Source organism: Taurulus bubalis (assembly GCF_910589615.1).
Source record: "Taurulus bubalis genome assembly, chromosome: 4".
Classification (NCBI taxonomy): domain Eukaryota; kingdom Metazoa; phylum Chordata; class Actinopteri; order Perciformes; family Cottidae; genus Taurulus; species Taurulus bubalis.
In genome coordinates this window covers 13,601,765-13,890,122 of record NC_136592.1, presented here as the reverse complement: position 1 = coordinate 13,890,122, position 288,358 = coordinate 13,601,765, and the positions used below count along the sequence as shown (strand labels likewise).

The window sequence follows — 288,358 nt, the reverse complement described above, 5'->3', positions numbered from 1 at the left end:
TTCTACTGCTACCCATCTATAAATACAAATCTATTTATAGGGCTATATCTATTGCACAGAAATAAAGGCTCATATAACATCAGATTACGAGAAGTCTCTTGACTTGCAGTCTGTTTTCTTGACAGCCACATTTATATATTCTATTCTTTCTGGGTTTTGCAAATAATAATGGATGTGTGATAATCTCATACCGTAGAAGGGAAAGGCAAATATATGAAGCAGGGTATGTTGTAACTATAAGGTCTTTTCCACAATATATTTCTCTCCATGAGCAACGTGCATATTTTAACAGCTGTTCCTGCATGGTTTGGTCTCACTGCTCTTTTCAACCCTGTTCCCGAAAGCTGTCAGCAGCTTTGAGCAAAAACCTCTGATGAACCCACTGCACGCTACCTGCCCAGCACCAAATAGCTGACATGCAAACCTAGCAACCCGCTGGTGTAGAAAGTTGAATGTAAAAGACGGTTATGTGGGGAGACCAAACCATAAAACAAGAATACACCAGTTGATATTGGACTTATATTCATCCGGTGGCTAAAAACACAACGTTCATAGGAAGATTAATTTTTGTGTGTCTGTTTGTTGCGTTAGTTGGCAGTTACTTTGTTAAATGGGTCAAATTTCAACTTGTTTTGTAGCTCTTTCACGAAGAGTCTTTTGTTTAAAGTCTGTCTGCTAAAAGGTTTTAGGTCACGTGTCTGTGTATATACAGTATATTGTCCTGCAGTATTGACAGATTTTCTTTGTGCAACAGGAGAAACGTATGAACAAGGCCACTGAGGTCATGATGCAATACGTGGAAAATCTGAAGAGGACGTATGAGAAGGACCATGCAGAGCTGACGGAGTTTAAGAAGCTGGCCAACCAGAACTCAAATCGCTGTTACGGAGGGTCCGTAGACACTGGAGGTAAGACTGGTAGACAGATAAACACAGAAACATCACACCTTTACTCTTCAAATGGTTTCATGCTTGTAAATGGAAAATATTTTTCAACTTTATTTATCCAGACATGGTTTGATAAAGCATGTACCTCTTTTTAGCATCATTGCTGCTTTGCCCTCCAAACGTATTTTCACCAGGGTCTTCCCACTGTAACTGGAGTATCTTAATGCTGTATTCTGTGTGTCTGTGTTTGTCTCAAAAAAAGATGATGGAGTTCCACGGCCATCAAGATCGATGTCCCTTACTCTGGGAAAAGTAAGTGCTTCCGTTTCTACGTTTTTTAGTGCTGAAATAATTAGTTGATTAATCATCAGAAAATTACAACTTTTTGATAAATGGTTATTTATCATCTAAAGGTCATCTATTACGCACATTCTTTGATTCCAGCTTCTCAAATTTGAAGATTTGTTGCTTTCTCTGTTTATGGATGTTTCATATAGTTTTAAATTGAATTTTTGGACTATTAGTCAGTCACTCTTCTTTTGGTGACATCATCATGCCTTTGTAGGTGTAGTTTATGTAAAAGCAAAACAATTTTACATCCCTAAATTCTCATCCTTACCACTGGCACATGTTCTGTCTCCTGTCACCCTCACTAGGCTCTGCCCAGACGTAGGGTTAGCGTAGCAGTGGTGCCTAAATTTAACCTCCTAAACATCCCAGGTCAGACCCCAGCCATAGCCGGCCCGGGCCTCAGCTTTGGACCCATCACTGGTGCTGCTCTTCCTGTCCTGGTAGGTCGTCCTGTCCTGTCCTGTCCTGGTGTGTCCTGTCTGATGGGAAATTGCATATCAAGCATTTATTACAGTAACACCCTCTCTATCCGATTGGGTGCAGAGTCAAAGTGTTTTACAATATGTTCACTTTAGGGGCATCACTTAGTTATTAAATACTTTGTAGTAGAAATACATTGTTCAGGACATTGTGTTTCTTTTCATTTCAAAATGGATGAATAGGGTTTTGGAATGTAAACCATTTGTCTCATATTGCTGTAATTGGTTATTTGTAATACATTCTGGTCCGAGTCATATCTATAATAATTGTCAGTGGTGGATAGTGACTAAATATATTCACTCAAGTATGGTACTTACGTACAAATGTGAGATCATTGTGCTTAACTGTAGTATTTCCAAATTAATAGGGACACACATTAAGATAAATATAGTAATGTGATAAGGTTATGAAAAACAATTCCGAAAGAGTATTTTTTAAGTTTCTTGTCACATTTCAGATAGCTTTGAGTCGCTAGCAGTCCCCCTCAAGAGGCATTTCCCCTCTAGCTTTCTCTAATGGTTTATGTTTATTGTGTATTATTCTAAGAAGGCTATCATTTTCTTCCACAATATTCAACACTCTCCTCTTCAGTGTGAAGCGAGTTATGTGAAAGCCAACGCTCCCACCGAGGCAGCACAACCAGCAGCAGAATGGTATGTTTCGTGTTCTCATGGTGTTTTCTTGCACACACATAAACACAGTGTGTACACATACCATTGCTTGATTCCCAAGGTCGCCACACAGCCTTGAAACAATGGGCCAAGACAAGCCTGAACTTGTAATCATTGTTATCAAAAGCATTTTGTGCTGCAATGGGACCTTTGTCTTGTTTATGTGACCTTCAGAATGTGTTTTACGGTGTAGAGAAAAGCCCCAGTGGGGTGAAAATATCCCTGACATCATACAAAATAATCAAACCCTGCTGCAGTTGATGGATATGCTGTCCTGGGTCATAATCTAAACATTTGTGCAAAGAGTTTGACAAAGTCCAGGCACAAGCCTCCAATCATATCCTGGTTATATAGCGAGCCTGAGTGGAGCTCTCAAGGGTCTAGATGTTCTGTGAGGAGACAAGAATAGTACAAACAAGTGTGCAAAGTGCCAGCACTATTATTTTAGTTTTCGCCTGCGATAGTGTCTGTAATGCACACTACCACATCAGTGCTGCAGGTTGTTCTTTATAAAACAAGGCCACGGTGTTGTGATGGAACCTCAATGTTCTCCTCTCTCGGTTGTATAACCTCTGCTGTAATGCTGGTGGTGTCCAAGGCTGATTGTTCTTTCCCATTTGAAACAATGCAGTGGAAAGGGTGTGTCGGAGCAGGAAAGTGTCCCAGCCAAGCCTCCAGTCAACTTGGAAGAGATCAGAGCAGAGATCAGAGCCGAGCTCAAGGAAAAGATTGAGGAGGAGTCGTATAATAAAGGGTGAGGCCGTCTCTCCTCATCCTTAACTACACACAAACACACTCAGTATGAAGACATTGTTGTTTCTCATCATAAACCACCACATTTATGGGACTCATCAGTTATGTTGTTCTTGTTGTGCAGGTGTATATAATGTTAGGTATACAGAGACTTTGAATAAATTCCACATCGTATGTTACTGCCTGATGATAGGACTTAATATGAATACTGTATATTCTTAGATCTTGCTGGTTAATGTGAACATTTCAAATGCAGTGTACAAGAAGGACTGAAGCAAAGCAAAGTTCTCCAGGAGGAGAAGCAGGAAGAGGAAGACGCTGCAGAGAAATTGCTGGAATCGAAAAATAAAGATGAAGAGAGTGGAAAGAAGAGAAGGACAAGCAGGTAAACTGAACCTGTTGCTTTAAAAAGAAGCAGCGAAGGGTTGATTAAACATACTCCCGTCTTCCTACTTGATACAACAACAACTACACTATTGCCTGCCACTGACTTCATTGCCATTGTACAACATTTTAAATTACAGACACAATATTTATGTAGCTCTACATAGTTTGCATTTACTGATTTTACTGATTTTACTGATTGTAAAAAATACAACAAAAAAAATAAGGTGAAATTAAATTTGATGGAGTAAACTGACATATCCATTATTCTAAAATACATAATCGAATATTCCCATCCTCTGAATATATCAATCATTATCATCATCTCATTGATGATTTTGTTTATTTGCTGCAGTAAATGTTTAAACTGTAGACAACAATGAACACATCTGATGTTAACTGTATGAGGTAATTATCTCCACAGGAGGATGGAAGAGGTCCTGGTTCTTCTTGGTCGGTTTTGTCCCAAGATTCCCTTGAGTCGACGACTTCTCTGGATCGCCCTGACACTGTTTGTGGTGATGTGTCTGGTTATCAGTATTTTTACATTCTTCAGTGACTACTACAACAGACGAGAGGACACGTAAGCAGAGACTTTTGTGTGAGGCAAGATGAAAATCTTTGGACTGAGGGAAGCAGAACAACCAAAGAACCCAGTCCAGAATCACTGTGGCAGTTGAACTCCGTCTCTGCCAGTTTACCATATCACCACACTCGGACTCACTTGAATTGTGACCCTGACTCTCGAGGGCCAAAGACGTTTTGGGAGGTGTAATGGATAATGTTGCCTTTGTTATAGTTAACAGTTTATTTTTATTTTGATTGACAGATTGTTTGCTGCAGTGAGAAAAAAAAGATAATTTCTGTTTAGGGACCAATTATATGGTGCGATATAGTATGTATATATCTCTCTCTATATATATATATGTGTGTGTGTGTATCTATTGCACTATATGATGTAAGATGCTTATTTTGGTTTAGGTACTTTTTGATAATAAATATGGCATTTTCTGTTAAATGCTGCAGTTGAAAAAGTATATATTTATCAAGACTCTAATGTTATAAGCATAATCTCTCAGGTCCAATAGATAATAAAGCCCCGAAGAGATTTCAACTAATATTTAAACATATAGAATATAAAGGAATGTTTTGTTTAATTTCTATTAAGTTTATTGAAATACTTTCGAATAGAAGCACATTCCAAAGTAGTTCCTTGGGTGCAATATTTTGCAGTTGATGGTTCTTGATTGTGCCATATTGTCTTCAGAGCACTGAGAGATTTATTCTTGTATGAGCGCACTGATTAGATGGCATGAGGCTTATTGTTATCTTCTTTACACATGTGTGCTATACCTTTGTTGTTAGTTTTTTGTGGATTTGAGGATCTGCCACTTCACCTTTTTAAATAAAGGTACCTGAAAAGATATTGCAGTTGTTTCTACTGAGAAGAATAAGATGCTACCTACTTAACATATTAACATCTAACAATGTTTTGACCTTTTTGGGGCAGTGGAAACAAGTTACACATTGACATATCCTTTCAAAGTATATAGTGAGTGTGTTGCTTAAATACACACTCAGCAGTTTTGGAGCCTCATTATTATTTATTTGGAGTCTGGTTTCTGGCCTCCTGGTAAATTTAAGTTCAATAGTCACTCTCTTATAACTCTGTTTTTGGTCACTTCCAGCTCCTGAGTTGTAAATACAATAAGTAAATGCTGGCTGTAACTGAACTTTTATAATTTATCCTGCAGGAAACACAGTGCTATCAATCGAACTCTAAAGCTAAATATATTATTTTCTGGCGCCACAACCTGACACTTTACAACACATCAAAATTCTCTTTGGAGGAGCTCAACGACCCCATACACACTCAAACACCTTAAGATGAGGTAAATATCTGCCCTTTTCCGTTGCCCCTGATTGTCGTTTATTATGCCCTCATTGACACCTCACATCTGACAAAAACACTGCTGCGTGTTCGTCAGCTCTGCGTCATTTCCTGCCGTCAGATCGTGTGGAGATGTTTTTGTGGAAGTGGGATGTAGTCGTGTGCCAAAAACTCATCAGAGGATACCAGAGATCATAAGCATGTTCATGACTGAGTAATTCCCCATGGGAGGAAATCATTTGGACAGGGTGCCCAGATGTCAGTGACAGTGCATATCGCCTATGGAAGGACATACCACTCATACTACAAGTTGTATTTTCACAAGAGCGATTAACTACATTTTGCAGTGCATTTCTGGAGCTTTATCTCCTGTTGGCATATTTCTTTTATCTTTTTGTCTCCTGGGCCCTGCTCCGAGAACATATGATGGCTCTTGATGTGGCCTGGGAGCAGTACTTCCTTCTTCCTTTTCCGTTACTTTCTGGTAATGACTAAGTCCACACGCCCCAGTGACCAGGATCAACCCTATTTAACCCTGTCATTTGGCTCACAGGCACATACACCGTGCATCACTTGCCAACGCTCTGCTTTCATCCGACTCCACTCTGACCAGTCTTAAATATGTTCTGGCTTTGCATCACATCACTGTTGTCAGTTACTGCAGTCACCTCTGCTCAAAATATTGAGACAAGACGCATCAGAGGTAAGTGATTCCAGCAGTTTTTATATTTATTCATTTTGTAAAATTATATTTTTGGGTTCAAATGAAATGTCTAAGTCTATAAATGTTAGCAACTCCTCCTCTGAAAAGTACCTACTTCAAAAAATGTTTTGTATGCTGTTTCCAGTTTTCCCAGCAGCAAACAAAAGTATTGCTGGAGTATTCCAGGTTAGTAACTTAAATGACCTCAACCAGCCTCAGTACACCTTCAATGCCTCTGATGCTCGGAGGCTGTGCTCAGCCCTCGGAGTGAACATTGCCTCAAAAGCACAAGTACAGGAAGCTCTCACTAGAGGTTTAGAAACGTGCAGGTAAGACCAGGGAAGAAATGATCCTCTCAGTCATCTCAGTGGAGTTTAATAAAAAGTCCCTGATGTTGTGTTTGGATTTTATTCAGGTTTGGATGGATTGATGAACATTTTGCAGTCATCCCTCGCATCAAGGCCCTTTCTACTTGTGGCCAAAGCCAGAAAGGCTTGGTGACATGGCGAGCGTCTGTTACACGAAAATTCGATGTATTTTGCTTCAATGAATCAGGTATGACTTTTTTATATGCATTTTTCGTCAAGTGCTTGACGCTAGATGCAGTACTTTATGGAAGATAACGTGCAAGCCATTCTTAACACTGCACAAGGTTTTTGTTCTGTAACTAAACATACACATCAGAGGGTATTAACTCAGATTAGTGTGAGTGAGTAACAATTTATGTAATTGCATTTTGACTACATTTGGATTTAGCCACATTTATTGTATATTCTACATAACTAGTTTTTTGCTCCACTACTTTGCTCCAAATTCATGAGAAATACATTTTAAAAGGTTTGTTTAAACCTCTACAATTGTGATATGTTTATTTTACTTAATACATAAACTGAATATGTACCATTAGTGGCAGAACCCCATTCATAAGTGCATGCATGGGTTTTCAAGCTGTACAAGGACTTCACTTTCATAACATAGTTGCAAATGGGAGACTGAAACAATTTTTTGATGATTTTTTGATTTAATGTCTTGCACTTTATATAACAGGTTTCTAATCTCTCGTGGCTTTTATACACATGCACAGATGCTGCGACACAATTGAAGGATGCAACAACTGATAGCCTTTTGAACGGGAGGGATTACTCAAGGAAAACTCAGTTTCCTTCTAAAACAGCAAGTCCCACCCAGACCACACACTCTACGTCTTCCTCCTCCTCTCTTTCTTCTTCCTCCTCAACTTCTAAAACCATAGACAGGGAGGCACAACCAGCCCGGTTTGTTGGCGGTGCACAAAGCTCTGCTGGAGGTATGAGACTTTTATTCACGAGGGAATTAATTCTGTGGAGGAACGTTTTGTTATATGAAATTCATACTGCACAGAAAATATAGTATAACAAGGGAAAACATACAAGTAAAAACGACATACTTTTTATATACTTGGTGTGGTTTTTGTTTCTTATGACTAATGCCTTTTCCCTATCATGTTTTTCCAGTGAAGGCTATACTCATCACCTCAACGTGTGCCCTTCTCCTTACTGCAATAATCATCCTTGCATACATAAAAATGTAAGTGTTTTTTATTTTTAACAGATTTATTTTGGTTAAATGTTGCTATAAGACGAAGTACATGAATTAAGAGTGAATTGGTTCTTAGTGGGCTCTGTATAACACTACTCAATAAAGCGTCACTGTATCACAGCACTGAAGAGCTGTGGATAAACTGATCACACACATTACAGGTACTGCTTATTAAATCATGTTTGTTCTTATTACCTCGAGAAGAGCATCATATGATTTGTTTCTCTCTCTCTCTGTGAAAAGGAGGAGGAGTCGTGCTCTGAGCTCTGACGCGAAGCAGCAGCAGCAAGAATACATTCAGACAGAAGAGTGGACATGTGTGACGAATATAAAGGAAACCAATGAAACTGCTCAGGAAGATGAGAGGATGGAAGTGGATGACGATGCAAGTTAAACAACGTTCTGATGTGATATCCTTTAGAGGCACTCCATGGACAACTACTGAATAATATTAGTTTTAAATATTGTAAACATTGTTTTGTAACAGAATGGCCATGAAGATCTTTTATTTTTGTATATATTAAGTGTGTGTTAGTATTTCCATTCATGTGATGTTATTACATGGTGCAGTTTAGCCATTAGATGGCAATGTTTGCTTTGCAATAATCATTGTGAAGACCTTTTATTCTTGTGCCATACTGTTTACTGCTTCAGATGATGAACATTGATGTAAATGCAACATTTCTACAACAATTTCAAACATTTCTTAAAAAATAATTTGTCGTTATGAACTTTAGCGTTTCCCTAAGCTTAAATATATATGGATATCTTTATAAACCTCTTTAAAACATGCCACAGTATTTAAGGGAGAGACAGGAAATGTACCAGACATCGTCTGTTAACAAAGTTGTCTCACATTGTGTCACGCTCTCTCAACCATAAGTGTTCTTGATGTACATTATATACAGTAACTGTTTGTATCTGTTTCTATGACATACCCCCATTCACAAAATGGAGTGTAGGTGCAGTTGTTTATACATTGTGGGTTTGTGTAATCAAAGCGATTAAATGTGCTTCCCACATCTGGCCCTCGACAGCTTTTCTCTAAACCTTTGAGAAATAAAGTGCCATCAGTCATCCAAAGCATGCGCTTTCACTTTACCAAACTCCTCAACTTGTGACCAACTACGCTTTGCTTTTTCATTGACAGGATATTGTATTTTTCATTGAATCATTACTGTTTCTCACTGGCACTTTTCAAAATAAAGGTAAATGGTGTTAACTGAGAACTCAGCATGGTTGTCTAATACAAGATCCATTTCATTCTGATTGGGAATTCATAGCTTCTGACATCACTGCGTCGACTATGAAGCTGAGTTCATTGCACAGTGTCTCGTGTCTGTAGCCCATGCGGATCTGGGCGACATTGGTCTGACGGATATCGTTCCCTTCAGGTCCGTCTTTCAGATAGTTCACTCCTAAGAAGTGCCTCTTATCCTGGAGACAAACAACATAATTAAGTATTGAGAAACAGATGGAATTAATGTTGATCAAATGTGAGGAAGATTCTGCAGAGAAAATGGTGTCTGTACCTCGTGAGACAGTCCACTTTGCAGCACACTGTTTCTGGCTATTTCACACACATCACAGGTGCTGAGCTTCCACAGCTGAGCTGCGATGGCATATTCTTCCATCAGTGGTTCCTACAAGCAGGATACAAGCAATGGATCATTATTTACACTGCAGAACTAACCCATTTAAAGCACACTGCAGTACTATGTTTATAGAAATGTACACTAATATTCTGGCATAGTGAACTGGAAACACTATATTTCCTGTGTATGGGTTTCTGTTTACCTTGGTGTAGTGGAACTGCATGGGGTCATCTGTGGACAGGGACACACACAAGCCTTTGTGCAGAAACTCTGGGAGAGGATTCTTGGAGTATTCCAGGAACAGGCTGTTGTTGCTGAGTGGAGACATTGCAATTGGCACCTGGGCCAGGTAGTACAGGTACTGCAGCACAGGGCTCTGAGGGAAGTGAAGAAGGTAAAAAAGAATACCGCTCTCACAGTCAGACAAACCATCCTGAATAGAGCACATACAGTACTGTTTGATGTACGATGTTTTGATGCACAAGTAAGTACATGATATACACGTAATGTGTTGTTAAATATAAAATATTGAATTTTGTTCCAGGTTCCCAAAAATGAACACGACCTGATGTAATATCAGAATGTGTACGCCTTTATCCACATCAACACGTAGATAGAGTGAGATACAGTTGGATTTCCTGCAATTATAATGAGCACGTTTGTCACAATATTGGATTTGATTTAGTTTGTTTCCTGTTTTATTTTGAATTTCCCTGCTTGTGTCCCGTGTTCACTTCCCTTCCCGACTTTGTATGTTTTTTGCCGAACCGTGACATTGTCACACAGATGACTAAAATACTTTATATCTGTGCAGTTTGGGTTGTAGATCAATATCAATGAGTCATTGTAATCAATTTTCTTTGAAATCTTTGAAATCTGCAGGACATTTCTGATACATGAGCTGAAAAAAAATGTTATCTCAAACCAACGACAGTCACAAGGTATAACAGTTCTGTTGTCATCAAAACTAACACTCCTCTGGGTTCTCACACTGCGGTTGCTATTTTCTTCTACTGTAATGCATTCTAGAAGCCCTGTGTTGTCCACTTCCTTTCTGGGAAGGATTACCCTTTGATCATTTTAAATTCTGCAAACAGCGTCTGTATTCATGAAGTACCTTCTTCAAGTTAAGTCCATGTGAGATGTTGTCTGATGTGAGAAAGGCAGAGACCAAGTGAGTGATTGATCCAGCTTCTCCACAATGGGGACGTAACTGGAAGGTGCTCAGTCCACGCTCTCTACAGAGTACAGAGGACACAAAAGGACAATCAATATACGAGCAAATCATGGAACCATGTCGAAATCTGTTCATCCTTGTATACAACATACTGATAATATGTATAGATATCAGCTGCACTGCATATTGAGATGTCCGAATTACTCTCATCAGCGATGAGTGTCCAGTAGTTCAGTACTTGTACTGTTCTTAAGTTCCATTAATGAATTAATCACTTCATCTCTGACAGCTCTACAAAGTAAACTGTAAACTGTCTGAGTGCTGGACCCACAATACCAGGTCAGGTCCGATATTAAAAAGGCAAATATTTTCTTCCATCAATCTCACAGCAAAGCAGTTTCCTTTAGTGAATAAGTATGTTTTGAAGAGGCATTTACTTTCTGAGGTTGTTGAGGACCATGATGTTTGCATACATGTGGAAGATGTAGTAGCTGTATGGAGGGTTGTCATCTGCAGTCCATTGCTCTGGCTTTGGGCTCCTGAAGGAGAACATGTGATCGCTGTGTTTGGACTCATCATCTACGCTGTCAAACCCTGATACCTGCACAAAAAATAGTCATTTACTGGGATGGTTTTATGAAGCCTGGCAGGCACCAAGGGAAATTTGTTTTTCCAATCATGTCAGACATATTAGTTTGTTTTCTTCAATTTATTAGGCTAATCTCTTGCTTAATTTGTTTCCACAAATGAATAATTCATGCCCTCAAATTGTTTAATCTTACCCTCAAATGTCTTACTTCATTTGCTTACTTAAACCCCCATTTAGCATTTGAAGAATGGTTTCAACACACTAAAATGTGAGCAGATATGACATTTTAGTGTGTTTATTTATGGAGAGTATTTGGTAACAATTATAATTTATCTTATAAAGACAAATAACTACAACTATATTGTCATTCATTATCAGTTTATACATCAGCCTCCACTTATGGGTGCCCATGGAGGAGTTCGATATGTAGACAAATACATTTGTACATCTTATGTGTGTTTATATACTGCACATAAATGCTAGGGGCGTTAAAGTAAACTAATATCTCACAAATAAATAAAAAATAAATAAATGATTAGGTTATATAAATATAATTAAAAAAACCCTGATGAATAGTGGCCCACGGTTTGAAGCAACCTCGCCCGGACAAGGGAAACCGGGGCACCCTCCTGGAGCCAGACCCAGGAGGGGAGCTCGTCGGCGAGCGTCTGGTGGCCGGGCTTTCGCCCATGGGGCCCGGTCGGGCTCAGCCCGAAGAAACATCATGGAGCAGCAGTCACCCTGTTGACCCACCACCCGCAGGGAGAATTATCAGGGTCGGGTGCTATGTAGACCAGGCGGCAGGCCAGGCAGGAGACCTGGGCGAGCCGATTGAAGGCAGCATAGACTAGCTCTAGGGACGTGGAACGTCACCTCGCTAGTGGGGAAAGAGCCGGAGCTGGTGCAGAAGGTGGAGCGGTACCAGCTAGATATAGTTGGGCTCACCTCCACGCACAGCATGGGCTCTGGAACCAAGCTCCTGGAGAAGGGTTGGACTTTGTCCTTTTCTGGAGTTGCCCAGAGTGAGAGGCGCCGGGCGGGAGTGGGGATACTCACGAGCCCCCGGCTGAGCACCGCTATGTTGGAGTTTTCCCCGGAGAACGAGAGGGTCGCCTCCCTGCGCCTACGGGCTGCTGGGAGTAAGGCTCTGACTGTTGTTTGTGCTTATGCACCGAACAGCATTTCAGAGTATTCGGCCTTCTTGGAGTCGGTGGGAGGGGTCCTGGAAAGGGCGCCGCCTGCCGACTCCATAGTTCTCCTGAGAGACTTCAACGCTCACGTGGGCAATGACAGAGAAACCTGGCGGGGCGTGATTGGGAGGAACGGCTTGCCCGATCTGAACCCGAATGGTGTTTTGTTGTTGGACTTCTGTGCTAGCCACAGTTTGTCGATAACGAACACCATGTTCGAACATAAGGTGGCTCATAAGTGTACCTGGTACCAGAACACCTTAGGCCGGAGATCAATGATCGACTTTCTAATCGTATCATCGGATCTGCGGCCGTATGTCTTGGACACTCGGGTGATGAGAGGAGCAGAGCTGTCAACTGATCACCATCTGGTGGTGAGTTGGATCAGATGACGGGGGAGTCGGCTAGAAAAACCTGGCAAGCCCAAACGTGTAGTGAGGGTGAACTGGGAACGTCTGGCAGAGGATCCTGTCCGGGAGGTCTTCAACTCCCACCTCCGGAAGAACTTCTCACAAATCCCGAGGGAGGCTGGGGACATGGAATCCGAGTGGACCATGTTCAAAGCCTCTATTGTGGACGCGGCTGCTCGGAGCTGTGGTCGGAAGGTCATCGGTGCCTGTCGTGGCGGCAACCCGAGAACCCGGTGGTGGACACCGCGGGGGTGAGGGAAGCCGTCAAACTGAAGAAGGAGGCCTTTCGGGCCTGGCTGGCCCAGGGGTCTCCTGAAGCAGCTGACGGGTACCTGCAGGCCAGAAGGGCTGCAGCTGCGATGGTCGCGGATGCTAAAACTTGGGCATGGGAGGAGTTGGGGAGGCCATGGAGAAGGACTTTCGGTTGGCCTCAAGGTAGTTCTGGCAAACCATCCGACGGCTGAGGAAGGGAAAGCAGGGCCGACCCCAGGCTGTTCTCAGTGGGGGGGGAGACTGCTGACCCGGACTGGGGACATCGTCGGGCGGTGGAAAGAACACTTTGAGGAACTCCTAAACCCGGCCAACATGTCCCCCGGAGAGGGGGCAGCGCCGGAAGACTTTGGGGTGGTTTCACCCATATCCCTGACAGAGGTCGCTAAGGTAGTCAAAAAGCTCCTTGGTGGCAAGGCGCCAGGGGTGGATGAGATCTGCTCTGAGATGCTGAAAGCGCTGGACATTGTTGGGCTGTCTTGGTTGACACGCCTTTTCAGTGTCGCATGGGGGTCGGGAACAGTGCCCATGGACTGGCAGACCGGGGTGGTGGTTCCCATCTTCAAGAAGGGGGACCGGAGAGTGTCCTAGAACTATCGTGGTATCACACTGCTCAGCCTCCCGGGAAAAGCTTATGCCAGGGTGCTGGAAAGGAGGCTCCGACCGCTTGTCGAACCTCAGATTCAAGACGAGCAGTGCGGATTCCGTCCCGGTCGTGGAACAGTGGACCAGTGGACCAGCTCTTTACCCTCGCAAGATTACTAGAGGGGTCCTGGGAGTTTGCCCAACCAGTCTACATGTGCTTTGTAGACTTGGAGAAGGCTTTCGACCGGGTCCCTCGGGGGGTTTTGTGGGGTTGCTGCGGGAGTATGGGGTGCCGGACCCGTTGGCACGGGCCATCCGGTCTCTGTACGCCTGCAGTAGGAGCTGTGTTCGTATCCTTGGTAGTAAGTCAGACACGTTCCCGGTGGGTGTTGGCCTCCGCCAGGGCTGCCCTTTATCACCGGTCCTGTTCGTGACCTTCATGGACAGGATATCTAGGCGCAGCCAGGGGGCGGAGAGGATCCGGTTCGGGAGTCTCGGGATCGCCTCTCTGCTGTTCGCGGATGATGTGGTCCTGTTTGCCTCCTCGGACGTGACCTCTAGCATTCACTGGGGCGTTTTGCAGCCGAGTGTGAAGCGGCAGGGATGAGAGTTAGCACCTCCAAATCTGAGGCCATGGTGCTCTGCCGGAAACCGGTGCATTGCTCCCTCCAGGTGGGGACAAACTGCCTACCCCAAGCGAAGGAGTTCAAGTATCTCGGGGTCTTGTTCACGAGTGAGGGTAAGGTGGAGCGGGAGATCGACAGGCGGATCGGTACGGCTGCAGCAGTAAAACAGGCGCTGTACCGGTCCGTCTTGGTGAAGAGGGAGCTGAGCCGGAAGGCAAAACTCTCCATTTACTGGTCGGGCTACGTTCCAACCCTCACCTATGGTCACGAACTCTGGGTCGTGACCGAAAGAACGAGATCTCGGATACAAGCGGCCGAAATGAGCTTCCTCCGTAGGGTGGCCGGGCTCAGCCTTAGAGATAGGGTAAGGAGCCCATTAGAGGTTTTCCAGGCACGTCCAACTGGTAGGAGATCCCGAGGAAGACCAAGGACACGCTGGAGGGATTATATCTCCCGGCTGGCCTTGGAACGCCTCGGGATCCCCCAGAATGAGCTGGAAAGTGTTGCGGGAGAGAGGGAAGCCTGGGTCGGCCTGCTGAACCTGCTGCCACCACGACCCGACCCCGGATAAGCGGCTGATAATGAATGGATGGAATTATAAACGTGATACATACAAATAAACTATAAACATGAGCAAATCATTTTTTGTCAATAATTTAAAGGCATCAAAAGAAGGTATATGCACAGCTTTGTTGGTTTTAGTATGATGGACTCTAAATTATACAATATCTTACATATTTGAGGAAAACATGAAGTTGTTCGTGCTTCTGTGGGTTAATAGTGGCCTCAAATAGAGGAAGGAATATGTTCTCCAGCATCTTGGCAAAATTAGGTACCAGTTTCTTTGCCTTGAAAATATCACTGAAACACATACAAACAATGTCTTATATTTTTAGGAAATTAAAAACTTCACATTTTAAGTAATTATGTTAAACTAGAAGCATGAACATTTCTTAAGCCTGTAACTCACTATATTCTGGGCACTTGAATGATCCACCTCATGTTTGGAGAGTGTACTTTGTGTTGAATAAACCACTTAGACAGACTGTCCCACTCCTCTGGAGAGCGTCCATAGATGGAAAGGCGAGGCTCTGCATGCTGGTACTTACTCTCCTGCAGGTCATGGGCCACTTCCTAATAAAGAAGAGAAGTAGAGAGTGCACTAAGCTGTCTCTGTAAAGGTTCTGACTCACAGTGTGTGATTACTCAATATGATACCTTTATGATGCGAGCAAAATACTCTCCATTAATGAAGTTGTCTGTTTTCAGGAAGATTTCTCGAAGTTCACTCGCTCCCACTGGATTATACTTTGAATTGAATTTATCAAACCGGTGGAAGGTGTGTCTCCCCTGCAAAGTTTATAAATTACAGAGCATAATTGTGAAGTTCGAATGATCAGTAATTAAAAAGCACTAATCAATACTGGTATTTACCTGTACTAGAAGTGACACAAATTAGAGAAAGAGAGTGAAGGAATTGAGAATTACCTTGACAGGAACACAATAAACTGTTTTCACCACATTCTGACAAAATTGACAACGTTTATAATGTTGCTCCCCTTTTCAACTTGACAAAAAAAAAAAAAAAAGAACATAATGCTAAAACATGGTGTAATTTTCTACTTTTCTTACAGCATGGACATCCAGAGAGTCCACGGTAAGGTCATAGGGGTCCATATTGAGACTGTGGAAAACCTGCTGAAGGGTCATCTTTTGTCCAGCCTTTTCCAACACCACACGGTCGGCATCGGTCTTATATGTTTTCTGAATGAAGGTCAGCAGGTGTTTCTGAGACATGCAGGCAGCTGCATGAATATGCGTGTCCACCTGAGCGAAAGAAACAAGGTCCATGTTCAGTCTCCTTAACAACATGAGGGTTCAACACACACTTGGATTATTGAGAGCATGAAAACATATGTTTAGGTGTTTTACAGAGAAACTCTGTGGGATACAATATTGTATTATACACAGAAGTCTAACCTTCCTAACATTGTAGAAATCTCTGTGAGGCACACTTTTCAGTTCCTTTAGCTCAGCCATCTCATTGAGCATCTCATGGAGGTAAAACTTTGAACTTAAGAAATGTAGTCGTCTGTGACAGTATGTCTTCCTGAAAATCAGAGTGGTGTATAAGATATTAGAGCGCACCTTATATTATTAAGTGTCACTTCATGCATAGGCGACAACAACCAGTTTTACAATGAGGGCTATACATTCAACCAGCATAGCTGATGTGTCTTTTTGTTTTGGCAATTTACGTTGGCCCATCTGCAATCATTGCCAGCACATGACCGAAGTCTATGGCAAAGGTCTCTATGTCTGGGTAAGGAAGGTCATGGGGCTGGTTTCCTCTCAGTGCCTCGGCATTGTCATAAACATGCACTATCCCATCCTTCATCTTCAGTTCATAGTTCAGATCTTCAGGGATGTTCTGAATGCTGTAGGGATCTTCTCCATCTGTTGGACACGGACACATATCTGGAGACCACAACATTGTTCTGTTACTGTCATACAAACCAGAATAAAACATCAGTGAGTGTATCAATTACTATAATGTGTATACACTTCAAACCTGGAAGAACCTCATCTTCTTCGCTCCATCTCATGTTCTCAGCGCTGCGGAGGAACTGGGCTGTGGTTCTGCAGGATCTATGGTAGGCTAGCTTTGAGTATTTCTCGCGAATAAGCAGAGCGTTAAACAGGCCTTTGGCTGCCTGGTCATAGTCCTCCACTGTGATCTAAATGGGGAATGGACATGACACATTGTGTGCAATTATGCCACGTTTTTCAACATTCTGTTAACATGACAACATAAGATGGGAGCAGTAAATGTACACAACGTAGAGCTGCAAAAGCATTACTTTCTCTCGCTGTGATGCACACATTTATGTTTAGGGTACTTACTCCAGCACAGTAATCACCAGTAATAGTGACCCTCTGGTATTCAGGGTAATTTTCTGGCACTGATGAGCAGGTCGAGCTGGGGGACAGGTATGGCGTGACTGCCACGGACCGTGTACAATCTGTACTCACTGGGATCTGCAGGGACATTGACTGGGAACGAATCATCTTCAAGCTTTTCTTCCTGCAAAATTGAATTGCATCAATTAAGACATTGATCTGACTAATGACAACCTCCTTTTTGATTTGGTGCCAAACCAATAGCAGGGCCTACCTTTTGGTACTCCCCTCTGAATGTTGCTCTGCCAGCTCCTTCAGCAGTTCATGCTCCTTGGCTTGCTGGAGGCCAATTGGGCAGTCCTCGGGCATGGTAAACAAGGATAAGGCATCCTTGCTGTCTTCTTCCTTTAGCACTGATGCATACAATTTCTCTGCATACAGTTGTGTCTTCTCTTCTGCCTCACTCAGAGTTACCTTTGGGAATTGACGAGGCATGTCTGCAAGATTGTAAAGGCTACAGTATAATGACTGGTGACAGTGACATGTAATCATAGGTTCCAAAGAGGACCTGCCCTCTTTATCTTATGTCCGGGTAGGACTCTCTGGCGCAGCACTTAACTGGTTTGAATCCTACTTGAAGGACCGACAATACTTTGTGTCGGTAGCTAATTACACATCAGAGCTGACTAGGATGACATGTGGTGTTTCCCAAGGCTTAATACTGGGGCCTCTTCTGTTCAACATCTACATGCTTCCACTGGCTCAGATTATGAAAAACAACAAAGTGTGTTATCATAATTATGCAGATGACACACAACTCTACAAAACTGTATCACCAGGGGACTATAGTCCCATGCAAGGGCTGCCTAAATGCATTGAAGAAATCAATAACTGGATGTGCCAGAATTTTCTTCAATTAAATCAAGATAAAACAGAAGTAATTGTTTTTGGTCCCAAGGACGAACGATTGAAAGTGAGCGCAGAAAGCTGCAGCTGATTCAGAACGCTGCAGCTCGAGTCCTCACTAAGACCAGGAAAGTGGATCACATCACTCCAGTTCTGAGGTCTTTGCACTGGCTCCCTGTCAAACAAAGAATTGACTTTAAAACCCTGCTGCTGGTTTATAAAGCACTGAATGGTTTAGGGCCTAAGTATGTTTGTGATCTGCTGCTACCTAATGAACCATCCCGGCCACTCGTCTGGTCGTCTGGGACTGGTCTACTTTCTATTCCAAGAGTCAGAACTAAACATGGAGAAGCAGCGTTCAGCTTTTCTGCTCCACATATCTAGAACAAAGTCCCTGAAAGCTGCAGGTCTGCTGAGACCCTCAGCTCCTTTCCGTCCAGATTGAAGACTTTTCTGTTTGCTGTTGCCTTTAATTGATCCAGATTCAATTGCTGCATCTCACTACTGCATTTTATTTCTTAAACTGCACTGCAGCTTTTATTTTGCTTTTTGACTGTTTTAATGTTTTCTTAACTGTTTTTAAATCTGCATTATGTTTTGATGCTTTTCATGGTTTTATGTGAAGCACTTTGAATCGCCTTGTTGTTGAAATGTGCTATACAAATAAACTTGCCTTGCCTTGCCTTTATCAGATCTGTACTTGCTCTGAGTTCTAGTTTATTCTGTTTTGTAAACATCTACCTGTGTCAGGGTAGCAGGACATTCATGAACTAACTGCTGCACAGCACCACCACCTGGAGAGCTCTGTGTGTATTGTTCATGCCCAATTACTTTAATTTAAACACAAAATCTCAAAACCCTAAGTGAAAACCAGAAAAGAATCACCTCATATGGTGCCACAAATAAATCAGCACACAAGATTTATAGGTTGCCAATATAACATAGACTTAATAACTCTCTTAGCCAATGTTCACTGTCTCTCAGTTCATTCTACAGTTACTATTAACATGTGTTATATTACGTTGCATATCTTTGCTTTTGTTGTCCATAATTTGCTTTTCTTGTAATCTTGTGTTCCTATTTTTTGTTCTTTGCCTTTTTCTTTTTCAAGAAATATTGTCTATGCAAAGCAACAAGTCACTTTTGAAAGGTGCTGCAATAACAATTATTATTATCAGCAAATGACTGTAATGGGATACTGAATGAATGATACTAATGGAAACATGAGCTGATCCTGTGGAATGTCATATTTAAGTTGAAAGCATTTTGAATTGTGCAGTGGTACAATGACATTTAGAAAATAACTTGCGTTAGATTTCATTAAATTCTCCTGATTCCTGACCTTTGTAGGAATGCAAATCCTCCTGAGCTATTCTTGACATGTTACTTCAGTGTCAGTCACTTTCACCCCTTAACAAAAATAATGACAGATTTATTTTTACTGCAGTGTATAATGCTGGATACACTCTGTTTACAGCCATGCTCACCGACACACACTATTTGTCAAACAAAGAACTGTTTTTGCAAACGGATAACCTGAGTGATCTGACAGTGTCTTGCTGAAATCCTTGTGATACAGGACACAGTTCTGCTCATTGGAGTGCTGAGGCAACAATAGAGAAAGGCCTAATAGTGCCATATAAGCCAATGTTCCGCTCTGCCAGGGTGCTTCCAGGAAGCTTATCCTTCCGGACACACAACACTATATCCTGACAACAGCTATGAGCATCACAGGAGCTTTATGGCACCACGTGCACACTGTGAAAAGGGATATTCTCATAAAGCTGTATTGATCCGGAGATGATGGCCTAATCAATCATTAATTGCCCACTCAAACACACACACACACACACACACACACACACACAAACGTGTACAATCACGCACGCTCGCACACACACACACACACACACACACACACACACACATCGATTGGAGTTGAAACAGTCATATCGTAACAGCCTGCAAATCCTTGTAAATAAAACTGACGTTGCCCTGAAAATAGTAATAACATATTCTGTTTTTCCATCAAAGGTATCACGTTGGCTGAAATTCACAAAAAATACATAAAAAAATAACCAATATTGCGTGTATAAGGATACACTGTAACCTAAACACCCTTTCTTGAAATCAGTCCGCGGCTATCGTTACTAGCTAGCGTTAGTCTAATTAGATTATATAATAATAGTTTAGCTCGTTGAGTTAAACAACAGTGACGGTTAAACCATCCTAAATGGTGAACTGCAATATTTAGCTGTTAATAAATGTAGGTTTGGCTCGTTTCCAACCAGCGCACGAATATAAGTTAGCTAGCTAACTATTGTTAGGCACAATAACGTAACTTAGCGTCCACGTGACGCTAACACACTACACGTAGTGTCGCTGCTCGTGTTACTGACCTCTATCACGCACGTTACACGTTTTAGGGTTAATCCTGCTGAGCTGCGGCCGCTGATGAGTTAATATCAATAATTCATTAAGGATGTAACATCCATCATTTAGAGAACAGGCAGTATATAGCGTTGCCACGACAACCAGGCTCAAGAACTCGTGGCTGGAAAAATGGTTTTTGTTCTGAAAAACAAGTATTTTTTGTTTGTAATTAATAAACTTTTGTTACTTTGTATGCCATTTGACTTTATTCAGTTCCTTTCATCAAGTCAAAATTACATAACAATTTCTTCATAGTTAGCTGTGAGCTAGTTCATTCATGTTTTTGGCAAACTGAATGAACCAAAGTTAGGTGAAGTCAGAGCTACTCAGCAGAGACTCATCTCCTCCACACATGCTCTGATGTTTCTGCTGACCAACATGTCTGTTGGACATGTTCCTTGCAAAATAGGAGATGTGCAGTTATAGCCTGTACTGTTACGTTTGCCTATTGTCTTGTTTTACATTGATATGCATTTCATCAGTTCTGCGCTTACCTTCGGTGCTGCTCATAGCCATGTCTGTAGGTGTTGTCATCTCAAGTGAAGCACCGTACAGATTCATTGGTACCGTAAGGTATTCTGTCTGCATCTATCTGGATCAGACTAAGTCAATATATGAGTCTACTTTGGCATACAATTATAGTTGTGTTGTTCTGACTGCCTATCTCTCTATTTTAAGGAGCCAGAGGCCTAATGTTGACAGAGCTACTAATCCTGAGACTGCGTCAAAACTGGCTGTCAACAAAGACTGCCTCACTCAGAGTAGACAGAGCGTGGTGCCTTCTGTTCTATTTTATCTCTTTCTCTTACTGTCTCTTTCAGACACAGACACACACAAAATGTGCCACTCACTCTTCCACTTACATAGAGCACACTTCATTTAATATCCATTGCACCGTTGTTGTCGTTGATTGTTGATTGTCTCGTCTAACGTCTCATGTCTAATGTATGCACTTTCCACCTAGAAAAATTCCTCGTTTGTGTAAACATTCCTGGCAAATGAACGGTTTCTGATTCTGTTTCTGATTTGGCACATAGAGAGGCAGTGAGGAAAATAGATCCCTCACACAAAGAGGCATCACAACGAGGTCGTCATCATAGTTGTCTTTTTCATTCAGTAAGTCACAACCTGCTAGATCATGTTCTTAAGTCCCCCCATGCAGGTAGACTGAGAACAATCCAAGTGCTTGCCCATTGATCGTGGTTCTTTCGGTTATTAGCACTGTTTTTATCTGAGCTCTGCCATTCGTTTTGTGCATGACAGAATAGATGATTCAACTGCGGTGTCCGGTTAAAAGTCACTCTGAAAACAAAGAATTGCCATCAGAAGGCATTTTGCTAACGTACACTCAGATTAACACTCACATTTGTGTGATAGCAAAAACAACTAACCCCATCTCCCATTTGTAATATGTACAGGCAGAGCTGCTTAGTGCATTATATGTATACTTCCTGCCCAGCTATTTATACAGAGGGACTATTGATCATTTATGTCAATGTTGGGCCACTCCTCTAGCAGTCAGTGTGGTAAAATAAGCTTCATACGGTGAGGTTCTAGTGCTGTTTATCAGCATAATAATAATACAAATAATTAGCCTAATCTCATATGCCCTGGACCATTTTGTTGTTCTTTCCATATCTGCTTGTGATATACCCTGTTCCCTATAGTATAACAACAATATGGCGTTGAGTCAACAGATGCTGCAATTGCTGCATGCTGGAATTCCAGAGAGAGAAACAACTAATTCATCATTGACAACAGGTACCGGCTGATTCTCGCCCCATCACTGCAGGGTGATCAATCATTCCTGAAATGATAAAAATACCCTTCCTTCTATATTGAGGACTCTCCGAACCCCAATAACACAGTTGATACAAGTTTTTATTCAGCATTCACAGTAGCCTTTGTTTTATTGATCAACGTATCTGGTTTAGGAAACATCCGATGAGATGGCTGGGTACCGAGTTATACACAGTGTCGCTTTGCAGAAAGCATTATTTGACACTAATATGGGAAACATCTTAATGGTACTCACTCTTTGCTGATGTGTGGGTGTGCCCTTGTGTTTGTGAGTCTGTTTAAATGTGGAAATGTGGAGCTGACTTTAAATCATCTCCACAGTTACTTTGGAGAATGAGAATCAGCGTCCATTATTTCCCATTAACTGTGGTAATCCCATAGGAGGCCGTTACCCGACCACTCAGACCCAGCTTTCTACATTCTACACTTTATCTTGTCTGTTTGGTCTTTTCTCACACACGTCTGTTAATGGCTGAGCCCTCAAGTTGGCTCTATCTGAGAGAGAGGTCACAACGCAAGAGTACATTAGAGAGAGACAGTGATGAGCAAGGGAAAAGTAAAGAAGCTCACTCTTTCCCAAGCAAGGACTTGACAACTGCTTTAAAAGAGGCGTCTCCCCTCTTCTCATCTTTCTCAGTGGCCAGGGCCTAGAGAAGAGTAAAGATAAAGAAAGTGCACTCATCTATGAATGCAAAACAACTTCCCAACAGCTGGATATATATTTCATATATATGCAACGTTTTTTTTTATTGCATCGATTGAATTGGTTTTGATGGAGATACACATAAATCAGTTACCACATATAGAATAACAAAACTGCATATAAACCAAGATTTGAAGACATAGAATGAGAATGTGAGTGATGTTTGCATCCCATCTTGCCTTATCACTGCTTCTAGACTACTAATATATCAAATACGTGCACTCACCTCCTCAGGCTCTGCTGTCTCTGAAGTTTGTAGAAGCGGATAAACATCTAAGTCATGCTGCGCTCGTGTTATGGCAAGAGTATATGAAATCTCATCCACCACCCTGCAGTGCTCATCGCTCCATCCTTAACTCGTTCAGTGCCGCAGCAGAGTGAAAGGATATCAGAATAAAGGCAGATGTGTTACCATGGTCATTTGCAGCTTTTCCCTACTTTTTCTGCCAGTTGGAAGGATGTTGGAATTATGCTCAAAATGGGTCAACATGTCAAATCCCAGGGTTTTCCTGTTCCCCCCTTCGTTCTTTAGAGACTAATCATGTCTTTTTGTGTATGTCTTGTTCATTTGCAGGATATTAAGATGAGATGAGACATGAACAGACAAGCAACATCAATGTAAGGATGCTCTTTTGATGAGATAAACAACACATAACTGTTGTCACTTGAAAGACGACGGTAAATTGTTTCAAAGCGGGAAACCCCTGCCTTTGCTTCTGTTTCTTTAATTACAGTCCCTCAAAGACGATTACAGCACATTCACCCGGATTTACCCCACCAGCATATGTGATCGCAAAAGTAAGTGTCTCTGTTATAGCATGTATTCTGTGTATGATGCAAAGACACCACAACTCCAAGGTGTCTGCACTACTGGTAACATCAATCTCTGGGAGTCTCACAGACATATCACAGCACTTTCTCTGATACCTTCATCAGGCAGATTAAGCAGTCTTGCAATACAGCAAAGGTGAACTTCTCACACAGCCTTAGAACAAGGCCCAGATTTACTGCTGTGGCCATAAGCAGCAGGGGGCCCACCGTCCCTGATTTAGCCCAACAAGATTTGAGATTACGAAGCTAATCCTCTCAGCTCAGGTTTTCAGGGTACTTTTAGAATTGGCTGTTGAAGATGAATCTTTGCCCTGGCCCAGTATCATTTGATTGACAGTAGTAGACTGACTAGGCCAGATCTAGATCCATCCAGTCTATTTTTTTGTTATGCTGTTATTGTGGTGAGAAACAGTTTTTTTACCAAAAGGATTTTTTGTAGAAACTAAATTCCCATTCAAAATGTAGAAACACATTTAAATTATTGAGCCACTAGATGGCACCTTTGCTTTATTATATTTTTGTATAGTTCATTACAATGTAGCTACTGTGCATTGTGCTTTTATATGTAAGGCATACACTTCAGGAATAGGTCAAATATAATTTAAGAAAAACTAAAGCCCCCCCCCCCAAAAAAACAAAAACAAATCGAGTTCCTTTTCTTAGTATAAAGAACTTGCAAAATAACAGGTCCTTAGCAAACACATCAGTAAAGTACGAGCACAAGCATGCTCGTACTCTACTGCATAATCTTGGAAATACATTTTAATTGAGAGACATTGGGGATAGTATGGGACAATTCTTTAAAAGGTACCTGATTTTACCATTTTGTATGATTTGCAGAGCTTAAAGGCAGGACTTAAATTAATAACCTAACAGTATAATTAAAGGGATAGTCATATGTCTCACCCACTGCTGTTCTTGCTTGTTATTAAAAAAAAACTTTGTATGAATTCAGATGTCTGATCTAATTGAATACATAATACCAAGAACAACCAAAAACCCAAATTGAGCAGTTTTACCCATCTAATATCACTAGATGGCAATAGAGAACACGCAATTAAAGTTTTGACCCTCACTTGCTTTCAATATACCCTACTCACAATCATACTGCAACATTTTGAACAGCTGCATGTTTCTGCTTAATTTTCTGCATGTTTTCACATAGAATTGCTTATAAAAACGGGGGAATATCCAGTTAGTGCTTACAGGAAAATCTAATAGCCATGCTAGTGTGAGCACAGGGGACACCAAACAAGTGGCAATGTATATCTTACTAACGACCCGGTTAGTGAATTCATGATTTTATCTATTATACTAAATCTGTAAATGTGTTGATGAAGTGTTGATTGGACTGCTAATTTCTGCAATACGGAAGAAGCAAAGCTAAAAGGATAAGATGCCACGTCTGGACTATCCTCATCTATCTTTGATGTATTCACCCCACATTTTCTCTGTGGGCTATTGCACATGTTGACAGTTGGGGCTTTGTCTGAATAAAAAGAAAGAAAAAGAATAAAGCCAAAAGAGAAATCTTCTGTATATATTTAATATAATTTAATACTTTTTGGGGGTGGTAAATCTGAACTCTCACAAAATGTGAAAGGAGGGGTGATAATACGTCAAGTAATAAGGTCTGCAGCCCTTAAGTTCTGTTCAGTCTCGGGGGTCTGCTTGAATTTGAAGGTCACGTTCAGTGCTTTGTTGGAGCCGTTTTGTGATGCCCTCGCAGGAATGTAAGACCGGAACCCCCTGCATCGACCTTTTTGTGCCCCGACCATCTACCATTGAAAACAGATGGAAGCTTCAGTCTCTTCTGATGGCTTTAGGGCTGCTCTGTGGTGTGGGGTGAGCTGACAAATATGAGCTGAACCAAGCAAGAATGCGCCTGGCACCCTGTCTGCCCTTTTTTGAGGGGGGGGGGTGTCATAACTAGGGGAATGTAGTGAGAGGAGGGGAGGCTCTAATGAGACCCTATAATCACTTAACAGAGACCAGGCGCTCTGTGTCTTGCTGTAGCAGTGAACTCCAGACAACAGAATGCCACCAATTTACAAGAGCCCTGAGCAAAGGAGGTCTGGACAAGGTCTAGATTTTGTATGCAAAATGTTTATTGGATAACAATGTTATTGCTTTGACACAAATAAAATAGAACACATTTACAAATATATAGATATATATGTATAACACATATCTTATTACCACAGATTGCAAAAGAATAATGACATATAGCTACAATGCCCATATATATATATATTTATATATATATATATATATATATGTATATATATATATACATATATATATATATATATTTCTTCCTGTACAAAAATAATTCTATCTGCATAAGTACTTTAATGTAACCTTTATATAATATTTAAATAAAGGAATTCATATATACATATACCTGTAATAAAAACAAATATAGATTGCACATGTTTTTGTACAAACAATAACAATTTCAAGTATATTTCAATCCATTGTGAACTGGCACATATCTCACAGAATCTAAGACATTTCCCTTATACAGTGTCCAAAACTTTATATAAACTGAGAGTTTCAGAGCTCTCTAGCCTATCTTCCTGTTTGGCATTGTGATGAAGATGTCTTTTCCTGATGATTCATTTGAATTTAAGTCCAAATGGAAAAGTGCAGAGAAGTACTAACAGTTTGGAACATGGCGATATAATCCTTAGAGGATAGCACATATCAAAGTCCTGGCCTTGAGGAAGAAATGTGTAAAGTCCCAGAATGATAGAAGAGAGTTCCCTCTTTAAGCCAGAGGAAGTGTCCACTTTGCCAGGTATTAGCACTCTTCCTTTCCCTCTGCCAAGCAAAGAGCAGCACCTGTAGTTCGCTTCCAGCTGTGCCATCCAGTGTCTGTACGCCAGCTGCAGTTTTTGCATGCTCTACATCGCTGAGCTGCAAGGCTCTGCCTTTATAGAAACTCAGTGCAGCCAGTCTTGCTCTGACTCAGAGTTCTCATGCCTTGAAAAATGTGCCGGGAAATACTTGGCAGAAGCCTAAGGCATTTCGAGAATTTTAGAACAGAGAGAGGACACTAACTCCCTCGCTTTTTCCCCCCAACTCTTCTTGCTAAGTTCTGCTCATGTCCGTCTGAGGAGAGCCTCGAGCTTGTGAACTTGTGAATCATTTATGCTCCACACGGGCCTAAGCCCGCCCTGCTCTAGCCTCAGTGTGACTCTGTGCGCTGGGAGAGATCGACGCCTCCGGCCGTATCCTTGTGGGCTGATCTTGTCAACAGGGGCACTCCCGATCTTCAACTTGTTATTGAGCTGGTGCAGGCGGTGTGCGAGGTCATGCACTGTACAGGTGCCCAGGGAACAACCTTGTCTTCTTGACTGACTGCCTGAGTTTTTAGACCTCTTGGTTCGGACATTGATGTCAGTGCTGGAGGACAGAGGGAGAAGAAGAGAATATTAATCTGTGCTGTTCGGTCCTGAGTTGTTAATGGCTGAGTATTCTCTGCTTAAGTTAAGTATTCCTTTTCTATGACAAAAAAAAAGATATGATGACCAAATGGAGACAGTTTGCAGACTTTCAGGATAGCATGGTTAGTGCCTTACCTTGGATGTGGCAGCAAAGTATCCCTGATATCTTCTGGTCGGACGAAGTACTCAGACTTTGCTGTCTTCTCTACTGATACACTGTCAAGATCCCGTCTCAATCTGCTCCCGAGCCATATGCTTCGCCTGGGAGAGGAACAAAACTATCAATTAGTCTTAGGTAGATCATTCAGTCGACAGCAATCACAGACTTGACCAACTGTCACATCTTATATCAAATAAAAACATTTTGATTATTGAATGATTTACTCCTCAGTTAACGCACCTTTTTTTCAACTCAGGATTCACTTCAAGTTCCACACAGTGCGCTACTGTCGCCAGCAGACAGCAAGAAAGAAAGGACTGGATTATCAATTGCATTTTGATTCCTGTGGAGAGTAGAGAAAACATGTGTTAGTTGTTTATTTATGCTATAAATTTATGCTATAAATTGAATGAATTTCCTCTTGTCCCTCAGTGCATGTTAAACTCTTATGGCATTCCAATATGTGCCACACTGGTACTTGCTTACACAAGAGTCCAAAAGCTAAGTTATTTGCACTTATCATTCATTTATTTAAAAAGTTAAGCTAAGGTCAGATTTTGCAAGGTTAAGTAAACCTACAACCATGCTTTGGGCCCCTGGCCAATAACGCGAAGGACAGTCTACCAATGCGGGATCCAAAATAAACTCAGCTCATAAGTCAAACAAAAAGTTATCTGGTAGCTGAAAGACATAGCAAAATCGATTGCAACTTATAAACAATATATTATGTACTGCTTCTGTCAGATGCTTTACACCTTGAAGGCAATTCCTTCACAGACGCACACATTGAGAGCTGAAGTGCTTATATAACCGGGCAGATAACCTGTCCTTGTCCCTATACTTGTGCCTGACCAAAAGCAAGTTTGAGCCATCAGCTGGAAGCAGAGCAAATCACCGCAATATCTGTTAAAATAAAGTGCACATACCTGTAATTCAATGATAAAATATAAATGGATGAGAAAGCTCAGTCAGATGTAAAAGAGTACTCCACAGGTTTCTTGAAATTGCCACTGGTTCTGTGAGGCAGCTGTGTCTCACTCTGCTAATAGCTCCTACACACCGGACTGGGAGCCTTTATACAGGAGGTGGGAGGGGCTCATGACTGACACACACAGTCTCTCATCCTTTCCCCCCACCCCGTCCAGTACACTACTGCTGTGTTGCTGCTCATGTAGAACAACATAACACAGAAATAGATCAAGAAAGTAAATAGAAATTAAAAAGATAAAAGAAAATAGTTTTAGAATAAGTAATACATCCCGTTTATCCTGTTTTCACTATTTCCATGAGTCAAAACATTAACTTTTTCACAGCTCAGTATAAATGATGCAATCAAACAAAGTTATACAGTTCTCATTAAACATGTTTTGTTTTATGTCAGAATATGGATAAAATACAAATCAATGGTCCTCAGTTCTGTAAGTCCCATAATACACTACAAATTGTCCCAGTAAAAGTACAATGTGTTCATCTCAGCTGACTGCTTTCTATAGAGGAGAGTATTATAAATCTAAATAATCACAAAATAAAAAGTTTGAACATTCATCTTGTGATATTTTAACTTTAAGGTCAGTTAGATGTAGTTTTTGTCGCCGTTCTTTTCAGTTTAACTGGCTAATTGGATACAATATAATTGAAGGAATGTTTCCACAGTCTGCTTTTCGGGGCACTCCCTGACATAGTGAAGTTCCATGTTAGCTTTGAAAGTACACTGGATGATGAATTTGAGATTTGGAAAAAGACAAGCATTGAGTAACTGATTAAATATAGTAAGTATGCCCAACTGTAAACACAATATATTCAATGTATTTGCTTTTACAAGGCAAATATTTGACCCCGGACGTACCATTTATTTGGATATTTGGATAAATGCAAAATGGAATTTTACAATTATCTCAAAATAAATCTAGTCAGAAAATGAACTTGAACAACAATCTAAGACATCTGAACAATATTAGCGTAGATGTATTTTTTTCAACAGTCCTGTTGATTTTGTGCTGTTATAAAGGATGACTAATATGACTTACATTTTTGCCTCAGGAATGCATATCCAAGAATCTGTTGGAGAGAAACGAGAAAGCCATCAAATCTGCTTCTATGTCTCACCCGCTCACATTATTTGACTTTACAGGATTGTCGGTACAGTGAGTCACTCTAAACCTGCATGCAGCATGTTTTACACGAAGAGTTAAAGCTAAATAAGTCAAAGTGACACAGAATAAAAGGATATTTATTTCTTTGATTTTTATTCATGATTGGTCTGTCAGGCTCGAAACAACATGAGCATATTGTTCAGAAGAGATAACCTATGAGTGTGTGATGCAAAAAGAATGAAATCGTTCGTCCCTTCAGTCAGTCTATGACATTCTGTAAATACCAGAGAAAAAACATTTGGTCTTATCAGTGTAGAAATTCCACTGCAGAAAATTATACGAGGTATGGTGTCAATTAGTGTTTTAGAGTCGCTCCTAGTAATGCTTTCAGTTTGGATATTTGTTTCAGTTTCATTGAAGGGGAAAAAACACTCCAGCGGGCTCCTTTAACATCATTTTAGAAATACGTAACGCTTGACATTCCACTTTAGCATATCAGCATGTAGAGCCTTCCTGAGTGTATTCATATCTCATGCGACCCAACTCAAAGAATACATAAATGTCAAACACATGTGCTGTAAACCAGCAAATGTTTTGTAAGCACTTTGTAATGATAATTGCCTCCGGCAAATAAGTAAATCCCCCTAGTTTAGTTTACAACAGGAGATTGTGCAATCATGACAACACATTTCTGCTGTTGCTTTTTGGCTCCTTATATAGAAATCTTTTGTTTGTCCTCCATGAAGTTGCTGTCGTGGGATGACAGTTTTTATTTGTCCTTGTATTTGTATGAGCAGGTATGTGTGACAGGAAACCTGGGCAACTAATGCAGGTGTGCCAGGAAATAGTGTGTCAACCCCAAAGGCACAAATTTGACAGGTGATTCATAATTATTATAATGCCATAAAGTTCCAGGTTTGTCACTTTGAAATGTGTATTGTTTGAGGCTTTCCCATCATTCTTGTGAAATCATAAACACTTATTATGGAAACACTTGGTCTGCATTTCTTCTTGCTTTGGCTCTGGTTCAACTATTTGACTACCTCTGTCTTCATCCTCGTTTACGAGCAAACACAAACAGTAAGTGAGACAAAGAGACAAAAAACACGTGTAGTTTTTGATTTTCTCTCACACACATGTTTCTATGTGCTATTCCCTATGACCACTTTTCCTATTTTCATAAATTTCAATATTTTACACTAATCACATGTGCTTATCCTGCCCTGCACACCGTATGTTGAAACACAACAATGTTCAATTTGAAAGAGCTATTTATTTTATTGTCTTAGACAGAACCAATAATGATTATGTTTTTTAACCTTTTGTGACTTACCAGAAGATTGAAGCGTTCCATAAAGTTGCGTTAAAACGAGTCTAAGGAATAACCCCTGATCATTTGGAGCAGTTTTATCTTACTATCAGGAAATATATATCTTTTTTTTGTAGTGCATTTTAATATAACTAGTATTTTTTTGTACTGGTGGCACACTTCACAAGTAGTTGATTTGCGGTGAAAGATGAAAGACGTCTTCCTGGCACTAAATCCTAATACATCTAAATTATTATACTGAAAAAAGACAGCAGCACGTCTCGAGAAGTAATATATTATTAGTTAACCTGCTGAACATAATACTGATGGAAATATTCTGCATTTGTTGCTATTTAATATATTTAATCTCCAATTTCTCCAAGTGTTTTTTTTTTAGTCAGTCTCGACAATACTTTGGGAAAACTCTCCAGCAAATCCCCTGTTGATCACTTTTCCACTGTTGTAATCAATATATTTCTCTCAGTTACAGTACATTATAGTATTATATTATAGTGTGGCGGCTTTCCCTGGCACAAAACGGTGGGGACCCCACAGTTTGGACCTAAAAGAGCCTCTGTTGAGATACAGTGCTGTATTTGTAAACGAAGGGCCCACGCCCATGGATGTCTCCCTCTCCCGCACGCAGGCGCAGTGACGCTCCTTCTGTCAAACATGGCTGTGCTTTGGAAGCAGGAAAAATGCTGAATTGTGTTGGTATTTCTCGGGAAAAGCAGCAGACATGGCTAGATTTGCTGACTATTTTATGGTCGTGGGATACGATCAGGAGAAAGCTGGTAAGTTTCTTCGGAGGGGTGCGGCTCACAGATTGAACCGCGGGGCTGAGGTTCGCGTCCAGGCCGTCAGTCAGTGTGTGATGATGTTGATGCTGGGTAGCTTTGCGCTTAGCTTCACGTTAGCCACACAGCTATCAGGCGACACTGGACACACACACTCTCTCTCTCTCTCTCTCTCTCTCTCTCTCTCTCTCTCTCTCTCTCTCTCGTATTTCCTCATAAACTGGCCAGATAGTGCAAACCATCCGGCGGGCTTGTGTTTAAAGATCAAGTACACGCCTGGTGGCAAAGCACCAGGGGAAGTTTACACACGACAGGTTGCAATATTTGACTTGGATCATTTGAAACTTTTCATGGATTCAAAATCTGTCACATCCTGTCCCTGTTGATCGTACTCCTGTCAGGTCCGGGGGCTGGTTTAACTGCCAGCCATTGGGACACACTTTGCAGAATCATTTTCAGGAAAGATCATATCCCAAAATGTTGCTCCTCGGTCGTGTTTGTTGTGCGAAACGCAAGCGAGGTCATGTACTGCGAGCCGGGGGTTTGCATCCATGTTTAGTATGCTTGTGTCTTTGCTCTGGTTGCCACACGCCTCGTCCTGCACGCTCTGTTTTGGGGGGCTATTTGTACCCATTGCAGCCACACATGCCAATGATTTGTTGTGTTATATTTGTTTTTGTCGGAAGAGTGCTCCACTTTTTCATGTTGGGCGGATCGTTATAGCTGCGAGCAAAGGCAGGTCCTCTTCCCTCCTCTCCTTCTCCACTGCGCTGGGAGCTCCCCATGCTTCCTCTCACATGTTGTGCCTAGGGTCCAGCCTCACATTCTTTTCACCCCAGGAAACAGCTTTGCACACATTTCTAAGCATTAATAGAAAAACCTGTTGGCATTGCGCTAATGTTGGAGTCCTCACACGTTCCCAAATCATACATGGGGTTTTATAAACGCGTAAAGGCCCTCAAACCACTGTATCGCCACTCATCCACCTGTGAGGATCCAATTGTGACGGCTCCTCAGTGAGCAGCCTGTAGAAAGTAACAAATATTCACTTAGCCTGCCATAAGTGAACAAATTAAACTTCAGTTCCGCCTCGGTGGCGTCCATCCAGCGCCATGTGTGTCAAAGAGGGGCCAGAACAGCTGAATCCTCTTAGCTGCCATTGGTTGCGATGCACAATAGGTAAACAGTGTCTTTCATCAGCTCTGAGCATCCAAGAGCCAACTGACAACATTGTTTTGTGCTCCGAAGACAAAATGTTCCTGGCGTCACCAGAGAAGTCTGAAAGTATTCACATGTAGTCGGTGTTGCCACAAGAAGACACAGGGATCATGAGTCTAGTTTACTCTCCACTGGCTGCTGCTGATTATAATGATGAAGTTGATTGTGGAGAGAGCTAGCAATAAAAGTCTGTGGTTGATTTGGGCACTGCGACAGGCTTATGTCTTATCCACATGTCAGCCTCTCTAGGACACTCATACTGAATTATATTTGTCTGCTTGTATTATGTTTTCCTAAGTCTAATGTAGCATATACATTGCTGGTTTGGGTTAGAGGAAGTGATTTACTCAAGACTGGAAAATCTAAATTACTTTTGTATTTGAAAAACAGAGGAAAATAAATGACAACTGCATATTTCTCAAACTATTCAGAGCCTGTACTCCATATAGTTGGTTTATATAAAACAGTCTGCTCAGAGTAATAGTACGTAGTAGGTTGTCGTCCACCTTACTTGTTCTTACAAACTTGGGTCATCATCCAGCCTCCTGCTCTTTGCTGGCTTCTGCTCCACTGGCCTGACTCACTTCCCGTTGTTAGATTGGATGGATCCGTTGGAAATAACGCTAAGCGTGCAATCTGTTCAGCAATAAGCTCTGTTACATTTTGCAGTGAATCAGAATTACACTGTAACAAATAAATCAGTCCCTGATTCAGAATCCATACATTTTTTATAAACTCAAATTATATTTGTTAACACAAGAAATGGAGTAGTGATGGTGAAAGATGATAACCTTTGCAAGAAAAAGAGAGCATTGGTTTCAATGTAGGAGCAACCTGGTCTGTAGAAGTAACAGTGTACATACTCATGGTGATGACGCTTCTCTCATGGGGACCCAGGGTGGCGTGGAGGTAGGGTTACAGTACAGTGGGGTTGAAGTTGCAATATTGTAGCATAAAGTTAGTTACTAAAAAAGTATAGCAAGGAAACATTTTTAATTACTGTGTAGTAAAGTTCCTCTCTGAATTATGTGTATTACTTTACAATTGCATGATCTGGTTTCATTGACTTGCTTATATTGATCTTTTCATTCCAAAGATGGTTTCCCCTTGTGAATGATTATAAGTCCAGAGTACGTGTCTCCAGCAAGAACACTTTGGATATTTTCACTGCGAGACTGATGCTCTATTTAGAAAAAAATTATTGAAAGACCTATAGTTGACATTTAACAAATGAAAAATGAATATGCGGTGAGGAGTATGATGGAAGAGAACATGACCTGAGAGGCAGATTCCTCGAAGAAAACTGATCAGTCTGCTTCCCTGGGGGCCAATATCATGAGCCGCAAACCTTGGAATTATTTTCATGAATAATGTTGGAATGTGAAAACTCGCGCTGGTTTATATGGATGCAGTCTGTGTTGAATCTGCACTTTATTCTGTAATGTCCTTTTGCAGTGGGACGCTGTCTCTCTTTATTGGCAAGTGGTAAATACGGTCTCCTGTTTGCCATAAATAGTAATTTGCCAAGTGAAAAAGAGAATTTTGCCCAGCTGCTTTTCTCAAACAGTTTATTGGATGGATATCATCACTTTTTATTGAATCAAACTGCTTTTGGAATGTGTTTAACAGATACGATGCCCAATCTCTACTTTGTGCGGCTTTATGGTCTTTTTTTTTCTTTTTTTTCTGGACTTTGTGAACCGAAAATTCCTGTAAAATGACAAAAGCAATACTTCCAAATTATTGAACGCAAAAATATTCCCATCTGCAGATTACTTTTGGCTGTGTGTATCTGTAGAGTTACAAGTATGCAAACTGTATGGAGTACTTTTTTTCATCAGATTAGATGCTTTTCAAGGATTATTGTAGTAGTTTTACCGAGAATGACTTCATGCTTAGTTTTATCCTCGGAAACGTCATGAATTGACTTTCCTTTTTTTTAATAACATTTTATAAAATTCTTACACAGTCAAACAAAGAACCTAACCAGACATATTTTACAAATTACAGAGCAAGAGTAAATAAATAGCATGGGTTGCATTAACTGTCATTAACACATATATTTTTTAAACTGAGTAACTCAGTGGAGTGGCTTGTGGTGACTTGAACCTCTACGTTGATAAAGTTGTCTAAATCTCAGAAAAAACATAACCCACTCAATAAAACCAGAGCACTAATAATAAATTGCAGTCAGCCCCAAGCAGGCTTATTGGCCTTTTAAGATGCACAGTACTCAGAAGTCAAATTTGCTGTCGTTATAGCCGTTGTGGGTCAGAACTATCAAAGCCATGTCCTTTTTTCTTCTTCTCTGCTTCGGCAAGGCTTTGTTTCAGTCACTATGTCCACAACATCGGATGATGGCTGCTTCACCTGGCAATGCGTTTGGACTTGCTTTCAAAAGTTGTGGATATTCTTTCCAGAGTTTCCGAAAACTTAGTAAGCTTCTTTTCCATTTTGTCGCAAAACAATTCAAATTGGAGCTGTGGTGTCCATAGCTGGTGGAGGCACATCAGCTTTTGATGGAACGTTTGTTGTTTGGCTGATGTTAGCAGCTGGAGCAAAAACAACTGACAGATTTTTTTTTTGTCGTTTCCACAATGCTTGTCATCCAGTGTATGTTAGTGTTTCTGTTGTGCCCCTAAACTTATACGCGTTGCTTCCAGTAAGTTTGTCATGAGGCCATTTCTTACCTTTAATTCTTAGTTATGAAGTGGTCGTTGTCGTGTTATGCGGACAATGAGTATAACAGGCAGTTGTATCTTTGTCTAACTTTTATTAGCCCAACATTAGCATAACACAGAATACTGAGACTGCCTGGATTCCTACGATGCCTAGGTGCTGGACTATATATATATATATATATATATATATATATATATATATATATATATATATATATATATATATATATATATGATGGACGGACGGACAGACTATACACAACATCACACATCTGATCACTCCGCTCTGCACTTCGATAAAATAGGACCACTACAGGTGTCAGGCTTGTTGTGGTGTACACCAGCTGATGTTCATAGTTTCATTACTGGATCCTTTTGGTTAACTTCATGTGATGTTTTTCTCAAGATATCACATTTGTTGGCTTCGGGCTTAACAATGGTTTCCTTATTTCAGGGAAATGCCTCCACAGCTGCAGGTTACTGACTGCATGAAATGTTTTGCTTTTTCTTGCAGCATTGCCATTTTCATATTGCAACATGAAATTAAATCTTTGACCAGAATATGCATCTTAATTGGTTCAGTTGTATTAAAACGACACATTTCTCATTACTAAAATGTGATTTATGAGCCAGGAACTTTTCCCAAGATAAGAATGTTTAGGAGGTGGCCTAGGACCTGTATCAAAATGCTATATTTTTGTTTATAAATCTGAGTCTGAAAATATGTTTCCATATCCAGCCCTTTCAACAGCTGGATATGTTGATTTCATGGTTTAGACGCCAGCGCCTGAAGTGCTGCCATGTGTTGTGGTCGGTTTTCTAAACCATTAGTTAAGTTGTGTAGTCTGTTTTCTTTTATCAGCAGTAATATATATATATACACATGAAATGAGGCGTCGGAGGCACTGTGCAGGGGGGGGGGATGTACAGTGTGTATATGTATATATATATATATATAACAATATATATATATATATATATATATATATATATATATATATATATATATATATATATATATATATATATATATATATATATATATATATATATACCTGCTCGCTTGCCAAACTCGCTCGGAGGTGGTTGTACGTTTTACTCCACTACATCTCAGAGGTAGATACTCTACATTTGTCTGACAGCTTTTGTTAACTTCTCAGACTGTAGAGGCCGAGGAAATAAGAAGCATCTTAATAGCGTTTTGAAATACAATTATTCAATTGTGTTTCTTTTCTAAATAAACGTAAAGTTGCACAGATTGATTTACATTCACTCCATCACTCTATTACATACAATACGTGTTTGCTAGTCAAACCTCTTGTGAGAAATAGCTCAAAGAAACTCCTTGATCTTAATTGATGAAAACATGATGTAATCATATTTATTCATACTGTTGTGTTTACAGAAGTTAATAGATACAATGTAGTTGTATATACTATGAGCAAGAATTTTGACCCGGTCAAGGATCTGGAGCCAAGGTGAACAACAACTGTTTGTATATCAACTGTTTACCAAGTGAGTTCCCAATCTTAAATCCCTGACAAATAATTAGTGGATGAAAAATGATTCAGAGCCTTCACTGCAATAAAAGTACTAATACCATACTGATGAAATAATCCACGACGAGCAAAAGTTCTCCCTTCAGAACCTTAGTCGAATAAGTTATTATCAGCTAAATGTACTGCAGTCTAACAAATCTAACAACACCATGAATGACATTTATATAACCACAATAACATCAGAATAATAGCATACCAAAAAAATATGTCTAGCGGTAAAGCATAGAGAAAGCCAAAGAAAGAAGAGAGATAATAATAATGCATAATTTAATATCGTTCTGCTATCATGGACATTTGAGACATGGACATATTGCATTGCATGATACTCTCAAGCCTGCAGTTGTTGTCAAACGTCAGTTCTTGTATTATTTCAGCATCAACAAGCTGCTTGTGGTTAGCGAAGGTGTCACATTAATGTTGTTACTGAGAGTAAAATGGCAGATGTGGAACTGTTTCACTCCTATACAGATTTCATTTTCTGCTTCCATTGATTGTTTTCTTTTGAACTCCACATTTGGCAGCTTCTCTTTTGTATCCAGACTTTGTGGTGAGACATCCAGACCACAATGGAGGAGTTCCTTCCTCTCTGACATATAGGGAAACTCGCTGGCTACTGTTACGCTACTCTGTCTGTTAACAAGGTGTTGTACTTTCACTGTTGTTTGTGGTATTTTCATTATTTTATTTTATTGGCTGATATGATTTTCCTCTCACCCAACATTTTGACCTGGGCATGACCTTAAGGCAGTGCCCATCTTTTACATATGTCATGCCCTGCAGCTGTCTTTGGAGGCTGGAAAGCTTTCTGAATTTGATTTGTATGACATCATTAGTTTAGCTAATCTCTGATACCCTTTTTCCATGCAAACCTTACTTTGTTTGCATACCATCCACACACAACAACCACATAGGTTTTTCTATGCCACACCAATGCTTTTAAAGGGGAAAAGCTGATATACAATTTACAAATGTTCTGAATTTGAAACGGTCCTCAAGCTAAACAGAGGAGGGACTGAAGTGACAATGACAATCAGACCAATGGAGTTGCTCCATACACTGGAATACACTCCATATACTGGAAAAAAAGACGGTATTTCAGTATCTGGGCTGATTTTCCTGATATGTAGCCACATTGTCTGATCTCTACATTCAGCTCATTGGGATATAATATGTCAAAAATGTTTACGCTCATAAATAGACAGTCATTATTTCAGTGGATGTGAAGATGTCCTCGATCTCTTAACATCAGAAATAGTTTCATTTATGTTCTGTGTTTTGGGTGGATGTCCCCTTTAAACTCGGGTCTGGATATTGGAGTGTAGGAAAGTGAATAAACTCTATCGATGAACTTGTTTCCAGAACAGTGCACCTGTGTGCACAACTGGGCCAAAATCAGGTTAGAGTCTGACGTGAGTGTTGCGTCAACTCCATTGGTGGCCTGTCCATACATGGTAAAATAAGCATTTGGATGATTTAATCAACAGAAACAGCAGACAGATAAATCAAGAAGATTAATGAAACTTTTTAACCAAGAGGAGAAACATCTGCTCTAATCAAGAAAGACTAGCACATTTTTCTCTGTGGTTTTTCACTCTTTATTGGGACGCTGCTAAATCACACAGCTCGGTGATAAATGATTAGGTTTATTCAATCTTTCCAAGTAGAGTGTGTGTGTGTGTGTGTGTGTGTGTGTGTGTGTGTGTGTGTGTGTGTGTGTGTGTGTGTGTGTGTGTGTGTGTGTGTGTGTGTGTGTGTGTGTGTGTGTGGGCGGTTAACTTAACTTGCTGAAAAGGCTTAAGTCCCAGTACGTTTGCTAAAACAGAATGTCTCTGCAAAATCTTTCAAGAAACTTTCCTCAAATATCAAAATATCAAAACATTTATTACATTTTAACTTGTGAAATTTGCTTTGATACATATACACTGACAAGTCAGTATTGCATTACCATCAGCAGGTGTCATCAGAATGAAATACATCTATTATCAGTCCAATATTGATTTTAATGTCAATATATGGCTTAATGTGGGGCGGGTATAGGCTTGTGGTCATTTTACATTTAGACTTGAAATGACCAATACTTGATACGAGTGAGGGGATTACCTATATTCTCAGAGCGCCACCACTCGGCTGTCCCTTTGTCAGAGAGATATAGCTCTGCTGTGTATATTGTGTATGCATGTGCATTGTATAAGTGCATGCAAATGGGCTTCGGACATTGACCACAATGCAGCCTGCAGATGACCGCACAGTCTCAACTAAACTAATGAGGACTCCAACTAAGCAAATCTAAATAAATGTATCAAAGCATGTAAAACAGGAGGTGTAACCAACGTATATGATAGCCATAAAAAGGCCCTGGTTGATGCCTATTTGATAGTAATTTTGTTCTAAATGTAAAACATATTTAGCAAATGTAATTTTACCAGAGCAAACTAATCTGCATATGTATAAAACGTTTTCTTTTTTATGCCTTACGCATACATCTCATCATCAAGCAAATCACTGTTCCTTTTTCTATGCTAAAACAAACCGCTAGGAAACCTGATTAAAAAGTGTTAAAGACTACAATGTTTTTGGAATATTTTATATCTGACTCATATTTCTCGGCGGTTGTGTTTTATTAGCTGTCTCGTGACCCAGAACTGACCACAAAACTCAGTAAGAATTTGTGGGTATCCTGGTATCCGTTAACGAGTGGTCCCAACCACTGGTACATTTTATTTTCTTATTTTTGTAATAAGAAAATGTTTATGAATCCCACAACAGTTCACATAAAATTGTGTACACACTTAATAAGCGGAAACCTGTGCATAGAAATGTTTCATAAAAGAGGTCAAGTGTGTGTACTGGACTGTGCAAATCTCTAACGGTACTCATTGAAGGCTGGTTAGCCTTCGTTATTGTTGTACACAGGTTGTGCGGCAATGATGATGGAAATGAGCCAAGCTCTTAAACATGCACACGCGTGCTGTGGGCTGGGACAGGATTTTTTTGTTTAAGTGGCTTCTGCCAAAAAAACAAAGAAATGAATAAACTTGGTTTTGGACTCCATCTCCCTTCCATTTTGCAAGCGGATGTTCAAATTAGCATGTACTTTTCAGGCCTGGGTTCTATTATCCTCATGTGGGGTTCTTTATAGTTATCAGGGGGGTAGTGTTTGAAAGCACGTCTTGTTTTAATAAAAGAGTGCAGCCTTGTGGAATGTGAGGAATTCTGTCATTTATTTTCATCCGCGGTTGAAAATTTGAACTTGGAGCACTCGAAGCATGTGATTTCAATTAGAAGAGCTGTAAAGACCTGAAGACACGTAACGGTCAGACAGACTGGTGTTCTACGAGCACCAGTCTGTCTGGACGCGCTCTGCTCGGCTCTACAGGTGAACAAGCAGAAGTATTACCATTGTCTCCCTACCTTAAAACAAACATGCTCTTCCCCAAACTAAGAACAATCACCACTTAAGCCCAAGAGCCTCATCACGATGAAGTTGTCCCTCTCTTTGACAGAGCTCTATGCTTTAAGGAGTTGTTGACAGCAGGCTTGGGGCACTTGGTGCAGGAGGGCCGCAGCAGATGGCCAAGGACCTCATGACATTATGATGATGTGTAGCATTTCACTGTCCCGTTTTCTTTTTCTTTTTTTTTTAGGAACTTGCCTCCTATGAGTATGGTATCTGACCTTTTGGCCAAACTGTGACAGGGGCTTCATGAACAGTCTGCTAAGTAGTTTACTGAGTCATGGCATTTGCCTGTGTTGAGATAGGACTCCCCACAGAGATGACAATGACACTTGTCTGCATAGGAAATGCCATAATCTTTAAGAAAATTATTTGAATAGTAAATGGCTAGACGTGACCTCCACAAATGATGATATAGCTGCTGGTAACAGGCATTCATAAGTGCCAGCAAGAGACAACAAACATGAAAAAGAGATTTATTCCTCTAGATATTTAGGGATGCACATTAATATTGGCGTAGCTACGTACTGGCTCTTTCTAAAGACTCCCACACACACAAACACACACACACTTGGATAGCGTCTCATACTATAGGAGAGCTGCTAGCCCAGCTACAGCACAGGCACCACACATAAACTGTCTCAAAGAGCCATAATGTGCTGATGCCGCTGGCCTCCTTGTCTCAACCGAACAGTCGCTGCTCATATTTTGTTAGCTTTGGCTAGCAGCACCGCGGGAATGCACATTGCTATTCACTGTGCGGTCCCCTGAGTCCTCATACTCTGATGCGATACATACGTTTTTAGTAGTAGTAGTAGTGTCTCTGTATGCCTATTTTTATTGGAGTTTTTTTTATAGTTGAGAGCCAAAGTTGTTGGCAACAAGTGATGTTTAAAAGGCACATGCAGGTTATGGGTATGTTGGTTTTGATTTCTTAAACCAACATAGCAATTTGACATAGTTTTAGTGCCAGCAAGAGCTTATGTACTAACGTGTCATTCTAGTTTTTTACTTTCTGAGTGGGAGTAAATCTCAAATGCTGTTTTGCAGATGGTAAAATCCATGTGATTTCCAAATATTTTGTGCGATATAAACAGATGATCGAGATTCTAACAAGCTGAAGCTATCTGCAGCATATGTGACTCTTCAACAAAGTTAGGATTTAGCCAAAATGCTTTGAATTGGGAATTTTTGCTTGGCATAAACAAAATCCCAATATTATCCACATTACATAAATGTATTCCAAGAAACGGGCCACATTTATTAAATTTCTGTCTGTTTCTCTCTTGATGGGAGAACTCTTTCCTTTAGCTGATGGATAGAAAGTGTGTGCTCGCTGTCAAAGAGTGACTACAAGTTTAAAATAACATTGAGATGAAGTCATGGGGTCAGATAACGCAGTATGTCAAAGAACATATTGTGAAACGGAACTTAAAATGCTTTTTTTGGCATGTCAAATTAGGATTTTCTTTCTTAAATTATATAAAATGTCCATCTATTAGCTTTCCAGATTGCTAAACAACAATGTTGCAGCCATCTATCAACTCAGAAATACATATTGTGTTATGCTTGCACTCATGCTAACATGAATTATTACATCCAATTTAGGTTTGCAAGATTCTGATTCAGCCATATGGGGTCCTGAGGGAAATCCATGAGAGTTATTTCACTGGTAAAGCTTTCGATGGTCAATCTCACAAATCTGTGTTCACTACACCTGCTATGGATCAGTATCCAGCTGTCTCTCAGCACTACACATACTACTACAGACTGTAGGTGTGTACGCCTTTGTGTTACATTATATACTCTACAAATACAGTACGATATGTATTGTATGACCACCCTTTGTTCCTTTTGGTTTAACTTCTACCCCAGTGATCGCTCGTCATAGCATTATCACACAAAAATAAGAGGCCTTTCTTTGTGTTCGTGGTGTAAAGTCCCATATTTCAGACTTTGGACCGCATTCCTCCAGACACATCTTAAGTTAATCAGTCCCACCAGGATCTTACTAGGAGTTGTTTTGTGATTATTGTTGCCAACATTGACTGAATGTGCACTGACTTAGGTGCAATATTGCAGTTACATTTTTTTTGTCTTTATGTAGTTTTTGTTAATTTGCAGAAATGTTTAAGTACCAGTGTTTTTTGAATTTCGTTATAATAACAATCAACTGCAGTGATCGAAGATTTTGGAAGCATTGCACATTTTTTGGATGAATTGTGTGGGATATAGACATAATTACAAATGTGTACTAATGACGCCGTGGTTGGTCACATATGCATCGGTTATTACAAAAACATTCCTTCAGGGGCTTTTTAAATCCAACCCAGTAATTCATGCATTGATTTGCAGGAACTGCTCCCCAATTCACTGATGCTTTCAGCTTCATTCATTTAACTCTTACTGTTGATTTCACTGTTTTATTTTATTTTGCTCTGCCATGTTTAGGTCTCTTGGTTTTGTTTCAGTTGAGCTTTTTTTTTCTTCCTTTTTCCAACTAAAAATGACCAAAAATATTTCCGTGGGACTTTTGGCTTCCTGGTAGCTTTTTTGAAAAAGGACTTCACTTTCTAATCACTTCTATCTTAGAAGTGTATGGATTACTTTTTCAAAGTGAGAAGTAATTAAGAGACCTATGTTGGGAACCGCTGGCTGTTTCTACATGATCCCTGCTTACTTACTTGTATGTTTAAAGAGATGAGAAACACTCATACTCTTGCTGATAACCTGTATTTGATTTTATACTTTTAACTCCTTTTACATTTTACATGCTTATTTTGTTATGTTAATTCCTCTCTTTATCGTTAAAAACTGTTCAGACTAAAGTTTGCATTGTTTTTCCTCACGTCTTTGGCCATTACTTTATTTTGAGTCCGGATGTAAATCAGGATTAATCTGAAAAAAAGTTATAAATTAGAAACATTGACTTTAATATGCCTTTGAGGAAAAAAAACATGTTCGTTGACCAGTGCATTATTTATGCTAGAGCCGCATCAGCTCTACATATTGTTTTATGAAGTTCAACTGATGTACTTTTATTGGCGAATTTAAAATTGGTGATATTTCTCTTTTTAACAAAATACATGCAAAGTTCTCCAGCCATGATGATGTTCTTTTATCTGTACTGACAGATCTTCATGTCTTTTTATCCATAGGTTCAGGGGAGGGATGTGGAAAGATCATTCAGCGATTCCCCAAGAAGGACTGGGAGGGAACGGCGTTTCCTCAGGGAGTGGAAATGGTGAGTTATAACAGCCTCCTACAAACTCAAAATAACTAAACGGAAGAACGCTGTGTTACGACCTGGGTATTTAAAGTGCACTATTCAAAGTTAAATACAGTAACACTAAGATGCACAAAAGTTAGATTGAACACTAAAAGGCATTTAAATCAAACTACGGTTGGGTCATGTTGGATATGTTTTGGTAGTTTACGATTCCAAGTGAATTTTGTGAGATGATGGTAGGTGGACCTCGGACATGCTCCCCCAGAAAACTATTAACATAAACATTTTGCAAAGTTAGTGTGTAAATCAAGTTAAAACTTGATATAATTGTACTTCCATTTTATGTAAGTGTGTACTTCTCCACATCTCAAAGGTAAATATTGTACTTTTAACCTGCTACATTTATAGCACTACGTCCACAGCCCCAGAAACTAATGTCATAATTTCAGTTTTAAAAGTTTTTGATAAATTAATTTGCTTTTACGTACAAATATATTACCACACATTTCTAATGTTACCAGCCGATTGAATAGGCATTATCAGCAGTTGTCATTCTAATGCTTCAGACCGACCAGACTGCACCTCCCACACTGTGAAAGGGAAGTTTACCATTGTACAACTTCAGGTTTAGGCAACAAAAACACTTTGTTTGATTTAGAAAAAGATTGTGATTTTAGGTAAAATATGTACCTAAGTTATGTAAGAAAAGTATAGTAAAATAAGTCAACGTTGTGTTTTGGTTACACATGAGACATGAAGACCAGTCTCCCAGAGGACATTTTGGTGTTTGTTTGACCCATCCATCGCCCCCAACCGCCTCCTCATACAGGCTTTGTGGCTCTTTATGCAATGTCACCTGACTTCCTCCAGCGCTCTCGTCATAATTACTATGGCCAATAGAGGTTGGCCTGATTCATATTGGTTATCAACCATATTAATCGATGATAATGGCCTTCTGGACCTACTAGTAGTTACAGCAGCCCCCTTCTAACCCAAATCTATGAGTCTGATACACTCTGACAGCGCCCATTCAATTGGCTGATAACATTCAGAGTGAGTGATGCCACCTTCATTGCAAACATTAACTTAAGAACATTCTTCTGTTATTTTGCACGATTTGATGACTTGTAGAAATCCGCTCTGAAACTCTAAATATAATTGACAGACCAGTGTCTCAATGGTTGTATCAATATGGTTACTGTGGCCTTTGCCGTCCGCCGTGTAGACCGATATCACAGTTTCATAGTTGACAATAAGAGAGCATCTCTGGAACAAGTTAATGTGTGATGTCCACAGGTTGTACAGTGTGTTTCTAGTTAGTGAGTGTCCTTGTCTTTGAAAATGTTTTCTGCGTAAAATAGGAAATATTTGTCCCATAAAAATGCTCTGGCATTTTCAGTGTCACAATATGACGGATTACACCCCAGGGAATTTGCATGTTTTAAAAGTTACCCTTTGTAGCTTATGCAGCAGATATTGGCATTTCCTGTTTTAGATAAATTCATAATGATTGTTTACTCAAACATTTGTTTTAAATACTTAACACGTTCCCTAATTGGGAACCAGAATCCTTTTTTTACATTAAGTCCAGCCTACTATCAAAAATATTAAGGGAGTAGCTGCTTCTCTTTCTCCTTTGAGGGCAACCCAGGGGGTCTGTGACAGGGGGTCTGTTATCCTTATTTGGACAAATATTTTCTTATCAGGACTGGAAAAAAAACTGTCAATCTCTAGAGCAGGCTAGCAGTTAATAGTCTCCTACTGCACAGGACATTAGGGCCTGTGTTATATCTGTTTTTGGTCATTTATATTGGCTACTGAAGATAAGCTTTTAATGACTTAGCAGAATGGTTTTGTCAGTCGACAAGAAGGAAAACGGCTAAATGACTCTAAATCCCAACACAGTACTTGATCCTTTGAAAGTACTAGCCAGCACATACTGTTGTCATACTGCTCTCTTGAATGCTTCACTAAGATACAGATACAGGGAAGATTTACAGGATCCATAGCAATAGATGATTGTACTGCTGTGCCAAAATAAATGTTGCACGTTTTCTACTTTGCAGTTGCAGATATGTTTGGCATTTGGTGGAGGTCATACTATGTATAACATTTAGGAGCCAAGTGATGCAGATGTAGAGGCCAAAAAGTTCCATAATATGAGTCGGATATCTAAGCCTAGATAAATGGACGGAGTTAATCTAAACAACATCTTCTGTTTAGATTAGGTAATTGTTTTCATGATGACTGGATCCTTCTGTACATTTTTAGACAGTATTTCAGATTTAGAAGATTAACATTAAATATGGGTTGGAAATTAATTATTCTGGAATAAAGTTTTGTTTGCTTTTTAATGACCAAAAGTAATTACCTGAAATATTTGGCTCTGTGGAGACAAAGTCCACGAGATGTTATTATACCATGACCCTTGTTCATGGTATTTATTGTGCAATTGAGGACATGCTGTGAGGCACAAATAGACATATTCTGGGTGGGTGGTTTGATTGGCATTCTGGCATCTCGTCATCATGTCTCAACGAGTCTGTTGGAGGCCATCAAGATTCTTGTTGTGAGTCATTGCTTAGAGATGAGCAGTGGTGTGTCATACGGCAAACCACAGTGCTGCTCAAAGAATATTGGAGACTGAATTTTTGTGTGAATGTGTGGCGGAAACCCTAGTACTGTTATTTAACCTTTCAGTGACTCTGAGGGATGCGCCGCAATGGCTTCACTCTCCCAGTGTCACCCCTCAAGTATCCTGGTTTCATAGAGTTAAAAATAGAAACACTGCCACAAGTTTAGCTAAATCTATTAGCTTAGTGTTTCCAGATGTCATTGAGGACCTGCATACCGTGTGCGTGTGTGTGTGTGTGTGTGAATTTCTTGTATTCCATCTTGCTGAAGTGATCCCCCCCCCAATGCTTCTTTATTATGTGTCAGCCTGGACAGAAATTGAGACATACTGCGATCCCCAGATTGCAGGGAAAGCACACGTAATTCAATGCATTTAATGCATTCAATGCTTGATCTTTTTTGGCAAATACCCCGTAAATGAGTATAATATAGAATATTGGATAACATGCTGAACAAGTATCAGCTTCAGGTTTCTCTATAAAAAAATGCTCAGAGGACTAAGGACGGGAAAGATGGGTTGTTCCAGAAATTTGCTTTCCTACTATGTGTTGTGTGACAAACTTTGGTCGAAAGCCAAATGACTGAAATTCCAGCTTTGAAGCTTTAATGAAGATACACCATAGTGTTTAACAGACCCACTAAGCAATTTGCATTTTGGCTCTGTTTTGGGCTGGTATGTAAACCATTATTATTTGCAGATTTCCTCTACTCCATGAAAAAGAAAATGACTCATTTACAAACACGAAGAAACACATCTGTAGAAAACAGTGGATGAAGCTGAGCACGAAAAGCATTTTGTGGTCACAACAGGCCCCCAGCAAACTAAATAACCACAGATGAGGAATGCACCAAGAAAAAAGCGTTTACAACTTGAGCTTGGAAAAATGTGTTTCTAATCTTTTCAGGCAAGTGATGATGATACGAACCAGCTCAAATCCTCATCTGTTATGGATGAGCCAGGTCTGTAGATGGAGTTCAGTAAGTTGTGCGCGTAGTACATTTCCATCACCTTTCCCTCGCCTATGAAGACGCAGCACTCGTGAAGTACTGTAAACGGTCTTGACTTGAAGTTGAAGTCACATAGAATACTTTTAATTGCCGAATTCCACCAAATATCAGAAAAAAGAATACTTGCCTCAAAATGTATCGGCCATTACTAAGGCAAGGCAACTGAATTTGCATAGCACATTTCATACATCAGGGCTAATACATGTAATTTACATGGTAATAAAAATACAGCAACTGTTAAAGTTTTACAATTTTGTGCCAATTACTGGCAAGTGACACAGGAGATAAACATTTTTAAGTTAACTTCTATCATTTAAATCAAGCCAAAGATTTAGAAAAAAAACAGCAAATACTCCCACATTTAGTTGCGCAATTTAGTATAATATGCAAAAAAACTAAGCAATTGAGATAAAAGCAATTTAAAAGCTAAGCTTTGCGGATAAACAGAAGTACTTTGATTGAAGTGAAGTACTTACTCAACAATCACTCATATTGTTCTCATTTCTCTTTTTCCTTTGTAGCTACCATGACCAGCCGGACGTGGATCACGTCACAGACTAAAGTAGCTGAGCTGTGGCTTTACTAAAATGAATAACAAGGATATGAACAGGGGCTGTTTGTAATTTATTATTCATTTTAGATTATTTAATATAATATCATGATCTCCCTCCTTTCTGTGACAAGTAAAGTCTTACTTTTTTCAAATTTCAAGAACAGATGTTCCTGTCTGCTTCAAGCAAAACATTTAGCAGCCTATATTTTGTTATTTAGATTTAACGGCAACTAGTTTGTTGCAAAATATAAAAAGTGGCACACAAATGCCCGAGGAATGCCTGTAATTACTTTGGTGTTTGCTTGTTTAATCACAAGCGTCATTTGTTTAATGCTTGAAGGTTGTGAATGTTCATTACATCCGCTGTTTGTAGACAACTTGTATTGTAATGAAATGTAGTTATTATCGAGTTATTATTCCTCTCATCTTCCTTTCTCCCTCATGTGCTCTTGTTTATGTTAGGTATAATTTTCTTTCATGTTTAATGTGCTGTATTAATTGCAGGTATATTGTCCAAATTCTGAGACAACCAGATGAATATTAATCTTTTTAAATCTATCTATGTAATGATAGCTGTTTATTTCTGCTTGGCTTGGCCATGCGTGTGTGTGTGTGTGTGTGTGTGTGTGTGTGTGTGTGTGTGTGTGTGTGTGTGTGTGTGCGCGCGTGTGTGCACATTTATGTATATATACACACACTGTGTGTGTTGGGTGAAGAGAGATGTCTTGACGCCGATGTGCTAGTGATCATACACATTCCAAAGCACCGCAAAGTTCAGTGTTGAACATGAGGGTCAGTCCATTACATGAAGCCTGCAGTCTACGCTCTGTCATGTTCCCCAGCATGTAAACAAAATGTCTCCTCTCGTCATGGAGCCTCAAATCAGTCTTTACATTTTGGAAAATGCAATTTGAGGAGCTACACCACAGTGTACGCAAGAGGTCCGGTATCAATACAGGACGTTAAATATGGGGAACTGCTTCAATGCCACAAATGCTTCTTTGAGCTTTGAGCTGAGCAAAATGTCCCACTTTTTTTGTCAAACAAAACCAGCAATTTGAAACCATCCTCCTGAGCTCTGACGACTTTTGATTGGCGATTGTTGTCATCACACGTGAACCGCAGATTAATTACACATTTTAAAGTTGACCATCACAGTGTGACATAAAGTTTTACTGACTATCGTAATCCACTGATATTCCGTAAAATATGCGTTCAAGACATCAGCATTTATGCTTTTCTAGTCGCTGATGTTTGATAATATTACATTATAAACAACCAATCTGTGTTTAAATTCACAGAAGATCGAGTAGCGACGGCAGCACCGCTAACTGATAACGAACGAAGGTTGCATTCGGTTTCATTATGATGCATTCAGGCTCTGTTCAGGGAAAATTAGAATGTTATCATGATGTGTTCACACGTAATTTCGTAAAATATGATGAGAATGAGAGATGCGTTGGTGAGAAACGTGAAATTATAAAAAGAAATTTAACGTCATGAATAGATATTATCGAGGGAATTATGACTTGACAATAACGCTACTGATACCAATATGGATCATCAATGATCAGCTATAAGTATCGACGGCAGAAAAACATGATCAGGGATCTCTAAAAGTTATACTTGCTTCCTTTTTTCTTTTGTGCTGATCCAATCCCAGTAATTTTCAACCACTGTGCCATGAGAGATAATCAGGTGTGCTGTGGGAAAATGTCCAATTTCACTTAATCGGTCCAAAGAAATATTATTTAGTTGCTGCTGATAATTTTCCATTGTTGAGCGTCTGAGCCTGCAATATAGTGGCTGTCCTAGTAATGAAATGCTCTTCCATGCCAGTAGGTAGCGCAATAATTATCTACCATACATGCTGTATTATGCTACAATGCAACATTTTGTAACTTTATTGGTTGTTGGTGGTGTGCTCAAAAAGGTTGAAAAACACTGTGTTATCCGATCCATATATATATATATATATATATATATATATATATATATATATATATATATATATATATATATATATATATATATATATATATATATATATATATATATAGAAAAATAATTAATAGAATAGACTATCTGTAATGAAAAGAATCCTCGTGATTTAATTCTGACATTTTTTATGACTAATTATGAAGCATTTTTCACAGCTATATTCATTTTGATTTTGTATGCAAATGTTGAATTTATATTTGGCTACCAAATACTTATGAACAATAAATACATTAATGAGGTTCTGCAGTTTGAGATTGACCTCTTCTCAACACACCTTTCCATGTGTTGCACGTTGTCCCTCGTTGACGTATTTCTTAGCTTGTTTTCAAATTTTTAAGACAACCTCCCCTCAATTTAGTATGGTGAAAACAGTGTGAATCTCAGCCTAGTATTCTGCTCTCTCTTAAGTCTCACATGTTGTGGCTGTGGGCGTGTTGCGGCAGCGCTGAACAATAGTAATCCTGTACTGGTGCAGTCCAGCACGCTGTATGCGATGTGGGTTTTTGTTCCACTCTGTCAGCTGGGGAGACAGAGTTGTTTCTCTGACCACATACCATGCCGGTCATTTGCTTTTCTGTCCCACTGCTTACTCAGATATATATACTGGTGGCCATAATTGTTACTGAGAGAAAGACAGCTATACAAGTGGCCACCACAATGGCCAAGAACTAAAGCTAGTACGGAAGTGCCTTAAGATGCAGCCTTGCTAATGGCCACAGCGTTCGTTAGTCTTCCCTTTTGATCGAAAGCCATTCAAAATGTCTTTTGTAATGAAACGTGTTTTCCAAAATCCATTATGGTCTTAATAGCTAATTAAATTGTCATTGTATGTCTGGGCTTTCTGTAAAAGTAGAGGGAGATGCCTTTGAGTGTGTTTGCTTGTCAGTCTATCACGGTAAGATGTAGTGGCTTCTGCTCTCATCGCTCCACAGCTCCTTCCCCAAATTTATATCATCTGACCTCAATAACTGCCAAGATGGCGGTCAGTGGTAAACCCAAATTTAGTCTTTTAAAACAATCTTCCAAAGCGAGGGTGACAGCATAGGCGCAATCTAGGATTTTAAGGAGGAAAATATTGTTGTTCTCTGCATAAGTCTTACTACTGTAAAATTAAAATCTATTCATACTGTGAAACTCCCCAAAAGGCTTTTCATGGATTTTGTTGTGTTTCCTGTTTCTTGTTTTTCTTTTATATGAATATAATTGCTGCTTTGCAAGTCGGTTAGTTGTGGGCTGAATCTGAGTTACAAGATGTAAATTAAATTTTCCAAACAGATTAATTCTGTCAATATTTAATGGTCATTGTAGAAGTTAGTACGCAGATGATTGAACAGTAGGATGTATGTTTTCCGATGGTAGTTGGTTCACAGTTGGTTCCAATTCACACTGCTGTAGAACAATGTAAGAGTCCGTCAACCCTCCATCCAAACACAGTTACAAATAAATCACATGTGTTTGGTTGATACCACAGAGAAACTAGGGTTATTTAGAGTAGGGTTAATGTACTCTGTATTCTGTTTGTAGTTGACATTGTTTATCACAGTACATTATCTAAATACATAACATTTCAGTAACTGCAAATGCGTATTACATGACAACAAACACAGATACGGTATATGTAATGCCAGCTTACACTCTACTTGTTTTCATCTGACAAGAAATTGTTGACATGAGATTGTAAAAAATGACCTCTTGGAGCCCAACTTCCTCCGATGAAGGAATTTGACCTGACTTGACCAGACTGTAAACATTTGTGTCATTTCTCTAGAACGGTCTAGAACCTTTGACCTTTTGAACTTCATTTTCCCCCAAATCCCTGCTGTAATGAGGAACGTGGCCCGGCACTTCCGGGAAGGATGCTCAAGTTATTCAGAAAATGTGTAAACTGCTTGTGCCATGTGTGTAGTTGATATGACTGCTGGAAATGGAAATATAACATTTTTATTTATATATATATATATATATCAAGAAAAAAAAAACTTAAAGGATCCAGTAGGATCCTTTGGACTAAGATCCGTTTCAGTAGCACGTGAGAAAAGAATCACCTTTTTATTGCTGCAAAGATTAATTCATCTGGCTTTGTTCTCTGAGCAGAGATGAGTAAGCAAATCATGACACACTTAACTGTATTGTTCATAATCTGCAGCCTTGGTTAGTCAGTTGGCTCTGTGCCAAACCACGGACAGATAAAAGAATGTAACCTAATTGTATCACTTGACTCAAGTGACCATAACTTGACATGTCGCGCTGCACGTCGTTCTTATGATGTTTGTAAAACTATGAGAGAAAAACTAAACAGTGCATTCCAGATAGCAGGATGCCGTCCCAGCCAGGGGGGAGAATGGGATCATGTGTTTGTCAGGAAGATCCACACATGAGTAATCAATGCTTCGTGTGCCAGTGAAGCTAAACACATCAGGAAACAAAGCTGGAGCTGTCAAGCAAGCTGGACTTTCCATGCTGAAAAGTACTGTGAGCTCACCAGGAAGTGGGAATACACAGGATGAAATAAAGCCACAGCATGCTGGAGAGCGAACATACTCAAACCTTTAGGTGAAGTACAGTAGAAACTCTTGTCTTTGATGGTTTATTTATTTAGGAGTTGTTTTGTGAATGAAGTGTTTTGTCCCATCTTATTCTGCCATATAGACTTTTAGAAATGTTATTTCCTGATAGACCCAAGTCTGAGAGTCCAAACAAAATCATGAAAGAGATGATGATAGGTGACTAACTCTGTGGCCCTGCCAGGAGTCAGGTTAACAGGTCCAAGCTAAGATTTTAGAATGCCCTGGCTATTGTGGACATTTCCTCCCTCCCATCTAAAGAGCTCTACAGCAACTGGTGAATGTTGCTGCTGTCTGCTGCTGACACCAGGGCCAGTGACGGTGACGCAGCAACGATTCTTACACCTACAATCTATCTAAAAAAAAATACATACTTATTTATATGGGTAGTAATTCACAGACTCATTGTCTCCATGTATTAGCTATCGATCTCTGTCAAAACTTCCAGTGCTGGCTGATGCATGCAGATGTGCACGTCTTCTTTCAGATGGTCTCCTCAGTGTTGAGCCTCAGCAACAGGACTTGTCAAGTCAAGTTGTAATGCATCCCTTTTGTGTTGCCATTGTAGACAAAACGTATGTCCAAACAGCTGTATGCTGAGCCTGCTGGGTGTCATCTGACATGAAATACTTGTATTGACACAGGCTGGATGTCTGACATTCTAAGTGAGAAATATTCCGATTTGTTGAAGCAGTCTTAGCAGCCGCCATCATCATAACATGATGCAATAATACATCACATTGCTGTTGTTCATTGACGTGTTCTGCCATTATAGTATGAGTGTGGGGCTGTAAAGATGGCAGTGTTGTTCGCTTGTCAAACTCTGTTCGTCTCTTTGGGTGTGTGGAAAAGCATGGCCTCTTGAGGTCATAGCGACAGCTCAAAAAGTGTTTACCTTAAAACCATATGTATGGCTATGTTCTCACAATCTGTAACTAGGTGTGTTTATGCTAAACCATTAATTGACATACCCAGCTCTGATTTGATGTGATGTCTTTTTGAGAAATAACGGTTAAGTAGGAGGAACCATTTACAGTACGAGTAAACACTTCTCCTTTTTTAATTAACTGGGTCCTCTTTCGGTCTCTTTGACATCAGTGTTACCATTCAACCAGCCAGGTGGCCCACTCAGAAGGCCAGCGAGTCTTGACCACTTCAGTCCAGTTTTTGATAGTACTTTGATAGTTTTCAGATGTCAACTGTAAAAAATTTAAATAAATGGTTGCTATGAAAAAGTAGCAAATTAAGACATGTCCCGATCAATATGTATGTATGTATGTATGTATGTACAGTATGTATGTGTACACTACCGTTCAAAAGTTTGGGGTCACCCAGACAAATTTTCAGTTTCTTCGCAATTTCTCGCATGGAATAGCCTTCATTTCTAGAATACAAGAATAGACTGGTGAGTTTCACATGAAAGTTCTCTTTTTCTGGCCATTTTGAGAGTGTAATCGAACCCACAAATGTGATGCTCCAGATACTCAACTAGCTCAAAGGAAAGCCAGTTTTATAGCTTCTTTAACCAGCATAACTGTTTTAAGCTGTGCTAACATAATTGCATAAGGGTTTTCAAGTGTTTTCTAATCATCCATTAGTCTTCTATGCGATTAGCAAACACAATGTACCATTAGAACACTGGAGTGATAGTTACTGGAAATGGGCCTCTATACACCTATGTAGATATTTCATTCAAGACGTTTCCACCTAGAATAGTCATTTACCACATTAACAATGTTTAGTGTATTTCTGATTTAATTTAATGTTATGTTCATTGAAAAAAAACAGTGCTTTTCTTTGAAAAATAAGGACATTTCTAAGTGACTCCAAACTTTTGAACGGTAGTGTATGTATGTATATATAAGTACTGAATGACACCGTGAGTGTCCTGACACAAAGCATTATTTGAGAGATTTGTGTGTGAAGCTTTAAGAGAAAGGGTGTTTGTTGTGAAACGTATTCCTCTGTGTTCATACACCCTCAGATTCCCATACATTTCTCTTCACACTGCATCTTATGTTCAGAAGAGGAACAACACTTGTTGTGGTTTGAACTAAGCTCATGACTAGTAATCTAGTGAGACCGAAGTCTGTTGTGAATACTGTTCCTGATCAAGGGCCCTCACAAGGAGGTGGAGGAAGCACCTGTTCCACAGGCAGGTCGTTATCAGCCATTAGAAGGCCGGGGGCTCAGAGGTCTGACGCAGAACAGCCATTGTGCGAATCTACAACCTCAGGACAAAACTGTTTACCTTGCTCTTTCATTCATCACTACATGTGCTCAGAAATGTGTTTTAGGTTTCATGTTTAATTTGTACAGATAAAATGGAAAAACAAGCATGTTTACCTTCTGTCAGCTGGTATAGGCTAGACCAGGGGACAGCAACCTTTCCTATCCAAAGAGCCATTTTGACCTTTTTTCCACACAAAAAAATGTGTCTGGAGTCGCAAAAGCTATTTGATATCACAGCTTCTGAAGTTTTATATATAGTCATTATATATATATATATATATATATATATATATATATATATATATATATATATATATATATACACACAAAACTATAGTTTGTTGTATTTATGAAATTATAGAACAAGAATAAAGATAATTTTTGACATTGCATTGCTATTTTACCTGTTTATAACTATCAAACTCTTATGAAGGGGAGACAAAAATTAGTCATGTGTTGACTACATTGAGATCAATTAAAAGCACAACTATGCAAACGTTGAATACTGTCTATAAATGTGGCTCATGTGGTGAGTGTTTGCCCTGTAATCATAAGGTAGCAGGTTCGATCCCTGTCTTTTGCTACATGAGCTCCACAAACGGAGGAGGAGGATCCGTCTTTACTAGCGGACGCCTCAGTGTCTCATGAGCTGCCACAGAACCAGCAGCAGTAGTTGAGTCTGGAGACTTGATCAGCTTCCTGAAAGTATATTTAATTTGCTCAGTTTGCTGCAGCAGTTGAGGAATCGCTCTTCTGCAGCTTGACACCTTTCAGCAAATGCTTGTTCTGGAAGAGTCTTTCAACATTACATTTTTAGTTTTTTGCTAATTTCTTGCCACATATCAGCGGGTTGTCAACCCCTGGGCTAGACAAAAAAGGAAACTTTAGCAATGTGGTACTGCTCAGAACTATATGTATAAAGCATGTATCAACTTAAAAAGGTTTGCTTCAAGCCACTGTGTTAGATTTGAAAATCCCAACTTTTGTGCCCCTGTGAATCACAACAGTGAGCGCCGTACTACACACGTACAGAGCCACAGCCTAGTCACAGACAGGTGAAGTGTTTGAAGGCCAAATGCACAGCTGCACGCAGTCTGGGGTTGGAGGCCAGATGTGACCCTACATCAGTTCCTGGGGAGGCATCATGGTACTTTGCAAGGTGAAAGGGGAAACTTAAATCAGACGGAGCTCATCGCCTTGTCAAAAAGTTAGTTATTAGGAGGAACAAAGATAACTTATGGAAGGATAATTCCTTCGTTCGATTTCAAAGTTGCACAAATAGTCAATGTACCATTTGATTCCCTACTACTTCCATCTGCTTGCTGTAGCCCAGGTGTATTCAGTTAACATCCAGTGAGGTCCAGTTAGAGAGAATTCCTCACAATAATAAATGATTTAGTGCCATATGTATTGAAGTAGCCAATAGTTGTATTAATGTCTGTACAACAACTGACTGTCAAATGAAATAAAGAAAGTTCAATTGAATATCTAAAAATATTTATAGTCATTATAAATAATACATAATTACAAAATATAATACATTACAGAAAACTTAAAAAAAATTAAATTAACTGAATTGTCTTTGCCCTGCAGTTTAAATTAATTAATTTGTGTGATGTCAATCAAAAAGACAAAGATATTATATTCTTATCTTCTAAGAGAACATTGTGTGCAGGGACTTTCTCTGTGGTTATGAAACTACGCGTTTTGGCTTTATTCCTCTCTTTGTTAACATAATTATTGGGCAGTTACAAATTTTAGGTGCTGATCATATTGGGCTCTTAGGTTTTATTTTTCTATGCCTTCATTTCGGATTTGAGTGTGTACGTTTGCTCAAAAGATTTTTGCTTTGTCTAACGGTTCACATTTCTGCTTTTAATAATGGTCACGGTCTATAAACATGAGACATACTGGTTTTAAACTGTCAGTGGGAAGAATTAACATATAAGTATCTGTCCCTTCTTGGTTAAAGACTCTGATTAAGATGTCCACTTTTCTCTTGTTAGAGCACACAATGTGAAATAACTTCTCTGACTCACGCACTTCTCCAACTGTTGGGTCTCCCTCCCCGTCTCTACCCGTCGCTTATGAAATCGTGTAACTCAGTTACTTCTACAGTAGTCCAGTGGATTTTCTGATAAAAATGTGGCTTGGTACTTCTTGAGAACACCACTTTGAATTCTGATAAAGTCTAATATTTTGTTTCGTAAATATTTATGTCAAGCATACTGTTATAAATTGTTGTAAATATTCAGTTGAACTGCTGGTCCCGCTAAAAGTCTCGATCCTCCAGTTAAATGTCCTTTATATGTTTGTTAAGGCCAGACTGCGCTGCGTCAGGGCACACTAGCTGACCATCAATTCTCATCACTTGGTCAAAGGCCGAGCGCGGAGTATCATCACGAGACTGCTCGGGTGGAAAATCTTCCATGGAGTGGAACTCGGGATCCGGTGGAGTTTCCACGGGAGGCTCCGCCGGTTCCCCTTCCCCGTCTTCAGTCACAAATGCCTTACGGTCTGTAATTCTTTTACAGCTTGCTCGCCACTCGCTGACATTTTTCATTTTACTTGTACCTAGTGTTGGATCTTACAAAGTCTGGTTATCCATGTGCAACATAACGTATCGTCATCGTCACTTATCTACCAACACTTTAGCTAAATTCATATTGGCTGCCAGATTTCTGTTTAATACCTGACGCATCACATGAATTGGGAAACTCGATTTTAATAACATGGCTTTGACATCAATAAAAAGTGCTGACAAACTCTCAGGCTATGATTGACGCAGTTATATAAGAAGGCATGCTCATACATGACAGTCCTTCTCAAACAGTCATTGGTTGTTTTGGGGAGAATGCCGTGAGTTATACACAGATGATTTTACCGCTCTACTCGTTCCAGTTTTCACAGATTCAGTCACAGCAATGAGACAATGTATTATAATAGGCATATTTTGTATACTATTCTAGTGGTTTTAACATCAGTTTTACCATGAGAACATGTCATCAAACAGTGCGGGGAAAATCCGTGGACTTTTACTTGGAATCTAAGAGGGAATTATGTTCCTCCCTGAACTATAATTGAAGTTGTTTATGCCTGGAAGGTATGGTGTTTGTTGGCCTACTTTTGACAAAACTATGACACATTAAAGCACATTTAATGTTTGGGTCCTTCATGACAACTGAGAACATCACACAAACGCTTCAGGTTTGGTTTAAGGAATAAGGTTGAGATATTTAATCTGGCAGGGGATTGATTTTAACAAAGGAATGTCTGATTCTATTAAGGCAAGGCAAAGCAAAGGGTCCTTTCTATTTGCCTCTTTATGCATTTCTGTTTTCAAATTGCATGTGATGAACTGGCCGTCTGTTTTTAATTCATGCTGTGTCTTGAAATTAACCCAAGTATTTGCCCTGAAGTGAACAGATCCTCCCATGGGATGTTGAGGGTTCGGCAGAGTTGTCCTTCTGAGCTTGTTGCTGGACAATGCGAGACTGAAAAAAAACTAAAAAAACTTTACCATTGTACTAAAAATACATCTTGTAGTAGGTTCTTTTTCAGGTGTTACATTTCGTACACATATGGCATGGATGAAGCTTGAAATGTTGTGTACAGTATAGTACAGCAGAGTTTGCAATGTTTGCTTGATGACTCTTCCGGTCCTGCTTAACTCGACTTGTTTTCTTCGAATTACTATAGTCCATCATTGTCATCTAAAAATATCTATCTCTAAAAGGAACCATATGTGCCAGATATTGCAGAACAGATCAGTAAAGAGAAACCAGAAGTGTTTGTGACAGCGGGGACGCAGAGTTGAGTAATGGAAGTGGATGGGAGATGCCACCTCATTGGATTGCTCTGTGATGGGGCTTCTCTGATGCAGTAAATTAACTCAATGCAACCAGTAAATATTATTTGGATAACGATGCTATTATGCTCATTCTTGACAGTTTTGTTTCTTGTATTCATCTTGCTGACCTTGAGCTAGGGAGATGATGTTCATTTAGTAAATGATGGTCCTTTTTAGAGTGAAATAGACAATAAAGCATACTGTGATTGGCAAGTCGCTGTCGCTACCAGAGCCGTATCCGGCATCATAATTCCTCCGCATTCCCATTATGGTAACCTACAAAAACAAACAACATAGAGACGGCCGTAATCAAAGATGACGACGGCAAAATCGTCAGACTCGAGGCTTCATGACGATAGTCCACAAACCAATGGGTGACGTCTTGATGACTACGTCTACTTCTTATATACAGTCTGGAGCACGGCATTGACCTTCTCACCCCTGGCCAGTTCCTTTCTTTTCTCTGACAACACGCTCTTCACTTTCCGTCATTGTGTTGTCTTCCAGGCATGCGTCTCTTCCACATGAATGGGGAAAGAAGAAGGAAGAGGATGATTGAATAGCACTGTTGACATTTTTTAAGACGCTTAAAAATTCACGAGAGGGGTATTTACTGATGTTTCTTTTTATATTTTCGAAAGCGTTAAAATCGCTTGAGGCTATTAAATAAAAACCCATAAAAAAAAACATTGACTTTGTGACGAGAGACGGAAGAGTCAAAAAGCTGACTCGTTTCGAGGTTTCAGGACTCATTCCTGCAGCAAACTGTACCTGCTCTAAGATGTGATTGTCTGGCAGCCATATTTACTTACTTTTCAATGTATTTTAGGATTGCAATTGTTTGTTTTATGTGTTTTATGTTCTTCATTTCATGACCCCAAAGTCTTCTTGACAAAGTGTTGGACATGGTGGTTAGGTGAATGTGAAAAGTGTTTTCCCTTTTCTCTCAAGCTTCAGTATTTCTTACTGATGCTCAGATCCCAGGTGGCAGCTCAGTCTACAAATGTTTTATTGCTGTAGCTTTGTGTGATGTGTAACTTTGGTGCTTGATTGTATTTCCTTTGCAGGATTGAGCTCATTTGTGGTTACATAAACTCTTTCAAGGTTTGATGACCCTTCAAAGTCTCTTTGTATTTCCTAAGTACGGGACTCTCAGTTGTTGGGGTCATAATAAAAACAACAAATAAAAGTTCCCCATTTCCAGTCAAGTTTCAGCTTTATCATACCAGAAAAATACAACACTGACTTTAAAGGGCGATACCATACTGTCGGCCTTTGTCCTGACTCGAGTCATCTTTAGTAGTGGTTATATCTGGCCTGTGCCGGCATGACCAGGCATTAATGTCTTCTCACAGTATAAGCATGCAGCCATGTCCTGATCAGGCAAGGTCTCTGTGCAGAATTTTTTCTTTTTATTGGGGCTGCTCTTCAAGCACTCTGCTCAGCTGTGACGATGCTTAGCAGGTCAGACTGAAGATCCTGTGTCAGTGGCTGAGTAGGTGAATACTGGTGCAGTTGGGCGGGAGGGGATCATACCAGGCTGCATGCAGCACATGATGCGACGCAGAGGGTTTAGCTGGACTGCAGCAGTTTACTCGGCTGTGACATAAATACAGCGAGTGTGTCCCGGAGTTCCTTTGTCACTTGACTGCGATCTAATTCTGGAATAGGAGATGTCCTTTCTGTCTGCCATGTGCTTGTGTGTGCGTCTGTATAATGGCAATGTTGTGCCCAGTGTCATTCACTGCTTTGGGTTCCACAATGTAGCACGGCAGGACATAAATACACTCTTTCTGCAGTTATCACTGTTTTGCAGACTGACCTTTTGGCCAATTTTGCTTCCCCTGTCTATGATTCTTTTAAAGCTTACACACCCCATCTTTATCCATTCTGCCTTCTAGGACTAGCCATGAGTTTGGTTCCAGACTATGTTCTGTGGTTGACTGAATTTCAAAGGGTATAATCATTCAAGTTGGATGTTTGAACAAAAAGCACAAGGATATTTTCTGTTTTCACACGGCTGTGCGCAGTTAAATTTAGTTTGTTGATTTCCCTGCTTTTGCTGAAGCGGGGTGTATTCGGTCCGGAGTCATACGAGGATAATGTTGTATGTTTTCCTTATTCATTTCATTGAACTGCCCCTTTTGCAAAGTCCTATTCAGCTACGATGTTTAGGCAAGACAGTCCTTCATCTTTGAGTTAGACAGCCATTAGTTGTATTTCAATTGATGTCGGTAGTCTGTCTGGATGCAGTGGTCCTGGAATAAAGAGAAGTTTACTAAACACTGAACTCCCTGAAGTGTCTTTGCCAGCCGGGCAAGGGTTTTTCTGCAGACCTACAGGCGAGATAACGGCTTAAGGGAAACACTGTTTTAAGATGTGTGGGAAGTTAATTAATTAATTGCGCCTCCTCTTGCTCCTTGAATATTGAAATCAGTCACTCTCTCACACACATGCATACACACAAGCAGAAATACAAGATATGCACACAGGATGGTATACCTGTGATCTCCGGAGCTATGCAGTCCCAAAGGTCTTTATCTCTTTTTTGGCAACAATGAATGGCATAGTTGGAATAGTTTAGCACAGGATCACAGTTATCTGCACTTGTCCTTGATTCCTGTCGACACACACACACACACACACACACACACACACACACACACACACACACACACACACACACACACACACACACACACACACACACACACACACACACCTCATCACAAAGCAAGTTTAACAGATATCCTGCGAGCTATTGTATCTGCTGGATGGTGATGGCATCCTGGTCCAATCCTCCAGGCTGAACAAGCCAAACACACCCCCTCCCTCCAAGCTTTTCCGGTCTTCCTCTCTTGAGTCCCCTTCACACATGTCTGTCTCTGAAATGTTCAGGGACATTTCATCCATGGGCATGTGTGTGTGCGTTTGCGTGTGCGTGTGTGGGCAGGGATCAATATTCAGGGAAATCTGTACTGCCAATTTCCGACCTTAAGGCTGAGTAACATTTCGGGAAAAACGGCGGTACGGCTGTGTTGTGAATTAAAGCAATCACAATGCAGGGACAAGCACACAAAGAGCCACGTCCAGCTGATGAAAGACTCTTTGAGTGGAGCAAGCAACCCAATCACAAGACTCCCGTCATGACGTATTTTAATCTAACCAGTTAATTAAACCAGTTAAAGGTTTCGCGTTAGTGCCAAAGCTTTCACGCTTGATTTGACTTGTCTCGCAAACTTGTTGACTATATAATACAGTACAAAAACATTGGCCCTGGATAAAAAAGGCTCCTCGTCTGCCATGTTCCTGAAAATATTAAGAGGCATCTTCTTCCACTGCGTACACGCACATCTAGCCTTCCCCCATCTTCTTGCCCATTGTATTTTTATGGTGGTTGGCATCCATAAGTGTTGCATTACCTCCATCTACTGGACCGTCCCTTGCCCCATCGACTCCATGGTATGGCAGAAATATTCCTGAATGTAGTGTTTGTGTAAAATGTCATAATCTCTAGCGATGGCTGAAAGATTATCCCAGTAATTTAAGGGGAACTATGTGTGAAAGAGGCTTTAATCCTCATTTAATCCGCTCTCCTTCTCGTCCTACTCTCTACTGCTCTTCTTTTTCTTCCCAAGAGACACTACCGTGCCAGTTTATTTGTCTCTAGCTGTACACAGATCCATCAATCCATCTGTTTTTGCCCTCACCCGCCCCTCCTTCACCCCGTCTCCTCTCTTCCTCCATGAGTCCACTGATTCCCTGTGTAACCCCTGAGGAGCAGTCTCAACACCGTTCTCAGAGCGAGGGCCAGTTGGGCCTCCAGCAAAAACAGACGAGACACAAACACTCATCTCTATGACCAAATGCCCGCCTGCATTCCATATTTTGGCCCTCTGCTCTCTAATGTGTCTCAAATAATAATTCATCAATTTCTCCTCACCCATCATTAGCACCTCATTTTTTTTAAGTATTTTTGAGTTAAAGTGTCCTCAATTTGCAAAAAATGGCTCTGTTTTGTTATGCATTAAACATTGTTGATTTGTTTGCTTCTTAAATTCTCAATAAACTATTTTTGGAAATATCAATCATGGAATATTCTAAGAAGTTTTTAGAAGAAAATCATAATGCTTCATAGTTAACGTCTGCTTTACTCACTTTTATCCAAAGCGTCAATATGTTTAAGATCAGGCAGAAAATCTAAAGGGACATAACAACTGAGCTTTAAAAAATTTAAATTTTTTGACAATCCCAATTAATTTGTCTCTGAAATGATTAGAGCTTTAGTCACAGTAACAGTGTCCTGTATATTAGGATGTATGTTTTGTGAATTGCCCTTTATGGCATTTTGTTCAATATCATTTCAGTTTTGCCAGCCTGGAGGTTGGAGGCTGTCCAGGGATAGGAAAGCTCCCACCTTCTTCACCGTTGTGCTGACGGATATCGATTCAGACCGACACTACTGCTCCTGCCTCACTTTCTACGAGGCTGAGGTCAATCTCCAGGTAAGACACACACACACACACACACACACACACACACACACACACACACACACACACACACACACACACACACTATACTTTTGAGAATACGAATACTTTTGAGGATTAAAGTGTCTTTTAACATCTTTCTTAATTTTGAGCCGTTTTCATTCATGTGTTCTCTCTAATATTAGTTTGATGTTTTCAGGGTCTCAAGAAGCTGTAACATATCCCGCAAGCAAATGTTTTAAGTCCAACCGAGGGCCACAGCCAATCGCAGTCATAGTCTTCAGCTCCCCTACTGTACAGATGTTTAAGGACTGTTGGGAGTAAACAGGAGCACCATGTGAAAACCCACAGAACACACTAATGACGTCTTGCTGTGAGGGAACAGTGGTAACCACTGAGCCACCATGCTAGACTCATTAACAATGTAGGGATATCTGTAAGCACAAATCGTTCGCTTTCTCACTCCATTAAACAGCTGTGCAACACATCTCTGTGAACAGCAGGCTTCTCATCCTCCTTTTGAGGCTCCTGATAAGATTATCTCAATAATGATCAATGAGACTCATATGATGAGCTTGAGGTTCGTCTTTGTGTCCGAGATATCTAGGTTGGGCATTGCGATGGTTCTTATTTGCTGTTTTACAATTTAGGTTTGTTGTTTGTTTTTTCAGACGTTTGCACTTTTTTTAACTTTAGGAATTTCGGTTGTGTGCATTAGAAAACAAAAGGCTGCTTACAAATTGTGTGCAGGGACACTGATATAAAAAAGAGGATGTGGCTGTGTGCTCCCTTCCAGCATCTTGTATTTGATTTGCATACTCGTGTATACAAGATTGTTTTTGATTGCGCATTAGTGGCCATGCGCCACAAATGTAAAATACAACAACACATAAATTACTGATTACAACAGATTTGTCATTTTTATACTTATGAATGATCTCATTAATGTCTCACCCAGCCAAAACCCATAGAATACCAGGCAAATTATTTCCCTGTGCTTTTCTTTGCTCGAGGCCTTAAATGACTCCTGTCGCTCTGCCCGTTGTGACTTCACATCCTTTCACATGTCAAGTTGATAAGCAAAACATTTTATTATCATTTTATTAGAACACTGTGTACGAGAAATATGAGTCAGCTTTTAAATAGTGGGGGAGTAACTTTGGAGAATCAATACTGTAATAGTTCATGCTTTCCTCATCACTTTGTTGCGTGAGTTGGACCATAATTACAAACATTCCTATGTTTGCACAACTGGACACATTTTCCCAAAAAGCACGAGAGGTTGAAGGATTTAGGGCAAATTGTCTCTTCAAAGGGAGAAAATAACCAAAAATAGCCCAGTTGTTAACTGTTATGGGGGTTTCTTTAAGAGCCTACAAACAGACTTTTCACTGCCCAATGCTGGTTGGTCCCTCAGCTGTATTGAAACCTCAATGCTTCTTGGTCTGTTTTCTGTTGATGGCGTGGAGTGGAGGGAATGTGAGTTGTCAGTCACAACACATTTAGACTTCATTGTGGGGCCTCATGTTTTTGTCACATTTGTAATTTGTTAACTGTTATCTGAGGATTGGCAAGGCTACTAGTGAGTTGTTTTTCACACAAAATAAGATGTAGATTAGATGGCCAAACACCTCTTTCTTTCCACTGGCCATTAGGGGGGTGATTCATCTGGTTGCAAAAATAAATCAGATTGTATGGAAGTCTATGAGAAAATGTCTCTACTTCTCACTTGATTTATTACCTCAGTAAACATGAGCTTATGATCTCAATCACTAGTTTCAAGGCTTCTTCAATACAGCATTGTTCATATAAAATGATCGTCACCATTTAGAGTAAGAAAGAGGATTAAGCAGAGTCTGCTTTACCTTGTGATTGACTGGTTGCTACTACAGTGTTGTCCAGTCTGGGAGTTGTTTTCATCTCAGAACTTATACCTTTTCACAGTGTGTTTTCAGTTCAATTTGAACCCTTTTTGGTCCCTAAAAATGTTAAGCGTTCAGATGGCCAGAACTCAAAGCTGCAGTAGCCACAAACCAATGGGTCAATTACGTCACAGTGACTATGTACACTCCTTATATCTATGCAGTAGAGAGACTATCTTTTCCAAGACAAGTTTAATTACAAATTGTGATTGAGATTATGAAAGAAAGGGACTCAGATTCATGTACATGTGTTGTATTTCACTTCACTCGTTTGTTTTTTTCCGTCTCTGCTCTCACAGTCTTAATTTCTCACAGTCTTACTACCCTTATTTCTAAAGGAAGTTGACTAGGATTACCAGACTGGTTGTAAAAGTTGCACTGGTTAAAAGAAGAGAGCCATAAACTTTACTGTCAGCATGCACACCAGGCCGGAAGCAAAAGGCTCTGCAAGATATTTTTTATTTTGTCATTTGTGGCCATTTAATGTATGTTAATGAAGTATTTTTAGGTTTATCTGACTATACTGTCCTAAATAACGTAAAAGTGTAATGTGAGAAGTTGCTGCAGAATTCTAAGCTTCTCAATACTGAAGCTGTCAGTATTGACAGGATGAACACGGATACATCTGGAAGATATAAATTCTGTTTTGAAAATGCACACTTGTCATGTTTTTTCTTTTTTTAAACTTACAATTTACAATTTACAGCTTACAGTAATTGAGATGTATGTGTGTGCCAAAAAAAGACATGACCAAGACTTGTGTATATAAATTCAATATTATGAAGACTTTTTAATTTGATAGCCCATCTTTATTGTCAGCCTTGTGTTAATTGTTTTATTAGGCTATATTTGGCCTCATCCAACATCGTGTTTCGGCAACATAAACACACCTTGCTGGATTCAGTGTCTGGCACTGAGGATCCTCTTGAAACGTGAGGGTGTTTTAACAATCTTTCCTCTCATCTTTATCTACTGTGTTGGATTCCAGGGAGACTCCAGACAGGCGACAGAGGAATGTATTTTGTCTAATAATTGAACCAAATCCTAAGAATAATGGGGAAATGTGACCCCCCATCTGAGAGGGATATTTTAATCCCGTACTCCTTAGTCCAGAGATACTGAAGCATTTATGGCATGTTTTCACTGCCTGGAGAAATATACCAGATTGTGATAAGGGCTTTAGTGAGGAATGAGCACAGAGAAGTCTGAGTATTAATGCTCTGATAGGGCTCATGGAACCACGATGGAGACAATTAAAACCAGACTGAGGCTGTTGCTTGGAGGATAAGGTTGTCTGGCTTTTGGGGAGAGTTAGATGTTTAATCAGAGCTAAAACTACTTTATAGTGTTCCTTTGGTTTGACTTTAAGTAATTCCAACCATTAGAGTAATAATACACCACAGAAATTGCACATAGAATATGTGTGAAATATTAAAACAATTTCAGGATGGAAGTGGGTTGAATAAGTAACATTGTGATCAACAATAAAGAATATTGTTTTGCTGTAAATGATATAGTTAGCTAAACATCATATTTACGAAGCATTCTGCATGCGTTTGCATCTATGTTATTGTCTCTTATGTCTCTGATGTTTTGCATTTGCTGTTAGTATGTGACTCAGGAAGGCAAGCAACATTAAGCACCAAAACTAATTTTGGCTCTTGTCTGAGGAAATCTACTCATATAATGTAGTCTCTTTGTAGGCGAGATCTTTTACTATTACTACCCTTCATCGGGATTTTAAAAAAAATATGTCATGTTCATGGTTGGCTCCAGTGGTTTTAGCAGCTGTGCTGAATGAGGACGGATTGGGAAATGCTAATTAGTAGTCTCAACATTCTCGAATGTGTGTTTCATCTCTGGAGACAAAGGAGTATTTTTAAGATGTTTTGGGGTTGATGCTATGACTTCGTCTGATGCAAGAGCCATATCTTGGCTATTTTAGTGTTGTAGGAGGAAGACAATTTATTTTCCACTGCTTCTACTTTTCAAGCCTATCTCGTGACTCACCTCTCAAGTGAAAATGGAAAATTAATTGTGAGACTTGTTACTAAATTATAGCATACAATACTCAGTATTACCACTGATCACTGTGTTGGGGTGAAACATTAGCAAATAACACATGCGATGTATATTACATGCTAGACGTGTGCTGGACAATGTGATGAGTTTGAGGCACATGATGTATTCACAAGCTCAAGTAGGAGCTCAGCGGTGCTGGCATGCTCTACAGTACATTTCATGTTCTGTAGTCCATGGCACTGTGTTGAACTCTTCCACTGGAACAGCTTCTTTTTTAATGTTTCAGGGATCAAAGAGTATTGGGGCTGATGGAGATGAAGATGAGGAGGCAGAGGAGGATGGCCTGATCCAGCCAGCTCAAGTGTTTGCACCAAAAAGTCTCATTCTCGTGTCCAGGCTGGATTATCCCGAAATATTCCGGGTAATAAGGCACCATATGATTAAATCTTGATTAAAAAATATTGTTCTGTCTTGTTCAGCAGAAATACTCTGAATTTTTGTCAAATCAAGGCTTTCATCTTGCAGCTCTGAAATGACGCTTATCTGCTTGTACTGTCTGCAACATAGGCCCTGGTTTGCTTCAGCATAAGCATGCAATTCAGTGAAGTAAATGAGATATAAGCACCTCTGATCTTTTCATCACAGACTGAGTTGAACACAGGTTTTGCAGACACACGGTCAGCCTTGTTAGATGCTGTAAGAATAAACTGCTATCAAACATTATCCTTATCTAGCAGACAGCGTTTAATTGTGGGCTGTCATACTGATGACTATATAGAGGAGTTATCCTCTGTTTGTGTCCATGTGTAATATCGTTGTTATATTTCACATGTCGTCCTTCCAGGGGTGCTTGGGTCTGATCTACACAGTGCACATCGATAGCTTGAGTTTCCCTTTGGAGGGTCTGGTGGCCAACCTCTTTACATTCCAGGTTCCTGTTGCTGGTGGATCCCAGGTAAGTTTTCACTCAGGCGAAGCATCCACAGTCTGTAAGGCCCCTCCCTGCTGCTGGCTTGTTCCTCACAGGGGGCCACAGATCTGGACCAGTCAATGTAATGTCTGTCCCATTTGATTTTGAGGCAGTGATTGTTTGTGCATATACTTAATTAAATTATTTATATTCACTGTGCAGCCAATCAGGAATGTCATGTTGAGATGGTGCCTGTGGTTGTCCAGCCACAGGCAGTATTCTTTTTAATTAAATTTGACATATTTGTCATTTTTCCATCATGTTACATATAGAAAAATACCTCAGTCTAGTAGGACAGCAAACCGCACAGCTCTTAAATTATGTTCATAACAGCTATTTATTTTAAATACATTACTTAGGTTTAAAAAAACATTTAGGTAACTGCTATTGGATGGTCACATGTCTAAATATGAGGCTATTAATTCAGTGAACCAGGCAATAAATTACATATTTACACCTTTTGAAAAACACCTTCGAGCCAAAATATGTCAATCATATTGGAAAGTTATTGTACTGCCAGCGGGGGGGAATCCTAATTACTCAGGTAAATATCAGGCTTTGTTTGAGACAATGGCTGATGTGCTGTAAAAGAGAAGAATTTGGCCTATTCTCCAGCAAGATGGAATTTAAAATCCTAAATCTTCGGGGTCTGCCTTCAAACAGAACCTCAGCATTGGAACAAACTAATTTTTGCATCACTAATCCAAGAATCTTTTTAAGGGATTCTGTGATATTGCTGCAGCTGTGCGCTGTGTTATATTTTGGAAAAAACATGTAATTGAGGTTTTCTTTGCTCATGACTGTTTTCTGACCTTTACCGTTTTTGTTTTCCTATACAGAAGCTCTTTAGCCTGGGAGCAGGAGACCGTCAGCTCATCCAGACGCCTTTAAACGACACGTTGCCTGTCACCAGCAAAAGTGTTGGTCTGCTCTTCCAGCAGCTGGGTGGGTTTACTTTGACTAACAGCTAACACAAGCCATGACTTGTGAATGACTGTATAGCTGTTTCTCTGCCCCATCATGTATTTGTTTTTAACATGAACCCTGCCGTTGAATTGAATGAATAAACAATTTCTGCAGTCTGTCTGCATAATATCTAATTTAAGTGTTAAGACAGTTCTGACACTCAAATAATATTTGTTTTAATCATATTAGTGGCATTGTCTTAGTTAATGAAATCAAGCAGCTTTAATGTGTGACATATTTCACATTCATTCAGTCTTGATCCTTTCCGATTTTTAGAGGCTTCATTCTACTTGGCTAATCACATGGTAGTTAACTGCAGCACTGTGGGACTTTTACAATGAGGAGACTTTCGCAATGAGCCATTAAGAACTTGGGTTAATTCTACACCAAATGTGTCTGAAGAAAGCGTATGTAGTTTTCGCTTTGTCCCATCAGCGTTTCTGTAATTTTGTCTGGGCTAGAACAAGCACATGATGAAGATTTGATTCACTTTGCTAGTTTCGCATTGCCATGATTGCTCAATATTGTAAGACTGTTAATGATTTGTACAAGCAATACGTGCTTTGTCAAAGATGTAATATGCCTGATTGGCCATGACTCATGGTGTTTGAAGAGTATATCCATCACTTTTCTTTTAGCCATGGGAAATTATGGTTTGGCATAAATCATGAACCAAGCTATTGTGCATTAGATTTTTAGATTATTTAAGAGGAATTTGTTTTAGTTTGCTTTCTGCAACTCTAGGCATACATCTGTTAGAGCTGAGAGTGAAATTAAATATGATTCACCTGAAATTTGATTTGTAATGGAAAGTATGGCCCTCATTTATCCTCATTTGATTAGAAGAATGTGATTCAAAACAGAGTGGATTTTATTTCCTGAGTGTATTAACACCATCCTCTGTTTGTTTGGACAACGTGCTGAACATGCACATGGGGGGTACTTGCACGATACACGTCATGTGATCAGAGTTAGCTGGAATTCATGCATTTGTAGCCAATCTGGATACAAAAAAACAAAGCAATCTTTACTCAAATCCTGGCCATGGCCTGTCAGTCCTCATAAGCCTGTTTCCATGAATCAGTTCAATACATTATGCAGCGCTGTTAGTCCTTGAAGCGGCTACAGGGCCATAACTAATGTGTTGGAAAGGTGCTCATTGCTTAAGATGTGACGTTCTTGTTTAAATACTGCAGTGGAAAATCGCTAACTTAAAAATCACAGTTTTCTCTTTTTACACCTATTTACAGATCAAACAAACAAGATATAGATATATAAATAAATAATATAGAGTAGGCAAGTTTCTTTATCTTTCACCTTTAGACAAAGCCAGGATAGCTGTTTCCCCCGTTTGTATGTTGAGCTATGCTAACCGTCTCCTGGCTGACTGTCAAGAAACATGACGGTGGTATCGTTCTTTTCATCTAACTCTTATTTAGATATGCATACTGCAGAGTGTAGGAACATAGACACTAAACGGCTAAGTCTACTCTTCGGATCATACCAGGAAGAAAGTGCTGTTTTGTTTTAGTGACAAGGAACAAATTGTTGGAATGTGTTGTTGTCTTTGTCCTTAACCCCACTTCGATTAACTATTAATATAATATACAATATTTGTTTTGGACTTTGTAGCAGGACAAATTTATGTATACAATTTAAGAGTCGAGCTGTCAGACGTTGGTAGGTAATTATTCCTCTCCTTTACAAAAATATCAGCTACACTGCAGCGAGTGTATTATTTGCACTCATTAGGTCATCCTCATGTCCATTTAAAGATCGGCGAGTAGCCGTGCAGGTCGTCAGGTCAGCACATCATTCTGTGTGCACGCATCACCCGAGTCACCAGAGAGGAATGTGTGTTAAACATGTCACACTGCACAGGAAGTGCAGTCCCCCGGGGCGAGATAAAACCGGCCATCAACAGCCCTGTTGTTTGTTGTTTGTTGCCTTTGTCTCTCCTGTTGTCCGGGGATGTTGCTGTCACTTTTTATTTAGGGCTCGGAAGTGCATTGCTGTTTCCATAAGATAAGTAAACACCTGAAGCTGAGGTGTGATTATGAAACGGGAGCCTCAATCGTGGAATGAGCAAGGCAGAGCGTTTTACATCATTTTAACTTACCGTGTCTATGAAAGATGAAACGACTCATTTGGTTTGAAAGTTCAGTTCCTCTTAAAATCTCATATTTAGTTGAGGCTCTGGTTCCATTTCCTGTTTATCACTGAAGTGCTTCACTCAGACGGACAAACATCCAGACCCAGCACCCCAAGTGGCACTGATATGTCTGCCAGTGTTCCTCTCCCTTTATCACCCCAATGTGTGATGAATTGGTCTGTGTGTTGCTTGATAGGAAACAATAACAGGAACTGTAAACTTAGAATTCTTCCTGATTGTCACGTCGGTATTTGAAATATTATTTATACTGTATGAGACTGTGTAATTTCCTTTGTTTTCAGAGATGTGTTTTCCTTTAGGTTTATATTCATTGTTTCACATAAACTGACCCATCTAGTGGGCGAGCAGGTTTATTTAATAAAGCAGTGGTCAAATAGCAAACTGTGAAGATTCTGCAGAGCAGTGTTATGATTGATGAAGAAATACACAACAATGGTTTAATGCAAATTAAGAAATCTGATCAATGTTGTAGGAGCAAAGGTAATCTAGTAGAATTCACTTAAAACCTTTGTGTTGTCTTTGGGTCAAAATGACCCGTGTACGAGTGTATATGTATGTGTGTTGGTGGGTCATTTTGACCCAAAGACAACACAAGGTTAAATACATAAACGTTCATGTATTTGTCTTGAGGCTTGGTAAATGCAAAGGAAGTGCAGTGTTCACCTACCAAAGAGAAGAGGCATACTTTTCATACAGTGGACAGTTTATTCAATAAATCAACAAGGCTGCAGTGGCCTATGCAGATGAAAGTGAGATTAGCCACGGCCATGTCAGGCTTTTTCCCTGCTCAGACTTTTAGTTGCTGCATCAGCAGCAGTCTCGAACATTGCACTTCAATTTCACAATAAAATTTGATTTGAATCAACTCCTCCGGATCATGCAGCACTTTCCCCAGCATTGGCAGCCCTATTTTCAAAATGAGATTGGTACACAAACAATGCCACCCAATTTAGTCGCACTACAACCTTCTATACGGTATTCAGAATGCTGTGGTTGGTCTCAAAATTACAAAAAGATTCCACAGAATATTGTTATCATTAGTCTTGAAGCCGGTATGAATTCAAACAGAACATTGTGCGATCTAATCTGTGTTTGAAGTTTTAAATCCTGCACAAATAGCCACGAATGTTTGATGAATGATACGTAACAATGTGGCAGTCACACATCAACAAATACATCATTAATTTTGTTCTCTGTTGCTTTTTTGTTTCAGGAATCCAAAATGTTCTAAGCCTGTTTTGTGCAGTTCTGACAGAACACAAGGTCTTGTTTCACTCCACCAGTTACCAGAGGCTGGAGGAGGCATGTCGTGCACTGGAAGCCCTCATGTTTCCCCTTAAATACAGGTAAGCATGTCTTCGAACCCAGCGGCCGGACAGATCATGTGACTTTTTTCGAGCATCTCGGCTGGTGTCATGACTTCCTTGGCTTGTGATTCAACAGATGATTAACTTTGTTCATTATTGTATTGACTGCTAGAAACAAGTATGTTTGGATAAAATCACTCTTTAAGATAAAAAAAAAAATGGACAGGGATATACAAACCTTGTATATCTAGTAAATGTAAAAGATTTTTTCCACTCACTTTTCAGAATTCACTTTTACTGGAATTGCCTTTCCTTGTGCAGTGATTAACTTCCTTCCCTCTTGAGAAATAATACATGCAATACTATATGTATCTTGTGAAAGACATGATTTAAAGTCAGAGGGAAGTTTAGTAGAGATAATGTTTCTCCCCTGTATTACATTTTTACAAATTCATACCACGACGTTGCTGCTTTGCTTCCATATAAATTCATTCATCAAGTGAGACATAACAAACGCAACAAAACAGGTGAATAAACAGTGGCAGACAAAACATATCAGACATGCATTAAGACAATAGGCCGTTTTTAGAGCAGACATGTTGTCCTGACATTGTTGTAAAACCTCAGGCATTACTAATAACATTAATTATGGCTCTGTTTTTAGTGCCCAATAATCTGAGCAAAATAAAACAACCACTAGAATCGCTACGGCACATTTCAGAAGCACATTTTCTTGTTCTCACGGGCTGCTTTAAATAAGTAACGCACATTTATTTGATCATCTGACCTGGTCCCTATACCCGTTTGCCAATCATCCGTCATTATTGATGGTCTTTTTTTTAGCATTTTGTTCTGGGTACATCTCCTGTGAAAGCAGCAATAGTCACTCTATCATTATGCTGTTTATCAGTTATGAAGTAATGATTGTCCATGTTGTGTAGAATAACGTAACCTCAAACACAGGAAGTACATTTGAAGCTTTCAGTTGCACACTCAATTCTCAGTTTTTCCCCATCTGTCTTCCTCGTCTCATTGGATACACTGTGTATTTACTGTTATGTCCCTTCCTGTGTTCAGTTACCCATACATCCCCATTCTGCCTTCCCGGCTGCTGGAGGTGCTGAGCTCACCCACTCCCTTCATCATTGGCGTTCACTCCATGTTTCAGACTGAAATCCAGGACCTGGTGAGTGAAGATGTGTCACAGGCATCCAGCAATCTCTTGTCCTTATTCACAGAACTGGAAGATCCTACATTGTTCAATGCTGTCAATAACTTGTGAATCATGAACAAATATTGGAGTTTGTTTTTATATCCTAAATTGTGATATTGATTGACTTTCAACTGACCAGGGGATTTTTTTTAATAAAAAAACAAAAAAACTTTGGTTTCATGATGTTGTTACACAAGAAGATGAAGTCATCTGCACTTCAGCAAGATGTTTATTTAACTGGTTTCGGCGAATCCTCGTCAGGCATACGTGTCATTGCTCACAGCACTCTCTTCAGCTGCAATCAAACCACCTGACCTGTCTGTGCTTTATGTGTGTATAACCAGTTGGATGTTATCATTGCGGACCTGGATGGAGGCACGATACAGATTCCTGAGTGCATTCAATTGTCCCAGCTCCCTGAACCTCTGTTACACCAAACGCAGACGTCCCTGTCCCTGGTAAGCAAAAACATACACATACAGGTGCAGCCCTGTTATTTAAATGATCAGAATTTGATGACATTTGAGCAAGCAAAAAATAATGAATTAATGAAAGCATTCAACTGTCAACAGCAAGTATACAAATCAAAGTTATCCTGTATTATCTGGTTACTCATCGTGTACCATTGTTCCTTATATTTATTGTTGTTGAAATGAAGACAAGTAAATAATGTGGAGAAACATTTATTCTGTGTAGGTTTTGCACCCTGATCTGGAGATAGCAGACAATGCATTCCCTCCGCCTCGCACTGCTCCCTCCAACCTCAAGTTGTTGGTAAGTCAGCATCACTATCAAATATCCTTCTTTCATTTGCGGTCCTCCAGGGGAAAAAAAAGAAGTATCTTATGGGCTAAAGGTTAGCGTTTGAGTGGGAGCACTAACTGACGGTAACCCATTACTCTAAAAATAAATTGCACTTCTGTTGCGTAATTAACTTATCAGACTGCATTTGTGGCATAGTTGTTTGATGGCGTGTGTGTTTTGTGTGTGTGTTCCAGGATAAGGAGGTGAGGGCCGTCTTTCTCAGGTTGTTTGCACAACTCTTCCAGGGCTACAGGTCCTGCCTGCAGCTCATCCGCATCCATTCTGAACCCGTTATTCACTTTCACAAGGTAAGATAACAACATAATGGAATTCCCAGTGCTGAAATTAATGTTTTGCAAAAAAAAAAAAATCCAATAGGTGACCTAAGAATAAACTAATTTAGCAAATACTGACTTTTTTCTTTTTTCGCTGCCAAGAATGTTTTAGTCTGAGTCAAGCAGTGGGGGTAGATAAACCAGGGGGTCAGGGGTGTGTGTGTGTGCGTGTGCGTGTACGTGCCGCGCACATGTTGTTCTTTAGTGTGTTGCTGAGGCTTCATGACTCTTCCGTGAAGCTATCCTTTTGTTTATGCAAGCTTCGGACACAGTCCCGTAACCTTGGGCAAAGCCCGGCAATGAGCCATATGAAACGTATTAGGTTTACATTTTCGTTTTGTGCCGGGGTTTTTTGTTTGTTCGTGTCTGTGATGTCTCCGTGGTAACCGCTCAGCACATCTTCCTCAAAGTACCCCACATGGATCACATTATAAACAAATGCTCCGCTTTTTTGCCTGGAACTGCTGAGTGGGGGAAGGCTTAAGTGACCTGTGTTTTATCTCTTCATCCCACAAGCACAAATAATTATGCGTAAAGTAAATTCAATGTAGTAATTTCTAACTAGATTTATTTCCCTTATTGTGCATGCAGAAGAATCATATCCATCTTATCCATGACTTTTAACAATACAAGATGCTGGCCCCCTTGCTGAGAATTTTCTTTTAAACATTTTGTAATCTTGTGCTAAAAATGTCTGGGATTACTATGCTTGCTTTTCAGTGTGCAGCAAATCCATATGAACAAGAATACATTGCTCCCATCTGTGTGGGATTGTAACTGATCTATTTCTGACATTATCCAGACTGCCTTCCTGGGCCAGCGAGGCCTCATTGAGAATGATTTTCTGACCAAGGTTTTGGATGGCATGGCCTTCGCTGGCTTTGTCTCAGACAGAGGTCCGCCTTACCGAGCCTGCGATCTCTTTGATGAGGTACTGTACCACGATGCTCCACTTAAAGCTGAACTTTGCCCTTCACTTTTTAGCTGTAAGTGGAGAACTTCATATACAAAGTTATTACACTAAAGCAACTGTGAAAGATTTTTTAATGTGGACTGGTGACATACGGACAATACTCTATCAGTTATGATGGTGACCTAGGTATGCTGCAGGAGCACTGTGATACTTTTAGATGTATTTTCTAGATGTTCCAGCCTGTCTAATAGTCAATATTACTGTGTTGTTGTGTGTTTTGTAGCTGGTGGCCTTAGACACTGACAGCTTTAAGGAAGAAGAGGTCAGCCCTGCCAATCTGCAGAAGCACATCAGGACATTCTCTGAGCAGCTATACAGAAATGTAAGACTTTGTGCGAATATCTACAGCTATATCTCCGTTGTTGTATTTGTGTTGTACTTTATAGGATATATATATATATATATTTATATATTTCCTCATTTTAGCATGCTCTGCACACACCTGCTGTACATCCACTGTACATACAGCTGTGTATCCTATTAATACAAGTGGTTCACTGGCACGTGTACTATAGGAGAACCCAAACCCCCACATGGCATTCCAGAAAGTGCCTCGGCCTTCGGAGGGATCCCACCTGCGGGTGCACCAGGTACCCTTCCCCCTGCTGGATGACGAACAGGTGGAGAAAATGATGCAAGAGGGTGTGTCAAAGCACAGCACCGCACCTCCTTCTACACGATCTGAGAAAAAGTGTGTTGTACCTGCTGGACCACCCGTCGGTACGGTCAACCTTCTACTGCTGTATCGTACATGCAGACTGTTGTGATGAGGCTTTACATAGCTGCAATCTTGTGTTAAATCTCTTTTACAGTAATAATTATTTGACTTCTTTGATGTTTGCAGCCGCTATAGTTTTAACCTGATTCCCCTCCTATTGTGTCGTTCTGTATTCTAGTGTCCATCATGGGTAAGAGTGCCTCCGTGTTTAACAGCGCTCGCAGGCTGGAGGTGGTGCGGGGCTGCATTTCCTTCATCTTTGACAACAAGACTCTGGAGACTGAAAAGGTGATGCACAATGTCTTTCCTCAGGGGAGCTCCTCAACCTTTCAACAAGCTCATTAACTGAAGACATCTTTGAGTTACACCGAATCAGCAGACCGTTAAGGGGCTGTAGATCTCTCCTCACCTTCATCATTCTCGTATCTTTCAGCAGCCACACAGAAATAGGGCCTGTAGTCAAACACTCCATCCATGATGCAATAGTTATTGTTTTAACACAGAGGTTAATCGGTTCCTGTCCTCTAAAAGCATCTACACTACACAAAGCTGTCCTTCGTTGTAGCCCCATGTTTTTGATTCTACCCAATATGCAATTGGGAATGTATTTAAATGGGATTTACTCTTCTTTTTTTTGCCCCCCATAAGCCTGTAAATTCTTCACTGCCAAATGGTCATTAACCATGCAGCTGGCCATCGTAGCTGGGAGTACTAAAAATAAAAATCTCTTCTTTAATCAATATTTCATAAAACAGGGGTTCCTCAAAAAGCCTGAAAATCGCAGGAAGCAAAACATAATAATTTAACCATAACAAATTATCAATTATTTATATCTCTAATCAACCTCTCTTATCAGGTCAGCCACTTTATTTTTTAGGTATTTTTTCTTTTATTAAACCCACTTTGTCCACCTTTCTCTCAACAGGCGCTGCCAGCTGCACTGCGCGCACTGAAAGGCAAGGCAGCACGCCAGTGTCTGACTGAGGAACTGAGTCTTCATGTTCAGCAAAACCGTGCCATACTGGACCACCAACAGTTTGATTACATCATTCGTATGATGAACTGTGCCCTCCAGGTAAGTCATGCCAACACAAGTCATAGACGCATCAGTAACTGTGATGTGCAATAGGCTGCCATCAAAATTATATCTGTTTTTACTGTTGAATAATATGATTGTATTTATGTGGATCCACTGATAAAATAACTGAAACTTTGTATACAAGTTTAAAATTTGAATTTTTTCGATTCTGTTTCAAACAGGAATATGACTGGTTTTGTCCAATATGCTTATTGTGTTATTCTTAACAATTAATAATTACAATATAACATAAAATAATTTGTAAAAACTGTTGGTACTGTGGGACATATCTGGTTGAATGTTTTAGCGCTGGCTGTACCACACATTTACAGCAGATGCCATATTTTATGAGTTGCTGTTGGTTCTAGTTTAACATGAGCAATGTGTAAGCGTGACAGTAGTACACATGCACATGTAGACACAGGCATGTCCATCCTCTTCTGCTTATTTTTTCTTCATTTATTTTAACGTTTTAACAACAAACGGACAGCATGTTGGAGTGCTGCGCCCCAGCGTTGCTGCTTGTTGTTTATCAGCCAGCATGTGTGTCGCTTTCTGGTGTCCTCATGCCTCGGCTACTTGTCAAAGTGTGTAAGTAATGTTTTTTTGTGCAGCTCTTAAAGAGTCAGTGAGGCTTCACTCAGCCAGAGCAGCCGGGTCTTTATTGGTAGTTCCTCATATTTTACTGCCTTGAATCAGCCTTGCCAAGGATTTTTATCATGTTAAGCAGTCCTCACAGAGTGCAACTTTTATGGAGTGACTTTAGATTCCAGTCATCCCCCCCCAAACATTTTTTATAGAAAGCCAATTAACCCCAGCATCTTCCCCGGCCAAGGACAATCAAAGTCTTTCACGTGTCATTTGCTTCACTACTATAATATCTACCTGGCAAGGCTACTGACTTGCAAAATTAATTATTTATGTTTTTGCACATATGCTGGAAGACATGAAAAGAAAAGCTTGTTGCATCATTTCTTTTTATGGCGCATGATTTCCAGAAGCAGAGATGAGTACTGATCTTACAGTAGTTTATTGTTCATTTGTCGAAAAGCTAAAAATGACAAGAAGTCAGGATAAAACTACCATTAGAATAAAACCACCATCTCTTTTGCATGGCTTCTTTAGTCAAGACTTGTATTATAGTTTAAATGAATGCAAAGCTGCGTACTATTTGGTTGTCACACTCTTGTGAACATTGCTGATTGCCAGGCAACAGTGCGTCTTTTTACGAGTTGAAATGAGATCTTTATGTGTTGGCTTTTGTTGGAATAGATTAATAATGATAAATTTGTTCAAGAATTGTTCCAAAGTGGCCCATTAAGTTTTGGCTATAATAATTCATATTAAAATAACTTCTTTACCTTTTAAACATTTCTACAATACAAAATGATAGAGGTCTGTCCCACCTAACTTATTTGATATGTCATAAATGCTGCGGAAAAGTGAATAATCAGCTAAACATGGGTAAAAAACATCATAATTTTACACATAGAGTTAAGATTTGATGTGGAGTGCATGGTTGTTTACCGCAACATGGGAAAAGACTTTGTCAGCATTGTTTGATGGCTTTTTTCATTTTATTTATTTGTATTGAGTATGTATTATTTGTCATTTCATCTCAACGTCAAAATGGAAGCCAGGCATTTGTTCCTGACTTTCATTTCTTGGTTTCAGCTCGGCTGTGAGGGATTTGTCTCAGATGATCTGTGAAAGGAAGATAAATAGTAAATGCTAGGCCAGTAATTACTTTCATATTCTGCGTGCTGCCTTTCTTTCAACACCCAGCCACGTAGGAACCTTAAAATGATATTACAAAGTCAGTGAGTATGTGCAAGAGATCCTTCGGTGCTTAACAAAAGCCAAAGTGACCTACTCTGTAAAAAATGTTGCTTTCTCTTTGTAAAATGACAACATGATGCCTCATTAGGATTTCTGGCGTCCATGTTGATGTGACACATTGATTTTGAATGACATCATCATTATGAGGCTAAGCACAACATTTAGTGTTTAACTAGTAACTTCAGGCAAGTGACGGTTCTGTTGTCTGGTTGCAATCAGTGTTCGCAGCGGAGCAGAGCAACAGGAAGTGGTATTTATCAGAAATAGGTCGAAGGTGAGGACTTTAGAGAGAGGTGCTACTGTACCTTGTTAGTACTCATTCTTCATGTTATTTGTAGTATATAAAAATGTTGATGCCTTCTCTGGAATGAGTTGATGTGTTCAGAAACTGTTTACAGTGAAGCATTTAAACATCTGTTGTAATCCTTATCTGTGCTGTTTTTGTCATGAATCACTCACAGTAACAACCCTCATTGGGGTATTTTAGTTAATTGTGTGTGTGTGTGTGTGTGTGTGTGTGTGTGTGCGTGTGTGCGTGCGTGCGTGCGTGCGTGTGTGTCAGTGCTGCAGCTTCTAGAAGTAAATGTTGCGCAAACCATGTGGGGGAATGAGTCCTGCTGTGGATGCATCCTGGCATCCCAACCATTTCCTGTCAGATAGGATTATGAGCCCTCTGCGCTCTGCTGTCTCATGGCCGAGGGCCTCATGATGCTCAAAAACACCCTCTGACTGGCAGTTAACTGTGAGAGGGATTAGGGTGGAAGGTCCATGGGAAGCGGCCCTCAACGGCAGGGAGTCCATGATTTCTGCACGAGCTTGACCGTCTGATGTGCAAGAGCACCCGTTACACACAGGCTTAATTCTCCCCCTTTTGGTGATTCAAGCAGAAGTTAACTTTGATAGCCTCTGAGCTGAGACATTTTAGTTTGTCCACAGCCAAAATAATCTACGTAAAGAATGCCGTAAATGTCAGTTAATTTCACTGCTTTCCTGGAAAGTGCTAACTTCTCTGAAACACAGGAAGCTGCTTTTTGTTCACATCCTCCAGTGCTTCTGTCACGTGCCCATGCTTCTTGTTTTTTATCACTGTATATGTGTCTTGAGACTGAATAGCTTTGTTAGTCATCATTGCTATCATAGCTGCTGCAGCTTCAAGAATGAGGGAGAAAATGGTGAAATAATATGAGGAAAGGAAGTCGGCAGGGTGTCCTCGCAAACAGAAATATGGCGGCCCTTCTCTCCCTCCATTCTTGAAATACCAAATAAAGCATGTGGCTCTATTCAGCTCTGACAATGATTGAGTCTCAAAAAGTATGAATACAATACCTTTACCTTTTATCAAGTTCCTAGAAACCGCTCTGCTCAGGTTTCACTTTTCATTCAGTCTTATCTCAGACCTGCTGCAGGTTTCACTGCTTATCTGTTTGCTTAGTTACGTTGAGCTGTCACTTTGCCCCCGGGCTGTAGCTTAAGTACACCTGATAGTAAAAACTTTATATTAGATATGATGTGTTGATGCAGCCTCTGGACAAAGCTTTTCTCCATCTGAAGCATGACTGCAGCATTTTCTCTGCTAAAGAAATGTCTGTTCTCGCATGTTTCTGTTACAAAGAACCGATGACATGCATCGCTGAACTTCACTCTTTTCTTTATTTTTTTATTTTTTATAATACTGGTTTGTTAATTATTCACTCTTTTCTGCCAGTGTGTTTCCACTTGTTGTTCTGCTTTGACTGGGGGCCATGAACTTGTGTAACCTGCAGCATTGTTAGGGATGCTGGTAAACAATGCTTTGGTGCCGCTCCAAGCTGGAACATTTCCCCGCAGCCCAAATAACTGCAAAGAGAAACACAAGCGACAAGAATAATAAAACAGAAACTATGTTGCTTAGTCGACGGGGGGGGGGGGTTGGAGGGGGCCAGGCTTTCATGTGTCGCCGTGGAACCTGTGTTTTGCATTTTCTCCCCTCTTTACATTCTTGTGTGTGTGTGTGTGTGCGTGTGTGTGTGTGTGTGTCTGTGTGTGTGTTTTTTTTTTTTTTTTTGGGGGGGAGGACTGGCGGTAACGGAGGCCCCCATCAAAGAACACTATCAGAAAGTGCAGCATTCTTCTCCCTATCTCTCCCGCCAAAATGACTACTCGGATAAGTCTCTTATAGTATGTTGCATAGTTTTAGACTGTTTTGAATGCAATTAAGACAAATGTGTGTTAGTTAAACATTTTCTGGATATGTGAAGTCCCACTGAGGGTTATGAGGTGCGGCACCGGGTCAAATCAAGTTTCCTCTGGCTATTCTAGATAAGTACCAATTTCCTGTGAATTAAGTACTTTTAAATCTTTTATTCTCCTGTTGTCAATGTTCTTTGCGATCTCTATGAGAAAAGTTTAGTTTGGGCCCCTAAGTCCCCCGCTCTAAGCCTCTTAATTTACTATTCATCTTAATACCCTTCTCTTGAAAGCACCTCTAAGCGTCGCCTCTTTGACCTGAAACAATCCATAATACTTAAACACTTCAGCATGATGTGCAAATGTCAAGGAGGGAATATTTTCAACTATTCCCTGATAGAAAAATTAATTACAAAAAAAACGGTAAAATTGTGCTTTCTGGCTCGTCATGCCTTCTTGATAAATGGACACAGCATGTTATGGCAAAAATGACTGTTTTTTATGCAGCGCCTTGCAATTTTCCTCAATGAGACTTGTAAAGCAATCTACGTAGGTCAAGAATGAAAAACATAAAATTACCAATAAATTGAACGCTGGAAAGCTCTGACAATTGTGTCAAGGCAGGGATTATATAAGGCTATTGAAAGCATATGTCCTAATATTGGAGCAGAGCACAGTTAGAGGCAGACTTTTTATTTATTTATTTTAGCGTTGCCCTGATATTTAACAGGGCAGGAGTGTCTTTATGAAACAAAATGAAATGAAGTTTGCTCCCCGTGATCTCCGCAGACAACAGTGTTGTAATAACAAAGTGGTTATTTTTTAGGTTATCAATATTGTTTCTCCTCAAGCCTCGGGGTGTCTGACATCTGTTGAAAACTTGTGCTTCTTGTTTTTGGGCACCAGTGGAAAAAAGGTGTTTTCAGAGCTGTGTAACATGTCTCCTGCTGTGTGCCGCTCTGCTCTCACTCCTCCCCTGTTGTTTGACCCACAGGACTGCTCCAGCTCGGAGGAGTACACGGTGGCTGCTGCACTGCTGCCCCTGTCAACAGCCTTTTACAGGGTAAGGAAATGAATAAAAAATTAGGATATATGCAAGTTCGATTCAATGCTTGTGTTTCTCATATGGTCATCATTATGCATACACACCACTGCCTGGTAGCGTAGTGTGGAATTGTACACACCTAATAAATACTTTTTCATTTACACACATGCATACTGTTTGAGCTGCTGAAATTACTGTCGCCACTCCAATACATTTGAGGTGAATGACATTTGAACGATTTAACATTTAAAAAAATTAACTTAAAGCTTTAAAGGCAGATTGAGTTGAATTCATTAGCTGTGGTTTGTAAACACAACATTCACAACAAGTTTATCACAACTAGTTTATCCAAATTCTTTGTAAAAAAAAAAAAAAGGGATTTAAGGGATCCTATATTGTACCTAAATTGTACTATCTGCCAATATATTGTTAATAATCATATATTGTTTTTTGTAACTCTCATGAATCCATATCCGTGTCGCCCCAAAAATGTCCAGTACAGGCTGTAATGAACTCTGCACTTTAGAGGAGGAGGAGGCAGGGTAAGAGCCTTTGCTGATCTCTCAAGCGTGGTCATGAGAACAGCATGTTAAAACCTCCATGGAAGAGTGTAGAGGACGGGCCATGGCCTTTGGTTTCCAAACCACATAATCAACACAGGGTAGCTGCGTTGTTCACCGCAGCTTTGTCCCAACAGCTTGCTCGTTGCTATGGGGACCGACACAACTGTCCAGCTTTGAGGTGGGTACCAGTGCCATACCCTAATGGGCTGGACTGGGACCTGACCTCTCCCTCCACATGACTCATCCAGTTCACATGCCACAGGCTGATGCAGTTCTCTTAGATAAGACGTATGTTGTTTTTCTTGTTTCTCTTTAGGGCCTTCAGTATTTCAGATTCATCCTTTATGTCATGCTTGTTTAATGAAGAATTTACCACTGCAAAGTCATTTCTGTTTTAGAAGACTATCCATTCATTGTTGATCGCAATTCTGACGCAATGGAGCGATCTCCAGCCATTGTTGTAAGAAGATTATAAATTATTTTCTTGTCTGGAGCATTGGCGGCTAATTAGAGGAAATAATATTTTTAGAATTTTCCCTCGTTATTTACAGATGATCGGAACTGGTGACAAGCTCGAGCTCTGCCTCACCCAGAGGGTGAAAAGTAGGGAGGGAATCTGCCCAAATGTTCTGTAATCTCTAGTTTAGTCGCACAAAGATCATGCAGTGAAAATGTGAGAAAACAAAGTTTGGAATTGGAGCATCTCAGCAGCTGTTATCATGGGTGTGAAGACATACATGATCCTTTTTTAAGTATTACAAAATGCAGCCGTACAAGTTTGTTAACATCAATGGGATGCCATCATTTTGCCAAGAACAATATGTCCCATGACACTTCAGCAGACATAACCTTCTCATCTTTCTGAGGACCCTCACTACACATGAGGCTCTTCTAACGTGAAACTTGTCTAACAACCTCTGAACCATTGCTTATACATTACAGTAGCTCTGTGTGGGGAATACATTATACAGCAACTTATTAACTTGTCCTTAAATCTGACCGTGGAAGTAATTGAAAAAAATGCATTGTATCTTTTGAGAATTGTTTTTATTTTTATTCTTTACCTCGGAAGAGATCGATATTGTTGATTGTGCTTCCTGTTGACAACCAGGAAAGGCTGTTGTTTCTCTCACTGTTATAAACTTTGTTGTGCAATGTGTCTATAAAATCTCCTAATACTGCCCAAGAGCTCTGCGTTAGAGGTGGTCCTGCAGTGCCATTGTTCCATTGTTTTAAGAAAGGTCTGCTTCTTGTAAATGCCATTAGGAAATATTTTTTTCGAAATCAGCAAGTTTGTCTCCTGTGAATCAAATCATTAACCGCTCATAACGATTTCCTGTTTGAGTACTAGTCATTCATTTCAAGTATGATCACGACTGTGATTGTGATCCTGGTGTCGTTATACTGCGCCAATTCTCTGAGAACTACCGTCCTGTTTTCGTTGCAAAGCCCTTAAAGCCTATAAAGCCCTTTTGAGATGACATTATGTGATTCTAGGCCCCAGAGTGAGCTATAATATCGACAGCGTTTCAGGGATGTTTCAGAGAGAAAATGTTGCTATTAGTTTAGTCGTCTTCTTACTGCAGCCGTGAGCAAAAGGCTAAACTATGAGCAACATTGTCTCCCCATTTCTGAAACAATTCTTCCATATTGTCAGACTCTCTTTTTGATAAGTCCGTCATTCTTTTTTTTGGTTGCTTTGCAGAGTAGGCAGTTGTTGCCAATGATGGAATAGCAGCTTTTCCTGCACGATATTCTACTGTTGATTTAGGGTTTCACTAAAGGGACGCGCACATCTGCATTTGAACAACAGCCGATAGGAACGCCCTCTCTCTGAAATGAGCTGTGATGGGCCAAAGTCACCCGTCATTATATTTGTATAGCCTAAAAACAGTCGAGAGGGTTAGTCTAATTTTCTCTCAGACCAAATACCATGACTGGTTTTCAGAGGCAATTCTAGTTCATGTTGTTATGCTATTGCATGCCAAACACCCAGGCACCACATATTAAAGACTGTTGGTTCAAGTTCAAGAGTCAGACATTGGTCAAGTCCCTGTTTGGTATTCTTGGCCAGACTTTGGCAAGCTCACTCTGTGGTCATACTTCCAGTGCTACGGTCCCCATGGCCCTAAAGTCTCCAGGTCGGGGAACGTGGGAAGCTCCCCTCGGACTGCAACCATCTGCTCCATCTGGGGGGGGCATATTTGCTGTTGCTGATATGCAATATATCTTTCGGCCTAGATTGTGCACGGATGGTGTCATTTGGTCTGGGTAGGTGAAGTTTATCTAAATGCCACTCAACCTTTGTACAGCCCTTTGTTAGAGTTGAGGTTTTACATTTTCCTCTGGTATTAATTACCTAGCGAGTGGTGGGTTTATCAGGAGATGAACTGGTGTCATTGACGTCTGGTTCTGTTGTTATTCTGCCCTTTGTGGTCCCACATTTCATATTCCATTCTAATGTGTCACCGGAGTAAATGCCTCCTGCCGGGGACAACAGAGATTGGATACAGCGGCAAGTGAAAAAGCCAAACACCATTCTGGATAACTTCCATGTGAAGAACACTTGACTGTTGGCATTCTTTCAGCCATAGTTTATTCTTGGAGGGATTTGGCGTCTTGCTTTCTCAAACTGCTTACCACCATGTCCTCGTGAGGAAAATGACGTACCACTTTTACATCTCAGAAATGTCTAGCTCTTGACTTTACTTTGTTTTGGAACATTTATGTGACTCGTACATTGTGTTTTTACATAGGTATGTGTATGGATGCCATGACGGATTTGTTTATTAGTCTGACTTTCAACGTGTCAACATGTTTTTCCCTGTTTGTTTTACATGATGAAAGACTGTAAATACATTGTTTGAATAGAGGGTTTTCCATGGTTTCAGGATGCGAGTAGTTTTCCTCACAATACACAGACTCATATAGAATTGCAAAAATGAGGAGATGCATGCCTGACCTGTACACAATCCGTTACCACAGAGGACTGTTTCAGAGATAATGACTGTTTTGTATGTTAAATTTAGGAATGCTAGAATTTTTCCAATGCATTGTAAATAATGTTGCTGCCCTAAATCTGGTGACATATCAGACACAGCAGTCAACACTCGGTGTCTAAATACAAGTATGCACTCCCTTCAGTGACATGCACCGTCTCTCAGTCACTGAAAGACACAGTTGACATGTGATGCTGGATGGCTGTCCAGCTGATGTTTGGGGGCCACAGTCAATCATAGTGTGAACCTCGGGATCATGTCCCATAGTCCAAAACAAGATCCCAAATCCTGATAGGTTCATTTCTTTGACCTGTAGACAGCATTTTCTCCTTTCTGTCTCCTTGGGGGGTTTCCTGCTTGTTTTTCACCCATTCTCCCTCAGCTCTGCATTCCTTCTCTTCACTAGTCACACGGCCAGATGGGTCGGATAGCGCTGTACTCCCTCCTTCCCCTTCAGCTTCACTTCTCACCTTCCTTTACTCCTCCTTTTCCTGTGCTTTCTCCTCTCCTTCCCTGTCCTCCTCCTTGCCCATCTGTCTTGTGGATGTCTCTTTAAGCTCTGTATTATCATATTGGGTAGAGATGACCGCGGTCAAAATGACCTGCACATATCTGACAAGTCAAAAAAGAACAGCCAGGCTGAGTATAGACAGCATAGACAAATCACACACAAATCCCCCCTACACACACACACACACACACACACACACACACACACACACACACACACACAACATCTGCTGCAAGAAACGTAACACACTCCCGGGACAGATAGGTACTACCTAAAGGACTTCAACAACGTATTACTGTAATTGTCACCATTTATTTACAGCCTTGTTTCATTCAGATCCATTCTTAAAATCCAACCTCTTTGCTGTCAGTCAATAGTTCCACAGTCCGGTCTCAGAGTTGGTCACATTATAGCCTCTCTTCAAAACATTTCTAGCTACAGCAGATTTGTCATCCAGCGTCTCTCTGGCCTAATTCCCATACTCAATGTATGTTGGTATGCTTGGTTCCTCTGATGCTAGCAAAGTGTAATCATCTGGAGAGAACAGTTTATATAAAAAAAACTCCCATCCTTATGTTGCCACATGATTTAGCGCAACACTGCGCTCTGGCACTCCACTAGTGTCTCAGAACTGAACTACAGGTTTGAAAGTGCCATAGTCTTGTCATAATTTTCAAACAATATTTTTGGTGTCGACCTCCAAATAAAGCATCGATCAGGTGTAGGTTGTCAAAATGTTAATGTAATAGGCGTTGGTTTTTAGCCTGATAAATAAGACTGAAGTGTCATTTTTTTAGGGAGTTATTCAATATATTCTGGTCGGTAAATGTCAAATGTATTGTCTCACATTCCTTTTATTTTTCTTGTTGGCCTCTGTCATTAGTCAGCTGGATATCCTTGTGTCTTGCTTTACACCAGTGCAACATTTCCCCCCAAAAGTGTCTTCATTTTTCAGTATTTATGTAATAAGACATTTTAAGATGTTTCCCTTTCTTCTCTTTTTTCAGAAGTGATTTAAATGTTTATGATCAATTCTGTTGAAAATGTGAAAAGCTAAATATGTCTGAATCACAATGAAGACAGATGGACTTCCACACTCTGCTGTCTGGGTATGAGCTCTCCGTGTGCCGCCTGTCCTCCCGGCTCTCCTCTCTTTTGGCCTGTGGCCCATCCCACTGGGAATAGAGCTGTTTTGATTATGTCAGTTGTAAATACAGTGACCCCTCTAGTTCTCATCCTTCAAAGGCAAACTGTGTAGTGATAATGGAAATCACTGTATTGTGTCAGGCTCTGGGGAGAGAAATTAAAAGCTAATCGAATAACAAGCTTGAGCTGACTCCTGGCCTTCAGACTGTTCTGGGAGGTGGACAGTTGGTGAAAGTTGGTTTGTGGCACACTGTGCTGAACCCCAAGGTGCTCCTGCCTTAACACCTGTAGTTGACAGTGTGGGCCAGCATTACTGCCTTTAGCTGAGCACTGTATGGTATGTGCTCTCTAGTAGCTGTGTTTGCAAGCAGCAGGTGTTTTACTCTTCAGCCCGCACTAATACAACAACAACAGCACTGCTTCCAAATACATCCATACACAGATGGAAATAGGGGCGGTCCGTTGCTCCGTTAGGGTTGTTATCAGTTAAAAAGTTACGACTCACAAGGATTGATTGATTTCACTTTACAGCCCACGGATGACTTTTTTTGTGTTTTTTTTTTTTTTTTTCCACAGCATTTTGGCAAACTACTTTTCAAGAGGCACTCACTGCAGCCCAAATTCCTTCTTGATGCAAATACCCTATGAAAAATAAACTTGCACTGAGTCTGACTGCCCACAAGTAGAGCGAGGGCTGCAACGATTACGATGCAGTTGGTAACCCAGGACTGAACACAAATATTGCAGGCAGAGGATATATTGACGTTAGACAGGAGCAGCTGTCAGTAGAAATAAATTAAATATAAGAAAGACTATTATTATAGGATGTAAAAGGCTTGACCCCTTAACATATATATATATATTTTTAGTAGCTTTAAGTTTATCACAATCAACTCTCCAACAAAGATAAAGATGTTTACACTGAGTGAAATGTTATCCTCACATGTTATTTTTGGCTGTACAGTTTTGTCAAATGGAAATAGTCTCTATGGGTTGTGTGTTACGTTATACACATTTCCTCAAAATTGAGACATATTTAGGTTTTCCAGGAAACTTTCGGATTTCCCCAGGATTTTAAAACAAGGTTCTGTAAATCTGTAGTTTGGCTGTGTTGTTTTTTCTGACTGGGATTGTGACGAGGTTATGCATGTTACATTCTAATTCAGGTTGGCACATTCAAATAAGCATGCAGAGGTTTGATGTCCTACAACACAGACCTCCACTCAAAGGCATAGTGAGCTATGAAATACTTCTTGTCTCACAGAAATTGGCTGCCGGGGTGAACCAGTTTGCCTATACCTGCATTCAGGACCATCCCGTCTGGGCCAACCAGCAGTTCTGGGAGACCACTTTCTACAGCGAGGTCCAGAGTCAGATACGAGCTCTTTATCTTAACACCCCAGAGGGGAAAGACTGCATCACTGTCAGGCTAAAGGTAAGACAGGAAATGTGACCAATATGAGTAGGTATTGTGTAAGAAAATATATGAAGTCTGTTCAAACCCACTATTTTTAACCCTAATTAGAGATAGAAAGATTGAACTACAGAAAATGTCCTATTTCTAGCTTTTTAATTGCTGCTTATGTTATAGTAAACTAAATCTCTTTGGGTTTTGGACTGCTGGTTGAACAAAACATGACTTTTAAAGACATAAACCTGGTCTTAAATGGATGGATGGATATTTATTTTGTGTCTTAATATTTCTCATGGTTGTGAAATATGGGATAATGTTGCAAAATATTTAAGTAAAAATAAATGAAAAGGTAAAATCATCCTCTGGTTGAACTGTTTGCCACTCTGCAGGTCAACACTCATCAGCCATTGTTGTGTTATGAGGGGTCAGACCTAAAGTAAATCTGTTGAACTCAAACCATTTGCTCTGACCTCTCCAGGATGCAGGGCCCGAGCCAGCAGCAGGCAGCGATGAGGAGCACACAGCAATGGCCTTGGCAGCAGTACAGCTGCGTTCATGGCCCGGCCTGAGCAAGGAGAAGCAGCATGAGCTGGTGAAGAATGAGGAGAGCACTGTGTTCAGCCAGGCCATCCACTACGCCAGCCTCATGGTTTACCTGCTTGTTCCATTGGACACCAGCAAGATCAGACTGCTCCGTAACGCCCCCGTCGCAGACTGGGAGAGCGGCAGCAACAGCATCGTCACAAACAGGTCAGCATGATGGCTCTCTGTCTGAGGAGAGAAAGATTGCAATCAACTGTTGTTTGATTTTCTTCCACGTCTCTTCACTGTTCGCTAAGGACAAACAGACTGGACTAGAACATATTTTTGGCTTGTCCAGTATTTGTCAGGTAGAACAATCAGTCTTATCTGGAGGAAACCTCGAAGTATGGATTCATGATTTGGGAGTATGTGTTCCTCTTGTAATAAGGGGATGATTAGTATGTGGGCAGATGTGGCGTAAGCCACAGTCTACATGATACCTACCTATTTAGCCAAATGGAACACAGTGCCTCTCCTATTTCCGGCCCACATCCATCCTGTGGGCTTACATCGCTACTGCACAAAACAGAGTGAGGCTCACTTACTTCTATTGGGAAGTTTAAAACCCTCGGGGTCTCTTCAATGGAGCCACACTGTACTCACCCGAACCAAACGAAATAGCAGTGGAAGTGATTTCTCGTGCTCTGCAGTAACGGTGGAGAGAAATCTATCTGGGGAAGATCCCCCATTTATGTCTTTTGTTAGAATTGAAAGTCATGCACTCTAAAAACATGTTAAGCTTTGTTACCGGAAAACATAATGTAATTATTTATTTATTTTATATGTAAGCCATTTGAGCTTCATTAAAAATTGGTTCTGAACACAATGTTCCAATTTCAGTTGGTGATTTGATTCTATTTCTAATAAGAAAACAGAAACGCTGCAGCCAAGGATTGTTTGTGTCGAAATTGTCTCTCCTTTTGGCCCCAGACTTGTTTATTTCTCACAGAGGACATTTGGATCTCATCAATAACTATGAATCCAAAGGGAAGGTTACATCAGCTTCTCATGCAAAACATTTTTCTTGGCTCATTTTCATTGCGTCATCCTGTGTGTTTTACAGCATCGCCGGTAGTGTTGCAGAAAGCTTTGACACAGAAAGCGGGTTTGAGGACTCGGAGAACAGCGACGTGGTCAACTCTGTGGTCAGGTTCGTTGCCCGCTTCATCGACAAGGTGTGCACAGAGAGCGGAGTAACCCAGGAACACATCAAGAGCCTGCACAGCATGATCCCAGGTACGGGGCTCACAGTGTTCACTCGCACACTGCCGCTATCCTAATTCCTGCAGCTTTACGCAGACGTCTGTATTCTCAGCTCCTGACATTTGGCCTTAAAATCTGTAAATACACTCTCTGGTTGTAAAAACGTGTGGACATACATGTGTTTCTCTGTACTTGTCTGTATGTGTGTACTTGTGTACGTACATATGGTAGCTGACCCCAACTTGTGACCCACAGGCATCGTTGCTATGCAGATGGAGGCTCTGGAGGCAGTTCACAGAGAGAGCAGGAGGTTACCCCCCATTCAGAAGGTGAGTGTTGCTCTATTTTTAGCTGCTGGGACTTCAGTTATATGTACAGTGTACTTCCCGATACTGATTACAATACCAGTGCGTCAAAAACAGAAACAGGTCACAATTACCTTTCTAATATCTATTTTATATTGCTGTTAAAACAATACCTGATACCTGATGCAGCAGTTTAAGCTATATTAGAGGCATTTTCGATACTGGTATCTGCTTCAGAACAAGTTCAGGGTATATACAAGTGTATATACAAGTATATAGCCTGATTAGACTTTGAGATCTAAGTTAAATGTCAGCTTCCAGAATATGCAGAGTGCCGATCACATCAAAGGTTTTCCAGTCATCGTCGCACTTTACCAGGCGGACTTTGCTTTTATATGTCTGACAGCTCTTGGTTATTCCTTTCGCACACACTCATACACACAGACAAACACCATGCCAATACTGCTTTGGGAGCAACCTGGAGACCGTGGTGAGCAGTCTGGGCAGATTGCCTGTGGTCCTTTGTACGGCTAACCTCTCACACGTTTATGAGTTGGACTGCTAGCTGTAAGCAGCATGCCAGAAAATACTAAAAAGTGTGTAAACACCACTGACTCTGGATTTATGCCTAGGGTTGGGTACCGAGAACCGGTGTCAATATGGCACCGGTTCCAACACGTCCGGTACCTACCGGACCGAAAAGGCTTCCAGCGCTCACACGCAGTGCGCGCACACAGAGATCGCTGGAGACACGAGCACGAGCTTTTGAACGCCCGTCCTCGGCTTGATGGAACAAATCTCTCCAGTTGATATTACTGATGACGTGTAGTCCAGTAAAGCAGCAGTTTTAGGATCAACAGTGTCTGAGTTCTGTTGCACACGGTCCCATCAGGCCATGATGCTTGTGTCTGTTCTTTTTTTAAATATATATTGTTTATAGTTTGAAGTTAAAAGGTTTGAAGCTGTAGTTTGTCAAGTGTTTTGTATTTATTTATTTATATTTATAGTATACTTTAAACAGTTAGTATATTGTTCAATTTGAAGAAAAAAAATTCGGTTTAGGCACCGGTATCGTTTTAAAAGTATCGGTTTAGCACTGGTATTGGAAAAAACCCAAACGATACCCATCCCTATTTATGACAAGTCTGCATAGTGGTAGTCGTGGTAGGTTTAACACAAAGAAGCGAAACAAGGAATGCATGTAAGGTGCAGCTCTAATAAGAAGCCGAGCGTGCAGCAGTAATGAGGGGTGGAGGGACTTTTCTTGGTCCTGCTGTCCATTCAAAGACGTATTCAAGAAGCTCTTATTATCTCCTGGCCAGATCTCGACTCCTCCAGGTTGGCTGTGGCCTTAAGGAGAAAGGCTGCGAATGATCTAATGTCCTTTGTTCATATGTGTGACGGTGGAACAACTGAGTGTTTCTGTCCTGGATTTAGAGGCCAGAAGGAGCTGAAACAACACAGGGTGCAGACTTGACTGTTGTTAGCTACAGGTCATACAGTAGATAAAGTTGTCCCTATGAGGTTTTTTTCTGTGGTTAATAATCACTTCTGTTAATGCAGTCAATTACCTAGTAGTGATATGATATGAAGCACGTGTTACAATACAAGTTTCATATTCATTAGTTTTCTTTCATAAGAAGCATTGTGAACTTCTTTAAAACTGAAAACCAATTCCAAACCCATACAGAATATGAAAAGTACTATAACAGTAATATACAAGATATTTACTGTTTGAAACTTAACATCTCAATCTAATCGCTGACAATAATGTAAAGCAAAAGCCTACTATTGAACTTATTCTTCTAGTAGCACATGGTTTTAATCTTAAAATGATTCAATTGAGTAAGTAGAATAAAGATATGGCGTATTTGTATCTCAAAAACAGAAAAGTTTGTTTTTATTTTGTTAACGGATCATGAGTTTTGCTCAGAGGTTTGAAAATGTAACAAGGTCTCTACAGAGGGTATGAATTGGTTTTGTTTTTTTAGATTGCAATCCAACGCACGGTGTGTGAGTGTCTGTGTGTGCGCTTTTGATGATGACGTGCATGTGATGCTTAAATATGTCCAACACGGTCATGTGGTGCTGTGACTTGATTTTCTGGATTTTAGGAATCAGATTCTCTTTTGCAGAATAGTCTGAGTAATCCTTAGAGCACTTTACAATCAATGTGAAAATGTAATCTCTGACGTCCTTCATAGACCGGTAAAATGTGTGGGTATTGGTCTGTCCTTACATATAATGGGTTTTGTTTGAATCCCTTCAGCCTAAGATTCTGCGTCCGGCACTGCTTCCTGGAGAGGAGTTGGTGTCAGAGGGATTGCGGGTGCTTCTGGACCCTGATGGCAGGGAGGAGGCCACTGGGGGTCTCCAGGGGGGCCCTCACATCCTCCCAGCAGAGGGAGCCCTCTTTCTCACCACATACCGCATCATTTTCAAAGGCACCCCCCATGATCAACTGGGTAAATACTCAACCACAGCAACACTAGCTTTAAGGTCTCAATTATATGAATTCCTTTTTTTTTATTATTTCTTAGCTAATTTTTCAATGTTTATATAATACATATCTTTGTAAATATGTATATATATATTATTTATGAATTTTCTTTTTTTCATGAAAGGCAAGTTTATTACTTGGACAGAAGTGTATTTTTGGTTACTACCCTATTGTATCACAATTATTCTCAATAACATTTTTCTTTTACCATTTGTTTCTATATGCGTCCAGTGGGGGAGCAGGCAGTGATCAGAGCTTTCCCAGTGTCCACTCTGACCAAAGACAAGAAGATCAGCATCCAGAACCAGCTGCAGCAGAACATGCAGGAAGGCCTACAGCTCCGCTCTGCTTCATTTCAGGTAAACGCTGACACACTCTACACTCTTATGTTAGTCTAGTATGAACACATGTTTCCAACGATCCTAAATGGATGGGTGGACACAATGAAGTGTGTGTTTAGTTAATGTGGCTTTGTTCTAGATTTTAGATGAAAAGAAACAAACAAAAACTCACAAACAAATATCAGTGCTCACAGAGAATTCACAAACTGATATATAAGTCATAACACTTGAAAAAAAATGAACAATCTGTGCGGCACAGAAACCCCACTGTCTTGTGTTTTATAACATGAGCTTGATTCTTAGAATCAAAGAGAAAAGCCATTTTCAGCCAAGCATGTGTTTTTAGTCTTTAGATGTACTGCCATAAAAGTTTTTATGGTTCATTCCTATCTTTTTACTAACATGATGAAAGTGACAATGCTTATGGATTGTAGGTCACTTGGCCCATGTGGACATTTCTTTAGTGTTGAATTGAATTGTTGTATATAGGCTGTTTGACCAACTCCCTACATTTAAAGATGGCCTCAACACATGTTTCTTGGGTTGGACATAATTATAATCCAATGTGAATATGAAATGTTTCATTTGTTGGTAAATAATCAGTTTCATTAAAATCTCTTACAGCTGCTAAAGGTGGCTTTTGATGAGGAGGTGAGCTCAGAGATGGTGGAGATTTTCAGAAAGCACCTGCAGAGGATTCGCTACCCACAGTCCATCTTCAGCTCCTTTGCTTTTGCTGCAGGACAAACGACACCTCAGCTAATTCTTCCAAAACAAAAAGAGAGGAACACTGGCTTCAGGTTTGTGATGCGGCTTTTCAGCAACAACAATCGCTGGACTGGCTGGTTATTGTAAACACCACCTATTTCAACGGACATCTGAAATATGAATGTACATAAATACATGCCTCCGCAGTTTGTTTCTTATCTGTAAATGTGAAGATATTTTTTTTATCGAAATTTTACACAGTAAATAATTTCGCTTTCTGCCCTGCACTCACAGAACACTGTCCAAAACTATTGTCAAGGGAGCAAAGCGGGCCGGAAAGATCACCATGGGCCGTGGCAGCCAAACCACACTGAAGAAGAACGACAGAGGCAGCAGGATGACTTGGCATGAAGATGATGATGTTTCAAGTGAGAGGAATGACACATTTGCATGTGAAAGTGTGGAGGGATATGGAAAACAAAACTCAATTCTCCTTTGTTTGTGTGTGTTTCAGTATCAGACGACGGTGAGCCGCCGCCCAGCAGCACTTTACGAGCATCAGAGAAGTCCACCATGGAGCAGCTGGTGGAGCAGTCCTGTTTTCGTGATTACCAGCGGCTGGGCCTGGGCACCATCCCTGCCAGCTCATCTCGCTCTAAGTCAGGCGAGCAGTTCAGGATCACAGCCGTGAACAGACTCTACTCCCTCTGCCGCAGGTATCCACGTCACAGGCTGAAATCCTGATCAAGCTAAATATTGTTTTTGCTGCAACAGTGCGGCTGAACATGCTTTAAAAGAACAGTTGAGAAACCTGCTGATCTGTGTTGATTCACAGCTGACACAACGGTGCTGAGCACATTAGTTTCCAGGATTTGTAGCCCTGCCGGAAGCTTTGTAAGCCTTGATATCCCAAAAGGCCAGTGGGGAGTCCTCCTTTACCTCACAGATGTTTGACATATCAATTGAGACAGATTCAAATTCAGCCTGTTTTACAAAAACATGTTGTGACTAATACAACCATAATCCCACTCAGATCTTGGCTGTATATTCAGTAACAGGCCTTTTATTCAGCTGCATCTCTGTGTATGAACAAATGGCTTTGTAGTAGTTTATTGGTGCGAGACAATCTTTTTTTTTTAAATACTTGTATTCAGTTTTAAGATTTCCATTCTGTCTCTCCGTCAGTTACCCAGGTCTGTTGGTGGTTCCTCAGGCAGTCCAGGACAGCAGCTTACACAAAGTAGCCCGCTGCTACAGACACAACCGTCTGCCCGTTGTGTGTTGGAAACATCCTCGCACTAAAGCCGTGCTGCTCCGCTCAGGAGGCTTTCACGGCAAGAGTGTGGTGGGATTGTTCAAGTCGCAGAACCCCTCCTCAACAGGTGAGCGTTTACAGATTTAGTTTCATCATTCTGTTACTTCAGCTAATTGACCTCCAGGATCAACCACTAACGAAAGCTAAATAGCTCGCAATCTTTTGTTTTGTTTAGCCACTGAAACAGTTGACTGTGATTCAAACTGATTTCATGACTTTTATGAAATGATCATTATTTTACGTCTAAGTCAAAAGTGTTGTGATCTGCCTTTTAGCTCCGGCCTCGTCCTCCGAGTCATCCAGCAGTCTTGAGCAAGAGAAGTATCTGCAAGCCATCCTCAACTCCATCCCTGTTTACTTCAAAATGAACGGAAACAACACCCTGTCCAACCGCTCCCTCGTAGGCTTCTCACCAGGTACATCGTCCTTTGAGTCCGGATCGTATTTTCATTTATTTTGGATGCTTAATACCACATTTCTCTCCGCTTCTTGACTATTTAGATCTGTGTCTGGAATTATTTGGATATTTCTAGATTATAGACTCGTCATGTGTGTTATGTTGTGGTGACTTTTGAGTGTTTAGACCATCGATAATGCAGTTATCAACAAGACAATTTTACTTCAGGAAACAGGAAAAGCACAGATTTAAGTAACATATTAATTAGGATCCTTTCCCTTTGGATGTCCCACGACATTGAGTCTGCATGCACAGAGCAGGACGCTGATACTAGAACACCTTAAAGGAACCCTCAAACCAAAGCTACGCCATCTGACTGCCTGCACCCCTACCTGTCTTGAATTTGCTGTGCGATGGCCTGGGCTCTGCCGTGGGAAAAAAAACTAGTTTGTTTGCGAGGGACAAGAGGCCACGAGTTCATTTCTTCTGATAAAGAGAAAAACTGCATAGTTGCTCTCTTTATTTCTGTTCATTCCAGCTCTGTTTTTTCTCTGCCATCAGGCAATCACTCTCTTCCCTTTTGTGTTTGCTCTGGTCTGCAGCTATTTTTCACCTACTTATCTTTGTTTGTGTGTGTGTGTGTGTGTGTGTGTGTGTGTGTGTGTGTGTGTGTGTGTGTGTGTGTGTGTGTGTGTGTGTGTGTGTGTGTGTGTGCGTATGAGACAGAGCGCGAGAGAGAGAGAGACTGTGTGGGAGAAATACTGTATCTGACATTCTGCAACAATTGGAAGGAAATTTGTACAATAAAAGGTTATATAAGAATCAAAGGACAACCTGGGGTCACTGCCCATTCATCTCCTCTGACTGGACTGAAGCTGTGTCCAGGATGCACACACACACACACTCATTTTACCATCATGTATCTTGTGTCTAACGTGCTCAGATCAGGTTTAGGGTTCTTAATGGGAAAATTCGATTTAGCTCAATTCTGCAGTGTCACAATGAGTTCAAACTCAGTCAAAAGGCATAACTTATCATTGCAATGGCTTTTGTTTTGCTTGTAGAAGGGAGTGCACATATGTCATCTTGTCTTGTTTGATTGGGGGCTATCACACCCCTTCCTGAACACTGACACTTAGTGTAATGTCCTGTGTGTATTGTGTGAATGTTTTGTCTTCAGGCAGTGACAGGAGGACATCCAGGATGCCAAAGATGGCTCCTGTCCATTTAGACCTCCCATTCTCAAACAGCTTTACCAGAGGAGGTGAGTGTTGTTCTCTGTTTCCTACTTAGATCGTGTCCACGTGTGTCCTCCCGCTGCCAGGTGAAATATGAAACTCTAGAAGCTGGCATCTGTAAGAATGTAGTTATGGATGTGTTTTAGCATCTAGTCTCTTGAGGAAATGTTACAAGAAGGGGCACATATTGGATAATCATAATAGTTTATAGAGGTTTGTTTGTCAGCGCTCCTGATGATCCCAGATGTTTTGCCCTTTCTCTTTTGTCCACTCCGGTCTCATGTTCTTCCTTTTTTCTCTGGTTATAAAAAACATTTTCTCTCACATTTTAGAAATATGAGTAAATGTTTTATTGCACTAAAATCACACTCCTGAAGACAAAAGTATGCAACTAAATCAAAGACATTCTGGGAGGATTCAGATAGTATTCAGGAGCACTTGTCTTGTAAAAGATGATATTACTGCAATTTTAGAAATGTGGATACATTCATGAGAATGTGTGAGCCATTGCCTGTAGGCCAACTACATGTTTAAATTAATCACAACTGTTGAGAGACATTTTCGTTTTAAAAATATATCTAAAAAAAACATTCTCCACAATGAATGCAGACTCCCAACCGTAATGGTTGTAGCTATATTACCATGCCTATGATGCCTGAATGTGAAAAAACATGATTGGACTAAATATTTGTGTAAATACTGGAATTTTATAGTATGATTGTAAAAGTATTATAGAGCAAGAGTGAGACAAAGTAATAGGGTCTAAAGAAACTAAATACAAGTGTATTTTCAGTCATTTTTTCTTCAGTCCAAAAACTATAAACAGATGCTGAAAATAATGAATAATACAAACAATTGAGCCTTAATGCCCATAGTGAAAGTATCAGTGTTGAAGATCTGTAGCTCACAGCTGTACTTTTGTGCAGTATACACTTTATTACCAATCATGTATCATGAAGAAACTCACTGCCACTTAAACCTGTAGTGTTTCTGACAAGAGCATTGCTGTAGATGTAAACTTGCAGATTAAAGTATGTTGTTAAATGGATACCAACTTCATTGATTAACTACATAACTGTCCAGTAAGAATTACTGTATTTAAAGTGCAGGATTATCGCTGGTTTATTCTTTGTCAGATTTCCTAAGAAAGTGACACAGATGAAGTGGTTTGATTCATCTGAGATGACCAAGGTCAGAAAATATAGAATATTGTAGAGATATTTATCCAATGACAACAGTTCAACTTTATCTGAGGAAAATAAATAATATTCATAATACTGATGTAGGCATATAACAAACTTTATTGAAAATGAAAAGAGGAGAGAACCAATGGCATGTAAACTGTGACTCCAGTCTGGTGCACCTGTTACAGATACAGACATCACATGTTTCTGGGGCAGACTGTGTCACATCTGTTCCTGATGAAGTGGCACAAAAGTGTTTTCATACCATCAATCATAAACATGGACAAACATATTCATGCATGCTATGGCAATCATTCTCTTGATCATTGAAAGATAACTTAATGTGGACCAGTCTCGACTCTTCATTTGCATGTGTCTGATAATGTTAGTAAAGCAGGTGGTAATGTCCGTATGATGTTGACATGATTTATTTTTTCCATGCCTCTTTCCCTGCCATCTCATCTTTTCTCTTTACCTCCTGTACAAACAACCGCCCAGTGCTTGAGTACAGAGATAAACTTTTCACTCACTCAAACCAAAAACCTGCCAGTAAGGAGAGAATCCACCATCAAGGTATAGTCAAACTGTCTCTTTCCCCTGCTAGTGCGCTTAATGCGCTCATTATCTTTCTAACGCATCTTCCAAGCATCATTCTTTTTTCTCTTTCTAACCAATCCAAGAACTAACAAGGTCACTTCACCACACTTCAAACCCCTTACACAAACCTTGTGAGACATAGTACTAATCTCGTCTGACTTTCTCTTCTGGGAGCTGTGGTCTTTCACAAACCAAAGTGCCTGCTCTAATGTGGCCTGTTCCATTGTTAATGTGTTGGCTCAGCAGAGTTAACTGGTGGTTAGTTACGAGCCGGTCCAGACTGAGGGGGAAAGGATGCCGTTTGTCATGGCGGACAAGTCATGAGGCACCTCTGATCTTGTACTGTAATGAAGACAAACTCAAGTATTCAGTATTTTTGACTCGAAGCAAATAGTAGTCAATTGATATTCTAATAATTTCAATTAATTCAAATAATTAATAATTCAAAATCATATAAAAACTTTGTTATTGTGTGTTTTTATTGCCTATTTATCTCTGCGTCATATCAGGTAACCACAGTCTTGTTAATCTTCAATCAGGTGTAAACAGTAATGTTATTGATCATATCCGGGAAAAATGTTCCCAATAGCATTTAAAAACGTTCTGCATTCAATTTCCATTGGGCCAAAGGCTCTTGTATTACTGCCCTGATTGCAGAAGCTATCATTAGTAGCAGTGTGACAAATGTACAAATGCAACTCAGGAGACCTGAAAGTGATTACTGTGAAAAATCATCTCCTTCCTGATTGTGATTCATGCTGTTTGGAAGGTATTGCATGCTGGTTTTCAGAGAAATGTGCTTTTAGACTTGTTGACTTGCAAAAAGATTCCAACTACTTCTGCTTCTCATATCTCAACCTACCCAGAATCGCAGAGGCAACTGCTTTGTTGGCGGACTGAAAGAATGGCATAATCGCTGTTGCACTGCTGTGCACGTAAACCTAGTCTGCATGTCATTTGTTGTTCATCATTCAGTCTTAGGTTGTTTGACAGCATGTGTACATCAACAGACCAGCTCCTGCGTGTGTGTGTGTGACTTTTGTTTGTATTTGTGTGTTAGCAGGCATGTGGGCTAGTCTGCGCTCCAGCAGCCGACTCGGCCATCACCCGTTGACGGCAGACGTGGGCGCCAGACTAGCAGGGAAGGATCTGGCGCCCCCTGCAGGTAGCAGCAGTCTGCAGGCGCAGCTCCTGAAACGGCAAGCTGCCCTCTACGTCTTTGGAGAAAAGTCTCATCTAAGGGTGAGAATAAAAAGGAAGCACCTCGATGGTGGCGGGGAGGACATTTTGTCTTAAATTTTTGTAAATCCACATTGTCCAATTTATCAGGTAGACCTGTACCGTCAAATGCGTTCCAATACAACTGTTCATGAAGTCTACATTTCTGATGATTTATTCATAAACTGTTACATTAAAATATATGTTTTAACATTGAGATCATAGTTAGTGGTAGTGTTGTACTGGACCACATGTTATATAGAGGTATTTTGTACATTTTGACCCCCTCATTTCAGACACCTTCACCAAAAGTATGATACTTTTTTCATCGCTGAATAAAGAGTCTTGTGAATAAGCATACATATGTTTCCTTCTGCATATGTGTAAATGAGTTCAACAAAAAGCAAATCATAGTACAGTCCAATAAAGCACCACCAAGTAGGGCCTCAAAATGTCCCATAGATTTGGGGCAACCTGTGGATTCCTGTAGGTGTTAAGACGCCTACCATGTACCACAACACCCCTGGTTCAAGTCTGACTCAGGACTTTGTATCTAACCCAAACCCTAGAAAGCTGTTTTAATACCGATTAGATTACCCTAATAAAATATACATACATGTAAGATATTTGTCTGTATTTGGCAGGGCCTCAGAGTGGACTCTTCTCTGAACTGTGAACTGGTGCCGGTGGACGTTGCAGACACACGGCAGGTGAAAGCCTCTTTTAAAAAGCTCCTGAGAGCCTGTGCTCCCAGCGCCACCTCGTCCGACTCGGAAGATTCCTTCCTCAAAGCCTTGGAAGACTCTGAATGGATCCTGCAGGTAAACACACAAACTACACTGATTTTGCATTTTATAATGATATCCAAGTCAGACTTTAAAAATGATGTGAAAACAACCCACAAGTCTGCTTTTACTGCACATCCTGTGTATCAGAGTCACATAATTAATAAATCCACTCTGAAGCCATTTTCCCAAACCAAACAGATTCCCAACAGCAGAGCTCTTATCGTGCTAGTTATCTGATGGACCCCTGCAGCCTTTGTCCGAACATTGAACATATCAGAAAATATTAAATGTGGGAAACCCTTCATGGGCAACAAGGAGCACTCGTCAAACCATGTACCAGTCGACCAATGGTATCATATGCACAGGGAGAATGAATTGTGTGTCTGTCTATGTGTTCAAATGCACATATGTTGATCTCCCACAGCTTCACAAGATCCTGCAGCTGGCACTGATTCTGGTGGAGCTTCTGGACAGCGGCTCATCTGTTCTCCTCAGCCTGGAGGATGGCTGGGACATTACTACACAAGTGAGGAAAACACACAATAGCTAATTTGATAAACACACAAATAAGACAATATTTAGAGCAGAGGAAGAACTTGGAGAGGTAACGTGATGCAGAGTTTGACTTTCGGTACGTTTCCATGAACCCGTTCTTCTCCTAAACTTAATTTGTATATTCAAAAACCTGAAAGGAAATACAGGAGATTAATACAAAGAAGTAATAATATGAATTACCTCAGGGTTTTTCGCTTGGTGGAGGTAGGCGAGCTGACTTATAGATAACAATTGGTACTATAAATGCTGATTGAGACTAGGGATAGGCCATGATTTTAGAAGTCATTAACTTACTAAATAAATTGTATAATGTATGCGACTATCATCTAGTATAAAAATTAAAGTATTTTTCCGTTGCAGGCGCCGGTAGATGTGTGTTGTGCGTTCAGTGCGGCTCTTTTCCATCTTTGCAGTGCGTGCGTGCCACCTCTCGTATTTTTAGCTGGGAGATGTGTTCGAGCGATGGAAAACCATTCATTCAAACTAGACAGAAACAAATTAAAACTTACCGAAATGGGCTTCCTTCCTCTGTCAAGCAGGGGTATTTTTCTTGAATTGCTCAACCCCAATGGACCTGTATAGCGCTTTTCTAATCTTCCGACCACTCAAAGCGCTTTCACAATACTTGTCATCATTCACCCATTCACACACTGATGGGAGGGGCTAATCCAGTCATCCAGCCATCAGGACTAACTAACATTCACACATATACCGTAGACACAGCTATGGGAGCAATTTTGAGGTTAAGTGTCTTGTCAAGGACACATCGACATGGGCTAGAGGAGGGATCGAACCGCCGATCCTCTGATTGAAGGACCACCCTGCTCACCACTGAGCCACAATCTCCAATGGAGACAAATCATTACACACATCGTCACATGCCTCCAGTGCATCAAATGCCCATGAACAAAGAAATAAGAACAAAAGAGGTTGATAAGTGTATGTAAACACAACTTCCCTGGCACAAGTCCTTGTTACACGTCACTCAAGTCTTTATAATCATCGCAGTTGGTCAAAAAACAACAACACAGGATGGATCAAAAGAAACACATTAAATCATTAAAAGAAACACACAAGTACCATCCTGAGAGAAAAGCAGCAGCAGTTTCTAGCACTCAGTTCACAATGTCATCCTCCTCATTGAATATAACAATGTAGAACACACACTGATTTACATTGCTTTTGGCCAAAATTTCATAAATATGCTTGTGTGACATTTTACTGAAAGCAGAACTTGTAAAAGGTAATCACTTGTTAAAGATGAATTACTGACAGATAACAGCTCATAAAACACTTGTTCACATTATGAGTAACCTTTAACACAGTTTCTTATTGGTTTTAATGTAAAACTAACAAACACCAGTCAGACTGCACTGGGCCAGGTGTGAATCATAAATCCTCTGGCACACCTGCCTTTTATGCTTTTTCAACTTATAATCAGCTCTGTCACTGGTGACCCAATAATGCAGAAATCTTGTTGGCTCACATATTTTTGCTGATTTCCAAAGTTCATGGTTCTGATTTTAAGGCACGCAAACTGAAAGTCCATTTTGATCCAGATCAATTATCTGTATCCATTTTCTGCTGCGTTCGCCATTTCATCGCATGTTTGCTTTCTGAGCTCATTTTTTCCATGTTGACCTTTTAAAGTGCACATGTTGGTCTTGCTAGTAGTGAGTGTCCTTCAAAATGTATTTACTGGGTTTGCAAGGCCCTGGGCTGCTGTGTAAAAAGTACAGTTTGTGGACCCCTTATGTCAGACACGTGTTCGGCCCGGAACATCTCTCTCCACGGGCCACCGGCTCCATCACGCCAGGTCCTGATCAGCCCGGACAGGCAAATGGGCTCCATATGCTCTGGCTCTCCTGCCTCTGTCCACGGACCAGAGACACCCAGCAGACAGGATGCAGAACTGTCTTTGCTTTCTTTCTGAAAACCCTGTTTTCTGTTTCTCCGTCTAAACCCTCTGCCTCTCTCATGCCTTGCATCTTTCTTAAATCTGTTCCTCAGTCCGCTATAGTCTCATAAATAATCTGAGGGCCTTATTTCAGTTCCGGGGGTTGCAGGGGGCTTTCTCTACCACCCAGGGCTGGATGTTCTTTGAAACCTCACGGGGAAGCCATTAGCTGATTTTCTCGCTCATTCCACCCGTCGGGGCTCATTAGTTGTGTCGGAGAAGACACGGGCAGGGGAGCAGGCCAGGCACACTGCATGTGTAGAAAAGTGGTTCTCAACCCGAGGACTTTTCTACGATGGTATTTAAATGTAATTGATAGCAGATGATCAGTTTAACGTTGCGCTTTTGGAAGATGTTGTGCTCAGCTTTTGAAGGGATGCAAAGCAAAGTCAGAGCAAACAAGAAACAAAAAGTATGCTGAATTGTAATCAAACATGACTGTGGCGGTGAAACAGCTGCCACTTGCCTTTAGTAGATAAATATTTAAACTGCTCATTTGGGGATTTTCAACCCTGTATATTTACCATAATAAAAAGTAGCATATTCAGTAGATCTCAGTGGCGTTGAAAGTGGTTTGTTATTCAAAAACTTTCCCACTGAGACAAAATATGCTCATTACAAAAATACATGTACGGCATAAATGTTAGCAGATACTGAAAGTAACAAGAAACAGAGCAGAACAAATGGTTTAGGAAATTAAAAAAGGTTTCACCAATAGTTTGTCCGTCAAAGAGCCCTGAGAAGTTTTATTTTTCAACTGTAAAATCTCCTGCTCAATTCACATCTTAGTCGGAGTTCTTTAGTATCCTCACAATGTTTTTGTTTTATAAATGATATCAATACCTTAATGTTCTAAACGTTTAAATGTCCAATATTCATATTGTTTTGCTTACATTGTTATCAGAACATGTACACAAATACAACATTACACACTAAACGTTGTCACAGGTCACTCAGAGAGACACACACATTCCAGTTATTCCATGTTTAAGCAGGTTAGTTGTTCAAAGTCAGGCTCAATGTAAAATGTCTGAATTTCTGTCAGAGATAATCCATTTAACTCTCAAAGTAGGTCAACTTTTCTATTACATTAATTCCCCATAAAACAGAAGCCAATGCTCTTTTCCTGTAAGAACACCAGTATGTCGTATTTTCATATCAACCAAACGTAATTAGGGTAAATTGAACACACCGCAATGCAGGAGAAACACACAGAACAGAATTATAGTTTTCTTGTTAATGGATGATTGATAATACTGCAGATATGTATTGTATTTGACCATCTCTTCCTCGTTTTTCCTCTTTTTCTCTGCAGGTGGTGTCTTTGGTGCAGCTGTTGAGCGATCCTTTCTATCGGACCCTGGAAGGTTTTCAGGTGCTGCTGGAGAAGGAGTGGCTGTCCTTTGGCCACAAGTTCAGCCAGCGGAGCAACCTGAGTCCCAGCAGCCAGGGCGGCGGCTTCACACCCATCTTCCTGCAGTTCCTGGACTGTGTGCACCAGGTGAGGTTTAACGTCACCACCACCACCGGTTCTCCATCCAGTCAAGCGTCTCCTGCCCCTTGCTCTGTGACTGACCCCCACATAACTCCACACAGTTCATACCGTCTTCATGAGATCATCACATTCCTCCAAAGCATACAGGCCAAAGGGGGAAAAAGGCGAGAAATTCAGTTGTCATCTATACATTTGGTTTAGTTTTGCACTTTGCATTCCCAACCCTGGATGTGAAATTTCGACACCGTATAGCACCAGAGAGTGTGCAGGGAGGCTGCTGCCCAGATGGTCCCTGAACCCCGTGATCAGCGCTGAGCTGTCTGCGCTCGCGTGTTTCAGCATCCCTTCAAATTGCATTGCGTGTTTAAAACTGAAATTGCAGTTTTGGGGATTGCTAGTCTCTAAGAAGATGTGGGTGTGGGGAGGGGAAGTGGAGTTAAGAATGAAGCTGATACAGATGTGGTCCAGAAACCTGTGTCCACTCTGAAGTGCTAACTTTAGAGAATGTCGTGTTTTTTTTTGTGTGTGTGTCTGTCTCTTGGGATTGCACAAACTCCCATACACTTACATCAACGCATACTTTCTGCATTTGTCTTTTGAAACTGTAAGCCTGGCAGCTGAGATAGTTTGGCAAGGGTCCTGGGGTCTGGAGAGCTGTAAACAGGGGGGAGAGGGGATTCGGACAAGAGCTGAAAATAGAAGTGCCTCATCTCCAAAACAGCTGTTGTTTTTGCCAATACACCCAGCTGGCCTCAAATATTCAACACGTCTCTCCTGTTGGCCACCTCACACTACTGGATGGGAACAATGGCGCTGCAGTCCTGCTGGCTCAGTCTGGATTGTGTCTGGTGGTGATGATATCACAGACCTTTGCCCCCACGAGGACAGGAGACGTTCTTTCCTGTTTCTAATTGGTCATTTATGCAGTGGAGGGATGTGAAGCCACAACACAAAGACACGATCCAGCTGTCACACACACTCTGACCTTCCCTCTCTGTCTCTTAAATCTAATCTTTATCCATCTTTTCATGTCTTTGCAGATTTTGGAGCAACATCCTCTGGAGTTTGAGTTCAATCAGTATTATCTGAAGTTCCTGGCCTATCATCACATCTCTAACCGCTTCAAGAACTTCCTGTTGGATTCAGACTATGAGCGCTTGGAACATGGTCAGTGTCTTTCACTAATTATTTAGTATTTTCTGTTTTAATGCTGCGGAAATGCTGCATTACAATCGGCTGTATGTTACTTTCATATAAGCAGAGACATTTTAACAAATATTACTGTCCCAAAATTAGCACTTTACTAGAAAGTTGAAATATAAGGAACAAAATGAATATACACGCAAGTCCCCACAACTAAATGAAGCGGCATCAGGGGCCTGCATAAAAATACTCAACAAAAATTGTCTTACCTATAGTTGATTAAATTAATTATGAGGTTAGATGTTGTGGGTTTTGTGAATGCTCGAAGATGAAATGGGAGTACAATTGAGGAACATAGCCAGCCCAAACCTTCTCTCATATCTTGCAATATAACTCATAAACCCTTTTGTTGAACGACAACTTTTAGTACCATTGTGTTGCCTCAGCCAAAACAATCAGCGTGATTAATTGGCCCATGTGCTCAGCAACTTTTCCTCTGTATGTTTTGCAGGCACGTTGTTTGAGGATAAAGGTGATAAACAGGCCCGGAGAGGCATCTGTATCTGGGAGTGCATGAACAGGATGCACAGGAGGAATCCCGTCTTCTTCAACTATCTGTACAGTCCCACAGAGAGCGACGTGAGTGTTTCTGCCTTCTTTTCTTTCTTTCGTGTAGCAGAGCTGACAGCTATAACTGGTCCAAGCAGAGAAGCGATGGTGTGGTTGAACTCACTCGATCCACAGTATATACAGTATATATTAAAAACTAATAATCAACTCTTGTTGATAAAACCAGTGAGCTGGAGGACCCAAAAGGTCAGAACAGAAGCATTGTTTCTGACTGATTCTGAACATGAGGTTTTTTTTCACTTCAGATATTATTTAAGAATTCTGTGGTGGAAAATAACTAACTAAGTTAACTTTTGAGGTAGCATTTTTATGCTTTTGGTGCTTTAAGCATAATATACTTATACACTATTACTACATTTACTCAAGTAAAAGATATATTCTTCTTCCATTAGAGTCCAAATTACAGCTCACGATGACTGACAGCTCCGCACACAGAAGCAGCTTGAGCTAACGTTAGCTTCACAGACTGATCGAAGGAACATCGCAACTCCTGATTCACTTTATGATATTGATCAAAAATGTGCTTGAAAGTTTAATTGATACAGTCGTTACAGAGGTAGCTGCTGACTATGTTGTTTTGTCTTGCATCCTGTGCACTTTGTATCTCCTTTTGACTTAAGACAGCAAAACATTTCTCAAGATTAATATGTTTTTATTTCAGTTTTAATGTCAAGTAAAGTGTCCAAAGATAAAACAAATTACCTAATAAATTACCAAAGTAGAGTTGGAAAAATACATCAAGCTCAGGAGATTCAGCTTAGTCTCTGGAGTTGTTTCTTTATCACTTGCAGTTATTTTGTTTTCTGATAATTTAGGAATGCCTCTGTGTTCTTCCAGTTTCCTGACAGCAGTGTCCTGTTAATGATTGCAGCCTTGTTTTGAAGAATGAGCAGATGTTTGATGTTGATGATATCTAATCTCTAATCACAGTGATGTGTCTGTTGAGTGATTATGTGCAGCCGGCCACACTACTACCGACAAGTGCTGTCACGATACCAAAATTAAGACTTCAATACTGAAAGCTATTTTGTTGAGTTGCCTCTTCGTGAAATGTTCTGAGTGAAGAATGGAAAGAGTGAACCCCTAATGCACTGCCGCTGCCGTTCACGGCAATAAAGAGTCTGCCATCTTGGTTCAGACTACGGCACCTCAGAGTTATTATTTTGTTACCTTCATTAGTATATAGGTGCAGCTCCCAACCAAGCGGCAACCTCTGGTGCTGAGAAATGAATCCAATTCTTGAGTGCAGATCCTCAAAAAGGGAGTCAATCCCCATAGACGTCCATGTTAAAATGTTCAACTTTACAGCAGAAATAAGCATGTTTACAACCTAGTAAAAAAATCAGTTCTGTTCTCTTAAGCTGATAACCTTGTTAATGACAACTGTAAGGGGGGGTATTTAACTCACCTGTTTGAACAGTATTAAGGCTTAAAGGTGGGAACAATTGACGGGTGGGTGCCGCCCCAGGTTGCTAGCTTCTAGCTTTTTTGCTGTGTCACCTGGACTTCACCGACTATCCACCTCTCTAGTTAGGCTGCTAAAAGAATTCATAACAACAATATAATTGCAACGTCTATAGAAAGCTTTGGGGAAAATATAATGCCATCAGTCAAATGTATCTTTCATTTTATATATTGCGCTTTTTGTTTCTTTTCTGGAAAATTAATTATCACCAAAGTTAGAGTGTAGGGAGGTGGAGAGAGAGTCCGTATCGTTTGTACATGGTGCCGGATCACTTACACGATATTAGCATGTGTATTATTAACATGTTACTAATCTGTCGCGACACCCCTACGTGCAAAACTAAAGACTAGACTTAACAAGATGCTCTCTGCAAGATTCACAAATTGTGGGCTTTTTGGTTATCCACAACAAGAAATAAATCTGCATACATTTTACCTTTTTCCACAGTATTTTACATAATGGACGCAATCAGATCTGATTATCAGTCCAACCTTTTCTGTTTTGTAGGTGATCTTGAAGCCTTCGATCAGCATCCCCAGCCTGAACAAATGGGACTACTTCACAGATGAGACTCTGTCCACGGGGCCGTGTTACGACTGGGGGATGATGTCTGCAAGGTCGGACAGCTCAGAGGAGGTGCACACTCTCTCCAACAGTAAGAGGAGAATCGTGTGGCCATGTTACAGCAATGTGAGCCGCGCCCAGCCGGACGCCATCACCAAGCTTCTTACTGTAAGAGTAATTTCCCAAATGTTCATCTGAAGTTTCATCCTATTTTTTCTCGTATCATATGTCAACATTGTTGGTCTTTCTTGGCTGTTATTGGTGCTGCAGGACATTGGGAAGCTGGAAGGGGAGCTGAACCATTCCTCTGAGAAATGGCAGACAACGCTGGAGAGGGTCCGACTTAGCATTCAGGAAGACCTCGCCCAAGAAGGAAATGTGCGTGTTGTGTTGTATTAATAATAACAGAAACAACAAATCACAGTTGTTCAATTGTGTAAAACTGTTTCCCACTTTTCATCTTGTGTGTGTTTGCAGCTCCGTAAACAGTCCATGGTGTCCATCTCAGGCCTCATTCCCACGTCCAGCCTGCAGGCTTTCCAGCGGCGCTCCATGCTGCACCTGCCAGACAGCGCTCTGGGCGAGGACCGCAGCACCGCCGCAGCCAATGGGATAAACCGCCGCGCCGCAACACTTTACAACCAGTTCACCCCCAAGAGCGAGGAGAACAGGTGGGTCGTGAACTTCCTGAGTCCTGGAACAAATAAGAAGTCCACATTTAATTCCCTTAAAACTGCTGCCGAGGGGCCAGTCCAGTTTTGGGAGATGGGTCATTGCTGTGGTATGTGTGTGAGCAATGTTTGTGAGAATTGTCTGTACTTTGTTAAACTCTGGGTGTGTAATTTTACAATTACCACGAGGTTAAAGTACAGTCTCTTGGCTCCGAGTTTCTTCCTTAGCTATCTTATTGATACTTATTACTTGTATATTTTGTTATATTTTTGTCTAAACTCTCTTTACACAACGGGAACATAATGTACAACAGTGCAGAAGTTGTTCTTGAAACATGGCGTCAAGCTTTGTTCATTGTGTCGTGCTTTCTATACAACCAATACTGGAATCAGCTCTATCGAATTTTGATCATGAACAAGAAAAAGATGTCTAAAAAAAGAATTAGGAATATTATTTAGACTGACTGCAAAGTAGAGTAGTTTGATTTTTTTTAAGTGGGGTTGTATGAAGTACCTATCCAAACAATCCTTTGACAAAATAACAATATTGATTTATTTTATTTTTTTTCATTGGGTGGCTAAATAACTTTTTGCTTCTGCCTTCGTCCACATTGCATTGCTCCTGTGATCGTTACTCCAGCCTGCTGCTCAAAAATAGGAGCGGGCTCATCAGCTGTAAAAAGTACAGAGACATAACATCCAGCCTAAATGCGCTTAAATCTCACCGTGTGTTATTCTTCAGGTCTTACGAGGGGATCCTGTATAAACGTGGAGCGCTGCTGAAAGGCTGGAAGCCTCGCTGGTTTGTATTGGATATAACGAAACACCAGGTAAGCCAAGCCGCACCACATTCATGTGAAGGAAAGACTAAACCCTCACCGGAGTGACGGATTGCAGACTAACGCTCAAGTCTTCACAGATGAGGTACTACGACACCGGGGAGGACACAAACTGCAGAGGCCACATCGATCTGGCAGAGGTGGAGTCTGTAATGATCGCCGCGCCCACTATAGGAGCTCCCAAACACATTAGTGAAAAGGCGTTCTTTGACGTGAGTACAAGTCAACCCAAATGTTTACTGGATGCCGCTGAGCATCTATTCATATATTCTATTCCGGAGAGTTGTTTTGCTCATATTTTAGTTGTTTTACAAGCATATTGAAAACACATTTGCAAATATATATATATTTTGTGATCAAATTAGTTTTAATCATGCTGATGAGCAGAAGAAAAGCCATCGCTTCTCTCTGCTGACTGTGGTGGAGAAGTAACTTAAACAAACAATACAATGCATGAAGACTAAGTCAACAATTGATGAAGCCATCATTATTGTTATTTTATTTTCTCCGCCAGGAGGTTAATGCAACCGGTCGAGTGAGCGAGCGCCTCTTTGTCTGTCCATGGCTAATCGCGCATTGTGCTGCAGCAAACTGCGTCATGCTTTAGGCGGCCAGTTATGGCTGCATGTTCAAGGACCTCTCGTGGTGCTTTTTGCGGTGTATTCAGCTGACAGCAGAACACACGTTGCAGCTCCTTTTTACTGTTTTGAACGCTGTGTTTGGCGAACAGCTAATGGAAACTTTTGCGCCATCTCAGCACCTGCTAAGCTGGCAGACAGCTTGGTGAGTTTAATTTAGTTTTTAGCAAGACTGTATGAAGTTTATTATTGCAAGTGTATATTTCGATATATATGAAGACTTTGAGCCGATTGCCTGCAGTCCGTGCCTTCTTGTTTTGAGTTTGAATAAAGTTCTATACGGGGGTGAGCCAATTTTGGGTCGCACTCATTCAATCACACAATACCGCCGTTGCAGAAACTCCTGGCAGAGATCTGCACTCTACTGAGTTTACCTTTCTAGTTAAATATTGAACTATTAGCATTTATTAACATTGACAAGTAAATATCACCCTACAAAAATAGACCTGATGCTTAAAGATAGTGGAGCAAAGATGAACCTTGGTGTCAGTGTGGAGGACAGAAAAGGAGTTTAACATTTTATTTTGTTAGACATTCAAGTCTGTTGAGTCCCTCTGGTTCACATTTAACCCTTGTTTTCTGATACTTTTGTAGCTGAAGACCAGCAAGCGAGTATACAACTTCTGCGCTTCTGACGCACCCAGCGCTCAGCTGTGGATGGACAAGATCCAGAACTGCATCTCTGATGCCTGAGCAGTGAAGCTCGGAGCCTGAACATCGTGAACATTAGAGGTGTGGCTGAGGGCAGAGACGTGACACCTGCTCGACTCGGCTTTCAGATGTCTTTAATTCGGGCACCACGGTGAACAACATGGATGAAGTGAAGATAAGATGATGTTTAGGGGATTGCACTTCCAAGGAAATGCTATGTTACTTAAGCTGTAAATAGATCAAAGCAATATCACTGGCCAATCAAACTGTGGGTTCAATTTTAGACTTAAAAAAATGTAGAAAATAGCCTATAAAATAATTTCTATCGGATATTTTACTACGAGGAAAAGGTTATTGCTGCTTAAAGAAACGTATGAACCGCCAAAAACTCAGAGATTATAATGCACAACATTCGAAAGCAATTTCTTTGCACTTAGCGCTAAAGTATGCACTCCTTATATACATTTCTAGCAGATGCAGACAGCCAGGCTAAAGGCATTACTATACAATGTACATACATTTCCTCCAGACAGATTAAATGAAAAGAATTTGCACAGTGAGTTCAAAAAAGTTACCTGACATTTTCCTATTTAAATACGTGATGTTTTCTCGATTTTGTTGAATGTTTTATTTACTTCTAGATAACACATGTCTCATGTAATGTAAATTATTCTTTTTTATTAAAAGTGTAAGTGTGTAAGTGTGGTGGCTTTATTTTTTTCTGTAAATATATGTGTGATATTTCATTTTATATACTGTATGATGTACTGAACATAAGTATACTTTTCTAACCTTAATTCTAATGTGACCAACAAGTCTTTGTTATGTATCGTTACTGGTGCAAAACCCTGGGTGGCCTGTTTCCCGTTTGTGATGAAACGTTGTTCTGAAAAGGAAATGGAGACAATTCTGTTGTTGTTGTTGTTCAGATTGTCCAGGCAGGCTCTGTGTCTTTTAAGGGCTTTTAAGGAAGTAATTAAATATATCATTGGACATTGTGGTTTTCAGAGATCCTCCTCTTGTCTGTTCTGTTTGTGCAACCGATAATTTCATTAAAAAATAAATACAAATGAATCTACTCAAAGATGTCAGAGGCTTTTTTGTTATTGTATCTTTGTACCATGTTTTGTGATGACACTAATATTTTTGAAATAAACCAAACATACTTGAAACTACACGTTGCTTGTGTTCTTGTTTAAGTGAGTTAATACCTTTTTTGAATACCTTTTGTATTAATTTTGTCACCTGAAGGCCAGGCTGAACCTGAGCCGATTTTCCCAATGGGAGATGGTCAAGCCTTCAGATACCCCAAAAAATGTTGCATTCAAGTGCTCCTCTTTAACTTGTGAAGTAAAAACAGTTTATTAACAAGCCCCAGTCCATACTGGCCACAGTAGGCCTGCACAGGCATGTTTGCTGGACACTGAAATGTCTCTATTAGAGGAATGATGGACCTTTTAGAAAAGTTAGTCCTGACATTCCTGTTCCTTCAGGGTGATTTGGTGATCCCCTAAAATTGTGTTGTAGATGCAATATTGCATACATCCAATGTTAGCATGTTAATAAGCTAATCTAAGCATTTTTATTCACAATGGGTCATAAGATACAGGAAGACAACTTAGACCATTTGTATTTGTCACGTTTTCCTGGCTTGTTTTGAACACCTTATCTTTATTGAAGATGTCTCTCAATGAAAGGTAATCAAACACCGCTGCAACACATTTCACAGCTCAGGCACTGTGGCGCCGGGTTGGCGGCTCTAAACGGGACTTCTGTGGTTCAAAGAGAGTTTGTATCTGAGAGGAAGATAAAGGCATAAAGAAGAGCATAGACAGGGTTTTTTAGAGGGGAGGGAGATTGTGTTTATCCCTCAGTACGATCTCTCAGCTGGCTTGTACTGGCAGCAGGTGCAGAGCATCTGGGCAGAGCCTCTGGCAGTCCTCTCTGTATTTAGCCTTGTGCTTTGGGCACGGAGATTAGGACCTCTGCCCATGAACAGAGGGGGCAGCGGAAGTTATCCAGCAGGATTGTGTGTAGTGGTATGATAGGAATCATTTCCTCCAAAGCCAGAAATACTCAATCATTGACTCAACATAGCTGCGTTCCTCTGACTGAATCAAACCAGATTCATGAAAACGAAGTAACTATCTAACTAACTGCTGTTGCATAAGCATGACGTCTGTTAGGGTACTTGGCTGCCTCCGCAAGTGATTTCTTCTCTGAAGTTTAAGACAAATTACTGATGAATGAAATTATCTATTATCCCAGAGAACAGCAGTGTTTTAAATGCAGTGGCATTGTGATCTTGTGTGGCTAAATGTTTCCTGAGTTTATTGTGGTTGGAAGCAAGTTACTCTTACATGAAAAGGAAAATCAAAAGGAGTCTATAAATTAAAGATTGCACATATCTCTAGGTTTTTGGACCCCATACGCTCCATGCACAGTCACAGCTGCAGTAAATGCCTCATGTCTAAGAAACATCTTAAAAAAATAAGCTGATTGGCCTTTCCACAGTCCCCAAAAATACTCCAGTGACAGATGATACCGATTTATTTTTATTGGTCCTCCGAATCCTATTATCCATGTAGCCCCGTGGTTGCAATGAATGTGAACTATGTAGCATTTTCCCATTGGGTGCCTCTGCACTGATGCATAATTCACTGCTGCTAAGGGCCCCTCTGCCTCACAGCCCTGTGGCGCCTCAGCAGGCACCTGCTCCAAAATTCATCGAAACAACTCCGAACACTGATTTCACTGTCTCGACACACATCATCGAGTCCCACCCTCGTAATCAGGATGATGTCAGCTGGGGGTCTAGTTGGGAGATGATCAAAGGCATGAATCAACTGAGCTCCAGATGATCTTATCTGGACGCCGCCCTCTCATCCATGAGTTACACATTTGATTCATGGCTTTAAGGGATAGTATCGGGGTTTCCAAAGTTTGCGTTAATGTCTGCTTCCTGCGTCTGAGTCCATTCAACCATGTTAAATACTCGGGGCTGGGAGGTCACTGTGGGAAGTCATCTAACCAGCATACGATCCCACCCCAAAAAAATCCTGTTTCAAATCAGTTTCGATGAGGATATTTTGGACAGGAATCAGATAAATTGGATCTGGACATTAGGGTACTTTTCGGACACATGGGGCGAGGGTGAGACATCCTTATTTTTGGAATGCTGGAGGGGCTTGTGCAATTTAGCTATGGAGATTAGAAACTCTCAATTCTGAGAATATAGTCTTTATAAAAAAAGTGTTTTCTCAGATTCTTGGATTTAAATATCGTCAAAAAAATGTGAACAGCAAATCTATTTATCAGATGAACAATTAAAGACACATACTGATATACAGTACATCTATCAATCATTAACTGTTTGTTCTAATCTATTTGAATCAAATCAGTTTTTATTGTGTTACATGTTAAAGAACTATAAGTCAACAACGAACAAAGACGTCTATAAAAAGAGAAGCAATATGAATTACATTTTATGGAGGTAAAAAAACCTTCATATTTACAGTATTTGCCTTGTGATGCATGCAGTCGGTCTCAATTTCTGATCTTATCAGTGACCCACAGTATGAGGAGATCTGCATGGTGCTGACTCTTAGATCAGTGTATGAATGCAGGTTCTTATCTCATTTCCTGCTCTGACAACTCTGAACTCAACATGAACTGTCTTTTTCCTTCCAAAAGAAATGAAGATTGAGAGTTTTTACATCATAAAGTAAAGACACTCATTGTGCAGACACGAGACAAACAAGTACCTACAGCGAATAGTTTCACCCAGTTACACGGTTCCTGTAACGGTGTCTCTTTTTTTCACTGAAACATGAGGGTGGAAAAGAAGACAAAGGTGAGGTGTACCGGTGAGAACACTGGTCCTTTGTTGCACAAACTGATTTGTTTTGACACAGACGCAGCAGAATGGAGCCGTCGCTGCTGCAAGTCATGTGCATCAAGTGCAGGTAAATAGGGACGCTGATTCTAATACCTTGACTCAATTTGCCAATTTCCCCATGTTTAAAATCAGTATACCTCACTGTGTGGAAGTCATTGGCAAGGACAGGTATTCCTATGGCACTAAGAACTGACTGAATGTAACTAATGAATGAAACTGATTGTAACTGATGAATGTAACTGATTGCGGAAACACTGCATTTCATATTGAAACTGACAAATAACTGTATTAAATGTGGATTGGCCATGGAGTGAGGCTGATACCCATTTGGAAAATCAGATTGGTTGACATTGACATAATTCTACAAAATACATGTTGTCTGTGTCCATAAAGTCCTCTGTGCCATAGACTTATCATTAACTGAAAATATTCCCCCAACTAATTTGCTAGAACCAAAAGTCCATTTGCCTTTTTAAAAAGTGGTGGAGAGGTTGCAAGTGTTTGGAAGTCAGAATAACACCAGACTTCCATCTACTCAACATGGCTGATGGCACCTTCATGACTCAGTGGTAGAGACACACTAGCGCTCCTCAAGCATCTTAAAAATGTAGCCCATGTAGAGGAATTGAACAAAAAAGACGACTGTGTATGTCAGTGTTTTGGGGTTTAATTTACTGAAGATCCTGTTCATATGGTGACACCTGGTGGACACTCTTCATCAAACTTTAGATGAGTCGTAAGTAAGTAAGTAAGTAAAGTTTATTTATATTGCACTTATCACAGACAAAGGTCACGAAGTGCTGTACAGGATGGAAGAAAGGTATTGAATAAACCATTAAAAAAACAAGAGGAAAAGGGGGAAGCCTGCTGTATGCTGACACATTTAGGTGCCTGGACCTCTGAAATGAAAACCAGCCATCCACTTTCATAAAGAATAGGTGGTGTTTTATTTTTTTTTATCATCTTAGTAATGACTTTAACAGACTAAACTTTTGCTAATAAACCAAGATAGAGTGGAAATTAATCTGCTGTTATACTGCCAAGTATTTGAATTAAGCTACAATTTGAAAATAAAACAAACAACTAAACAAAATTAAAAAAACTAAATGTTTTTTTCCTAAAATAATCTCAGTTAAAGTTCCACTGATGGCCGATGGTCACCATCTCTAGGGCTGAATCTCAGTCTCCAGAATCTCCAGATGAAATCTACTTTCCTATCTTTCCTTTTTAATGTGAATTTTTGTTACAGAAGAAACAGTTAATCCCAGCTGCTCTTTTGAAACTAACCCAAATCAAATCACGTAGCTCAGTAAATTCATGTTAACAACCCTCTTCAGATCTACAACGTGACAGTTCAGAGTCTTCCTCCTCGGTGTGCGAGTGTTCACTGAGCCTGAGCCCCCTGGTTCTTACTCTCCTGCCACGACTTCTTCCTCAGTTCCAGCTCAGCATCGGTGAATGAAGCCGGACCCCAGTTAGTGATCCTCTGAGGTGCTTTATCACCTAAAAGACAAGGTTAAAAGAGAAGGAAAGGAGGCCTTTAACCAAGATGGACTGAGACAAATCACTCATTTTCCATTTTGTTGTACTGATACTTAATGTGTGCAAAATAAATTGTTCAGAAAGCAGAACGTTATGCCTTTGTCTTTGCATGACTGGTTGTGTAAACTCTTGGGTTTTCCACGCTGCCGTGTTCACACCGGACGCGACGCGAATTTGCGGCGCCGCGTCTACCGCGGAAGTTTACTCGCGCGAGTAGAAAGAAGGTGTTCACACCAAACGCGAATTCGCGGCGCGACCAAAGGGGCGTGGCTTAGCTCTGTTGCTTGCCTCTGTGAGAGACAAGCGACGAAGCTTTCATTTCCGCTATCGACCATGGAATAAATAACCACTAGTTCTGCTTTATACTTGTTGTGGAAGTCCCAAACATGTCGGAACATGAAACGCCCTCGTATTTGGGTTAAAAATATCATCCGTAGCCGCACACAGCTCGGTGAATTTCACCGACTCCTCCAGGAACAGCGTCTCGCGTATCTCCGTAAAACGATACCGATTATGCCATCCACCATGGAAATAACCACCAGTTCTGCTTTATACTTTTTGTGTAAACTCCATATATGTCGGAACATCAAACTCCATGGTGTCTGGGTTCATAATAGTATCAGTAGTCCCACAACAGCTTCTCAATGAAGCCGCTACCAGCGCTGGTTCAGGCGGAGCAGCAGCAGTTTCATTCAGAAACGGGGAGACGGCGGTGGTGACGGGCGGAGCTTCTCAACGCTGATTCTCAACGCTGATTGGCTGCCGCAACTTTGCGTCACGCGATTTCTCCGCCAGAGTTGGGATAATTCAACTCACGCGAATTCGCGCCGCGTCCTTCGCTTTGTTCGCCCCAGGTCAAACGTTCTGTTCGCGCCGCCTCCAACGCGTCTATCTCGCCGCAAATTCGCGCCGCAGCGCGTCTGTGGATTGACTTTACATGTAAACTGGTCGCGCCGCAAATTCGCGTCGCGTCCGGTGTGAACACGGCATTAGGCTGTCAATCACACTATATGGTCAAAAGATTACCAGCACATTACGTCCCTATTTAATTGTTGAAGAGCTCATTCCAAAACCAAGGGCATTAATCTGCTTCTATAACAACCTCCACTCTCCTGGTAAGGCTTTCAACAACATTAAGGGACATGGTTGCAGAAGAGCGTGAGTGAGGTCGACCACTGATGCTGGGCGAAGAGGCCCACCGGACCAGTTCATCCTTCGGTGTTGAGGTCAGGGCCAGTCAGGTTTTTCCACCCAAACTGAGAAGAAACATTTGCTTATGGACCTTGCTTTGTGCAGGGGAGCATTGTTATGTTGAAACAAGAAAGAGCCTTTACCAAACATCTGGTCATATAGTGTACCTCGCTGCAGCATTTGCTATAAAGCTGTATTGTAAATTAGGCATTGATTCAAATTGCAGAACAATAGTATCTAAATTGTGCAAAAACCCACCAAGAAGCCTCGTTTCCATGAACTTAAAGTACAGAGTTGATACATCCGTGTAATGAATGTTGATTTAGGAAACAATCAATGTCCCTCTACCTGGCTGGATGAGACGCACCAGCCCCTCATGTTTGGCCACCTTGTCCTTCCAAGTCTTGGTCTTGTTCGCTGCTCGTTCAAGCTTCCTTGACATCTTCTGTAAAACATAAAAAAGAAGAAAAATGTGATCATATATTTTTTTTAATTGTTGTATTACAGTTCCATTTCCACCCTAGATAAATACAACCTCTGCTGGGGTTTTCAGGTCAGTGTAAAGCTCCACATGTGTGACCTGACCTCGTATTGCTCCACTGCTCCGTGCCGCTCCCTCTCCAGACTCTCCAGCTGCAGCATGGCTGCCTGCAGATCTCGCTCCTTGGCCAGCTGCTCGGCCACCAGCTCCTGCTTCTCGGCCTCAGTCTGAGACAGCGCCCTCTGCTGCTGCAGGTGGATCTGCTCCAGCTCTGCCCTCTTTTCTGACTCCTCCTTCAGCAGCCTGTGATGGAAAAAACAGCAACGCTGCTTAAACTTGTGCTCTACTTTACCCACTTCAGCCCAAATCTCAACAAAGAGAAAACGTGGGAAACAACTTGTCAGTTCCTACATGCAAAATATACCCAGAAATACAGTCAGCTGGTGGCCTGCAGCTGGAGTAAACAGCTGTAGGCCACCTATGTTTATATGTATAGAGAAAGTATCATGTTTTACGGTTGTGTATTTGTGATGTTGTTTACTGAACTTCATAGTACTGTATTGTTCAGGTTTCCCTGTTTTGGTTTTTAACTAAAATATTTTAAGAAATTGTGTGGATTGGATTAAAAATAAACCAATAATCAAAAAATATTATATAAAATCTATGAATACAATTTGCAGAACAACCACTGTAGTCTGACTATTTATTGTTGTATTAATTTCTCTCAGTTTTTCTGTCACTTCAAGTCCTATATTAAAAAGTATCTTGTACTTTAGATCAATCTTGATATTTTTTGGGGTGGGGGGGAATCTGTCTGGAACCTTTTAAGCATAGCTGTTTTGGAATAGTTGACTTGTTCCTAAAAAAAATTGCCATTAGTATACTGATTACAAGGCTAGCTTTTATTGTATCTTCCTGTAGCCAATGTGCTGCTAATAAAACATTCTAGGTAACTGTATGTATTTCGTACATGAGAGACAATGTAGCTTATTTGTCATATACTTAATACTATCAATCAACAGGCCTCTGAGGATCAAGTAAATATTAATATATTAACAGGTCTGTTCAACCTGTTTGCATGATATCATACAGGAGTTAATATTACTGTGTTTACATTACATTACATTTAATTTAGCTGATGCTTTTATCCAAAGCGACTTACAATAAGTGCAGTCAACCATGAGTACAAACTCAGAACAACAAGAATCAAGAAAGTACAATTTCCTCAAGAGAGCCAAACTACAAAGTGTGATAAGTAAGTGCCACTAAAGTGCTACTAAAGTGCTACATTTTTTTGTTTACTTCCTGTATTTATCCACTGTCTAATGTGTGTGTGTGTGTGTGTGTGTCTGAGACCTGGCCTGCAGCTTGCGCATGGCTTCCTCGTCCTGCTTTGCCTGCCTCTCGTCCTCTAAGGCCTCCTCCAGCCGGTGGTACATGTCCTCCAGCTCCCGGACGCGCTGCAGGTACTGCTCCAGCTCACAGGATTTCTGAGCCACCTGCTCCTCCATCTGCTGACGCACCTGATCGAGTCAACACATGCAGTTGCACGTTATTACACACTAGACCCTTGAACCGAGCAATAATCTACAAATCAACTGTAAATCTTCACATTTGGTGCTGTATTAGGACATGTGCTGTATTCTGGCTTCATCATCCGCTTATGTGTTGCTGCAATGATGCAATCTCATCTGAGAATACAATAATTACAAAATAAATCTTATAAAGGCATTTGTCTGTTCAGTCACTGGTGTAAGGGGATGATTAACATGCTGTTTAGTCCATGTGACACTCAGACAAAAGTTGACTCAACATCATGGGCTATAACATTTTACATTTTTAGCTTGTGTTTCCTGGAAGGATAGAGCCACAGATGGTTACTGAATCATAAAATAGACAAGACAGCCTCAGTCTACCAGACCTCATTAGTTTTCTCTCAACTTTCTAAAGACCACGTGTCACCACATATGCAGTGTCATCAGCCCACATGATTGGGACAAAGGATCAGCGTTGTGGGATGCAGACTCAGGCACTGTGATTACCAGTTTTTCTCTCTCCAGGTCCAGTCTGTAGCGATCCTGCAGGTCTAACTGAGTCTGCTTCCTCCTGTGCTCCTCCATTGCTGCTTTAGCTGCAGCTTCTTCTATTTTCTGTGAAACATAAAAGAGAAAAGAGATGTTATCAAACTGCTTTAGGGAAAGCCGCACCAGGCTACAAGGGGAACCCTTATTGAAGAACCGTATGTTGGTTAAAGAAGTTCAGTGTGCATTTCTAGGTCACGAATAATTTAGCAACTTTTATTTTTCCTTGTAGTCTCTTATATAACATTGGTAACACTACGGTGGACTGAGTAAAAGATCCATGTATTTAAACATGTAATATGACTCCATATGATCAGTAATTGGGTGTATGTGTTTGCTATTGGAAGAAAGGCCATCTGGCAGGGTAAAAAGAGAAGTGAGAGGGCATCAATATCAATAATCTGCTGCAGCTCTGAAACAATTGAGTTCATACGCCTGGCCCTCTGCAGGTGTCTCTGACTGATAAATACTTTGTTTGCATAGCAGGTTTTGCTTCCCTTTTTACAGTGAATGTTCTGCTGTATCGTGTGTGGTTATCTTAAGATAACCTAAACAAACATAAAATAAAAAATTAAAGGGAAGTGGGCAAAACCTCAGATGTAGTCTACTCAAAAATCAAGATCTCATGTATTACCTTGATTAACCTATAACTCCACATTTCTACCTACAATTTAGTTTTGGTTAATGGGTTTAATCATGACATTTCTTATTATAATAGGGATATTTTTGAAGCAATAGTTTGTAGTGTTTTTAGATTGCACTGTTATGTGTTTACAGAATATAATTGCATTTAAATTATTGGCCAGAACAGAAGTACTATAATCCCTTTGTGATGGTCAAAAATAACAGATAACTATCTGTCAGATATAAATATGAGGGAGGAGCTTCCTCTCATAGACAACATATTATTACTGTCTGAGATAAGTGTTCACTGCGGCCACCGTGATTTGACAAAGACTTCTGAGTAACAATCGAGTTGTGCAAATGTTTTCTGGACCCAAGTGTTGAGCGTAGACCAGTACCTTCTTCATACCCTCCAGCTGTCTCTGTTTGTTCTCATTGGCCACCTGGAGCTGCTTCATCCTCTCTGCCAGGTCGTCTTCCTCTACTTGTTGCTTCTGCCGCAGCTCCCTGCGCCTCAGCCGGGCTTCACGGTGAGGAGACGACAGCCCCAACCTCAGCAGCTGGATGCATGTTTGAATAGCTACCGCGACACGGAGCGAGATTGAGAGAGTACAACATTCAGAAATACAAGAGACGAAGAAGAGGAAAATAAAGAGATGACGATGACTACTCAGTACCTTGAAGCCATTCTTGCTTCTTCTTCTTATCTGATGCACTAATCTCAAAGCTTTTATTAGTGCACTTGATAATGAACAGGCACTTCTTCCCTTCTTTATCCGGCAGAGACTGGAGGAGAGAAATACAATTATATATTATGGCACTGCAGGCACATCGTACATAAATTCACTGCTGTTTGGACAATGCTAATTCTATTTCTGAACAAAGTCATTTCAAATGATTTCTTCAATAAAGCCTAACAGCATTACTTACATATTATGTATACGCATCTACTATAGTTAACAACACACCTCCACACAGCAGGTTCGGTCCACAATGACGTCTCCTTTCTTCTCCACGAGGTCCTCACAGACGTAGTACGACAATGCGTTGGGTCGAAGGACAAACCAGCGCTCTGTCCAGTTCTTCCTTTTGTGGCCCTTTTTCATCATGTATCCCTTCGAAACACAGTGTGGACGTGAACAAAAGACGCTTGAGTTGCCTCATTGTTCTGCCGTCATCACTGTGATGTACTAAACGTGTTATGGGGTGCCTGTGCACAGAGTACACCTAAGATCAATATCTGGTCTGACCTGCTTGAGCACATCCAGAATGAGTTCCTGGAAGACCTCAGTGATGCCCATGGACAGGGTCTGCTGGTTCATGGCCTTGCTGAAGTACCTTATCCCCACCAATTCAATGAGCTCCCAGGCAGTCAGGCAATTGTTCTTTGTGTTCAGCTGCGGCTTGTAATCAGCAAACTTCTCCTCACTCCATCCGCTCCCCATCGTCTCCATCAGCTTCCGCAGGAAGTACTCAATCTAAGTAGATAGACAGACGAAAGAACTTTAAAACCATCGAACCCCACAGAAAACTACTGTCAGGATCTTCCTCACCTCTTCAGCAACGATGACGAGTGGGTATTTGTCTTCTGACAGAAAGTTGAAAATGCACCAAACTTTGAAAGCATCGTCATCTGAGATGAGGAGATGTTGAGCGCAGATATTTTTCTTGTAACACAGTGTCCAGCACATCTTGTTGAACTCCAACACATCAAATTCCTCCTGCACCTGGGAACAAAATGCACCATTCAGCCAAAGTCAAACTGGTCAGCCCCAGTGAGGGCAGCGTGTTTACAAATGCTAAACAGGAGGTCGGTGTTTGTCTCCTTTCAAATTCTCCAGTCGGCAGGATGTGAGGTACAAACTTGGTGTAATGGAATGCCTCATTTTTATTCAAGTCAGAGCCTACAAGAGAAAGGCAAGAAAACAGCTTCCAAGTAGAAAGAGTGAAACTCAAGCAGTTTTCTAACTGACATGAGACTTCAACAGAAATGTCTGCAGTGTTACACTGTGCTTGCTAAGCCACAGAGTAAAAACTCCATAAGAGACAACAATGCCTCTCTTTTGCAAAGAGTGTATGCCCATTTTACCTTTCTGTTCATTATTCTAGAGTTGAATAAATTATTAGACAAAGCACATTGTTCCTGTGGGTACAACAGAGAAGTAGTTGCAACCATTTCCTCTCCTGCAGAACAAAACAGGACATGATTAGTCATCCTAATCTGTGTCACACACTATTCAAAATAGTGTGTGACAGTGTTTTTATTCTCATTTTTTCATTGTTTGTGTAACTGTCTAAGTAAGTTTAAGTATTTTACTCATGGCAAAGGGTGACATTCAGCATTGAGCTTTGGTACTACTCGGGCTTTCACTGCGACATCATTACATCTTAGCAGTGATGTATCACTGGCACCATGACCATATATAGAAAAGAGTCAAATACCCAAAACTAGCATTTAAGGTTTGGTCAGATTTGTAATTTTGTTTACTTATTCTTTGATCGGATAGTTTTTTTAGTTCTGAAGTTATGCACAGTTACTATTCAGCTGTGTGTGACCGGACAACAGGCATATTGTATGTGAATGTCCCTGTTCGAGATCTGTGGTTATTTTTTTCTTTTATCATGAATATGGATTTGTTTTAGTTTTTCCTGCAGTTAGTTTACTGCTAATCAAGCTAACCACTATACTAACTGACTAGCAGTAAGATAATGTGTGATATAACTTTCTAAGCAACTTAATTTTCTGTTGGGTTAACTGTTGTATTTTCCTCTTTTCCCTTTTCCTCTTGTTACAAATTGAGGTACAATGTAGCTGACAACTAATTAATTGTCAGCAACTCTTGCATGCAGTTCCCTTGTTACTGTACTAATCAATATTTACAATATCTTCGGTTTTGACTCTTGTTCATGAAATCTCATCTTTTTCTGATTTGTAATCACTATTGCCCAAAACTGTTGTGAAGACATCAAAGGCCAACTTCAATCTTCAAACCTTTAGTGGAAATGTGTTTAGATTGTGGGCTGTGTTATCATTTTTGCAAATGATAGTATGTTGCCTGAAATAAAAACACAGTACTCTCCCATTCTTCTACTATTCCAGCATATTTGTCCACACCTTGTCTAGAATAAACCTGTTGAGGTAAGGCATGTAGCCCTGGTTGGATACAGGCCCTGTATTGTCATCTTTGAAATGCTCTTCAAGGGCCACAGGGTCATGAGGGATCTTCATCACTGTGCACAGGCTGTGGGACAGCACCTAAAGAAACACCATTTTTACGTGAATTAGATATAAGACATACAGGTGACATATTTATAGCAAGTCAAAACACATTACTATATAGTTATACAAAGGAATAATATGTATGGGTAAGTTAAAGATGAAGCTCAGGATCAGTCTCACAGTTTTCAGATTTTCCAACCGCTCATGCAAAAACCTTTCGCTGATTTTACAAGCATCACTAGCCAAGCATTACTTCTGTACTTGAAGGTGATATCTCACTCCTTCGACTAAAATAAAATGTATCATTGTATCATGAGTAAACACAAATAAATAGTCTAAAGTTACATGTCGACCGCTGTGGTCGACCGTTACATCAGCAACTAACGAAACGATAGCGGTTACGAGTAACGTAGCACACGTTGATGAAGTACACAGTAAATGTGAGATGAAGTACACAGTAAATGTGAGATGAAGTACATAGTAAATGTGAGATGAAGTACACAGTAAATGTGAGATGAAGTACACAGTAAATGTGAGCCGAAGTACACGGTAAATGTGAAATGAAGTACACAGTAAGTTTGAGATGAAGTACACAGTCAATTGGAAGTACACAGTAAATGTGAGATGATGTACACAGTAAATGTGAGATGAAGTACACAGTAAATGTGAGATGATGTACACATTAAATGTGAGATGAAGTAAATGTGATGAAGTACACAGTAAATGTGAAATGAAGTACACAGTAAGTTTGAGATGAAGTACACAGTAAGTTTGAAGTACACAGTAAATGTGAAATGAAGTCCACAGTAAATGTGAGATGAAGTACACAGTAAGTTTGAGATGAAGTACACAGTAAATGTGAGATGAAGTACACAGTAAGTTTGAGATGAAGTACACAGTAAGTTTGAGATGAAGTACACAGTAAGTTTGAGATGAAGTACACAGTGAGTTTGAGATGAAGTACACAGTAAGTTTGAGATGAAGTACACAGTAAGTTTGAGATGAAGTACACAGTAAGTTTGAGATGAAGTACACAGTGAGTTTGAGATGAAGTACACAGTAAGTTTCAGATGAAGTACACAGTAAGTTTCAGATGAAGTACACAGTGAGTTTGAAGTACACAGTAAATGTAAGATGAAGTACACAGTAAGTTTGAGATGAAGTACACAGTACGTTTGAGATGAAGTACACAGTAAGTTTGAGATGAAGTACACAGTACGTTTGAAGTACACAGTAAATGGGAGATGAAGTACACAGTAAATGTGAGTGACACATGCTGCTGTATGTAAACATGTCACTAAACAAGGTTTTGTGTGACCTGATGTGTAATCAGATCGGTTACATATCGGTGTGTAGGAGGGAACGAACTCTTGAACCCGATGTGCTGTATTTTATCCCCTAAAGACGGCTGAGGGCCTTTGACATGCTCCGTACTGCAGGAGGAAGCATTGAGCATCCCAATTTATTCTGAAATATACCTCCTTTCTCTTTGCCAACATTTTAATCTCATTTAAAATGTTGGCCCCTTTTAAATGTTAACCTTTGTGTTTCGTAACATTTGGGTACCTCTCTGGTGAGGTACACCAAACACTTCACTACTTTATTTTTTATTTTTTTAATGTTTTTTTTTTCTATTTTTCATCAAGTGCTCTGTATTCCATATTCTTCCAATATGTTTGATTAAATATGATACCTTCACCAACAGCATGTCTGTAGTTTTATTACATTTAATGTTTGTCTTTCAAACTCAAAGCAATGCTGAATGAAATGAAAGTACACAATACATGTGAGATGAAGTACACAGTAAATGTGAGTGTCAGTTCATCCTCCGGGCGTCTGAACTTCGAAACAAACAAAACAAGAACAGAGAACTGAAACGCACCTTTAACTGAGATTTGGACACTTTTCCACGTTGATCCACGTCCAGCGATGTGAACGCGTGCCAAATGGATTTCAAAAGCTCGTCTCGAAGCCACATTTCGTCCCTCGTCCGCAGCACCAGAGAAGGTCTGTCTCTCCGCTCTATGTCTGTCAAACTCCGTGCGCTCACTGCCTCTCGCACACACACACACACACACACACACACACACACACACACACACACACACACACACACACACACACATACACACACACACACACACACACACACATGCGCGATGGTGGTGGCGCAGAGAGAGACGTGATGATGGCGCCACATGGCGTTTAGTTCAATGCATTTTCATAATTTGAACTCTGCCAAAACTGAGCTGTCAGTGTCTTCCCATTATACACTCACAACCTCAAGGAAGAAATTCAAAGTTAGGTTCCCCTCGATCTATTAACGAGCTTATACGAAATTGAAATGCTTCTTACATGTTAATGCATCTATAATAAATATACATGTAATAACATGAAGCTGTCAGAGACTTCTGATGAGAAGGATTTTCACGTTTTGTATTTAACGAACACATTCTTTACATTTTATAATACTTCTGCATTTTTTTTAATCCAGGTACGAATTTTAAAATCAACGTTTGTACTCGCATTGGAGTATTGTATTGCTCCTGTTGCTCTAATACAATATTTAAATCATTCTCCCACCAAAGCCATATTCATACATAATCCAGTTTTAACAGTTTAAAAAAAAAAAAAAATAATTAATGATCTGCTGCTACCTTATGAACCATACCGACCAATCAGGTCGTCTGGGACTAGTAGAACTAAACACGGAGAAGCAGCGTTCAGCTTTTCTGCTCCACATATCTGGATTAAGGTCCTTGATCCAGATATGCAGGTCTGCTGAGGTCTGCAGGTCTGCTGAGACCCTCAGGTCCTTTAAGTCCAGATTGAAGACTTTTCTGTTTGCTGTTGCCTTTAATTGAACCAGATTCAAGGATATTAATCAATTGCTGCATGATCTCACTATAGGTGCAGACATTGCAGAAATAAAATGCAGTACACTGTACTGCATTGTATGTCTTAAACTGCACTGCAACTTGTATTCTATGTTTTGCCTTTTGACAGTTTTTTATGTTTTAAAATGAATGTTCTTCGAAATCTTGTTTTCTTCTGCATTGTATGTTGATGCTTTTCTTTGTTTGAAGAATACAGAAAATTATATTTCCCTTTTTTTTAAATGAGGGCCTCCCCTTTCTCTCGTTGAAGACATTGAACAAGTTGTCTCAAAGTTATGCTGGGAACTACAACTCCCAAGGCTCCGCATTCGCCGCCGGAAGGTCGTGTTGCACAAATTTGGCGCTGATCTATCCGGGTACTTTATTCACTGCTTCCTTTCGCGCCGGGTAACCGGAGAGCTGTGCGTCCATGTGCGCAGTGACTGGGAGCTGATAGACGTCTGAAATATATCAAATCCGAGCCGCAAACAGAGTTTTCGTGATGGATCCTGAGTCTTTGGTCGAGGCCCTTCGGGGGACGATGGACCCCAACCTACGAGAGGCCGCGGAGAGACAGCTGAACGAGGTACAGGTTGCGATTAGCCGCTAATGGTGATGGAGGTGGTGGCGCGGTCCTCGATCGGGCCTCGGCTGTTCACAACATCAAGATGGTGCGATCACGCAGACGGGGCTCCGCTGCTGCTGCTGACACGGACCAAGCGAGATACAAGGCCCAACACTTCCTATTGTGCCCTAGCTCATGTCAAAAGCGTTGCGCCACTTGTAGGAATTCAACAGTGATTTTATTTCGTTGACACTCGCGTGCAAGTAACTAACGTTAGCTTCTTCTTGAGACAGCTGTGTCGCTAATGCTAACCAGCTAGCTCCGCTGAGGAGGTAATTATTAGCTTGTCACCCACAGTTTCAGTGTAGTTCTGACTAATTTCGGAGCTGACACGACACAACAATACGATGGCAGGTGTGGTGAATAGCAAGTGAAGCGGCCTGAGACGCAGGGTGTGTGCTAGTTATCGCATTTAACCACAGGATAGTTAGTCCTAGCTGTGCGGCTAATGTCAGCGAGCTAGCTTAGCTGGCTCGCCGAGGAGCTGCTACATCGCTGCTGCTCACGTGTCACTGTGACAAGCCAGGAGTGATGACATTATACAACAACGCAATAACATTTTCGTGAACCAACTTTTTGTTGTCGCTTTCCAGAGCTCCACTTCCTATGTAATGGGTGCCTTTTCATAGCTGCTTCGTAAAAGACATATAGTTATAGTTTTACGTGAGCGGAGCTCCACGTGAGCGGCTGTTAACCAAGTTAGCAGCTCTGTCGTCCGAGCAGCAACCGGACTAATTTAAAGTTGGGATGTTTCTCCATTTCTGTTTTCACTTTGAGTTTTCAGTACGTGGCCAATCACTAGACTTTATATTGTTTACAACATTTGTTTTCGTCTGCAGACTTGTAACATTACTCTATATAAATCACCTCTCGGTCAGGTCCCAACGGCTGAGATTGAGACTAAATTTACTTTCACTAACGTGAGGCGATGAGGTCTTATTTGACACACAATGCTAGTATAGTTGAAGAGAAATAATAATTTAAATGGTTTTCCACTAAATGTATATCAGTTATTATGGACGTCTTAAATATATTAATTTAACGCATTCATAACATTTTTCTCCTAAAGATTTTTGTAGCTAAGTTTGTTTTTATCACCTGTATTGATAATGGAAAATAAGTCATGCAGATCAGATGCCTTGCAATGTGTTGAAGCCCAATTTTGTGAGTCTGTACATTGGACAGTCAAATCACAGTACCATGATTTAAGCGTTTTTCTGTATATGTGAATCATTGTGACAGTTATCACAAGCTAATGCCTATTTTATTATACTAAAAATATTTTAGATGATAATAATCCTATCACAGCACATGTGTTGTATATTTTTGTCTTCCCCTTTCTACATGTTTATTTTTGGCAGTGCAGTTGGGTTGGTTTTCCCACCCACACATACATTGATAGTAGTGGCTCACTTGAATGGCATCGCTTACAGCTGGCTGGAGTTGTGTACAGAACACAAAGTAATGTCTACTGGAGGAGGATGGAGTAAATATGTTGCAGTGCATATTTTCTAAATAGTGCTTTGCTTAGTCATAACTCTGGCTTAGTTTTTCATGGAAAATGGCTAGATAACAATTGAATAATGCTTGACAAGATGTTGAGATGCATTACATAGTGTTTAAAAATATGTTGATAGAGTTGCATTGTGACATGACATCTTCTCAGGAACCAACCAATTGCAGCTTTAGTTATGTGAGGATACAATAACCCATAATCATATGGGCTTTAAGTCAATGTTGCAAAAATGCAACAAAGCACAAAATTAGTCATCATGTTCAAAATATAAAGCAATAGTGATTGTGTGACACCTGTAAGCTAAACATAATGTGTACTGAACTTGCATGTCTAAAATGCAACCTCCTGGCTTAATAACTCCCAGTAGGGTTCATGCAAAAAGAATATGAAACCTACTCTAAACTAAACAGGATGAACAAGTAGTTTCTTAATATTGTTTCAGTGTCTTATGACCGGTTTACATTCTGCTGTTCTCAATTCTGATTTTCAGGGTCACACCCAGGTCAACTTTGTGTCAACTCTGCTGCGTGTCACCATGTCCGATCAGCTGGATTTGCCAGTCAGGCAAGCAGGTGAGTCTCGACTTTGACTTGTGAAAACAGTTCTGCAGTCTGTGAAAGATGCTCTAATATGCAACTAGATGGAACATATAATCACCTCTGCATATATTATTCATGTTAAATGTTACTGTAGGGATCCTTAAGATTTAAGTCCTGATTGATTTAGAATTTCTATTTCTATTATTGTGCTACGATGTGGCAGCACTGTTACCTCCTTGAGCGAGAGACTGTGACTTAAGAGACTTTTATTTAAATAAAAATCTTCAAGATTGCACTTTAAAGTAATCACTCAAAATATGGATTTATTCCCTACTATCTGCTGGTATCTTAAGGAGCTGGGCCAGCACATCTTTAGTCACCTGATTTTACTCAAAGCTGAGATGGAGATTAAACACAAACAGATTAGGGTTACAGTGCTGCCAGGTGTGTCCTGTTAAACTCATCAAAACAAGATTTTAAGACCTAGAAATAATTATTGGTGAAGCTGGGTGAATACTTCACCTTGTCGTCAATGCACAGTACTATAAAGCATACCCCAAAAATGTGAAATAGACTAGATTAAACAGGTCACTTGTATAATGGTTTCCAAAAAGATCATTTCGCCATGTTACATGATTCACACTTGTGTTTTTGTGTGGCTAAAGGGCCTCGCTGAAGAGCAGTGGACATGTGGAATTGGTTAAATATAACTTGTTTTGCTTCAGTCAAATGCTGCTTCGAGGAAGGTGTCAAGGGAGGGAAAAATAAGTGTTCAAAGTGAAAATCAGTACCAAAGTTGTTGCAGAAAGTACATGGCATCTGAATTGTTGTGTGCGCTTCAAGTATTTCTAGCTGTACCAGCAAATTAAGCTGTTAAAGTGCTGTGCGACGGTGCAATTAACTACTTTTCCATCTGTAGGAAAATATGTCTTTGTCTTGTTTAAAGCAGAATAGATGAGGTACAGCTCCTCAGATTGCACTGATGCTGTTATAAATAATATCACAAGAGTTTTTTTTAATATGATCTCAAGATCAATTGTTAATTATGATATCTCGAAAAAACAAGTGTTATCTCAATAAGGATAAATCATTACTTATCACAATAAATTAAAGGGTTGTTTCTTCTTATTACTATTCATGTTTAGATCAAATTAGCTGACACTAAATGAATTCAAACAGCTCAAATCAAGCTGACAGCAGAACTAGGTGAAGTTGGCGGAGGGATGCCAAGAATGGCAAGAGGTTTCATGAAGGGTTTATTTGTGACTACGCATGTTGTTAAAAAAAAAGTATTATATTCAAAAGAAGTATCAAATATGTTGCCTGTATACATTACAAATAAAATAACACACAATTTGGAGGTTGACGTCTTTTGATTTTTGTGTTGCTGGAAAATAAAGAATTCCTGACTGATTTGAGTTGTGACATCTCGGAGAGATACAAACACTAAATCAATTATGATATTTTTCATAGTAAGTCACACATTTCTACTGTGAAACGGCTACATTTCTGAACGCTATAAAAACACATTGCTTCATAATTTCAGGACGTCTCTCACTGCATGCATAAAGAAATGACTTCAGATCTGAAAATAAATGTGACTAATTCATGGTTGAAATGTTGACATTTAAACGTTTTAATTGATAACAAATTCTTGTATTTGTTTTTAGTGAGCGATTTCTTCAACTCATATGAGTCATTATCCTAAATAATTAAGTAAAGTTTTTTTTTCCAAAATGTAAGGATAATGACCTTTCCCTCGTCCTATTTTCTTATTGATTTACAAGGGGTACGGGTAAAATGTTTTTCACTGCTTGTAAATATAATCTATTTAATCTTACTTCCATATATGTGTTTTGTATGTACCCTTGTTAACACCTTAATTTGAAAACCAGAGGAAGTCTCATGAGTATCCTATTAACTTCACAAAGTCCATCGCTAGCTGTTAGGCTTCTAAGACTGTATACCGTTTTTATATACAACCTTTTTTTATAGGCATCCTTCTTCAGTTTATGGTCAGCTACATCAGGCCAATTTAAGGCATTTACCATGTCGGTATTTGGGTGCACTACAACTTAAGCGTCAGCTGATTGGACCGTGGCGATGCCAGTGACTGCTTGCCTGTCCCTTTGTTTACTTGTGACAACAAATTAATTATATTGTTATCCCAAAATATTTTAAAATACATGTTTGAATCATGTCCATTTAGGGCTTCCATTCAAACGTACATTGACTTAATTTATTGTTTTGGCACTTAATCAATGTTATTAAGGCCTAATGTTCGAAAGCAGGCCAGCGTCAAATGTGTGAAAACAGTCACCCTGCTCATTTTATTTGATTGGCACTTATACATATTTTCAGTGACTAAATTATCAAATGCATTCATCAAAGTGGTTTTATAACAGACGGCACGATTGAATGTGGGTTTGAGTTGTTTTTTAATTGTTTTTGGCAGCATATACAGTACATGAGTTTTTGAGATCTCTGCTTCTGAGATCTTTGCTGCCAAATGTGGATTTTTCTTCTTTGCTTTTAAATCCATTAATCTCAATTGTGTTTGTGATAGCGGAAAGGACTTCCTGTTTCTAGGATGGAGTTGCAGTTTATTAAAGTTAACAAACACAAATTGTTCAGCTGTCAACCATATTAGGCTTGCAGCAGTTTCATTCATCTAGAAGTAGTTTTCTTCCTGTCCATGAAGTCCATTTAAATGACCGATTCTTAGTGGCTTTGCCGTGTTGTGTGATAGGGGGAGGGGGTTTATGCTCTGTCAGCATTGGTAGGCTGGATTATGATTGCCTCGCTAGCAGTGTAGACATTTGTGTCAGCAGTCTGACCTGACGTTTGCCCGCCCAGCCCTCACTTTGCCACTCCCCCCCCCCCCCCCCCGAGCCACAGAACTCAGTGAGGTCCACATTGTTGATGTGAACCCAGCTCACAACCTTGTGCCACATTCAAAACTACTGAAATACAGATGGAATAATTTGCAGTCATGATGATGTGAATGCAGTCAATATGATGCACATTTGAGAGTTGCATGAGGTTGTACACCATGTATAGTTTTTTTTAAATGCCATACATAATGTACAGCCTCACCTTATCTGCAGCAGCTTTATGTAGGACTATCAACCACTTGGTGTATACAATAAATTGCACATGAGGAACATTTAGCTCCAGCCTTAAACAAATTGTGTGTGATGAATGCACTGTCTTGCTGTTAAAGGACTGACCCTTGTGTTATTCTCTCTGTCTAGGTGTGATTTACCTTAAGAACATGATAACCCAGCACTGGAGTGATGGTGATGGTACAAGCACGGAGACTCCCGTCAATAACATCCCTGATGAGGACAGGCTGTTCATTCGAGACAACATAGTGGAGGCCATCATCCACTCCCCTGAGCGCATCAGGTAACCACACACCCTGCTGGTTGAGTAGAGTGAGAGGCGCTCAGGAGATTTTGTTTTTCCATCTATGTTCTCTACCAGTCGCTCTTTTCTACTTTGCATACAGTATTGTCGGTTCATTCAATCACAACATTTTCTTTTGAACTTGTCAGAGTCCAGTTGACGACATGTATCCACCACATGATCAAGCATGACTACCCTGGCAAGTGGACGACCATTGTGGACAAGATTGGCTTCTACCTGCAGTCAGACAACAGTGCAGGATGGCTTGGCATCTTGCTCTGCCTTTACCAGCTCGTCAAGAACTATGAGTATGTCAGGATTCTTAATTTTATTAGAAATTGTGACATGGGGTTAACATTTTGCTTGTGTGGCTGATGTAACCTGTGGTGTAAAATAGATACAAGAAACCAGAAGAGCGTCAACCTCTGGTGGCTGCCATGCACATCTTCATGCCAATGCTGAAAGAACGCTTTATCCAGCTGATCCCTGACCACTCCAGTGACTCTGTCCTCATACAAAAACAGATCTTCAAAATCCTCTATGCACTCTTCCAGGTAATGTTACAGCTCATGGCATTTTCGCTCAAGGGGATTAATGAAGAATCAAACCCTGTCTTTGTCTTTTTCTTAATATGTATGTCTTAAAAAGCCTTTCAACCAGTAGCTGCTCTCAGACAGCCGGTTAAAGATGGGAATGTTGAACTGTTATTTGGTCTCGCTTGTCCTGTATGGAGGTGGAATGAGGGGAGAAAGTTTTTCCGTTGCCAAGCCGGCAGCGGAGGTAGTCGCCGATCCAACGTCTTTGTGGAAATGGACGGCCATTGCGGCAGAATAGGTGTAAAGTTTTGATATGGTGTTATTTGTGGACACCAACCATTGGGGGATTTTAAAAACAAAAACGTTAGCAGCAGTTAGCAACTAAACTACAGCGAACCAGAATGACAACGACGTGAGGAGACGAAGAGGTCCTTCCGCACAAAGAATAAGATCAACCAGTACATAACGGGATTAGTAAAGTTGCAGTCACTGCCCAATGTGTACGTTGTACCTTGCACTACACTAGTCGTTGGCGCTGTCATGTTAAACATCAGGCCACTTTTGCTCCTGGCATGTGAGCGTGCTATCTGAAATCGCACACTGGGCAGGCATTGTTTGGTTCAGTGTGAAAAGGCCAAGTCTGCAGTATTGTGTAATCTCGGTTTTTAAAAGCACAACTTTTTTTCTTAACTCTGTAAACGTATCTAAATATTTGGTCTACAAAGAGTTATCCTAAAAAAGAAGACTTTCTTGTTCATCCCCTCAGTACAACCTCCCCCTGGAACTCATCAACAGGCAGAACCTGACAGAGTGGATGGAGATACTGAAGACAGTAGTGGATAGAGATGTGCCTCCGGTAAGGAGTCAACATTAATTCATACCGCACCAAATGATTTGTTTTCCAAAATGTAAACATTTCAGTTGGACCAAAACAGTTTGTTTTTGGTCTGTGCAGGAGACGATGCAGATAGATGAAGATGAGCGACCTGAACTGCCATGGTGGAAGTGTAAGAAGTGGGCCCTTCACATCTTGGCTCGTTTGTTTGAGAGGTAAATATCCAATAATCTTGCTTACCTTTTTTTATTTTGTAAAATGTACAAACATGTTTGACATTAATGATTGCTTTATTAAACCATCTTTGCAGGTATGGAAGCCCAGGCAACACAACAAAAGAATATGCAGAGTTTGCTGAACTTTTCCTCAAGGAATATGCAGTTCCTGCTCAACAGGTAAGAACTTCAGAAGACATAATGTAAACAGTAGCTCCCCAGTCAGACTGAACTGTGTGTCTTTTTGAAGTGCAACTCACAAGTGTGTAAGGAATGTCTTTGTACATCTGTCTACTAGGTGCTGCTGAAAGTATTATACCAGTACAAGGAAAAGCAATACGTGGCTCCCAGAGTACTCCAACAGACACTCAACTACATCAACCAGGGCATCGCGCATGCCCTGACGTGGAGAAACCTCAAACCACACATCCAGGTACAAATACAACATGTCCAAATGTCCCTAATATGACACATCTTGGATGTTAATTGTGCAGATACAACATTGTAAAACACAATTTCTTTTGATGGACTGGTTGTCACCAGTAGAAGCAAAGCGATGCCAATATGTACAGTTTCAGCCAACTGATGAAAGAAACTACTATCTAAAAAACTAATCACTCCTTGATTATGACTCTTTTTGTTGTTGTTGTGGTTTTCAGGGCATCATTCAGGATGTGATCTTCCCCCTCATGTGTTACACAGACAGTGATGAGGAACTGTGGCAGGAGGATCCATACGAGTACATCCGCATGAAGTTTGGTAAGCAGAGAAAGTTGATGCCTGCAATTCAAAAGTATTATTGTACACCTGTGATGGCGAACCATTTATCCAATCTCTGCTGTCCACCTTAGACGTATTTGAGGACTTCATCTCTCCAACAACAGCGGCCCAGACGCTCCTCTTCACTGCCTGTAACAAGAGGAAAGAGGTCAGTTGAAATGATTTTGTTAATTTCCTCGAAAGCTTTTATTTTAGAAAAACTATCCTTACAGTTCATATTTATTGAAACCTAATCCGGTGTGCTCTTGCTGTGTTTAGGTGCTTCAAAAGACGATGGGCTTTTGCTACCAGATTCTCACCGATCCCGCCTCTGACCCCAGGAAAAAGGATGGTGCCCTTCACATGATTGGCTCTTTGGCTGAAATCCTGCTGAAGGTAAATGCCTCTTAACCAAGCCTGTTGGCACTACCTCTTTAACTATTAATCTTTTCTACACATGGTAAATGCAACATTTGTTTACATTTAGAGCTAAACTGGTTTTGAACATCTGAAACATTGTTTTTACCATGACTTCCCTCATGAGCATTTAGTTGGAAATGATGATCTAACATAATTTTTACTAAATGGAGCCTGAACACACCATAATGTGACTCATGCACTCTTTGTTAGCGTTAGCTTTTAGCTTTGTTATTTTGCCCAGCAGGACTGTGCTGCCAATCGACTGCTAACAGCAATGTTAACTAGTTCTTCACCTGCCAATTTCCACTCGCGATGTTCGTAATGTAGCATTATCAGAGAAAAAACATGGTTCCCTCAGATTGGTTTGTGCTGCATTTTAAGCATTTTACATTTTTATCCTCTGTGCCATGGTGCCGTCAATGCATCCTTTTATTGATCCATGCACCACTCTCAAATAAACTAAAACATGATTCCTGTCATGCCACTCATACGTGAGTCTGGCTTAACGGAAAGCATCAGTTAGAGGAATTGAGTCACGGAGGCATGTAACTCCAAGCAATCTGACCAAGAACCGGTTCTCAGCGAGAACAGATTCCCATCTCGAATATGAACAGCCCGTTTCTAGACGTTATCCAACAAGTTGTGGATGTTTTTTGTTAAAGTTTAAAAAGTTAAACGTGCAGGATACTTGATGTGTTTGACTGGCTTTCTGAAACTTGACAGTTTTTATTTCTTTCTCTGCACAGAAAAAAATTTATAAGGACCAGATGGAGTTCATGCTGCAGAATCACGTCTTCGCCCTGTTCCGCAGTGAACTGGGCTACATGAGAGCCAGAGTAAGTGATCATGCCCCAACAGGCAGACCTTTACTTTACGGAATAAAGTAGCTTTAAATTAAAACAAACTTGTTTTATTGGTGCTTTGATTTTATTTTTCCTCAACCTCTGTTTTCACACAGGCCTGCTGGGTGCTGCATTACTTCTGTGAGGTGAAGTTCAAAAGTGACCAGAACCTGCAGACCGCTCTTGAGCTGACCCGCCTTTGTCTAATCAATGACAACGAAATGCCAGTCAAGGTGGAGGCTGCTATTGCCCTGCAGGTTCTCATCAGCAATCAGGAGAAAGGTGAGCAAATCATGCCGCTGGTGTTTAATTGACTCCATTTTATAAATTAGTTTTTCGATGAATGTAAGTTTGTAGTTGTATTTGAGTGTCTGAATTAACTTGTGTGGTGTTCTTTAGCCAAAGAATACATCACCCCCTTTATCCGGCCAGTGATGCAGGCACTCCTGCACATTGTCAGGGAAACGGAAAACGATGACCTCACCAATGTCATACAGAAGATGATTTGTGAATACAGTGAGGAGGTTACTCCAATTGCAGTGGAGATGACACAGCACTTGGTAAGTGCAAGCAGTAAAGACGCTACAGGTTGATGTCATCATTTCACATACCATCACTGAATGCTTTAATAAACTTCCCCTATGGCTGTAATGTATGATACCTGCAATCCTAGGATAAAAACAAATGTTAAAAATGATCTAAACTGCTTGCAAAAAAACAAACAAGATAATACCCACTGATTAATCCAAAAAGAAACAATTATCAGAGTTTTCTCCAACACTGTCTGACGATAACGGCAACTACATATCCAAGTTAAGGTACCAGGAATATAATTGTCTCGACAAATTGCCAGATAACACTCTTGCTTGTCTTCTCTTTACCCATCAGAAGTTTGCTAAAATGAGAGAGCTGCTTTTAGCAGAGTTTTTGCCATGTGAATGCACTGATTGCTGATCTGTTTACTGTTCCCCTCTCAGAAAGTGACTGTGGTGAGCTAAATATATGGTGATGTCACATGGTTATCCTAGCTTTTAAAAGCAAACTAAGATCAAAATGTGGGTTTAATGAATTAGTCGGTTTACCTTTTGGTAAAATGTATGGACTCATTTAGTCCAAAGACAGTCATAATAGTCTGTTTGCTCTTTGTCAGGCTATGACGTTCAACCAAGTGATTCAGACAGGCCCTGATGAGGAGGGAGGCGATGACAAGGCTGTGACGGCCATGGGCATCCTCAACACCATTGACACATTGCTAAGTGTGGTGGAGGACCACAAAGAGGTAAACAGCATAGCCACTAAGCGACACACACTTCAGTGTGAGCTTCATCTCGGTGCGACTTCCTCTGCAGAAGCAGCTCTGATCTACTGCAGCGTTCCTGCTAACACACTTCAGCCACCCACCAACTCCTGGGAACGCGCTCTGTTCTCACTGTGCTCAAAATGACTCGGAGGCTGAGGCAGACGCTAGATATAGTGCCACCATGTCTGCTAAAACATAGGAGTGCTCAAAGTCGAGAAGCCATTGGATTTGACCAAGCATCACTTTACACTGAGGGTAATTAATTGTTTAATGGTTTAGGTTTCAGAGATGGTCGGTGTATGTCACTTCATTACAAAGAATTGGAATCATTTTTATTTGACCAATTCATTTACAGAGAAATATAACCTGTTAAGATGGACATTACAGGATTGACACACCAGCTACATGAAACAACATTAATTGAGAAGAGGTGATTGTCCTCTTTGCTTTTAGTTGGTTTGACGTCAAATGTAGTACATCTCATTAATAGAATCAGGCCTTTAAATCCACCCTTGTACAACATTCAGTTTTATACAATGACATTACACAGATTTGGTTAAAATATGCTTTAAAACAGTTTGAAGTGGTCCGTAGCATACTGTGTATGCATAATTGACCATTAACTTTAGTTATGATTTATTTTCAGACGGAGATGGTCTGTTTGTGTGTGCGCTACACTTTTTCTCAGATGCTGAAATACAGCAGAGAAGATTGATGGACAGTATTAACAAAGCCAGATCTCTTATATGTTAGCAGACGCTATGCGTTTATTTATTCATTTGTTTATGAGCCTACACATTTGTTTTAATGCCGTATTTGCAGTAATTTATTAGATGTGATTATTGTACTTTTTGTAGCTGTTTTCATTTCAAAGTCCTCATCTCTCATTAGACACTAATAGGAAAGTACAATACAAGTTAATAATGTCAGCAAGTTTGAGCAAAGCTTCTGTTGTCTTGGTCTCCTCGCCAGTCGCTGTTTTAATTGTATAACTCAAGCTTGATGGTTGCAACGGGATGCTCTGTGTGTTGATTATGCATTTCAGTATTTGTAGTATAAGGAACATGCTGTGGAGATGAAACTATACACAGATTTGATGACCGTAGCTTTATCTTCTCTACTGAGTTATGCTGATTAAATCCTCACTGCCTTTAACCCTCGTGCTGTTTCAGATCACCCAGCAGCTGGAGGGCATCTGTCTGCAGGTGATCGGCACGGTCCTGCAGCAGCATGTACTAGGTAAGCAGGTCCTTCCTGTGTTTCCACATTCCACCAGCATGTTGCACTAAAGCTATGTCTACCTGCCTTTGAGACAATCTATTGATAAACAGTCAAGACAAGTGAGTCACTGGAAGTAAATATAGCCTGTTTTCTTTTCCCAGAGTTCTACGAGGAGATCTTATCCTTGGCTCACAGCCTGACCTGCCAGCAGGTGTCAGCACAGATGTGGCAGCTCCTTCCACTGGTGTATGAAGTCTTCCAGCAAGATGGATTTGACTACTTCACAGGTATGCGTTTGTCCAAGAACCAGATTTGAAATTGTGAAATAAAAAGGATCATTGTTACTGGATCCATATTCTGTGACAGCCAGTAAACTCTGATGGGAAATAAATGTTTCTGTTTTAGATATGATGCCGCTTCTTCACAACTATGTCACTGTTGACACAGATACACTCTTATCTGACACCAAATACCTGGAGATCATCTATAGCATGTGCAAGAAGGTATAATGATGCATTTGACAATGCTTTTATGTAACAGAATTTGTTTCCAAGCTAATTATTTGAGATGATTGGTGTGTATGAGGAGATTTAAATGAATCTGATACTTCACGCAGGTCCTGACGGGTGATCCTGGTGAGGACCCAGAGTGCCACGCAGCCAAGCTACTGGAGGTGATCATTCTGCAGTGCAAAGGTCGAGGCATTGACCAGGTCAGGATCTAACAAATTTAACACACCTCAAACTAGTTAGCTGAAAAGATACAACTATAAAGACAAAGTATTGCAGAAACTTCTGACATTAAAATCATTAAGTCTAATATTTGGGACGATGATATTCTTAATGGCAAGTTTATCTTCAATAGCGCAAAATGGTCTGTTGCAGGTTGTGCCATTGTTTGTGGCTGCTGCACTGGAGCGTTTGACGCGAGAGGTGAAGACCAGCGAGCTGAGGACTATGTGCCTGCAGGTGGCTATCGCCGCACTTTACTACAGCCCTCCTCTTCTCCTCAACACTCTGGAGAACCTACGCTTTCCAAACAACACTGAGCCTATCACTAACCACTTCATAACCCAGTGGCTCAAAGATGTTGACTGCTTCCTTGGGTAAGAGTTTTATGAGTATTTCAACGCTGCACAAGTGCACACCCAGTGCAGTTTCCACAACAGTTTCTAAATCTACCAACAAATGTATTGAGCCTGGTATTAATCGCAAACACTAGTCTTATTTAATTTCATACTTTTCAAACTATGGCTGTAACTATTAGTCTTTTTTTGCCATTCATTTTTTTGATAATGACGACAAATGCTGACTGAACAAAAGAGCGCTTAAGATCAGCGAGTAAGAGAAACTGTTATCAGAAATGCCACTAAGTTTTTGTTCCCCTTGCTCTCCACAGCCTTCATGACAGGAAGATGTGTATTCTTGGAATTTGTGCTCTCATTGACCTCGAGCAAAGGCCTCAGGCTGTCAATCAGGTGGCCATCCAGCTTCTTCCAGCAGCCATCCTTCTGTTCAATGGCCTCAAGAGGGCGTATGCCTGTCGAGCAGAGCATGAGAATGACGAGGATGATGACGATGAAGATGGGGAAGACGAGGACGACAACGGTAAGGCATTAGTGTTTATGTATTCCATGTTGTATCAGTATTACTCTGCAAGGTGAGTTAAGTGTATTAAGGTGTTCCCTTATCTCTGACTGAATGTAGCTGAGCTGGGCAGTGACGAGGATGACATTGATGAAGAAGGCCAGGAATACCTGGAGATGCTGGCGAAGCAGGCGGGAGAGGACGGAGATGACGAAGACTGGGAGGAGGATGATGCTGAGGAGACGGCACTTGAGGGCTACACTACAGCTGTAGATGACGAAGACAACCTAGTGGACGAGTATCAGATCTTCAAAGCCATACTACAGAGTAAGACGGCTATCTCTTGCAAATAAGATTTAAATGGCTCAATAAGACACGTATCGATCACTAATCTCACTTTACTGTGCTGCAGATATCCAGAGCCGTGACCCAGCATGGTACCAGGCAATAACACAGTCCCTTGACGAGGATCAGGGCAAACACCTACAGGACATTGGCACACTTGCAGACCAGAGACGGGCAGCACATGGTGAGCGCCTGCTGAGACTGCAATCCAAATTTCCAATTAAACTCTGATGCGGCACTTCAGTCTGACAATAAAGCAAATTTATTTTTTACATGCTATTTCCTGCTCCCCTTTTTTTTTCTTTTTTTTTTTTTTTTTTTTCTTTTTTTTCTTTCTTGATATATGTTTTTCTTTTCATTCAAAATGTTCTTATAAATGCAATTTCATCGAAACATATACCTGGAGTAAAAGAACTATAGTAATTACAGCCTTTATCCAACTACACTATACAGTCCAGCATGTTGCAATCGGCCACCGTTGTGCCTTTTTATGGGCACTAAGATATGAATTTTGGAGGATACAAAAAAGAATCGTAAAAGAAAATGATAAATGTTTGTTGAAATCCAAGTTCAGTTGTAAAATGCCAATACACTGTGGATTGTCCTGCCTGCATGGCTTTTGTCAACGCTTGTGGCCTAGGGTTTAGGGGCTGTCAATGAACCGCAGTGTCCAGTGTTTGAGTCTGTTGTTCCCAATCTCTCTCATTCCTGTTATCTGTCTGTTGACGAATAATAAAGTCATAAAATGTCCCAAAATGCTTTGGATCACATTGTGTGGCATGTAGTCTTGTCTCCAAATTCTGTTCCTGTGTTCTGTGGACAGGGATGCAGGGGAAAGATTTAAAAGCCTTATTCATGTGACATGTCGTCTGTCTTGGACTGTCTGACCGTAACAATGGCCAACCTTTTTAGGGGTGGTCTAGCACCAGCTGTGTATATGAGCAGTAAACAAGACTTCCCGTCAGGAAACGGCTTTCTTTTCCTCACATTTGTGATTTTTAAGCACTGTTGCTTGTTATCTTATTGCAGAATCCAAGATGATCGAGAAACACGGCGGGTACAAGTTCACAGCGCCAGTGGTGCCATCTACTTTCAACTTTGGAGGCACTGCTCCAGGAATGAATTGAGTCATCCGTTCTACTTTTTATTACTCTGTGACTGATTGTAGTGAAGTGAAAAAAAGCTTGTGTTGTTCCCTTAAGTAGTGGTTCCAGAACTGGTTCTTCTCAGTCATTCTTCAATCTATCAAATGGGAAATAGCACCAGAAGATGTGGGAAAGCAACTAAAATGCAACCAATGGCTGGGGAAAACAAACCAAGAACTTGAGCACGATGCAAGAGAAGAAGCTCTGAACAACGTTGTCTTTGGAGCCCAGTGTGGTGGGGATACCATGACAGCAACTCTTATGTTTTTTTCCCCACTTAAACAAATTTGGGGGATTAACAGTTAGAAATTGATGATGGGACTAAATATTTCATTATCACTGTTGTGGCCAAATGGCCGTAATAAGATTATACCTCTGGTAGTGGTGATATCTACATTATTTTCTGCATAAACAAACGCTCATGTTTATGTACATACAAGCCAAGGTTATTGATTTTTCAAGTAGCCTTGAAAAACAACCAGAGGCATTTGTAAGGTGTTAACGGCTGTATTCATATGTAGCATATTGGATACTTCATAGCACTATGTGATGCCTGATCTCTGTAAATTAATGACTAGCACTTTCATATTGTTCAGGTCTCCTAGCCTTCTGTATCAGACTGCAAATTTTTTAATTGAAGACTATTTAAAAATGATAAACAGCTGTAACTTTGTTACTTTGCAAGCGACTTCTGTAATGGCTGGTTCTCAAGCATCTGGTTACAGAGTGGATCAGTGAGCAACTCGGAAACTATTGATTTCAGGAAAAAAAGAGAATGCTCTTGGTGTTCAGTATGGCTACAGGACATGTTTGTGAGCACTGAAAGTACAATTGAATACATCATTGAAGCATGTACAATTGGACTTATCGTGAAGGTCTCAAGCTTTTGGTTGGTGTATGGATGAACATCTATATATTCAACAACATATTAAAAAAAAAAAAAAAAAAAGCTAAGGGATTCCATGACCTTGAGTGTTTCCTTATCCAGGTTTATGTATTTTTCTACTTTTAGATGTTTTACTACTCCACAAAGCAGCTCTGAAGCAAACTTATAATCAAAGAATCATTTTGACAACTGATTGTAACATTTCCTTTGTGTCAGAGGAGTGGCCCAGAGAGTTGTCCAGCATCATGTAGAAAGACATAACCGACACTGGACACAGATGATACAACATTGCTGCAATTTAAAGCAGTTTTACGAAGGCCTTTTTTTTTTTTTTTTTTTCTTTCAGAGAAGACTCTTTTAACAAGTCTCGGTAGGAAAACCACACGTGCAAACAATAGCAGAATACAATTTACCTGCTCTGGGCGCTGTATTGTTTGCCTAATTAGATTAGATTAGATTCAATTATTGTCGTAGTACATACTTTTACATACATACATAAAAAGTATTCTCTGCATTTGACCCATCCTCAGTATTAAGGAGCAGTGGGCAGCCCTGATCGGCGCCCGGGGAGCAATTTAGGGTTGGGTGTCTTGCTCAGGGACACTTCGACATGTGACCCATGGGGAGGCTGGGGATCGAGCCGGTGACCCTGTGGTTGCAGGATGACCACTCATCTCCATGAGTTACAGTAATGTCACAGTTTACTGACACATGAATAGAAGAAAGCAAAGTGGGATTACGCGCCACTGACAATAACCACTGTCATAATGCCTGAGAGGATATTTATTCACTGAACCTGGGTCCCGGATTTGAGTCAAAGTAAAGTTTTGACTTCTGTTCATATATTCTGTGTGTATTTCTGAAACAATTGTGTTGATTAGTTTACCACTCGGCTATTCTCATATTGTAGAATATTGCCTGCTCAGTTTTGCCCTGGGGCCCGCTAGCATTATGAGTTTAATCTGGCTATACATGTCTAAAACGCCTGACACTTGCCAATTAATGGTCAAATGTATATTTTGGCCTCAAAATTACGTTACGAGAGTAATTCTGTTAGTAACTGAAGTTGTAAGATAAATGGAGCTGACTAAATGTCTAAAATACGTGAAACGGGAGAAGCAGCACTTACATTTCAGTCACTACTTTCTGTGATATGCAATGCACAGAGTTCCGGAGTCCGAGCGAGTGTAGTACGTGGAGACGCCTTTTTTCGCCGGTGGCGCTGTGGCGAAAATTGCCGGGTGTTGTGCTATGACGCGGAGGTTAAAGGTCGATCTGTGTAACGTGTCAGCGGGCTGTCACCTCACCGGTGTCACTCCACCCAACCGGTTGTTGCACACACCACACCGGTACCCGAGCTGACCTCGAAACTATCTTCGGAAAATGGCCAGAAAGCGGAAGGAAAGAGGAGAGAACGACGGTTTGTCTTCGGCACCAGAGGAGCTGAAGGCGGCTACGAGCGACTCACAAGCGCTGAAAGGTGGGTTCTGGTTCTGGTGGCTCACTGGTAACACGAATGTAAAGCATTAGTGTGTCTCCCCCCCCCCCCCCAACGTTAGGAAGATGCATATATTGAGCAATATAACGACTTTGCAACGTCATTTCTGTTTTGCTGTCAGGCGGGTTGAGCTGCTGTCTGTCGTAAAGTGGTTAAGAGCCAGCTAGCAGACGACGACTTCGATGGCTAGCTTAATGAACATAATGGTGTCCTGTTTGATTTACGTTAGCTAACTACACACCACGCCATGTTCATGAGCGTTAGTACTGAATAGAATTTAGCGTTAGTTGTCCCCAATATTATACATTGTAAAATCTTGTTTTATTAGTAAGTCTAAGTATTCTTTACAGTGATGTATTGTTACGGAGTGACGTAACGTTAAGTTAAAGAGAACCTGAATATTTCCTCCACCACCACTTGAATGGTCTTTGTTAATGAAACGTCTAACGTTAGCCGCCTAATAGCCTCACTACGTTTAGTCAGATGTACTGAACGAATCATAAATAAATGTACTGTGCTGAAAAGTAGGCCCTTTGATTGTTGTACTAATATGCTTTATTTTATTATTTTTTACATTCGATGTTATCATAATTTGTATTATATCTGCTAAATTAATGTGCATGTTACTGTTGTAGTAATTTGAACCATTTTATATACTTTTGCATAGTTTAATCTATAACTGCGCCATATTTATACATGTATCTGTACGTTCTGTGTGTATTATCCAAATTTGTAATGTACTACAGGTGTCGATAAATGTAGTGGGGTAAAAAGTAAAATGTTGCCACTGTCAAATTTTGGGGAATCGAAGTGCTGTGGCATGAAAAGGGAAATACTCAGTTAAAGTCCCTAAAACTGTACTAGAGTACATTTCTTAAGCAAATGCACTTAATTAATCTGAGACATGAAATTAACTGTTGTTACAGTTGTCCCTCTCCATAAAGTCTTTAATGAGAGCTTGATCAGACCAGCTCAGAAACGGAAGGAGTCTGTCTCAAGGGGGGAGGGAGTGCAGTTCCCTGAAGGAGCTTGAACAAGTGATGCAAAACTCATGAGCAAATTACATACGGCTCCCTGGTAGCTAGTATGTCTGTTTTAGAATAACTTCTTGATTGATATGGTAAATAATATTTCCCCTAACAGATGCTCAGCATATTGAAGGGGGCTCCGCACGCATGTCTCTCCTGATTCTGGTTTCTATCTTCACCTGCGCTGCCTCAGTCATGTACCTGGTCTACAGGAACTTCCCAGAGCTTCCTGAGTAAGTTCTCTCTCCACCCACCCATGTTTGACCAAATATAATAATCCACAGAGCAATGTACATCCCTGAAAGTGAAGACTGATTTTGTATTCACAAATAATTATTAGTTACTTTCTAGACTTAAAAACAAGCATTAGATTGGATTTGTAAGTGTGATAATGAAACTGTGACTTGTTATTTTCACTGATGACTACCAAAATGTATTCCGTTACTTTGACTAAAACTAAACTGACTGACTGAGTGTCAGTGATAAACATAGAAGAGTAAATAGAATTTCATGAATAATTTAATTTAAAAAATCATGTGAATGTTGTATAACAGTTTTGGATTTACATAGTTTTGGACTAATGCAAAACTTATCATTATTATATGGATGTTTCTGACCAAGGTAAAAGTAGGAGCTATTTTAACCCCCTTTAGTAGTACATACAGTAAGTTTATTAACAAGGCAAAACATCAGTAAAAAAATTAACTAATTTACCGTGAGACATTACAGTAGAAGAAAATACCAGGTAATATGAATGCTAAATATATAGACGCATGCCAGAAAATATAATTAATAATTAAGAAAAGCTGTCTCAAAGGCTTAATCACATTTTAAGGCTTTTTTTTTCAGCCTTGACTTTGAAATACCTAATGTCCTTCACTCTGAGGGCCTGAGACTAATGTTTGTAGGAATGTAATGTCAGTAAAAAAGTTAGTGATTTAGGTAAATCCTGAAGTTAACGGGTCACCTAACAAAAAGCCTAGCCCTGGCGCAGTGTCGGGTCTACATAATGTTGATGTTGCTTTAGAGGTCTGGAGTATTCAGAGTTAAGTTGGTGAAGACAGACTGAGGTAGGTAAAGGTAACGATAGTGGGAGGGTGACTTTTCCTTAGTTTTCATGCATTGCCTGATTTGTGTAGTATTTCTATGCTAAGAAAAGGTCAAACTGAGCTACTCATTTTGACATGATGCTCAAAATCCAGAGGTGACTTTAGCATTTTGAGCAATCAAGTTTTGTTATGGATTGTATTGTGATGAAAACAAACATATGTTTGTGAAATATGTGTGTTTTTTTTTAATTTTTTTAAATTTACATTTTTTTTTATTGTTTAACATTTTTTACAGTGATGAAATGGAGAAAATCAAGATCCCTAAAGACATGGATGATGCCAAAGCTTTGGGAACTGTGCTGTCCAAATACAAAGACACATACTACTCCCAGGTGTTGGTGGCCTACTTTGCGACATATATTTTGTATCCTTGGATATCTATCAACCTACCCATCTTTACTTGGCTTCTTATTGGGGGAGTTTTTAGAACTGCCTTGCAGAAATGTAGGTCTTCAAAACAAATTATTAGTTAGTGATAACAACAATTTAGTTAACTTTAGTTAACTGGGGTCAGAAGTTTACTAAAATCTTCGGAGAACAGTTTAGCAGATTTCCAAGTCCCAAATAATTTGGTGTTCTTGGGTTCTCCACTAGGCAGTCCTTGCAAAGTATGCCAATATTTGGGGTTACAAAACTCACCAAGCAGCATGTCCTCAAAATGACACCCTTCATAATCCGATGGAAATGGTCTGTCATTCTTCATGTAAGTGTAAATAATGATAGGCTCAGAATCTGCTAAAACAATTCAAGATAATAAAACCATGGCTCAAAGTCAAATCTGAACCAATCAGAATCAAATTTTAAACAAAAGTTATCAGATCAGTTGACCTTTCCATTAGGACTGACAATAGGAATACAATATGGTGTAGAACTAGCTGGAGAAATGCTAAACATTTCAGAAAAATACTGTTTTCTATCCTGTGTATTTCGGCTGAGAGGAATATGCTTTTAATGTATTTATTATTACTTGTCTATTATGCCTGAGTGTTCACTGTATGTTTTTGCAAAGTACCTTAACACTTTTGTCAGCCTCCAGACTTTTGCAATCCCTGGATCTATCTTCCTCAGCATCCTGTCTGGATATCTTTACCCTTTCCCTTTGGCTCTTTTCTTAGTCTGCTTGGTGAGTAAGGAATGACGGTATAAAATGTGTGCTTTAAAACAAATGTTGTCATGTGAAGATGTCCTGATTTTAGTGTACTTGGAGAGCCTACATTTCTCTTAATAGTACCCAATGTTTTCTTATGTGTTTTTCTGTTGGCAGTGCTCTGGGCTTGGTGCTTCCTTTTGCTATATGCTATCATATCTGGTGGGCAGACCCATTGTCTACAAATATCTCACAGAAAGAGCAAGAAAATGGTCCCAGCAGGTAAAAGCCTAATAACTGAATTCGTACTTTGAATAGAAGTTATATTTGTAAGAGCAATTTTGTGTTTTCTATCTATTCACCCTGTGTGAATGCTGTTAATTTAGTTTAAGGGAATTCTGGAGGCTGAAGTTGGATTTACCAAAAATAAATACTGGTGTTGTAAAATGGTATAACTGTTACTGAAATAACTCTTTCAACAAATGTTCTCATATGTCAAACTGACCGTTATAACATTCACAGATGGGAACTGCTGGTAATTCAGGTTACTTACAAAACGTTCTGCTCATGACTCTTTGCTGACAGATTGAAAAACATCGAGATCATTTAATCAATTACATCATCTTCCTGAGGATAACCCCCTTTCTTCCCAACTGGTTCATCAACATCACCTCACCCGTCATCAATGTGCCTTTGGGGGTTTTCTTCATCGGTACCTTTCTTGGTAAGACTGTCTACTTTGTCTGTCTATACCATATTTAGATATTTTTAGTTTTCATTGACTCACCTGTATTCACCCTGGCTGATTCTCAGGAGTGGCGCCGCCATCCTTTGTGGCGATCAACGCCGGGACAACACTGTACAAACTGACCACAGCTGGCGAGGCCGTGTCCTGGAACTCTCTGGCTGTGCTTGGTGTACTTGCTGTTCTCTCTATCTTGCCTGTTTGCTTCCAGAAAAAGCTGCAGAAGAAACTAGAGTAGAACATTAAACACCTCAGCACCTCATCTGCTGGGTCATCCTGGCATCCCCTTCCCCTCGGCTCAGGAACATGAAGCTGTCACTCAAGTTGCTGTGCGTCCATCTCAGACACAGATTTAGTTGGGAGAGTCTCTGACCACTGGCCCAACGAGCACCCATTGACCACAACATGCATGCAGTGGTGGGGGGGGTTCTGATGTTGCGTGTAAACTGGCCTGCTTGCACAACTTTTTGGGTTTCTGTGAATTATGTTGTGATTGTGGCACAGCTTTTCAATAAGACAAGGCTCTGCACATTATTTTATGACTGATAATTAAAGGTGCTACTTGTAGGATGTTGGAGTAAAACTATAGTTCTGGTTTCTCTTTTCTTGCTAGAAATCAGAAAAAACAATGTCATCAGTACCTTGTTGATGCTGGTGCAAACATCAGTTTGTTTGTTTTTTTTGGACTGGAACCATTTTTGCCATTTACATTTGTTTTGTCAACAGCTAATCAATGTTCTGCATCCTCTTTGTAGCATCTTTAACTTCCACTCCCTTTTTGATATTTATCTTAACATGCTTTTGTGTAATTTTAACCCGATGAAGTGTACCACCAGCGCAATAATTGTCACGCAAATTTTGAAAGTGGATTTACATTTTTTTTTTTTTTTTTTTAAAGTTGTGATGCCTGGTGCGTGGCGTGTGCAAATAATGAAACTGTGGACAAGAAAAATGTGACTTGTTGGCGTGTGTGTGTGTGAGATCCTATGTTCTTCCTTGAAATGTGCCGGTATCCACTGCCACATACATTTTCAGCAGTTTGTCTTCTTATTTGTAGCCACTGTAACTTGTAGAGAACAGACGAAGATGATGTACTATTTCTAACAGTACCTCTAAATTGCAGGATGCTGAACTCCAAACATTTCCCAATTTGTAATTGAGAAGTGAACAAAGACATTCAAAACAACTGATTTATGTGGGGCAAGATGTATGCAGCCCTAAAAGGCTAAATGCAATCATCTTGGTTTGTGAATCTGAAAAATCCAGGATGAAGTTGGTTCTTACGGTTTGCATCTGTAATGATAGTTGGGCTCATCTCCACCCAGTAATATTGTTTGCCCTGACAGTATAGAACAGGAGATGTTGTCCATACTAAGGATGATACACCTGTGCCCTCAATAAGACTGCCAACGGACTGAGATATCCAAGCCTTACCTAGTTTTTACTGCTTCCATTCTTCGCCAGGTGAAATGTATTGATGCCTGATTTATGTTTTTTGTGTCTTTCATTGTTTTATGGATGGCAATGTTTGTGTCCTGTGCAATGAAAGCAAGTTTTCTTTTAGATTCTTATTATAATTTTTTTTGTGTTGCCATTTTACCAAGGTAACTTATTGCTGCTGCTTAAACATGTTCTGGATGGTTACTAGAGACGTTGATGCAGTGAATGTACATGCAGGTAACTTATTTGACAGACTTTTCTTTGATCTCTTAAAATATCACACTCCTAGAAGCAGTTGGATTGGTGCATTTTGCAATTTGCTGATTATTTCAATATCTAAATTCAGCAGATTTGCTGTACTACTGTAATATTATTAACCCCTCAAACACAGATACATAAACATACATTTGTGAAACTTTACTGGTTCTACTGTATGAGCATACTTAAGTCTTAGCATTTTCTCCTGTCATGCTTTTCATGGCAGAACACTACTACTTTCAAAGACTGTTGGGTTGTTATTTTGGTTCTTACTGGATTATTTGAGGAGTATTTGTACAATTGAGGTACATTGTTGTCTTGAAAAATGCATCTACACTGACGTGTTTAAATTAAGTGGTAAATACTATAAATTGCTCCTAAACAATCTTATTTTTTGTCTCAATACTTAAATAGGAGCTTGATTAACTTCTTTGAAGTTCTCCTTAATGCTGAATTTGACCTATTTTTTTTTTTTCCTACAAAATTGAAACCTAGTCTTATTTTAAACTTCACCCTATTCAAACTGGAAATATATATATTTTTTTGGCTTGTCTTTTCACCTCATCCAAGATTTGGTAAGATAACTGTATCCTTCAGTTAACATTTCAAAAAGCAGTATTATTTTTTACTGGGAAGTGGTTTATTGCAATATGAAGTGTTTACAGATTGCACATTTCTGTCCTATCTAATCAAATCTTTTTTTAATATTTATTGAATTATTAAAAATTATCTTTACAGAATATAATTGAGTTTTGAGCGTTATCTATAAAGGTTGCATGTGTGATCATGCTGCAGCAGGGCAGCCGTCCAAAAGCTTGCTTTGAAGGAGCAAATAACCTACAGCAAACTTCAATGACACAGAAAAGGGCATTTGTCGGTATGGTCCAAAGAAAAAATGCACACCGGCATTTCAGCATGTTTATTTATCCACAAACAAATCATATGTACTGTGTATATCAAGTCTGACAGAACAAGAGTGAGATGTAGTGCCACCAGGTGGTGATATTGTAACATACCTGCTAAGCGGGGGTCTCCCTCTAATACCATTCACCATTTTACCAACGTGAAATGCATCAGGGGGATTTTACATATAATTCGATATATTCTGGATAAATGGGTTGACTAATAGTGAAACAACATTGTGTGTGTGTGTGTGTGTGTGTGTGTGTGTGTGTGTGTGTATTTCTTCCACAATAAAGAACCACTAATTAATTGCTTCAAAGCAAAGTGCTAAAATATATAATACAATCGATCCATCACCATAACTGCACTAGCTGCCGAGCAGGTTAAGAATAAATCCTGTCAGATTCACGATTGTTTTAATGTTCGGTTTCAAGGCAGATGATTACAGCTGTTGTGGTGTTGATGGACCACAATGCATTTCGACTGCAACGCTCTGATTTCTATGGATGTGTAAAGTGTAGCTGGAACAAAATCGGAAGTAATGAAGACCACCTACAAAATAAGACAATTTTCTTAACCTCAAAAGGTTGAGAAAATTCATCCTAAATTTGCACTTGAATGCCCTTGACGTGACACAGAGCGCAGGATTCCAGTGGGACGAGGACTCTGTCTTAACATCACTGATGCTTGGTGCTCAAACATTGTCCAAGATGATGTTTTTGTTGTTGCTGCTTTTACTGTTTTTGTCATGTTTCAAATTGGATACAACGGCATTTCGGTGTGCACCCCTCTGTTGCATAATGACAATACATTATCCTTGAATCGTATATATTATTTTCAGAATCGGTATACATGTAATATACACAGAAACAGCTTTTTTCCACTGGCCGTCACTGAACAATTAATCAGACTCCATCTGCACTACTGTGCACTATTTTGACTACTGTTGTCTTTAATGTCTTTTTTTTATATTTATCTTGCTTATTGTATATTGTGTATGTAAGAGCAACATGTAACCGGAGTCAAATTCCATGTGTGTGTGTGTGTGTGTATACACACACGGCCAATAAAGCTGATTCTGATTCTAATACCTACCATTTTATATATTCACTTTTACTTATTATATATTATTATTATTATTATATTTGTTACGCATAGATGGAAACAACACATATTCAATGACAATACGGGCCAACGGCAGTATTTTTGTCGTTCGGTGGGAAAGTTTCTCGTCTATTGCGGAAACGATCGTTTTATTGTGAAGGATCGCAGCCGGAAGTATCACAGCCGTTGCTGTTAACAGAACAGGCCAGGTTGGTGTCGGTACTGATTTCCGAGCTTCGCAGTAACGTAGCACCGTGATGGCAGGGAGAAAGCACTTCTCTGAGTCCCTTTAATATGCTCCCTTTTGGGGGGATAAAGATACCACCGGGCCAGTCTCAAAATGACCACCGGCTTCAGCTCTGGTTCCTGCCGGTTCGCAGACTACTTTGTGGTCTGCGGACTCGACACCGAAAGCGGGCTGGAACCCGACGAACTGTCCGGTAAGCAGTTTAGCCTTTGGGGTAAATGTCGGGGCTGATGCTGGAGCAAACACGGAAGGAAGGAAGGAAGGAAGGAAGGGGTGTTGTAATGTAATGTCAGCGTTAATATTTAGCCGTTACTGTTTCTGAACGCGCCTGTCGTTTATTGAACCGTGTGTCGTCTAATATCAGTTGTTAACGTCCCCAGTGGACACAGCGTCCGGGCCTAGCTCGCCTCCTCTCCGCCCGGTAACGTATCTGATGCTGCTCTATGAGGAGGATTACTGTTGGCTCTCTTTACCGCTCCGACATTAATTTAACCCCTCCATGCATTTGTATACTGTTTGTAATGTGTTGATGTTGCCTCTGCGCAGTAACGCATATTTCATGTGAGTAACACTTTTCTTGCAGTGCATTCAGACGTTGGCTTTGTTTAATGATGTGTAACTGTAACACTGATGTACTGATATAATGTAATTGCACCCGAGGACGTTGGCATAGTGGCTTCAGCTGTCACTGGGCTATTTAGAGGATATAGGTATCACGGTAGAGATACACATGGACGCATTAACAGATGCCCTTGGGGGGCATATGTAGCCCCATCGACCCCTAACAGCCTCAGCATCCACCAGAGATCCACATCGTGCATGCGAGCATCTTCCTCAAGGAACCTCCTTAGAAGGCACACCCTTCACAAACAAACAAATATAAATAGTTTAAACATGTATTGATCTTACAAAGAGCACAATAGGCTTTGACACACCTGGATCCTGTGTGACACTGGGACTGGGACCCTTTCTGTCGTTACCTGCATGAGCATGTGTTGAACGAGAGAGGAGAGGGTTCACGCATATCTGCGTGGGGAACTGTGGTATATTACGGCATACTATGCGAGTCAGCAGACTTTTCAAATGTAACTGCATTTTTATAATACATGTGTATAAACTAGCATCAGCCAGTTGGGGTGGGCAATATGACAATGTAAACCAGGCTATATAAATGTGTCTATTGTTAGAGATTTTGTCATATAGGTAATAATGTTATCCCTTTTTAATATTTGTGGGTTCATCATTGAGGGAAATCTTTATTTTATTTTAGAATGAGTTTATATCAATGTGATACCCTTTCTTCATATGCCATGTGTTAAAGTAATTTACTATGCTATTTATTGATATTTCAATATAAAACCATATATACTCTGAGAGATGATTATATCCATATCAATCACTTCAGATATTAGGAATGTTAAAATATTTGCTTCTGTGTTTAAGGATTGCGATGACTCAGTTAACTTTGATTTTCTGAGGGAAGTCCACGGTGATGTCAGGCACTTATGATCCGACAGTAGGCCTACGCAGTTGGAAATACTTCCAAACTTTATCGCTGCTTAGTGTTGGAGACTCTTGGAGACATCGTATGGATTTACCATCTTTTACAATCCATTATGAGATGCAACCTACCAAGCTGCAATTGTTAAATTCCAAGCTAATCCCAAATGAGAGCAAAGTCACTCTGGGTAATTGGTTGGGTAGCCATGATAACTGACAGAAGGAACGTGACAGGGTATGTTCCCATATCTGCACATCTCATCACAAAAGAGCAGGTCCTAACAAAGACATGGACGTCCATGTTGTCTAGGTGTAAAAAAAAGACTCCTGTTTTCTTCCTTATTTTTCCCATGAATAGAGATTTATGCTCAACTTGAATGTTTGTGTCACTGAAAACTCTTGTGAATGAAATGTATTTGATTTTATCATATCTTTCTGTAACTGACGGATGGGTGTTTTTGAGTTTCTGGAGGTTGTGTGACCAACATAGTGTGCCCAAAAGATGCTTCCATCAAGGGAAAACGTTTTGTAATATTTGATACACTTGAGTCTTTGTCTTCTCTGGGAGTCGTGACCAATCCAAGATATTGGTAGAGGTGGGAGTTGTTTTGCTAAATGATAGTTTTAGGGCTTTTGACACTGGCAATTTTGTTGTTGTATGTAAATATCTGGCAACTCCAACATATTTCCCCCACCAAATAATGTCAGGTTTTCCAACCACAGCACCCCTGCTAACTCATATCCTCAGGGAAAACTGGTCGACAAAGACATAGTTTCAACTCAAATGATGTACTCATCATTGCATTTAAATTCAAATGTTGTGTATTTCACATTGAGAATAACAACAAAATACTTGCTTTTATTAATGGTTGAGAAGCAGCAGTCAAACGAACTATCCAAGTGCAAATCTGCTCACATGAATAAGCCCAAAGCCTGTTGTGAGTGTAAAGGTGTAAGCTCTCGTTGACGGGGTCACTGCTCCTGCTTCAGACAACAGTCCACTTAGTTCAGCCATTTCTATGGATTTGTTTTTTACCAATGTTGGGGGAGCGGGGGAAGAAAACATTTCTTCTGCAACTGCTGTTCACAATGATTATTAGAGAAGAGTCTGTTTTTAATCCCTATTTTCAGTGTGATTTACTGTGACTCGGGAGTAGTGAGACGCTTGTAGACTTAATGCTGTGGTTGAAAGAAAGTTATTTCCTCCTTTGAGCAATAACATAGCCATGAATCATTTTAGTTTTCAGAGACTCAAGCCCTTTACTTCCTTTTTTTTCTCCTTCCTTTTAAACAGTTATTTTTTTTACAAGTTGAGTTCAAATTTATTTGAAATTCCCAAAATGAATAGAAGTTCAAGAACATGTTCTGTTCTGAGCACAGATGTATGTAGTTAACCAGGCGAAGGCCGTCTCAACACTAAGTAAAGCTTTTTGAAGATATTAAAGAGAGTGAATACTTATGAAAATGTCAGCCTTGCATCAGTGAGAGAGAAAACACTAGTGTATGATTATTTTTCTTCAAAATGTGGCTTTGTGCCATGATTGGCAGCAAAAGGAAGAAGGCAACTTCTTGCTTTTTTGACAGCTTGTCATTCAACTCTCAGACGGGTTGACTCTATGTTCATTTTTTAAACATGTAAAAGACAAATAAATCTACTTTTTTATTTAAGTAAATGTTTGGATTTTATATAACGTCCTGTTGATTTGGCTTCTCCTCTCACTTTCCAAATGGCTCCAATAGCATTGAACCAGATATTTTCTTCTGTTATCATACTCTGCCTTCGAGGGTGTGATCATGGTTCTTTGAGGTCTTTCTGACGAGACAAAAACACAACCGGTTCAAAGCTTGCACAGAAACCAAGGCGCTGTGGTCAAACATCCCTGACGCTGTTCTACTTACTGCACGTTGCTGCTGTTTACTGTAGAAAGAGGTTAGGGGCTTGCCCTTATCGACTTTCAGTTTAAGTTGTCGAGAGAGGAAATGGTGTTGAAATTCCATTGTTACATATGATTATGTCAGCTGAATGTCCGCTATACCTCGAACTTCTTTTGCATATTAAGTAACTTGTGTTTGTTGAATGAAGTGTTTCATTGTGCATATTTCAATCTGCACTTGTGATGAGTACAACTTCTGTTTTTTTTGTTTCAGTGGGTTCATGTTCTTTTTCACACAATACTGTAAATGTTTGTTAACACAGGGGACTTTCAGATATCTTTCCTGTGTGGGTAGATTAGTACATAACTGTATCTATAAAATATATAAAAGCTTGCCTCAGCTGTAATCAAAAGACTAGTCAAACGTTTTGAGCATTGTTAATAAAAACATGTCATCTTAAAAAAAAGATTATAAAGATGGTATTTTTGGAGCCTTACTCACTTATACATTATTGTAATGAGCCAAATCAAACTCTGGTGTGTTTTTAAATCTAGTTATAACATAACCAAGGTGTGTTCTTCATTTTTAATATGATGCAATTGTGATTTCATGTACAGTGAAACACAAAGAAACGACCAAAACCTTCTTTTAGCACAATGTTTGGCAGCACAGCGAGGGTCTGATTAGCATATGTACAACCCTGGAAACACAGGCAGCTGAGGGACATAAGTACACTCGCACACAGGCTCCACTTATTCAAATGCTAAATATCCTTTTGAATTTCCCAGGCAGCCTCTCTCCCCCAATCCGGCTCAGCAAACCAATGAGGGTGTATGGCTGAAGCTGGCTTCAAATGCATAATGTGGGCTTTCATATTTTCACGCGGTTGTTTATTTACGGGCCAGTAAAGGGTCTCCTGTAAGTATTTTAAAAATCTGCTTGAAAATGTTTTGGGGACATTTTAAATACAGTTTAAAGATTCATTACAAAGTTCACAAGGCTTTCTGCAGTGTTTCTTGATCTTTACACACAGAATGATTACAAACTGTGAAGCTGAACATGAATAAGCTCGGAGAAAGTTGTGGCTCATAGGGCTCTAACTAATGACGTAATAACTGACAGTGATAGAAGCTCAGGATTAAAGTGTAAGATCTGCAGCTTAAATCACTTTACTTTTAGATTCAGTGTTACTGGCTTCTTCTCAATAGCAATGGCGGCTGAGACGTATGGGTTTTATAGTTTTTAAATCGGCCTTCTAGTGCTAGTGGAGAAGCAACAGTAAAAACATAGCACTTTTTTTTTTGCACAGAGCTTTGAAAGAAGAGTCTGTGTGCAGCACCTTTTCTGGAGGCAGCCACATACACTCTCTCCTTAGCTGTAGATATAATGTAGATATTGGTTTGTCTGATTATAAATAATATCAATATACGGAGCATCTGCTTTGCAACAAAAGAGTGCCATTGAACTCCAACATCTTCCTTTATGTTGTCAGCTTGGTGTTTTGTAGCAGGTTCTTTGGCAAGAAAATAATTTCCTAGAGTAGTTCTTATTTGCATTTCTGAATAAATGATACTAAGCTACATAATACATAACCGCATTTTTTTTGGAAAGCTGGTATTTTTGGCAGCTTGCAAGTGGTTCCCCGCTAATGAATGAGGAAAGACAGCGATGTCAGCGTGCCACTTTTCAGTAAAGTGCCAGTTCAGAAACCTTTCCTCCACTGTACCGAAAAAAACAAAGATTGAAGAAACTAATTGTGAAATGTTATCCTTTTATTAAAAAAGAAAGCCCATTGTCTCTATTGGGAGTGCAAGCCGTGAAGGCTGTGAGTTAAAGCTGAGAGTGAGCTATTTTGTTCTGTCAGTGCTGGGTCCTCTGGGAGAATAAGTGTTGATGTCTTTGCTGCTGAGATGTTTTGAAGCGTTAGCGGCGCCTTCACCACATTATGCTGCGGGCGGTCGAGTCGTGCTAGTATAGATTTCTAGTCGGAGAGGTAAGTCTGTTTATGTGTGCGCCTGGTGGGCCGTGCCACAGTAGCTGTGAGGGTGTATGAGCGCAGGAGGGGTGCAGAGATGTGGGTGGTCCCTGGCTTACAGGATGAGGGAAAGCGGCGAGGAGCCAGAGCTGCGTGACGCTCTCCTCCCACGGCTACCGGTCCACGCGCTCAACGCGTCACCGTCCATTTAGTGGGAAAGTGACCGATCCAATGTTTTCAGTCACTGTCGAGTTTGTTGGTGCTCATTTAGACGAGTGCCGTCCCTAGGCGAGGCAGCTACCGTGTAATTAGCACTAATTACCAGGTGAAGACGTCAGTTGAGAGAAGGAACACCTGTGCAGCATGAGCCAACTGCACCTGAGTGGGAACAGCAGTGACCGCTGGGGTGCAGGGATAACTTCACCGTAGTTAACGTCCATTGTTTTCTGTCGAGGCCTACCAATTCCCCCAAAATAGCTCTATATATATATATATATATATATATATATATATATATATATATATATATATATATATATATATATATATATATATATATATACTCTCCCTGCACCACTCATAACGCTTCTTAAAGTAACCAATAATTGTTGTACATGTAATCGATGGTTGAAAAGAAGGTGACAAACCTTAGCGTTGTGTAGTCTTCTTTCGTTTTTTTCAGAAAGATAATCACAACAGTCGTCTTGAGCCACAAAGGACACCTTTTGTTAAGTTATATTCTTATCATTTTGTAAATTTAAATGGATTTAGAGTTCTTAAAACACTGTTAAGCTCTCCTTATATTGCATGTTAGACAGGAATGTTTAGTGCTTGTTTGTGCTGCTGACATGCTGTGACAATTACGGTATGATTTCAACAATCCACAGACTTCCCTGTGGTAGTTTAGAGGTCGGCTGTGTGCAGATTTATGTAAATTGTAATGACCATTTGCTATGATGGATGAACATGTGATTACTTTTAAAGGATTGATTGTTTTGTTGGTTGAGTAAAGCAACCTGTTTCTTTACTGCAATACGTGACTTAGTCCTGACAGTTTACAAACATCATCGTGCTCCTCCGTGTCTGTTTTCACTTTCCGTCTTGTAATTTGACCTACATGTTCGATCTCACGAACAATGGGAGTTCCTCTTTGCACTCAAAGCGGTTTTATCCTCTTTGAACAAAATACTAGTTAATGATATGCCTTAAATATGATTATTAAACATTAATCCTGGAGCCATCTAAGTATAATAATGTCAAAGAAATAATAAGTAACTGGATAATTCTTTCCTCATCCCTACTAACCTTAATATTAGTCTTTGGTCGCTGACTTCTAACTTTACATTCATAGTGCAGACTCACCCCTGTGGGCAGTTTAGATATGAAAGTAACCAACAGATTAAACCCTTTAATCTTTAAAACTCTTACTTCAAATTCTCAGCAAATGCTTTCCAAAATATTAAAAAATGTTTCTTGTTTAAACAATAGCAATAGAGAGACTTAATGTAATCATCAGGGAAGAAAAAAGTCGATGCCCTGTGTTACGCAGCTCCCATTTGGCTTTGATATGCTACATGAACGTACATGATGACGTGTGTTTCTGCCAGCAGGGCTGTTTCATTAGTGCTTGGCAAATGTCATGAATGGAGAGGAAACAGCAAAAAGCATTGCCTGGTTGCATAAAGGCTGTTTTTTATGTAAAATGTTAGATAATTTGGCCCAGCTCCGGTCAGTCTGCAACACAAGAGCAGCCATTCACTCAGTAAACCTCATGACTGTCTAGTGATGGTATACACATCTTTTAATAATTTGCCACACCTTGAGATGCTTATTCACCATGTGATCAAAAGGGCAAAATATTGAAAATGTATTGACATGTCACATTATTCCTTTCTGAAAATGTTGCTCTACGTACCAGCCTATAAATCATGAAATATGAGTCTATCGCTGGATTACTTTATATTTTTCTTTATTGTCAAGAAATCCCATAAATCGACTAAATCCAATATAGTGTTGGGTTCTCATTTCCTTCCCATCTCTGTTTGTGGCACTCTGAATTCATTCTACTGAAGAAAAAAACTGATCACAAATAGGTTAATTAAAAAAAAAAAAGGCTCAGTAATTCTGATGTACTGCCTGCAACACTCATGACTTTCCCTTCAGCCTCATCTGTACTCCTGTCCTCCCTTTAGTGCTACTTTGCAAATGTTACTAATGTTGTAACTAAGATGTAAACATGCTCAACTTTATTCCTGTTAAAATCTGCATGATTTGCATTATCATTGTGGGCATGTTGGCATGCAGACATTAGCATTTAGCTCCAAGCATCACTATGCAGCGTCACACAGCTGATTGCATGGCTGTGGACTCTGTGGTGAGAATATGATCCATATCGGAGCAGTATGGCTTTGCATGATCTCCAGAAGAAGCGGAAACTACAACACGCAGAAATGCTGTATCCTTGTATCGTAACCCCACAGCCTGGCTCGAGTCGCATACCCACCTGACAGAGACGCACAAATGTGTGTGTCTGTGACTGAGAAGTGATGCCCTAACTATCCAGAACCAGGCTTTTAATTACATTTTTTGTTTTATTTGTTGTGTAGCTTTATGCCAGTATATAGAGGCTACTAAATTCAGAGATGGGGCCAGAGGAAATTTGGCGGGGGAAAATGAAGGTAACCCTCCCACCACACACACTCCTCCCCCTCTTAACTTGTGCTCAGCTTTAACCCTTCAACCTTTAACCTGGCACCCCTGTTTTTTTTTTTTTTTACTCGGCAATCCCTTTTTGTTACTTCAAATTCTGAGTTTCACAGTTTATTTTCTGCACAGGTGTGGGGACTTTCTTTTTTGCGCTCCCTGATTTTTCTTGTCCCTTCCTCCCTCACATCCCTCAGCAGCTGAACAATGAGCTGATGTTTGAATATCACTGCTTCTGTTTCTCTCATGCACACGCACACACAGACACACACACACACACACACACACACACACACACACACACACACACACACACACACACACGTCCAGTGCTGCCTGCGCTGGCATTGCTTGGCCAGTGTTTACTCTCCCCCTACACTCTGAATGACTTCTCAGTACTGCCTTGGTGTGTGCATCACTTCTGCTTTATTCCGGGTTCAAATCAACTCTTTTTTTTTTTTAGCTTTCTGTGATTGGTTATTTTGTGTGTTCCTTTGTATTGCCATTAAAGCTGTCAGGAAGCATTACGATCCATAAAGTAAATCATCTATTTTGAAGTATTAGATGCTTTCTTTTTGAATATGTTATTTTGTTAGGTGCAAATGACAGCTTTATATGGTGCAATACAATCTTCCTTTCAAGACCAATATGCTGACTTGCTCTTTTCTCTGGAGTTGCTCCTGGCACTTTTAACTTGCTTCTGATCAGATTGTTCTTCTGCTCCTCCATCTTCATCTGGAAAACTGTGCTAACTGTTTGTCTCCTTTTTTTTTTTTTTTTTTTGCTCTCTCTCTGTTTTGTTTCACTTTCAGGTGAGAATTTTGAGCAGAGTCCATTACGGAGAACTTTTAAATCCAAAGTACTGGCACATTATCCAGACAATGTCGAGTGGAATCCATTTGACCAGGATGCAGTGGGCATGGTATGAACTCTACACAGATGTATTATTACCCTCATATCTTTTAAGAATAATGACATGGCTCGGAGATAGGCTTGAAATCAGCATTACAAAGTAATATGAATATTTTTCCTTTTGTATCTTAATATAAGATAATCCTTTATTAGTCCTGCAGTGGGGAAATGTACATGATTTACAGCAGCATAGGTTATAATGCAAACAGACATAGTAATAAGCAATAAAAAATAGTAATTAAAAAAAGTATCCACAATAACTGAAATATTATATATACAGACAGAATGACTATAACTATTATTGCACATTGTATTTATATTGCACTTGACGAATGCAAATTAAGTTGATGTTTAATGAGTTTCCGTGTTGCAACAAAACATGCATAAAAGAAGAATCTGTCACTAATTTTGTTTTGTGGAAATTCGCTTTCTTTTCCATGAGTTAGCTGAGGAGATCGAAACCATTCTCATGTCAGAAAGGGGTGTCGATCTTCTCATCTAACTCTCAGAAAGAAAACAAATAAACAGCACTTTGCCTTTTAGGTTCCACCACTAAATCGTGTAAAATAACCCCGCCTATTAGGGTCTGTTGTACTGTAGTCTGATGTCCCCTTCCTTTTTCCCTTTCTTCAACCCTCTGATGCCTTTCCTCTCCATCCTCTCACAGCTCTGTATGCCGAAGGGTCTGGCGTTCAGGACGCAGATTGATTCCCGGGAGCCTCAGTTCCACTCCTATATCATCACCAGAGAGGACGGCTCTCGGACTTACGGCTTTGCCCTCACCTTCTTTGAGGAGGTGACCAGTAAGCAGATCTGCAGTGCCATGCAGACTCTTTACCACATGCACAACGCAGAGCAGTATGACATCTTGCACACTCCCACCTCACCACCGGGACTCGAAGCCCATCGACACCACCAACCCCAGACACGTCCTGTGCTCCACGCCGCACCCGCCATCTCCCGCCTGCAGCGCTTCAACTCGTATGACATCAGTCGTGACACGCTATACGTGTCAAAGTGCATCTGCCTGATAACACCCATGGCCTTCCCTCAGGCCTGCAGGAAGGTGCTGCAGCAGCTTCACCAGGCTGTGTCGTCTCCCCAGCCCCCACCCCTACCGCTGGAGAGCTTCGTCTACAACATCCTCTATGAGGTGCCCCTGCCACCCTCTGGACGTTCCCTCAAGTTCTCAGGCGTGTACGGGCCAGTGGTGTGCCAGAGGCCGAGCACATCTGAGCTGCCACTCTTTGACTTTTCCATTGGTGAAATGTTTAATCTGCTGGGAGTAGAAAACGTTCTTCAGCTGTTCACCTGTGCCCTGCTCGAGATGCAGATACTGCTCTACTCACAGCGTAAGTAGTTGTCCTGCTACTGTTACACTCAATGTTTTCATGTCGCCTTCAGCATCCTGTCCCATTCGGGTGCGTTGATTACGAGTACCTATGCATCTTGCTCACATTACAATCCTATTTAAAACCATACAAAAACAATTAGCTAGGCTAGCATGAACATGCTAACATGAAATCCTGTGTAGTTTGGACACAATTTATTAACACTATGCATGTTTCTAACGAGTTGGAAGCGATGGTTACATGCTGGTGTAGCTTTAAGGTTTGCCTCCCTTTTTAAACATTTTGGATGGATGGAATTACTATTTGTTCCATAATAGATACAAGACAAGGTCAAAAATGCTGGCTATCATAGAGAGAGGGGAGACAGGATATTGTTTAAAAGATGAGCCCACATTTTCAGACTGTCTCTCCTGGTAGACATTCATAGTATCGCATTCCATTGTTCACATAAAAAGTGTAATCCATTTCTGTGTCAAAAAGGGAAAAAAGTAAACTGGAGATATAAGTCTTTCTTCCCCACAGCTGGCCAATCACTATGTGAATCTGGTGTGAATGTGGGACTGTCCTTTACGAAAAGTGACCATAGTTTTCGGACACTTCGTTCTTATCAGACATCAGAATAAATTTGGGAGCCAGGGTTTCCGAGGCACTTCTGACGGAGTATAGTGGCTCCTTCAGGATATCCTTGTTAGTCCTCCAGAAGCTTAGAAACGTAGTATCCTTGAGAAAAGTATTTATCCATAAATGTTTTTTTCTTGGTGCAAATAGAATAGAGTGTGTTACTTAATTCACCAGGGAGTAATAGAAACACCATAGTCTTCAATGGCCAAAACAAATCAATTTGGCTGCTGAGCTCTTTATGCCACAACACTTTCATGCTGTTTCACCAAAAAAATAGTACATAGTACAACAATAATAGTATGTTGTTACACGACTGCTCCATAATCCCACTCTATGCCTAACTCCAGAAACGTTTGGGTCTAAAAAGTCTGGATGGTTGTTATAGGAACAAAAGCCCTGGCCTTAAAGCGAGGACACATGTTTGATATGCATGGCGGTACTATTATCCAAGAGGTTACATAACCTGTTGAGTGTTTTCTTTAAAGGGATGCAGTGTGAGGGCCAGCCTGTGTAAGTGTCGGCCCCCTCTCACCCATCACAGGCAGCCCAGTCTACCTCACATTTAAACATGCGTGTCTGTGCGTGATGTTAATCTTTTGTGCACATATGTGTTACTGGCTATGCAGGCCTTTTGTGGGGATTCTTTGTGATTCATCCTTTAAGCAAAGCACACACTGAGAGCCTGACAATCAGTTACTGCATTTTATATTCTATATTTGATCAAATTTGGCAGTCCCAAATTGCAGACAGCTTTATTCCCTTTTGTATTTATTCATGAGTATTAACTGCGCGGTAAAGATGTCCTTTCCTTTCCTTTTGTGTGTTGTATATGGCCGTGCGTGTGTGAGGAGAAACAAGGAAATCATTTAAGGATGCTGGGTCTAGTGTGGTGATTGGATCCATTACAATCGCAAGAGAAGGCAAATGGTTTACAAAAAGCCAGGGGCCGGGGGAGAGAAGCTCTTAACGGGGGGGGGGGGGGGGGGTGTTGCTAGGCAACCCAGAGACGGGGAGGATGGCAATGATACAGGATGATTACTATTGGTTGGAAGTGACATCATGCCTCTTTTTCTTTCTTTTTTTTCCCATGAGGCTGATCACTGCAGAATGTGTGCAGGGTGTTGTGTAGAATTAAGCCCTGGCAATCTTCCACTGGGAAGATACAAGGGCTTGTTTGGAAAAGACTCTAAGTACTTATATACACACATACACACACACAGGCGAGGGATGCTCCGCAAATAAGGAGAAAACTGTGTGTTATATGCTAATAATAGCACAGGAGTTCATACTTCTAATATAAGATGAATAAAATGAAGCCATAAAAAGATAAGATATTCAAATACTATCTGCTGCTTCTCCTATCCTCCTTCTCAAACAGGAAGTTCATGACTTGTCGATCATTGTGACACACTAAAAAAAGCCACTATTAGTTTTTATTATGTCCCTCTCTGTCTTTATATGATTTGTGCCTTCGAGATTGACAAGATGCTTCATCTGAAATGAAGTGGAAAAGCACAAATGGCTGGATCTCCGTCAGCACAGTGTTTTTGGCTGTGGCTTTATCAAGCTTGTCAATCAACCATGCACAGATGATCAAACCGTCCCTATTCAACTTTATATTACTCACTACTGAGGAAATGCAAAATATTTTCTCTCATCACTGCCTCAAATGGGAATGTCAATCATTTTTGACAGTACATATTTGTTTTTATTTTTTAACTGTTTGGACAAAGCAAGAAATTTGAAGACGTCATCTTGGGCACTGGTGTATTGTCGTGTGCATAATTCAAATTTGAAAGACCAAACTATTCATTGTTTAATCAAGAAAATAATCATTACTTGTGTACCTGGCTCAGACTGCTAACTGTACTGAACAAACAGATTTACATGTCAGAAAATTGTAATTGATCAAAATCAGTAAGTAGCCTCCATTACTGCCATGGCAATGAGTCAAACAAACTCATTTTGTGTAATAAGCTGTTTGATGAGAACAACAGAATAAAGTCTGCAGCAGTTTCACTTCTGCGTGCTCAGTGTAATTTTAGCTTGCTGTGCTGCATCACTTTGCACTCAGTATGTAAACTTAACATGTCGAGCTTCACTTCAAGTCTAAACTACTACCAGTTCTCACTCAACATTTATAAAATGTACATGTATAGAAGCAGCTGTACTTGATCCTTTGTGACCTGAGTTAAAATGGATTATTGTTCTGGTGGTCTAGTTAAAGAGCAGATGGGTGATGTTAGTATTCTTGTCCCCATCCTGGGGAGAGGAAGCCTGCTGAGAGAGGAGGAAGAGGGGGAGGCCAGGGCCGGGGCTGGGGTGAGAGTCTTCTCATGGACCAGCACATGACCAAATCAAGGAATGGCATTTATTCTGGCACCATAACAGGAGAGGCAGAGCTGCTGCCGAATGTACTAGAGGTGTCAACAGGATAGAGCAGGAATGCAAATAAGAAGGCTGGGAACATATTTGAATTTATACCAACCCTGAACATGAAGGAGTGCTGCTGTGGAGTCCTGACAAAGGACTTTAACGTCAGCTATAAGGCCAGCTGACTGTAGCTGTGTCGCTGCTTATTGGATCCTCCAAAGGACGCAGGCCACAATGGTCCTTCAGAGGACTTCCTGCTTAAATGAGATGGTCTAGCCCTGCAGAGTGTTCAGGCTGTCAAGAATTTCTAAAATGTCTTGGCACATTTGCAGGAGTCTTTATTATGGGACAGGCCATGTCAGCTTGCTAGGACATATTTGGTTGACAAATCTTAGCTTCTGGAGATCCACTCCCTAAATGTGCTTACAGCTTATGGCTCATTACAGCTAATTCCTTTAAGGTTGGTCATTGATTTCCACTCAACTCCCACATCAACAGAACAGAGAATAACAAAGACAACCAGGCTAAAGAGTTAACACTAGTAGGGTTGGGTGTTTCCATTTGTCATGTCATGTTTGTCCACTTTGTCTCCACACTGTTCTCTTCGTACTGAATCCTGATTCAAACACAGAAACGTTCAGTACTTTGCGTCAGCCAATCAGTGCTATTGCAGCAGGTGATTTCTATCAGCAAACAGAAGAGCTGAGTTATAAATTATGTAATCCTATTTAGATAACGCGTTGCACAAGTCTCCTGTCATTTCCAGTTTTCTGGCACAAGAGGAGTAAACAACATTTATCAGGCAAAGGCATTGTGACCACAAACTTTTCAGGGAATAAATTGTAGGAAGAGTTGTGCAACCCATTTCTTACTTTTAATGTCAGGAGTTTGTCTTACAATGTACTTTAATAGTTGTAGAAAATGTTGCACCATATATGTTTAGTCAGAATCATGACAATCACCAAGGCTTTAAAGTATTTATCAAGTCAGAAAATGAACCCTCAAATCTGCTCTGTACTGCTGGACCATATCTCTGTCTTGGTTACCGTGTGTCCTTCACCATTGTTCTCTTTGTTTATGTGTACATGAAACAGATTACCAGAGGCTGATGACGGTGGCAGAGAGCATCACAGCCTTAATGTTCCCCTTCCAGTGGCAGCATGTGTACGTTCCCATTCTGCCCGCCTCCCTCCTCCACTTCCTGGACGCTCCTGTGCCGTATCTCATGGGCCTCCAATCCAACGGACAGGATGACCGCACCAAGCTAGAGCTGCCACAGGAGGTACAAACACAACCTAGGGCCTCCTTGTATCCCCTTCATTTGCTTTATTTGAATATTTTATGTTTTGCAAAGTTGATTTTTTTTTTTAAATGATAGTAAATTGCTGCTGAATGAACTGTTATTATAGGATTATTATATTAATCTATAGTGTACCGAGAAGCGTGAGGAGTATTGTAGATCATTTGCTTTATTTGAATATTTTATGTTTTGCAAAGTTGATTTTTTTTTTTAAATGATAGTAAATTGCTGCTGAATGAACTGTTATTATAGGATTATTATATTAATCTATAGTGTACCGAGAAGCGTACAGAGAACCCACCACACACACACACACACGCACATCTATTTGTCTCGCCTCTAATACACAGATTGCAAATCAATCTTTTGCCTATTATTTTTCTTTGGGCACACTAACATGCACGCTTCATCTGTTTATTTACAATCAGAAGAAGTTTAGTTATTGTAATTCTGCATAGAGAAGGCCTTTTGTTGTACTGCTCACATAAGCCATAGTGGACAGTTTTTCTTCTTATTCTTCCTGTGGCGGCATTTTTAAACAGTCATCGGTTTGCTCATTAGGAACAATTGTCTTTGGTTCACGTTTCACACACAGACAGAAGTGCACATGAAGTATAACCTGCTCTCAAACATGTTGGATGAATGGTGAAGGCTGCTCTATCAAATCTATAGGGATATAAAAATAGATTTTGATGTTTGACTTGTTGGACTTGTTAAGCTTGTTAGCATAAGCTTAACATTAGCATTAGCTCAGTATGATTTACAGTTTATGCTAGTGTTCCACCTTTTTTTTGTCCATTAAGCTCAATATATAATTTTGTCATGCTTCATTATTTTGTTTCTTGTCTTTTTCCAGGCTAACTTGTGTTTTGTGGACATTGACAACCACTTCATCGAACTGCCAGAGGAGCTGCCCCAGTTTCCCAATAAACTAGAGTTCATTCAGGAGATCTCTGAGGCACTCATGTCCTTTGGCATGTCTCCAGAGGGGAATATTCACTCCAGTGACACCCAGATTAAGTACCGGAACTTCCGATCTGTTGATATGGTCTCTGACAAGCGCAATGGCAACCTGGCCTCTCCCCTCAACTCCTACCTCCTGAGGGAGAATGAAACTATTGCCAGACTGCAGGCTCTGGTCAAGAGAACGGGTGTCAGCCTGGAGAAGGTGAGAAATGATGTAATCTCATGAATTAAAAGTGGGCTGCACAAATATAGAATTAGACCTGGTTGTGCCTGGAACTCAATCTTTAAACTAATTTTGAAATTATAGTTCAATAGTTCAATGTAAAATCAGCCTTGCAAATATAATTTTGAAATTCTTAAATATCTTATATATTTTCAGCTGGAATGAATTTCCTTTCATACATTTGCAACTATATTTTGCCAGCCTATAAACTATGTAGTGATGGCATGATAATCAATATTGCTACATGAACTGAAAAGGTATAAATGTTTATTGTATCATAAGGTTACTACCATCATTATTGCAGTAAGGGACAATGAACAAAAGGGGGAGCCCTTCTGCTGTATCATGGACTGGTTGATTGTATTTTATGTTTTTCAGAAAACAATATGTATTTAAAAATAGAAGAGAGATATGTTAAGTTGCTTTGATCTTGAATGTATGTAGATCCTCATCATATTTGAGTAATTACAGAGTTAATATGTATACTTTCTCCAAGGTAATTGTATTGAGATGTTCAGTAACTGTCCTCCCATCAGTATTTCGAGCTTGGGGCCTGGAAGATGTTTTGCCATCCATTCAAGAGACTTCAACAGTTGATGTTTCACAGCTTAGATGACAGAAACCCTGTAGTTGGCTCATTTCACTTGAGTGTCTTACAATCGATGAACTACATTCTCGGAAGATTGACCGATGCGGAATAAGCTGCTAATTCGAGAAAGTTTCTGTATGTGCAGCCTAATCAGTTTATGCACTAGTGACCAGCATTGCTTTCCATGAAAGGATTAGCTCATCGTCAGTGTATAGTTTCCCTTCCCAGCTATGAGGGTCAGACCTCCCTTATATGTAATCTTATCTAAACTCACTGCTAAATTTAATTGAACAAAACAGTGATTTGAAGAGATTCTTGGGTCACATCGTTAGATTGCGGCTTTGGTTTACAGTTGCACATAAACCCAGTCGTACTGCTCTTTGTTATTGTAGCCTCCTTGTGCTGGTATCTGTCCAGCCGACCCACTGACATACTAAAGAAGTTAGTTTGCTTTGGGTCACAAATCAAAACAAATGACTTCCTTTCCCACAACCCTGCTGCTTCATCGGCAGCCCCTGGTAAGAGTCAGACAAGATAACATGAAGAACACTGTTCTGCTTCTTTCCTTCATCTGACGTCTGTCTGACACACCTTTTCTTGTTTTCTATCCGTTCTTATTCTTTATTTTGGTATATCCCCCCCGTGTGTGTTAATGGATGCTTATGCATATCAGCTGGAGGTGCGAGAGGATGCCAGCAGCAATAAGGACATGCGGGTTCAGTGTGATACTGAAGAGCTAAAGATGCACCAGGTCAACATCCATGTGCGCGAGGTCTTTGCCAACAGATTCACTCAGATGTTTGCAGACTACGAGGTGTTTGTGATCCAGCCGAACCAGGACAAAGAGTCCTGGTTCACCAATCGAGACCAGATGCAGAACTTTGACAAGGTAAAGTGCTATATATAGTTTGTTAATAGCATAATATAGTGATGGGTATTAGTATGACATTAAATTCAACCCTTTTATTTTGTGTGTGCAGGCCTCCTTCCTGTCTGACCAGCCAGAGCCCTACCTGCCCTTCCTGTCACGTTTCTTGGAGACGCAGATGTTTGCCTCCTTTATCGATAGTAAGATCCTTTGTCATGATGATGAGGAAAAGGAGCACACGCTGAGGGTGTTTGACTTCCGTGTGGATAAGATTCGCATGCTGAACGTCCGCACGCCCACACTGCGCACCTCGATGTACCAGAAATGCACAAACATCGAAGAAGCAGGTAAAGAAAAAGAAACGCCTCAACACTTAACCTGAGGAAAACTCTGTGATTGGTTCTAGTTTTAAAATTAATAGTTTCACCATAGTATCATAACTTGAGACAGTAAAAAAAAGAAGCCTATGTAATGTGTAATTTTGGCCCTGTGTAAAGCCCAAACTTTCAATTTAAAGTTTTGTGAATGTAAAAAATATGGAAGACCTTAAAAGTCGTATAAAACTCCTTTATTTGAGTGTGGCCATAAGTTAATTTGAAGGTGTGAACTTTTGACAGACTTGGTGATTTGCTCTATTTAGTAAAACGACTGCAAACAAGACGGTAAATACCAGACATCCTGCTTACATCGAGTTATGAAAAATCAGATTCTGTCGCTCCTGGACCTCATGTCATTGGGCTCGGGAATGACAAGACTCACCTCTGTAATATTTGCTCTTGTTACCTCAAAACTCTCCGGGACGCTGCTCTCTGAGTGTCTGTGCAATGCATTAAGTTATGTACACTCGAAGAGGATTGATCGACTTTCTTTGGACTTGTCTGTATAGTAACTTTTCACTTTAACCCAGAACACACATTAATAGTGTTTTATTCTAGTTTGGACATGCTAAATGTGTTTTATTTACGTAAGACTCCAAATAAAAGAATCCTGTGTGAGATCCTTAATGCATTGCAAAAATTTCTGTTTTTACAAAGCTTGGAGAACATTATGTTAATAACAATTAAAATCACTTTTGCTGATCTTTATGGTGATGATTTGATAACTTGCAGGTGAATGGGAATAATAAATAAATTTTATAAGGAATTAAATATTTCTACCTGTAAATCTCAGCTTCAGACAGTGTCACATTTTGGATTCTGTACATTTCATCTTGTGCTCATATGTTTTACATTCTTTTGTTTATCTATTTAAGTTCTATTGTATTTCTCTAAACTCATGGGTGCTTTTGTTGACACGAGTGGGTGGGTTGTTAATCAGGCATCAGACAATCACTGTCTAAAGCTGAATACATTGGGTGTCTTTAAAGAAAAAGAAAACTTCTATTATGAGCCTATATTCTTCTTTTGGTTCTGTGGTTGTTTGAAAGGAAATGTCTTTTTCTATTTAAAGTTCTCTTTCTTCTGTTGTCAGTCGTTTGCTAAAAGAGAAATTAAAGATTCTTTATCATAGTTATCCTGGTTTCTTAAAAAGAGAAAATATAAGAATCTTATTTGGATGATTGGTGAGAAGATGAAAAAGGATAATTACTTAGTTTCTGACTATGGGACATTTTGGTAATTTGGTTCCCTATTAATCATCCTTAAAGATGAAAATTATTAATTGTTTGAGTAGATGCCTCGGCAACGTGCAGAATTAATTACTAGATGATCTCATGAATTGTAACTTTTTAATATTCAGATTTTGTCCCAAAACCAAAAACATCTTACTGCCAAGGTCTCTTAATCACTTGTGTCTTGAAAGCGCTATGATTTGAGGAAATTAACAAGATGGGCATGAGGCATCCTGTAATCGCATCCTTTCTGCAGAGAAAGCCATCGAGATGAGAGTCATAAAGATTGACCACACCGCCCTGCACCCCCACCTGCTGGACATGAAGATCGGTCAGGGACGCTACGAGCAGGGCTTCTTCCCCCGACTGCAGTCTGACGTGCTCTCCACTGGGCCCACCACGAACAAGTGAATATTTCACATTACTGTTGCATCAAACATTTTGTAATGTGTAGTTATTAATCTTCACTATATTAAATCTGAGCTTGACTCCTGTTTTGTGTTTCAGATGGGCCAAGAGGAGTGCTCCCGCCCAGTGGAGGAGGAGGGATCGACAGAAGCAGCACGCTGAGCACCTTTATTTAGACAACGATCAGAGAGAGGTGAGGGGTCACCACAGTGTCTTCTTTTCTTAGCTCATATTCATACAGATTGACTGCCTGAGCTCTGTTGTCTTTGTTCATTTTGCATGACCTGTTTGCTTTATTTTGACTTCGCTCTCACCATCTTGTCTGCTCTCCTACCTCCCTCTCACACTTCTGGTCACTTTCTCCTTTCTCTGCCTCTCTTGCACTCACGCTCACATTACTCTCAGCATGTAGAGTGTTTGTTTCCGGAGCTGCAGCTCCTGCTGTTTCTTGACTACTACTGGCTCTCGCAGTCCTTCAAGCCCTGTCTAAAGTCGGTGACTGTGGATGTGGTATGTGTTGGTTGTTTGTGAGGCCTTTAGCTTTCACACTGGGGCCACACAAACCGGTCCACCCATGTGATCTTTACCTCCCTCTGCTTCCTTCACCACCAGCAGCTGAGCTTTATCTGATTATCCATGTCACTTTTCACAGCATGTCATGTTATAAAATATATTTTATACATTTGTTTCTAGATTATAAACATGTTTTGTTTCAGACCTGAATAGTTGTATTGCAATCAGCTTGATTCAATATATAGATGTTAGTTATTCTAGTATTCCTGGTTCCTCTTAATAGCTGTCACTAGTGATGTGAGTCCACCACAGTAAGAGGAGTTTCTTTCTCTGACAGAGTTTATCTCTGTTTCCTTTTGTGGTTAGCTGACTTAACGCTCTGTCTTTTACTAGAAGTACATCCAGGAAGCCAGGAACCTGGGTACAACCATCAGACAGCCCAAGTTGTCCAACCTGTCACCTTCTGTCATCGCTCAGACCAACTGGAAATTTGTTGAAGGACTGCTGAAGGAGTGCAGGAACAAGGTTTGTGTATGACTGACTGTGCTGTGTTAGCTCTTTTTGCTGCATTATTTCAGTAAAATCACTTTTTTTTTACACATGCTTAAAGATATGTTACACAAATAAATTCAGAATGAGTATAGCAGTGCAAAGAATTTAGCAGAGAATCTCTGTTATTGGAGTTACGACCAACTTTCTAATGTCTGAATTTAGTTATTCAGTATTTTGTTAAGAGTAAGCAGAACATAATGTAATAACCGATTGATTCACTCAAGTTATCTTTCCTACTGCACAAAAACAAATATCAGAATTTGTTGAAGTTGGCAAAAAAAATCCAATAATATTAATTTGATTTAGTCATTGTCAGTAGAACTTCCAGTAACAACAGTGTGTGTCTATCCTTGCAGACCAAGCGTATGCTCGTAGAGAAGATGGGTCGGGAGGCTGTGGAGTTGGGTCATGGAGAGGTCAGCATCACCGGTGTTGAAGAGAACACTCTTATTGCGAGCCTCTGTGACCTCCTGGAGAGGATCTGGAGTCACGGGCTGCAGGTCAAACAGGTCAGGAAGAACAACATCAACGGAGTTACCATTTCACGTGATTGGTCCTCCAATCCCCTTTGGTGGAACTAGAGTGTGTTCTCAGCGCAATTAACAACACTAATGAATACTTTTAGGGTAAATCTGCCTTATGGTCCCACCTGGTGCACTACCAGGAGAGCAAAGAGAAGACAAATGCAACTCCAGGTTGTTTGGGACCTCCAGGTAAAGGCTGAAATGACCTCATGAACAAAATTAATTAACAAATGAGTGACTGCAATTACACATCTTCTTTTTTTTCATACCAGGTTTCATTCATGACGCAGAAAGACGCAAATCTGATGGTGGTGGATCAGCAATGCCACCTCTTAAAGTCTCCCTGATACAGGACATGAGGTGAGAAGGACTACAGGTTATTTAGTTGTGAGCTTATGAGGTACTCGATAAAGGATGAAGTCTCGCCTGATTTCATCCAGTGTTCTCAAAACTGATTTGCAAAAAAATAATTAGCTGATGGTCAATGTCGGAGTAAAGGAAGTTGGACTGAGACTGCCTCCTTGTGGTTAACTATCAAACAAGAACTTTATAGAGTTTTCTATGTTGGACTGATAGTCTATGGATCAAAGGATTTTAATGGCGTCAAATTAATCATAATTTAAGTTGGCCCAATGCAATCTGTTTTATCATGGGTTACTCCACACATACAAAGGAGGCAATTCAACAGCAATCAAAAACAGATTGCAGTTTGTCTGTGGGGGAAATTAAATTAGTTTGTCTGTTTTGGTTCAGTGACTAAAACATTACTGAGATCTCATGTCCCAGATAAACAACGGTTTATTCATAGCCCTCAGAGTATTACTAGATAAATGTCATGCTTCACAGTTATAATGGTTAGTAATATAATATTATAATGGCACTTTTTCTGTTTTCTAGATTTGTATCGACTTAGTTAAACTTTATGGGGTGATGTAAATAAGTCTAATACAGAATATATCTCCAGAAACCAGTAACGCCACTGTAAAAGTTCCTTTCTGACCTGGTCAAAATGTACTCTTTTCTATCTGAAAGATAAATTCAAATAATGTAGCTCATCTTAGTAACTAACATTCAAGGTCACTAGTATTCAAGAAATACATAGATTATACACGATAGTACAGACTTTAAAAATATTACATCATCACACTGTATCGAGATATTGCTTCCCTTACTTTGGCTCTTGCAAGAAGAAGAAAAAGGGGTATGAAGTGATTCTGTATTATGTATAATGAGCTTGATTTATAATAATACATATTATTATTTATTCTCTGGGATTTCTGTCCATACTTGTGGTGCTGTGACATAAAAAACCTCTGTCGCCTTTCTGGTATTTATTTTGGCCACTTTTTGTCTGTATGAAATATTAGACAGTGAGAGTGGGAATTAGGGGAAAGAGAGGGAGGATGACGTGCAGCAAAGGTCCCCAGCCAGACGTGAACCGACCAATTACACCAACCCACCATCCCAGACCCTGAGGCCAACCTGGTGCCCCAGTTTTCTCCAAATTGTCTACTCTACTATAATTTATATTCATAAAACACACCTTTCAACTACCCTGAGAGCTCCAGCAGCTCACCTGCATGCGTCAACACCTGTATGTTTGCGTGTGTGTCCTCATGTTATCTACCATACCCAGTTGAGGAATCGGGGCTTGTGTTGCTGGAAGGCGGTGGAGAGGGAGTCGGTCTAACAGCACGTTACTTCCAGCCTAATTACCAGGACCCTACACCCCCCCACCAGTCTGACTGAGAAATAGAGGAGGGGTCAACTCAAAGCATAAACACTCCTCTCTACTCTGTGAATATTGACCCTCCTCCACACTCAAATAAACACTGTGATCGTAAACACACTCCGTCACAGAAGCAACCACCCGCTTCCCTTAATGAGTTTTAATAATGTATCATATTGTCAACTTTGTTTTAACGGGCAGTAAAATATGTGTCACTAAAAATGATGAGTTCATTTTAAAGTTGCTCGCATTTTTATGTTCATTGGAGATAACGGCCTCTCGACTGCTTTACCACGTGTTTTCTAGGTATGATATAAAATGCATATGGTAGATGTTTTCCTCTGTTGCCATGGAGATAACGAGCAGAGCAAACTGGGTTACTTGTCTGAGGGTGGAGACGGTGGGGGAGAGAAGGTGGAGGAGACATGGAGAGCTCTTAGCAGACAACGCTTATGGCACAGGCGGAGTGGAAGGGAATGTGTCTGGACATCAGAGGCTCTTGGGGACGATGTCTGGTTATAAATGAGTTTCTTTGACTAAGGATACGTCATATATCCAAGTATATCTCTGTCAGAGTTTTTAAATAGCACTGGTAGTGCTGAAATTATCTGTTTATCAATTGATTAATGGATTATTTGTCATTTATCAGTCAAAAGTACCAAATATACTCTAGTTGCAGCTTTTCAAATGTGAGGATTTGTTGCTTTTCTCTGTTTTATGTCATTGGAAATTTACCTTTTTTTTTTTTTTTTTGGATTGTTCGGACAAAACGGGAAACATTAGTACAGCACTTTGGTTTCTGAAAACTAACTAACTTTTAATCTTTATTACTTTTTATAGACTTTTTATTGATTGAATGAAAAAAATGTACATTGGTTGTCATCAGTTTAGACGACAGACTTGTGTATCACATTGTATAAATGTTTTCATAAGACCATGGTTGCTCCACTGAGAGGTCAAATGAAAAAACAACCTCAATAAAAGTGATTGATTCATTATTAAAGTATTGCGGTGAAACGAACATACTGGATGTAAGATATATCCTACTGTAATTTTCACATGATGAGAATTATCTTTGCTTTTGTATTTACGTATGATCACCGAAATTTATCTGACCTCTCAATCTGTCTTTTTATTCAGATACATTCAGAATATCGGAGAGATCAAGACAGATGTGGGCAAAGCCAGAGCCTGGGTTCGCCTCTCCATGGAGAAGAAGCTGCTCTCCAGACACCTGAAGCAGCTGCTTTCAGAGCACGAGCTTACAAAGTGAGCGCAACAAAGGCAAACTGCTGTCATTAAAAGTTTTAAGTATCAGTCAACAAGTCTTACTACGACCTTTTCAAGATATCTGAGTGTCTCTTCCCACCTCTTATATTTTCTGATCCTGGCCTTCTTTCTGTGTTTGTGGAGAAATGTCTGTCATATGAAATGAAGATGATGTGTGATCAACCCATTCATAATACATTAACTCTTTTGAAATTGCAAAGCATCTTTCTGTAGTCCACCGCAAGCATCAATAATTCACAGCTTTCTTCATAATTGATATCTGACTGGTGAACTGGGTCAGCGGGATTTCTGTCTGCCTTTGTGACCGTAAATGTAATTTGTTCTACTTTATAACAAAGAGTTACTTTTTAATCCATTTAGATGTATCATCTGTCATGATGCTGTCACTGTTAAGGAATGTTTTTCTGTGGGGAAACTTTACTATTTTAGAAATAATTTTGTGTTTCCAAGAAATAATAGATCTTTACACTTTTATCAAACAATCGTCATTTTAGAAAACTGTACAAGAGATACGCCTTCCTCCGCTGTGATGATGAAAAGGAGCAGTTTCTCTACCACCTCCTGTCCTTTAATGCTGTGGATTACTTCTGTTTCACCAACGTCTTTACGACCATCAGTGAGTGCTATTTTGATGCCAAACAACACGACAACGCTGTCAATAATCTACCAGTTTTTCTGATGACATTTCTCTCCTATCTCCCAGTGATCCCCTACCACGTAGTGGTGGTTTCCAGTAAGAAGCTGGGTGGTTCCATGTTCACAGCCAACCCTTGGGTGTGTGTTTCTGGTGAGCTGGCAGAGACCGGAGTCCTGCAGGTACCCAGAAATACTCTGGCGATCACTTTTGAGGTTGGTGCTATTTCTGAGACAAAAGATAACTCTACTTTACCAAAACCTTTTTGGGGTTACTCATTTCTCTTGGTGATTGTAGTAGTGTAATAATCCCCAAAATTACTGCTACGATCAGGAAACAGTGATATTGCTCCTATGAAGTCTAACTAAGCCAGAAACATGTGTGGTTAAGAGATCAGCCAGGTTGTTAACAAGCCATCTGTTTAAACAGTTTATCTAATCCACCTTTTTCAGGTAAAACTGAAAGGGAGTTGACTGAAAATGTCATTTAAAAATACCTCATTGCACAGAAAATTGTGCAATAGGTCAAAGTTGATCTTAGACGTTGGTCTGTAAACTATATTGGATGTTTAAAACGGTTTTAAAAGACAGTGTTTTGGAAATCATTTTGGCATTGATTTTTCTTCCAAATAAGTTTAGCGAAGTGGTAAAAAACCTGTATGATCATTTGACTGTTCCTTTTCCAATACAAATTGTGTTTGTGAATATGATTTCTTGTTTGGGTGTTTGATGTCTGCATGTTTCTGTCTCTCTCAGTGCCAGAACCTGGGAAAGCTCACCACAGTGCAGATGGGTCACGATAACACAGGGCTCTACGCAAAGTGGCTTGTGGAGTGTGTTGTGGTCCGAAATGAGATCACAGGGCACACTTACAAGTAAGGGTGTCTTTTGAAAGAAATGTACCTCCTGTAATAATGTTTTGATAGCACCGTTCTCAAAAATAATGAATAAAATGTGTTTGTTGTACAGGTTTCCGTGTGGCCGGTGGTTGGGGAAGGGCGTAGATGACGGCAGTCTGGAGAGGATCCTGGTGGGGGAGCTGATGACCCCGAGCTCGGAGAATGATGAAAGGATGTGCCGCACACCCCCGATGCAGCAGTCCCCTGGGATGATGAGGAGGTTTGTTACCATTTCGCCAAACACCAAACCAAGTAAGTTACTCAACTTCACAACCATAAGTCACTATACCAACTCCCAATGATAATGCTGTTTGTTTTATACTAGCTGAGGAATAAGATGTGTATCCAATTTGAGAATCAATCTTAGAAGCATAGGACAACAATGTGTCCACTTATTTCTGCTCACTGATGCTTGAAATCTTGTTCTAAATTACACTTGATTCACTGGTAAAAATTCAAACACAATTGCAAATATATGTATGTATGTATGTATGTATTTAAGTGTAGTTATATATAAAAGGCGCTTTGTGTGCTTTTATTGTCTCACAGCATCTTTGTTTGCTTTTTTCCTTCTCATCCAGAGTTAAACACAGGTCAGGTCCAGGAGGGAGTGGGAGAGGCTATCAATGGGATCGTGAAGCACTTCCACAAGCCAGAGAAGGAGGTGAGAGACATCAGTCTAGACAGGCCCCAACATGTAGTTCTATTATTCATCACACATGAAGAAAAGCAGCTTTCTGCTCTGTTGGTCCCCAAGCCTCTCAGTAATTGAAGGCTATGTGGTGTAATCAACATTGTTAAAGCATATCATAGGAGAATTCTTGCTGGTTTTCAGAGGTTGTAGAAGCAGACTGAGGGTTTCTGGCACAACTTCACCTACTTCCAAGGTCCGCGGAGAAGGGAATTGGTCTGAAGGGGTCGTATAGAACAACTTTACCGTTTAGACCACAGTGTTTCAGCTTGTAGCCTTTATCATAAAACGCATTATAGACAACATTTAGTTGGTTTATATATTGAATAGACTTTTCTTTCTGTCATAATGGAGCTAATGTAAAGAACCAACACTGATAAGTATTACTTATTAAAACACTTAGGGGGTTATTATAATTCAAAGGAGATGCCTATTGTAACTTATCTGTTGATTTATAGGTTTTCAAGTTAGTCATTGCGTAGTCAACGTACAAAGGATTATTACAGGAAGATTCCCTACACTTTACTCCACCTCTTTACAGTACTGACAGAGGAGGCTGTTATTTCAAAGTTGTTATTTCAATGAACATAACTGGACCCGAGAAGCGATTAAGTGTGTCGAAAGTGCTCTTTTTAATTGTCATTGTGAGAAAACAACCTTTATAATCAGTTCTAACCGCATGCATTTTCTTGTTGTTTTTGCTCTCCATAGAGAGGCAGTCTGACCCTCCTCCTTTGTGGAGAGTACGGCCTCGTCTGGGCTCTGGAGCAGGTTTTCCTGCATGGTTTCAAATCACCCCGACTCTTTAAGAATATCTTCATCTGGGACTTCTTGGGTAAAAACTTAATATCATTACTCCCTTATATTACTGAAAGTGATATTCCACCAAAAATGTAAATGGTTTGACTATCAAACACTCGTATTCCTTTAAACAGAACTTCATATTACTGTGTAATCAATTGTTAACTGATTTGTTTTTTTTGCTTTAACAGAAAAGTCACAAGTATACTTTGAAAGTGCAGAGCAGCGGGAGGTGACTGCAGATGAAAACTGGCAAACCAGAGTACGCCACTTCTGCCGCTTTACGCGCGCCATCAACAACACGTCCAGAAACATCGGCAAGGACGGAAAGTTCCAGATGCTCGTCTGTCTGGGTGCAAGGTAGGCCGTCCTCACTTCTGAGTTCAGTCTTCGAAATGAATGCAATGAAACTTGAGTAGTATTTAGTCTGAGGTGTGACATTCCCCTCGATAGCAAATTTAAGACTAGCTGACTTTTAGGTAGCAGGTTGGAAAAGTGGGTATAGACATATTGGCTAAGATACCTACGCAAGTCCATGTATCTACGTCATAACCCCTTAACGCAAAGTTACGCCACAAGGATACCAATCAATCCTCCCATCTGAAATGTTGTGGATGCTCTGCTTGTAATCTGACCCTTCATGCTGACCTTCAAAGAGTCAAGTGAAAATTATCTCTCCTTTGAGGATTCTTGAAGTATCAGGTATTTTATTGGTTTCTTTTAGCTCTTCCTGCCTGCTGAAGAGTGGATGTTTCTGTGCATTGACTGCGTAGCAATGCGGTGTTATCATTTTCTAGATTATTAACAACAATTTTTGTAATAGATTAATTGTTTGTCATTTATCCAAAAAAAGCCAAACTGTTTTAAGGAATTATGCTGTAATTGGCAGCCGCAAAAGGAGCAGCGTCGACAAAATGCGCAACGTCAATGTGACGTTATTTTCATGATAAGTGCTCATTTTAGCTGCTGATAGGCTCAGATTCTTATTATTAGTGTCTGACAACCTCACCTCTTGAGAGAACAGGGCTACAATCTAGCACTTTTAGTGGACGTACCGAAGTTACCCTTTAACTGTTGTGTTGACTCCACATATGTCTTTTTTACTCAGGGACCATTTGCTGCATCACTGGATCGCTCTGCTCGCAGACTGTCCGATCACCACTCAGATGTACGAAGACGTCGCACTGATGAAGGACCGCTCTTTAGTAAACTCTCTAATCCGAGTGCTTCAGACTCTGCAGGAGTTCAACATCACCCTGGAGGCTTCGCTAGTCAAAGGTGTTGGTATCTAAAACCAAACCAACTTCCCACCAATTGTACCTGACCAGGATGGTTTTCAGTGGGGACCACTAAAAAGAATAATTTAACATTTTATATGCAGGAAAAGACTTGAACAAAGGACATTTTCTGGCTTATATTAAAGCTACTGTTACATTTGCCATATATTAAGTGCAATGAGCCTTTCAAAATATGTTGTTATTTTTATCCTCGATGATGTTGCCATTAGATGTTAAAAATATGTTTTCTATTATGAACCATCATTTTCACATTATTGACCATTAATTACTTGTGCTATAATGTTTTATTGAAAGCTAAATATTTTCATTGTTCTCGTGAACTGCTGACAATGGCTATATTTAGAGGATGGCGAGGATCAAAACTGTTAATATATTTTCAGAGAAAAACAGTATTATTTTGTTAAATCAGTCAAGTTGCTTGCTCTGTTGTCAACTCAGATTCCAATGTCATTACGCAGAGCTTAAAGCAAATTATGTAGAAGTATGCTTTATAAGTATGTGTATGACGGGAGGTTCGTGGTTTGTAGAATGATTCATCGACATAAAACGGCTGTTACATTTGGGCCCCTCCCTGACGATTAGTGTGCTAATCTTTTTAAATGGAGTACCCTCAACAGAGAACATGAACCTTTTCGCACGTTAATAAGACTGTGGCTTCACCCTGTATTCAGTGATGGACGGTATATTCATTTGGATAAAGGAAAATACCCCATGTCTTTAGCTTGTGTTCCAGACACAAGTCCTCCAAGAGATGCTTGATTCAGCTTTCTTTGTGGAGTGGATTACAATGAAAGCCTTCATGTAAATACCTCCAACCGGCCCTTTCCCCGACCATGATCCCAGCCCTTACACTACATCCCTCTTTTCTGATTAAAAGTGATGATCTGTGCTGACTCCTCGTGATAAAGGATGATCGCCTTCTTCCGGTGTGAGGAACAAAAAGGACAGCTCTTTCTTGCTCCTGATTTTGCCATCATGGTTTCTTGCTATGCAATATCCGCAACATAAAAATTCAAACCCTTACAAACATATGGTATGTCTTGAGGTGTTACTGGGCCCTACTCGGTTACGTACTTTGTACTTTATTGTGCAGAACAAGAGATTTAATATGTGAAGGAATTCTTTTGTGCCAACAACGTCTGAAATGACTGTGTTGTACTCATCTGTTTACGACCCACACATGAGCATCTTGGGAGATATATATTTTTGTTTTCCAATACTGTTGTACATTTATTAACATAGCTGTGTAATGTAGGTGTTTACTAAGTGAGCAGCAGTGTACAGTGTAAAAATATATAAAGAATAAAGCATATGTAATGCGTCAAAGTGAATTTGACCAGTCGACCAGTTGACCAGTTTTTCATTAATAAATGTATATTTATCTACTATATATTCTTTCTCAGCTGTGAAAATGTGGTTCACAAATGAACTGGTTTCAGCTTCTTAAATTGGAAAATGTATGGCTTTATTAGTCTTCAATTATAGTAAATCAAAAGACTGTTGGTCAGACAAACCCAGCAATTTGAATAAATTAAGTTGGGCTTTGGGAGATTGCAGGATGATAATATGCTGATTAATCAGTAATGAAAATATGTTGGTTGAAGCACTAAATCTAATCTAAACTTTTGCTTGATTTTTATATATATTTTTAAAAGATAAATATCCCAAAATATTCAAAAACTGAAATTGACTCATCCAGTCATAGTCCCTTTGTCAAATAAATCCGCAGAAATGTAACAGCAGGTATTTTGCTGCATTAATGCTGTTATATTCTCTGCTGAATGTGCTTTCTCAGATGAGAAAATGTAAACAAACTCGTTCGCGCCTTGTCAAATAGCGTTTTTCTTTAGAGGTTTAGGCCAGGTGGATTGTGGGATTTTGAGTTTGAAAGAGGAACGTTAACAACGTTGACAGAGCAGAGATCTCCCGCTCGTTCACTACGCCTCCCATCATTCATGCTTTGTGAAGAGTACGTGAGGAAAGCCGTGATTGGTTGGATCTAGGTTCAAACTCAACGGCTGCACTCCTTATATGCTCATTGTACGGTCGTCCCTTTATGCTAATGACATTCTAATAGACAGCTGTATGCAGTCGTAGTAAGAGCATGCGCAGTAGGTGAAAAGAATACGGCGAAGATTCAAAGTTTTTGTTCAGTAAGTGCACTTTTATTTCTCTTGTACAGACGTTACATTTGTGGAGTTTGACTGATTTGCAATGTGCTAAAAGACCGAGGGTTAACGCTGTTTAGTCGTAATCTGAGTCGTGCGTCTGCAGTTGTCGCGAGCGAAGCGCACAAAGACCGACCGACAATAGGGAACGTGGAAGTGAGCGAGCGTGGCGTGGTAGCAACGGTGGCTAGCTAGCGTGCTAACAGCTAACAACAATGAGCACAATTTGGCGCTCAAGCGGACAAAAGTTTGAATTTAAAGGGAGGAAAGGGTTCACCGCAAGTTTTGGTATTCTGTAAAAATATTGACAAAATACACGAATTGCACTGAACTGATAGTCGCGTGTTATTTAGACACGTGCATCAAGTAGAAATCAGCGAATAGCCCAGTAGCTTTTTGTTTCTTCACTTCTGAACGCGCTGCTTTTCGTGTCGCAAACAAACCCACCACCGAACGACGTCAAACATCCAGTGTTGCTATCGTCTCCGTGCTCAAAGGTACTTGAACAGTCTCACGCGTTGACCGGGGGTAAGAAGAGTAAGATACACGTTAGTTACCGAGAGTAAAGCGCCGTGTTGTGGTGGGTGTTTCTGTGGACGGTCACCGTGCGCGAAGTTTGGTATTCCGCATCCGTTACTACCGCATTCAAATGAAACGTGCATGGTCCTTTATGCTATTTAACACAACCAATACCATCAGTTTATAGCTTAGTGCAATGTCAGTGTGGCCTGGTTTAAAAAAAATGTTTTGATGTTCCCGCGACTTGGATTTAAATTCCTTAATACGTTTTTTGTTGCTTTCGCCAAAGTTAGATAGTCGGTTGTTTGCGCACTGTCTATCTAATGTTTTGCTGGCTGAAATTACTTAAATATATTGTATGTGTATATTTGTGTTACGAGTGCATGGGTATCTCTTCGTGTGTGTGGGGGGGGACCGCCCCCTTTTCAGTAGGAGAACGCACAACCAGGCATCCACGCTGCCGGGATTATTTACCATCTGTGTTTTACGCTTTCAGATTTCTGCCACAACACCGACCAACAAACAGACTATGTTTGGCTTTCACAAGTCAAAGATCTACCGGAGTAACGACGGCTGCTGCATCTGCAAGACCAAATCCTCCAGTTCACGCTTCACAGACAGCAGTCGATATGAAGAAACATTCGAGCTCTGTTTTGGGTAAACGCGCTCATTCATCCATATTGTGCATGTGACTTGTGTAGTGTGTTGTATTTGCTTGTGTGTCTATGACTGGAAGATTGACTTGATGCATCAGGGTGGAAAACTTAAGCAGTGACACTTGATTCATTTTTCAGGCTTTCCGAAGATCGTGTTGGAGACATTTGCAATGCCTGTGTGTTGCTTGTGAAGAGGTGGAAGAAGCTCCCTAATGGCTCCAAGAAGAACTGGAACCACGTAAGTGATGTCTTCTCACAGTACAAGGATCTAATATGTCATGTTATGGCTTTTAAATTGACCTGATGTTGGCTTGACCCGACTCAGGTGGTGGATGCTCGGGCTGGACCAGGCTTTAAACTGACAAAGCCCAAGAAGATCAAGAACAGTGATGGGAAGAAGAAAAGCAAGCTGAGGAAGCTTCATAAATTAAGACAAAGTAAGTTATTTTATTTATTGTCTCTTAACTTGCGTGTGTTGAGATAATTATTATTCGCTATTATCTTGTACTGTATGACTAGATTTACAAGGTAGACGTGGAATATTTGTTGTTGACTAAAAGGTTTGGGGTTGTCTTCCCTCTCCGCTTGATTTAAGTGACTGTTCTAGCACCACCTTGTGGCTTTTTTGGTTACACACACTGTGTGTCTGCAATGTATATGTCTCAGGGCTGACACAAATACAGTTTCTTGAAAATTAATTGGCAACATTTTAGAAAAGATTTAGATTAACTTAAAATGGGTATAATTGGTATTTTTGCTCTAATTCCAATGTAGACTGTCGGTTTACATGTACTCCACTTTTGATATTTATTCAAAGTTAAACTCCAAATATCAAGTATGTTATTGACTTCCACATCTCATATTGTCACTTCTGTCCCCAATAATCGGTAGGAAATATACTTGTTAAAACTTAGGTCGAGTACAGTCCAGGAATTTACCAAAATCAGTTTAATAGCAGCGTTTAAGTATTTTTCTCTCTTACCAAGCAGACTCAGATGCCCACAGCACAACATCCAGTGTGTCTCCGGCACAGTCCCCCAGTTACAGCAACCAGTCAGATGATGGTTCAGACATCGAGTCCAAGCAAAGACGGCCAACTCCGTCCAGCTTCTCTTTCCTGGACCGTTCCTACTGGAAGAGGTGAGCTGTTTCTCTCATTGAATAGCTTTGGGTCTGATTTAGGGACCGGACAAACTTAGAACGCCGATTTTGAGTCTTAATATAATGATTAACTCAAATGGTCTTTCATCTGTTTTTTATTTCCTTTTTTAGGCAGAAGGTGTGCTGTGGGATCGTCTATAAGGGGCGATTTGGAGAGGTGATTATTGATCCTCGGCTCTTCAAGCCCTGCTGCAGTTCCAAAAAACAGAACACCCTGGTGTCCACGCAGGTGGACACGCACCTTCCAGACACACTTCCTCCACAACTCCCAGAAGTCATAAAAGAAACCTGGTGATTGCCTTTGTTGAATCCCCCTGTAGGGTTATCCACGGCATCCACCTGGATTTGTCTCCAGTGGCAGACCTCCCATTTCCACCCACCCAATTAGATCAAATAGTTAGATGTTTCTTTTCTATGTAATGTTCCTTTTTATATGGGTGTCTTTTATCTTTTGTATAGAGTTGAACATCATTATTTTTTTTATATATAGAAAAGAAAAAGAAGAAAAAAAACGTATGGGCATTAGTGTTATTTATAGGTTGAGGGAGCACATTTTGTCGATGTTCCGTTTTTGATTTGGTATTGTTTTGGGATAATTTGTATTAAGTGATCAAAGTTTTGTATATATTTTGTCAACTTTTCATACATATCAAGACTGTGCTATATTTTTTTCATACTTTGTTTAATTGTAAGTGCATATGAGAGACACCAGCTATTGTAATACCAGCTTTTTTTGTGTATGTTGGAGTGTCTCTCCAACATGTTGCAATGTTTTTGTCTTATCTGTTCCATATGTGTGACTGCGTGAGTCACAAATGTCTTGGTTACCCCAGGGATCATCAACAGTACAGCTGTTCTCTATGAATTTAATTAGCTTTTAGTGTTTGTATAGATAACAACATGTACTCTTTCTGACATTTTCACAGCTTAAGCATGCTGCATGTTTGAAACACTCCATTTTGATTCTCTCATCAGTTTGTGCACATAGATGTGGTTAGATCATGCGTGCAGTACATTCCTCTGCCCTTTGTAATGACAAAAGTTATTTATTTATTTCTTTTGTACAGCCTCCAATGAAATGACAATGCATGTTGTAAAGCAAATGTTTTTAAAATTAATTTTGTAAATACAGTCAATGTTTCTGCTCGTGGTACATCAAAATCTTTTTTTAAATTATAGGAATAGCAAGCTAATACTTTTGTAAGAAAATGTTTTGTGTCTGAAAGGTGCTGGAAACATGTACTTTTACGCTAAGCCAGTTAATAGGTCTTATCAAATCTCATTTTCTCAGACATATTTCTGTAAAGGCGTGTAAACTGCAGGGAATGTTAGACGTTTATGGTCAGAAACGCAACCTACAGAAAACGTGACCCCTTTTTTACGGTTACTCAAATTTTTTGCCCGGAAATTACGGTTATGGAAAATGTGTTTGTGATTGCCATTTCTGTGATTCATCTTCAGAAGCAATTGTCAAAGTTCAAACTATGCAGACATTTTGAATGTGAGAAGTGCTCTTGGGCTGTCTTATCACTCACTTACAGTGTAAAGTGATGGTTCCTTATTCAACCAAAATTGGCTTATGAAAAGCATCCAATATTTCAGCAATACTTTCTCATTTTCCTAATCAAAATGCATCATTGTCCCAAGATATTTCTTGTTTATGTTATGTTGAACTGTTCAGATTGCAGAGTTTTAGCCGTCGTTCATACTGTCGCTCAAATGATTACTGTAATGTCACAGTTGCGTTTTTTTGTTTTGCATTATTGTAACCAATCTCAACCTTCATGAATTGACAGGCAATGATCTGTAAAGTTGCTTAATATATAAATGTTTCTGCGGCAGGGTAGTTAAATGCTGAACAGGTTTTATGATTCGTATTAAAAGGAGAAATCGCTGCTTCCTTTTAAGCTGGAAAATATGCTTGTTTTCGTCCTTAGGGAGTTGCCATATTGTTTTTGCGAGGTACATTTTAGGGTGTGAGATGTGCCTTAATGAATTACCTGAACTTGTCATTATGATTCTCTTGTAATTTATATCTATTTATTGCAAAACCTTTTTTAAATTGACATTTTGATAACTGGTGTGGAGCCTTTCAAAAAGTCTGTTTTTAATTTTGTGCACTTCCTTTGAACATGCAATGTATATGTTTTTTTTAAATACTTATTTGTATACTGTACGACAAAGTAGATCTGTATTGTAATAAAAAAATATGAAAGGAGAAAAGTGTACTTGTGGTATTTCTGCGCGCCGGTAGGTGCCGCACAAGAGCTACACACCCTCTAAGCAGTGGAGGGTGTTGAGAGGAATGGTAAATTATGTGGCTCGATGAGGAACCATGTTATATTACGGTTGCGCACGTTTTATTATACATTTTAACATATTTTGATATCGCGTGTCAGCTGTTACCCCCCCCAAAAAACTCTGTTTTAACAAGGACACAGTTGAGCTCCTGAAATTCATGAAACTCTGTAAGGTGAGTTGGGACAGAGCTGTTCATCAGGAGTCGCGTTATTTACGTCAGCATTTGTGTTTTAGCTTCCAGGCTTTTGTTAATTGGGTTGGCGGGAAGGATTTTCTTGAAACATTTGCTAAACTCAACTTCAGTAACGCTAAGTGGAAAAGCGTCGTTCTCTTTATATTTAGTTTTCCTCCTCCAACCACCGCGTGTGTGGTTTACAAAGTCATCCATTCATAAATATTCTAGTTCTCGACAGTAGTTTCACGCAAAGTCGACGTGGAGGCCAACGTAATGTCGAACCAAAGGAATGTTGCCTAGCAACCATGTAGTTTGGCTGACAGTGCTCTTCCAGGACTATTACGTTAACTCGGGAGCTAAATGACAATATCCCTTCATGTTCTTTCACTGTGGCGTATCATTAACCTTCAGCCTTTATAGCGATACAATCTGACGAGGTCGACTTTGAAACAGACGCCAAAGGCCATGTTTACAAAAGCGGAGACGTTGAAAGGACTCAAACGCCTCAGATTCACCACTTGATTTCCGGTTATGGCCTTCAAAATAAAAGCCCATTTAGCGCAGAGACGTTGTCACGTTTTACGCAAAGTCTCGACAACCCGGTCTTCCACAGGCTATCTCACTGTCTTGACGCAGCTTCTTTTTTTTTCTCCACCCTCACATGTACGCGCTCGCACGCTCTCAATCGCTCTCTCTCAAACACACACACACACACGCACACGCACGCACGCACGCACACATTCACTTACTCACTCCTTTCTCTTTTCTAAAGCCCCTTGTGAAACAGATTGACAGGCTAGAATGAAAATGAGGCGGACGCTCGCTCACGACTTCAGTGCGTACACGTCCTTTTGAGAAGACCTCTAAACTTGGATCATATCACCATGGGAGCTATTTGGGCTGCAAGGGACTTTTGTTTGTTTTTGCTCTTGTTAAATAGTCGCCAAAGCGCAGCGCTTCCAGATATTCGAGGTGGGACTGTTGAGAGTGTGTGTGCATGTGTGTGTGTGTTGTGTTTCCCAGTCGTGGAGAGTGTTACTTTACGCACGCTTCAAGGAGTGCGCTCTTGTTTTTTCCCCAGTGCGGATTTTTAAAATTATTTATTTCGTTTAGTTTCTAAATGTGTAGCCATATACAAACTACTGTAGGAATGTATGTGCTCCCAGTACACATACTTGTGTAAAATAAGTGTTATATTGTATGTAATTTTGTAATTTGCAGGTGAGTTCTCACTAGATTTCTCAAATTGTTATTATTAGAGACTTTTATGATTTAGCGTTAAATCTCTTCCTTTTTTACTCGTCTTCTTTTATATACATTCCCACTAAACATGACAGCATTAAATGTGCATATGTGGTAAATGCCATTCTATTGGACTTATTAGACTATTTAAATGTGTTTTGGTAATCATGACCTATAAGATCCGTATGGGTTTCAGCAGATCATTGTGCAGAGGGGAGTGATGGCTGTCACATTGATGCTATTTGTCAGACTACCCAAGGCTCATACAAGTGCACCTGTAAAGCAGGGTTTAAAGGAGACGGAAAACACTGCGGAGGTAATGTGCTTTTTGTTGAACAGCTTGATTCACATTCATTTAATATTATGAAAAAGTGTCAAAGTGGAATCACAGAGTTTGGATGCATTTTTATAATCTATTGTGGTATCATCTCTAAACTCCCATAAGGGCCTGTGATATTTATACTTATACTTATTTCTTTAAGATAGACACTATCCAGTGTTCAAGGACTACAATGTTTTGATGACTTTTTGATCAGTATGAACATTGATGTATGTGGTGTTCACTTCTCAGACATTGATGAATGTGACTTGGAGTACAATGGTGGCTGTGTACATGAGTGCAACAATATACCAGGCAATTATCGCTGCACTTGTTATGACGGATTCAATTTGGCACATGACGGATATAACTGTCTAGGTAAGGTCGACTTTAAACTACTCAGTAAATAACATGTTCTCTTCATGCAGTGATTTAAAAGATGTGTTAATATTTATGTCTGAAAAAAAGCTTTATGGTCATCCCCAATGTTTGTAAGCCTTTAACAAAACCTAAATAAAACTGATTTGTGATTATAGCAAATACTATTCCAGAGTTTTGTAAACACTGAACTAATGCAATCAATCCGCTGTCCTCTAGATGTGGATGAATGCAAGTTCAACAATGGCGGGTGCCAACACACTTGTGTTAACACCATGGGCAGCTATGAGTGCCGCTGCAAAGAGGGCTTCTTCCTCAGCGACAACCAGCACACATGCATCCACCGCTCTGTTGGTGAGTGTACGACATGCACATTGGTTCTGTAAACAGCAGTCGTTCCTGCGGCTGTCAGCCTGACAACATAGATGGACTATACTTAAAGTACAATTCAGGAAGATTGAGGATATTTGGTCACACACCCACAGTTTAAAGTACAAGTTTGAACAGTGCCCAGTTTATTTATACGGTTTTGAATTAGCATTATTTGTGTGTGTGTGTGTGTGTGTGTGTGTGTGTGTGTGTGTGTGTGTGTGTGTGTGTGTGTGTGTGTGTGTGTTTGTGTGTGTGTGTGTATTTTTGTAGATGACTGTATCTGTTGTATTACGCCCTGAAAAAAGACAGAATTCCGAAGCAAAATCTCCAATATTCACATACAAATCTAAGATCGACGGCACAATGAGGGCTGCTTCAGATGAAAGCCTGTCACTGAGCTTTTATCTGAAGCAGCAACGTGCTGTGGGAAAAGGATCTATGTGTCCCAGAGAACAAAATAAGTTAATAACTGCAACACTCGGGTCTATGTGGTCTGTGTCACAGATTAGTCTGCAGGGCCTTTGTTTTGTTTTCTTGACTGAAGTCAACTCAAATGCAAGTACTTTCCACTCCATCGGGTCTTGACATCCCCTTTAAATCCTGTGGACTTATCCACTCAGCTGTGACCCATCTATATAAATGGAGATTCAGCTTGAAGCATTATTGAATTTGTTGTATATAATAGAAGAGTTTGGAAAGCTTTTTTTCTTCTTCAGGGAATGAACTTTTATAAACTTTTCTGCGCTTGCGGTCTTTTCAGATTTGTTGAAAAAAAAAAGAACGCATTGATGTTAATGTTTTTGGATTGTGTAAGGCGTGAGAACAATCAGTGTCTTTGAAGATGCCAGACTAATCTCTCAGTATGTGTGCTTTTGTGTGTAGCGGGTCAGTCACTGTAGGAGAGTTTCATTGTGTACCTCTCTCCCTCTTTCTATCCCAGAGGGCCTCAACTGTATGAATAAGGAGCACGGCTGCGCCCACATCTGCAAAGAGACACCCAAAGGGGGTGTGGCCTGTGAGTGTCGTCCAGGGTTCGAGCTGGCCAGGAACCAGAGAGGCTGCATCTGTACGTGCTCAACAGCAAGAAGCTAACGTCACACTACATGCTTACAGCCTCAAATGTTGCACTGTTAATATGTCTTGTGGTTGCATGTTGTTGACCATGCAGTGACTTGTAACCACGGCAACGGAGGCTGCCAGCACACCTGCGAGGACACAGAGAGCGGCCCCATATGCAGGTGTCACGTCAGGTACACCCTGCAGCCTGACAAGAGGTCGTGTGTAGGTAAGCACACTGTTTGTTGACTCCGTTGTTGCTCAACACTGGGAATGTGAACCATTGAAGACAAAGTGCTGCACTAATGCACTTGTTCTGAAATCTTCTGTTGTCTTTAATATTCTGACATCCATTTTTTACAATGTCCCCCTGACAACGCATATCTTTATCCTTTAATGGGTGCAGTCATATATTGTGATTTAATCCATCTGACCGACCAGTAGCTCAGTCATTTCATCGTCATGCTTTGCAGCCAAACATTGCTCATACTCACACATAATTATTGTAAATACTTACAAGATCTACAAGTTTTCAAAGATGAGTCATTTCTGGGGTTCTTGTGTCTGATAACACAGGTTTCCTAATTTTAATTCCTGTTCAGAATATAACAAAACTAGACTCCAGCCAAAGCCCAAGGTGTAGCTTTCAATGAAAACACAGTAACATGAAACATCTCTCAGTGTGCATTTTTCTACACAATGGTTATGAGGGATAAGGATCAGCCGTCAGATATGGGATAATATCTCTCCCTCCAGCAGCAGTGTGTGTGAGGTCCAGGCGTATCACTGCAATGAAACAAGATTCACTTTACTGATCTGTGTGTTATCTGAAGCACACCAAGTCACTGCAGGTGGAAAGTCTCAAGTGTAAACATGCATCTGGTTACTGAAAGGTGACCAATACAAACACCCAGAGCTGAAATCAATTTTAAAATTACTCAAGTTTGATTTGGGAATTGTAGTGTTTCGTGTATTGGTTCTCCATCTATTAATGATTGTTTTTTTTTCTGTGTGTCACAGAACGAGATGAAGCCACCACTGAGGCCGCAGACCACAACGCGACTTCCTTTACCGAGGTGGACAAACGGGTCAAACGAAGGCTGTTAATGGGTAATAATGACTCTCTCACATTTAGAGGCGTACAGCTTGGAATCTGTGTTTTTGCTGAAGCCATGTTGAGCTGCCAGGAACCACTCAGGGGTGTTAAACAGGGAAGAGGACTTAGGTCTAGTAAAGTGATGCATTCCTAAGTCGTTTGAGCAAACTGTGAAATGACTACACACTCACTTTCTCGCCCCCAGTTTTCCCCCTGAAAAATATGCATTTGTGACAGTGTGGTACATTTCACGTTTTCCTTCCATTTGGGAAGGGCAGCGTGTGAATCCTTCCTTGTATAGTTGGTATTTATCAGTTGTGTGATTTTGGGTCACTTGATACATGTAAAACATTAGAACTTTGGCACTTTCCCAAGTACACGGTTAGCATGTGGGCTCTGGGAGTCTTGCCCTTGCGTTATAAATAAAACATGTTGTAAGGGTACTCCTAGATGTCAACATGCACCTAACCAGTGTATAAGATGTGCTCTACATACAAACATACAAACCATTTATCTGTTTCCACCAGCATTTAAACGTGTTTAAACCAATATTAGATTATCATTTATATATATAAATTAAATATCTGTCATGGCTTTAAAGTGTTCAAACAATAATTCAAAATATATGGAAGAAACCGTATATTTGTGATATTACATGGATTCTGCAGTCCAGGTATTTTTAAAGCACTTTGTTCAGAAAATCAATGTTCTATTTTTCGAAGGATCTAGCATCTGACATTGAGGAATAACGCAGCATTGTTCACAAGTAGGAATGTAAGTGAATGCACTTACATTCACACTGTGTTGTAATTTCAGAAACCTGTGCATTGAACAATGGTGGGTGCGACTGCACCTGTAAAGACACATCCACAGGCGTGCGCTGCAGCTGCCCAGTCGGCTTCACACTGCAGCCGGATGGAAAAACATGCAAAGGTCAGACTGCCAGTCCATAAAAAAGTCTCCAGTTTTTGAAACACTGTGGAACTGTGGAACTGTATAGCGTGACAGGATATCACCTGTTCCTCTACAGATATTGACGAGTGTGAGCTCCACAACGGCGGCTGCGAACACTTCTGCAGGAACACCATTGGCAGCTTTGAGTGCAACTGCAGAAAAGGCTTCAAGCTGCTGACAGATGAGCGTTCTTGTCAAGGTAGAAATGGCTCTTAAATTGTTTTATTTAAACTCTTTACAGTTGACAAAGACTGGGACAAAGTGAGACTTTCATAAATACACGAGCAGACATTTCCATAGGATCTGTGTACATACTTATGTTTTACCTTATCCTTTCTAATAGACGTAACCTGACCACAGAATGCATAATTGAAGAGTTTAAGTTGTAGATTAAAACAAATCTAGTTGTTTTAACTAATAAAATGTAAGGTTATTATACTGTTTTGTGAAAAAACAAACCACCCAAAACAAAACCTTTAAAACTTCAGATAATTAGACATTAGACATACATTTTGTGTGATATTGTGCTTTACCTGGCAGTTTCCTTTCTTGTGTTTTGATTTTTGTTATTGAGGCTACTCTTTTGTTAACCTTTGGATCAGGATCCATGCCTTTAATGATGTTGACCTGATTAACTACATTAACTACACTTTTCGCTGAGTGTGAAAGTTCACAATCAAATGCAAATGTGTGTGTGCGTGTGGGAAATCCCTCCTGAGTGCAACTGACTGCCCTGCTTATATGTCACCTGCCTGATTTTAAATTACAGATATAGATGAATGTTTTTTTGAGCGGACATGTGGTCACACGTGTGTGAACTCCCCTGGTGGTTTTCAATGTCTGTGCAACAAAGGCTACACAATGTATGGGCTGGCCCACTGCGGAGGTGAGTCTGAATTGGGTGGAGGGAGCTATACACATAACAACTTGAGCGTAACACACAAGCGCTCAATTGAGAAATGTGTAAGGCTAAAAAGCATTCAAAATTGTTCATTGATGTGTTGGGAACATGGACCATGTAATTATAATAATGATTTTCCTCTTTCCTCTCAGATATAAACGAATGCAGTGTGAACAATGGTGGTTGTGACCAAGGTTGTGAGAACACCATGGGTGGATTTGAATGCTTCTGTCATCCTGGCTATAAGCTACACTGGAACAAAAAGGACTGCATTGGTAAGCCAGCGCCTCTTCCCAACAGTTGAGTGCTGTTGACTTTTTGGAAATTGTGTCACCTCACATATTTTGGACTAAAACCTGGGGGACAAAAAACAGGAGATACTTTGAATTCTGTTTTCTTTTTCTCTTTAATTCTCTGTCACTTGGTTTTCTTGTGCTTGAGTAAAACATTCCAAATGCTACGATGGTGCTGGTGCTGTCAGGATGTTGGACCTTCTAAGCCTCTCCCTCCTTGTTACGATCAAAAGTGTTATTTTTTACCTTGGAGTTTTGTTGTGATTTCCATCTAGAGGCTGAGGGTTTCCCACCTGCTAAACCCCCCTCTAAACCTACCTTGAACTGTAGTAAGCAGGAGGGAGGGGACCGCTGCTTCCTCACCTGCAAGTCACAAGTTCACATCAGCAGTGGTGAGTTGATTGAGCCAGATCTCCAAATAATATGATTTGCCTGTTTACCTCTAATTGTATTTCCATAGCACAAGTACTGCAAAGGAAATCTCTTGGCTTACCAAGATCACAAATGTAAAAGGTGCATGGTTTGCACAGTCACTTGTCACTAATTTTCAAATCACTTACTATATGAGGATCCATCATCTTTTCGAGTGTTTTCTTCTCATGAACCAAGGATGGCCTGCAAGCTGTACATACACTAGCTCTTTTATAACACAGGAGTCATTGTCAGTTGTGTTACACTTTTGTTCCTGCAATGAAGTCAGTTTCTCTCGTGCCATGTTCCCATGTTTTAAATGCCGAAAAATACCCAAATCTAGATTAAGACTAACTTCAATTGAGCACCAATTTAGCCGTCAGTGTCCAACCATTGCCAACAATTTCATATAGCCGTTTTAGAGTGAAAGCCTTCCAGAAGTTCAATGAAATAAGAAAAGTGACGTCTGGGACATATCTGATCCAATCAGTTGCCATGACACAGTCAGGTGCATCATTAGCTTTTCTGGCATTATAAGACCCAAACTGCATGGCACAGCCCAATTCAGGTATCATCTGATGCAGCTATGTTTTTAAAATATGAAGCAGCATGGCTTAAGCATGCTATTGGAGCCGCAATTAGAAAGTAAGTCAAGCTGTTCTAGATCTAGTTGTCAACAACAGTCTGCAGAGTGGCTCTTCGTGTTCCGACACGTTGCTTGTTTACCCTCTCTGACTTGGCTTTTGTGGCCTTAACTTTTGTCTGTGTTGATCTGCGTGTCACGGCCTCTTGTGTGTTTGCAGGGACGGAGGATTCCTATATGGTGACCTGTGGAATGCCTCTGCCCTGCTTGGCTGATGCACAAAGGAACAACAGCGGCTTGCATTGCTTAGGCAAGTACAAAACATCACACATTTCCGCTCTGCGACACAAAACGGTAACTCATGAACAACTCCCTTGTTTGCAGTTGATATATTAGTAGATCAAAATAACAAAATTCAGTTCCTCTGTCCTGCAGGTCCAGAAATGGCCAGTGTTCCACGCATTAAGACCACAGCCACATTCAAGTCTGGCACTGCAAAATGCAACTTAAAAAAAAGTCAGGAGAAGCTCAAGGAGAGCTTAAACTCACCACACTCAGGTATAGAGGTTGCCACACAACAAACATAACAATGCCTCCAAACACAAGACTTAGGTCACTGATAGACCAGGATTACAATTACAGCTCTTTCATGTTACTGGTTATAAAACATTTAGGGTTTACCAAGAGCTGCCAGCATCTAAAGCCACAGTCTTTAGAAGATAAAGCAGACCTGAAGGCTCCTTCAAAGTAAACCAAAAACCAAAGGCAAATGTGAAAGAAATTTGTGGTGAAAGTGATGTGGTTTTGGGTGTCTTGAATGTCTCCGCACAGCACTTTGTCTGGCTGTGACAGGGGAGGATGTAATTAGCCATAGCATGCCTTTCAGTTGAGTCTGACCTAGCCATCAATCAAATTGGTTTCCGATTGTAGGATTATTTTGCTTCTCCAAAGGGTTTTGCCATGGTCTTTTACAACCCTCATAGTCCCTGAAAGAGCACATCTTTGTTTCAAATAAAGGAAACTATCACTGTGACATCTCATCACTTTTTCCAGCTTTTCATTATCAAATTAACTGCATATATATTACTGTGATTGTCTGTGTAATGGTGTGTGTTGTTTCTTTCCTGTAATACTGTCTATAATTTTCTTTAACAATTGTGCGATTGTGTGTGGCTGCTGGCTGTGGCGTGGTCGTGGGGGGGTGGTTGTCTCCCATGTCCACAGATAGCAGGTTCCTCTTCACTGAAAATGTCCAGTTCAGCTTTGTGAGGCTGCGCTGCTCCTCGTCTGGGCAGCGAATGCGTAGCCGCCACGGCAGGAAGGCTGGCGAGGAGGACAGCTCCTCAATAACAGCTGAGTTTGAGCTGGACGTGAACCTAGAGGAGGTAACAGGTTGGTCTCTCTGCGCTTCTCCTCTGCCTGCCTGCAACCTTTGCTTCTTGTTTTCCATCTTTTGTTCGCTGTTGTCTGTTTGTCACTAAACACACCAAACTGTGAAAGTATCTCCTGTTTTGACTTGGCTATGGTGGTGGGCTTGAGGTTGGCACTCAATTTGTTTTTGTTTTATGTCCTTAAATTCTTTATAAGTGTTGGCCTGGTTTGTATTTTCCCTTGACTTGATGGGGCATTTGTGCAAATGTCAAGGCAAGCGTGTGAGCATCCATGCATGAATGTACAATTTCCGCTAGTATGACATTTAGATGTGGAAACAGTGGTGGAATCAAATGCCTCTCTCAGCAGAGAGCTGTGACCTGAACTGTGTGCGCCGACGCTCAGAGAAGAGGCTGAGGAAGACCATCAGGACCCTGAGGAAGTCCATCAACCGGGAACAGTTCCACCTGCACTTTGCCGGGTCTGACTACGAGCTCGCCAAGAGCCTGGGCAAGCCGGCAGAACTGCCAGGGCACTGTGTGGGGGGACAGGTGCTTGTGAGCAGGAAGTGTGGTGAGTTTGATTTTTGTATTTACTTGTTATTCAACACAGACACCTTTGTGGTCAGGACATGCACCTTCAGCCAGGCAGCTCGTCTGCTGGATACATTGATGCTTTGGATTATTTAAGAGTGGAGATGCAACCACCAAACACAAGGCAGCAATGCCTCTGACGAGGCCGTATACACACAGTAGACTCATAGTCATGTCTTAATGCAATCGAAACGGTTCTTGTCAGTAAGATATATTTAGCTGATATATTAAGCTGGTTTAATGATTGGATTTTGAGCAGGTGTTGGCCAGATGAGTGCCATATTTGGTTTGCACACATGCTGTAATGAGCTGGTTGGAGGGGAGAGCGAGCTGGCATGGAGGAACAGAGAGGCTGTTGTTGGCCCTCCATGCTGTGAGATCTTCCAGCATCTCCCTGGGATAACAGTGTAACATGAGGGCTGGCGGCAGGTCTCTTGGTAGCTGTTGCCTCTCGGTTGGAGTTTTATATACAACCTGTGATGGAGAAAATGTTCATTAAAAAAGACCGCACACTGTCAGTGCTTGAGAGCTGGAGGCCGGTATGTGTTTTCTCTGGCTGTTGGGACCGTATGCCCCTACCTTTGGGCCTCACAGTAAGTTTGCTGCCTGCTGCACGCCGTCTTTATATCAGAGAGAGGAAACCGGTGCCTTTCTTCTGTTGAGATGTCTAAATATTTATTCAAATGGTATGCGTTTGGTTCGATATCTGCGCACCACTGTCGAAGATGTTTGAATCTGATGTCGACCCAGATCATTCGTAAACCACACACAACTCTGATAAGGTGTTTTAAAGTTGTTTTTCCCCGCTAAAGAATTGGACTGATGAAAGTGTGTAACTGGAGACAAAAGCGTGTCAGAAACTATCCTGTTGTTTCTTGAGATATCGATTGTTGAAGGAAAATCATCAGCGTTACTCTGCATATACTCTCCTGTAACACCATATGTTCTGGGCCTCTACATTCACATCAAAGTTAATTATACCATTGTGCTGTGCTGACATGATTTAAACCTAAACTGCTCCTGTTCATTATTTCTATCTTTCAGTTACACAGGTCTTAAGTGTCTTGATTCCTTAACTCCCCCGCTATGCTTTCAGGTCAACATTAAGCAGTCTATTGGCCATGGCAGGGGTGTAGACATGTAATTTGGGAGAGAAGGAAAGGGGGGCTGAAAGGCATTCTTCTTAACCTCCAGCTCTTTAAAGGAGCTCTATTTTTTTCCCTCCTCCCCCACCTCCCGCTCTGGCTTAGCTCGGAGTGCAGTTTAGTCCTTTTCAGTTTGCCCACTCCATTGAAAACCCCATTTGAGGCTTGTTCTCTCTGCCTGAGAGAGATGACAACACAGCCTTCTGTGCATTTGGAGAAAGTTTGCTCTCACCTCTGTGCTCTTTTTTAAAAGCATTTCTCCTCTGATTCTGTGATTCGTTTTGGCATCGTGTTGTATTCCAGGACGTTGTTTCTGTTGTAACATATTCATGATTTAGTTTATTAATTATAGAAAGATTGTTTTGTCCACACTCTTACTTGTACTGTTGATAATTGTTTGCATGTGCCTGCATCAGAATGAACATTTATATACAAAAATAAAACAAGTACGAACAGATAAACAGCGATCCAGGGATGCAATGAATGGTGCACGTCCACGTCTATTTGACTGTTGTAGTCAACTTGTTTGCGTGTTTGTTTTAACACTGAAGATGTTTAGGAAGTGCTGTTGATTCAAGCTGGCAGTTTGAGTGCTGTGTCCCCCCTGCCTCCCAGCTGGGGCCACTTTGCATGACCCCCAGCCACTAAACTGCTAAAGAGAATTGACTTCAGCCACACCATGGGAATCAATTAGCATCAGTTGTTTGGGCCTCCGCTTGATGGGCGCGAGCAGCGATTGGGCCAAGCAGAATGGGGGGTTTCAGAAACCTGACCCCTTTTATTGGGTTCAGCTCCTTACCACTGTGATACCGTAGTGTTTTCCTATGTCATCAAGTAGGCAAAGACTGGGGACTTGAATAGAGGTGAAAGGTCTTTTAAACCTCTTTGGGGCCATCAATTCGAGGACTCTATAGAAGCGTTCTTTGCATTTGAAAGGCTTCAAGGTTTCTTCTCTTTCACTCTCACTCTCTCTCCTCTCTCACTGCTTTCCTCTGTCAAATAAAAGCTGTTTGAGGACAATGCAATGATGGCTCCTCATGGTCTTTCAGAATAAACAATAGGCTTCAAAAAATGAACTGCTCTTGAGAGAATTACATTTTCTTTCTTTAGAGAAAAATCGAACAATTTGCTGAGCCACGTATAATGGATCTACGTTAAGGCTTTTGTGTTTTGGGCTTTTAGAGATAGTTGTTTCTCTGCTTACAGGCTGCTTAGAGGCTACAACTGAAGCACATTTTGTGCCAAAGGCCTGGGATTTAATTGAGTTATTCTTATGTGAGATCAACTTGAGTTTTCAAGTCAAGTTCTTGAGACTATCAGACAGACGCAGTAATTCCCCAAATTAATTACAGGCATCATTCTGAATGGGAGGAACCAGAGTAAAACTTTGCTTTGGTCCCTTTAATCAAGACTTGACACTTTTGTAAGATCTGAGGGGAATACTCTCTTTGATTTAGTTATGTGAGTCTGCTTTTGGTAGCATTAGAAGTTCCTCCCTGATGCACAGCCATGTTATACCAAGTATTAGGATGCGTCAGATGTGGGCCATAAAGGCAGCTGTGGAGAGGGTTGGAGCTCTCTTGTCTCAGTGATTTGTGTATGGCTGTAGGTTGGTTTGCAAAAGAATTTTAACAGCTTAATGCTGGGTTTTTGCACACATATGTGTGTCCCTACGCACTTGCTTACAGAGTGTGTTAGTGCCTTGGACCTTAAGCTAATATGGAAGATATGTGATGGTTCACACAATCAATAATTTCTCAATTGTTATATATATGTAAGCTACAAAGAACACAATAATTATTGTATTTTGCTTTGAGATCGTGGTCTTGGTTACAGGCCCAAACCTTCAAAGGAATTTGTGCGTGAGATTGAGCAGATAACTCGTCATAAACACTCAGAAGATGCCTGGGTGAAAAGCAAAAATGGTGTGATAAATCATGACACAGAAGTAATTTTGTAAGCGGTACCCTACTGAGTACGGACACTTAAAGCTCCAGTAAACCGGCTACACTATGCTAAACTGCGTCAAGGTCAGTGATTCTTGTATTGCTCATTGCCGTGCAAGTAAAACTCTCAAATCTGTCAACAGTTAAATTGATCAGGCTAGCCTTTGATGTGTAAAGGATGCTCTTCATTGTGCTTATATGTTTCAAGTATGTGCACGGTCCTGTTTGATTGCACTTGGCAGCTGTAGTGTGAAGTCTGGGCTACTTTACTTTATTGGTCTTGTCATGCAATTGAACTGCTGTATTTATGATGTAAATCTACAGTGTGGTTAGGACTGTTTGATTATGTGTAGCCACAGGGTATGCTGCTATATTTTTGTATTCCTGTCTGCATGTCACGGTCTATCTCCCTTCCTGGCACTGATCTGGCTGATAAAATTGGTGTAAATTACAGTTTGTTTTGGGTATCTTTACTCAAGTGTTTGTGTTTGGTTTGTGAGGAAAATGTTTGATTTCATCAGCTTGAATAATTACATGTGTCTCTTCACTTGGTTTATATCACAGTATTGTTTCTGAGAGAATAATAGATGTGTTTAGCACTAAGACTAAACTATCAGCTCTCAGCGATGTGACAAACAACCCCAGCTTAGCAGCTTCTTGGAGAAACATTGCAGGCCTATATATAGTTAAATATTTCTCTGTTTGCAGTCAGGGATGCACATGTATGTGTGAGTTATGCTACAAGACAAATCATTGAATTAATAACCTTATCATTCCCCACCTGTCTGTTAGTGAGCTGCAGTGTTGGGACTTACTACGACGGGGATCAGGGAAGGTGTGTGTTGTGTCCATCTGGAACGTATCAGGATGAGGAGGCACAGATGTCTTGTGAAGTCTGTCCTGGACCGGAAGGAAGAGACGTCTCCAAGGTGGTCGGAGCTCGAAACATGTCAGAGTGTGGAGGTAAGAGAGTCAAGTCAATTTTATTTATGTAGCTCAAAATCACACCCACCTTCACTGCAATTACTTATGATGGCTCTCTGTAAGCCATCAAGGTTCTGCACAGTTTTTCACAACCTGACATCCACAATCAAATTAAGAGCATGACAAATATATACACATTCAATGAATAGTTTGACATTTTGGGAGCTTTAGAGGTGGTGGTAGGTGGTGATAGGTAGATTTTATTACTTTTGCACAGAGTCATGTAAGCTGTTTCCCCCTGTTTCCAGTCTTTGTGCTAAGCTAAGCTAACTGGCTGCTGGCAGTAGCTTCTTATTTACCGCACAAACATGAAAGCAGCATCAATCTTCTCATCTAAGAAAGGGCAAGGGAGTGCAGAAGCACATTTATCAAAATGTAAAACTATTCCTTTATAGATCATAGAAAGCTTTTATTTTATGGTAAGATTATGGAAAGACATTTTTTTATTTGGCTTTTATGATTTCATCCTGTTGGGAATGACAATGACTTAAATTGTGCCGCAATTAATAAAAAAGTATTTAGAGAATTAAATAAAAGGATCTGAAAATTCATAAGACAAAGTATAAATATAATGTTAAATCTCGAATAAATAAACAAAAAGCAGAAGAAAAGCAATTAAGCCACAGAAGGAGACAAAATGTTGATAACTATTTTGTGAATATGAGCCACACAGGAAGCAGTGGATCACTGATAAAGATCTCTCCCCGGCAGATGTTCTGCTTTGTGTAAAGCCAAAGAAACCCGAGCTGAGATGTTAAAGATGTATTTGAATTCAAAAGATGAACTCGGGACTTCTTTCAGTCTGGAATAATAGCTTAAGAAGCCACCATGTTTTGGTCTCCTCCTGTGCTGTTATCAGAATCACTTTGTGGCTGACTCCCAGATCCCATCTCCTCTGTCAGACTAAACAACAAGAAGCAATCAGCACACTCCCACTGGCTCCCAGTTTGCATTCGTCACCCAGGAGTTACTCTCTGTTGAGTTATGCATTGCAGATAAAACATGGCATTATTCCATTAGCATTTGATTTAGCTTGCTATATCTTATCTCAATAGAAGGAGAGAATATGTTCTCTCATATTACACATGAAAGATTTAAAAGAAAACACTTCAATCCAAGTGATGTAGCTCTAAAGGTTTTATCAGAGAGTTACAATGTGCTGTGTCTTAGTTCACACTCTTGACTCTTGTTATTCAGGTCAGTGTTCCCCAGGTCAGTACTCTCATGACGGCTTCATCCCCTGCTCGCCCTGTCCACTGGGAGCGTACCAGTCAGAAGTGGGACGCACCACCTGCTTCCCTTGTGGAGGGAACCTGGTCACCAAGCGCAGTGGAGCTGTTAACTTTCAGGAGTGTGAGACTAAAGGTATGAAAGCCATCTCTGTTATTGTTGTTTCAGGGTAAAAAACAAATAACTCCAGTTTAGTTTAGTGTTCTTTTCTCTCTTGGTTTAACATAACTGGAGGGATTAGATGGTTGTTTATGAAAACCTGTCAAATTTATTCGATAAATTGAAACATATGTGGTTGTTGGACGGACTATTTTTTTCACTTGGCATCACAACAGTATCATTTGGTTGTGAGACTCTGGATTTATTTTGGGTGTTGACAGGAACTCTGCCGCCCTCTGCAGCTGTTGTATTGTCTATACATTGAGGCACTCAAGTCCTTTTAAAATGATACACCTCTAGATACGTTTTTGTATTAGCTTGAGTTTTCTTATTAGCTTGATCTTCTATGTATAATGTAATTAGTTTTGAATAGTTGGGGCATTATATCATATCAACTAACAGCCCTCTATCACTGCTCCTGCAGTCCAGTGCTCTCCAGGACATTACTATAACACCACCACACACCGCTGCATCCGCTGCCCCATCGGCACGTATCAAGGAGAGTTTGGGCAGAACTACTGCGTCTCCTGCCCTGGAAATACCACCACCGACTTTGATGGCTCCACTAACTTCATGCAATGCAAAAGTATGTATGTCGGTACGCACTAGTTCATCTGGAACATGTAGACATAGACACTGACATTTGGGATTTAGTTCTAGATAATTCACTTTGCTGCACCAAGAACAAAAAAAACTGTCTGACACATGTGTCCCGTCACAGACCGACAATGTGGAGGAGAGCTTGGGGATTTTTCTGGCTTCATCGAGTCCCCCAACTACCCGGGAAACTACCCAGCCAATGTGGAATGCACCTGGACCATCAACCCACCGCCCAAACGCAGGATCCTCATTGTTGTCCCAGAAATCTTTCTGCCTATTGAGGACGAGTGCGGAGACTACTTAGTAATGAGAAAGAGCTGTACGTTTTCATCATATGATTTTGTGTTTGTGTGTAATTAGCAAAAGCTATACCACTAGGAGGTTAACCTTTATCTTAAGGTTAAGTGTTAGAGGTTATTTTAAATCTTGATGCCAAAATGGTATTAAAATATCTTCAGTTGGTGTCAATTTTACCAAGGAGAAGCAATATATCTTTATGCTATTACTAACAACTTTCAATTATGATTGTAAGCTAATTAAAGATACCGTCCTGTGTGCTCATTTCACAGCTCTCTCCAACTCGGTGACAACCTACGAGACTTGTCAGACATACGAACGTCCCATCGCTTTCACCTCCCGCTCCAAGAGGCTCTGGATACAGTTCAGGTCCAACGAGGGAAACAGTGGGAAAGGCTTCCAGGTCCCATATGTGACATATGATGGTAAAAAAGAAATGTGATGTTTGGGGCTATATAACTAGTGTAAGAGACAAATATGGTGTTGGGAGTATCCAGATACCGCTGCGGTGGTGTTTGATTGTTAGTGGAAACAAATGGACTGATTTTACGTTGATGCACGCCGAAGCAAATAAACAAACTCTCATTCTACAAAAATGTGCCTTAAGCAAAGCACATCAAACTTCGACTTACAACCAGGTCACTCCTGAGGGAAAGACTCCTCATGAGCTTACAGTACGAGACTGGTCTGCTTTAACAACGATGATGCTGCTACCTCAGAGTGTCACATGTGGTTTGTTTTATTATTCTCGTCAATGAGCTCTTTTATGTACTTCATTTGTTTCAGAGGACTATCAAGAATTGATAGAAGACATAGTCAGAGATGGAAGATTATACGCTTCAGAGAATCACCAAGAAATTCTAAAGGTATGTGAGCACAATTGATTAACGAGGAGCACTTATGGTCTTTGTGTGTGTATTCTAACCTAAGGCCAGAGCTAAGACATTTATTTTTTGGCACAATAAATCATATCAATGGCATTCAAACAGTGTTTGATTACTATGTCTTGAAATAGCACACATCAATTTCCCTAACCAAGGAAAGCATACATAACAAACATAACAAAATGCTACATCCTGACATCAATACTAACTAAATCTACACCACCTTAAATAGGAAAATATGTGCAATACACTAAGACAATGGAAAAAACTGAAAGGAAAGAAAAAATGAAGAGATGGAAGGTTTCTGCAGCAGACTTTTATTTGTACATTGTATGCTTCCATTAAATTAAAGAGCAGAAAGTAGAGAACTGAGGGAAGACCAGTGACATGTCAATGATATGGTTCCCACCAGGACATTATTGATATTCAGATCAGTACTATCCTTCACTTGTTGATTTGTGTTTCTGTTGATTCATTATTCAGTTCTGAGGTCCAGTGAGCATGCAGTGCCCTCTTTTGGAGACTTGTGGAAATACAGGCTGCTACTCACACTATATCACATGCTTTTTTCCCTTTTCCATTAATGCAATGCATTTTCTTATCAGGACAAGAAACTCATGAGGGCGTTGTTTGATGTTCTGGCTCACCCACAGAACTTCTTCAACTACACAGCACAAGAATCAAGAGAAATGTTCCCCAAATCATTCATCCGCTTCCTGCGCTCCAAAGTCCTGAGATTCCTTCGCCCTTAGAATGGGCGGTTACTGGATATTTCTTGAAAACCCTAAATTAGATACTGGCCACAGTATCTGTTTTATCCACTGATGCCTTTAAGAATATTCTGTAGTTATCTGTTTTCACATGGAGTGACACGAGAGCGGACTACACACTTGATAAAACTGTTCCTGAAGAGAAAGATGACAAGTGGAGCTATGAGAGGGAGAATGATCAGTGATAAAGTGTGACACAGTGTAAACCTACATGGCCATCTTCAGATGGTGATCTGGATTACTTTGTTTTGAAATTTGGAAACGTATTTTGATAGGCAAAAGAAGAATTGTAATGACTTTAGATGTTAAAGTCACCATCTCAGGATTCAAAGATGTACATGCCAACATGGTGAGACATTTGCTGATAGAATCAATACAAAAATGTTTTTTTAAATTCTGTCACTATACAGATATACTATACTGAATGTCAGTGATCCTGTATATATATAGTGTGTATCTAGTTTTAACATAGGCTACTTTCACAGGCTTAATTGAAAGAAAGACTGCTACATGTCAGAAACAAATATAGCACAAATGTTTTCTCGGGAACATTAGCACTACTAAAGAAGTAGTGGCACCACAAAAGCAATTATTCTGATGAATGTTTTGTATATGATGTAAAAAGTTTTAGGTGAAACGTGAATGTACTGTAGTAACTACGTACATTTTTCACAGTCAAGCATTGCTGCAATTGCTGGTGGCTCATGTATATGATACCCAAAGGTGTGTGGGTGAGTGCTACTGCTCTGAAAGCAGGATGCATCAGTATATTTGCATATTGTTTACTAGCAACCAAAGAGAACTGTTCGGCGTACATGAAAAGAAATGAAAAGTCCTGTAAAATAGAATTGAGCTATTCACCTGTCTCAGATGACACATGTATGTATATTTTTTATGTTTTTGTACATCCAATATGCTGTAAATAAAGATAGGAAACTTATGTTGTGTTTGTATTGCCCCATTTTTATATTTTTTATGTCACCAAACAGAACGTTCTTAATTGTTTATTGCATTTCATTCACATATACACCATGACCCTATGTGACATGACATTACATTTAATTTAGCTGATGCTTTTATCCAAAGCAACTTACATTTTGAACTTATAGTTAAAATATACTCATCATCAAGACAGAATTTCGACATCAACATAACACAATATTTATGGCATTAAAACTGGATTTTGACACATGTTTCTGCTTACTGTGTTGGCAACATTCTTTATAACTGCTGCCTGCCTGCATGTAACAACATATGTACATTGAGCTACTTATTTAAGAAATTAAGATAAAGTTACTTTTGTATCTCATTTCCCATGTATGTTACCTGGAATATAAGGGAACTGCGACTGTTGAACAAGACACAATAATATTGCAATAATTGGGAAATATAAATACAAGTAGTGTAAAAGAGAGATATATAAAGAGGCCCTACAGGTAGTGTAAATATATGTAAACAAATATAAAGATCAGATTTAGAATGTATAAAGTGACTATGTTAGATCCTGTTATGTCTCCTCCATATCTTATATGTGCTAACTATTTCATCAATGCAGTCAGATTGTAACCCCACTTTCTCCTCAGACCTCTTAATAGTCGCCTAACCAGCGTTTGGCAATCAGACTATTTGAACCAAGGTGCGTTCGTTTTATAACCAATCGGTTATTAGCAAGGGCGGAGTGTAGCGAGGGTTTTTTTCAGATTTTTTTCTGAATTGTTAAAATTTATTAACTAAATTAGAGCGTTAATAATTATTAAAATGTGATACAAAATCAGACTGATTTAAAAAAATACGTGCCGTTGATGTTAAGGATTTCACAGTTCCCCGCCTCCCGGGAACTCGTTTTCGGTGATTGTGGGTAGGGAACCGAACACCACTTCCGGAAACTGCTAGTCAGTTGTTTACCTCATTTGTAGCTTGTTGGCTAAAGTCGACAGTTAAGGTGTTGTTCACACAGTGCTGGAGTTGTTTTTGGAAGTAGTTGAACGGTAGTTATTGATCTGTTACCGACGGTTAAAGATGAAGTCTGTGTTTCTCCTCGAGGCTTTCTCTGTGGCTTGTTTTGTGCTTTTAAACCAAGTGACAGCGAAGGTAAGGCTAATCTGAGCGAGCAGAGGTTAGCTAGCTTCTGCTATGAGTTCTCATTTAACTGAAGCGCCATCTCTTTAAATCAACAGTCAGATGAACGTTAGCTATGCAAACTCTTGCGTTTGGGACTTTCCTGTGACGCTCAGATAAATGATGTCGGAGGTTTTGCTAGAGCTAACGTGGCATCAAACGCCAGCTAAACAAAACGTCACATTATAAGCCTCACAAATCCCAAGGAGGTAGGATTCAAGGAGGAGTGTTGTACAACACCGCCTTAGTTTCCCTTGGTGTTGCCAAGGAGAACTGAGTTTATACTGAGCTAACATCATTTTTCGCTGCTTGTCAGTCAATAACCAACTTAATGATTCATATTTACTGTTAGTTTAAAGTGACAAACGGTACAGTACGCACTTAGCAGACAAATTCACATTATGGATGAGATCAAAACAAAGGTTATGAGTTTATTTATCTACTACTAATCATAGCAATTGCTTTATAGAACATGTAATGTAAAGGAACACAAAACTGAACGATGTGATCATTAAGTCAATACAGAAACTAAATAGGATTAAAGTAGCAAAAAGAAGGCATATATATATATATATATATATGTATATGTATATGTATATATATGTGTGTGTATGTATATATATATATATATATATATATATATATATATATATATATATATATATATATATATGTGTGTGTGTTACCAGGGAAATGTGCAGGTATGTGTGAAGAGGAAAAATAAATAACAACATAATATATGTGATCTGTTACAGAATTCTGAAGACATCCGTTGTAAATGCATCTGCCCGCCATACAGAGATATCGAGGGTCAAATCTACAAACAAAATGTCTCTCTTAAAGACTGGTATGAAAAGTGATGCGTCATTACACCTCCCTGAGTGACATGAAGTGTCCATTTCCTGCTTCCTGCTAACTTGTTAATGTTATTTTCTTGGTTTCAGTAACTGTCTCCATGTGGTTGAACCGATGCCGGTTGATGGAAAAGATGTGGAGGCCTACTGTTTACGCTGCGAGTGTAAATATGAAGAGAGGAGCTCGGGGACCATTAAGGTAAGTTCACGTTGAAAGGATTGTTAATTCCTTTTTATCTGTATTGTCACGTACTTCACTCTTGTGCGCCACCTAATGACTGTATTAAATATCAATTCATCTGTTTTTTTTTTTTTCCTTTTTAAAGTGCTGGGTCTCTAAAATGCCAGACCATCATCTTTCCCTACATTTGACAAAATCAAATAGCTTGTTTCGTTTAAACAACATCCAAAGATATTAAATGTACAGTGATGGTAAAATAGATAAAATAAACCAAAGCTGGAATCAGTGAATGTTTTGCAGTTTTGGTTGAAATGTACATTAAATGATGAATAGATCATCAAAATTGCTGTCAATAATTGTTTCAGAACTACACTTCACTTAATCCACTGCGCTTTATGTGTTTGGATCCTTTCAATGGAAACCAAACCAATCAGTAATCATTCTGAATATTTAGGTTACCATCATAATGTACCTCTCCATCTTGGGCTTGCTGCTGCTGTACATGGTCTACCTGACTCTCCTGGAGCCCATATTGAAGAGGCGTTTGTTTGGACATTCACAGCTCATCCAGAATGATGATGATGTTGGGGTATGTATTCCTATTGATAGTTCAGCATCACAACTTACTGTTAACATTTTTGTAGGTTTTTATATTATGGTAATTCTGGTACTGAGAGAGTTACTCTAAGTTCTTTCTTGGCATGAGAATTTCATTATGTGTCCCAATCCTCCCTTTGGACAACATGTCACATGGGATTCATCTTTTATGGGTAATATCTAACAAATGTTTAGTTTACAGATTACACATAAAATATAAACACATAATACTGAATCTGAATATTTAGGCAAAATAAACATGAAATGTTAATTTGTATTGAGTGTGACAGCAGCTACTCCAAGCTAAACAGATCTTTCAAGAAGAGCTATGTGGTAATACTGGTTTCAAACACACAGCGTATCAGGTCCATTAGAAACCACATTCACAGGCAAAGAACTGGCAAACTAGTGATCTACTCTCATCAGCTTTAACCCTTTTTTGTTCATATCACACTATCTGTACATGTGTTTGCCACTAACCTGATTCTTAAACTTCATTAAATGAGTGACCAATCTTTTTAAAATTAATTTTCAACCCAAAAGGGTTATACATTGTACATACTCTTACAGTGGCAGGTTATGTTTTGGAGTACAACAGAAACAAACAGATGTTCCACTATCTTATAAATTAGTTTCAGGCAGTAAAGACTACTCACTCTTTTTTTTTTTCTTTTGCACTGCAAAAACAGAGTCCGATCTTTAGCCTCCAACTTAAATCTAGTTGCTGATATAGTTTTTATTTGCACTATATACTATTTCAGAAAAACGAAGCACCATTAAATACAAATGCTGAAAGTGCATTCAAAGGGCGGTAAATCAATTTGGCCTCCTCCAGTATGACTCAGTTTTGAGATATTATGGTATTTTAGGTTTGTCAAAGGAAAACCGTGACAGCACGCCGGTGTGGTTTCATCAAGAGTAACATATGAGAGGTTTCTCCTAACAAAGCTTTTGCTGCAAAAATGTGGCTATGAACGGAAACGTTTTACAAGGTTAGTGTGAACATTTCGATAGATGCTGGCCCACTGTTTAAATACTGTAAATTTAAAAGGAGATGTTATTTAGCTGTTTGTCAGAAAATAATGGAAGACACGCAATTAACGTTTACTGTATTTGTGGCACAGCAACAGAGTTGGAGACTTGCTGTTAAAACTGCTCGAGAAAGCTTTAAATGACAGAAGTCCGACAATGATCTAATTTACCCAAAGTTGAGACTATTTGTAGCGCTGTACGTAGCTTACTGGACCAAAACAAAGGGGAGAGATTTGAAAGCAAAACCAGTATAAGGGTAAGTACTGCTGCTACGTTAATTATAGAGGAAATGGTGGGCTTGTAATGTTTAGTCAGTCTTTGAGACAGAGAAGCTGCCCAACTGATAATCTGCCCAATTTGATTATTTTCCTCAACGCATTTGCCGCAGATGTTGGTTGTGGCTGTGGTCCTCCCAATCTTGTTCTTGCAGTTACTCTTATTATGTGTTCTTCTGAGAGTTACAGTTGTGACTTTATTTTTGAGCATTTAAAACAAGTTACAAAATACTTTACAGAGAGACATTCAATTCAAAATAAAGAACAAATTAGAAAATCCAAGTCTAATTTGTTTTTAAATTAATTTAATGAGGTAGTTTGTGCATTTTCTATTTTCCTACTATAAATGACCCACTGACCCATGTCACACCTTTTAGGCTAATTATGTGTTTAAAAAAATAAATATATATATTCTGTGTTTTCAGGACCAGCAGCCTTTTGCCAACGCTCACAACGTTCTGTCTCGTTCACACTCTCGACCCAACATGCTGAACAAAGTGGAGCATGCCCAGCAGCGCTGGAGGAGGCAGGTCCAGGAACAGAGGAAGTCTGTGTTCGACCGTCATGTTGTTCTGAGTTAAACGAGAGTTACTGGTGGAGCAAAAAAAGAAATCACTGTGACAGAGCCCTCAATTTATATCACTTCCTTTCTCTCATTTGTGGTTTGTATCTCATCCAGTGTACACTTCCCAGGTGAACATGGTGAAGAGATGCAGATCTGCAGAGTAGAGGTCCCTGTTAAATGTACGATCAAAGCTGGGAGCTCTTTTTTTAGTCTGCAGGCAGCACAAGAGATCACAGTGAATTGATCTTTGCACAATCTTGAATGAACAGTTATGAAAAGCATTTTTCCTAAAGCATAATTTACTCTCTGCAGGCTGTCTAGTTTGAAGAAGTGCCAAGTCACCAGAGAATTTGCAGTGAATAATTTGATGGGAGAGACTAATAAATGTGAGATCAAAATAAATCTTTCAAGTGAATATTTTGTAACATTCTCTAACTCTTTCTAGCCACAATGTCAGGTGGAGTCCCGTCATTCCAAAGCTGGCAAGTCTTTCACGTTTACAAGCAGTTACTGGCTTTCAGAGTAAAACATCCAGATGTTGGTGAACTGGATAACTAGAGCAGCCTCCTGGCTGCAGTCATGATCTGTTAGCATGTAGCTGGTAGGCACTTTCCACTCCCAAAAACTAATATAACTTGAAACTATTGCTCTCACCATAGGAGAAAGGAAATAGTGTACAATATAAATATTTCAGCCTTCTTTGAAGATGCATGTTTTATAATTAATCTTTTATAAATGTGTTTTGAATCCTTCATTCCTAACATAATGTGTAATGTCTGATAACTTCACGCTTTACCTTTTTAAATTTGGGATCTCAAAGAAGTGTCGCTGAACCTCGTTGCAGGAATCGATGCAATCTCTTGGTGATGTCATAGTAATCGTAGCTGTGCTATTGATCCTCGTCTGTTGAAGACCCTCTTGAAGTCTGTGCTCTCTTCAACTCAACAAATCTAATGAGTAGTCTTTTATTTTTGGCTCTTCTATCAGTTCTATTAGGAATGTCCATGTCGTCTATCAGGCAGCATTAGTATGACAGTGGTGTTATTCTGAGAGCAAGGGAGTTGATTGTGTGTGTAGTTGGGCTGTGTACAGACCTATGGAAGTGTTCTTAACTATTGTACATGTTATACCTTTTAACTTTGAAATAAATTTATGTAATATTTGTAATTCTATCATTTGTTGAAATGTCTTTGTGCTTTATAATAGCTGCAGGCCTTGACCAGACTGTAAGTCTGCAATGACGTGAACACAATTTCTATAGTTTGAGTTCATGTCAACGTCGCTCAGCAGCACTATGAGAAATATGCAGATGCATCTACTCACTGCTTTTAAACACACTTTCTCCCAACTAATTTTTGTTCCCAGTGTTATTTCAATCTACTGGTATACCTTGTCTTGGTTTCGTCTTACATTTGTGATCATATAAATGCAAAATTGCTTTCGGATGTGCACTAACTAAAATATTTACGGCATTAAAACTGGATTTTGACACATGTTTCTGCTTACTGTGTTGGCAACATTTTTTTACGATCAATTTAACACTGCCAATGGAAAACATACGCAGTAAAATTCCCTTGAAACAAAACTACAAGCATGTTGGCATGCTTCTACCTTTTATAAACTCAAACGTCTAGAAATGGGCAGTTTAACTCTTCATTGAAATCTGTTAAACTAAACTAAGACAACTTAAATGTCTCTGCAAATGTTTGATAAGCCTCAGTCTCTTCGATTGTATTTAGCAAAGTGATTTCCATACAGATGCGTCATCATTTCCTGTGCCGTCCAGTTTTCCTTTTTTCCTTCTCATTGCATCCAGTTATACGGAGGAGACTATTTTCCGCAGAAAAGAAAAGAAAAAAAATCAGTTTTCAGGCAGTTCAGACAGAAAGCGACTCAGACTCTGTAAAAGAATGGACCATTGAACAAACACTGCAACAGCACACACAGAGACAGGTAAGCTGTTTGTTTCGCCTCATTAAATGTTGTATGGAAACCGACATTTTTTTTGGTGCCTTTTTAAGTAATTTACAGTATTTGTAGCATTTTTAGAGAGTTGTGTTGATGAGAAAAGACACTTTCTTTGTATTTGATAGTCTGTTATATTGTTGACCTGATTTACATGATTGACACAACGTTGTTGATACACGCTGACTTTGATCGATGTTGTTGCATTGTCTAATCCACTGTTTGACGTTTAGGGGTAAAAGTAGTTATTCTCAGCTTTAGTGCTGCATTTGTACGAGTTAACCTACAGGGGGCGCCTCAGCCTTTGCATTTGATCCGTCAAGATAACGGATGTCTGTTGCACTCAGACCGTGTTGACGCACTCACCTGGGTTTACCTTTTCCTTCGTGTCCCAACAAGTTTGAGTTTTATTGATACATTTGGACAAACTACCTTACACACACACACACACACACACACACACACACACACACACACACACACACACACACACACACACACACACACACTCTAGTGTGTGAAACATTACACCGTTACTCTACATTTGCCATCAAGGTTTCTGAGTCAGTAGTCACTGATGTTGTAGCTGCTGTGTGGTGAAAAGGGACCATGCCATGAGATAAAGGACTGTCTTTGTGCTAACTAAGTGGCACAGTGTATAGTGAAAACTGCAGCTGCCTGTATTCAACGCATTTTAGATACAGTACCATGGTGTTAGTTTGTCATTGAGCCAACAATGAGACTTCTGGTTTTCAGACAAAATATTCCATTTAAAATGATTATTTCCTAAATAGAAGATTTAACTGTTTTTTGATGATTAAAATATATTTTTTTCGAATTGAGTGTGTTTGTATCACTCAGGTTATAGTGCATACTGTATAGGAAAAATAGTGTTCCCAGTATTAATAACAACACAAGTTGCCAACAAAACAAATTCCATCCTCTCCATTTGTTGTAGACTAAAATGGTGACTGCATGAAACATAAAACTGTCAAAACAGGTTTGAAGAGTGCCTGAGGCTGCAAATATGAATAATCAAACAGTGTACGTACCTCTTTATTCTCCCTTGGCAAATATAACATGTGACATGTTTTGCATTTAAGTATTATAAAAATAAAGTAGTTGTTAGATCATATTATTTTCAGCTGCTTTGCAGAAGAAACTTGCAGCTTATCTTCAGTTTTAAAGAGGAGAGGGTTTCTTTACTTGACAAGTCTTCTCTGACAGTGCTGTCAGAATGTTGACTAGACTCGTCAGCCTCAATTTAAACCTGGGGTTTAAGAGCTGCCGCAGGTCTGTTTCGGAAACCCAAAATGGTGTTTATTGCACCAAATGTATTTTCAAATGGGTTCAATATTTCCCTACCTCCTCTCAACCCCTCGAACCATGCGGACATGCAGAAGCTGGAAGAAAGAAGCTGAGGTGTAGGTGGGAAAATCCCCATAGAGCTGTGAAATAATCCCCCGTGACTGTTTTAGGATTTGGGATTCTCGGTGGATCCCTAACAAACACACATAAGGTTTAGGGATTTTATTAGAGAAAATAAACACTCATTCCCTTGTGGCTGTGGCTTTAGCAGGTGCATAGTCATGAGAGTGGGAAGACAGACCTAATATTTACAGCATCAGAGCTCTGGCCACTCATAAAACTTTCTGTTTATTACGTTTTTGGAGCCTGGCATTGTACCGTAGGGTGTCCTGCCAAAGACGTAACTATGTATGTGTGCAGATGAGTATTATGCTACGTTTTGAACTTTGATGCTCCCATGTCATGCAAGAAGAGGATGTGGCTTAATGAGAAATGCAGATTGCACCGCGATCAATGGAAACAATGAATTCCATGAGAGCAAACTTCTGGTAAAACATCCCACAAAAAGGAGTCACATGCTTCTGTCTTTTGTGCTCAGACAGTGAGGAGTTGCAGTTTTTTTCAGTGAGGACATTCTTTTACGAGACCTTGAAAAGGTTTTAAGTGGGTCGGTGAGAAAAGCCGAACAGTGGCAGAGCTTGTAGGCCTCAGACTTAAACTTAGACTTAATGTGACGAACTGTGATGAGGGATGTCTGAGTTTTGTGACTTCCTCTGTTCCCAAGTCAGTGGGATGATAAGACACCCCAAGAGACTGAAAGGAGAGGTTTTATGGATGGTAGCATCAACATTTGGTGTAAAGATGTTACAAAAAGTTATCGGATTTCATGTTTGATAGCACGATGAATATGTTGTTACTTTCACAGTTAAATATAACGTTAAACACTTTTTGGTGAAAAAGCTCGGCAGTTCAAATTGTCCTCGACAAAACAATCTACAATCAAGGTCCATCTACTTGTTCTGGAGCTTTTAACTGTATCACACAGTCCTCGTCAGCAGCAGGAACTGTAGATGTTTAAACGTTCTATTATTTGGTGTTGTTGGTGTTTCTGAGAACTCTAATTTAAGGATTAATGCAATTATAAAGGTATTAAAGAATTCTGAATGTCTAGGCAGTTCACGTATCGAAACAGTACATGTGTGTTAAAAGATTATGCATTTCATGAGGATGATCCCTGTCTTGTAATTCCTACAGAGCAGATATGTTAGGTTGGTTTTATTCTGTGGGGATTTTGATCAGCTTTGATCAACACATTGGATTTGTTTAAGACATTCATGTCATGTTTACTGTGATGCGCTGGTATGTATGATCTAAAAAGATGCTCTATACAGTAGACACACGTCCAGATGAACATTCACAGTGTACAGTCTGAGAAGCTTTACGTGAGCTGACATTACAAAGATGCTCTTTGTTGTTCAGTGAAACGCTCCAGAACCATGGCAGAGAGGGAGTTAAGTGGTTTAATTTTGGTTGGAGTTAACTCAGACCTGGGGGGGATATTATATTATGGAGGAATATTTTCATTTTTGTGGTCACCTCAAGTTTAGACCGGCGGTTCAGCTCTACAGCACACCCAACCACTTTAGATTTATTTAGAAAATGTTGAGAGATATGCAACAGTGGAATGTAATATACGCACATTTGCTATTACTGTACTTAAAGAGTAACTTAACACCAGGCTGCATCTCCTGACATATTTGGTGCTGTGTTGCACCTGTAACCACACCCACAAGTGATGTCATGGGGTCCTGGAGTACACCTCTGCATAACTAATGCAGGTAACAAGATTGTCAGTGTAAGTCTGTAAGTGATATTTTCATGTATTTTCTCCTTACTTGAGTAACAACAAACTAAACTAGAAAATTTCACAAGAAATTTTTAAAGTGTGGCTACTACTGCCGTAAGACGTCGCAATATATATACATTACCGGTAGGGAGATGTGTTATTGAGGTACATTATATATATATATATATATATATATATATATATATATATATATATATATATATATATATATATATATGCCAACATTAGCTATGAGGGCTTGATGGTGTAAATATGAATAGGACAGCACTTTGCTGCAACATATCACGTGATTACATATGAATACCAGCCCCTATTGTCCTTGACCTCCAAAGAATCAATAACTCCTTGACTTAAAAAAATAAAAAATAAATAAATTATTAATTTTTTGCATAAATATGATCAAAAGTCAAGAGTCTGAGTGCACGCGACCGTATTACCACGTGCACGCCCGTTCGAGTGTGCACGTATGTGTGGATTGGATATATATACATATGCCAACATTAGCTGTGAGGGCTTGATGGTGTAAATATGAATGGAACAGCACTTTGCTGCAACATATCACATGATTACAAAACAAAATATTGTGTACAATTGTCTATTTATTTTCTATTTAATACAATAATCCTCATTTTAGCTTTATGTTAAGATACACTTAAATCATGGGGCTTTTATGTTGAAAGGGAAGACAGAGAGACAGACAGGTAGACATAAAAGCCCCTTGTCCCGCATGTCACCGGTTGCCATGGTGGCAGCTTGATTGATTGGCTAATTGGTAGCAGCTGTGACACTGTCACAGAGTGGGAGACTGGACTGTGGATTTAATGAGAAAACAACCTTTCAAACTATTGTATTTGACAGACAACCGTGAATCTCATCACGAAAATAACGAAATTATGAGAAGCACAAGACTTCTGAGAACGTTTCCGTGTACTTAAATATTCGTAAGGATTTATAAATGAGAGCGTAAATTCAGTTTGTAAAGTGCTCACGTTTCCGTCATGAGAGAAAATTGTGGTCCGATTTAACATGGAGGTTGATGGAGCAGTTGGCCGGTCTTCATGTCGCTTTCAGGCTTGCTGACAAAACAGTATTTGTTTGTTGGCCAAAGTTTTTGTGGGACTATGATTATTAAGCCCGAGCAATACTATGAAGTGCGCTTTGCTGCAGAGGTCTATGACCTTGCAGCTGAAGCCACACTTAATAATATACAATACTTCAGGCACATTTAGCTGATAATAATAATTGTGTCATGTCTCATATTCCTAATACAGGGCTTTTACTTGTAATGTAGTATTTTTACCTTGTTTTATCACTATTTTGACTTTTGAAAATATGTTTTCCACCACTAACTATCTGCCTAATGTATTTGATTCAAATCGTGGTCACTGTCACTGCTCTCTAGCTGTGGTGGAATGTAAGTACAGTAAGTACTCTACATGTATTTAAGCACTGTACTTAAGTACAAGTATGAGGTACTTGTACTGTACTCAAATAGTTTTCCATTTCATGCTTTTACTTCTCTTTTTTGAATGTGAATACTTATGTACTTTACTTTTCTTACGTAAAATATCTGAATACTTCTTCCACAACTGGTCTCTGGGCTGCGTGACTACACACTTTGACAAATGAAAGACATCTTTGTGTTGCAGATGAAATATATTCCTATGGTCCAAATAGTGTGTGTGTGTGTGTGTGTGTGTGTGTGTGTGTGTGTGTGTGTGTGTGTGTGTGTGTGTGTGTGTGTGTGTGTGTGTGTGTGTGGGGGGGGGGTCATCCCATCAGCAGCCTGCAGCCCTTCAACTCGTGAATATTCATCCTCACTCCTCGGCTGCTCCGTGACAATAAACAAGGGAGAGGGGCTGAATGCCTGTCTGAGGAGGGCACGAGGGCAGGGGGCACGAGGCCAGGGGGGCAAACAACCCGTCTCCAAGGCAACAAGTCCTGCCTCCCACCCTGCAGCAGGCTGAGAGAGGGGAGGCAGGAGTCTCCCCCTTTTTGTCGGTTTTGGTTGGAAAGACATAAATCGGAGTTTATTGAGAGGGGCAGGTTTCCAGCGAAAAAAAAAAAAACAGCCAAAGTTTCTCAACGCGTCGACGAACTGGATTTATGCGCCGCGAAGGGGAATTATCTCAAAATGTCAGCGGCCATGGATGTGAGGAGAAACTCGGAGGTAACGTTAAAAGTCTCCTTTTTGAGCTGTTACTGACGAGCCAGCGTCAGGAGGGTTACGTTTTTAGCTGGCGGGAGGAAAACGATACAAACTACAAAAAACAAGGTTCCGCAAGAGATGTAGAACAAATAAAAAGTTGCAAGGTGCGTTTCAATGTAGTCCTAATCTCCACGTGACCTTATTTGGTCATCTCACGTTAGTTTCATGTTTAGGCGAAGAAGTGCGAAAACACCAGACTGTTTTTTTTTCTTCAGCTGACCCTTTGAATGATAACAATGTCCCAGCGGATACAGGCAGTAACTCTGTGGATTGTAATTAGACCAAGTTATCGCTTTAACATCCCAAAAAGTACAAAAAACAAGAAAGAAAAGTAAACCAGCTGATAAACTGAACTGGACTGGACTCCAGATCAGATCTCTGGACTCACTGGGTCCTTTTCCTGTTGTAGTTTGGATTTACAGGGGGCACTTTTTGTGTTCAGGGAGATAAAACACACAAAACAACATATGGGACCTTTACATGCGTGCTTTGTGTTTATGCTCATAGTTTAATACAGATTTCGTTACAAGATTGTACACCTGCAGTTTTCTTTGTACATGTTGTATGTAGGCCTTCACAGAACAGACATATATAGACTACTGTATATGACATACTGAGCACAACAGTAAAGGTTTGATATAATCATCTTAATACAAAATGTATATAACAGTGTTGTACCCACAGCATACTCCTGACTTGTTAAGTTAGTTAGGGGCCTATCATTTTGACCTAAGCTTTTTCTAATTTAAATTTTAAACTTGGTAGGCGATTACAATACAACTTGGTGCAAATATAGCATTTAACATAACATAACATTTTCTCCACTTTCTTATGACATCCTGCACTTGGATGAAGATTTAAAAATGTTAAACACATCCAATTAGAGCAACTAAGACATACTCTCACTGAGTGGTCTGCTGTTTAATTATGGGAAGCGTTATCATAGAACAGAATACCACTGAAATCCTGATCTTACCTTATACATTATATTACAAACCATAGAGACATGACTGGCTTTCTTTCGCTGTCTTTTTCCCCTTAAACTCTTTCTATTGTGCAGATCAAACAATGACCTTCCCCTCTCACTGGACGGGACTGTCAACACAAATATATTGAGGAAATTGTTCTCTGTTCTCCTTTCAGTCAAACAGTAGTGTAGTCTGGTCTATCACCAGACGCTCTTAAATGGACTGCTCTTCACTCAGCCTCATAATGAAAGATATGTTTTTCTTTCCTGGTGCTATCTATCTATCGAAATAGTTTTGGTGGGACTGTTGTGATGTGATTTGCTAAGGATCTTAAAAACTTAACAACAATAGAATCCCAACATAATAACCATTTCATTCATGATACTCCTCATCTTGTTGTGAACAGTCCTTTTGCATATGTACTTGAGAAAAGTGTCTCTCAAGGAAATTGTCTGCAGCAACACGGAGTGTGTGGATTTGTTTTGAGTAACTAAGCTGTTGTATTTATAAAGAGACGTTGCTGTTGAGTCTTTGCAAATGTACTTAACATGACGCATAATGCCATTGGGTGTGTTGTGTGATGACGTTCAACATGTCAGTTTTGTGTTTTTTAGTGAACTGTCCCTTTAAGGATGTCTGATTGTCTCTGATGAGGAAATGTGAATATAGCAAGAAATGTCAGCATAGTATACAACTTTTGAACCTAAATATTTCATCCAGTTTGAAGTTCATGGACCATTTATTTAAATGAAAGTGTTTGAGGACATGGTTTATACAGTATACTCCCATTTGAGTAGGCTTTTCATCATTGTAGTGATGGAAGAGAGCTGGTTAAATAAAAGTGTTTTTTCTTGATATTCTGTTCGATCTTTGTTAAGTTGTCTGGAAAATATGAGCTGCCAGTTTCAAGAACACTGTTGTATTTTTTGGTAGATAGGAATTCACACTGCTTTCCTCTTTTCTTCACGTAACGTTTTAGACTTGCAGTTGGACGGTCAGTGGTATTTAATCTATTATTAAAGTGATTCTTGGAGAATTCTTGCTGCTCATCAGTACTTAACTTTACACTCACACCTAATACATGGCTGATTGTTGCTTAGTGTTAAGAGGCTGATACTGTTTGCCATTGAACAGCTCTGGAAAAACAGTTTTGTTCAGGGTCTCATTGAAGGGAGCCAAGGTTAGCTGTTTAGAGTGGAGAGAATCAAATTAAAAATTTCTCAGTTGAGTGTTGTTCAGGTCACGAGACCATCTCTCTTAACTTGAAGCCCTGAGCTCAACCAAAGTTATCATCCACTGAGAAAAAATGCTTCTGTAGATGAGAAAATCTACTTCCACTTTTCCATCTCCATCAAAGCTGTGACAGGTCTGTCTGTTTTTGTAATACAGAAACTCCAGAAAAGAGATGTCTGTCGTGTTGCTGTTTTGGTCTTTTTTTCTTCTTTTCTTGAACAACATGTTTGTCCCTGTTTGCTGAGGAGACTACGAGAGGCAGTCTCGTAGTTCGCCCTGTTGTCTCCCTGTGCTAGCTACTGTTGAACACTTGCATGACGACACTGATCCATCTCTGATTTATAATCCAAGGTTTACCGCCTCGGACTTTGCTTTTACACTTGTTGCTATATATACTGCTTTACATTTTCATTGGGTTTGCTCAATGCATGTGGCATATCGTTATTTGCTCTTGTTGAGGTTTTCAGTTTTGTAATAACTGACCTGCAGCCACAGTGTAATCTAACTTGTCAAATTATAACCAGTTCTCTTTCTGCACTATACACCCAGTGAGGTAAAATTAATCAGTGGGATCCGCATGTTCCAAATTTCGACATTAAGACGCAGTGAGATGCCTTCATTGATTCAGGATGCTAGTTAATCTAACATTGCCGGCTCACATACAAACCGTTCACGCTAGCTTGATGTCTGAATGCAAACAGTGACGGCTGTGTTTGTGGACCTTTTAGCTCAAAAACACTTCTGCATCCTCTTAATAATGTAGACAGCCCATAGCCAATAACCTATTAGGAATGGCTTTTGTCTTGGAACACAAGCGTCAGATTCTCAGATTATTAAACCGAAGGTATTTCACTATCTAACACTGTCATCATGTTGACTGTTCCCTTGATGAGATCATTTCAAGTTATCTGTATTCATTCACTGACTACTTTTGTTAAGAGTAGTGAACAATTAAGATTGAAACATCCCATTAAATGACATAAATCAAATCTTATCTTAATATTTAAACAACTTAAAGCTGATAAACATCGACAAAAATGAGCAACAAGACAGGTAATGTACAAATGATTATTGTTTTTGTTGGCTTGGCTGAACAAGAATACATCTTATCTACTCATTGTCCTTAAAAAAGAAGTCAAAAACTGTGTGTCAGAAGTTAGCTCTGTGACACAAACTCTAGCACGCCTGCTGCAGCTCAGATGGATTTAAGCCTGTTTTCCACATGCCTGCCTCTGCAGCTGTGCATGCTCATATCTAGGTTACACAGAAGGGTTTTTCCTCTTTTCCACAAAGAGAAAATATGCCATGGTCACTCAGAAAAACCTGCTGAAGTGGCTTAAAAACAAGATAAAAAAAACATTCCAAGAATTGGTTCCACCTGGTCAATTGAGCTATACAGTGGCAGCATAGCGAGCTATGTGGTAGAGTATGGGGGTAATTATGTAGGTACAGCTATGTGCACCAACCTTGATGGTTTTCTTTAACATAGAGACCTATCGAGGCTGCCAGCTGGTTATGTAAAGAATATACATCCAGAGTGTGATACATCAATCTTTTAGTTTCAGCCGAGAGGTTCTGCTTTCCATTATGTTTGTTTGTGTCCATCTCTCATGTCCAGCTCGTAGTGTCTTATGAATGCTTTTATGCAGAGTGAATTATTGAGTATCAAGAGCTTGATTCCCTTCGACCAGGATATTTCGGCAACTCCTACAATGCTTTGTTCAACATACCAGCTCAAGTCTCTTTTTGTCTAAAGTGGACAAAACCGCTCTTTCTGCAGATATTGAAACAATGGCATGTATCATTGTGTGGGCTCATGCCTGCCAGTGAGTTGTGACGTCTGCAAAGAGTTGAGAATGTACAGTCATTTTCACTCTTCTTTTCTCTGTTGCTTCTTGGCTGACTGTAAGCTCAGCCGTGGTTTTTAAAAACCTTCAAGTCAGGTTGCTGATCAGCAGAAAATGAGAACCAGTTCAGCCAGAAAAGCAGAGTAGGAAGAAAATGAAGAAAACAATATTAGACTCTGTTTATGGACTCTTGTGTCTGCTACTGCATATTTCAGGATAAACAAAGATATCAAACTGAACCCAGTCACAGGTTAATGAAAGTTATGACGTCATAACATTCTTACATAAAATTGTGCTGTGCTCTGCTCTCATAGTCTGAACATCAAGTGCCAGGTGCTGAGAGAGCACATATCTGAGTGTAGTCTTTGTTGAATGACAAACAAGTTCTTGGCATCAAGTCCAGGTGTTTCTGCCCTCTCCTCTGCTTTCTTTTACCCTCTGAAAATAGTCTTTAATATTTTAAATGCAGCCGCAGGTCTGATGGATAGAGAAAATATTAGAACATTCTTGCTTCTAGTTAAGAGAACAGTGTATCAGAGGATCTGCCATATTTGACAGGGCCAATGAAGTGTGGACTCTTTTTTTAAAGATATTTGATCTGCTCACACACACACACACACACACACACACACACACACACACACACACACACACACACACACACACACACACACACACACACACACACAGCTGATAAGAGACTTACTTTTTAACCACGTCTCCCTCTCAAGGACACATTGAACACAAAGAGCTCTTTTATTCCAGCTCAGATAGTCTAATGAAGACCCATTCATTTTCCATTGTTGCTGAGAAAGATATGCGTCATAGATAGGCCTCTCATGTAATCAGTTAGTACTTTCGCTATATGAACATGACAAAACCAGGAAAAATCCAGGAATATCGTTGAGTTAACTGATTTGTTATTATGTCATAGCCAAATTCATGGTTGTCTCATCTCTCTGGTTTGAGTTTGAAGTAATGGCAGTAGCTGCTACATGTCTCGGGATAAAGGGAAAGAGAGAACTTGTAACTTCTCTAAGGCTAGATGTCTTGTTTGACCAAGTAGTAACAACAGAAGAAGTAGTCAAGCTACAGTCTAATAACCTGTGGTCCTTTTTTTCTGACCTGGTTGGTCAATTACATTTTCAATGCAAGGGATCAACAAAGCAAGGGATCAACAATGCCAAACAACCAACCTGTTGTCAATACGTAAATGTCCTCCGATAAATAGTTCTGTATCAACAGTGGTGTAATTTAAAAAGCGTTTGTCATTGTCATTGCTCATTGAATTATCATTATCATTTCAGTTCCCCTCAGATCTACGGTGTCTTTCAGTTTGTTGTTTAGGTTTTCAGAACCACAACTTTATTGATTTGGTTCAGTCCCACTGTTCTCATCAGTGTTGTCTCCAGCTTCGGCATCCAGCTTTTTTCAGCACAAAAAGCACTATAAACTCATTGTGCGCTAGCTGCTCAGCACCAAGCGGCAGACAGACACAGTTAGTGACACGCTGGTGACATGCTAGTTAAGCATTAAGCAGCGAAAGAGCCAGATGTGTCGCTCAGGAGTCGGTGGAAACCAAATTAATATTTGGAATCAAAATCATCAGGTGGTCACGAACATTTGTACCACCATTTATTGTCAAGGTTGTCATTAAGACATTAAGGAGGGATTGAAGGAGTCAGCATGAAGCTGTTGACTTCTCACTATTGACCGTTGGCTCTGACATCTCAAGTAAAAATGTGTCTTGAATCTGGTTGAATGCACTTGAAAGGTACTCTAGAGCTTTCTAAGAAGTGGTTGTTTACAGCCTGTGATTTTGTGTAGGGAGATGGTATCAGACTTCAGGAAGTCAGTTGGCTAACGCCTTGGTGTTTACACTGCAAAGTCCGTCTTGGTCTTCTCCTGTGAGCAATTTCTGTGATTGTAGCTTCATCAGCCCCAAATAAATACAAGGATGAATTCTTACAAATAGACATCGCTTAATATAACTAACGTCTGTGGAGCTGACACAATTAAAATTGTTTTAATTAATTTAGCTCCTGGCAGTTGATTCCAGTTTTTCTCTCCTCTTTGTGTGCTTCCTTTAACTTTTTACAAATTCAAGTTTCATGTTTTCAATCAAAGAGAGAATATTGAATTTCACTTCCAAAAACATCCCAAAAAAATTCTAGCAGGTTGTAATCAGAAACAATATTTTACACAACCAGTGTGTCTGAACTTTATGTAAGGACAATATTTTAATTTGGTTTAATTTAGAGTAATATGAAATATTGTACTTCTCAAGTTAATTCTGTCTCAATTTCCTTTCCAGAATGATTTGTTTAGTTATTATGCAATAATGGATACATTATTCAGCCATGTTTTCTTTACTTAGTCATCCAGAGACTCATTTCAGAGGACAATCCTCAATGCAATCAGTTAGGGCTGTGCGGTATACCGGTTCAACTGGTATAAGTTTTCTGTACGGTATACATTTTTCATATACCGTCATACTTGTCACCTCTGTTTGGCAGGCAACAACATTAAATATTCACAGCTTGAAGCTGAAGGAGCAGCGGACCAAGCTACTTATGTATCATGTTAACTCACTTGACTCATGGTTTGAAGGAAATAACATCGCCAAAATGCATGCTGGGTAAATGACACCGCCCACACAGGAAGTCTCTTCCTGTGCGACTGAGCGGGCGAGCTTTACCCAGCATACATTTTGGTGATGTAATTTCTTTCAAACCGTGAGTCAACTTCTATCCGTGAGACGTAAGTAGCTCAGACCACTGTACACACATCTGTGACTGTAAACATGAAATGTTGCTGCCTGCCGAAGAATGACAATAGTCGTTACGGCTGCGCATGCCCACTAGTATGAAGGAACATTCCCCTGAGTCCTAAATCCCTCCATGTTTAGCTCCCTACGTACCAATCAAAACAGCTGCTGGCCAGTTGCGAGCGAGTGGTGAATAAAGATGGCGGCGGCGGTCCTTTTCGGCGTCTTCTTTCTCCTCTTTGATTAATACAAATAAATTGAGTGTGTTCTTATTTTGGAACAAATGTCCCTCTCCGTCACCTACAAACTTGACACACTATAGTTAATTTATGTCTGTATACATTTACGTTTAATTACAGAAGTACTGTCTGCATCGCAGAATATATAGGGTCTTTGTGTTCATGTCCTATTTTGTTTTCTGTAAAAATTCACTTTGACTGTTGTGTTTTCCATGGAGTGTAGTAAGCAGGACAGGACAACATCATTCTTTGATAAAAATTATGATGCATGCCCCGTCTTCTTAGCACAATCCACAATTACAGGAAATAGCTGACAGCAGGAATGCTCCCTCTCTCTCGTCCTCTGTCTCTATAGGACTCAAGTCCACTACTGGCTTGCTGGCTTCTTCAAACAACAACTTCCTGTAAACAAGCCATGCTGCCAAACGCCCTCCCATCCTCCACCTCTAACCTCTAGGGATCTCCATTTGACCTCCGTATGCACAGGCACATTCACTTTGACACTTTTTGGAGAGCTCATTGTTGCATTTCAGCGGCAATAGTCAACAATTTGATCTAACTGCTGGTCCAAGCTGCTTTAAGTCCAGGAAAAGTTTTATTAAAAGGAAAATATCTGAACTGTTTTTACTACTGTTCTTGGACCTTTTCATAGTGTTAAATCAAGCTTGCAGAATCAACTTCTTTTAAGTCACTTCTTAAAACCCATTTTTATTTTTATTTTCATTCACCTCCATTATGTTGAGGTAGAGGCAGACATCTTTGAGTATATAAAGCCCAAACTATCTGCACGGCTAGATATTAGAGCTAGACCGATAAATCGTCCGGGCTAATTTATCGGCCAATATTAGTTTATATACCTGCTTACATGTCGACTGATACATAAGAAGAAATCAAAGTACAGAAACGCCAAAGATATGATTGCAGTAACTTAGGAAACACTTTCTTCTTTACGTAGTTTGTCCATCAGAGTGTATTTCCTAACTATTTATCAAGTGCCACAGTTAGTAAATATTGTTGACACATTTATCTTTACATTTACGTTGTCTCTATGAACAAAAAGACAATTGGGCGATACACTGTATTGTTATCAGATGTTATGAACTCTTAAATATCAGTATCGTCAGGCGGTACTAAATATCAATAGCATGTGTTTAATTGGCCTTTTAATGAGACTATTACCAGTCTCTGTTATCCACAGCTACTTTTAGACTGTATAAAATCAGTTAATTATCTGCAGCCACCTTAAGGAAGCAGATTGGCAGCCTCTGAAATTGAATGCAATGCAGTGCCAGACAAACCGGGATCCATGGTGGTGACCTTGATTAAATCATGCACAACGAACATCAGGCAGCTGCAATATAACTACTAAACCTTAATGTCTCTGCACACATCAAACTGATCCATTTTGACTACATTTTACTCGAGGTTTGTGCCATTATTCACCTGGCTGCTACCCAGAGAATAATGGAGTTCTTTCCAAATTTCTTCTCTGGCTATGATCCAAACCTTGTTTAAATATTCTCAGTTGAGCTGTTTTAGTGGCAGCAATGCAATTCTGTGTTGTCTGATGTGAAAATAGGTTTTCTTTTTTTTTAAGTGGCGCAGAAGCTGTGCCTGAAGTATCAGAGTTTCTCTGGCACAACATTTTCTACATGCTGTGTTGGTTATGACACTTTATGAAAATTCATCTGCAATGTTAACACTGAAGATTGAACATGGCATTCGTGGAGAAGTGGAGCACCTTCTAGGATTTCTTTTTTTTGTCCTTTGGGAAACGTTATCAAGCTCAACAACTACCTTTCCCCGCCACTCCCATGTTAATCTGTGATTGCGAAAAGTCAACTATACGGTTAAGAGTGTTAAAAGTTGTGTCAAGTAAAGCTAATATCAGTTATAGGGTTAGAGTGATTGAGACCATGATTTCCTATACAAATCTTATTGTTAGTGTTGGAACCTGTGTTTATAGTTGAGCTTATGTCTTGTATTTGAGGTAGCACTAGATTTAAGTCCATGCTCATGACAGGATTGGATCATTTTGTGTCATCAGTCAAATTCCATTTAATATTTTTGTAATAATGTTAATTCCTAATAACACCCATTGAAAAACCCAAACAACCCTCGAGGTGTTTCAGTCTACAGCTCGTGTTTATGTTTATTTATTTATTGAATGCTGCCACTTTTTTGAATGTTTCACATCTCTGTGTTTGTCCATCAGGTGAGCGGGCGGTTTGCAGACAAACATGACTGCCAACAAGGGTTCGAAGGCTGTGCCTCGAGCAGGAGGGGGTAAAGCTCCCCGGGACGTCCCCGACAGGTCAGTGACATCTGGGACATCAGGGGTGGGCTGGTTAATGTTCATGTGCATGTCCATGTCACATGGTTTAAGAGCATCCTGACTAAAAGAGAAACAAGTGCTGTACTCGATATCAGTTAGTTCATTTTCAACCACATATTTCTCATCGATGATCAGTTTGTAGTAGTTTCTTCACAAATGGGAAAGAACGGCTGATGATTGTCTGTCATGATAAGACTTTCAAAGCTTTTGCAAGTACGATCCTGTATCCTGGACAAGGGCCCCATCCAACTCTGTACTGTGAGTAGTGAGCTGAAGCTTGTGTTAGCATGTTGAGAGTAGACAGTGTCCCGCTGGAAGAGAAAAACTAACTTTGGGAATGATATGTGATACGTAGACCATTCGTTCTTACAATTTATCATCCTGTCTCTTTTCTTCAACCAGAAAGTGTTCTTAGAAACAGGCAGACTGTTCTCATCTCACATACAGTAGTTATACATGATCATTGTACTTCACAGCGGTAAAATGTAGTCGGTGTTCACACTGTCAGTCTGATGGCTGATTTTGAGCAAGACGATTGTTAGAAAGGTTGCTGTTTATCCATATTCTAATATATAATAATGCTAGTATTTGACTGGCAGTGTTTCTTATTCATACCTAATTTCCTGTGCTGATGAGGCAGTGGTGGTAAACACACACACAGCAAAACATAAAGTAACCTCTGACAACTTGGTCCCACTGAAAGTGGCAATTCGCACAAATGTTAATCATAATGTAAATATTAGGATTAAGATAAATGGCATTCCTTTGCTGGTAAATGTGCACGTTCACCACTATTCTCCAAGGCAAACTTGGAGAATGCAAATGTGTGGAAAACACTAATCACAGTAGCACGAAGCTCTCTTATCCTGCTGACCGCATTACTCTAATATGATAATTGTGCATTTAACCTCAGCCTCTTTTGATAAATGTAATTGTCATTGTAGTACAATATGTTGTAGTACATAGTGCCTTATTAACAGCTTGCGGTCCTCATGGGCTCATGTTACCCTTAATTCCTACAGATCATAAAGATACTTTGCAGTGCCTGTGTTTTAACAAATGGAGAGAAAATTTGTGGATAGTGCTAAACAATGCATTTTCCTAAACTATGTGATCGACCAGGGAGGAGTTTCTAGGACGAGTTACTATAACAAACTGTGTAGCCTCAAGTGGAACACATGGCAACATGCAGGAACATGGTGGAAAAAAATTATTAAAAATTATATGCTTTTATAGTTATCGCAATATTTTAGGTGCAGGGAATTAATTGAAAATATTCCCTCACAGAACAAGACCAACACCCTAATTTTATTTGTTTTGTATATGTCGACTGATACATAAGAAGAAATCACAGTACAGAAGCGCCAAAGATTTGATTGCAGTAACTTAGGAAACACTTTCTTCAATACATAGTTTGTCCATCAGAGTGTATTTTCTAACTATTTATCAAGTGCCACAGTTAGTAAATATTGTTGACACATTTATCTTTACATTTATGTTGTCTCTACGAACAAAAAGACAATTGGGCGATATACTGTATTGGTATCAGATGTTATGAACTCTTAAATATCAGTATCGTCAGGCGGTACTAAATATCAATAGCATGTGTTTATTGCGTTAATGACAGCAATTAAAATGTTTGCTCTTTGGTTTGATGGCCACTAACACGGTGAGAATTCCCCGCTGTCTCCACGCTCAAAACATGATTTCACCAATGTGAGAGTAAACAAGCAATAAAAAGATAATATAGCAGAAAAGATCAATTGTTGTAATATAGTGCTTTGTGAAGGGTTTAAGGAGACTGAATCTATGTTTCATTTTATATATTTATATATACTAAGTGCACTACATAGTGACTTTAAACTGAATCTTTACAGACTTGTAGATGAATTATATACTCTGACTTGGTGACGTTACTCAGATATAGTAAATTGCATATGTTTCTTTTGTAATATCTTATTTAGTTTGTGTGTACTTCAATGTACTTGAATGTGTTATTGTTTATCTGTTTACGTCGCTGCAGATTTATTTCAACCGCAAAAGTAAAGCCACCACATAATACAGATTTAAAAATGTTATGGTCCCATAGGATTATTCTTCATGCTGTAAAATGAAATGTAGACTGCAATAAGAAAACATTTTGATTACACAGAAAAAGAAAATATGTGTAATTTTCTTTGTCTATTTAGGACTTTTAGGGTTTCTGATGGTTTGGATCGTGCTTGTAAAAATATGTCCAGCCACACATAGAGTACAATACAAAGGGCTAAATGCCAGTCACAACCTGGCCTCTGGCTTTCGCTCAGGCTTCCAGGGCATGCTCAATAATTTTGAGTTATAAAATCACATTTCTGGGTTGCTTTTATAGTTACCGCAATCTTTTAGGTGCAGGGAATTAATTGAAAATATTCCCTCACAGAAGATCACAGAACATGACCAACAGCCTAATTGTATTGGTTTTGTATATGCACTGCATTGCATTCAATTTCAGAGGCTGCCAATCCGCTTCCTTCAGGTGGCTGCAGATATAACTGATTATTTATGCAGTCTAAAAGCAGCTGTGGATAACAGAGACTGGTAATAGTCTCATTAAAAGGCCAATTGTATGTGTGGCTGGACATATTTTTACAAGCACGATCCAAACCATCAGAAACCCTAAAAGTCTTAAATAGACAAAGAAAATTGCACATATTTTTCTTTTTCTGTGTAATCAAAATGTTTTCTTATTGCAGTCTACATTTCATTTTACAGCATGAAGAATAATCCTATGGGACCATAACATTTTTAAATCTGTATTATGTGGTGGCTTTACCTTTGCGGTTGAAATAAATCTGCAGCGACGTAAACAGATAAACAATAACACATTCAAGTACATTGAAGTACACACAAACTAAATAAGATACTACAAAAGAAACATATGCAATTTACTATATCTGAGTAACGTCACCAAGTCAGAGTATATAATTCATCTACAAGTCTGTAAAGATTCAGTTTAAAGTCACTATGTAGTGCACTTAGTATATATAAATATATAAAATGAAACATAGATTCAGTCTCCTTAAAACCTTCATAAAGCACTATATTACAACAATTAATCTTTTCTGCTATATTATCTTTGTATTGCTTGTTTACTCTCACATTGGTGAAGTCATGTTTTGAGCGTGGAGACAGCGGGGAATCCTCACCGTGTTAGTGGCCATCAAACCAAAGAGCAAACATTTTAATTGCTGTCATTAACGCAATAAATTGCACCATTACTGTTATTATAGTAGTATTACTGAGGGTTTGCTCTGGTTGCTACTGAAACATTCCCATTGATACTTAGCTTGAGATACTCCGCTCCCTCTCTGGCCATACTCCTTGGCAAAAGTTGATTTGGGAGTTTTAGCAGTGAACCAGTAGGATTTTAATGTGCCAGACACATTCTAATAGCTCCCTCCTGAAGCACTTCAACATGTCCTATTTTTGACAGCTGATTAATATCAGAGTGTGCTAAAAACAAACAAGCATACAGTAGTGCTCATGAGAAAAACAGAGCATGTTTAATGAAGAATATATCCGAAATAAAACAGTCCAAATGATCCGAAAATAAAACAGTGGCTTAGAAACAATTCAGAAAAGTATTTGTTTTAAGTCTCTCTGTTCTGGAGACGAGCAGTGTCTAAACATACATACATAGTTTATAACACACTTAACACATTTCTTATTATTAATCTTGTTAATGAGAAGAAATATGAGTGAAGGCTGGTGTATAAAGAGATAATGAATGACACAGTTGTAATAAAATGAAATATGTCTTTATAAGAGACATTATTATGGTTGACAAATACTGCATTAATAAACACCTAAAAATGCCTGAACCAAGCTGGTGGAAATCATTTTCAGTGATTTATTATTTCAGTATCCAAAGTATTGCGTACTTAAAAAGCAATCATTTTGATCTTCAGAATACTTCAAATCAGCAGTAAAATATTTAAAGACATGGGTCGTCGTCTCAAAAACTCATATTTCTTCAGTAAGATCCGATGCATACATCATGCTTGCATGCTTGCAGCTTGCCGGTTCCTAGTTGTTGTAAAAAGTCTCCCCTCCCTGGAGCCGGAGGAATGAAACCAGGGAAGGGCAGGTAGTTGAGAAGGGAGATCTGTCTTAACCTGCATTGTTGGATCACAGTCCGCAGCCCTCAGCTTCCTCCTCCCATAGACTTGTTATTCTAACCAAGGCTGTGACATCAGATCTCCCAACGCTTCACTTTCACAAGACTCAGCTAGCTTCCAAGTCATGACAAGGTTCCTGAAAGATTATCAGTAGTAAGGTATCGGCATCGGCAGGGAATGTTTATCTGTTTGGAAATCTTAAAGGAAGTGAGCAGCTTGAGGAAGCCTGTGTGTGTGGTACAGTCAGCAGTGAGCGTGGGACATTTGTAGCACCTAGTATCAGTTTAGAAAAAGGCTGCGAGGACCAGAGAGGAGTAGTGAGACTTTCCCAGGTAAGGCTGCTGTAATAAATCTTGCTTGGCACAGTGCTTTCTGTGTTTCTCATTTTTATTATGGGGAAAAATCCACAGTGACATTTTAATCTAGCCCGTATTTCTTTTGGCCTTTATTTTAATCTCATTCTGCCAAAGACAGAATACTTTCCTGTGGGTTTTCTTAATAAGTGGCTCAAGTTTTTGTTCTGTCTTTGATCTTGCAAATGAATTCAGAATTTTCAGCTGATTCCCAAAAGTTTTCCCCCATCTGTTCACCATCGAGTTTCTGGTACTTTTCATGCTGCAGGTTTGAGTGGCTTTGTTGGTTCATTATCAGTCCCTCCCTTCCCCTCAGAGCATCATTTAAATTTGTACAATGTTTGTTCACATCGTTCTCTGTCTCGTTACAGGTGCCAGTCTACATCACCGTGTCCTGTTCTTGCTGACAGTCAGGGGCAGAGCCAGCAGCCTCTTCTTAGCGACGGTGAAAACTCTGGGAAGCAGAGTAGGTACGCTAGGACTGACGGGAGGTTCCTGGTACGTGCTGGCTGGACCAGAAAGACCACCACCTTGTGCAGTGGTGCCTCTCTCACTGGTGACACCGACTTCCAAGGTCGTCTCACCAAGTCAAAGAGCATCAGTTGTTTGGACAACAGACTCTCCATCTATAAGCCTCAGGCAAGTCAAGGTGTCCAGGATCAACAAGGGGAACCCTCTCCGGGAGAGGGACTCAACGGTAGGCCCCTGAGTTGGAGCACACTGTCACTGGGACCTTCCTCTAACCAAAGCCACAGGCGCACTCTCTCTCTCACCCGCTTGGTAGCAGGTGTTCACCCCACCACAATCCGCAAAAAGATCTCAGAATGGGAGTGCCGAAGGGTGGCTCTGCCTAGGATGAGCTTGTGTCTAGATAAAAGAGGAGGAGAGCGTGTAGGGGGCAGTGAGGGGTGCCCCAGCCTGCTTTCTTCTCCTTGTACAGAGAAAACGTTTGACTTTAAGGGGGTTCGCAGGATGAGCACAGCTTTCTCAGAATGCTCCTACACAGAGGAAGAGGAACGGGTTCCTGACAAAGACTGCCTAGGTCGCTTCCAGAAGAGGATAGGGAAGACAGAGTCCTCAGGAACATTTGCACGTTCCTTGTCTGCTCGGAAGGAGACGTCAGCGGTTCTCAACAGGATACAAAAGATAGAGCAAGCCCTGAAGGAGAATCCCAGCCCATCACCTCCACGATATTTGAGTAATTGCTATGCTCCCGACAAGACAAGACAAAAGTCTTTTGTGATTGGTGACGACTTGGACAGTACTTGCACCAGTAAGCGCAGCAGCATTTGCTCAGTGGCCACAGAACCAGATGCTGTTTTGGTGTCTGATAAGCTCTGTAAACTCAGACAAAGGTTCAGCGTGAGCTCAGCCAGGTCTGAGAGCCCAGAACCACTGGGCCAACAGACCTCTGTCAGCACACCAGTCAACCCCTTACCTAAACCCAAACGCACTTTTGAGTACGATGCCAAACGGGACCAGAAGGCCGTGTCTCCAGCCAATGGACTACCTCCAAACAGAGCCCCTGAGTCTCCCCCGCCGCTGCCCTCGACCCCTGCACCCAGCATGACTCGAACGGTAAAGACCGAGGGGAGGACACAGGACAGGTGAGAATATAAGTGTGCCTATATCTAAAGACAGTTTATCTGTGAAAGTTGATGTACAATTAAATGTTTTATTATATATATCTTTATTGTGTGCTATGAATTTCTTTATATTCCTCAGAAATGTATTTTTGTGTTACATATCTGAAAGTCTTATGAGGAATTTGGATCACAGGCCAAGTGTTTGCTTTGTTGGTGTTGTATGTTACTGATTAGAGTGTCTGATTATGGTGTTGGAGCGATCCTACGTTTTAAGAGTTTTAATGGAGATCAGTTGTAATGTTTCGCAGAAGACCATTGAATAATATTGATAGTTTTGTTTTGTTATAGCATTGAGTTCTCGTCATCCCAGCTTTCCTAATTTAATCAAACTGAATATTGTCATCATGGGTTTATCATGAGGTAAATGCCAACTGGAAATCATAAAAGCAGGTCATAAACTAACTAACTGATGCATTATACTGACTATTTGAAATGTCAGATTCTTGACTGAAATTTATTTTTGTCCATAAAAAAATAATAAAAACCAATAAAAAATAAAAACACAGTACTAGCAAATATGCTTTTCTTAATTCAAAAAGAGGTTTACCGTACATAATTTGCCTGTAACTGAATGAATAACCTATAAAACCAGCTGGATTATTGGGCCCCTTTGTTGCTTGAATATTATCTGAATCTTGGATCCTGTAGTTAACTTAAAGCTCTCAGGCTCAGCTGAATCAGTTTGAGGGTGGAGACTCTCCAAAATGTCCTTTTGTAAAATGAGGAAGAAATCCTGAAATGTTCATCCTTTGGACTCTGTGTTTAACATTCCTGTGGCTCTAGCAATTTTCAGACTAAGTTTAAAAGCCACACGATGTCGATGGCGCGACATGACCATACTGTAGAGCCCTGCACTAATGTAGCAAAGTGCCTCTGCAGTGCCTTGCGACGTGTGATGTGAACCTTATATTGTGCAGAGAACACTCAGAAATAGTAAGATATCTGCATGTTTACTTGTGACGCATCAGGAGGTTCCTTGTGATTGAAGGCACATGTTGATCCTGGTGTTTCTGTTTTTGTCTGTTTTATAATTAGAGGCTCATCATTTAAGTTTTTTTTAAGGGTTAAGACAAAGCTTTTGACTTTCTCTGCTTCTACTTAGCAAGTTGATGAAGGAGTAAAACTGGCCATCTAGGCTATTTTAATGCCATCTGGACCTTTTCTGTTTACTGTTATCTGTCTCCACTTTCTTAACATCTTTCCCCATCATGGTCTGTTGTGACTTTCTTCCTTTCTTCCCAGAGAGTCGTGTGAGTCGGAGGATGCTACGAGTAGTCTGCCATCTTCGTCCTCGCCTACAGAGAATGGCACACTAACCACAGGCACACAGAGTCGGCCCAATTCCAAAAGCACTTTAGAGGAGAATACCTATGAGGATATAGTAGGTAAGCACACTGCTTTAAAAACAGTAGTGAGGACCTTTATGCCACTTGGTTCTCTCGCTGGTTTTCTGTCTGACCTGGGTCACTCTTGGATATAGTTTAGAGCTGATGATTAATTGATTAGTCGTTCAACAGAAAATGTATTTATTTAAAACAACTTGTTTTGATAATCAATTAACAGTATAAGTCACTTTATTATGTAAAAGGACTCTGGTTTCTGGTTTTGGATTCTCAAATGTGAATATTTGGAGGTTCTATCTTGGTAAACTGAAGATCTTTGTGTTTTGGACTTTTGGTTGGACAACTAGGCATTTGAATATATCAAATTGGGCTTACATTTTTCACTATTTTCTGATATTCTAAGGACCAAACAATTATTTGATTAGGAAAGAAAATAATCGTCAGATTAATTGATAAGGAAAATAACTGTGAGTTGCAGCCCTTATACAGTTTAATGCAAATCATACTTCCGAAATCATGTGATTTTCGACATTGGTTAGAAGCAAGACAGTGACAGTACATTTGTAAATTTGTAATGTGACAGATGCTTTTGCAAGAGTCCAGATGAAAATAATCTCAGGTGAAACTGCAGCTGTGAGGGATTGCAGAAATGATCAATTTGAAGTATAAGAAAAGAAAATATGTGTTAATTTGTGTTCAGAACCTCCCACAAATGTATGTATTACACATACATACATTCTGTGATTTGTGAACGCAACAGTGGCCTAAGAAGACAAGAGTCAGATGTTTTCTCCTCCTCATTTTTACGCTGATCATTTACACAGTTATCTAAAGTAATGAGCGTGAGCTAAATCGATTGTGGCACAATCATACAAGCCCACCATGCATGAAAAAGGTAAAAGAAAGTTAAGATAAGAATATGAAAATGTTCTTGCAATAGGTTCATTGTTATCAGTAATAGTCACAATTGTGCAGCTATAGCACTAAACTTACGGTACAGAAAGTTTTGATTGTCATGCATCATGTTTCAGAGAGAGTGTGAGGGCATGACTGATTTTCATGTGAATCCTTACAAAGCCTTCTATTGTTCCAGCTCTGTGAGTGTGGAGTTTTCAGTTTGGTGATGCAACCTTTGTCAATCTCTTTATGTTCCTGATAAAGACATTGTCTCTGAGTAAGCTTAAATGTGCTCCAGCGATATGCAACAAAGCATTCAAGTTGGAGTCCTAATGGAGGAGAACAGCGGTTTGCAGGTCAGATGATCTATGTGAGAAGCAGTCACAGCTGTAAATGAGCCATGTTTACCTCCCTCCGCACCCCTATTATAACTAGCATTTAATTCAGAGAACCAGAATTCCCCACACATTTCCCCCAGGACATCTTGGAGCCACTTTGATAGGACATTCACTCACATCATTTGGCTTTTTGGCACCTGTGCTTGATGCCAGATGTATGCCTTAAGAGTGCAAGTTGTTTGTGACCCATGCTACAGTCTTACTACAATTGAAGGATGGATTGAGATATTAGGGGACTGTGTTAAGTGCTTTTGAATAGTGGAGTTGATAAATGGAGTGCCAATGAGGGATCTGTTCACAGGCAGATGAATCACACCCTGTGCTAACACTATGATTCAGCTGTCTGTATCATCTAGTCCCGGTCTCGTATAAAGTCCCACCGTTGTGTCACCTTTGTTGACGTACGTATATTGCTCAAGTGGTGTCTGCTCTTTCCCTTTGGTGAATAAATCTGGGAGACTGTCTGGTACAGGTTGTGAGTGATTCAGATTTGATTGAGGTCACACTGACACAGTAACAGACACGTATTATTCTTTGGTGTAAAACATATCATGTGCATTCTCCTATTTCTTTTCTTCAGTGTGGTCACGAGCAGCCTCGTTTGCTGTGCCGCCAAATGTTTTTACAAAACTCTAACTGTATGCACATTTCTGTTTTATGCTCAATGGTTGAGTGCCAGTGCTACTATACTGTAACTCGTCCACTTTATTGGGTGAGCTAATACTGAAGTAGTTGGTATAGTTTGTTTTGTGCCTCGCCTAGCCCAGAGAGTCCATTGTGTACACAGGAATGTACAATCATAGTGTGCAGCCGAAGTGTGTCCACTCCCTGCATAATACTGTGTGTCTGGGGGTGTGCTAAAGAGAGCTCTGGATGTTTGTAATCAGAGGAGTAGATTAGTACCCTCCAGTACATAAGCAGCTCTGCAGACATATCATTTTCCCAGCAGGCTCTCATTACAGTATTGCTTCAGTTTAATGGAGTTCCCGCACAACGTGGGGTCACACTAAGCCCTCTTATTCCGCTCCCCAGCTTTAATGATGCACAGAATATCCCTCCAGTACGGTACTGTGTGACACACCATAACGCCCCTAAGATCACTAGCAGTGTGCATTGTCTGTGTATGTGTGCATGGGTGTGTGTATTTACCCCAGACAGGTTCAATAATTAACCTAAAAATAGATAACTGAACAAAGTTCTGCCTGTAGCTTAACTTAGATGTGGGAAAAACACACTCTCACTATTTGAGATGCTGAGTTCATAGGGTTTTCCACTAACGTACTCAGGAAGAAGGAACACAGCTACAAAATATATTTTTTTGTTCTTTCCCTTTCTATTGACAGATAACACTGCTTTTCTTTCTTTTAAAAGTTCCCCTCATGCATTTCGACGCCATCTGGCTCTGTTTTTATTCTTCGCTGTGGTTTTCTTCACTTTCTCACAACCTTTTTCAGACCCTGCCAAAAAGCTATTCTCAGAGCACATGTCTGAATAGACATGGACTGTGGTGTTACACAAGTTTTCTCTTTATTGAAGTTGGCCCTCTGCCAGGTGACATCACTGTGAGCTGTGCAGCACTCTGTAATGTTCCTTTTCTTTTCTTTTCTGCTATCATTTATTCACTGAAGTACATCTACAGAGCAGTAGAAAAGTCTGTGCTTATTGCAACTTCTTGAGGTACAGTGACGCATATTTTCTATGTTTCTATGTTAAACCTTTGACAATTGAGACCCAACTCAGAGTATTAACTCTGGTCTTTAAACCTGATTGTTTTGTGCCTTATTTGAAAATTCACAATATGCTTAAACTCATGGCATTAGGTTAAAGATGTTAAAGATGTTTTCCATATTCTGGGTATTATACAAATTATATACATCGGTATTTCACAAGAGAGAACAAATATGTATTGCAACAATTATTATTCTAATCATATATTTTAATATTAAAATATAGCTCTTCTCAGTGTAAGACTAAGAAGAGGATGATGCCTCACAGCAGACAGTTGGCATGCCTGCACAGTGACTCACCAGCAGTGTTGTTTCCAGAGGTTTCAGCTGGGCCCACTGGGGCCTGTGGGGCCCGGTGCCAACAGCAACTGTTTTGAAAAAAGGGAGTTCACAGCTGGGAGTTACCTTTGACTTACCTTTCATGACTCCTCTCTTTTCAGAATAACCACAGTTTCACCCCTTTTCACCTTTTTTGACCCCACAGCCTCGTCTGTCTTCTGTTGAAAACACCCTCCGTCTATAGACAGTTGCTTGCTTTACTGCTGACATTATAGTTGTCACTATACACTGAATACTTACTTCATCCCGACAGAGAAGGAGAACCCATATGAGGATGTTGACCTGAAGCGGAAGAATTTGGGTCGGAAGTCATGTCTGACCACCATGGATAGTAAGCTGAACTCTCCACCTCAGGTAAGTCATAAGCCTGTTGGGATCAACAGCACTGATGTGTTTTCCTGTAGTAAACATAGTACACATGTTTTCCAGTGGTAACATGAATCCCTGTCCCTTTGTGTCAGTGCCTGGACAAGATCTTTTAAAGAATCTCACACTTCATTTGTGGCACTACAGGATACAGTTTGATATTTTTATACCTGGTGGATTCTCCACAGAAGACCCATCTGCACAGTTTGCTTCCTCACTTAAACACAGAAGCACTTATTTAACTATATAAATGGGAGGCACCCATGGCTACTGGTGGTAACAACAAGTGTGGTTTATATACTATATTTAATACTCCAGCAAATACCCTTTGAGCAGCTACTTTGTCAAGAATGTAACAGAAGAACAAATGATGTATCTGTTTACAGTGCAAAACAATAAGACATTATCATACAGACAGTCATACCATGAGAAAATGCAATCTTAAATCAAGCTGCACATGACAGAAATAGTTTACCACACAACAGCAGGGCCCAGAAAGGTTTGTTACTTTTCTGCAAAGGTTGAGGTGTGTAGCCTGCAGCTCTTCATCTAACAGCTCACTGTGGCTGCTCCTTCTTGTTCCTACCTGCAATATTTAAACTCATCAGCTTAAAGTGATCATGTCTTGTTTTGGAGAAAGAGTTGTTGCTCTCAGCGCTAACCTCCAAGACAAATGCAGTGCATTTCCTGGGACTTCTTCACAATAAAAGCCACCCTGTGCTCACTTGGTTGAATGCTTGTAATGCTTTTAATGCTTGGTTTGCTTCAACAGTAACTTAATGCAGCTCTGTACAGTGTTAATATAGTGAATAGTAAACAGTATAGCATGCATCATTTCCTGTTGATTCTTTGTGTTCTGCGAGATCATTTGTTCACGTTAATCATGTTAATTATATATATTAGCCAATATTAGCACTCGGCTTGTGGTGCTCAAAGCATAAGAATAGCAAAATTATATATTTTTGATTTTGGGGTGAACTGTCCCTTTAAGGATTATAACTTAAAGGAAACTATCTTGAATTAATGCCCTAGAATAACTTTTTATGAAAACTGTATGTATGAATGAATGAAATATACCAACCCTTGCATTTTCTTTCCTCTCTTACAAGTTGCCTTCCAAACCCAGTAGCCAGTCTCTTCGCCTCCCTGGTCCGAGTGACAGGAAGAGCCACCGCATGTCACAGTTGTCCAAACGCTACAGCCATGATGAAATGCTCCTTCTCTCACAGCGGGGTGTATCTACGTCACCTTGCGGCCTGCTGATGGATGATAGCCTCTGTAGCAGTGATACCCTGGCCTCACACAGGCACTGGAGGATCCCCAAGGTACACACTACTCGATCCTGCACAAGTCCCTGCAGAGCTCTGACCACGTTGTCTTTCCTTTACTGCTTCACAGACCAGCTTAGGTTTCTGTAGGGACCAAGTCAGCAGCTCTGGATCACTTGCAATTCCTCTGTTTTGTACTTTTATAGAATATAGGGCCTCGATGTGCATTATTACTGCTCGGGTTTTCCTTGTGGAACCTTTTCTCAAGAACTGGCACTGAAGATTTTTAGTAACCCTTAAAGCACAGTAAAATATTACTTTTGGCCAGGAACAGCTCTCTACTTCTTCTATACTTAGGATCTAAAGAAACACAACTTCAGATCCCACAACAGAGAATTTCTTCTTTCCTCTGTTTACAGCTGGTCCAGAGGATCAACTCCATTTACTGTACTAAACGTGGGAAGAAGAGGCTGAAAAAGCTGTCCATGTCCAATGTTGAGACTGCATCTCTGAGAGGTAAGGGCTCTCTGTATTCCCTTTATCCCAGGGGTGTCAAACATACGGCCCGCGAATCCGGCCCGCCAGGGGGTCCAGTCCGGCCCACGGGATAATTGTAAAAATTGAAGAAAAAAAACAAAAAAAAACCTTATCTGTGGGCTTGAACCACTGATCCACTGATTAAAAAACAGGCACACTATCCATTGACCCAGGGTCACAATTAATTACAGCACTGACATTACTAGACATATTGCTCAACTGCGAGGGAATCCGCAGAGGAGAGCCCAGGCAGGTACAACAGTGGGCTGATGTCTGAATTTTTGGTCTTTATGTTTCTAGTTTATTGTAGAAAGACCTTAAAATAGGGTTTATCATCCAAAAACCTTCACCAATGATTTAAACATAGAGAAATATTGGCATTATATATGCGTTATTATGCTGTGATTTTACTGGTCCAGCCCACTTGAGATCAAAATGGGCAGCATGCGGCCCCTTCACTAAAATGAGTTTGACACTCTTGCTTTATCCACTGGCCAGATAAGTGAGTACATATTTGCATCTCATCCACCCACATGGAGTTCTAGCTGTGTCCCTCTCATGACATAAACACAGGTTTGTGAAATTGCCCTCTGACCCGTAGAAAACCTTCTTGTCTGTCTCATGTCTGCCTCCAGATGACAACAGTGAGAGTGAGAGTGACTCTGATGACAGGTTCAAAGGTGAGTGACCACAGCATTCATTTGCAACGGCTAGGTGCTACACTTTTTTTTTTACTGTTAGCTCGGAACCTTTTCTCAGCAGTTTTTTTCAGCTTCCATGGTTTATATTTAACCTTACCCTGTGTGACCGGACAGACCACAGCATTGTAACTGAAACATTTGCCATGTTAGATTATCAGAAAACCATAAAACATTTATCATATGTCTAGATTCAATGACCGGAATCTTTCAGTAAAAGTTAAGTACAACATTTAATTTCCTCAATGGCTGAAGGTTAATACTCTGTGAGCCCTAGATTTACGTTCTGAACTGTAAAGGGTGTATTTTGTTTGAGAATTGTATGTATTGACATTCACTTTCCTCCTCAGCTCACACCCAGAGGTTGTTGAAACTGCAGTCCATCCTTCGACGGGCCCCCAGCTACCGCACGCTAGAGCTGCAGCTCATTGAGTGGCAGGAGAGAGAACTCTTTGAGTATTTTGTGGTTGTTTCTCTGAAAAAGAAACCAAGCAAAAACTCCTACTCCCCAGAGGTCACCTACCAGTTCCCCAAGGTAAAAGCCTGACACTCTCTTACAGCAGGGACTGGTTTTAAAAACACTTGCCGTTGTTCGTTAGTCTATTCAGGTGACTTCACAGGGGGCGGGAAAAAATAATTCAACAGTTCTTAGCTTAAAATCTATGGCATGGTCTAGGAAAAGGTTTGCCCTCAAGTTGGATAACAGCAGAGCCTACACACCACATCTAATATGTGTCAACAGCACAGGCGGCAACATTCAAAACTGTCTTGACAGAGTTCATAACAGTTAATATTGCCTTGACAATTGGAGACAAGAAAATGTAATCCAGTTAAATCATATTTAGAAAATCTGGAAGATGTAAATGACTGATGCCACTGATAAAGCGGGCCCTGTGTCATCTAGAAATAACGTGTTGGAACATTGGTGATTACGTACTGTAGTTTTTCCCCTCTGAGCTTTTAGTCATAGTCACTACAGAAGTGTGAATGCTGAAAATTATGACGGTTATGTTTTGTATTGGACATTGACCAATGTAATTTTTTTGATATTTTAATGGAAGTTACAAATAATATTTCTGTGACTTTTTAACATTTAATTGTGCAGGTTGTTGACAATTTACAGCTGGCAATTATGATTCATAACATACAGCCTAGAGAGTCTTGAAAGCCTGTTTACAGTTGTTTACAGCTGTTTAAGTTATTTAAGAATTGGATCAGCAGCAGTGTCCCATGGGAGAAGTACATCTCTGCCAGCTAAGCGATATGCTCACTGATACGCTCACTCCATGGAGATTTCAAATATGGAGTACATCGTTATCTGAAGGAGAATGAACACTAACTGAAACTCATATCCTCTCTCTCTTCTCCTCTCCTCTCACAGTTAGAGAGACCCACCAAGCAGATGAGGGAGGCCGAACAGAGACTCAAAGCCATTCCTCAGTTCTGTTTTCCAGATGCAAAGGACTGGAGTCCTGTGTCTGAGTACACCAGGTATGGCTGAACCATGTTTTACCAGTGGCGGGCCTTGCATTTTTGACCTGGGCCTTCAGTGCCGTCTGATATTGTTTACATAAATACGCGCATGACGGGATGCTGCATCATTAACGAACAATGTACTTCATCTTATTAATAAAACAACAACACGATGCAGCGTAGTTTGCACAAGACGGAAACCACTTTTATTCTCGTTCCACACTTCACTAGAACGCTTCCTTTCCTTCCGTTTTTCCCTTCAAAATAAAAGCCCCAGAAACGTACATCCGAACACTGCTTCCTATAAAGCAGTTCAAATACGCAATATAATAGCTTACAGTTATAACAAAACATCTAAAAACAATCCAACAAAACTGCGGCACTAAAAACACTGCACACACAAGAGCATGAGGCGATCAGAACGAATTATATTAACTACCGTAAAATTCGGCTACTTTTTAAATTTTTTTCCTCAACTTTGACCCGTGCAGCTGATATGTGAATTTTTCCGATTCTAAATTTAGCAGCAGTTGCAGAGACATACGGTACAACATTCACGTGAAATATTGGTAAAGCCACCTTCATGAGTGAGAGGACAGTTGCTGACCCTGCTGTCCTCTCACCCAGCCACCCAGCTTAGTGGGGTCTAGCAGCGAGCGCTCTCCCACTACCTCCATGGCGCAAGCTAGCCTAGCCTACCTACCATGGAGGTAGTGGCATCAACGGTGGGTGCCGGCGGAGAGCCAAGCAGGGTAAAAAACAACAACACAAAAAGCAGAAAAAACTGTTCACTCACCCGATGCTGTTCACTTAATAAAGACAAAGTCCATCCTTCTCTTTGTTAACAAACAGTTCAATGACGTGGTTGTTCAGTTCATCAGTGCGCTTCATGGACGCCAGTGAGGATCCCCTTCATAAGAAATTTATGGATTTAATCCTGGCAGCAAGGTAGCTTTCGGTTGTGTAGACAGACGTCACTTTGGCACACTGACCATTCACAGCGCACATTAATTGTCACGCCGGGCCCTGTGACGATTCACACGTCCACAATGCTAGCAGGCTATAGCCATGTAGTTTAACAAGCTATTGTACCACAGAGAAATAGAGGTGAAATCTGATTGGATAAGAAATCTCCTTAACCAGCTGCCGCGCCGTGCCGTAGCTGCCTGAAGCTGAGGAACAGACAAGACAGGAGCTGTGCAATGAGAAGATAAGCTAATGGGGAAAAATAATTATAATACATGTAGTGTATTTATGAAAAACAATTAAATTATAAAATAGCTATAACTTTGTGATTCTGTTTAGGCCAGCAGAGAAGGCCTAGCAGGCCCTGACGGCCTGCCACTGTGTTTTACTAACTGGTATATTACTCCTGCCATGTAGAATGTAGAAGTTGTGGGGCTTGTGAGAGACCGATGAAAAACAAAAAAATATTCAAAATCGAAGTGTCAGAGGCAGAGTGATCCTTGACTTTTAGCCCCTGGAATTAATGAAATAACTTTGGATTTCTTATTAACATGTACTATAAAGCAACTCTGTGACGTCTTTCGTAAAATTGTCTACATGTGTGTGTTTCTTTGTGTCAATTATCATGTGTATACATTTGTCTTTTGCGACAGTGAGACCTTCTCCTTCATGTTGACTGGAGAGGACGGCAGCAGGAGGTTTGGGTACTGCAGACGCTTGCTGGTAAGCCACTGTCCCCCCTCATCCTCTGCTCCCTGTTCACACCCTGCTGAGCCCTGTTTGTTGTGACAGACCTTTTTTATGTGAACATGTGAAACAGTGGTCCTGTGAGACCTGCAATGTGTAACATGACCATACACTGTGGCAGCAGGAGATAGAACGTATCAAGCGAAAAAAGACAACAACAAAAATAGAGAAAAACTAAAAAAGATAAACTGTGCACATGACAGAATTGGTTCAAAAAAGACAAGTTCCAACAAAAATGCAGAAATTGGTTTAATATTTTTAAATGTATTTAAATAATCACATATCTATCTTACAATCAACAGAAGGAAATATAGTAGCTGCATACTATTTAACTATTACTATCATAATTATAACTTCAAACATTCAGTCATAGACATGAAGTGCATACAAATATAATATATGATAAAAACCTAGTTGGGATTGACTCATTGAATTTAATGAGAGTTTCTCAAGAGAGGCAAAACAAAGACAAACCATGAAAAATCCTAACTTTGTCATTGTGGAGCATTTCTTCTTTATAATGAGGCCACGGACTACTTTGATGTTTTTTCTCTTTCTGTTAAGCTTCCCATGTAGCTTGCGGGTAGAGGGTATGACTGTGGGATTCTGCGAATGTGGTGGTGATTTTGTTTGCCGGTTGGTATTTCTGAGTATGTTTACAGTGCGACAGTGTGTATGTTTTCATAAGTTTGATGGGAGTGTCTTTACTCCGGTATATGTGTATGTGCTGGATGACAGCCAAACCTTTTGTGAATAGTTTGTCCAGACAAAAATGTTTTAAACTGGATCTGCTCTGTTGATCTGAGATTCATCTAGATGGAAGAAGATTTTAATGAAGCTAGAAGAAGAGGTGAGCTTCTCTCCTCAAGTAACTTTGTTTCTTCCCTGCTGTCTGACCAGCCGTTGGCAGTAAGCGAGCATTCCTGAGGACTTGAATCAAGCTTCACATAGTTGATTTAATCATCCATTTGGAAAAGCGGAGGAGAAACGAAGAGAAAATTGTATACCTAATATGGACAAGTGGATTGGCGGTTGTAGAGTGCTTGTGTTCATTTGGGTCTGTGTGTTTGAGTGTCTGGGGTCTCGAAGCACATAATGGTCTGTGAGTGTACAGAGGAAGGTAGATACGATCAGCAGGAGCAGATAAACCACCTGTGTTTAGGAAGTTGCTATCCACATAAAAGACTTTCACCTCAGATCACAGCCTAGATTTAAAGACTTGAGCTGCAGTATTTAAACAACTTATCTACATATGTTGTTATCATTGTCTACAGGTCATGGTTAAATTATCATCATCTGACCCTTTAGGCATAAAAAATACAAACAATAATTCCACACATTTGATTAAAAATATGCCCTGGTTCTTTTAGCAATCTTTAAAATGTTACAGATCAAATTCAATTTCAGTTTACTCGTCACAGGGAATTCACAGGGAATTCAGCTTTCTAAAGCTGGAAAAATAACCCTAAAAGAGACCTTAATCTGTCTCTTAAATCTTGCAAGTGAACTACCCATTTAAATGTGTTTGTAGACAGTTTACAGAACGTCCGTGATTGTGTCTCTTCATCAACTCTGTTATCACAAGTGTTCAATGAGTCTATTGCCTCCTCCTGCAGCCGACTGGGAAAGGATCTCGCCTTCCAGAGGTTTACTGCGTCATCAGCAGACTGGGCTGTTTTGACTTGTTCTCTACTGTGAGTTCATCGTTTCCTGTGCATGTGACACGCACACACGCACACACACATGCGCACACACACACAAACACACACACACACACACACTGTGTACGCTGTCTGTGTGTGGTGTTGTAGCTGTGGTTGACCCATCTCACAGTAAATGACTTTCAGCAGACCTTCTGCTGAGCGCCTGTTCATTGGTAAACCTTATTTCATTCTTTCTTTTTTTTTACTTCTTGATTTCCCAGAGTAATTGTTTCCTTCACTTTTGTCTCAGTGGTGCTAACACAGAGCAGAGCTGTCACTCTGTTTGACTTTTCCAGGCTTATCTGATTACGTATTAATTCAAAGTGAGTAGGTCCAGACTGTTGAAACAACGTGGTGGCTATACAACATGAAAATACAATACCATGGCCTATTTCAAAGACAGAGAGTGAAAATATGCTCTGTTTTCATTGTTTGATAATAATCATACCCAGGCTGTGATTAAAGGCTATACGGAAGCCTGGCAAACATGACACATCTGAAATCTGTATTCAGTAGTTGAGTTAAGCAGATAACTCTGCGAAGTAGATGCATTTTAGAATTTAATCTTTGAACAAATTAAAGTGTTTACCAGCAATAGAATGCGTCTAGTTTTGCATCATGTGATATTTTAGGGCATTCAACACACGAGTCTGGAAGAGTATCCTGTTCATTTTGAGAACGGTGCAGCAGCAAACCTGAGACGAAAATGAAAGGAATCTTAGTGTTTTCATGGTAAATGGGAAAGAAGACCAGTGTTTGTCTCTTTCACGCACACAACTCTCTCTGACATCAGACAGACAGACAGACAGACAGACAGACAGACAGACGAAGAAGATGATAGTGGTGATATCATGTGACCTTGATAAGACCTTGATTATCCAATCAAGTTGCCAGACAGCAGGCAGTGTGGACCTAAACAGAAATTTCCAATCACACAGACATGGAAATAAATTCACTTTTTTCTTTTTCAAAGCTGAAAATGAATACTGAGATCCAGACAATTGCTAGTGCTCAAACACAGAACAATATGTTTCCATAAATTGTTGCCATGGTCAATAATCTTGATGACGATGCACTTTTTTTTGTCATGCTTGGCTATTCATTTAATATGGATAAAAACCTTGGCTCCTTTCATATTAACATATTTCCAGTGTGTGTATTGAGGAAACTAGTAGAAATATGTTGAGGAAAGTGTGCTTTGTGTTCCCATGTTCAGATCCTGGATGAGGTGGAACGGCGGCGAGGCGTCTCAGCAGCCCTGGTCTACCCCTTCATGAGGAGTCTGATGGAGTCCCCCTTCCCTGCACCAGGGAAAATTATCAAAGTAAAGACCTTTCTGCCTGGTGCAGGAAATGAGGTCAGAGCTACTACTTTCACTACTTTCATTATGTAGCTGTGTGACATTTTCTGAGTTAATTAGATTCACAAACTGTGATAACTTAAATTTCACATATTTTGTGGTCATTCAGGTCATCGAGCTGAGGCGGCCCACAGACTCCAGACTGGAGCATGTAGACTTTGATAGTCTTTTCAGTTGCCTCAGTGTACGGCAGGTGATACGAGTCTTTGCCTCGCTGCTGCTGGAGCGCCGAGTCATCTTTGTGGCTGATAAACTCAGGTGAGGCTCCTAGCTTGTCTTTGTCCCTCTGCGGTGAGTCTATCATCTCCTATACAATATTTAAGTGAAAGAAAGCTTACCCAAAACTGAGAAATATATCTTCCAGAAACCTTTCACAGTGCTGCCAGCTTGTGTCCATTTAGACTAATCCTGGCTGACGATGAAGGCAGAATAACAATAACTTTTCTACAGATACAGACACATAATATTAGCATTATACTGTGGTTTTGTCAGCTTGGGCTGAACAAATACACTGTGTGTTGAACTGTTTGATGTCAGGCAACAGGTCAGTCAGCCAGTTAGGATACCAGAAGTAAAGTGGGTCACACAATGAGTCACTGCCAGAGGAAAAGAGGGTGGGGCTGATGAGATGCAATGAGTCTCTTAGGACTTGGTGTCCCAGTCTGTCCTCTTGTTACATAGAAGAGATGGGTTCTTTTAGAGCATTGGAAGCGAGGGTGGAGTGGGAGAAGAATTGAGTGGAGAAGTAATCTCTCCATGTATCAAAGCCCAGTTTAAACAAACATCAGTGGGGGCAGTGACTGTGAGGAGAAGGAATGCACTTCCTGTGTGCGCGACTCTGCCCTCTGTGATCTGTGGCTGGACTGTCACCGTTTGACTTATGATGCCACGTTCACTCCCTACGTATGAGCTACGGCAGTTTCTGTGTCCCTGGAGAAAATCAGTTTAAATTGCTCATTACCAGAGGTGATGACATCAAGCATTTCAGTGATTTTGTAATATCTTGTATGACAATCATTCAGGAAGTAATACAATATCTGTGTACCTGAAGAGATAAACATTTTCCCACAGGGGTGAAATAACTATTTAAAAAAACATGGTTCAGCCATAAAGCACGTCGCCCACTGCATAGTGAAACTTTTGCATTTGGAACAACGTGCATTCATTCAGGGTCTCCAGACGATGAATCCCAATGACTTTGTGATCCCCTGACTTTTCCTCAGTACCATGAGGTTGACGTTTATGGTTATGAATCAAAATGTCTTAACCACTATTGGATAGATTGTCATGAAAAATGGCACACACATTTGTGATCCCCTCAGGATGAATTGTATTAACTTTGACGATTTTTTAACTTTTCCCACCAAAAGCTGTACTTTTTGTTTAGTGCTAATTAGCAAATGACTAAACGAAATAAACAAATATAAGTATTATAATGTATTTTATAATTGTTGTGAATATGCCTACTATATATACCGTGTGTGTGTGCCTGTGGATTTGAATGTCCAAGCATGCATGCATACATGCAGAGCTCCTGTGTTTTGGTTTCTTTTGAAAACTGTGACAGGGCTTCTCTGCAGCTAATGACTTAGATGATAAAGGGCTGCTCCCTCTGGGGCTCCGGTACATAATCCATTCCAAAAATAGCTCACCAGCAGAACATGATGTATGTTTCTTTCCCTTGAAATATACATCCACCACAAGCAGCGGAAAGGAAAAGCCATGTTTGGCAACAGTTTTCTGTGGGTTCTATCCATCGTGTCTTTGCTGTTTTACGTTCCCTCAACTGTTGTAATATTACACCAAAACCTTTTGTTATTTTTTTCCTGGATAGGTTGTTGACTCGGAATGAAAGTCTGCAGAGACAATTTATTTTCCATCCAATGCCCGTAATAACAAGTTAAGATAAAATACGATAAGATAATCCTTTATTAGTCCCGCAGTGGGGAAATTGCAGGATTACAGCAGCAGTGCACATAAGAGACACATAGTAAAAAAATAAAAATCAAGTAATATAAATAAACAGTAAAACATAATACAAAAGAAGAATACAATAGCAATATTAAATAGAAAGACGGAATAAAAAAAAGTATATAAAAGTACTTAAACGTATTATATATTGCACCAGATGAACGTAATTAAAGTGACCAAAAGTGATTAAAGTGTTAAGTGTTTAGTGTTTGTGGTCTACTGTGAGCAGTTGGATGCCTAATCAGATAAATACATCATCAGCTATGTCACTCTTTAATTGCGTAACTTGATTGACCTGCAGATGCTAAAGGAGTTTTGTCAGTGCTGCAGACTTATGTAAACAGTCTCTGTCAGTCTTCAGGCTAGAGTTGAGGACAGTTACCACATTGTATGTGTATGTCTTGATTTATCTCTTGGCATGCCAGTGAAATACTTCTACAGTAAAATGATTGGATTTAAATGACTTTCCCAGACAGCACTCCATTGTTAAAGTGATTGAATCCTTTGCGGCATTATTTTTTATCAGAATTGCCACACTCAAATCTTAAGTATGACACTCTCTGCTTTTACCTAAATGCTGTTCATTTTGGTCCCCATCGGTGTCAATAGCTCAGAATCGGTATTTGACTGCATGATCAAAAGTATACTGAATCATCCTATGTAGGCTATATTGAGATTGTGGTGTCCTTTAAAAAAAAAAATTGGAATAATACGGCAGTCTGAAAGTGGGTTGGAGGTCTGGAGAGCACCAAGATGTTTTACAGCTGCGGTATTATGATCAATGTTGTCTACAATCCTCACACAAGTAGAATTATTGCACTGCTGCTGGCATTTTTCTAATCAACAAGTAGGCAACATACTCATTTAATTTACTCCTCAGTTATTCTCAAACACTTTCTGTAACACGCTCTGCAGAACTGGCACAAATCCAAAACCACTTTTAACAACTTAACTGGTTTCCCATGTGGTATTTAACTCTAAGGTAGAGTGAAATCCACACACTATAAACATGTGAAATGTTTCTGTTTTTCAAAGAGTCAAGAAACACTTGGACACTGCCAGTGCCTGACCAGCTGATTTTTACATCAATGTCGTTCTGGTGAATGTTTACACCCACATGTAGACGCTTACATTCACACGTAGACACTCATATACACAAACACCTGCACACATTCATCTGCACTCTAGACAGAGCCGAACAAACTCAGACGTTGCTAAGTTTCAAATAAGAACGTGTATAGAGTTTCCCACCGGGAGGCCGTTTCTCATTGTAAAATGACTTCTACTGTTGCCTTCTGTGGAGCTGGAGAACGGAGGCCGAGAGCCAGTGGCTGGAGATCCTTAAAGACAGGAAGTGAGGGAAAACCATTTGGGGACTAAGGGAGCAGAGAACATTCTGCTAGCGGATAAAAATACACCGGGTGCAGCTTGTCATAGGAATCATATAGGTCTATACTCCTGCTGCTTCTTTATATGATTTCTTGGTGTTACTTTGAGCTTGGGAAGAGCTTTGACATTGAAGAATGGTTTTGCGGAGCTTTACCAAACAGCTGGTGTCTGACAGCTGTGGTTCAGTCTAGTTCTCTTTGTTCTCTGTCTATGGAATCAGTCGTAGCCATGCCAGAACGGGTAGACCCAGTGCAGTGCTTCAGTAGGGCCGTGAAGCATGTGGTGATGCAGGCTTTTGACTTTCTCCCTCTCTCCTTCTCTCGAACACTGACATTTTTCCTCCTCCTCTGCGCTTCACAGACTAAGCCTCTGGATCCCCTGTTTCCTGGAGTATCTGCCAGTTCAGCCTCACACACACTAAACCAGGCCTGTCAGACCTATGAGAGCTAATATGTCAGGATTAGCTCCCAAACCTCAACACACAACAGCTCTGCACAGACCTTACCTCTGAGGAACTGGTCCTTCTCTCTTTTCCTGAGAGTGGAATCGTGAATTCATATGCCTGTAGTGTAAGTGTGTATCAAATCAAAATTAATCAAATTAGTCATTGATTTTTTTCTTTACTTTTGCTTGGTCTTATTTTCCACATATGCCGATGCTTAAGAATAAGTAAAACTTAGCTATGCTCTTTCAAAAGTGTGTGCACCCTGAAAGGGAATAACAATGCCATACAAGGCAGAATGACTTTTTCTTAGTTAGTATATGAGTGACCAAAATAACAAAGTGAATCTAACTCCATGCAGCTCTGTGTGGCTGTAGGCATCGCGGTGCTTTGAGCTAAAGGCTAACATCATCATGCTAGCATGCACACAATGACAATGCCATCTTAGTTTAACATTGGAGCATCCTTACATTAGCTACGCAGAGTACAGCTGAGGTTGATGGGAATGTTATTAGTGCAGGTATTTGGACAACATTTGATGGCCATCCATTCTAATAAGTGCCAACATATTTCAGTCTGGACCAAAGTCGTGAACTGGCTGACCAACCATTTCCACCCCGAGAGTCACTCTTCCTGCATGGCTTAAAGCCACCATACAACATACTCCAATCTAATACCACCACATGTGTGGTCTCTGAGGGTCTGAAGTTTTGGTCTAAATGGGAATGCCCCTCTCTCTTTACAGAGTTGAGTGGCAACCTCTGGTAGTGCAGAGTGTTTTCATTGCAAGTTCATCTTCTCCCTAGAGTGTGTGGTTGGGGAATGAGTGTAATTGATCCTTTTGGTATCAGTGGTGTGTATGGCCGCGTGTAGCCTGTGGCGAAGGTTTTCAGAGATCTATGCCCCATCACTCCCTGTTGGAACTCGTCAAATCCAGGAGACAGGATCTGTTAGGAATTATCAAGCCCTCCTCAGGCAAATGGAAATCAGACGGCCAAAGTAAAGCTGCAAGAGCTGTAATGGTATGAGTGATCTGGAAAAGGCCTAAAAAGACTAAACATTGTGGGTACTGTAGCCTTTGGGTTTTCGTTGGTGTAATTCCATTTAGCCCTGTCGAGAAAACACATTTTAATCTTGGCAATTTGACTCATGGGAAGTTAAGCTTAAAAGGCCTTTGGCAAACATGTAGCCTGAATGATTAGAGTGTAAAAGTTTGTGGGCGTTTTGTCATTTATCTCAGCAAATTGATTAGGGTACTGATCTCTGTTTTCTGTATGCTCTCTTGTGGGCTGAAACTCAGTGTGAATGAGGTCGCATAAAAGGGAGTAACTTCTGTTCACTTGGATGTTCTGTCTGCTGTTGATGACAGCAGCCACGGAAAACCGTTCTCATTAAAAGTGTATATATCTCAAGTGGGGTGTTTGTGCATACCACGTTTGATCCCAGGTCTTGTTCTTGATCCATACTGATTTAGTGCTCCACTGTATGTGTGTGTGTCTGTGTGTGTTTGTGTGTATGATTGGACCCACAGTTTATTTTCACTCCCTTTGTGTACATGGACTGGACAGTATGTAGAGGACAGAGGGGAGGAGGGTCAGCCACTGTCAACAAGCGACGGATCGTGAGAAAGACGGGCTGCTATTTGTGATCTCTACTTTATACCACAGCTGTTGGAGTTAAACCGAAGTGGCACTTTTTGGTATTGCGTCAACAAGCTTCCAGCTTAACTATAGCAACATGTCAGAGTCACGCCAGCCCTGCAGACAGTATAGTAATGTTACAGTAATGCATTTTATCGGGCTCATCATTCTTCATTGTGGTTTGTAGTGGATGGTGTGAAACTCTAAGAGGGAGGAGTACAATAGATAAATGCAGTAATTTGTCCAGACATTGTGGTAATGGGAAGTCTTTGAGATGAATCTGTGTCAAAGTGTAAGAACTTTGACAAAGATGGATTATTCTGTCCTTCAGATGAGCTGCAGGAAGAACAAAGTGTCAAAGTGTTTCAAGGAAAAGAGGATCAAGTCATTTAACCAGAGATTGCTCTTATAGTTCAGGGATTTGAACATTTTGAGTGATACTATTTTTTTAAACAACTACAGAAGTTCATGACCTCAGTAGGCAGTATTTTTAGGAAAATATTGTTACCATATAAACCACCACGCCCTTTCAATCTGGAAAAAAGGCTTTTCATTATCTAGTGAAACATCTGCTCCATTTTGACCGTGTTCAGTTTAAACTGGTGTGGCCTCCGCAGGGCGTTGTTATTGTGTGAGTGTGAAGATGATTGATGGTGTGTGCCTTTATTTTTTTTAATCTCCCATCATCAGTACCCTGTCCAGCTGCATGCTTGCAGTGGTGGCGTTGCTCTACCCGTTCTCCTGGCAACACACCTTCATCCCCGTGCTGCCGGGGTCCATGTTGGATATTGTTTGCTGTCCCACTCCCTTCCTGGTGGGGCTGCTGTCCAGCTCTTTGCCCAAGCTCAAGGAGTTGCCTGTGGAAGAGGTGAGTGCACCCTATCTGCATTTTCTCTGCCTATCTACCTCTGGGCAGTTTCTTTCCCAGACTTGTACATTTCAGGCCAATGTCTCCTACATTCTTCAGATGTCCCTGATTGATGTTCTGTCTCTATCTCTCTGTTCTCTGATTGAAGCCTATTTCTTGGAATAGTGGATATTATTGTCTGGGCTGATACATTAACAATACAGATTCGGAGCAACTTCATTATACATTGGCCGACTGTTGCTGCATCTGTTTGACCTCTTCTGCCTCTAGTCTTATTACATCAGGGAACCAGCCAGGGAACTTCCAACCAGAGGAAAGTATTCAAAACTGTGTTCACATATTAGACAGCACCATTCAGACCAGAGACACTGAAAGGTGTATCTATAGTTGTTTGCCACTTGAAGACAGTGGAACAAGCTGTAAACAACACAGCATTGACATGCTATCACCTTATGGAGTAGACTTGGAAATGCTCTGAGAATATCTGCAGAGTGGGTGATCATTTTCTGTTCATTTCAATACAGTCGACCCTTCTCAAGTTATAAATAGTAATTTGATCCATTAGTTATATATAGATATTGATTTGTGTAGCATTAATAAAAAATATAGATAGTTTAGCCTAAATTCTCAGATGTGATACTGTTTGTTATGCTCTTCTGGGACCATAAACTGAATATACTTGGGTTTTGGACTGTTGGATCAGACAATACAAGTCAACAAGGGTTTTGGGAACCAACATTTTACAGAACAAACAAGAGTAATTGATGAATGGATATACGGGCAGCCGGTGTGCCAGAACAGCACCAGCCAAAGATCTCGGGCCTCCTTCTCTTTCTAGTTTTGGCTCACAATAAATAGTTTGGTAGAAGAAGCCCACTTAAGTATTGTCCTTAATTATCAGGTATTAGGTGCACCTGGTTTCCTGCTGAAATTGTTGAAGTGTTGTTTAGTTTTTTCTCAGCATTGGCTACATTTCTACAGCTATGTCTGTCTTTTCACACAAATCACCTATATATAGAATAGGTGTATACCTATTCTATATATAGGTGATTTGTGTGAAAAGATAGACATGTGAACAACACATGTCTACCTGTGAACAACATCTACTGTCTGTTTACGTCACTTTTCCTGTGGCTGATTTACTCATGTGATAACTTCAAAGAAAAATCCATTATAATATATAATAATAATTATTATATATAATACAATATTATATCCGATTTTTTTTTTTACAGTGATGGTTATTTATTTTCCAGATTACATTTTCCAGAGAGAAAATGTACATTTCCATTGCAGGAATGACCAGTTTGTGTTTGAGGAATAATATGTTCTTTTCCTTTTTTCAGGCTTTAATGGTCGACCTGGGAACTGACCGATTCATTCGACAGGTTAGTCTATGAAAATAAAAAACTGTACTTAAAGTGAAACTGTAACAGTGGCCACTGTGGCAACATAATGCCAATTTCCCTTCATTTCTTGAGTCATGTTTGCAATATTCTCAGGAAACCTTTGTGCATTTTATCCCTCTATGTAATAAAGGTAAAATGCAGGAAAACAAAAAAGACAACATTACCTTAAGTACAATTGTATTGTGCTCACAAGCTTTAAAAAAAAATCTCCTGGTGAAATATGTGTGTTTAATTCTCATTTTTATTCTGTAATTAAACCACTTAAATGTTAATCTGTGAAATGTTAAAATGTTGTGTAACAGTAGAAAACAGTCAGCAAACTGTCTGTCTCAGTGAATAATGTTACACAGCAGCAATGCGTATCTAATGTCATTAACTAAAGCTAGCAAACATGAGCCATTGTACGTAACTGGTCATATTAGACCAGGTAAGGCTGAAGCCGCAGAGATTCTGAATGTTTTGAGTCGATTGAGTGGGCTTTTCTGTTTCTCATCGCATCATCTCTTGTGTTTTTTCTTCTTTCAAACGGTACAGGGTCTCGCTTTAGACAGGGTTGTAAAACATGCGGTTCTCTGTTGTAAATCTGAGCCCTTTGAAACGTATTCTCCAAACATAGTTGTTTATCACTGACTGCAGTGTTTTCGGTTGTTTATAGATGGACGACGAGGCCTCGCTGTTGCCACGGAAACTTCAGGCGGCTCTTGAACAAGCACTGGAGCAGAGGAATGACATCATCAGTCAGGACTCTGACAGCGAGTCAGATGAAGGTGAATGAGTGACAAATCATCACTTCTTACCAGGACAGATTCCTTGTTAATTAGAGCATCAGTCTCTGTGAAACTCTGACATCTTCAGTCCAGACTCCTCATCACAGTGAGTCACTAAGGCTCAGCTTAGAGAGGAGAAAATAGTTTTTTATGATGATGAGAGGTACTTGTCCTTCACATCTCATTGTTCTATAAGTAAATGGTGGCAAAACAACATTGAAACATCCATGAGTTTACAGTAGCAAGAAGACAAATAAACTTGACCTTTTTAGCTTCAGATTAATCCTTTTTCCTTTGTATCTACAGAGTATAACTCCTTAAACAGCCTGGTGTCAGAGGCCTTCATCCGCTTCTTCCTGGAGACCATCGGCCATTACTCCCTGTTTATCACTCAAAATGAGCGTGGAGAGCGCATTTTCCAAAGAGAGGCCTTCCGTAAGTCTGTGGCGTCTAAAAGTATCCGTCGTTTCCTGGGTGTCTTCATGGAGTCTCAGATGTTCGCTGGGTTCATTCAGGATCGGGAGCTGAGGAAGACCCGGGCTAAAGGTAGACTGTCCGTTTCCTGAGTGTCAGTTGTTTCCACACATGTCTCTAAGGATTTCCAACCCTGTACAATCTATAATACTAACTGTGCAGGAGAGCGCACTGCAGTAATACTGATCTCTAGTGGCTGAAAGTTATCATCAGCATGTTTTCTCTGCTCCTTGGCAGACAAAATAATTGTAATTTCCTGCAATATAAGATGTTTCATTCTTTTTCTTTTTTGTGTCTCTTGTTTTGTCCCATTGGCAGGTTTGTTTGAGCAAAGGGTGGATCAGTATCTGGAGGAGCTGCCAGACACAGAGCAAAGTGGAGTCAACAAGTTTCTGAAAGGCCTTGGTGAGTCCCGCAGCAGACACACAAGGCTATACTCGTTTTTTTTCTCAAACTGTTTTAAATCAGGCTGCTCTTGTGTTTTCTCTTTAGCTTTGTTGAAAACGCTCACCCTACAAGATTAGATCACAGTTTCCCAACGTTTAATTGCTGCTACTCATTTGCTCTGTCCAGATTTGAACTCATCAGTGTTTAACATCATGTATTTATCAAGGACAGTCTGTCAAAGATTCATATTAAGGTTACACATGTGTTTTGCTTCACCCGGATGTTTGAGCTTCACTATGCAGAGTTTGACACCAGAAGGCTGTTTTAACATTCTCCTGCTGAAGGGAGAAAGTTTTCCTTTGCCAACCTGAAATTTCCGTTTAAGGCCTGTAATACTTCATAAAAGCTGGATGTTGTGTGTTTATCCAGAGTGTTTTTCATGTCTTTAAATATGTATGGAGGGGATATTAAAATAGTTGTATCTGGAATCCACACACCTCACGTAATCTCTGCCTGGTTTAATCCTCAAATACCGTTTAATAACATGAATAAAATTGAACCTCTCAGATATTGATGTATTTTACATATTTTAATGGTGTTGTTTTAACTGTTTTCAGGAAGTAAAATGAAGTTTCTCCACAAAAAGAACTGAGGGGAAATCCTCCTCCTGTTTTCAGTCATACAACAAACTGAAGACCTGATGTCTCAAGTCTCTGCATTATGATGATTCTCACCTTTTTATTATGTTTTTTAAAAATAAACATGTACATATTATTTCACTGTAAGCTGGCTGTCACACTCTTCAGTGTATGTTTATAGTACCCTATGAGATAGCGATAGTACGACGGTACACAGCGAGTGAGCCGTAGAGTAACCACTGATGTCCAGGTGTGCTTGTGAAGAGTGGTATCAGGATGTGTGAGTGGATGAGACCTGACATGGGCATAAATGTACAGTTCATATGTTTTCATTTTGCATTATTTCACCACAGTGTTGTCCTCTGTTTAAGGAGTGTAGAACCTATTCAAAAACTGTACATGCATCAAGACAATGAAGAAAATGATTGTAACTCTTCATAGAGTCTTTTGCAATCTTTTATTAAAGAAATGTTAAAATGCTTTAAAGTGCAGTTTTGAGTTTACTCATAATATACATGTTACATATTTGTGTTGTTAACTATTTCTTAAAGGTCAAACTATGATTTTGACTCAGCATAGATTTGTTCGTATTTTTCTTACACACACTTATCAGCCAAGTCGCATCAGCCAAAAAGCCCACTTATCAATAACAACATTACAGATGTGATCAACAGCCTTTATTACTCACAAAACAAGACCCAAAGCATATAGACATCCCTTGTACAAAACAGAACTATGTAATTCAGTTTGCCAGATGAAATAAACATTGTCTCTTTTACATCTGACATCTCAATGACAGCTTCCCCCAAAGCTATGCATTAGGAGAAGCTGGTAGGATCCCAAAAGGCCCAGTTAGTCTAGCACCAGCTACCACATGCTGCCGGTAACCTTATTACGTCTCTGCACATCACTCTGCTGGCTGTCACTGACGTGCTGTTATTAGCTCTCCTAACTGAGAGGCGTGCTGTTGATTCCAGCCGCCATTTACTTGTTCTCTGCTTGTGTCCTTTATAGCAATTAAGGGTGACATTTAATGTGAAATAACTATGTTCTCGGTTTAGTATTAAACTGAACACTTTTCATCCCTTTCTTAGCTTACATTAGTCATGTCAAATTTCAAGGCAGTACTACTGTATTTTTCTTTTGTGAAACATTAATTTCACCTTTTCTACATTTCAAAAGGAGATTTTGTTTACATACAAACCGTAGACGCGTTGCGCCACAGCAGTACAGTGTATTTACTGGTGAGGCTGGATTAGCGACATCAAAAGACTTATTTCCGGTTTATGCATCAATAATTTAACATCTTGAAGAGGACTTTTACTTTAAGTGATGCTGTTACTAGAGTATATGTTACTACTAATGCTTTGATATACCTAAAGAAATGTTTGAATTGCTGTACACTACTGTAGTTTATGAGACTAATTGTACATGAGAATTTGGTTCTTTAACTCAGGGAAATGGTTTACTTTTTCCTCCAGACTGATTTGATGACCCTTTGATTTGATATTTCTATCAAATTCATAACCTTTTTTTAATCATATTTGTTTGAAGGCAATATTGAAATATGATGGATATTATTAAGAAGACTTTGTTAAGCGTCAGCTTTAGTTTATGTATATGTCTAATTTGAGCTGCAGTGATTGAAGGTAACTAAGTACATTTACTCCGAAGAACAACGTTTAGGTACTTTACTTGAAGACTTTAAACTACCAAACAGTATATCCAGCTGATCTTCCATCTTTAAATGCTGATTTAATGTTAATGCAGCAAAAATGTAACAGATAGGTACCGTTCTGCTGCATAAATACTGCAAATAATACTTTTGATTTAGTAGTGGAAGGAGTACTAACATCTTCCATCAACATCCTATTACAAGTCCTGAATCAAAATTATACTTGTGTGAAAGTGCATGTTCTTAAAGTATCAAAAGTATAGGTACTCACTATGCAGAATGGCTTCTTTCACAGTGTTATATTATTACAAATCTCTAACAAATACATGTAACTAATGATTACGTGTCAAACAAATGTAGAGGAGTAACATTGAATTAGTAGATGTCAAAATAGTGTACTTAGTTGCATTCCACCACTGCTTACAATGGATAATTTTCCCTGTGTTGTACTGTTACCATACATATATATAATGTGTGAATAGGATAGGATGTGAATACTTCCTCCATCCCGTTGCAGCAGTGATATTTCCACGATGCCATTCTCACAAATTCTCCAAAAAATAACCCAGTCTCCTCACCAAGTGTTACACTACAGCTTTGAGAAACGTCAGAAGTATTGCATGAGAACGAATATAAAATCTCACGATTAACTGCGAGACTTGGATGTCTCCAAAATTGTGGCCGGTCTGAAGAGCGACATCCGATGGAGGGACTTGCACTCGGAGATGCACGGGTCAAGGTAAACGAAAAAAACACTCTCGCACTCAGGACAGACGCAGAGCAGCACAACCGACACGACCGACAGAAGTTGAGTTGCTCGGCAGACAGTCTCGTTCACTCTCTGACATCCTCACGCGCGCTCACCCTGATGTTTACCTGACATGATGCTCTGCAAGAGCTACGCACTTCACGAGCGGAATTAATTTGTTCCCGGACACAGTTTGTGGATGCTGCGTGCATCAAACTACTATCCGCGTACTGACTTTATGTTCGCGGGCTGCCTTCTTGTTTGGTTGTGGACTGCACCACGATGCCGTGATACAAACAAGACACAATAATATCACGCTCAGTGATGCGCTGGAGGTGATGTTGCTAATGCAGAGGCAGACTGAGGATGCGGGGGCAGCCGCTCTGCAGTGTGACTGACAGGCTGGTTGTTATTAAGCGAAGCCGCGTTAATAAAGTGCTGTCACAGTGACGCGTTCACGAACAGATACAGGCAGCCAGACGTGTGACAAACCATAAGACAAATCCCAAATTCCCACAGCTTTATATACATCACAATGCTATGGTGGTCTGCCCATACTTATAGTTTCCCCATAATTTCAATGTAACATTCAAACAGGGATTTCTTGTTTTACAGTGATATTTCAGACAGAGTAACACCGTATCACAAACTGGATAGTTGCTACAAATCAAATGGAGATATGTAGTGAAACATTTTAAAAGTTAAAGCTACAGTATAACATGTGAGGCATTATGGGGCAAATCCGATTGATTTTTTTCTTCAGGTTTTGGGGTAGTCTTTCCTTTTCTAAATTAGGGGTATTTGGAGTCACAATTTGTGATTTTATGCTATAGATTCAATTGACTTCACTCGACTAAGGCCTGGCTTCACCTGGCAACGATTTAAACATATTTGTCAAAATTATCTCAGTGCAACCTCTCCCACTAATGTAATACTTGAGAATCTATTCAGAGGGTTTTATTCAGGAATTTACCTGCATATATATTATGTAAATTCTGTCTCTCTCTGAAATCTGCTTCAAGTCCTTAATTTGATTTAATTTAAAGTAATATTGCTTAAACTGTCAAATAAAAAGAGAATCAGCCTTCAAATCCCATCATAATTGAGAGAATGTAATTCCCCTTGACGTCATTAAAACAAATATGTCATGTCCTAAGTGCTATACAGTCACTGGAGCCGGGGACTGCACCATATTGTTTTACTGAATTTTGCACATTGCAATCTGGCTAACAAATTGTAACGAATTCTTTTAGATTTTGCAGATATGATTTTAAATAAACTGATAAACATTTTCCTTTTTTTGAAATAAAAAACGTATTAGCAATTTAACATGTACTACTGTTAATTAAGAGCAGTGGTTAACTTAAAGCTGCATTATTCAATATAATCAATGTACATTTATATTGATATTGATTTAAGAGACTATATATAGGCTAATTTGAAAGTGATCACTCACAGTGAAAGACCAACTGTACAACTGTATGGCTCTTTTCTTAACCTTTTTGGTCCAGCATCATACAACAGTTATATCTCTCTGCATTTTTAAAAGGCAATTTTTGTTACAGACTTAGCCACAACAACAACAACAACAACCACTTAAAGAAGCAATACTATGTCCGCTTATTTGTTCTTCCTCTATCCCACAACGGCTAAACATGTATTATAGACGAAGGTTGCTTTTAAGGGAGCTTTAAAACAAGAGATAACTATATCCTTAAGAATAATGGCGTGACAGCTGTGCATCTTCTTAAACCGTTTGACTTGAGGCTCATGGTGAGATCCCATCAGCTGAAACAGTTCAAGCACCCCATGATGAGAAGATCAACATAATGAGTAAAATATCTCTGAACAATCTTGTTTCTGTGTAAAGTTGCAGCGGCTAAACTGAGCTTTCCTAGGAAGAACTCATACAGTGGGGTTTTTCAACTGCTTATTTGTTGTCATTTCTTAAGAATTGATTTTCATTTTATAAACATGATTTTTACTCTCCGGTTGATGGATTTCTTTGCTGCACAGTAAGTAAATGATATGAGGACGGACATAGTTAAATAACATAACAACTTTAGAGTTGTTGAAGATAATCCTCCTTTCTCTGTGATCTCATCACTCCAGTGTTAATAGATTTTACATAGGGGGTGCTTTCAAGGGAGGGATCACTGTGCAGGTTTCTATTATTGAGATATCCCTTGAGATGGCATTTGTATCTAGTGCCGGCTTCACTTAACAGGGCAGAGAGAGTTGGTGGGAGGTTTCATTTTAAAAGATAAATGCAGTGAAGGTTCAGAGAAAGAAAGTGCACCGTTTGAAAAAGCTAAAGACCTGAGTGAACAAGAGGCAGGGTCTAATACAGACTAATTGTGTTTCAAATTGGGTCTTTGACCGCAGAATGAGGAATGGGATTGTTCTGAGCTCCCCACTGAAGCACCCAAGGATGAGAAAGTTGTCAGATTTGTAGGTCAGGCTGCAGGGGCTGTTGTTAGGCAGACATGCTCACAGCTTGAGATGTCTCAGCGGTTTGACACTGGGTTATATTTGATGGCGACTGTTTGTTTAAAGTTTGGATTGCTTTCAGCAGCATTCTGGTCCCTGGTTCACTTTTTCAACTTTCATATTCCATTCTATTATCCAAATCACTTATCCTATTTTAGGGGCGCAGGTACACTGGAGCCGATCCTAGCTGACATTGGGCGAAGGCAGGGTTCACCCTGGACAGGTCTCCATTTTATCACAGGGTACATATAGAGACAGACAACCATCAACGCTCATATTCACACCTACAGGCAATTTAAAGTCCAATTCACCTGAGCTGCATGTCTTTGGACTGTGGAGAACCCGGAGGGAACCTACGCTGCCACGGGGAGAACGTGCAAACTCCACACAAAAGGACCGGATTCGGGGTCAAACCCGGGCCCCTTTTGCTCTGAGATGACAGTGCTAGCCACTACACCACCGTGCAGCCCAACTTTCTTCTTTTTTTGTGTGCAAATGCAGGGTCGGAATATTATCAATTCTGTCTCTAAATTTCCTTCATCTTTGTCTACAGTTGGTTCCTTTTCTTTCTTCTCAGAGTGTGCTCTGTTTATTTTCTCTGACGTGTAGAGTTAAAATCTTAATTGATTTCACAGTGTTGGAGGGAATTGCAGGAGGGTACCCTGGTCCCATCTGGAGCTTATCAGAGCCTGACCCGGTTTCGGTGTGCTACGTTAGCGTGTAGCTCCGCTGGGACCTGTTCCCTCCTCGTTGCTGACAAAGAGAAGAAGGCCACAGCCGTCCTATCCTAGCTCAGCCCCACATACTCCAACTCAACCTGAGCCGAACATCGCGTGATCCAAAGAACTAAAAGTTGCTTACAGTACACTTTCTCCCTCCCTCTCTTATTGTAGGTCACTTGGTCTTCCTTTCTCCATTTTGGAAAGGGCTTCCGGGGATATTTTGCCCTACAAAAAATAATTATCTTATCTCCCTAATTCCCAATTATTATGCACAGGCTTATTTAAGAAAAAGGATTAGATTTTCTCTCTTTTTTGGTGGCTGCACCACCATGCAGGGGGATGAATTTGACTGTGGCACTCTCCTCCGCAGCAGTGAGGGGGTCCTACACTTGGATGAACTGGGGGAGGAGAGAGCACAGTGAGGCTGTCATGTAAGCCGTCTCCTCTGGGGCCACCTCTCTGTGCGTGCTGCTTCCTGCCTCAGGTAGAAGACTCAGTACTTCTGCTGCCGAAGCGTCAGGCTGCTCGCTCTCCTCTCCTCTCCCTCCCACTGAGAAGGCAACAGCTCCACTCTCTAAGCACTGAAATGGAGAAGGTAAGATGTTTGTTTTAACATTGTTTCCTATCTTGATTCTGACACAGCTGGAGGCTGTTTATTTTCATGCAGTAGTTTCTGAGTTCACACTGTTGATCGTGTGATTGAACCCCTTTTGGGCCTTTCCGTGTCGAGTTGACATGCTTCCTATATTGGTGGTGCTCTCTCCCCCATGCTAAGAGACATGTTAAATATTAGGGATACCCCTGCCAAGTGTTAAGGTTTTAAAACTGGATTTGGTCCGGAGGCGTTTTTCATCGCTCGTAAATTGGTAAAAAGGTTCAACTTCAGAAGATAAACCTCTCCACAGAGAGAGGCATAATCTAGCAGGCTGCACTGTGCATCATCTTACTAGGTTTCCTTAGACATCTTGCATGCTCATATTTAGCTCATATCTGAAACAAAATATGATGTAAACACAAGAGACTAAGGAGTTTTATAATAATATCCTTATTTTAACAGATTTTATGTCGTTCCTTTTTAAAGTTTACTTGCATCATAATGTTTAAATGCTCATGGTTGGAAAATTAAATCAATGTTTAAAGATACTCAAATGATGCTCTAGCACAGGTTAAATTCCACTTACGTTCCTCTGAAAGTCTCTGAGACATTTGCTAGCATGAGAACAGATAACAACTCTTGGAGGTGTGATTTAGCCCAAAGCAAAGCGGCACCACAAATGTTTCTGACATATGCCACCCTGTCGTTTTATCACATGGACATCTGTGTGTGTGTGTGTGTGTGTGTGTGTGTGTGTGTGTGTGTGTGTGTGTGTGTGTGTGTATGTGTGTGTGTGTGTGTGTGTGTGTGTGTGTGTGTGTGTGTGAGACTGAGTATGTCCACTGTATATTTTAAACACAAGGAAGGTTTTTCTTTGTGTGCCTTTCAGAGCTGCTCAGAGTGCTCAGTGCCAACACTTGCACAGAGCCTGTGTACACTCTGCAACAAGTGGTTGTGTTACCAATGCACAGATGTGCATCAGCATCAGAGAGCCCCTACCACTTCCCAGTACACAGACCTGCACCAGCAACAGAGGCCCAGTGCCACCCAGTGTCCTGACCTGCTCCAGAGAGGCTCCAGCTCCCTGCCTCCAATTGGACAAGGCAAGATATTAAACGTTTTCAAGACTTTGTTACCTCCATTTCCAGGCCAGAATAACATCATTGGGACAATGCAGTCTGCCTCTCTCTCTCTCTCTCTCTCTCTCTCTCTCTCTCTCTCTCTCTCTCTCTTGTTGCCAGAAAGCCTGTTTGCCTTCTTTGCTTTCCCTCTGGTGCTCTGTTTTTTTGTTAATCATGTCTCTACAGGAACCATTGCAATGAATAATGCATATCAGTGGCAATGGCTGATAATAGTTGCTGGAGATCCTTGTGTTTTATTACACCTCTCTTTAACAAGTGGCCCAGATTCTAAACTGCTCGCATGATTTCTTTTTTTGCTAATATTAGTGTGTTGCTATTTAAAGACCCTCAAGTATGCCTGGCGGCTTTGTTGCCAGCTGCTTATGCAGATCTGCATCACACAAGTTGTCAAATCATAAAGAATAAGTCCTGGACACCCTTATTGGGATGTGGGAGTGCTACTGTTTGTTTTGTGTACTTGTGAGAAAAAGCTGTGTGACTGCGCTGACAGATAGGATGTGGTCAGTCAGATCAGGTTGATGCACACAGGGTGATGCTCGGCTCTTTACCACATAGAGGTGTGATGATCTGCAGGCAGGAGGGGGTTGGCTGAGGTTAGCCGGCCAGCAGAGAGCAGTAGGGCTGCGTTCATTAGCCGTATCCAGCTATTGTTAGATAGACCTTCTGTGGGCCAACAGTTTCTACGGTGACCTATTTAGAAATGTATGAGAGACAGTGTGCATTAGTATGTGTGTGTGTGGTTGGTTCATCAAAGGTAGATTGGACAGCTCTGAAATATTTTTCACTTGCATCTCGACGTAAAACTTGCAACCTATTTCCTGCAATTGTATCATTATTTTTGTATCAAAGTGCAGAGGTAGGCTAGTTTTAATGATGCATATCAATGTATATATCAATATAACTCATCACGGTTTACTTTTCCCACCGTCCCTCTTGTAGCACTATGTTAAAGTTCCACAGACTGCTTATACTATTAAAAGATACATGAATACAAATAAATAATGAGCATATTGAAAGATTAGGCTTTCATTCTTTAGCTCTTTATGGTCATTTTTTTGAAGGAAAAATATATAAACATATATAATATATATAAAATATAACATAACTAAAAATGTAGTGTCTCCCCATCTTCAAAACAGTCAGGCTGTCTAAAAATACATGCTGGACAACTTTATGGCCAAATGTATTGCCTGTGTCTAATGATAAAAAAATTCTGGAAGATGCCTACTCCCTTTCTAGCTGAGTGTTTGATAAGACAATTGATACTTATTGAAGCTAAAGTTAGCAGCCAGTTAACTTAGCTTAGCATAATGACAATTATATTACGATATTTTACTTTTGTTTTGTCCTACTCCAAACTACTACTGTAAAACACAAACGTGTCTGAAGTATAATTGTCGCACGAGATGATGCTCACCTTTCAGGCATCTATAAGATAACTAAAATACATATTGATATCCAAACCAATTGCCCTTTTTATGAAACAAATGTCAACCCGAATTACATTTAATTAAGTTGTCCTAATAAATCAATTTGATAACTTTTAAGTTATAAGAACTTATGATCCTCCTCTCACTGTGAGTGTGAATCGCTAATTCTCCCCCTCCCTCCTGCCGTCTGTCTTTTAGGCCCAGGGTCGTATCCTTGTTCCCTCCTGATGTGCCACTCTCACAGACAGGAGCCCTTGGAGCTGTTTTGTGAGTCATGTGACCTTCTGTGCTGTAGCAGCTGTCACCTGTCCACCCACAAAAACCACAGGTCAGTCCTCAGATGCACAGCACAAGGACACTGCAGAGAAGGGGTAACTGCAGGTTAAAAACTTCCTCTGAGCAACAACTCTCTTGAACTGCCTTGTCACTTTTATCATCTGTATCTGCATACACTACCCTTGGCTCGCCTAATACCTATTAAGTATTCATATGCTTTTGTTTTCTGTGTTGTTACAGTACAGTAGCTGCCTCTAAGGTCACCTCCATAGTGTCTTGTCCCCAAGGGAAACAATTTTAATGGTGATGTTTTTCATGCCCAAAGAATAAATTAGGGAACTTACTGTGTGGTGGATGATGTGATCTCTCATGTGTGCAGGGTGGTGCAGATTGGGAAGGCCCTACAGGATCAACAGTGGCTGTTTGAGAGCCTGATGGTTCAGGTGGATGAGAGGAGGTCTGCAGTAGAGAACAATGCTAAGCAGATAGAGGACAGGTTGGTGAAGAGTCATAATCATAGTTCGAAGTCTGAGCAACCTCTGCCACAAATGCTCAATAATTTAACAATGTGAAATATAGCAAGCTATTGCATAAATTAATGCCTGAAATGCTGCTCTGTTCTTTTGCATTTGGGATTTTTTTCACACATTTATTTCCTCATTTCTGTCTTCGAAGACTTCATGGAGTAAAGATTGCACACAGGAAGGCAGAGAACCAGATTAAAATGGCAAAGATGATTATGATGAACGAGCTTAACAAACGAGCCAACCTATTAATAGAGCAACTAGAGGTAATTACTTTATTTTTCTTTCCTTCTTATCATTTAGCCAGCTGTGAATCTATATGCAAAGAATCAGTAACTGCCGTGATGTAATCATTTCTGAAAGCAACCAAATGAGGGCCCTTTGTAATCTATCAAAGCTGCTTAAGCAAACATCTCACAAACTACATCTGTCACAAAAAAAAGCCCTCAGTCCAGCCGCAGTTCTCTGTGTATCAGTAATTACTCGATGAATTTTTATGGGTTTCTTTACAGAAAATCTCAGAGGACTTCCAGCAGCGTCTGGAGGACCAGCTGCAGGGGGCAATAGAGATATGTGGCCAGCTGGACCATGTTCAGAAGTTCATCACCTGGGCTACGACCCACCACTGCAGAGGCCCGGTGCTCTTCAGCAGGGCTCTGGTACGTCGACGGGGCAGGCAACAGACGTCCACTGTCTTATTGTAACACGCACAGCCTCATGAGGAAGGAGTAATTAATTGCTGATGCTTCCTTTTCCCCCTTTGTATTTAAAGGGGAACTTCACCTATTATAATGTTTATTAGTCACAGTACTACTGGAAGCAGTTGTACAATGCCTCGTGGGTTTCTAGAGCATTATAACAGTAAGCCTGAGTAAATGACTCAGGTTGCGTCACTGGGGTATTTCGACTCAGGCTTTGAAACTACAAATTAGATAAAGAAAAAGGCTCTGTTATAAACTGGGAGAGTGGAGTTTGAAAGATACAGACATTAACCAGACAGGGAGGGTTAAACAAGTTGTATGATGGAAGTCACGATATCTTAGCATCAATTTTGACAATTATTTTACAAATCTCTTGTGATTCCTGTAACTGTATGGAAGGGCAATACTAAGTTACTTGCATACTCTTTTGATGTTCATGGATGGTGCTTTTTTCAGTGTAGATGTAACCCTAGTCCTCAAAAACTCAGTGTGGGTAATTTGTGCTATTGCCGCTTGGTCTTGGCGTTTGATTTCCAGCAGATTTTCTTTTAGCATTTGGTGTCTTTTGAGCACACCTTTATTTTTTATATATTTACTTTAGAAATCAGTGACAGCAGCGGGGTTTGCAGAATGCATCAGTTTTTTTGTTAAAAGAACATATATTCTTCTGTCAGATTTCTCTTCAGATGCAGCAGCTGCTTGAGTCATCACTCCACTCCGACTCTTGGAGTCCTGTCAGGATCAAATTCAATTGGGATGCAAGTTACTGGACAAAGCAGATTTCCTCCTTGGGTAAAATTAATTTTATTGAAGCGAGATGGTTTTATTACAGTAGTTGTTTTACAGTTAAATTATCATTATTAAGAATAAGATTGAAACTGAAAATCAGCCCACATGAAAATGTTTAATGTATTAGAATAAAATAACTTTTTTTGTATGATAGGATTCAGTGAATTTGCTCAAGGTTTCAGCATAATTAATGCTGTTCAATGCATCGCAATCAAAAATGTCAGCAAAATGAGATACCTTCTCAAAAAAAACTTTATGCTGCATAGGTGAAGCAAATCATTAGTTTGTTTGCTTGACCTATTACATAATTTGGTTGGACAGAGCTCTTAATGTAACTCTGTGTTTCTCTGCAGGCCAGCTGACTGTTGAAGGGGGAACCAGCATTTACCCACAGGGCTTGGCCTGTGGCAGTATTCTCAGGCCTCAGCCCATCACCCGCTTGACTCTGCCATCCTTGTGTCACAGAGAACCAGGCTGTGGGTACCAGAACTGCTGCGAGCCCCAAATGTGTTGCGTCCATGGCATTCCCTCTCAGCCAGATCTGTCCAGTCTTAATAAAGGCCAGCTGGAAGCCGGCCTTTATAACTCCAGCTGTGTTCAGCCCGCCCTTTTCTCTGCCTCCTTGCAACAGAGCCAGCAGCTCCAGAGGTGCTGGGACCCAGAAAACTCGTCGCAATGTCTTCCTCCTTCATCACCTGTCATGGGACCCATCAAGCTCAACTGCAGTCGGGGATCTACATCCCAGCCACAAGCTGCTGTATCTCAGCCCCAGTCTCAAACTAAATTGTATCTCTATCGCCAACACCAGAGAGAAGTTCTTCCAGACAGCCAGGCTCAGCCAAGTGCAGACCGTAGCAGGCCAGGCCAACGTCAGAGGAAGCTGTCGACCAGCACGGCTCTGCAGCAGCAAGTCAGCCACACAGCCGTGGACAGAGATGTGATGACTGAAGAGAACTGTCCTGTCCAGAGTCCTGTCCAGCAGCAGCAGCAGCTCCATGTTCCTCCTGCAGCAGAGCCGAGAGAAGAGCTGCAAAGAAACAGACCTGCACCGATGCTCAGAGACCACAGAGATGTCAGGGTGAGAGATTAAGTTAACAATAACCCTCGACTAATACTGAATACTACAATATGTAAAAGAAAAAGAGCAAAGATCCTTCAAATTTGATTGTTCAAAAGTTTTGTTTGTATATTTATCCGTGATCAACATCAGCAACTGTGAGATGACACCGAGGCATGCCGTTGGATTTTGTGCACCTCAGTTTTCGGTTTTTCGCTTCACACGTGGTTCTGCAAAGTTTCTATGGCCTCAAACAAAACCACACCGCACTGTTTATACACACCTCTCAAAGCCCACAATGTATCAGTCAGAGTCAGGCCTACTTCCTATAAAACACAGATGTTCAAACACTCACTCAGACAAACACAAAGAACAAAAGAAGGCAACAAAGCCTAATAATAAAAATTTAAAAAAGCATCATGCAGTAACATTTAAGTCACATCAAAAGCCAGAAGGAAAATGTTTTACATATGGGAAGTGGTCATTGCATATTTCGGAAATGTTGAAGTTCAGGGTTTGTTTTGAATTTGAGGCGGTACTCAGTTTTAATTATCTGTAAATGACTAAAACTAAAGGACAGCTTTATTTTAATGCCAGAATGACCGCTTCCCACAGTTGACAGCTAGCCGGAAAACAGATGGTGCAACAGAAATGTGCTCCTTCTTTTATGAAGAAAGGATGATGGGAAAACAAAGCGCTGGTCTGACAATTACAGCTGAGCTGTTCTTAGCAATGTGCCCACAGCCAGGAGAGCACTGTTCATCATAATCACATGTGATGCCAAAGGTTTGAGCAGCCACACAATCACCTTGCCAAAAAGTCTCAGGGTGCACATTTACAAACACAAAAGTTATTATTCTGCATTTTCAAGTCACACAGCATCTGAAAACGTCATCAAACCACTTGGGCGTCATTTATGTACTTAACCTGTCATTAATAAGTCGCTAAGGGAATAGAGGGAGCTGCCAGTTTAATTTCAGTTCTAGTTTGCTCTCTGAGATTAATTCGCACACCCCTCCATCGTTCCAGGGAAAAGGATTACAGTCTATTTCCCTCCATATTCTAAATCCTGCATACGTCTCCCAAGGGGCAAGGATCAGGTAAGTGTTTTAATCGCATGATACTTAGGAGTACATGCTCGGTGTCGCCGTGGCCTGAATATGTATGTTGATACACTAGAAAAAAAGAGGAAAGCGAGATGTGTTAAAAGAAAACCTCAGTGATTTGTCAGCCCTCCTGCTTTCATTAGCTGAAGTGTTTAAAGGAGCTTTTTGAGACACTTAAATTAAATTGTAATAGGATAGAGAAGGAGAGAGTGTTCGTCAGTGATTTGCTGTCCTGGTTTAATCAAATGGCCTAACTGCACCCCTGAATTCACATTAGCATTGTAACCAACCTGTTCATTGCCTGTGCTTCTAACAGTAATATATACAGCTGTGTGGGCCATCCTCCATGTTTGTAGGGATTGAGCTGAGCGTATTTCTGTGTGTGTGCTTGTGTGACACTCAAGGTGGTTTCCACTGCACACATCCCACTCCTTTTCTCTCCGGTCTGTTGTTAATGGCATGAACAGGGGCATCTGTGCATGTGATGCAGCTTGAAAACCTGCTCAGTTTTGCATGTTTGTGTTTCTGACAGAGATCCACTTCCCTGGAGGTGTCGGTGACAGCCCACAAGTGTGTATCTGATGTGCAGAGCAGTAGGCTCAGCCCTAGTTTAGTGTGCACAAGGAGGGAAAGACGCTCCCAGAGCATCCCGGCAGAACTGGCAGCCTCTTCCACCAGCCATTATACTGAAAGGCCCACAGGATGCACCCAAAGCCTCCAGGCAAGAGCTGCAACTAAGGTAAGCCTGCATCAGAACAAAATCACATAAGTGCAGCTCAGCAGTCAGATAGAATAGAGGCGATCCGTGTGTTCATGTCAGTTCTGGTTTTACAGTCATTACATTACATTCAATTACATTTCATTTAGCTGACGCTTTTATCCAAAGCGACTTACAATAAGTGCATTCAACCATGAGTACAAACTCAAAATCAAGAAAGTAAAATTTATTCAAGAAAGCCAAACTACAAAGTGCCATCTAAGTGCTACTAAAGTGCTACTTTCTTTCTTTAAGGTATAGTCGGAAAAGATGTGTTTTTAGTTTACGGTGGAAGATGTAGAGACTTTCTGCTGTCCTGATGTCAATGGGGAGCTCATTCCACCATTGAGGAGCCAGGACAGTAAACAGTCGTGACTTTGTTGAGTGTTTAGCTCGCAGTGACGGAGTTACAAACCGATTGGCAGAAGCCGAGCGGAGTGAACGAGCTGGGGTGTACGGTTTTACCATGTCCTGGAAGTAGATTGGACCCGATCTGTTCGCAGCACGGTACGCAAATACCAATGTTTTGAAGCGGATGCGGGCAGCCACTGGCAGTCATGAGTACTTACTCTGATTAAGGGCTCCAACAAACTATTATTTTCATCATTTAGTAATCTGCCTATTATCTTTTTGATTGTTCGTTTAATAGTTCTGTCTATAAAATGTCAGAAAATAGTGAAAAGGCCAGAGTCATGTCTTCCGATTGCTTTTTACTATATAACGTTACAAATTCTAATACGTGTTACCTAATGTTTGTTTTGTTCTCAGTATGTCAGTATGGATCCTAAACAGAGGAGAGCCTCAGATGGGGTGCTTTGTGTTGTCAAGGAAACTTTGTCTGACAAGTTGCCCTGCAGAGGTCACAAGTCTCCTTTACTGTCCTATAAGACAGAGCCAGGTGCTGTAAAATACTACTTGCGTAACTTTCTCACCATGCAATTCTTTCTCATATTCTCAAATAAACAATTTCCTACGTTTGTGAATACATCCTCATCATATTTCTCTTCAGATCATTCTTTTACTTGTGTAAATGAAGAGATTGATTATGAGGCCGAAGGGAAATGCAGGGTGTCAAGAACCAGCCACAGCAGGTGTGTAATAGCTGTCGAGTCAAACATCTCTCCATGCACCAATCATGAACATCAGGTTTCATCAACTTTTTTCTCTACTTGCCTCTAAAGAAGCAGGGATGTTCAGAAGGACTCAGGAAGGCCAAGGGTTCCAGTGGTGTGCTTAGAGCGTCTCAAAATACTTGTGTCTCAACTGCCCCCACATGGGCGCCGGCAGAGCGACCCTTTACCTGCCAGCGGGACGGAGAAGAGCGAAGCGCTGCCGCAGCACAGGCCCAGGCATGATGCAACGCTGGATGTATGTCTTATTTCTTTGCATACAGTAGTAGAGGAAAGGTGATCCTCTAAAAAGACCAGAGGGATTGTTAATAGTCATATTGCAGAAAATCTTTAATGGTCGTTTTTATATGATAAATAATGCTTATGAGAATAGATGGCGTTCATACATAGTTTTGGAATGATAGTTACTCATTTACTTAATACATCTTAGAAGTCACGAGAGATTCTCCTCTACATGCTGTTCAAATTATGTTTAATTCAGCACACATATATATAATAAAATATGATATTAGCACACGTGACAACTTTTGTTCTCTTCTGTTCTTTTCTGCTTCTCTTCTCCACTGTGTCATACACACAGGGGATAACTGGAGGCTCTGAGACCACGAGGACCACCCGCTCACCCACAGCTTCACCATATGCAGAGCGACAGAACCGTAATCAGTCGACCGCATACTCAACCGCCAGAGAGTTTGACAGCAGAATCAGCTCCTGTAAAGCATCCACACATCCGTCCGCTTACCCTAAATATGTACAACAGAGTTACTCTGATCTGGATCTGGACTCTGACTCTGATCCCAGATCCGTCTTAGGGGAAGCAATTGTTTCTCAGGCTGATCCAGACCCACAGCTAGACTCAGATTCATCACCAAATCCTCACCCAAATGCAGAGTCTTCATCTGAGGCTGAATTTGAGTGTCTGGCTGAGGAGGAATCACTGGCTGAAGGAGAGATGCGGCTCTGCGGTGAAACTGATATCACAGGGGATTCAGAGCCAAGTCTTGAATGTGACGCAGACTCAGAATCAGATGCCGGAGCGGGATCAGATGATGGCCAAGGGCTGGACGCTGATGCAGAATCAGGCGATGCTGAAACCGAGTCAGACGTCCAGCCTGGCAATGATCCCAGTTTTCAGGCAGAGACAGACTCTGACGTTGCATCCGATCAGCCTCCAGACTCTCAGGGATCTGTGGAGTCTGAGCTCGACGTAGAATCTGAACCTGAACTCACAACTGACGACCCACAACCACTTCGCTCTGACTTGGAAGAGGAGTCCCACATTGGTGATGCTCCGAGGCCGCTTCTAGTTTCACACCCTGTCGCTCAAAGAGCCACCGAGGAACTCCAGCCGGACCAGGACAGTGCAGAGATGGAAAGTGAGGACTTCTGTGCCGTATGTCTAATTGGAGGGGACCTGCTGTGCTGTGACCGCTGTCCAAAAGTTTTTCATTTGTCTTGCCACATCCCGTCTCTGCTAAGCTTCCCCTCGTAAGCATTTATCCTGAAACATGATATGTATCCAGTACATTTAATATTACTCTCTTACCTCCCATCAAAGTGTTTATTTGGAGCCGTCAGTGCTAACCTGATGCTGTTTCTCATCCTGTTCAGAGGCGACTGGGTGTGTAGCCTGTGCAGAGACGTCATGCAGCCAGAGGTTGAGTATGACTGTGAGAATGAGAGAACATCTGGAGAACGCACATCGGCACATGGACTGCCTGCCTGTGACCAGAGAGTAGGCCATTTAACTGCATGCATAGTCATGATGGCTGATGGTTTTCTGTGACTTTGTTCCCTTCTTGCATTTATAACAATTTTCTTTCTTGTTTGGTCATGTTTTTAGAAATGTGAGCGGCTGACTCTTCTGATCCTCAGCAACGTCCTGAGTGCTCCCTTTCATGAACCCGTCAGTCCACTTGTGAGTGATCCCTCTTTTACTTTTATAGACCAGGTACAGAAGAAGTGAAGATTTTTCTTTGTTGTTGATACATAAACACACTTTAACTGTTGCTATATTATTTAGGGTTTGTTGGCTTAACGGTACCCTGTGGAGGTTTTTTGTAACAAACAAAGTTATGTTCACATTCAGTGTTCTCACCAAATCACATTGAATGTTTCCTTGAGGCCTGAAAGACGTGTTAAACATTTGCAACGCTGATTAAAAAAGATAATTAAGGTATGTGCAAAGTGGAACCACTCATTGCAAAATTCCACAGGCTACCCTTAATATAGATACTTATGGTGATCTCCTCCTGTGCCCAGTGCAGTAAAAAAATCACAACTGTATTTAATCGGCCCGTGAGCATATTTCATCCAAGGCAGGAACTATGATTGCTCAAGCAAGCGCCCTACAAATAGGTGGTGCCCTATTTCTCATAATGCAAACTATGGAACATTTATTTGATGCATTTTGAGGGCAGAAATAATTATGAGGTAATTACATTGGAATGAGTTACAGGGAACTATAGTGTTAAATGCTTTTGCTTTTTCATGCAGGCTCGTCATTACTACCAGATCATTAAGAGGCCCATGGACCTGTCTGTGATCAGGGCCAAACTCAACAAGAGGAATACTCGACATTATAACTTGACAGAACAGTTTGTTGATGATGTCTATCTCATGTTCCACAACTGTGCAAAATTCAATTATGTAAGTTAAAAATGTAGTGTATGTGTGTATTCAATGTACAATTTGTCTCATAATCACAATGAATCCTCATTTAGAATATAAAAATGATAATCATCAGTCAGTACTTCACCAGCACTGATCTGAGGTTAATAGCTCTTTCCCTCTCTGAACACAGCCTGACTCCGAGGTTGCTCAAGCAGGCCGCAACCTCGAGGTGTTTTTTACCTCCAATCTGAAAGGAGTTTTCCCAGACAGAGTTTTCCTTGCAGCGGAGGCGGACTCTGACAGCGATGAGTACGACGAGGCCTACAGGACCGCTGAGAGTGGTTTCCCCTGGCCAGAGAGAAGAGAGCAGTGCCACAAGAAGAGGAAGAGGAGACACTCCCTCAAGTCGAGGAGACAACACTTCTAACCATGGAGTGCAACAATGGACAAAAAAATGCTGTTTTTGTGAGTAATTATGCTGTTTTTATTTAGCAGCCTGTGGGGCCGTGTTTCCATTCTGTAATCTATTTAGTGGTTTGCAATAATATCACAGTGCTGCCATCCGATGGCAGCTGAACATACTGAAATGTACTTCACATATTTGAAGCATTAAACGAATACTGAAGTAATTATTGTCACTGCAAACTTCCACTAATCAAAGAAGTAGAAAGTGCAGAACACGATTAGTTTTCGTGACACATATTATATTCTACACATTTGGAACCACATCTCATTGGAGCTAATCAAATCAAGCGGTTTTGTAAGGTGGCTTCTGCAGCTTTAAAACATAATATAGGCTGAAATTGTTACTTGTGTAATATATCATATTATGCCACTGATGCACTGGACATTACATTCATTATTTATGTTCAGACCTCCTAAAATCACATACCCGATGTTGTGTACTGTATTGTGCAAAGAGGATTCTGTAGTTGGATGTTTAATAATCTCACTTCGCAGCTTAATTAAGTGGATTTCTGTACTTTTTTTAGGTGAACATAGCTCTTATTATACAGGGCACTTTGAACTTTGATATGGGTAAATACTGTATTTATCATATTCGTAAGCACTCAACATATTTATACATGTGTGACTGTATAGAACTTTATTTTATTATATTTCGCATTTTAATTACTAAATGATTGCAGGCAATTATCATAGGTTTGATTATTGATATTATTAAGTGTCTCAGTAGCTTTTTTTTTCTTCTTTTTTTTTAAAGCAGCAGTGATCCTTTTAACTTCGTCTTTTTACAGAAAGTGAGGGATTGATGGTGCTATAGCTATATAGTGTTAGAGGTCAGTGGGAAACATGTATTTTGTTAGAGGATTTAATATCCAAATGAAACAATCCAAGAAAGTTTGTATTTTACATGTAACCATAATTTAGGTTTGTGTAAGCTTATGTACACTTTCTGTTCCTCCCGTGTTTCAGCAAAACCTTGTACTCCTCTATTATCTAAATATCTCAGGCTTTATAAGAGTGTTAGGTATTGATATCATTCATTCTTGATGATTATTTGTAGAACCACACTGTTGAGAGAAAATTACCTTTTATAATAGCCGCCGTTGTAGAGCATTTCCTGTTTTTTCTTTACTTGCTTCCTGCAGCTTAAGATATATTTTACTTAACAATAACAGTAATTACTGCACAAATGAATGTCTGTGCACTCATTTGGTCATTGTCAGGAGTAGTGAATATACAGTATATGGGATGTTACTCCATTTGAAATCAATAAATGTCTGGTTCGTTCCATTCTTTTTACTGTAACAGTCAACAATAAATGCACATATATTAGTATCAATAAAATGCATACAAAAATCAAATGTATTTTCTTATTGTTTTCCATCTGACATCTAAATGATCATAAATTACAGGGAACAACAAATAGAAAAAATAAGTTTGATCATTTACAGCGCCACAGTGTACTGTAAATGTTTATATACAGTATACAACCAGCACTCTATATGAATTGCAGCCATTTATGGTTGGATTGATATTGGTCATTTTCATATCCAGTAGTTAAACTATTATGATAAAATAAGAATGATTTTCTAAATGTATTTCAACACTATATGATGCATTCAAATCTTTTGATTTGGATATACTTTTCCATTATTTCAAAGGGTTCAGGTTGGTTTCAGGAATAGTCAATACAACTTGATATTGGCTCCCTTGAAAATATCTTCTGGGTTCCATCCTCTAATCTAATTTCATTGTGCTTCTCTGAAGTACAGTGATAATAAATCCAGTGTGTTTGTGTTGGATCTCTGATCGGTGAGTGAAGCAACAGAAGCCATACTTGTTATAGTGTGGAGCTGCAGGTTTTGTAGCAAACTGTCCAAAACAGCATGAATAACACGCATAAGCTCTTTTTAAACTGGTAAGTCAAATTAAATATAGTGAATTGTAACAGCATTAACAAATCAATTTCCTTGCAGTTTTTCTAGATAAAATAATCACTTGATGATCAACGCTCAGTTTTAAGAGTATACTGAGCAGATGAACATATGCAGTTATATAACAGGTGGTAGATGAATCAAACATAAATGAAGCAATGCTCACATCATCACGTTAATTACTCAAATAATTCTGGACAAATGTACATCGTCACCTTCCTAAAATAATGACAAAAATGTTTTTCTTGCCTAAATCATCTCCTCATGATACTGGCCTCCTCTGGTAAAATCTCCTACATCCTCAGTTGAACAGCTCATGTGATTCTACCCCTATAGTATAACGGCCTATGTCAAGAGTGTGACTTAGGTCATTTTATTTTGCCTAAGTCAAAAGACAATGTGACTTAGACAATTTTACAAGCTTTTCAAGATGGCATTTTGAAGCTAGCATTTAAGCTAGCAATTTAGTTAGCATTCTTGTCAATAAAAATCTCACTTGAATATAATATTAGTAATCATAACGTAATTTGACCGGTATTACAGTATGCATGTTGTGCAGTGTCTAGAGGCTATTATATTTGGTCGTATAAGTTGTTTGTGTTTTCTGAAAAACCTGAAAAAATGACTATTTTAGGAAGGTGACGACGTGACAGTTTGATGATCGGTGTATACTGTTTGTTTGAGTTGACTTGTTTACCACAAACACAGGTATGGATGAAACCTCAAGCTAAATTTAGCTTGAACAAAACACTCAGCAAAAGCCTCATCGCTTCTGAACCCTTTTTGACATTTCTTCAAAAACAATTAATGATTTGAACCTTCTCACACATCCTGTGGTCTATCACCAATTAATACAGACAGAGGCTTCACTACCTTTTAACATTACTTTGACTGTCATACACTATTTAAGAGTTAAAGCTTTTTTTTAACAACAATTTGTTTGATTGTGAAGACATATAGTTAAAATTGTTGGGACTACCACTACCGGCCTATCAATTATGTCTGTGAAGATTCACATGTAGGTGAGGGTGCACATGTAGGATTCACATGTTACACCTCCCTACGATGTTTTGATGTACTTTCTTTACTGCCTGATGTCATAGCAGTAAGAGATTTGGGGGAGGTGGGAGGAAGAGAGTTGGGGGACTTTCTGTCCCAAGTATGGCCTTCAAGGTTGTCATTCCTATCAGACTGTAACGATGATTGTTACTTAGACTGTAGCCATCTATCAAACTACCATAAGTGGCAGAGCTTTGATGGGGAAGCAACCAGCCTAAGGGGTAGCCTCTCCTGGAAAACTGCTCTCAGGGCAAAAAAAAACCCATTAGATATGATTTTGGCGAGTTTACTAAGCCACCAGCAGCAATCCACATCTTCAATCTTCACTCTTTTTGACACTTGCCACTCCTTGTTTTCCATCTGCTCTGAATTTCTCAACCTTAGAAACCTCTGTATACAGCTCAAAATGTTTAAAGAATTGTGTGTGACTGTTTAGATTTGATTAAACATCCAGTTAAAGCAAGATGCTCTCAAAATGCTGTTTGAATTTGATTTTCTGGAATACATGAGAGAAGGAGAGATGCTGCTCACAGGAGTCTGTCTTCAGAGCAGACATGATGTCACGTCACTGCTGGGCTCTGAGGCTTCTCACTCAGGATACACAGCTGTCTCCTGTCTCACATCACATACAAAAAGGTTTTGTGGGAAATGTTTCACTGCACGTAAAACAATATCGTTATTGTGTCTCAAATTTAAGGGGAAAAGTTCACAAGTGTTCTTAATGGCACAAAATTGCTTTCGGCCGGATTTCAGTATCTGCCAGTCTGTTTGAGATTTAGTCATACAATAGAAGAAGGGATGTATCTTATTAGATGTCTGGAGAAAGGAAAGCTTCAATCTGAGTTGTATTGCTGCTAAACTGAAATATGAGGACCCCCTTAATACAGAAACTGTCCAAGTTGCAGTTTGACATTAGTTCAGTGTTGTAATGTACTATTCAAATGTTAATTGTTTATTTAGGGTAAAATGACATATTTTCAAATATTACACTGCTAATCTTTCCTTCATGTATTTGTCTGTGTTTCTCTTTTAAAGGACGGCTACAAAAATAAGCCAAAGGTGTAATATATGTTCAGGGGGCATCTTGCTTTGTTATTTCTCGAGTAAGGATCGTGACCTTTCCTTCTGCAAACTTGTAGTAAAACAGGATTATAATGTGATACCGCTGTGACCTTTGATGACCAAAGAAAAGGGCAGACAGACAAGTATTGAGATAACAATCAGAGCTGACCAGTGAAGCAGTCTGTGCAATCAAAGTTGGGAGTCTTTTTGTTTTGCAGTGGCTTTTTTTCTTGAGGGGATCTTCAAATGAATCGCTCACATCTATTTGAAAAGTCACGTTTGATCAATTTGTTGTGTTTAGAAATACTTTTCATATAATATTATCTTTTATTTATTAATGTATTAAAGGTTCATACAAGGAAAACCAGACTTATTTTAAATATGTTTTCTCTTTTAGACTGTAAAAAGTCCATGAAGCTGTGGAGACACAGAAGAGATGCATCTGCATCTTCCTCATGACACACGTGAAGCACACTGAACAACACATAAATTGTGAGGAAAAATGTGGCTTGTCATTCTCAACACCTACTGTATGTCCTGAAACCTGTCTGTATCATCTGTGTGTTGGTCGAACCTTTTGTCACCCTGCTTGTTGGCGGAGAAGGGTCAGAGACTCTACATGTTTTCAGTTCTCTCAAGGGGACGTGTGGTGGAGAAGCAGCTCTTTCAAACACTCGCCTGTGCAGTTTGTTGAGTGTGTAGAGCGAGTATAGAAGAGCGAAAAGAGGAGGGAGCATTTTAACAGCTCATTTTCCACTTTTACCATCATGAATTATATCAAGTTGGCTCTGCTGGGAGGGTGCTGGTACAACAGGTGAGCTCAGCAGTCTCTTTGTGCGTATATTATGCATGGTAGAGAGTACATTTTAGACTATCTGAAAGTGTGACAACTTTGTATAAGTGTGTGTTTATTTAATTTATCTGATATACTGCCCATTATAGAATAAGTGTAATGTTACACGTTGAGTTTATGTTAAACCAGGACACATGCTAATGGCAGTATAATATTTGTAGGGTACTGTAGCTCCCAATCACCACACTTTTAGGATAAATTAAAATGTATCAACATGTATTGACTTGAATAACCAATTCAGATTTCCATGAAACAAAGTGAACATGAATGTGTCCGCTAAAGCTAACGGGAAGATTTCCAACTTTTAGCTGAGAGGAAATGAGATGACATTTCTACGATCATGTGTGAATCTATTGGGCATTGTTATGTTGGAAAAATAAGAAGCACTCAACTAATGTGTTTTAGTTTTTAGTCTTTACTTTTACAATTGGAGAGTAATGCCTCCATTGCCCGAATGCAGATATATACTCATTAAACAACTGTTTTTTTAGTTTTTTGAAAGACACATCATATACTGCTCTCATGGGTTTCAATGTGTTCTGTTGTCCTCACACTTATTATGTTCATTGATCTAAGGTGAGTCAACAAAACCTTGTTTTCAGGCTGTGTCATATGTTTGAAATCAGTGATGTGCACATTTTACCATCGCTAAGTGTTTATCTTGCAGGCTGGATGATTGTAATATAATTACAGTTTGCAGAGGGGTTTTGAATTTCAAACTTCTTCACTTCTGCTCTAAATTAATTGGTTTGTTTCCCCCCTAAGAGCAACCATGCACCACAGTGATTAAAGTAATCATTGTTCCATAGTTTGACTAAACTGGCACCATGCTGGGTTCATTGCCGCTCATAAGAGAGCTTTGTGCATTTGCATTCACTGTGTAACTCTCCACTTGTATTAATGTTCATCGGTTAACACTTGATTAATACCATATCCTACTTTTTATAGCAAACATATTTATCCTTCTTTCTTTGCGGATTCGTTATACCGTGAAGGATGTCCATTGGTGGTAGACAGTTCAACTTGGTTATATTTTATCCATGTTCACAGGCAGAAATAACATGTTTTAGTCATAAAAGGATATGTGATATTAGTTTACATGATGAATTGTTGTTATTGTCTCCTGTACCATACAAAATAAACCAAACATTACCGATTTATGTTTTGGTTTAAGGTTTTCACAATAGTAGCCTGTAGCTGTAGTAATCACTCAGTCTTCAAAGGTTTATGTTGCGACTACTACAACAGTAGAATATGTTTACTGGGGTCACACATGGTTTTCTTTACCACCAAGGTTTTTCCTTTTATTGGCTGCAAAACTCCAGAGTCTCATATAAAAGTATCTTAGAACTCTTTTACCATACTGTGCTGCAGCTAATTGACTCTCTTTTGGCAGCCTCCTTGTTTATCTTAGCAGCTGCTTTATCATGTTTTTCACAGCTTTCTGCAGTAGGTTTCAGAAGAAGCATCTTATGTTGAAATCTTTTCATGGCTTCTGTAGTCCGATCAGTTAATAAACAATGTGCTGCATGCTTTTGATCTCCATGTCCACCTTTGCTGTGTCAGAGTGGAGGCAGCAGGTGTATCTTGTGGGAGCATGTGAACCGGCCAGATGGATTTGTGGTGGTGCACACTGTCACTGACCGACTGTCCTTCCTCCACACCACAAGCATCCTGTTGCAGATCAAAGAGAGTAGTAAGGGGTGAGTGACCATATAGTCTGCTGGGAATGAAGCCGGGCTGAGGGATTTACTTTGATGAGCTAATGAGTCCCATTCCAGAGATGAATGTGTGAGCAAAAGTATCCCTGTATGAAGTACAATTTGACTTTGTAGATAAACAGAATCAATATGAACCATGCACACTGAGGACATTTTCATTTTGGATTCATACTAATAGTGGAACCCCAGAGCTCCTCCGAGTTAATTAACTGGGTAAATAATCCATTTATATATATATATATATATATATATATATATATATATATATATATATATATATATATATATATATATATATATACAGCATATACATCTTTTTTATAAATTATTATAATTTTTTCAACAGCAAACACACAATATATAATGTCTCATCAAAGCACACACAGCACATGCAGTATATATCAAGGACATACTTTAGGACTGCTTTTATAAGCGAATAAAGTTGAATGAGTTAAAATAATAAACACTGCTGCAGATGAGCCAGAATTGAGCAACATGTAATAACACATATTTAATCCCTTTACAGATATGACAGTCAACCGAAAAAAGAATAGAGGATTAAGATGAAATAAATAATATTCATGATTTTAAGGATATCATACACACGACACTACATTGCTAAATCCTAATTCACCATAAAGATTGATGTACTTCTGGAAGCAATGTAGAGCAGGAAAAGCCATACAAATGTGAAGTATTATTGCTAATAGATTTATGGATACAATGTTGGGTTTATGTGTAGATTACTACAGCAGCTTCACATATTGATACTCCTAAAATGTTCTGGACACAACATAGAAAGCATTTTTAAGTGTTTTAACTTCTAAGACCTGATGCTGTTGTTTGGTCAGTTTGCACTTTGGCATAAAATGAATATGATCTGCCTCGGGCCCCTTCACCACCTGGTTCACAGGTTGTTGTATAACTCAGCTTTAATCTTTAATGGCAGACTGGTGGACTTTCCAGGGGCTGATCCTTGGCTCAGGATTAATGCGGCCACTTCCAGGAAGTGTCTGTAGCGTAGAGCTACTTTGAGATCTAATTTCTTCACAAAACTGATTTGTCATGTGATGGAGAACCTTAAGTTCCTTGCAGACCGCAGACGATACAGTGGCTCCAAGTCCATGGACAAACCCATCAATAATGTCTCTGGTAAGGCGGAAGTCTGACTGTGGGTGGAAATCGGTCATAATATCTTTCACTAAACATATGTTTTGTCTGGATACTCCAGGCATGTTCTTTAGCTCAACAAAGATATACACATAACACATTTGCATGTCAAAATACCAGTTTTACTGAAATTGAATGACATCTCACATTTTGAAACCAATATACTCTCACCTAAAGGATTATTAGGAACACCATACTAATACTGTGTTTGACCCCCTTTCGCCTTCAGAACTGCCTTAATTCTACGTGGCATTGATTCAACAAGGTGCTGAAAGCATTCTTTAGAAATGTTGGCCCATAATGATAGGATAGCATCTTGCAGTTGATGGAGATTTGTGGGATGCACATCCAGGCCGCGAAGCTTCCGTTCCACCACATCCCAAAGATGCTCTATTGGGTTGAGATCTGGTGACTGTGGGGGCCATTTTAGTGCAGTGAACTCATTGTCATGTTCAAGAAACCAATTTGAAATGATTCAAGCTTTGTGACATGGTGCATTATCCTGCTGGAAGTAGCCATCAGAGGATGGGTACATGGTGGCCATAAAGGGATGAACATGGTCAGAAACAATGCTCAGGTAGGCCGTGGCATTTAAACGATGCCCAATTGGCACTAAGGGGCCTAAAGTGTGCCAAGAAAACATCCCCCACACCATTACACCACCACCACCAGCCTGCACAGTGGTAACAAGGCATAATGGACCCATGTTCTCATTCTGTTTACGCCAAATTCTGACTCTACCATCTGAATGTCTCAACAGAAATTGAGACTCATCAGACCAGGCAATATTTTTCCAGTCTTCAACTGTCCAATTTTGGTGAGCTCTTGCAAATTGTAGCCTATTTTTCCTATTTGTGGAGATGAGTGGTACCCGGTGGGGTCTTCTGCTGTTGTAGCCCATCCGCCTCAAGGTTGTGCGTGTTGTGGCTTCCCAAATGCTTTGCTGCATACCTCGGTTGTAACGAGTGGTTATTTCAGTCAAAGTTGCTCTTCTATCAGCTTGAATCAGTCGGCCCATTCTCCTCTGACCTCTAGCATCAACAAGGCATTTTCGCCCACAGGACTGCCGCATACTGGATGTTTTTCCCTTTTCACACCATTCTTTGTCAACCCTAGAAATGGTTGTGCGTGAAAATCCCAGTAACTGAGCAGATTGTGAAATACTCAGACCGGCCCGTCTGGCACCAACAACCAGGCCACGCTCAAAATTGCATAAAAAACCTTTCTTTCCCATTCTGACATTCAGTTTGGAGTTCAGGAGATTGTCTTGACCAGGACCACACCCCTAAATGCATTGAAGCAACTGCCATGTGATTGGTTGATTAGATAATTGCATTAATGAGAAATTGAACAGGTGTTCCTAATAATCATTTAGGTGAGTGTATATTACAATTTGTGAGGACATAGACATACAGTACAGCAAGGGGGATGGAAGGCTTAGTGAATGAAATCCTACAAATTATTGAATCAAACAATGGACACTTTTGCTGCTGATTTTGTTTGATGATATAAAATAGGTGGCAGGTGGTTTGCTCCTATTAATAATTTTGGCAGGAAGCAACATTATTTTCGCTGCAGTTATTTCTCACAACTTTCTCAGGAAGTTGTATCAGAAGCAGTCTCACAAATACATACTTTTGCAGTTGGTAGCTGAATTACAGTATGCAACAGGCCTTGTGTCTTAATGTAGAGAAAGTCTGAAAGCTGTATCCAGCAGACCTCCTGAAAAGCAGATGTTTGTCTAGTCGACCTAATTAAAATATTGTAGGTGCAGTTAAATGTCATGCACAGATTACAATTCAGGCAGCCCTAATAAGATTTCATGTTAAGATTGAGAGAGCCCACCTTCCTCTAATCTCTTTAAATTGCATGCAAACAGCTACATTCTAACCTAAACAGAGCTGAACTAACTAATTTAAACTGTTTTCAGTAGGTTAATCAAGAACATTAAAGCAGCAATAAATAAATAAAATGTAGCTGCCGTTCTGAGTTTGGATAAGTAATTGTTAACAAAGACATTTAAGTTGTACGTATAAACAGTGCAGTAGGTCTGATGTTACAAAAAATGTGATTCTATATTTTCTTGGATGTGCATAAATCAATTTATCTTAGACCATGATTGTAAATAAGGTCAGCATCAAGGTAAACATTTGTGTCCTAATTAGGAACATTTCAGTGGTCAAGATGCAGAAGCACACAAAAGTAGCTATGTCTTGGTAAATTATCTCACTTTAAGTTTGCTCCCATAGTGGCCTTACTCAGTGGAATACATGTTCATGTAATTCCTGATGCAATCTGGTAATCTTCCTCGTTGATGAAACGCTAAATACTTCAATGTTTTGACTCTCAAATGTTATCTTTATCTGAAAAGATAACTGTGGTTGAATTTTTCCAAAATTAATTGTAAAGGAAACATTCCAGTTCCGTCCACTAGATGGAGACCACGGACCAACATATACCCAGGGCACCACAGAGGAAACTGGTTCCCCATTCGCAAAAAAGAGAATTTATGGTTAGTGTGCACGTTGTACATTCAGTGGAAGTCGCCTCCTCAAAGTCAGGTCAGCTTCACATTGGTCGACACGCTCGAGACACAAGGGGCGCTGCAAGCCCCTAAACTAGGAGATGCTCTGTTCATACATTAGTGGGCGTTTGACTCTCTTCGCTTTCCGTAGTCACTCACTGAGAAAGTTTACGTGTTGGTGAAGAACAACCTGCTGCACGGACATGATCTCATTCAAGAGGTAAGAAGCCCTCGTTCAATAGTTTCACGTGAGCTCTCACTTTGATCCCAAGGTAAAGTTACGAGTGTTTAATATTTTTAGGAGATCTCGCCCGTCAGCTTTTGCAACTTCATGTTTCGTTGCCATGACAACGCGTGCATTGGGGGACGTAAAGTTTTCTGCTCTATTATGTTTGAAGAAGAGCACCCGTGAACTTATTGTGTTCTAACTGTACAAGATGGTACGCGAAAGAGTAGCCATACACCAATTGCCTCTCTCTGTTAATGTCTGACTATTCATACCCCGTTAGTTAGGGAGCGGTGCCCCCGTTAGCGTGACGTGGGGCAGCTGAGCCCTGAGAGAGGGGCTAAAGGCTCTTCTGTATTTAACCGGAAGTGAATCAACGTTGATTGCAAAGATGTCTCCATTTAGAGCAGTGGTTATCAAATGGGGGTACAAGTACCCCATGGGGTACTTGAGATTTACAAAATATATATTTTAAATTAACATAAATTCAAAAATAGTTATTTCATAAATATTCAATAATATAAGTGTACGTTCTTAAACTGAATTGTATCTATTATATGTTAAATCAGACACTGATGGCACAGCGCTGTGTATTACATTGTTTTTTTCAACCAAAAATGCTTTGCGCTGGTTAAATCAGTTTTAAATCAGTATTTCTAAATCATACAAAGTTAGGATAACTAACCAGATTAGTTATTAAGTATTAATACGAAGTTCCTGCTAGGGTAGCAGAACCAGTCAATGTTGATCATGTCAGTATGTTTAAACGCTTCAAGCATTTGTATATGAGTAACGTTAATAGTTACCACGATTTAAAAAGTACTAACTTAGATTTCTTGAGT

General features: G+C 40.2%; 15 protein-coding genes across 16 annotated transcripts in view; 12 read left to right on the top strand and 3 right to left on the bottom strand.

Moving 5' to 3' along the window:
• Positions 1-4,938, top strand: part of mrvi1 (murine retrovirus integration site 1 homolog) — a gene marked incomplete at its 5' end in the record, with an annotated part of 23,763 nt that extends 18,825 nt beyond the window's left edge. The window contains 7 exon segments of the mRNA XM_079217525.1: positions 755-908; positions 1,150-1,199; positions 1,544-1,678; positions 2,310-2,371; positions 3,021-3,143; positions 3,399-3,527; positions 3,951-4,938. Of these exon segments, the coding sequence (XP_079073651.1) occupies positions 755-908; positions 1,150-1,199; positions 1,544-1,678; positions 2,310-2,371; positions 3,021-3,143; positions 3,399-3,527; positions 3,951-4,113 (816 nt within the window). The 3' untranslated portion in view covers positions 4,114-4,938.
• A 1,049-nt stretch (positions 4,939-5,987) lies between these two features.
• On the top strand, positions 5,988-8,921 carry lyve1a (lymphatic vessel endothelial hyaluronic receptor 1a). The gene is made up of 6 exons (XM_079217199.1): positions 5,988-6,120; positions 6,266-6,449; positions 6,536-6,675; positions 7,205-7,426; positions 7,614-7,686; positions 7,942-8,921. The coding sequence occupies exons 1-6, from the start codon at positions 6,039-6,041 to the stop codon at positions 8,090-8,092; spliced, it is 852 nt and encodes a 283-aa protein (XP_079073325.1). The 5' UTR covers positions 5,988-6,038; the 3' UTR covers positions 8,093-8,921.
• A 37-nt stretch (positions 8,922-8,958) lies between these two features.
• On the bottom strand, positions 8,959-22,808 carry ampd3a (adenosine monophosphate deaminase 3a; the record flags this gene model as incomplete). Its single annotated transcript, XM_079217052.1, has 15 exons — positions 8,959-9,135; positions 9,231-9,341; positions 9,496-9,669; positions 10,411-10,531; positions 10,908-11,071; positions 14,875-15,001; positions 15,111-15,274; positions 15,359-15,490; positions 15,773-15,967; positions 16,121-16,250; positions 16,399-16,618; positions 16,713-16,878; positions 17,045-17,225; positions 17,316-17,538; positions 22,751-22,808. The coding sequence occupies 15 exons, from the start codon at positions 22,806-22,808 to the stop codon at positions 8,959-8,961; spliced, it is 2,343 nt and encodes a 780-aa protein (XP_079073178.1).
• Positions 22,809-26,036: 3,228 nt separating this feature from the next.
• Positions 26,037-28,328, bottom strand: adma (adrenomedullin a). The gene is made up of 4 exons (XM_079216572.1): positions 28,250-28,328; positions 27,564-27,666; positions 27,299-27,424; positions 26,037-27,122 (listed from the first exon to the last, which is right to left on the bottom strand). Exons 2-4 carry the CDS (start codon positions 27,656-27,658, stop codon positions 26,819-26,821), a joined length of 525 nt encoding a protein of 174 aa, XP_079072698.1. The 5' UTR covers positions 27,659-27,666; positions 28,250-28,328; the 3' UTR covers positions 26,037-26,818.
• Positions 28,329-31,464: 3,136 nt separating this feature from the next.
• Positions 31,465-113,302, top strand: sbf2 (SET binding factor 2; the record flags this gene model as incomplete). 2 transcript variants are annotated; one of them, XM_079216598.1, is made up of 42 exons in its annotated part: positions 31,465-31,519; positions 43,593-43,678; positions 62,873-63,010; positions 67,229-67,363; positions 67,787-67,897; positions 68,752-68,857; positions 72,265-72,397; positions 73,436-73,544; positions 73,916-74,029; positions 74,268-74,345; positions 74,570-74,683; positions 75,513-75,641; positions 75,907-76,005; positions 76,199-76,403; positions 76,580-76,689; positions 77,327-77,476; positions 82,479-82,547; positions 89,013-89,183; positions 89,641-89,912; positions 90,808-90,980; positions 91,203-91,276; positions 93,522-93,717; positions 93,984-94,111; positions 94,718-94,893; positions 95,096-95,229; positions 95,316-95,517; positions 95,987-96,183; positions 96,392-96,532; positions 97,694-97,777; positions 99,434-99,508; positions 100,596-100,774; positions 101,395-101,571; positions 101,963-102,064; positions 105,366-105,551; positions 106,586-106,712; positions 107,200-107,327; positions 109,291-109,515; positions 109,618-109,725; positions 109,825-110,018; positions 110,761-110,848; positions 110,938-111,069; positions 112,090-113,302. In XM_079216598.1, 42 exons carry the CDS (start codon positions 31,465-31,467, stop codon positions 112,186-112,188), a joined length of 5,709 nt encoding a protein of 1,902 aa, XP_079072724.1. In that variant the 3' UTR covers positions 112,189-113,302. The 2 variants fall into 2 exon arrangements, with proteins under 2 accessions (XP_079072724.1, XP_079072725.1); XM_079216599.1 differs by lacking the exon at positions 99,434-99,508.
• A 3,512-nt stretch (positions 113,303-116,814) lies between these two features.
• LOC306735527 (switch-associated protein 70-like) lies at positions 116,815-127,161 on the bottom strand (the record flags this gene model as incomplete). The annotated part of the gene is made up of 12 exons (XM_079217004.1): positions 116,815-117,547; positions 119,126-119,222; positions 119,363-119,561; positions 120,615-120,781; positions 121,301-121,408; positions 122,362-122,543; positions 122,641-122,749; positions 122,932-123,078; positions 123,214-123,441; positions 123,517-123,690; positions 125,079-125,219; positions 127,066-127,161. The coding sequence occupies 12 exons, from the start codon at positions 127,159-127,161 to the stop codon at positions 117,429-117,431; spliced, it is 1,767 nt and encodes a 588-aa protein (XP_079073130.1). The 3' UTR covers positions 116,815-117,428.
• Positions 127,162-128,490: 1,329 nt separating this feature from the next.
• ipo7 (importin 7) lies at positions 128,491-144,280 on the top strand. Its single transcript, XM_079216895.1, has 25 exons — positions 128,491-128,645; positions 130,691-130,772; positions 133,994-134,147; positions 134,297-134,455; positions 134,545-134,701; positions 135,450-135,539; positions 135,639-135,733; positions 135,829-135,913; positions 136,032-136,166; positions 136,393-136,492; positions 136,585-136,661; positions 136,772-136,888; positions 137,659-137,748; positions 137,871-138,036; positions 138,154-138,314; positions 138,905-139,033; positions 140,227-140,293; positions 140,437-140,562; positions 140,681-140,778; positions 140,892-140,987; positions 141,160-141,380; positions 141,674-141,882; positions 141,982-142,188; positions 142,274-142,390; positions 143,236-144,280. The coding sequence occupies exons 1-25, from the start codon at positions 128,562-128,564 to the stop codon at positions 143,331-143,333; spliced, it is 3,120 nt and encodes a 1,039-aa protein (XP_079073021.1). The 5' UTR covers positions 128,491-128,561; the 3' UTR covers positions 143,334-144,280.
• Positions 144,281-145,620: 1,340 nt separating this feature from the next.
• Positions 145,621-150,035, top strand: tmem41b (transmembrane protein 41B; the record flags this gene model as incomplete). The annotated part of the gene is made up of 7 exons (XM_079216578.1): positions 145,621-145,717; positions 146,879-146,996; positions 148,108-148,236; positions 148,902-148,995; positions 149,137-149,241; positions 149,545-149,683; positions 149,773-150,035. 7 exons carry the CDS (start codon positions 145,621-145,623, stop codon positions 149,940-149,942), a joined length of 852 nt encoding a protein of 283 aa, XP_079072704.1. The 3' UTR covers positions 149,943-150,035.
• Positions 150,036-153,749: 3,714 nt separating this feature from the next.
• On the top strand, positions 153,750-183,198 carry dennd5a (DENN/MADD domain containing 5A; the record flags this gene model as incomplete). The annotated part of the gene is made up of 23 exons (XM_079217159.1): positions 153,750-153,849; positions 161,613-161,684; positions 162,522-162,631; positions 163,289-163,973; positions 168,062-168,249; positions 169,124-169,435; positions 170,719-170,934; positions 171,026-171,260; positions 172,779-172,929; positions 173,030-173,123; positions 173,837-173,968; positions 174,352-174,504; positions 174,621-174,708; positions 174,792-174,879; positions 177,389-177,517; positions 178,033-178,154; positions 178,242-178,387; positions 178,928-179,046; positions 179,141-179,322; positions 179,652-179,734; positions 180,473-180,596; positions 180,754-180,922; positions 181,671-183,198. 23 exons carry the CDS (start codon positions 153,750-153,752, stop codon positions 181,852-181,854), a joined length of 3,882 nt encoding a protein of 1,293 aa, XP_079073285.1. The 3' UTR covers positions 181,855-183,198.
• Positions 183,199-185,076: 1,878 nt separating this feature from the next.
• Positions 185,077-186,659, top strand: sinhcafl (SIN3-HDAC complex associated factor, like; the record flags this gene model as incomplete). Its single annotated transcript, XM_079216883.1, has 5 exons — positions 185,077-185,204; positions 185,342-185,441; positions 185,529-185,640; positions 186,193-186,343; positions 186,476-186,659. 5 exons carry the CDS (start codon positions 185,077-185,079, stop codon positions 186,657-186,659), a joined length of 675 nt encoding a protein of 224 aa, XP_079073009.1.
• Positions 186,660-189,724: 3,065 nt separating this feature from the next.
• scube2 (signal peptide, CUB domain, EGF-like 2) lies at positions 189,725-207,356 on the top strand (the record flags this gene model as incomplete). The annotated part of the gene is made up of 23 exons (XM_079216881.1): positions 189,725-189,812; positions 190,279-190,398; positions 190,654-190,779; positions 190,999-191,133; positions 192,092-192,217; positions 192,320-192,436; positions 193,228-193,317; positions 194,120-194,236; positions 194,334-194,456; positions 195,027-195,143; positions 195,311-195,433; positions 195,727-195,843; positions 196,666-196,755; positions 196,881-197,003; positions 197,670-197,837; positions 198,183-198,389; positions 202,293-202,463; positions 203,682-203,849; positions 204,298-204,459; positions 204,595-204,792; positions 205,043-205,195; positions 205,557-205,636; positions 206,260-207,356. The coding sequence occupies 23 exons, from the start codon at positions 189,725-189,727 to the stop codon at positions 206,404-206,406; spliced, it is 3,066 nt and encodes a 1,021-aa protein (XP_079073007.1). The 3' UTR covers positions 206,407-207,356.
• Positions 207,357-208,443: 1,087 nt separating this feature from the next.
• tmem9b (TMEM9 domain family, member B) lies at positions 208,444-213,208 on the top strand (the record flags this gene model as incomplete). The annotated part of the gene is made up of 5 exons (XM_079216884.1): positions 208,444-208,515; positions 209,298-209,389; positions 209,487-209,595; positions 210,032-210,166; positions 211,907-213,208. 5 exons carry the CDS (start codon positions 208,444-208,446, stop codon positions 212,060-212,062), a joined length of 564 nt encoding a protein of 187 aa, XP_079073010.1. The 3' UTR covers positions 212,063-213,208.
• Positions 213,209-213,917: 709 nt separating this feature from the next.
• dennd2b (DENN domain containing 2B) lies at positions 213,918-259,146 on the top strand. The gene is made up of 20 exons (XM_079216879.1): positions 213,918-213,999; positions 228,665-228,763; positions 233,666-234,901; positions 236,183-236,325; positions 239,898-239,998; positions 241,120-241,335; positions 241,698-241,794; positions 242,451-242,495; positions 242,864-243,048; positions 243,895-244,004; positions 245,606-245,675; positions 247,316-247,393; positions 248,619-248,759; positions 248,872-249,020; positions 254,895-255,072; positions 256,419-256,460; positions 257,137-257,248; positions 257,555-257,794; positions 258,041-258,127; positions 258,727-259,146. The coding sequence occupies exons 2-20, from the start codon at positions 228,690-228,692 to the stop codon at positions 258,759-258,761; spliced, it is 3,339 nt and encodes a 1,112-aa protein (XP_079073005.1). The 5' UTR covers positions 213,918-213,999; positions 228,665-228,689; the 3' UTR covers positions 258,762-259,146.
• Positions 259,147-265,596: 6,450 nt separating this feature from the next.
• trim66 (tripartite motif containing 66) lies at positions 265,597-276,929 on the top strand (the record flags this gene model as incomplete). The annotated part of the gene is given in 18 exon segments (XM_079217524.1): positions 265,597-265,642; positions 265,645-265,764; positions 265,844-266,080; positions 267,748-267,877; positions 268,205-268,321; positions 268,501-268,615; positions 268,862-269,008; positions 269,725-269,842; positions 270,193-270,917; positions 272,535-272,741; positions 273,528-273,657; positions 273,769-273,850; positions 273,941-274,127; positions 274,470-275,377; positions 275,501-275,624; positions 275,733-275,807; positions 276,386-276,538; positions 276,693-276,929. Coding segments are annotated over 18 exon segments (3,858 nt in total).
• A 6,219-nt stretch (positions 276,930-283,148) lies between these two features.
• Positions 283,149-288,358, top strand: part of stk33 (serine/threonine kinase 33) — a gene marked incomplete at both ends in the record, with an annotated part of 18,345 nt that continues 13,135 nt past the window's right edge. Inside the window, 4 exons of the mRNA XM_079217523.1 lie at positions 283,149-283,169; positions 283,442-283,578; positions 287,201-287,327; positions 287,442-287,510. Of these exons, the coding sequence (XP_079073649.1) occupies positions 283,149-283,169; positions 283,442-283,578; positions 287,201-287,327; positions 287,442-287,510 (354 nt within the window). The remainder of the gene's footprint in view (positions 283,170-283,441; positions 283,579-287,200; positions 287,328-287,441; positions 287,511-288,358) is intronic.

Bases quoted from the DNA above. Each gene is read 5' to 3' on its own strand.
- lyve1a (XM_079217199.1), top strand. From the start codon at position 6,039: ATGTTCTGGCTTTGCATCACATCACTGTTGTCAGTTACTGCAGTCACC. The intron at 6,450-6,535 runs GTAAGACCAGGG...GATTTTATTCAG, and splicing joins AGAGGTTTAGAAACGTGCAG to GTTTGGATGGATTGATGAAC. The intron at 7,687-7,941 runs GTAAGTGTTTTT...CTCTGTGAAAAG, and splicing joins ATCCTTGCATACATAAAAAT to GAGGAGGAGTCGTGCTCTGA.
- adma (XM_079216572.1), bottom strand. From the start codon at position 27,658: ATGCAATTGATAATCCAGTCCTTTCTTTCTTGCTGTCTGCTGGCGACA. The intron at 27,425-27,563 runs GTGCGTTAACTG...TTCCTCTCCCAG, and splicing joins AATCCTGAGTTGAAAAAAAG to GCGAAGCATATGGCTCGGGA. The intron at 27,123-27,298 runs GTAAGGCACTAA...TCTGTCCTCCAG, and splicing joins ACTTTGCTGCCACATCCAAG to CACTGACATCAATGTCCGAA.
- ipo7 (XM_079216895.1), top strand. From the start codon at position 128,562: ATGGATCCTGAGTCTTTGGTCGAGGCCCTTCGGGGGACGATGGACCCC. The intron at 138,315-138,904 runs GTAAGTGCAAGC...GCTCTTTGTCAG, and splicing joins TGGAGATGACACAGCACTTG to GCTATGACGTTCAACCAAGT. The intron at 140,294-140,436 runs GTAAGCAGGTCC...TTCTTTTCCCAG, and splicing joins CCTGCAGCAGCATGTACTAG to AGTTCTACGAGGAGATCTTA.
- dennd2b (XM_079216879.1), top strand. From the start codon at position 228,690: ATGACTGCCAACAAGGGTTCGAAGGCTGTGCCTCGAGCAGGAGGGGGT. The intron at 249,021-254,894 runs GTGAGGCTCCTA...TCCCATCATCAG, and splicing joins TTTGTGGCTGATAAACTCAG to TACCCTGTCCAGCTGCATGC. The intron at 257,249-257,554 runs GTGAATGAGTGA...TTGTATCTACAG, and splicing joins TGACAGCGAGTCAGATGAAG to AGTATAACTCCTTAAACAGC.